The sequence below is a fragment of the Odocoileus virginianus genome, unplaced genomic scaffold (genome assembly GCF_023699985.2).
Source record: "Odocoileus virginianus isolate 20LAN1187 ecotype Illinois unplaced genomic scaffold, Ovbor_1.2 Unplaced_Contig_2, whole genome shotgun sequence".
NCBI lineage: Eukaryota > Metazoa > Chordata > Mammalia > Artiodactyla > Cervidae > Odocoileus > Odocoileus virginianus.
In genome coordinates, this window is record NW_027224319.1 from 3,530,244 (window position 1) to 3,779,408 (window position 249,165).

The window sequence follows — 249,165 nt, forward strand, 5'->3', positions numbered from 1 at the left end:
GGCATAGTTAGGTTTTATGGTATCATAAAGACTTTTGATTTGTTATTGAGCTGGATATACAGAATATTTCAAAGTTGCTATCAAAAAAGAAAAAAATACTAAGCTGAAGTTCTACCTAGTGACATAGGTTTTTCAACATAACTTTCTTCCCTATGCATCAAACTAAGGTAAGAAGAAAACACATGGTTTTTAAAAGATACCAAGCCATTTAAAAAAAGAGTCTGTTTCTGAGTTTAATAGAGCATCCTGGCCCATTGAATAATGAAATAGTTTTTGGAGAGAGAGTGAATTCTGGCCTAGAGAAGTGTGGTGCGTGACTGGAATACTCAGAGGAAGCTCTAAAAGGACCCAGACCCCAAGGCGGCCCGCACAGTGAGGGCCGGGCGAGGAGTGACCAGGCAGGCGGGGCTGCTCAGGATGGGCTTCCTCCCTCGTTAGAGACTGCCCTCTGTGTCGTTTCAGGGGGACGTTATCTTACCCTTTATCATTTGCTCCTTCAGTATTTTAATATAAAACCTACAGGAAAAACAAATTCAAGGCTAGTATTAAAAGCTTGAATAAAAATAACAAACCTTTTCCTCGAATCAGTAAACTCTTCCTGGTGAACAGAATCTTGTGGAAGTGGGAATGATTACTTTCTAAATAATGTGTTAAAAGTAAGTACTTTCCTTCTGAAGCATTAACGCTTTATGAACGTTATTTTTGTTTATCCTTATAGTATATTGTTGCATCATGCAAGTACAGATACGTAATTTCTAATGATTTATCCCAAAACATAAACAAGAAAAAGCAGGCCAACGGAAATGTAATCAAAACCTCTTGAAAATGAAGTTACTATAGATGTACCTAAGTAAATATAATCAAAAGTCGAATCTCAAGTCTAGTAACTGATTCTATGTTGAATAGAGATCTTTTAAAAAGTGTTCTCATTCAACATATAATTTCATAGAATATTCTGTAAACTGAAGTATAAGATTACATTTATTCTGAGTCCAGATACTTTCTTAACTGTAGAAGTACAAGGATGCCTCTGTCTTCTTCATCAGTAACACAGACTTATGATAAGGTATGCTGCAAAAAATGTCTGACTGAAGAGTTAATCAAATCCTCATGTTCACTTTTAACTTTCATTATAATTGGTAAAAATGATGCCTATAATAGATAGCATTCACATTTTCAACAAATTTATATATAATTTTTGATGATCACATAGAGAAAACAATTTAGATTTCATCTTTAAAAATAAGGTTTATTTATAATAAACTATCTTTAATAATTCTATATTTTTATTCTAGGGAATGCACAACTGTAGGCAAAGCTAGCTTTAACATTTATTGAAAAGCTGTACTCTTTATATGAATGCAAAACGGTAAGGCTTTCTTTACTGTAAAGAATTCTCACTGCATCTGAACTAAGAATCTGGGGCACTCGCAGAGAGGAGTTTGGGACGACCAGCCAGGGTCAGTCAGGAGGTTTTCTCTCTTCTCAGTCAGGCAACTGAAATAGGCACTCTAGCTCTAAATATCATAAGCAAAATCTAAATCTCAGGAAAATAAACAGAGGGAATAAAACAAACTGCTTCAAATACATGCCTGAGGTGAGAAAGGGCTTGTACTTTCATACTGTGGCAGCTTCCAGATGAAATCATCAGTTTTTAATCTTCAGGTTCATATCTGGAAAGAGATATATATGTATTTAATTAAGAGCATAATGTCAACTGTTGTAACAAATAAGTTTACCTGAAACACTTCCAGTGACTAAGCCAGTAATGTTGCATCCTTCATCTAAAATCCCCGCTGTGGTACAAGTCAGATTCTTTCAAGGCTTGATGGGGGTGAGTAGGATGATTCCTTCTGCAGCTGGAGAATGGACCAGATAACCACTGATATACCATCAGGCTCAAAGTTTCTACTATATGTGGCATCTACACCCGTGTCAGCTTAGCAGACTGTTATCTAATCGAAGGCCTGATGGACACAAACAGCTGATGTGGCCTTGTGAGTACAAGGTTAACCAACCCCCTTCTCTAAGGAGAACTTTGATCTGGGATTCACTTCTCAGCTCTGGTACCCTGAAAGTCTGATAAAGGTAAAATGTCAGCTGAGTTTCCAGGTAGAACCACTGATGGCAGAAATGACCCTGATTAGAAGACTCCATCTGGACCATAAGAACTGTGGCCAACGATACATCCATGGCAGAAACCAGGGCTTAGGCTTCCCCATGGGCAGTGAGTTCTTGGACACATCCCTGCCGGAGCATCACAGAACTGTACCGGAGACACCGCTCCCACGTGGGGCATGGACCTCTAAGGCACGCTGGCTCTGGCACCCACACGCGGATCTCATTTTGTAGCACCTGAACTGTCATGTGGGGCTTCTCTGGTGACTCAGATGGTGAAGCATCCACCTGCCAACGCAGGAGGTGCAAGAGACTCAGGTTTGATCCCTGGGTTGGGAAGATCCCCTGAAGAAAGAAAGAGCAACCCACTCCAGTGTTCTTGGCTGGAAAATTCCATGGACAGAGGAGCCTGGGAGGCTACAGTCCACAGGGTCACAAAGAGTCAGACACAACTGAGCAATTAAACAACAAAAGTGTCACGCGGGAGCACAGTGTGAGCAGACCCTGGGCTGCAGCAGGGACACCGCGGAGCAGAAACGCCTGGCGCGGCACCGTGCACTTGCTGAGGGGTCTGTCCAACATCCTGCCGAGAGAACCCCCTAACCCTGACCCTAACCCTGACCAAAAGCAGCCCAGTGTGGCCCTGAGTGCTGAACCTGAGAGGAAACCCCAGGGGGAGTGACGAGTGGGGCCTGGCCAGAGCCCCTCTGTCTTCCCCAAACACAGGCTGCCAGACTGAGTGACAAGGCACGTCCCCACTGGCCTGACCTCTCCGGACACGAGATTAGACTTAATGAAGCACAGATATCAACCCAGCAGGGGGACAACCCAAGGGGGGGGTCAGCACAGCTTACTTCGCCAGTCTTTTCCTCAGGTCTTTGATTTGGTCATTCTTCTTGGTAAGAATCTCCTTCATGTTTCGATAAGCTGCTGTTTGTTGGAATTTCTTCTCTAATTCCTACAAAGGGAAAAATTTCAGTCCGTTAACAAGAAATATTTAGGAAAGAAAGAACACATCTGATGAAAATATACATTTTTGCCCTCATTTACTAATACTCTGCTTATTTTATTTTCTAATTTATTTCTAATGTATTTGTATAAAATTAAGACTATTCAAACTTTAAAAATACATTCTTTCAAGTGAGAAGCCAATAAAATGGTAACATTTCCCAAGTATAATATTAACAAATAACTCAATATACTATGCCCCAGATGTGGGAAATCTATTTGAAACAGTAAATTGATTTTCAGATAAAACAGACAAGCTCTTCTTTCTAAATCCCAAAGTAGTGCCAGTATTTTAAGAAGAGGATTTTAACTTTAATTACAGTTTGGCTTGTACATTCTTAAGAGTCTAATCCCTAACATGAAAAGAATAGTTCTCTGCATACTGCTTGTAAATTAAGAAACAAGGACAGACCCCTTCAGAAAAACACCACCCACTCCTCTGCCAGACTATAAACGGCATGATCAGGAAAAGCAACATGGGGGTGCAGGGTGGTGGGTGTAGGCATACAACAGCAAGGAGTACAGGCTTTTTACTACTACAGATATTCAAGTGTCAAAGTACCATCTTTTTACCAAAAGTGGTAAATCTTCTAGAACACAAAGTGCCTAGTATCTTGAGAAAAAATAAAGTGAATCTGCAGCTGTTCACATTTCCCTTAGTTACACTGCACTCATCACTTAACGGGATGTGGACAGACAAATCTGACCTTTTCAGCCATGCTCAGCTGCTCCTGCACCCTGAGTAGGTCATGCTTGGCCGTCGCTAGATTCTCCTCCAGGGATTTCTGGTTTTCTGTCTGGTCATTAAGTGTCTTCTGAAACTCACTCTTTAAAGCAGCAACTGTGTTTCCCAAGTCACTCAAGTCTTGGGCGTTTATAAAATCCTATGAAAAATACGCACATCCACATAATTTCAGGCTGACATCCTAAACAGTAACAGCTTTAGATCCAACACCTCATCGATGGAAAGAGAGGAGGCCGTGTGTTGCAGGCACACGCCAGCCTCCCTCGCCGCTGCAGTCCTGAGGGTCACTCGGTACCCAGTGCATGGTGTCCTGCACACATACACAGTCACTCAGAGGTCACTGATTTCCAAGTATGTCAAATACGATTTATGAGCTGTTGGGATTCCAAAAGAAGAACAAGAGACGTGAGATCCTAAATTGGACAAGGTTGTGTTTCCCACAGTTGGGGTGGCAAGCAGGTTTCATTACTGAAAAGTCAAGGTAAAAGACATCCTGGTGAGGGGCTTCCCTGCTGGCTCAGTGGTTGAGAATCCGCCTGCTGATGCAAGAGACAGAGCTTTGGTCCATGACCTAGAAGATCCCACACGCAGCCGAGCAACGAAGTCCGTACACCACAATTCTAGAGCCCAGGAGCTGCAACTACTGAGCCCACATGCCCTAGAGCCCATGCTCCACAACAAGAGAAGCCACTGCAATGAGAAGCCCAAGCACCACAAACAAGAGAAGCTCTGACTCGCCGCAATTAGAGAAAAGCCCGCGCCTCAGTGAAGACAAAGCAGTCAAAAAAATCCTGGTGAAGAATTTAAATGATACAGACGGAAACATAATAAAATTAATACAATTTATATAAAAATGTAATAGACATGTTTCACAGTATTATGAGAGCCTAATTAATGCTTATTGAGTACATGGCTTGCTACATTTATAAGACTAAGGTTTTTATCTTAATTTGATATAAACATATTCGTACACTTTGTCTGTGTAATATAAGCAGCTGGATCTTCTACTTAGATCATGTTTTTTACCAGATACAGTTTTTTATGTAAAGAAGAGCAATATTAATAAGACAGGAAAATGGTCTACAATTGCTAACTATAAAGATGAAGCACTACTATCAACAGAAGAAAAATTCCTTATTTTTGAAACCTGGTCTTGAAAAAGATTTTATTTCCCTGTATCTCTGTATGCATTTTCCTTTTGCCAAATCTTAAAAAAAGTAAAATTGGAGCAAAGTCTTCAATGGCTTGTAAAACAAATTTATCATCCAAAAATGCAACTGTTTTACTTTTGAGAAATTACACAACTGTTCCAGAGTATTCAGCTGTTTTATAAATTTATGGTCCTTGGTATATAATGATTGAAAATCAAATATATTTCCTTTCATTTTAGCCATGTAAGAAGTGTCCTTTTATTTTAATAAAGTATCTACAGATGAAATAATGTAATGTCTGAAATCTGTCTCAAAAAACCATGGGGGGAAAAAAAAAAAAACCATGGGGGAGAAGAGAAGAAAGTGGAGGTTAACATGAAACAGGCTGGCCATGCCTTGGTGACTGAGTGGTAAAGCTGAGTGATGAGTACCTGGGTTACATTACACTAGTCTCTCTATTCTTACACGTTTGACATTCTCCACAGAAAAAGGGCAACCAATGTCTAATGAAGCAAGTTTGGGGATTGTTTAGTAGACATTTACAATGGCACTAAACCCACGTCAGTGTTGCAATGAAGATTCAGTCAAACAGCCCTGCTGACGGGGTCCTACTACAGCATCTCATCTCGATGCAAAGGCCACACAAGGCAGAATGGTGCCCACAATGACTTCCAGGGTGGAGCTGGGCTCGGTCACTCCACTCAGACAAACCTGGAGAACTTTAACACTGAATTTCACTATTTTACACAAGCCCTGCTAGATACAGATGGATCTGAAGATGCATAACTAATAAATTCATTTTATCATACTCCTGAAGGGAAATTTAAGTAAAAATAAGTTCTGTATAATAAAACCCAAATTCAAATCCCTGGTGGTGCAGTGGTAAAGAACCCGTCTGTCAATGCAGGAGACCCGGGGTTCGATCCCTGGATCGGGAAGATCCCCTGGAGGAGGAAATGGCAACCCACTCCAGTATTCTTGCCTGGAAAATCCCATGGACAGAGGAGCCTTGGTGGTGGGCCACAGTCCATGGGCTTGCTGAGCCTCGGACAGGACTTAGCAACTAAACCACAATAACAAATCCAATTAACTAAGACTCTTCCATTCTTCTCTCTTTCCCATTGGAATTGCAATGGGAAACTGAAAGGGAAAAGAACTTAAAAAAAAAAATTAAGCAAATCTTAGATGCCCATGGGCTCTGGGACACGTGAAGCATGTGAGCCATGGATGTGCCCCCACTGCCCTCAGCAGGTGCTCACGTGGCCTTTCCTGGACAAGTCTGTCTCGATGCAGGACAACAGTGGTGGCCTCCGCCTCAGGGAGTGGCCGGTGGTGGGGCATAATAGTAACTAAGACCTCATGTAAGTTTATAACTTGATTCTAGCTGGAAAATGTGAGAAAGCTGAGACTGATTTCACCTTCTGATTCCCCTGCTCAAGCTGTAAATCCTGCAGTGCTCTTTCCAGCTTTGACTTCTCATCCAACGCATTTGTTGCCTAAAACCAAGAGTAAACAGGAAACATTCAATATTTAGTCTGTAAGTAATGCTTTCAATACTTTTGTTTTAAGTATTTCTCAGTTACCTGTGATTCAATGGTCTTCAGTCTTGACTTCAATCTCTCATTCTCTTCTTGAAGTCTTACAATTTCCTTTGTGAGTAAATTCAAGTTTTACTATGTTAGCCAGAGTACTTTTCATCCTTGAAATTACTTGTTTCACTCATACTTTTAATTTTTAAATTACACAGAAACTCCAGAGTCTGCATGCCCTGGCTACTGGTAATATCCCAGTTTCACCCAGCCCACCAGCCTCAACATCTATGAGTCATCTCTGGCTCTAAGACTTCTAGTTCCTTCCTTCACAGTCTCTCAGACTTTTTTCAGCCCTCTATTCTCAGCCTTTTCCCAAAGTCCCCTCCTCTGCCATCTCTCACCTAGCTGATCCTGAAACTCTTGGTCTGTTCTTGGCCTACACAGCATGGCACTTGCCACTTATCCTCAAAACACAATCACCACCAATCCATACCCTGTGTCCAGCCCCGAAACGGTGTCTATGAGTGGAGGCCCGAGGCCCTCGCTTGTTAGCAGCCCCACTACGAGCGTCACCTGTCTGTGCAGTCTCATCATGCCCTAGCACACATCGCTGCCCAGCAGAGAGTCTGCACTCTGCTCCAAGGCATGCCAGCCTCCACTCTGCCTCAGACTGCTGCCCACTCTGTCCCCTCCTGGCCCTTCTCTCCTGACAATTCACTGTGTCTTCGCCTTCCAGCCCAGCCTGGGCACCACCGTACCCAAGAGCCAGTCCTCTGCCACTCTCATCTACATGGCACTGTGTCTTCTCTGCCGCCCTGTGGCACAGGGGTTAGCAGTCTCCTTCTCCATTTCTAGAATGTTAGTTACCCCTTCCCAATGAGACCAGAAGGTCTTGAGGGCAAAAGGCCAGGTATTACTTTTCTTTGTATGTAACAACATCTAGCATAATGTTGAAAACACAAGAGTCATGAAAAATAGCTGTATATTGCTAATTATTTTCTATAAACCTCTTACTAAGTACCATTAAGGACAACTACTTTTGACAGACTAATTACCCTCAGTGGACAGAAGCCGGACCTTCCACCCCAGTCTCCACCTAGAGCTGTGCAGGCAGCCAGCATACATCCTTAGAGTTCCCATTTCTCAAAGTGATGGCAACATTACCTTGTTCAGGAGTTCTGCTGCTCCACCTTCATGAAGTGGAGCAAGTTTTGGCTTCATGCTGTCTATGATGGACTGAAATGAAACAAAAAAACCAAACTGAAATCACCACCAAATAAAGTACCTGTAATCACAGAACCTTTGCACTTTCTAGGTGGAAGACACTGTGCAAACCTATCAATGGGATGTCAGCCAGACATTCATTGGTTTGCTTCTCTACTACGGACCAGTGCTTAGGACAGAGCCTGGCCCACAGCGCCCAACCAAAGTTAGACAAAAATGAAACCCATCCTCCTTGTGTCTTAAACAAACAAAACAAACTGGCAGAAGAGAAAGGTGGGAAGGACCGTAGTCAAAGCCAGAGCAGATAAAGATCCTAGTACCTGGGGACTGAGGTTTTATACTGTGGGAGCTGGAAGCTATATTTCTGCACGAACTCCCCAAAATTGCAATGATGATGAGGATTTAGGTAAACTACACTGCTGATGAGCAACTTGACGCAGCTTGATACATACATTCTACAATACGTATTAAAGCAAAAGAATTCATGCCCTCTGAGCCAGAAATTTCTTAGCTAGAGCTAAGTTCCCAAGGAACAATGAGAAAACTGTTTTGTATGTGTATGTTCATGGATTCATCTCGGTGGTGTTTTACTACGCAACGCCAGAGTATTCGTGGTGCATGCACACAATGGAAGATAAGAAGACTGCAGATAATAAGACTGATTCAAGAGAGAAGCTGCAGATAAGAAGACTGAAGAAAGAGAGAAGCAGGTCATGACGAATACTGTCGTCTCGGTCACACAGCTAGGGAGTGACAGCGCCCGGATGCCTGAGTGAAGGGCTTGCACAACTGGGAGGCAGGGGGACTGAAGGGGCATTGTGAGTATGTGCATGCATGTGTGTGAGACAGCAGACAAAACAAGTTCTTCATAGTAACTTCCAAAGCTTTTCTTTTGCCTAAAAATCCACAAGGCAACTTCTGAATTCTGGTCTTGAGCTGAATGCTTTTCCTTCAGAGTTCTCACTTCAACCTCTGAATGTTCTAAGCAATTTGAGGATGTTAAACAGTGGCTATTAAGATATGGACCAAAAATTACCTTTTTATTTGAAGATGTAAATTCCGCTTTTTCAAATTCTGCAACTTGCTCTAATAATTCTCTTGAAGATAAAAGAAAATATGAAAAAATAATTGTTTAGAATAGATCTGTACCATACACACAAGACAAATAAAAACATTGGTACCAACCTATTACATGCCAGAGACAACAGAGCAAGATGAACAAAACCTCGTCACGTCAAAAATGGTATAGTTACCAAAGGCAGACGAATGAAGTTCCATGCACTAAAATCTGAATTCCCATAGCACCTATTATTTTTTACTTACTGAGTGTACAATATAATTGCCATAAATAAACTACAATGTTAGTATAACATGTCTGAAGTTTGCAGTCAACATTGTACTTTTGAAGTGCTAAAGGGAAATTGAAGAAAGTAGGGAAAACCACTAGACCATTCAGGTATGACCTAAATCAAATCTCTTATGATTATACAGTAGAAGTGAGAAATAGATTTAAGGGACTAGATCTGATAGAGTGCCTGATGAACTATGGACAGAGGTTCATGACACTGTACAGGAGACAGGGATCAAGACCATCCCCAAGAAAAAGAAATGCAAAAAAGCAAAATGGCTGTCTGAGGAGGCCTTACAAATAGCTGTGAAAAGAAGAGAAGCGAAAAGCAAAGGAGAAAAGGAAAGATATACCCATTTGAATACAGAGTTCCAAAGAATAGCAAGGAGAGATAAGAAAGCCTTCCTCAGTGGATCAGTGCAAAGAAAAGAGGAAAACAATAGAATGGGAAAGACTAGAGATCTCTTCAAGAAAATTAGAGCTACCAAGGGAACATTTCATGCAAAGATGGGCTCAATAAAGGACAGAAATGGTAGGGATCTAACAAAAGCAGAAGATATTAAGAAGAGGTGGCAAGAATACACAGAAGAACCATACAAAAAAGATCTTCATGACCCAGATAATCACAATGGTGTGATCACTCACCTAGAGCCAGACATCCTGGAATGTGAAGTCAAGTGGGCCTTAGGAAGCATCACTATGAACAAAGCTAGTGGAGGTGATGGAATTCCAGCTGAGCTATTTCAAATCCTAAAAGATGATGCTGTGAAAGTGCTGCACTCAATATGCCAGCAAATTTGGAAAACTCAGCAGTGGCCACAGGACTGGAGATCAGTTTTCATTTCAATCCCAAAGAAAGGCAATGCCAAAGAATGCTCAAACTACCACACAATTGCACTCATCTCACACGCTAGTAAAGTAATGCTTAAAATTCTCCAAGCCAGGCTTCAGCAATACATGAACTGTGAACTTCCAGATGTTCAAGCTGGATTTAGAAAAGGCAGAGGAACCAGAGATCAAATTGCCAACATCCGTTGGATCATCAAAAAAGCAAGAGAGTTCCAGAAAAACATCTATTTCTGCTTCATTGACTATGCCAAAGCCTTTGACTGTGTGGATCACAACAAACTATGGGAAATTCTGAAAGAGATGGGAATACCAGACCACCTGACCTGCCTCTTGAGAAATCTGTATGCAGGTCAGGAAGCAACAGTTAGAACTGGACATGGAACAACAGACTGGTTCAAAATTGGGAAAGGAGTACACATCAAGGCTGTATATTGTCACCCTGCTTATTTAACTTAAATGCAGAGTACATCATGAGAAATGCCAGGCTGGATGAAGCACAAGCTGGAATCAAGACTGCCAGGAGAAATATCAATAACCTCAGATATGCAGATGACACCACCCTTATGGCAGAAAGTGAAGAAGAACTAAAGAACCTCTTGATGAAAATGAAAGAGGAGAGTGAAAAAGCTGGCTTAAAATTCAACATTCAAAAAACGAAGATCATGGCATCTGGTCCCATCACTTCATGGCAAACAGATGGGGAAACAGCAGAAACAGTGGCTGACTTCATTTCTGGGCTCCAAAATCACTGCAGATGGTGACTGCAGCCATGAAATTAAAAGACGCTTGCTCCTTGGAAGAAAAGTTATGACTAACCTAGACAGCATATTAAAAAGCAGAGACATTACTTTGCCAACAAAGGTCCATCTAGTCAAAGCTATGGTTTTTCCAGTAGTCATGTATGGATGTGAGAGTTGGACTATAAAGAAAGCTGAGCGCCAAAGAACTGATGCTTTTGAACTGTGGTATTGGAGAAGACTCCTTTGGCCTGCAAGGAGATCCAACCAGGCCATCCTAAAGGAGATCAGTCCCTGATGTTCATTGGAAAGACTGATGCTGAAGCTGAAACTCTCTAATACTTTGGCCACCTGATGCGAAGAGCTGACTCATTTGAAAAGACCCTGATGCTGGGAAAGATTGAAGGCAGAAGGAGAAGGGGACAACAGAGGATGAGATGGTTGGATGGCATCACTGACTCAATGGACATGAGTTTGAGCAGACTCCGGGAGTTGGTGATGGAGGCCTGGTGTGCCGTGGTCCACAGGGTTGCAAAGAGTCGTACATGACTGAGCGACTGAACTGAACTCAAAGGGAAACTGCTCTAATATAATATACATTGTTATCTGGTAGAGGTTCAAGGAACACTGGTTTTAATAGAATAGCCTGGGAAAAATGGAATTAACTCACATCTACTGAGTATGGTAAATTCTCAAAGAAGACAGATGGTTTCCACCTGAACATTTCCTCTTATTTGCAAAAGTATGTGGATGCTGACTATACAAAAGCTTTTATAGTGCATGGTGGTAACTACTGTTTTAAGCTTCTTAATAGGTCAATTTCTCAAAGTTTTGTCATCGATTACCTACTGACAGTTGGTGAAGCTAGATGGTTTCCTCCCCTACCTGAGGCCACAGCTAGTGACGCTCAGCACAGACCGTGAGCCGAGCTGCATCTGTGCTTAGCAAACAGCCGCCGGGCTCATGTCAGCCTTTCCAGATGCCTGGCATGATTTTTCGCAGAGTATCAATTTCACTGATTTTACCTATTTTTAAAATATAAGGGAGCTTTTTGATGTTGTTCAGATTACAAAACTTTCCAAGAAAACTTTCCCTATTTTAAACATTGGTATATAATTTTAATGCAATTATTTTAGAAGTAAACTTCCCATACTACTAAGTGTGATTGGATGCTAGTTGAATTAATTTTTCAAATCTGTTTCATAACCTCTACTTCTTAGTTGACCTCTCTCTAAAAACTTACTACAATACTGATCAGGCTAACCAAAGCTACTAAGAGGAATAATTACTAATCACCTTCAGAGCAATCTCATAGACCTCAGAGGCCTTCACCACGCCTAGAACAGTGGAAGCAGGGCGCTCTGAGGAGGACTCTGAGGGGCACCTAGGAGATGACTCACTAACTGGGTGCTTTGCTGTCATCCTACCCAAATCTTCTCACACACTACGCTCAAGAAAAACAACAGCAGAGACAGTCACGAGCTTTCAAGTTCATGCTTGGGCCTCTATGGTCACAACTGTGGAAAAAGATATTACTACCTGTTTTCAAGTTCAGAGATATCTGTCTGCAGCTTGAGGTACCACTTCTCGGCCTGTGAGAAAAGCTGCCGCAGAAGCAGCACATTGGTGTAGGCCGTGTTGATGAGCTCAGACTCCACTTCGCTGTGGACCACAGACTGCAACCCATTCAGCACCTCAGAGACTTCATCAACGGTGAAGGTCTCCTCCACAAGCCTGAAAAACAACCACGGTCCAAAACCTCTGCGTAAACAACAAAAACCATTTACAATGAAAAACAAAACTAAGAAGCCCCCAACGTGTGTGTCATCGAAGGGGTGAAAAGGTTACAGTGAAAGTCTCTCTGGGAACTAGCTTCTTTATTTGTAAAACAGTTTGAAAATAGTTTAGATTTAATTAGTTTTTGATGTCTGGTTAAATGATTAAACTGTGGCTCGCTCTTCAAATGTGCACATCCTTTCATACAAGTTATATGCTCAGAAACAAGTCCCAAACTATCTAATTCTTCTTTAGCTTTTCAGTGAAAATTAGCTTTATCACATTTAATTATTTCATAAGTCACCTAAGAGGTGTAATTCCTCCCTTTCTTTATATTAGTTGTCTAGCATTTCAAAGACCTTATAAGCTATTCACAAGTTAGTAAATGCCTATAAGAAAATTAGTGATAATTATGTATTGCTTTTCTTAGCATCTTGAGACCTGAAAGAAAAAAAAACTCTGAACTTAATTAAAGCTCCATAAAAATGAACATCATTAAAAGTATTAAAACCCCACTCTTTCACAGAGAATGTTTGGGTTGGAAGGGAACCCCAGAGGCATTTGCTTCAATCCTGTCACTTCGCAGATGGAACACAGGCTCAGGAGGTGGAGGTGATGTGCCCAGTGTCCCACTGGGGTGTGACTCAACCCCACAGTCACTTCCAGTAATCTCGGAAACATGCCCAACAACTGAACCCTTGAGAAAGCATCCATGCAGGCCTCCTACTGTCAGTGACAGGCTTCCAGTAACAGTCCTCCCCACTCCCTACCTCCATCCCCAAGGTCCTTTATTCTCAGACACTCAGTGGGTGAAGAGCTACAGCCCTGATGCTGGTCATCCTCTCCCTTACTCCGAAAGGAATAAGGACACGTTGTGTCCGCAAGGACACAATGCAGGGAGCCACACCAAACTTCTCTCACAGTTATACTCAAGTTAATATTATTTGATCTACCAGGCTTTAATGTTTTGTTTACCAAACAGAATTTAACAACTCTTAAGAACCCAGAAGTTTAAGTCCCTATTAAAAAAATCAACAATCTTCCTGTATTCTTTAATAGAACAAACTAAATCTGTTTAAAAAATATTTTTTGTGTTTTTTTTTTTTTGAGCAATCCAAGGAATTTAACCACTCTTAAAAACCCAGAAGTTATTTCAGATTCAAGTCCCTATTAAATATATTAACAATCTTTCTATATTCTTTAATAGACCAAACTAAATCTGCTTAAAAATATGTTGTTTTTTGAGCAACCCAAGTTCATTACTACAAACAGCAATTAAGGTACTCCAAACTCCAATGTGTAAAGTAAATAATTGAGTACCTTCTTTGGCTATCTCACATTCTCACCAATCAGACTGCTGCTTTTATCTGCTGTGAATCAGGAAGTCAGATTATCAGACTAGATTAATAAATTGAATAGATAAGTCTACAGCTGATGGTCTCTGCTACTGAGTGACATTAGTTCACCACAGTTGCAGGTCACTTGGAGACCTTTTTTATTTATATCCTCACATTCAGGTGTGCCAAAATCTGACCCCCAAGCACCCTGAGGTCTCTTTATTATTCAGTCATTTTGGCTGCTTCCCATTATCCTCTATCACTACATTTTCTATGGATTTTTATTATCTCCCATTACTGGTCCAACCAAACAAATTATCACCTCTCGCGACAAGTCAGCTAACAATTTTGGTACTAGTTAGCAAGCTTTTCATGGTTTCCTGCTGTTTTCTCCTCTTCTATTTCAATATAAAACTGTATAGGTGTTTTCTTGCTAAGTGCCATGTCTTATGGCTCTACTCTTTTAATTCATAATTCAAGTAATTAAAGTTCTGGAATCTCTACTACAGCAAGCCAATTATTAACCCAGCAGCACTTAACAATTTCCTGACTGCCCTTCTGAAACTCTGCAATCCCTTAACTATCCTACGTGCATGTTTAGTATCAGATTGCCCCCACCACAATCTGATTTCTTCCATTTCACACATCTGTTTACGTGCAGCTGCTCGCAATGGATAACTGATCGTTTCTGAGCAGTGGTCTGTACGGCGTCTGCTACAGCTGCCCCACTGGCCACAGAAAGGATGACTGTCACTTCCCACTGGGTCTCCTCAGCATTCTCTGATACCTGCTCTCCTTGAGGTCCTGGAAGCAGGAATCCACAGTTTTGAGTCTCAAGCCTCTTTTTGAGCGAGCAAAACGCATATAATTAATAACTTCATTTTGATGGTGCTCATTTAGACCCAACTCTGCCTGAAAGAGAGAAGTAATTTATTAGTCTTGAAAATATAATAAGGGAACCAGCAATGAAAACGTACAGGCTCTTCTGTGGTGGAGACTGCTAAATGTCTACTAAATGCTGCTCTTTCCATCTTTCCAGACGCATGGCTGCTGTTTAGTCGTTAAGTCATGTCCAACTCTTCTGTGACCGCTGGACTGTAGCCCACCAGGCTCCTCTGTCCATGGCATTTCCCGGGCAAGGACACTGGAGTGGGTCACCATTTCCTTCTCAGGGGATCTTCCCGGCCCAGGGATCGAACCCACATCTCCTGCACTGGCTGCCCAACTAGAAAACACTCTCCAGCACTCTTGAAGTCAGGCGTGATCACGTGACTACTTCTCAGCAACAGATGTGAACAGAGGAATGAAAGCTATTTCTAAAGCCTCGGCCTTAAGACACGGGGCACAAGTCTGCCACAATTTCTCTGAAACCTGGAGGTGAGACTCTGCTGAACCATGCAGACAGTATGCTGGCCTCAGGGCCGGGGGAGCAAGATGAAAGGGAACTGTACCCCGAATAACTTCATGGAGCAGCACAGACCCACATACCTGAGATGAGCAATGAGAAGGCTGTTAAGTGTGAGAGAGATAAACTTCTGTATTCTTTAAGGCACATTTTATAAAAAAAAAAAAAAAAACTCTATTAGAGCAACTTAACCTTATTCCATCTCACACAGTCTTAAAAAATATATTTGGTTTTGAAGCAGCCATCAATTGCTCTTGATTTTCAACCAGATAAGAGCTTGACAACTATAAGCTAGAGATTGATGAAGTTCTTTTTCATGTTATAGCTACACTGAAAATTACAGAAGGAAATTATAAAATTGAACATCTAATGCAGGGGACTAAATAAGTTAGAATTATCTTTCAGAATAATTTGATGTGTCACAGCCTTCTTATGGGAGACAAAGGTATATTTTGCAGTCCTCTTTTCCAGACTTATCTCCTTTCTCAGCACACAGGGCTGCCTCCAACATTATGGAGGACACCAGAAGGTCACTGGGCGTGACCTCCTTCACTGTCTAAGCCCCTCACCGTGGCTTTGTTGCAGCTACATACATCGTCACCTGTAGATGTAGAACATAAGACTACAAGGGCCATGACCTTGTCCCTCTGGTTCCCTGAGTAGCCCCAGGACTCCTCATAGTGCCTGGCACACAGTGGGCATGTGGCTGACAAATGAACTGAAAGAGTTCCTTCTTGTGAAGGTCACTCATGGCTTTAATCTGTTCGCTTTCAAACTCCTGGGGGACTTCAACCAATCACTTCTCCTCTCAACACTGCAGAGGTTTCTTCTTCCCTTCAGACCATAGAGAAGGCTGCACACAAACCTCATTCGTGTGAAACCAGAACAAAACCATAGGTCCCCTCCAGCTACCACTGCATTTCTCTAGCTCTCTTCTGCTCTTGTACCTCCACACTCTACATGCGGCTCCAACCGCCTTTGCAAAGCTCCCCAGCAACTTAATAACAAGTCCAACTACTGTGGCTGATGCTTCGCTGTCTGCTGACCTGCTCGGTTCTCTGCCTGCTAACCCCAGCTTCCCTTCTTGATCTCTGGTAGCCTTCTCCTCTTGAGCTTGCCTCTTAGGCAGCGGCACCTCCCAGGACGCTGCCCTTAGACCCTTACTCTTGTCACTCTGTATCCTCTTGGGATGACACCATCTCTTTCAAGTGTTACCTACAAGCATCTCTCAAGCATCACAGGCTGGCCTACAAACCAGTACCCCACTCACATGAACGGCTCCATCAAGTCTCTTTCTCCCCCGTTATGTTTAACACCCCTGTTAAAGCTCAGTAAGCTAAGAATTACCCAAGACACCATGACGCTCCCCAATGGCTACCTAGCTGAGCGCCTTCACCTTCACTTTTCACTCCCATGCACTGGAGAAGGAACGGCAACCCACGCCAGTGCTCTTGCCTGGAGAACCCCCGGGACGGAGGAGCCTGGCGGGCTACGCCTATGGGGCCGCACAGAGTCGGACACAAGTGACACGACGCAACAGCAGCAGCAGACTGCTTCAAAACAACCAGGTGAGGGATTTTGCCAATGTAAGCCAATACATCTGCGGTATGTACTTACATTTCCTGACTCTACCTTATTTGATTAAACTGGTAATTAACTTTTTGCCTTAGGGATAGACAATGTAAACAGAAATAAGGAAGAAGTTTCTTAAGTTTTAGTTTACATGGATTGTTAGCCAACTCCTCGAACTATTTCAAATGTCAATGTCAAATTTCTAATTTCTAATGTTAAACATTAGAAACAGTAACGATGACAACATCTAAAAGTCATTCAGAAGTTACAAAGTGCCAGGCATGATCTCATTTAGTCCTCAATACAACCCTATGAAAAAGTAAATATAAACCTACTTTACAGATAGAAAACAGGTACAAAGAAAATTTTTTTTTTTATGCTATTGAATTGGCAAGTGGGAGAGCAGAGACTTGAACCAGGAAATCTAACTCTGAAGTCTACACTGCTTTTCAAATCCTTTTTGGAAAAATGGCAGAATTTAAGTAAATAAAGAACACAGATATGTTACAGTTGCAAGTCAACCTGAGTTGTGACTCACAAGAAGACACATCTCCACCAAGCATTTGAAATAAACCTCAATACCTACATTAGAAACGATGTTATCTCTATACTCAGAGAAGTGTCAGCAAGAATATCCTACAATTGAAAATCTCAAAACGATGCCACAACTTGCTAAAAAAAAAAAAATCTCATAAGAGTTTCAATTATTTTTGCTTACAGTTAAAAAAATTAAATTAAAAATTAAATCTATACTCATAAGCTCTCCACTCCCCAAACCCTTTCTCTAACCCCATTTCCCAAGATTCTACTGTTAAGAACACTCCTATTCAGTCAAATTAGTCTGCTTACCAGCCTTGAACATCCTATACTTTCACTCTCATTACCCCAGTCCTTGACTAAAAGCACCTCTGCATTCCTATTCAAGAAGCTGAATCTGACCCAGGGTGTGCTGGTGAATGCTTAACGGGCATTGGTGAGGGTGCGGGTATGAAACCGATTTGCAGCCCTTGCAGACTTCCAGTGTAAAAACTCCCAGCATGGCTGGTTTCAAGCTACCAACATGTTACTGCACTGCAGAGGTGAGAAGAAATGCTCTCAGAAGTATACGCATGCTCCAGAAAACCACCAAATTCCTACCCATCCTTCAAGAGCAAACCTTTTTTACCTACTCTGTGAAGCCTCCCAACATGCCCTCATTAACTCTAGTTATGCCTTCCTCCAAAAATTAGCACATAAGTGGATGAGATGGTTGGATAGCATCAACGACTCAACCAACATGAATTTGAGCAAACTCCGGGAGATAATAAAGGACGGGTGTGCTGTAGTCCATGGGGTTGAAAAGTCAGACATGACCTAGAGACTGAACAAAAATTATTAGCTGTCTTTTTTTTCCTTAGGTGTTGCTCTTTCAAGTAGACTGTAAGCTCATGACAGCATGAATCATTCCTCATACCATATAGTTTCCTCATATAGTGCCTTGTGCAGAGTAAGTGCCCAATGCGTATCTATTCTCTTCTGTCAAGTTAAGACTGTCCCCAGACCAAGAAGAAAAAAGTACTGAAACTGAGAATGAAACTTAGAACAAAAGACAGAAAAGTTCGTCTAAAATGGATGGGAGTGAAGAAAGGGAGCGGAAATAAGCAGCTGATTTCAGTAACAGAAATAGCATTAGCCTGGGAAATGGAATGACAGCAGATAAGAATGCGAACAGATGTCAATTTTCTTGTGACATCACCACCATTTTTTCAATTTTTTCATATTTTATGGAAACCAACAGAATGTGTGGGACAGGCTCCAAGAATGGTAGGAGACTGTTTCGTTCACTGTTGTACCCTCAGCTGCAAGAGTGCTTGGTATACCCCGTGGGCTAAAGAGGAATTCTGACTGCTGAAGTATTTCAGTAGCCTATTTCGGGGGTGCCCCCAACTCTGGATTCATCTTTTTTTCCCTCAACACTTCAGTACTGTGTCTTGTTCTAAGGACCGCTGCTGTTTAAGCCGGCATTCTATATCAGCTGGAATGACAAACGGGATTATTTTCTAGCATCCAGGAAAAACATGCCTTCTTTTGAACAGACAAAACACAAGGACTGTCACTCAAGTTTTCTCAGGTATAAAATGGGGCCTGGGGATTCTCGCATCACTCTCACGTAAGAAAGTTATATTCAATCACGTTCTTCCTCCTTGACTCGTTAACACAATTAATGCTGCCAAAGGGAGTGTGTGTGTGGGGGGGGGTGGTGGTGGTGGAATGTGTGTGAGTGTGTGCTCGCGCGCGTATAAACTTGGGAGTTTTTGGAATGGAACGAGAAACCCGCTTTGCGCCTTCTGCTGGCAGACGATTCCCTCCAGCTCTCTTCGCCAGCCACCTGAGGTGTGACTTGGCCACGGAGGAGCGCGGCTGCTAGAAGAGGGCTCCACCAAGGATTATCCCGGTAGGGCTTCGGCCAATGTTAACAGCCTCTCGCACCCGGCGCGGCGTCCTCTCCTCAGAGGCCCAGGGCCGGACTAAGTTCCGCCGCAGGCCACGCCATCACTCCAACGCCGCGGCTCCGCGGCTCTCCTTGGTGCGCGGTGGCGCCGACAGGCCGGCTACTCACCATTGAGGCGGGGGGCAGTCAGCGGTCTGGAAAAGCGGGAGAGGCCAAGCTCAGCCTCACGAGGCCCGGGGTCGCAGAGAAACACTAGACCGCGCCAGACGCGGAGCCAGGGCGGGTTGTTTAGGAGCGTTGCTAACGGGAACAGACGCACGTGACTAGGGAGTTACACACTTTGATTGGTCCTCAAGATCACGCGACAGGAAGTGCCTCGTGACCGGCCAACCGCCGAATGCGCATTTGCTCCTAGGCGCGGGAAGGCGGGACTTCCCGCGCCACGCCGACTTCTGGAGCTGCCGCCGTTGCCAACGGCAACAGGAAAGGCGCGGCTGCCTGGCACCCAATCATAACCAAGAGCCGCGGGGCATCCTAGCCAGCCTTGCTTCTCGGTCCTTGCCCAGCACTTCCTGTGGCCTGGCGGCCCCGACGAATGGCCGTTCTCTCGACTGCTGACTCCTGACCTTCCAACGGTCTCGTGGGGCGTCCCAGACTTAATCCTCTCCTCTCCCAGATTTCTTACTTGGCTGAAATAGGCTACCAGCACCAGAGCTGCCATATTCCTGGACAGGAGCTTTGAACAACCCGCTCCCCACTGCTATTTTTTCTTCTTATATTCTTGGTAAAAAAAAAAAAAATCTCTAATATAGCGCTTTTCCCCTTAAAAAACAAACAAACAACAGCAACAAAACCGCAAACGGAAACTGGTGAAAGAGCAGTGCATTTCAAACTGTTATGGCTAGACTCATCAGGGGACGTGTTGTACAAATGCTTCACTGGCCTCACCTCCAGAAATCCTGAATCACGAAGTCAACCTTGGGTCTTTGGAATCTACAATTTTTACAGACCTCCAGAGCTGACTGTGGACCACTCTTTAAGAAGCACTGTCTGAGGGACCTCCCTGGTGGTCCAGTGGCTGGGACTCTGGACTCCCAATCAGGGGACATAGGTTCAATCCCTGGTCAGGGAATTAAGATCCCACATGCTGCATGGTGTGGCCAAGAAGACAAAAAAGAACCACTGTTCTAGAAGTGGCAGAGGTCTAGAAAGAGATGGATTATGTCAGTGGGGTGGAGGGAGTGTTGGGCTTGGTGGGGAAAGCCAATGACTGGGCCTAGGCCATTCAGGGGGCATTGCACAGGCTCAGAAGGCAGAAACACAAGCAGATACAATCACTGAGGAGGCAGCCTGTAAACTAGAAAGTGAGCTCCACATGATAGACACTGAAATGAGAAGGAGCACAGAACCAGAAGCCTTCTGAGAACCTGAGTCACTCAAAGCTGGGGGAGGATGTTTCCCATCATCCCTATTTCAGGAACAGACAAACTAGTGTAGATAATGCTTTGGGGGCTTAGGTTGATTTTGGCTACTACACAGTGCAACTTAATATGGGTCACAGTTGAAAAAAAAAATCACAATTGGAACCTAAAAATCTAGACAGGATTTTAGAGAGCTGGTTGCACCTGGTTCATTTATGGATGGAGAGATGGAGAGCCAAGGTCACATGTCCAAGGCTTCAGAGGACTAGGTGGGGGCATCTGAAGCCTGAGTCAGTGATGAAACTAATACAAATATGTTTCTAAAGAGCAAAACAAGAAAGCAGGTGTGAACTATTCTGGTATGGCGCATATTCAATCATATTCTGGTTTCAAGAATTTCATTTTTCTTTTCATTTACACCATATTTGTTTTATTTACTGTAATTTGTGTACAGAGCTTAGTAATTTTCCCAAGAAAGCTCAATACTTTTTTAACTTGACACTTTAACTGCCAGAATAAAGTAGTAGCAGATAAATTCTGTAGAATAAAGCTTACTTACAAATGGATGATGTCTTTAGAAAAAGAGGTGGAGCAATGAAAACGTTTAGTAGTTAAGTGGTCAATACAGTAAAATGGAAGTAATTTAAATGGATAATTTTAAATTGAGACAAAGTAGGAGCTAGAAGAATACAATACTTTCAGATGAGGAAAGATAGCTCAGAAAAGTAAAGTGTCTTGTCCAGGAATAAGAGCAGCAGAACCAGGTCTGGAATTCAAATCTCTTGACTTCTTGGCAAGGGTTTCCTGACCATTTAGTTCCACCCAAACACAGGTGACAGAGCTTTTTCTTCCAAATTTATCCCCACCCCTCTGTACATAAGGCCCTCACCCTCTGTGTAGGGGATCTTGAGTGTCCCATGACTGCTGAAAAGCAGGGGGGTGAAGGGGAAGTTCTTCTGTTTGGATGGGGGCATGGTTAGGAGTCCTTTGCTTGGATGATCCAGGAATGATATGCAGGCAGTTGCCCATGGAAGGATCTCAGTCCGCAGGGTCAAGAGGTTGCTCTGTGTGTCACTGGAGCACTGCTGGGCATGCAAGGATGGCCTGGGGCCACTGGCTTGGCTCAGCTGACTTGACTGGCCTCCCAGTAGTATCTGGGCAGAACCTCTGTCTCCCTGCAGGATCTGAAGGCAGGCTCTCATCCCAAGCCTCCCCACCCCCCCCCCTGCATGATGACTCCCTCTAAGATCACTTAAAGTTCTGCTTTGCTATGCCATTCCTTACATTTCTGTTCAATGAGTGTTTGTCAAATTTGATAAGAGTTGCCATTATTTAGTGCCTACACTAGGCTAGACATATTCCATTTCCATAATTAATCCTCAAAATCTTTAGTTTTTTTTTCTTACTGTAATAGGTACTCACTGAATTCACATAGAAAGAAGGTCACTTTACTAGATGCTGTGGATAAAGAAGGAATTTCATAAACACTTTTAAGAAATTTAAGTAAACAGTTGTTCACCAGTTTGCATTTCTAAGGAAACTTAAGTGTATTTTCCTGCTAGCAAATTCCCATGCTTACTGAGTGCTATTAATGCAGGAGAGTCCAAGCAGTGGGTGGATAATGCAAATATTTCATTGGCAAATACATCTGGGGCTTGGTGGTTTTTTAAGTTGTTTTGCAAATCTGCATCAGCTAGTGATTTTAACTTAAAATTCTACTTTAATCTAAAATCTTCTGTACCAAAGATTTTAACAATATCACTGTTAGCCCATCTATCCAGCTGACCTGAGTGTTATTACATAAGTTGTCTAAATAGTCAGCAAATACGAACATGTATTTTGGTCTTAAAGTGATGAATCTGGCTCATGAAAAGGCTGAACCCGTGCTGCTTACTAGCTTGTGTTGATTACCAGAGCAAATAATTCGAGCTGTGAAGGAAAAGAGCTCCACCCTACTTTAGCTGAGTTTCTCAGCCTCCTTCTATTTTTTTTTAATCACTGTGACAATTTAAAAAACTGTGTTTGTGTGTGTGCACACATGAGTGTCACTCTGGAAGGATGGGATGGGAGGCATACAACCAAGGCTATTATATACCTTTTAGCAGCATGCATGCTCGGTCACTCAATCATGTCCCACTCTGCAACCCCATGGACTACAAGCCACCAGGCTCTTCTGCCCATGGAATTTTCCAGGCAAGAATACTGGAGCGGGTTGCCATTTCCTCCTCCATGGGATCTTCCCAACCCAGGGATCGAACCGCATCTCTTGCATCTCCTACATTGGCAGACAGATTCTTTCTCACTGAGTCATCTGGGAAGTCCACCTTTTAGCAGAGCTCAATGTAAATAAAGATCAACTCTTGTCTTTTTAGATTGTTACAAAATGAGACGTTTATGAGTTTACAAATGACTAGTCTTAACACCAGGCCACCAATTTGGGGGTGTTGACAACCTAGACTAGGCAAAAGGAGGAACGGGAAGGTGACAGATTTGCTTGGTCTTGACATAGTGACTCCTTCGGCCACTATTTACAGTGCCCCCTTGTGTGCCAGGTTCTATGGCCAAGATAGAATCTCAGGGAAGAAGTGGAGGATTCAGGACGCCCGAGAGTCCCCTACTCTATAAATCTTTGGGTAGGGTTGAGGGACTAAGGTGACGCTCTACTTAAAAGAGAAAGTAATAAAATCATTTAAAAATATGAATCTTGAAGATTGTATGGGAAAGGAACGTTTGACAAAACACTGAACTTCTCCTGTAGTAGGCAGGAAATGGTAGGGGAGAATCATTTCAGGGGAAGGGATTATCTTGAAGGAGGAGTATGGCTTTGTCCATGTGATACTACCAGGGTCCTCTGTGACTCCCCCCACCCTATCCAATGACAACCGAGAAAGTAGTCAAGACGTGAGAAGGGAGGAATGCAGGATTCAAAGAGTCTTTACGGGAACTATGGCATTTGATTGGGTTTCCCTGGTGGCTCAGTGGTGAAGAATCTGCCTGCCAATGCAGGAGATATGGGTTCCATCCCTGGGTTGGAAAGATCCCCTGGAGAAGGAGATGGCAACCTACTCCAGTATTCTTGCCTGTCCATGGAGTCGCAAAAGAGTCAGACATGTCTTAACTACTAACAACGGTAACTAATGGGCATGAGGCTATTTTCAGTTCTATTTGCTCATTCAGTCAATTGGTTTCAAAATGCTCCAGGTGACCACAGAGTATTAGAGGGTGCTGACAAGTTAGATTTGTGAAATAAATATCATACGTTTTAAAGGAGGTCAGGCAAGGAAGTGGTTCACCATAAAATACTACAACTCCCTTTAAGACTGTGTGGATGATGGTAATGTCTTAGCCCAAATGATAGATTAGTGTCACTGATCTCAATCTCCAAAATTAAAACAACCCAAAGGAAAAAAACACCAAAAACATCAAAAACTGAAGACTACCTAACAAATGTTAGGAATTGGTTAGGAATGCCTCTTTGTGAAGTACAAGAATAATTTACATATGGTGTGGTGGTGGTTAGTCACTAAGTCCAACTCTTGTGAGCCCCGCAGACTGTAACGCGCTAGGCTCCTCTGTCCATGGGATTTCCCAGGTAAGAATACTGCAGTGGGTTGCTATTTCCTTCTCTGGGTGGATATTCGCGACCCACGGATTGAACCCTGGTCTCCTTCACTGCAGGCAGATTCTTTACCCACTGAGTCAATACGATCATATGCACCAAACCTCATTCCACAGCCTCATGCACATGTCTGCATCTGACTCAGACCCACAAACTCAATCCCTGTATTCAGCAGTTGTTTGTGGAAAACCTGATGTACAACAGACACTCTGGGGAAGGGAACAATAAGCAAGATGGGATTTGTCCCTTTCAAACAGGGCCTTGTGATCAAGTCAAGGGAAGACACAAGCTTGCAAAGCAATCTCAGAGCAGGCAATATGGGGAATGGGAGTTCAGAGAAGAGAAAGTCAACCCTCTTGAAGGTAAAAAGTTCAGGAGAGTCTTTCAGGAGGCAGAAGAATTCCAGCTGGTCTTTAAAAGGTGTGTGTAAGAGTTGTGGGTGAGCATGATGATTGAGGGAGAGAAGATTGGCCTGAGCAAGGAACCAGAATTTTCATCAGGTGAGGCAGTAAAACTGTCCAGAGATGCACTTGTCAATTTGTTATTTCAAGAGTCAAACTGCAAAAAGAGATACACAATGTACACAATGATGGAGTAGCTATTCTATTGTCTTATTCAGGAATGTGGGCCTTCCTAGATCTATGATCTTCACTACATGTTTACCTGGACTAATGTCAATGGAAATATGTTCACCAACTGGATTCCATCTTAGACAATGGAAAACTTAGATTTGCTCAGGAAGTTCTGCTCACAAAGATAGGGCTCTGAAGCCCCTTTGCAAAGTCTGAATCGCCTAGTGCAGCTGTGTTCATGGATGGAAGTTTTCTCAATGGGACGGGTGTCATTCTTGGTTGGTTTATACTTGTCTGTCTTTCTCACTGCTATATTTCAAGCTCCTTGAAGGATGGAATCTTTATTACATGATCAACCTGAATTGCCCCCTCCCCCTGCCCCCAGCAAGGTCTGGGCTATAATACCTCTGAGCAATGCTTGAAGAACTGAATTGAAATTAAACAGGAACATCTCAACAAACATTTGTGAGTTCCTGCTGGGTTCCAGATACTGTTTGTGTTGGGGGGTAGAGAGGGGTTGCTCTAGGCAAACCTTCTGAACATGCATCATATATTATCAAACGTCCAGCTATCCCTATTTCCTGTGTTAAATGTTATTTTGAGTTTGGTTTATATAACTTTCATAATTATGAGTCTTCGAGAACAAATTATTTAGTTCTTGTGATTTAACCCTTATGTTTTTATATAACTTCAAATTGAATTCTAGCTGATCAGTTGACTTAATGATGCATTTTGAAGATATCTCATGAAACTATTACTAATTTAGGTATGTGGTTTTCTTTTCACTGTCATGGACTCACATTATTTTATTATGTGTGCATGCATGCCAAGTCACTTCAGTCATGTCTGACTCTTTGTGACATCATGGACTGTAGCCCACCAGGCTCTTCTGTCCATGGATTCTCCAGGCAAGAATACCACGGGGAGTGGGGTGCCAAGCTCTCCTCCAGGGGATCTTCCCCACCCAGGGACTGAACCTGAGTCTCTTATGTCTGCTGCATTGGTAGGTGGGAAATCCTTATTTTATTATATATTTTATCATATATCATACTCTATGTTATATATTTAATATATTCTATAATATCCATAGTATTTTATTTCACATATTTAATAGGGCTTGGGCCCTATGCCTTAAATGTCTGTTGGATGTTGGGAGAGCAAAGAGGATTGAAACCCCTGCTCTCTAGGCTCCTAACTGTGTAGTAAAAGAGCTAGGCCCATTAAAAGGTCATGTTCACATAACTGGTCACTTTCTAGGAAACTAGATAAGGGGCACTTAGTTCAATCTAGGACTTCAAGGAAACCACTGAGAAGATCCCTGAACTGACTCTTGAGGGACTGGCAAGAGTGAGCCTGGGAAAGCAAGGCAGAGAGGGTAGAGGAAGCACAACAAACCTCCAACAGTCCAGTGTGTGAATTCCTAACAAAGCGTAAATAATATGTTAGCATCTAGTGTAGGAGTTACTCTTGCCCAAAATGTCATTGCTTTGCTAAAAGTATTGGTGAATAAGTCATGACTAGAAAAACTAACTTCACAAGGAAAAAAATAACCCAACACTCTAAAAACCAAAGGGATATAAAGATAAGTTATAGCTCTTTATCTGTTACTGTTTACAAGGGAGCAAAGGGTGACTTCTGGGGTACTAGTGCTATGGTACTATTCTGTTCCATGATCTGTGTACAAGTTATGTATTTTTAGTTTGTGAAAAATAATGAGTTATATTCTTATATGTATAACTTCAATCAAGTCTTTGAAAATTTAAATGCCTATACAAATTTGTATGTATTTGTGTATAACTATTTCAGTAAAGAATCCACCTGCCAATGCAGGAAACACAAGAGACATGGGTTCGATCCCTGGGTCGGGAAGATCCCCTGGAGAAGGAATGGCAACCCACTCCAGTGTTCTTGCCTGGAGAATCCCATGGACAGAGGAGCCTGGCGGGCTACAGTCCATGGGGTGGCAAAGAGTCACGAGAGTCAGACATGACTGAGCAACTAACACTTTCACTTCAACTAAAAGGGTTTCTAAAATGCAAAAAAAGAAAAAAGGTAATGTACCTGATTTACTGCTACAATAGGTATCCCATCTGGTGTTACCCTAAGGGGAGGATGTCTGTCCAGGACTGAAGTGTCTTTATCTGCCTGCACTCAGTCAGCCTGCAAACCCTCCCCAGCACCAGCAGGTACAGTGGAGGAGAAATGTGGTTGGGACTTTATAGAAACATCCCTGAACAAACCTGTGGAGGGTCCAACAAACTCCAAACGTCTAACACTCACAGAACTGAAACTTTCAGTGAACATAAGCAAAGATCTGTGGTCCCTAATTGTTCTTATCTGGTCTTACTGAAAAATAGCGAGACCTGAATATAAGTCAGAAGACAACTTAGACATCAATAGCCGCATGTATAGGACAGAAAAAGTTTTGCATTATAAGAGATTTAGCATGAATCTATATATCTGATATTGTGTGATAGAAACCATTAAAACCACAGAGTTAGTTTCTTCCCTAGGATCTCTGCTTGTATCCACAGAGAAGGTTCTGTGTGTTGAGAGATTGTCCATAGGCCCCATGTATTTTTCAGTTAGAATTTACAATAGTGTGAAGATCTACTTCTTTAAAGTAGGTATGTATTTTAAAACCCTCTATGATGTGAGTCATTAGAGCTGTCAAAATTTTTTGCACAATGAACTGTGTTTCAGTAACAAATGCTTCATGTTTAAAATGTGATATTTAGTTGAATCCTCAAAGCAGTCCCAGAAGATAAATACTTCCTTCTCCCCACAACTGTGTCCCTCGACACACAGACCTTTGGAGGGACTACTAGGGACTACTTCCTTCAGCCACTTATTGACCCTTCCCTCAGTCATCTCTCGTCTCCAGTCACCCGCTGCTGCCTGTCTTCGTCAGTCATCTTCCACCAATCTGCAGATCCCGCGTGCTCTCAAGCACACCCGAGGATGACCTGGCTGGTGCCCCTACATCCTGGCTCTGCCTGAGCCCGAAGCTGCTTCACTGCCATGCTGACAGCTCAGAAGCGACCCTCTCTGATCATCACCAGCTCTGGACAGTGAAAGTGTTAGTCACGCCCAACCCTTTGCGACCCCATGGACTGTAGCCTGCCAGACTCCTCAGTCCATGGAATTTTCCAGGCAAGAATACTGGCGTGGGTAGTCATTCCCTTCTCCGGGGGATCTCTCCAAGCTCGAGCCCGGGTCTCCCGAAAAGCAGGCAGATTCTTTGCCGTTTGAGCCACCAGAGGAGCCCCAGCTATCTGAGTTGCTCCAATTCCCGCACTTGCCTTAGACCTTAACTCTGGGCTGCCTCTGACCTAACTGTGACCTTGTGAGCCTTCTAGGTCCTTTTGGTCTAGCATCTCTCCTCCTTGACTCACTTCTTCAGGTCATCACTCCACCAGGAGAAGTTTCTATTTCCTACCAGTTGACTCAGTTACACCACCAGCTTGATCAGCCTTTAATCCTTCCAGCCATCTATTTGTTGTTGTTGCTCTTGTTCCAAAACCAGAGAATTCACATAACTAACTCTATTTACTTCATAAAAAACTTTTAAACTATTTTTTTTCAATTTCTTCTGGCCTTTACAGCTGCTGAGATATTCTGGCTCAGCTTCTCTTCCACGTGACTCAAGTGGCTGTCCCCTAAAGTTTCCTAGTCCTCGAGCATCATTCCCCTCCCTTCTCTTCACCCCTCACAGATGATCCCTTTCAGCTTTTCTAGAAGGGTAAGCTCCCAGGAAGTTCCTGAATTCATGCTCCCATTGTCTTCATCAGTAAGTGAGGAAATATTAAAGATTACCCACATTTGGTATTGCCTAGGGTATAAGGAAATGACATGCTTTAAAACTTTGGCTGGAGGATAAAGAATGGAGGAGGTCTTCTCTCTTTTTTTGAGGACAAACTGGAAATTAGTATCAAAACTGAGAATGCACACACCCTTTGACCCAGTGATTTGTCTTCACTTCTAAGAATTTATTTAAGAAAAAAACAAGAGGGTGAAGAAGTACGTATGGAGATGTTTACTGTGGCTTTGATGTGGTAGAAACCCTGAGACTGTTTAAATGTTCCTCTTTTGGGGGGATGACTAAATGAACTGTGCTGCAATAAAGTGGAGTCTTCTGCAGCTGTCAAAGTGCCCAGGAAGAATCCACGGGCACTGACATGGAAAGAGAGTCATAATATAGAATAAAGTGACAAGATCAAGTTGCAGAATCGCAGTCATTGAAAGATTCCACTTAGTTACTTATAAATGCAGTTATAAATACAGACATAGTCAGAAAGGTGATGCACCAAACTCCTTATACTCAAATCCAGGTCAGGGTAATAGCATGGGGATAGGTGTGCGCCGTGGTTGATCCCTACACTATACATTGTATGTCTGTAATTTTAATTTCATTATTAACTCTTTATTCACTGGGGGATTTTTGAAACTAACGTCTGTGGCCAACGACTTGCTCTGTAAGTGAATATTGAAACACTCCAGTCAATAAGGTCCAGCATGTGTTAATATGTCTCTGGCCAATTATGTGTTAAGTGGGCATTACTTTTATAATTTAGCGATATAAAGAGAAAATAAGATAAAAGCCAATACAAAAGCAGCCTTGTTACATTTGTCAGTGTTTTATGTGCCCACCACAATCAAGGCACCCTCCTTCTAAAGGTCAAGCCTCAAGTCTGCTCTCTGTAAACAAGAAACGAGGCAGAAATATCAGTAGACCTGTATGGAGACCACCCAAAGGTGGTCACTCCAAACACTAGGCCAACATTTAGATATTTTCACTTTGGTTGCAGCCCGTTGCTGTTAGCTTTCTTCCTCTTTTTTTCTTTTGTTCTTTCTCCAGATGGCTGAGCAGATATTTTATAACAAAATTAAACAGGAAACCAGCATATGTCTTTGGACACAGAGATGCACTATACAGGAACAGTAAAAGCATTAGGTTCATTTTACTTACTGCATTACATGTAACACCTTTTATGGCAAAGGTGCATATCCATGTTGATGTGACTTACACAAAAATGATCAGTGATTATCAATCATGGTTTATTATTGCCACCCTTTTTTTTCCAGAAAGAGAGGGCAAAGTCATTAAATGCAAAGTATCTCAGGGGCTACATAATCTAAGTTCTTACCTCACCTTCTAGAACACCCACATAACTTCTTTCCCTACTGATTCTCAGGAGAAACTCTTGTCTAAGGCTAAGTATGACCCAGATCTCATGGTCCCATCCACCTCCTCCTACCTCTGCTGGGTCAAGTCCTTTAATATTATCCCTTAATAAATAAATAAATAAATAGATAGATAGATAGATAGATAGATAAATATATTCCCTGGTGGCCCAGACAGTAAAGAATCTGCCTGCAATAGCACAACACCTAGGTTTGATCCCTGGGTCAGGCAGACCCCTTGGAGAAGGGAATGGCTACCCACTCCAGTATTCTGGCCTGGAGAATCCCATGGACAGAGGAGCCGGGAGGGCTACAGTTCATGGAGTCGCAAAGAGTCAGACAGGACTGAGTAACTAATACTTTCACTTTCATATATATACATATATAAATGCTTAGCTCCTATATCTTCATTCCCTTTCTCTCTGTTTGATTCTCCCTTGGGTTAAAATTATGCATGTCTCCTCCAGATTAAAAAATGAAACAAAACAATAACAAATATTAACCCTAGACCAACCCTTCCCTTGTCTAAACTTCCCCTATCGTCGGCTGCCCTAACTTTTTCCTTCTCTTTGTTGCCAACCTCTTTGAGGAGAGTGCTCCCTGATACTGCTCACGTGTCACAGCTCAGTCACCCCCACAGTCTGGCTTTGCTCTCCTTCCCCTATTGGAACAGGCCTCTCAAAAGCCATCAGATGACCTCCTATTTGCCAAACCTCATACCTGTGAGTCAGCTTGGCAGCATTTCCCAGTGCGGACCACTTCCTTCTGTATACTCTCCTTGGCTTCTGCTGCTCCTCTCTCTCCTTCCTGTTCTTCGTGCTCTCCACGGTTGACTCCCCATCTGCTCCCCTCTGAAAAGTGCTGTCCGTGGGGGTCTCTCCTCAGCTGCTTTGTCTTCACACTGTACCTTCCTCGTCTGTGTAATTTCACTTATTCCTACGGTTTCATCTCTCACGTAGGAGGATGACCATCAAACCTGCACCTTTAAGCCATGCTTCTCACCTGCATACCTGACTTATATTTCCAGAAGCTTACAATTAACATTTCTAGGTTTTTCCAAGTGCCCCCAAAGCTGTGTAAATTCAACACATCTAAAGAGAACTGATAATCCACCAATCTGTCTTAGTCCTGTTCCATCACCAGTGAGATGATTCAGAATCCTCCATGAGTTCTCCATTCTCTCCTCCTGCATATCCTGAGACTACATCTCCTGAAATAACTTGCAAAATCACTGACCCTCTCGTTCATTCTAACAGCTACTCCCCTAGTCCTATTCCTCTGACCTCGAATAATACCAAAAAACAATGTCAACAAAACCAGACCATAATTCTAATCTGTCTAAAGTATGTACTAATTTACAGAGCTCTTATCTACTGGCATTTAGACCAGCCTCATAGAAAAGTTGTGGAAGGTGGGTGGGTGGGGTACAGATCCTTCCCAATGAAATGGAGTTCAAAATAAAAATTTAATTGTGACTTGGAAAATCAAAGTGGTGATTCTCACACATCTAGTTTTAGTTTTCAGTTCTGATGTGGAAAAAATAGCTTTGTGAGTCTTAGTTTTGGGGCGAATCGGTTAATCATGATAATTTTATCAAAGATGTACCAGTTTGAATACTGGCTAAGTTTACACTTTTCTTGTGAAATGGATTAAATGAACAGCCATCATTTTTTTGTTTTATAAAAAAGCCTTTCCAGGTATTTCACACTTTTACACACTCAATTTTCAGGGAAAAAAAAATATTGGCTAATACATCTATTTCCAGGAATAGTGAATAAGTATGTAAACAGTAGGTTAAAAATAAATGCTTCCATACATGGCTCTTCTAACAACTGTCAGGGTGTGCCATCAAGAAAAAAACACCAATGTTTCACGAAAGAATCATTTCATGTTTCTCTTCTTTACTCTGAAATATTCTTGACAGGCTTGTAAGTACTTTAGCCAAAATATGAATCAGCCCTTCAACATCACCTCTGAGGTCAAGGGAAGATTTGGGAAACTATAGGGTACAATACTGCTGAGGTGTAAACACAGTCAGAGAAGCGTTCAAAGTGACAGGTAAACTAAATGTACTTACTTATATTTTTACCTAGAGTTTTGGAGATAATCTGTTACTATACCTAATACCTTTAAAAAAAAATCCTTTGTTAAAGTTAAAATCAGATGGCATATTTTATAACTTGTATTTATATGCTATATATAGTATAAAAACAAAAAAGCAACCTCAATGTAAAAAAAATAGAAATTTTGAGAGAATGAGAAGCTGCAGACATGACTGCTTTGAAAATACCTTATTTAGATCTAAAGGAAAAGGATAGTCAGTTCTGTTAAACATGGACTCATATTTTATCTCGCCAAAAAGCTGAGTCTGTGTTTACTAAAAGAGCAAAGAGTTTTCTGGTAACGTCATTATTAAAAAAAAAAAAAACAATTCTAAAAGCTGTCATTTTGAAGCTCAAGGTTGAAAATATTTGCTATGGGATGTTTACAGTAGCAATCAGTAATTTGTTCATTTACAGTTACAAATCATGGGTTTCAGAGAAGGCTGATTTACTTTACCAACCTGTTCCCACTAGCTGGGAGCTCACAGGCCTCCAGGAAGCTCTCTGAGAAATGACAGCTGGAGGCATTGCTCCTTAAACAAGTTATTTTACAGGTAAAAAGTATGGCTCTAGCAGTTGGACTTAGAAGCAAAATGCAGGATCTTGCTTCTCTGGAAAGCACAAGTTGATAATACAAGATGTGGGGCAGAAATGGAAACTAATCTCTTTCTGTATTGAAAAAAATTGCTTTGCAGAGGTAATTTTTAATCTTATAATTAACCTAGAAATCTGGTCTCACTTTTCTAATCCATTCACACCTATCAGAAAAATGTCTGACCCGCTCCAGGCCTCTAATTTATGCTGGAATTTTCATCTTTAATTAGCAAGAAATACCAGTGCTGTCTAGTTCTCATTTTCAAATGGTGAAAAGTAGTAGGTGAATGAATGTGGATCTTTCACAGGGGGGCTTCCCTGATAGCTCAGCTGGTAAAGAATCTGCCTGCAATGCAGGAGACCCTGGTTCGATTCCTGGGTTGGGAAGATCCCCTGGAGAAGGGAAAGGCTACCCACTCCAGTATTCTGGCCTGGAGAATTCCATGGACTGTATAGTCCATGGGGTCACAAAGAGTCGGACATGACTGAGCGACTCACTTTCACTTTCAATCACAGGATAAGGCTCTGGTAGCCTCTAAGCATCACAGGATGATGAACAGCCACTGTTATTTTTGAGGGAGAAAGTGAAGATTTCATATATATTTTAAAAATTTGCAGCTGCAAGTAATAACTGATTCAAGAAATGATGCCAAGAGAGTGAGAGTATGTCCATGAGTGTACAGTATATGGTGTATGTGTATGTGTGTGTGCTAAGTTGCTTTAGCTGTGCTCGACTCTCTGCTCCCCTCTGGACTGTAGCCCACCGGGCTCCTCTGTCCATGGGATTCTCTAGGCAAGAATATTGGAGTGGGTTGCCATGCCCTCCTCCAGGGGATCTTCCCGATCCAGGGATCAAATCTGTGTCTCCTGTGTCTCCTGCATTGACAAGTGGATTCTTTACCACTAGCACCACCGGGAAGTCCAGTATGTGTATATATATGTGCATATATCTCTGTGGTATATGGATGTGTGTGCATATATGTATATGGGTGCCTATGTGTCTGTATGTATATGCATGAATGTATAGGTATATGTGTGTGTGTGTGCAGGAAAAGAAATGAACAGGAAAGGACTTTGAGGTCCTAAAATAATTCTGATGGTGGATTAGCATTTATCAGGAGCTGATCTTAATAAATGTTTTTGTAGGTGATAAAAATAATAGCATCAACCAACAAAAACTATAATTTTTCTTGTAACAGAATTCTGGAGTTCTCATTGGCAGGTAAAGATTTTCCTTCCTGGAAGCCAGTCTTTTATTATTTTAGATTTTGTCAAAATACTTAGGCCAGGTGCCTATGTCTTCAGTAAAAGGCACTATGTGACTTTCAGAGCAGGCATAACACAAGGATAATCTGGAAAATGGATGATAAAGGCCTGAAAGAGCTCCAGGGGAGCTTTATAGTGTAGAAAAGGTTGGTTCTCATCTGGTCTCATCAACACTGGCATAATAAGGAAATTAAGCTCAAGGGGTATAATAAAGATGGAATAGTTGAGTGACATTCCTGCCCACCTTAATTTTAAAAATCACTCTTTTTCTGCTACTAGGAGAGATTTTCAGTTCAAGCCTCTGAACTGACACCTGGTCCATTGCCAACATTTCCTGCTTAACTCTCATCTGGGCATATTTCTTTTGGGTCTTCTACTTGGGATTGTTTTAAGAGAGACGGAAAAAAAAAAAAAGTAACTCTATTTAACACAAGGTCCAAGTACACTGGCCTTATAAGAAGGAGTTTAATTAGGCCAGAGAGATAGGCATCATTTCTGGGAAACCAGAGCAGGCCAGGGAATAGCAGTTATCCCAAACCTGCTTAATCTCAGGACAGATACCCTTTGTGGGTAGTAGAGTTATTATGAAAGAATGCCTTCAGAGATCAAAACTTTAGAGGGCAAAAGTTCAAGGGAGGATTTATTTTTACTGTTAAAAGGGAAGATGGATTATGAGTAAAATCAAGAACACTGATTAAAATGTCAAAAGCTCAGAAAGCCCAGAAGTGCTGTTTGGTTTGCGGACTATTTGTTTTTTCCTGAGCCAGACGCTTGCTGAATACATCTGTCTTATTCCTAAAAGGTTTTTTTAACTGGCTGCTGTCTCACATAAAACCATTTACCCCAGCTAGTACATTTGTGAGTGTGTGGGGAGGTGGGGATGGGACAAGCTTTAGCGAAGAAAGTCCTATGGGTAAGGTGACCCTGCCTATGAGTGAACTGTATTTGCAAAAGTGTGTGTGTGTGTATGTGTGTGTGTGTGTGTTGTCATGCCTGATTATTTGCAGATACAAGAAGCAAAATCACAGGTCAGACCTCATGAGAACATACTGGTGTTCCATCACAAGCTAAAGTGCACAGGTGATTTGAGGTCCATCAGTTTCTTATGCTTCACCAATTACATCTCTCAGGGCAACTAACTGCAAGAACTTATTCACCCTTTACCTAAAAAAAGCAATTTATTTTTAGAAACTGAAAGCTGTGAGGGACATGCATATGGTTTACTACAACCTGTCTTGGGGACAACCGAGATCCACAACAGCCCCAGGGCCTGCCTGAGACAGAAGGCGCTGTCACAGCATTTCCTTCCCCACCTGGTGGTCGTTGCCACTGTCACTGTTCTTTATCCTGAGAAAATAAAATTTACATATGGCCAGCAATGAACTTTTGGTTATCAAGTTCATTTATTTGTTCATCAAATGATAGTGAAACGGTTTATATGACAGGCACCATCTTAGGCTCTGGGGTCCCACTGATGAAGAAAACAGACAGTCTCTACTCTCATGAGGTAAAGTGAGTCGTCTTGTTCAGTCGCTAAGTCATGTCTGACTCTTTGCGACCCCATGGATGACAGTGCCTCGGCCTTCTCTAGCCTTCATTATCTCCTGGGAATTTGCTCAAACTCATACCCATTGCATAGATGATGCTATCCAACCATTTCATCCTCTGTTGCCCCCTTCAAAGTGAGCCTTACAGCTGTAAAATGTGGCTCAAAAATTTTGTTCCTTCAAATACAGATGGCCAATAGGCACATGAAAAGATGCTCAACATTGCTAATTATTAGAGAAATGCAAATCAAAACTACAATGAGGTACCACCTCACACCAGTCAGAATGGCCATCATTAAAAAGTCTACAAACAGCAAATTCTAGAGAGGGTGTGCAGAAAAGGGAACCCTTCTACACTACTGAAAGAAATGGAAGATGGTGTAGTCACTGTGCAAAACAGTAAAAGAGTCCTCAGAAAACTAAAAATAGAATTACCATATAATCCAGCAATCTCAGTCTTGGGCATACACCCAGACAAAACTTATAATTCAAAAAGACACATGCAGCCCTAGGTTCACAGCAGCACCGTTCACAATAGACAAGACATGGAAACAACGTAAATGTCCACTGACACATGAATAAAGATGTGGTAATATATACCACACCTTCTTGTATGTATATAGGGCGGCTCAGTGGTGAAGAATCTGCCTGCAATGCAGGAGCTGTGGCAGGAGCCACGGGTTCGATTCCTGGGTTGAGAAGATCCCTTAGAGATAGAAATGCCAACCCATTCAGCATTCTTGCCTGGGAAATCCCATGGACAGAGGAGCCTGTAGAGTTCATGGGGTCACGGAAGGGTTGGACACGACTTAGCAACTATACAACAACAAGTGTATATATATATATATATATATATATATATATATATAAAACAGAATACTACTCAGCCATACAAAAGAACAAAATCATGCCATTTGCAGCAACATGGATACAACTGGAGATTATCATGCTGTGTGAGTTAAGTCAGAAAGAGAAAGACAAATTCCATATTATATTACTTATACATGGAATCTAAAATATGACACAGATGAACTTTATTATGAAACAGAAACAGAATCACAGACACTGAAAACAGATGGTGGTTGCCAAAGTGGGGGTTGGAGGAGGAACGGAGTGGGAGGCTGGAGTTAGCAGATGTAAGCTTTTATATATAGAATGGATAAACAACAAGGTCCTACTGTACAGCACAGAGAACTGTATTTAATATCCTATGATAAACCATAATGGAAAAGAATATTTTAAAAAGAATATATATATGTATATATACAGACACATATAACTGAATTACTTTGATGTACAATAGGAATTAACACAACACTGCAAATCAATTATACTTCAATTAACAAAATTTATTAAAAACAATATAAACATTTGTTCTTCCTTTGAAGAAACCTGCAGATTAATGGCAGCCTCTGCATTTCTTCTCTGCAGCCTCTGCCAAGAGCGCACATAACAGGGACAAGTACCAGCGGGGAGCAGGGATGCCCTGGCTTCTCCCCAGTTGCATCGGCTCCGCAGGGAGAAGACCAGGAGCGAGACAGGCCAAAGTCAATCAAGAACATCCTGCAGGACCGTGGAGGTCACTGAGGGCAGGGAACTCTGCACACACCTGCCTCAACAGCCACTTTAACGATAACAACATGAGCCTCCTCCTTGCTGCTTCTGCAAACTAAGGTGGGGAAACCATGCCTTTCTGAGGGTTGGACTCCGATCTTGTTGCTATATGCTGTTACATGAGGAAAAAAGAGAGCCTAGGTCAGGCCCTCAGCTGCATGTGAGAAAAATCTTAAAAACTTTGTGTCTTGGGAGCCTCTTGAAGTGGAGGCCAGTCAACTAGATCCTGACCTTGGATACAAGTTTATCTATGCTTCCTCCGTAACAATACACACCTAACTCACTGACAATCTGTGAATGGGACCGTCCATCAGGTGCACATCTGGAATTCTCCCACATCTTGAAGATGAGGAGCGAACACCAATGTGAATAATAATGATAACAATAATTAATTAAATTGCCTTCATCCTTCTCTTAGAGAGTAGCACTTCCTCTTTCCAGAATGTGTGAAGGTTATACTTGGAACCACTCTTGTTTTGAAACTTTATTTTAAATTACACTCAGTTTTGGCTCATTGGTTTCTGATGAGAATATTATTATCATGGGAGCCAAAAATAATTCAGTAAAAACACACCCACTGAATATATTAAAAGTCATGAGTCCATAATGATACTTTAAAAAGAGAAAATCAGAAGAAACTCATTTGAGGCAGTTAGTTCACAACCTCTTATTTGGAAACTATGTAATTAAGGGGAAAATACCTTTAATCCCTTTCCAGTAGAAACTATGTTGCAGGGTAACCAAATAGTGGCAGTTGATGAGATAAAGCTCTATTTCACAGAAGAATGCTAGTTGAGTGCAGAAGGATGAGAGGCTTAGACAATCATAATCTCCCAACTTCTTACGGGAAGGCAGGTCCAAGTGAGGACTACCCACTTGTGTTGAAGACACTAGGGGAACATCAGATGGGGCCTGGGAGAGTCGTATGGAACCAAAGTCAAACCGCAACAATATGGTGCTGGTCGTCAGGAGAAATACCTAACTGTACAACAGACGATCAGACTGCCATCACCCTAAACTAAGAATTGATTTTAGCCTCAGAAATGGTGGAGCAACCAGATATTACGTGTTTCCTGGTGTCATGCATTCTGAATCACAGCATCACCTGGGATGCAGTCTAGCCAAAGATATTTACCTGGGGTCTAGTCATCCTGTACGTGTTAACTTCCTGGAAATGAAGGGGAAAGAAGAGCCAGCTAAATGACTCATGGAGGTGCAAGGAACCTCTACAGACCCAGTGGTTGCAGTAAAAAGATTCAGGGAAGAAAGAGACTAAAGAAAGTAGAGGCTGGATTAATAGATACCAAGGGTACATGATAACCAGGTATAATGTATGTTCTGAAATTTGTTTTTGGTTTGGACAAATAAGCTATAAAGGATATCTGGGAGAACATTTGTGGAATTTGAATTTATACGGCTATTAAATAATATTAAAGAAAAAATAATGTTAATGATTATTAATTTTTGGTGTGATCATATTATTTCTGGTTACATAGGAAAGTGTTCTTAGAAATGCATTTTGAGGTGATTTGAGGGTAATGTGGGCTTCCCAGGTGGTTCAGTTGGTAAAGAATCCATTTACAATGCAGGAGACATGGGTTTGATCCTGGGTCCAAAAGAGCCCCTGGCAAGCCAGGGGCTGGCTACCCACTTCAGTATTCTTGCCCCATGGACAGAGGAGCCTGGCGGGCTATAGTCCATGGGGTCCCAAGAGTCAGACACGACTTAGTGACTAACCACCACCACAGGGGGCAATGCCATGATGTCTCTAGCTTATTCTTTGAAGATGACGTACGGTGGAACGCCATGTGTGAAACAGACTATGACATGCAGGTCCCTGCCGAAGAGCTGCACACAGATACTTAGACCTTCGACCCACCACACTTATCACAGACTAGCAAGTAATGTGTAATGAGAAGCTGCTATCCAATAATGAGTAAAGATTTTGTACATTTTCTAAACACTGAAGTCTTTAAGATGAGCAAAGTTAAAAAAGAGTAGCATAAAACATTTAAGGATAATGAGGAAAGCATTATCATCAGATGAGTTAAAAAAAATTCAAGACTTGATAGCTAACAGTATAGCTACCAGAACCTAATTTCCAAGAATCACGATGAGTGTTTTCATAACTTTTCTTCACTTAGTGGTACTTAAAATCTTCATCTCTTAGCAAAAATCAATCAATCACAAGGGAATGGTTAGAAAATTATGGAATAGCCATATCTGAAATATTGTGACATTACCAACAGTTGGATTTAACTTCTGAATTGATATTTGATAACATGAAAACATGTTTATGATATAAATTTAAGTGCAGGGTATATAACTATATTATAAGATAGTCCTAAGTTTATGTATGTATAAGTGACTCAGCCTCCAGATAATTGTTGAGAGAGGTATAAAGAGGAACCATTTAATGTATTCCCAGCAACACTGGACTGTTAAAATAATAAAAAAACTATACACTCGGAGAAGGCTGTGTTCTGCCTTTTTGTCAAGTTCATCAGGCATAGATTACATTATTGTCTGTTTTAAACCAGAGAGTAAATTCTCTCACCACATTGGGCAGGTGTGGTAAATGTTCTCACATGATAAAAAAGAAACTCCTAATTTTACTCATCTCCAAAGCTGAAAGTTGAAGAGTTGAAGCCCTTTTGCCCTTCTCAGAATGACTAAATGTATGTGCACCTCCTCACTGACAAAGCCTCCCCCGGCTGGGGACCAGAAAAGGCAATCCTGCTCTGACAGACACGAGATATGCATACACATAACACGGGCGCAGAGCTGTTTAAATCTGTGGCATCCAGTAAATGTCCACAGAATATCCTCTCACTCTCCAGAAGGGCGGCCAAGCCTATGGTGCTACCAGGAGACCAGGATTGACTGCAAGAAACTCAATCCTTCTCCAGCGGCGGCCCTTTCTCAGTGTGAGAAGAAAAAGAAACTTCACATTCATTTATAGTTTCCAAGAGGCCTGCCTCTTTCACGCGACAGGTAAATAAATTCTCACTGCATTAAAAACCTCTTTCCTGCCGTGATGCTTACAGTATGATGCTCGGTGACCATTCAAAAGACTGACGTAGAGCCACAGGCACCCAACAAGGGAGGTCTCCAGGCTTCACTGTGCAGGAAAGACGCTAGAGCCAGGGCAGCAGGACCAGAGAATCCACTCACACACATCTGCACATAAAAATACATGTGCGCACACACATGCCCGCCCAAGCAGAAAGTAAAGGCTTGGGATGAACACGCACCAAGCTCTTAACGACAAGTATATATGAGAAGCTAGGAAAGGAATGGAATGAAAGGGAAATTTAACTTTTCTCACTCTAGATATTTCTGACTTTTCTGAATCGTCCCTTTAAAGCAGCCGATAGTCACTTATTTCTCAAGTAATGTTTAAAAAGAAAGCAAGATGGCCTCATATGCTCCTAGTAGAAATGTAAAAGTGGTACAGTTCACTTGAAACAATCTGGCAGTTCCTCAAAAGTTAAAGAGTTACTGTGTGACCCAGCCATTCCACTCAGAGCTGTTTACACAAGAACAAACGAAATATCTACAGGCATAAAGACATGAATGTTTATGGAAGCGTTACCTGTAAAAATGAGTGGAAGCAACCGGAATGCCCACTAACCAGTGACTGGAGGACAGACTGCACTGTGGCCAGATAACTGAATACTGCTCAATGGTGCTAGACAACTACTGACATGCACAACAGCTTGGATGGATCTCAGAACGACAATGAAGCCAGGCCAAAATAGAATGTGTGCTATATACTTCAGTTTATGTAAGATTCTAGAAATTGAAACCAAACAACGAGGGACGGCAGCTTGGTGCTGGAACGGGGAGGGATGAGTGGTCAGGGTCACAAAGGGCACAGGGGAATTTTGGGGATGAGGGACAGCTCATCACCTTCATGTGGAAACAGGCTCAATGATGCACACTACATCAAAATTTATCCACTTTTATGCTTTAAATATGAGCTTCCCAGGTGGCTCCATGGTAAAGAATTTGCCTACCAAGAGAGGAAATGTGGGTTTGATCCCTGAGTTGGGAAGATCCCTGGAGAAGGAAATGGCAACCCACCCCAGTATTCTTGCCTGGAAAACCCTATGGACAAAGGAACCTTCCGAGCTATAGTTATGGGGTCACAAAGAGTCAGACCAGGCTGAGCATGCAGGCATGCTTTAAATAGGTTCAACTTACTGTGGCCAATTATATATCTTGATGAATCTGCTTTTTTAAAAAAGCAATACATGTTTAATACAGAAAATCTGGCAATTACATAAGAATTAAAGACAAAATTACAAGCACTACTACTTAGTACTTCTTTAGAAAACTCATCTCTGCCAAAGATAAAGGCTGGTCCCAGTGGAATGGATCCCAAGTTCTGGCCCTGACAGCTCTGGTCATCAGCAAGATTCAGAGGAGCAATTTTCTTTTTGAGTGGATTTTCCCTAGCTTTCCGCTGAATTTCAGGGCTAAGTGAAATTTGGTTGAAACCACTAGCTTCGTAGAGTTCTGGTAACAAACCATAAATCATTCTGGGCTCCTTGAGAAGCTCTGCAAACCTTAGACAACCAGATGGCTCTCAACAGAGCTGTCTGAACAGTTTTGGAGTGGATTTTTAGCCAAGTGCTGGTTCCAGATTCTCAGCGTTTAGCAGAAATGTTTAGCGAGTTAAACACACACACATAGGCACACAATAAACACACACACACACAGCCTTTGTTCATTTTGATTACAAAGAGAAGTGTGTGCTTCTGTTCAGTAGCTCAGTCGCGTCCAGCTCTTTGCCACCTCATGGACTGCAGCCGCCAGGCTCCTTTGTCCATGGGATTCTCCAGGAAAGAACACTGGAGTGGGCTCCATTTCTTCCTCCAGGGGATCTTCCCGACCCAGGGACCAAATCCACATCTCTTGAGTCTCTTGCATTGGCAGGTGGGGGTTTTTGTTGTTGTGGTTTGTTTGTTTTTTTTACCACTAGTACTACCTGGGAAGCTCACAAAGAGAAGATGAATATGCAACTACATTCACTCAGAATATCTGCAAATGTATCTTTCCTTACATAATATCGTCCCATTTTACAGCTAAGGAAACTGAGATTGACTGACTGGTTCAACCCTCATGCAGTGAAATCCAGAGTAAGTATATAATTTATATAATATAAAGTACAATAACAGCCAAAAATTTCCCCTCACACCACAATTTATGAGGTTCTCTAGGTACGTTTTGTCTCCGGGCCCTGACAAGCCTCTGCTGTTCAGGTGACTGCCATGAGGCAGGGCTTCTCTCCACATCTCCCAGGCCTGGAAAGAAGACTGTCCTCTGAGGGCATGCTACTCAAAGTGCAGTCGTGGCCCAGCAGAGGGGCGTGACCTGCAGGCTCCCAGGCTCCAGGCAGCCCTGCCAACTCAGAGCCTGCATTTGAACAAGGTCCCCAGGTGACTGGTAGGCACATTCAAGTCTGAAACGCCCTCTCATCAAGTCAGCCGTCAATGACAATGAGCAGAGTTACTGGGAAGACAGTGTACATGCAAGTACATTTTGTGTGATACCGATTGAAGAGCTGAAGAAAGCACATGTGCACTGTAATGGGCTGGTCTGGCAGGGAGGGACAGAGAAACGAGCATCGTGGAGGCCCACTGACAGACGATGCCAGTGTAGCTCAGGGGTGGAGGGTTGTGGCTAAAGGCCAGAGGCAAGGCCAGGCCTGCTGAGCCAGGGACACGTGAGGCGTCCAGATCTGCAGACACTGCACGTCGATCATGGGAGACCGTTGGGTTACTGGGATAGGCAGGCTGTGATCCCTTTTTATTGTCAGCCTTCATGAAGACCTTCCTTGAAGACAGGGCGAAGAAGATGTCATGTCTGCCAGGTATCAACATAAAGCTCCTTTTCGTTTACAAGTCACACCTGCCTATTCTTTTATGTTTCCCAGAGAACACGGTCAATGTCTCTGATGGAGGAAGTGGTTGGATGCCACCTTGTGCCCACAAGTTCTATCTGCCCCTGTCGGGGATGGCACACAGGCATGCCAAGGAGCCAACCTCCTCTCACCTGTAATTCTTAACGAAATTCAGTCAATTCTGAGTCTACAATAGTTCATACCACAGATGAGCCCCTCCTCAGTGGGAGGTGGCCAGAAGCAGTGTGAATAACATCTGGAGGAGGCCTGGTGGGAAATGAAGATCCCAGGTAAGCTTTGATTCTGGAGCCCTAAAATGTCCATCTCATTGGAATAAAGAGGAATTCATGTATGTCTCATCCAGAAAGATGAGGTCACCCCTACCGTCTGGAAGAATCCAAGATGACATTTACATCATCTTCTAACCTCTGCTCTAAAAGCATTTCCTACAGGTTTACAATTTGGCTTTTCCTTTGGGTTGACCCATGGACGGAGGGAGTGGTTATGCCAACAAAAAGCAGATGAATCCCAGGGATGTTTGGTTTTATATTTTCTTCCATGTCTTTCCATTCTACAATGCTGCCTCGATCAATGGGGTACAGATTAGAGGATTGTAATGAAGAGACTCCTGAGATGAATTCTCCCAGACTGGCAGCCTTCTAGGCTCTCACCATCTCCCCAGGGCCCACTCTCAAGCTCAGGCTGGTGGGAGGGACAGGGCAGCATGTTACAAGGATGCTCATGAGGCCACATGGGGAGCCGTGTGGTTTGGGGTCAGGAAACCAGGTGCCTGACTGTCAGGCTACGCCCACAGACCCAGGCACCACCACCAAGTCAGGTGTCTCTTGGTTTTGGCAGCTCTGAAATTATGAGTTGACAATCAGATGGCACGGAAGCCTGGAAACAAAGTTATCAGTTAATCAGAAAGGCCTGCTTGGATGTGGTTTAGATATCCTGAAAGTTAGCACAATGTGGCATTGGGTGGAAATTGCTATGCCCAGGATGAGTGATGGGGGGTGTGTGTGTGTGTGTGTGTCTATGTGTGTGTGTGTTTGTTTATGTGTGTGGTTGTGGTTGAAGACAGAGAATCTGGCTTTGTTTTTAACTCTCAGGTGAACGAGAGATTCTGACAAATGGAATGACTTTAGAATAACTTTCTAAAGAGAAATAATTGCATGTATACAAAGGCTACTTAACATTTAAGACAAAGGGCAAGTTTTTTTTTTAATGCTACTCGATATAAACCCTTGTTAGAATCCTAAAATGTTTAATGTTAATTATGCAATTTACTCCTGAACGCTCTCACTGTAAAATATTCAGTGATTGCAGACACAGCTAAATTCCTCCTTAACCACTTCGTACCAATGCCAACTTCTTCCCAGAGGCAAGCAGTGTGGTGGCCATCTGGGTATAAATCTTTCCAAGGTCTTTTCTCTACAGTTATAAACATGAGCACATCCCCAGAAACACAGCCAATGTCATTCTGATGTTCTGTTTTGTTTCTATTAGAAATACCATTGTATTGAACACATTATCTACAATTTGCTTTGTTCATTCAGAAACATTGTGGAGACATTTCCCTGTTAGTACTTATCGACCCATCTCCTTTCTAACCAACGCATAGTATTCAGCAGAATGCATATGCCATTCTTTATGTAACCTTGTATCTTTATGTAATCTTTATATAATCCTTCCTCAGTGATCAATGCAAAGAAATAGAGGAAAACAATAGAATGGGAAAGACTAGAGATCTCTTCAAGAAAATTAGAGATACCAAGGGAACATTTCATGCAGAGATGGGCACAATAAAGGACAGAAATGGTATGGACCTAACAGAAGCAGAAGATATTAAGAAGAGGTGGCAAGAATACACAGAAGAACTATACAAAAAAGATCTTAATGACCCAGATAACCACAATGGTGTGATCACTCACCTAGAGTCAGACATCCTGGAATGCGAAGTCAAGTGGGCCTTAGGAAGCATCACTATGAACAAAGCTAGTGGAGGTGATGGAATTCCAGTTGAGCTATTTCAAATCCTAAAAGATGACACTGTGAAAGTGCTGCACTCAATATGCCAGCAAATTTGGAAAATTCAGCAGTGGCCACAGGACTGGAAAAGGTCAGTTTTCATTCCAATTCCAAAAAAAAACAATGCCAAAGAATGCTCAAACTACCGCACAATTGCACTCATCTCACATGCTAGCAAAGTAATGCTCAAAATCCTCCAAGACAGGCTTCAACAGTATGTGAACTGAGAACTTCCAGATGTTCAAGCTGGATTTAGGAAAGGCAGAAGAACCAGAGATCAAATTGCTAACATCCATTGGATCATCAAAAAAGCAACAGACTTCCAGAAAAACATCTATTTCTGCTTTATTGACTTTATGCCAAAGCCTTTGATTGTGTGGATCACAACAAACTGTGGAAAATTCTTAAAGAGATGGGAATACCAGACTGCTTTACCTGCCTCCTGAGAAATCTGTATGCAGGTCAAGAAGCAACAGTTAGAACTGGACATGGAACAACGGACTGGTTCCAAATTGGGAAAGGAGTATGTCAAGGCTGTATATTGTCACCCTGCTTATTTAACATATATGCAGAGTACATCATGTGAAATGCCGGGCTGGATGAAACACAAGCTTGAATCACTGTCAGGAGAAATATCAGTAACCTCAGATATGCAGATGACACCACCCTTATGGCAGAAAGTGAAGAGGAACTAAAGAACCTCTTGATGAAAGTGAAAGAGGAGAGTGAAAAAGCTGGCTTAAAACTCAACATTCAGAAAACTAAGATCATGGCATCCGGTCCATCACTTCATGGCAAACAGATGGGGAAACAATGGAAACAGTGACAGACTTTATTTTCTTGGGCTCCAAAATCACTGCAGGTGGTGACTGCAGCCATGAAATTAAAAGACACTTGCTCCTTGGAAGAAAAGCTATGACCAACCCAGACAGCATATTAAAAAGCAGAGACACTACTTTGCTGACAAAGTCCATCTAGTCAAAGCTATGGTTTTTCCAGTAGTTATGTATGGATGTGAGAGTTGGACCACAAAGAAAGCTGAGCACCGAAGAATTGATGCTTTTGAACTGTGGTGTTGGAGAAGACTCTTGAGAGTCCCTTGGACTGCAAGGAGATCCAACCAGTCCATCCTAAAGGAGATCAGTCCTGAATATTCATTGGAGGGACTGATACTGAAGCTGAAGCTACAATACTTTGGTCACCTGATGCAAAGAACTGACTCATTGGAAAAGACCCTGATGCTTGGAAAGACTGAAGGCAGGAGGAGAAGGGGACAACAGAGGATGAGATGGTTGGATGGCATCACTGACTCAATGAACATGAAGTTTGAGCAAGCTCTGGGAATTGTGATGGACAGGGAAGCCTGACGTGCTGCAGTCCATGGGGTTGCAAAGAGTTGGACACAACTGAGCAACTGAACTGAACGGATGTAATCTTGTTTTGTTGATGGGAATGTGAGTGGTCTTCCATTTTCACCAACACAAGTACCTTTGCTGCAATACCTCCTTGAGAGCATTCGTGGAGAGTCTCTGAAGGAACTACTGCAACTTTTATACATGAGCAGATCCTGCCACCATCCCCTCCCGGCATGGCTGAACCAACTCACACACTCTCAGGAGTGTGAGGCTATCTAGTTCCCCACCCCAATGCTCACTACTAAACTCATACAGATTTGCCTATCTGAAGGCTGAAAATGTTGTTCTTTAACTTGCAGGCCCTGATGACCATTTAGGGCATCTTGTCAGGTGTTTGTCTTCCCTCATCTTGGAGCCACCTCTTCATAATTTTGCACATTTTAAATTCTGGGTTGTCTTTTTCTTTTGAGTTTGTAGGAGCAGAACGCCTTTTCAAAGAGAAACTGCAAAAGCAAGTAGCAAAAGACAGTTTGCTTGACTGCAAAAAGCTATAAATGTATCTACTGGCGGAGAAATGGAGGGAAAAAAAAGCCTGTGGTGTGTGCGTGCGTGCATGGTTTTTTTTCCATAGCGTGACTTTAACACCCACACATGTTTAGTAAACGGAGTGAAGCCCCCAAAGATTGCAACGGCAAAGATGAAAGACAGAAAAGCGAGGCAGATCTGCCAGACGCTTAATAATAAGAAGGACAATTCCAGTCAACGGCTGTGGGTTGGCTTTCGCAGGCTGGCTTTCGCAGGCTGCAGGGGCTTGGTCTGCGGCCCCAGGACCAACTCTTTCCTGCAGGAATCTTTCCTATGGTAGGAGCTGGGGATCTGGGCTCCTGCTCATCCGTTGCCCACCTAAGGAAGTGACATCAGTCTGTGGCCCCTGTCTGGGGTTATCTGAGGGGCTCATCGACGCTGCTAGTGACAGAGGCAGAGGAGCAACCAGGTGGTAGGAAGGGGTTGGCAGACCCAGGCTCACCGACTTGCTCTCAACCGCAGGGAAGCTTATCTCCACAGGGCATCTTCCTGGGTGAAAGCTGAAGCTGGGGGCTTGAGAGAACGGGCACTTGTGGCGCACAGAGGGGCTGAGGAGGAAGGGGGTGGGGGACCCAGCCTCTCTGCGGCTGGTTCTGCTGTGTCTGTGGATGAAGTCATGGATAAACCCCCATGGTTTACCCACAAGGATAAACCCCAAAGATGGGGCGTGGTGTGGGCCGAAGAGCTGGGTCTGTGTGACGTCATCCCTCGAGCCCTCTGTTGTCAAATCTTGTTTAAAAAGATTGGAGAGGAAAGGCTCCGGCCATCTTTATTTCGGAAGACAGGCCTGGAGTAGGCTGTGCTTCCAGCCTTTGTGAACATGGCTAATGAGTCAAGGCTGTCACTGAGGAGGTTTGAATTGCTATCTTTTTACAGAGTCTTGCTTATAGTAATTCTAAAGCTCCTGCAGCAGATATTTTACCAAGTCCCCCTAACTCTGGAATACTTTCCCAAACCCACTCACTTTACTCTGTCTCCAAATTCAAACAGAAACAAACCCTTCCTGCCTCTGGGCATTCTTGAAGTCATTCATACCTCCTAATATCATGCCTTCTCTCCCACAATCTCCTCCCCTCAGGCTTCCATGTAACTTCCTGGAGGACTGTCCATCACTTAATGTTCAAAGGGTAACAGGACCTTCTGAAGACAGGTAGCTTCTCTGCCCCCATTGGCAGAAGTGCCTGTCTCCATTTCCCTTTATCTCCCTTATTCCTCCATTGCATGAATGCAGACATACACATACACACACATACACATGTATTTAGCTCATGACATTTTCTTATTCTGCCTTAGATTATTTGTAATTTGCTTTATCTTATGCTGCAGACAGTTGATGTCATCCATTCATGGATTCTACGAGTATCTACAAGGACTCACCACATGCCAGAGATTTCTCTACCCTTCTTTCTTAGTATTCTGTCCTGTCTTCATTTCCCATTCATATTCCTTCTGCTTCCTCCTTGACCTTACATCCTTATTTTCAGGGACATTTTTCTCTAAGGAACCAAAACTACCTCATGAAAATATCAGCCACTGAAAACCCCTCAGGCTTTCTGCAGCCCTTTGTCGGGGGAGGGAGGGGAAGGGACGAGCAGTCTGATGCTATGTTTAAGCTATGCTGCTCTCCCGTGTCTGCTGGTAGGTCCTTTATTTACTATGTGTCTATCTAACAGGTCTGTGTGCAGGACACGGACATCTTGCTTTGGGGACTGTATATTTTATAACTGCATCTTAGCGGAAGCCCCTTGCCCTCTCATGGAATGGCTCTTCCTTTCCATACGTCAGCATACATGTCACCTCCTCAGAGAAGCCTTCCCGGTTTCCTCATCGGAAGTAGCCCCATCTTCTCCCTTTTCACCACCCAGCCACCCTCTATGACAATCACCTTGTGTGGGAGATGAATGTCATCGATGTCATTAATGGTCTCCCTCCTTCCATATCCTTTGAGATGGAGTCTGCAGCTGTCCCCACCAAGAGGTAGAGTCTGTCTGCACCCCCCGGCCACCCCCTGAATCTAGGCTGACCGGATGCCTTGCTTGAACTAACAGAACGTGACAGAAGTGATGGTGTGTTAGCTCTGCGCGCAGATCCCCAGAGGCCTTGTGTCCTTCTGCTCCCAAATGCTCCCTCTCGCCTTCCCTCCCTCCTGCTCTTCTTCCCTCCTTCCCTCGCTCTCTCTCAGAACCTAACCATCAGCGTGTGCACAAACCCAGGTGACTCAGGTGGAGGATGGGACACCTGAGTTCATCCTAGCCAGCCAGCCCCTCATCAACCTGTTAGCTGACCACAGACACATGAGTAGACCCAGCTCAAGTTTTCTGAGGTTTCCTGGGATGAGAAGAACTGGCCGTCAGAGCCCAGCTTACACTGCAACTTACAGAATCACGAGTTAAGTAACAATCGTCGCTTTAAGCCACTAAATTATGCAGCGGTTCCTCACGCAGCAATAGCTAACTGACACATCTTCCTTATTTCCTTTAGAGCCCTTCTTGGGAAACTTGGTTAGCTCCTCAAAGACTCAGCTTCCTTATATTTAAAAAGGACATCACACTTTATCTTGTAGCCTTCTATGGGATTTAGATAAGATGATGTTGTAAAGCTCTTGGCACAACTCGGGGCTCAGGACATTTATTTATTTCCTTTTTCTCTGGAGAAGAGTGGAGAGTCTCAGTCAAGAGAATGTCAGAGCCATTCTCCCCTGAGAAAGCCCTCAGAGGCCTTGGAACCATTAAGAAGAAATGTTATTAGGAAGGGGACCCAGGGTGAGATAGCGAAGCAAGCCCGTTAAGTGGGTTGAATTTGGTCAGTAAGTCCTGCATTGTCATTTAACAGATTTCTCTGCAGTGTTTAGAAGAGAAATTGTTTATCACAAGAAGAGCCAGTGTTTTTGGTTTGGTGCCTCCCAAATGCCAAGCTCTCAGATAGCAACATTGATAGCAACTTTACAGAATAGATACCAACATCCTGTCTTACAAAAGAGTTAACTGAGGCTTTGAGACAAAGGCCACCCTGTAAATAAATATAGAACTGGACAGACCTCAGACATGGCTGTGACGTCAAGTACCTTCACTAGAAAGCACTGCTCGCTGAGCACGTGCTAAGTGCTAGACCCCTCTCGGCTCCTATTTTATACTAGCTCTTTTTTATCCTCACAGCAGCTGGGGGGCCATGGTGGGGTACTGTCACCACATTTCAGAAAGAAGGGAAGTCTCTTGCCCCAGGTCACATAGGCATGGCGGTCATCCCAACCTTGTTCTAGTGGGAGACAACTTTCACCCTCTTCCATGACCATTCCCAGGGATGGAGGAAGGTCAAGATATTAAGTCAACAGTAAGTTAAAACAAAAAGAGAAGTGAGCTGAATCTTTGAGGCCAACAGAAAGGAAGGGCAGCTCATCACAGAGCAACCCGCAGGACTGCAGAGTGGAAGGGGGCTTATCTCCAGTCTCTTGGCAGAGCCCCCTGCATGCAGGACGGTGGGAGTCCAGAGAGCAGATGTCTCCCTCTGGAGTCATCTTGAATGTGGGGGGAAAGGCCTCATCAAACAAGTGTGAGGGGAAGGAATGGGGGTGCCAGGTCCCACAGCCTAGGTACTGAATAACAGTTTCCAAGTTGAAAAGATTGCAAGCAGGTCTTTCCCGCAGATGCCTCAGAACCTTGGATGTGCTGTTTGCCTGTTTTGCAAATTTGCTTTGTGCTAAATACTCACTCACACCTCTAGGCCACAAGACTCAAGTTTGGGAAAGCTGCTACACATTGTTTTGGGGACATATTTTTTCAAATGTGGCTGATGTTGAAAAGCAGGTTGTTACTTCTCGGAAGGAAACCTGTGACCAATCTGAAGCCTGGGATGGGGTCTTAATTCATGTTTCTCTCCGTCCAGCAGGTAGATACTCGGTGTCTGTGTGGTCGGCATGTGAGAGACTCTACAGAGAAAGCACCAGACTGGAGGCCTCAGGCCAACAGCCCCCCACGGAGAAGTGCTTCTCTGGGCCTCCATGATAGAGAGTCGAGCTTTGATGCGGTTGCTCTGATGTGGCCATTTTGAAACTGGGGACATTTTGACACAGCTATTTTAAAGCTGTGGAAAATTTCTGACTTTTAAAAAACACCAGCTTCAAGCTTCTGAAAAAATTAGCAAGTATCAACGCAGTGTGGGCTCAGGGACACAGTGAGGATCAACATCACAGAGAAAACTGACAGGAGGATGAGGCTGGGGAAGAGGGATCTATTTTTTATTTACATTTCTTACAGGAAAAGAGTTGAAAGTTTAATGGACTGATTTTTCAGTGTCACAAAAAGCCTCCAAGTTAAAAAAGCCTTTAGAGTAATCAAGATAATGTAGAATTGGTTAAAGAAGAGACAAACAGATCAATGGGACAGAAAGGAGAGCTCAGAAAAAAGACCCCCATAAATACCGTCAACTGGTCTTGGACAAAGGAGCAAAGGAAACACAATGGAAAATGACAGAGATAGTCTTTTCAACAAATGGTGCAGGAACAACAGGACGTAAATGTGCCAAAAATGAATCCAGACACAGGCTTTACACCCTTCACAAAATTCAACTCAAAATGGATCTTTGATCTAAATGTAAAACACAAAACTCCCAGGAGACAACACTAGAAAGCCTAGATGACCTTGGGCAGATGACTTTTTAGATATAACACCAAAGGGGCAAGCCATGAAAGAAAGAACTGAAAAGCTAGACTTCACTAAAAACTGCTCTGCAAAAGAAAATGTCAAGAGACTGAGAAGACAAGTCATAGACTGGGAGAATGCATTTGCAGAAGACATACTTGGTCAACGACTGTTATCCAAAATATACAAAGCACGCTTAAAACTCACCAATGAAAAACAACCTGATTTTTAAAAAATGGGCCAAAGGCCTTAACAGACACCTCACCAAAAAGATACAAAGATGGCAAACAATCACATGAAAAGATATGAACAATCTTATGAAAAGCTCTTTATCGTATGTCATCAAGGAAACGCAAATTTAAATAAACAGTAAGATATGACCATAGAGCTATGCTGCTGCTGCTAAGTTGCTTCAGTCGTGTCTGACTCTGTACAACCCCATAGACGGCAGCCCACCAGGCTCCTCTGTCCCTGGGATTCTCCAGGCAAGAACCCTGGAGTGGGTTGCCATTTCCTTCTCCAATGCATCAAAGTGAAGACTGAAAGTGAAGTCGCTCAGTCGTGTCCAACTCTTTGCAACACCATGGACTGTAGCCTACCAGGCTCCTCCGTCCATGGGATTCTTCAGGCAAGAGTATTGGAGTGGGGTGCCACTGCCTTCTCCACCATAGAGCTATGCGAATGGCCAAAATCTTTAAATGCTGGCAAGGATGTGAAGCTTTAGAAATTCTTATCCACTACTGGTAGGAATGCAAAACGTACAGACACCTTGGAAGGTTCCTACCAGACCACACATAGTCTTACCATACGATCCAGTAACCGAACTCCGTGGTATTTACCCAAAAGAGCTCAAAATTTGTGTCTACACAAAAACCTCACATGAATGCTTATAATTGCCAAAACCTGAAAGCAACCAAGGGGGTCTTTAGTAGGTGAATGACAAGGAATATTGCAAGAAAGAAGTTGTCAAGTCATGAAAAGACATGGAGGAACTTAGATGAATATTACAAAATGAAAGAAGCCAATCTAAAAAGGCTATATGCTGGATGAGTCCAACCATACGACATTCTGGAAAGGCAAAACTATGGAGACAATAAAGAGATCACTAGCTGCCAGAGGTTAGAGGGGAGAGAAAGATGAATAGGTGGAGCAGAGAGGATTTTTAAGGCAGAGAAACTATTCTGAATGACTCTATAATGGTGGACACACGTCACTATACATCTGTCAAAACCCAGGGAATGCCCAACACCACGAGTGACCCTTCATGGACTTTGGGTGATGATGATGCATTGACGTAGATTCATCGGTTGTTATAAACACACCAGTGTGGGGCAGGATATGGGTGGGGAAGCAACAAGGGGATGTGTGGGAACTCGGTGTACCTTCTGTTCAACTTTGCTGTGAACCGACAACTGCAAAGTATGTCTGCTTGTCCTTTATAAAGCTTGTCAGCAATCTTGCTGCGTAGCTGTCCTCATCACTGCAAAGGTTCCCTGACAGCAGCATGGTGCCCCCCCTCACTCTGGGCTATTGGGCCCTAAGTGCCCAGAAGCCTCCCTGGAGGCAGAAGTGGATGGAGGGACAGAGCCAGGCAGTGCTGAGGGTTCTGCAGCCGGCGGTGGCCCAGCCAAGGGGAGGTAGACTCAGTGAGCTGGTCCATCCAGCAGGAGTTCACGCCGAGCGAGCCTGCAAAGAAACCACGAGGCTCTGCTGGTTTTTCCCTGAAGTTTCCCACACAGCAGTGATCTCTTAGGAATGCCTACACAGACCCCTTCAGTGGCCTCCACCACAGTGGGCATCAGGTCAACACCACGGACCTGGGCCTCAGGTGCCCACCCCACCAGGCGCCTCCCATTTCCCCAGCTGCCTCACCCCTCTCTGTCCCCGAGAATGTTCTTCTCTTCCTTGGACATGCCCAGCTCTTCCTACTTCCTGTTCCCTGGGCTGGGAATGGTTACCCCAATCTTCGGCTTGTGGGAATTTATAACCCAGGTCCTAAATGCCACCTCTTGAGTAAGCCCCTCCTAACCACCAGGTGTGAGATGCCCCCTCGGTCACTCCACTGTCTCTCTGCTTTAATTTTCTGCCATTTAACTTGGTATTTTTGGTCTTGTGTACTGCCCTATCCCTAGCTTTTAGATCAGCGCTGGCACAGAGCAGGAACTTGGCAAACAGATGTTGAATGAAGGACTCAAATGAGACCTTCCAGTGAGAAAAGGCACGTCAGAGCAGAAGGACTGATGTTTTATCATAAACAGACAGTGTGAATAATGTAACAAATCCTGCAACTGGTCTCATGATTCACACGCTGCGAGCATAAAACCTCAGAAGGTGTGCATGACGTTTATTTTCCCTTATAAGTTGCGCATATTTTCTGCAAGAACCTGGCAGCCACGCAATGAACTCTTGACCTCCTCCAGGTTTCAGAGACCTTCATTTCAATACCTTAACCATATCACACCAATGCTAAATGTACCACCGCCTTATAAAACCAACACCATTCCTCATATCTCATTTTTATTACGGGCACCCAAGTCTTCCCAGAGCCTCTGAATGATTTTGCTCCCCCATTCTGCAACCTCCCACCACTGCCAATTCCCATGGGTCACCCAGCATGTCTCTCTCATCCCTTTCATTCCAACTGCTGGGCACGGTGTGGACCACTCTTTCCCCCACCCTCTGCCTCTGACAATCATCTCTTGGGTCACTTCCCAACCTTCAGTGGCTATTCATGAGAACTGATATTAGCAAGAATGGCTACTTCTTTCCTCCTTCCTCTCCTTTCATGGTTTTAAGTGCTAACCACAAAACACAAAGAATTTAAAGAATCTAACACAACACTGGAAAGCAACTATACTCCAAAAAAAGTTAAAAAAAAAAAAAAAAAGAAAAATCTGTAGTTATCCTGGAAAGTCTGCACTGACTTTAAGCCTCCTTAGGAGGGAGGAGCCCTTCTTCAAGCCCCTCTGTCCTCGGGAAGTGTCCCCCGCCATGAACTGTGGAGTCAGCCATCCTAAGTCTCGTCCTATGACACAGATATCAGCTGCTGAAATGGGGGTCAGTCTAGACCTACACTGTGCACCATGGTGGCCACTGGCTGTGTGTAATCCTGCTCTTCTTCCGGAATCTTTGATACATATTAGGAAAGACATTCCAAACGCACAGTGGGGTCTTTGGAAGAGGACAATGATAGATTTCCACTCTTCCTTGATTTAGCTGTTATCCTCCCTTGGGAAGTTCAGAGCGTCTTGAAGGGGTTCTCTAAATTCAAGCCAATTGCAATTAAATAAAATTTAGAGAAATAAATTTCTGAGTCACACTAAGCACAGCTCGCGTGCTCACTGCTCCTCGTGGTGGCAGCTGGGCCATGAACAGGGCAGACAGAGGCTGTCGTTCCCACCACCCCGTAGAAAGCGCCAACGCGTGGCCCCGCTCTAGACCCCCGGCACTTGGATGAGGCTTGTTTTTCATTAATGTAGCCAAGAGATGATTAATAGACTCTTAGAACATGCTGCTGAATTGCAGCTATGCCAAGACCTCGTGGTCCTGTGCTCACAGAGTTAGTGGGGGAAGAAAATCCTTATGAACTTTACTCCTTGGAAGTTTATCCCTGAACTCTTTGTACCCACACTAGTCAGACCCTCACCACCAAATGATTGCCAACACCTTCAAGACACTTTGGACTTCCCAAGGGATGATAAGGCCTGAATCAAGGAGGAGTGGAAATCTAGCACTGCCTTCTTCCAAAGACCCCAGTGTGCTTCTGGAAGATGACTTTCCTAATACATAACAAAGATTCAGGAAGAAGAGCAAGATTACAAACCTAGCCTTAGATTTGGAGACCTTGGGAAGCAGAGGACTGAAGCAAAACTCATTTATTCTCTGCCAGAGACTGTGCTAGACACTCGGAATGTGGGGATAAACAAGAGGGAATCCAGACGTGGCTCTCCCACTGGCCCCTGTGACGAAGTCACCTTGGGCCTTTCCTCTGAGGTAGACCTGAGACACTGTGGGCCACAGATTTCATTTCACAATTAGGCCCTCACTGACCTTCAACTCCAGGTGCAGTCCCAAGCCCCGGGACAGAGGGCCTGCACCCACCCCCTTCCCTCTAGAACTCATCTAGGTGAGAACGCAGAGAGAAAAATCCTGTTGCAAAAGGGAGCCGGCAACGGCCCATGATCACCCAGCTCCGAATTTTACCTGCAGAGAGAGAGAAACACAGCAAAGAAAACAAAAGAATGGGGAGTCCCCTCTGAGGAATGAAACCAAACTGAGTGACAGCAAAAGGAATCCCACTTGTCCCAGGCTTACTGGAGATACCAGAAGTTCTCCCTACTGCCCCCTCGCATCTTCCTGCCTCCCTGGCCTCATCATCCCAGCCTCCTCTGCAACCCAGGGAAAACCTGGGAATTCCAAAGTGGCTCACCTAGAACTTCTGGACCGACTTCCAGAACACGTGGACCGCGGGGGCGGGGGTGGGGCCGGGGCCACACAGAAGAGAGAATTCTTCCAACAGCAGCACACTGACCCCGTCTCTTCTTCCCTGACCACCGCCCCCAATGCCCCTCTTCCCACCAGACTCACCAGCTACGTGGTGGGCAAGCAGCCCGAGTCAAGAGGAGGTAGAAAGCACAGCCCTCTTCCTTGCCCAGGGCGTTTGCCCTTGTAGTGCACGGCTCAGCCTCCTGGAAGCTTTCCCAGGTCCCAAGCAAACAAGCGAGAGCAACATCACCGCTCCCTCTGCCAAGACTCCCAGAAATCAGGTGGGGGGCCCCTTCCTTCTCTGTCATCATTTGCCAACTCCAAGGGAGAAGTGAAAGGCCATGGTGTTCAGCCGATTCTCAGTCAGGCCCCGTTTTAGACACAATGCTCAATGAATGTGGACGAGGTTAGGGAATTCACAGCTCCCTCAAGGCTGCTGAATCAGCCACTGCTTTCATTCTTACTGCTCACTGCGCTGTACGTTTCATATGGGCTACTTGTTGGCCTTCCCATTTAGATAATAAACCCAGCTGCATCTTCTGCATGGCTTTGCTCTGTAGGAACTGATAGTGGCTGTGATGAATGGGTCCTGTGCCTGGAAGAACACTGCGAAGGCCACAGGATGATATATAATACACTGAATAGGTGAACTCAGTCTCACTGCAGTGAGACTTTCTCCCCAGAACAAATCTGAAAAAAAAAAAAAAAAAGAGTCTTTGCCATAATGACAAAAGAATTAACTGGAGTCTTTTCTCTGTTCTGGACATCAGAGGCTGTTGACTGCAGCTTCTCTTTCACAATTATTCCCCAAATGCCCCACAAATATCAGGCATGGTGCCTGACCCTTGGACCCAGAGAGGTGCAACTGTGTCGCGTTCGAAGGCCCCACCGTAGCTGCTGCGGCCGGTGAAGACTTGCACGTGTGACTTCATTAAAAATATAACATATTTGTTTAGGCATTTTTCAAAATGTCACCTGAACACCCATGATCAGTAAGATGAAATGCATCACTGATGTTGACATATCTCATGGATAGTGGTCACATCAGACCACTATCCACCAGAATAAAATCTTACTGTGTTTGACCTCAGTTTTAAGGGGTTCCTGGCTCTCCAACACTCCCTGCATTCCCAGATGCCTGTGTCTCATACATGACCTTCGAAGGTGGCATTGCCATCTGATGGAACTTTCAGAGATGATGGGCCTGCTCCTCACCTGTGCCGTCTACCACGGTAGCCACGGCCACACACGGCTGTCAAGCACCTGAATTGTGGCTACTTGACTCAGGAACTAGTCACATTGTAATTAATTTGAATTTAAACAGGCAGATGTGACTCTTAGCTGTGGCACCATAGGAGCCATGGTATTAGCACAGCTGTATGGGTTTAGGTATTTCTAAGGTCTAATGGGTCACACCGCGATGCTCAGGGCAGGGGGCAGGGGTGATAACCACCCCTCACAGGCCTGTCCAGACAGTGAGACCTTAGAAAGGTATACTTGGGCCAGCCTGCTCCCGATGGGACTCTCCACCTCCCCATTCCCTGAAAGGAGCCATGCTGTCTAGGAAAAGAAAGGGCTGTCAGACAACCAGCTTGTCTGAGCATCTGCAGAGAAGACGGTTTTCCCTTAGCCCAGCACTCTTGGCTTTTCAGTTCTGGTTGCACATCACCAACTCTGCTGATTGCTGGAAGCTGCAGCTGGTGACTGCCCTCTCCCCACCCTCCTGGCCACCCCACCAGTGACAACTCAGGCAGGGGTGGCCTGGCTTCCTCTCTGGTGTTTACTACGGGGAGCAGCCTGCTCAGAGCTCACAGAAGGCTTGCCCCTCGTCCCAGGCAGAGAGCAAGCCAGGCCCTTCCCCAGAGCCAGCAAGGCTGCCTCCTCCAGGAGCCTCGCTCGCTGCCCTCCCCCGTATCACCTTCCTCCTCCTCCCCACCCAGGGGCGCTGGGTCCTCAGTCGTGTGCTGCAACGATAGCTTCTAAAACACACTCGTTTGCTCAGTGGCCGTGAGCACTTGGCCAGAAGCTGCCAAGGAGGCGGAGGTGAATCAGGTGGGTGCCTTGCCCAGGCTTCCAGGGTGAGTAATAAGACTGCCTCCCACCCACACGTGTGAGGCTCGGGTTCAAGACAGTCTGTTCAGTGATCTGTTCCTTGAAGGAGGGAGAAGCAAGAGTGGGGGACGTGTGACAAGAAGGTAGACCGGGGCTGGGAGAGTGAAGCCCCGATGAGGTCCCTGGGTCTGAGGGGCTGTCCCAGGTAAATTGTGTTTTTGGCAGCATTCTCTGTAGCGGCGAAAAACTGGAAACAAGTGAACTCTGCACCAAGAGGTGACTGCTTAAATGAATCATATAGAATCCAGAGAGTGGAACACTTGGCAGCCACTCAATCTGGTGACATAACCTCACACTGAACTGGCATTAAAAGTGGTCCGTGAGAGACGGTTAACTAGACAGCGAGACAGAAAACGCTTTGGGTAGTCTGATTTCCTTTCCTTTACGGGTTATGTGTGTATTGTACGTATGTGGGATTGTGTTAGAATGTCTAAAAGACAGCATCTCAGAAGGTTAACACTGACCATCCTAGGAAAGGGGTGTTTGGGGGAGATTTTATTTTCTTCATTATACATGTTTGCTTTGGGGGATTATTTTTTCTTCACTGTGAATATAGTCCTCTACAATCAGATAAAAGTAAAGCTGCTCTATTTTAAGTGACTCCTCACTGATCACTGCTTTGCCCTGTCAACATACTCGTCCTCATCAGCTCCTAGCTGGCTGTGGCTCCCTGGACCCTCTGTGGGCGGCCAGCTGCTGGGTGCGGGCGGGGATGCCGGGCAGCCACCAGTGGGCGAGGCCTGCTCCTCCCTCCCCTCACCCAACAAACCCAAGTTCACCTGCCATTTCAGCATCTGGCGCCTGACAGCCTATCTTTCGGAGTACCTGTCCATCTGCTCTGAGGCCCCCTCGCATGCCCCTCTCTCACAGCCCCCGAGCCCGGCGCAGTGCCTGCCCCGCGAGGGGCGCGAACCTCACCCAGGCGGGGGCAGCAGACAGGCTGAGGGACAGCTGAGTCCCTGCTGTCATGCAACGTGAAAAAGCTGAGCTTCCAAACAAAAACAAAAAGCAAGAGGTGATTCAACTTCCATGTGGCAAGTTGGACAAAGATCAAAGTCAGGACCTGCTTTCCTGACTCACTTTAGTATCGGTATCCAGTTTACTGGGGCTACTATGAGTAACTCTTTGTGGATTCTCACGCTGGTTACCTTGAAGGACAGCAGAGAATAGAAAAATGATAGATATTAGTGGATTCCAGGCTAACCTCTCTAATAGGCACTTTCCACTCTTAGAGACGAGCAGCTCCCTCCTTCTCGGGACCCTGCACATACTTGCTGCTTTCTGGCACTCATACCTTTGTGGACATCTTCTACGTTTCCCCTGACCTGGAGTCACGTTTTCTCCCTTCACTGAATGCCCTCATGCTCTTCAGCCTACATGTGTGCATGCTAAGTTGCTTCTGTCGTGTCTGACTCTTTGCAACCCCATGGACTGCAGCCCACCAGGTTCCTCTGTCCACAGAATTCTCCAGGCAAGAATACTGGAGAGGGTTGCCATGCCCTTCTCCAGGGGATCTTCCCGACCCAGGGATCGAACCCAGTTCTCTGTGTCTTCTGCATTGGCAGGTGGGTTCTTTACCACTAGCACCACTTGGGAAGCCCTCTTCAGCCTACAAGAGCTAGAAAAATTGTTGCCTTCTCAATGAAGCCCTCCTGGATTTTCCCCAGTGCTGGGGACTCGGCTTCCTTCTCCCAATTCCAAAATCATCTCATAGCATTTCCCATTATTGGTATTTGCTGCCATGACGTATCCACTGTACTTGAATGTGAGCTTCTTGAAGACATGGATCATGTCTTGCACAGTATTTAAGCCAAGAAAGTCCAGGCGCATTGTGTAAATGAGCTGTGGGGTGAAGACTGCTTCCCCATCATTGCAGAGTTCTCTGCATCCCGCTAAGAGCCTTAACACATAGCACTGCACCCGGCCCTGGAAACAAGCCTTCAGAGTAGGCTGGGCGATCACGTCCATTTTACAGACAAGGAAACTGAGGCTGGGGGAGGGCAGGTCGCTCCATGCTAAGGTCCCAAGGCAGCAAAGGATGGGCCAGGGAGCAGATGGGGGCCGGCGTGCACCCCCACCTCACTCCACCGGAGACTCCACGCAAGCAGGCTTTGTACACGGACGGGGTGGCTCCCGCACCCCAGCGAGGCCTCATGGAGCGGCGGGGCCCGGGGGGACCTGGGGTGGCACCGAGCCCAGCCCTTGTGTTCCCCCAAAAGACGGTTGCGAGGTCCCTTGCTTCCAGTGTGTTTTGTCACTTGTGGGTTTTCCCCTTCTCTTTTTCTCTCCTTCTCAGGGGTCAGAAGAAAATGAAAGCAAGTTCTGACACTTCTGCAGTTTGTGGAATAATACAGATGAAAACTGTGTGACAAAGGGCAGGAGGAACAGATGGAAAGGCTCGAGCTGGGGTCTTTAGGTGGTGGGTCTAGGGAGGAGTATTTTTCATTTTCATTTTCACCCTTGGGCTCTCTCCAAATCTTCTATGAGCCCAAAGCACCTTTATAACAGAAGGAAGATAAACCTTTACAGAGAGCCAGTGTAGGATTCCAAAGTTGCCAATAGTAGCCACAGTGAATTTACTTGCTAAATTTATTCTTCCAGGGCTAAGTTCCTCCTATGGACAACTTTTGCAAACAGGCGTACAGGACGCAGAGCACTGGGGCTTTTTTTCTTTTTTTAAGCTGACAAGTTATTTTTATGACAGCCCTTAAAATAAAATGTTGTATACAAAGTAGAATATGTAAATAGGTTACAAAACCTAAAGGAAAAAAATGAAAGTCTCACTTTCCACTGGTCATCCTTGTTTAATCTCCTTCCAGAAAACACTTCAGTACTGACAGCCATCAAGTGTGTAACCTTTTATATATTTTTTTAAAAGATCAGGCATCATAATCTTCTACGTTTTCCATGTGTATACCTAAAAATCTTGGTGACCTCCTTGTATCAGTGTGAGGTCTAATTTATTCTATTTATTGGCTACATGCAGTTTATTGAATGAGTGTATCAGAATATTACCTACTGCTGGACACATATGTTGCTTTTAGTGTTTTTGATTCTGGGGGGCGGGGGGCAGGGAAGCAACATACAGGATCCTTTGTGTTAGTTGCTCAGTCATGTCTGACTCTGTGCGACCCCATGGACTTGTAGCCCACCAGACTCCTCTGTCCATGGGATTCTCCAGGCAAGGATACTGGAGTGGGTAGCCATTCCCTTCTCCAGGGGATCTTCCTGACGCAGAAATGGAACCCGGGTCTCCTGCCTTGCAGGTAAACTCCTTACCACCAGGGCCACCAGGGAAGCCTGTCCATCCACCCTTCTGTCTGTCCGCGGGAGTCCGTGCTGGGAGGGCGTGTTCCCAGCAGACGAACAGCTGAGTCAGAGCTGATGTGCTCTGTGCGTTTTGACAGACAGGGTTTAATCCTCCGAAAAAGTCACACAAATGTACACTCCCCACTGCTGTGTGGAGGCCCTGCCCTCAAACTCTCACCAGCTTCATTACCATCAATCCTTATTTTCAACCTATAACTAGCTATAACCAAATCCATTCTTTCCTCTTCGTGTGGCCTCCTCCCTTGGGAATTTGTTTTCTCAGATATTATCTGGTTAATATTTAGTCTTTTTATACAAGTTAAAAGGAGGAGACATGGGATCACAAAGAGTCTGGGGCTACATAGATACTAGAAATATATGAAGTGTTTTCTAACAAATGTCTTAGAAACTAGCTCCCTATTCCCCAGGATGTATTAAAATTAAATTAGATGAGTTGAGATTGTTCCATCTTAACTAGGCAACTTTTTACAAAGATTTGTTTCAGAGCATAAGAGAAAAAAATCATAAAGTCAATGGGGCAATATGTAATTTGAGGGGAGATCCTTTGAAACTAAGTAAATTTCTTATCAAATGTTCACCTGCTAATTTCATCATCCATTGGTGATTTTCTAATTACAGTAATCCTCTGTACTTATTAGTTGGCACCATAAGGAGAGCTTAGTTTTCTCATTTATTTCTCTTAATATGGATCCACGGATCCTTATTTAATTGAATGTGCTATAATGACTGCCATAATTATTTAATTTAATGCTCAAATTGCCTCAGATTTGGCTAGTGGAACCCTATCAAGTTGGTGCCTCTGTCCTTTGACGAGTCCTCAATGCCTTTAAGCACTTGCTTTCTGGGTTAGAATCAGTCCCGAGTTCATCTTCCAGTTTCCCTGCCCTAACTCCGGAATCAGGCATTTCTCCATGGGGTCTTGGTTCCTTGTTAGGAAGAAAGGTATTTAGAAATGAAGAGCTGGGCACCAGATGGTCATTATACTGTGTGTCCTTGCTTTTAGGTCGTCTCAGCAGACAGTCAGGAAATATGCTAAAATACGTAACACATGTGGCGCAGTGGGTAAAGAATCCGCCTGCAATGCAGGAGATGCAGGAGACGTGGGTTCGATCCCTGGGTCAGGAAGATCCCCTGAAGGAGGAGGAAATGGCAACCCACTCTAGTATCCATTCTTGCCTGGAGAATCCCATAGACAGAGGAGTTTGGTGGGCTACAGTCCATGGGGTCGCAAAAAAGAGTCGGCCATGACTGAAGTGACTGAACAAAACACATCCACACAAACTTCTCTGTATCTATCAATCGATTGACTGATCTATCAAACATCATCTGCTTAATCTCTTCTAACCCTAAAAGCCATGAGTTCATACTGAGCCCTCAATTCCCACCGAACAGCCCAAGGCACTTCAAGGCACTGTGGAGGAGCTACTGCAGGAAGGCTGCAAGGAGGAAGTCCTGGGTGTCTTTCCCCCACCTGCTAACGGCCTGATATGACTCTGAAGAGGGACAGAAACGAGGAAGCTTTCATCAGATCTTGCTGTTTTTCTTCTTTACTTTAACCACTTTACTGAGATCAGTACCAGCACTGCAAATGTCTGAAGTACAGAATCCAAGTTCTGACATACGTGCACCCCCATGAGCACCACACTATCCTTTCAGTGAACACACCGCTCACCCCAGGGGCTTCTTGGCCTGCTCTTGTCCCTTCCTGTCCTCTTGCCCTGCCCTTCTCTCTCTCTCCAGGAAATCACTGGTCTGCTTTCTGTCACTATTGATTAGTTCCCATTCCTTAGAACTGTATGTAAGTGGAATCACACAGTATGCACTTTTTCTGGGTTATTTTGAAATTTATCCAAATTGCTGTATCAGCAGCTGTTCCAAATTCACTGCATGGATATTCCACGGCGACTTATTTACTCTACTTGGAGGACAGTTGAGCTGTTTCAAGTTGTTGGCTATTACAAACAAAGCTGCCATGAACATTCATATAGTAGTCTTTGTATGGATATAAGCCTGCATTTTTCTTAGGCAGATACCACATGATGTGTGTTTAATGGGTTTCCATAGTGGCTATCCCACCTAGGATGTTTATTTTTTTTAATTGGAATAGAGTTGCTTTACGGTGTTTGTTCCTGCCGTACAGCAAGTGAACCAGTTAATACATACATACCCACCCTTCTTCAGGCTGCCTTTAGGTCACCGAAAGAGCATGGAGGAGAGTCCCCTGCGCCGTGGAGTAGTGCTCACGAGTCCTTGTCTATTTTATACATAGCCGTGTATATACGTCTATCTCAATCCCCCATTCGCATGCTGAGTTTTTAAAACGACTACACTCTCACAAAAGCAGGGAGTCATGAGGCTGTGTTATGAAAACAAGAATAAAAAAAGCCCAAGAGGTTACAGTGGGATGTATGAGGGAGAAATTTCCTTCCAGAAGCCTGGGGTGTGGGCTGAACATGTTTCTCGGAAACACACTCACTGAAGGTGTATAAGAAGAAATGCCTCACTCGGGCACAGACCCCTTCCTTGAAAGGAACCGAGCTGTTGTTTTTTTGGCCACAGAGGGGTGGGTCTTGCAGAGATTCAAAACACAAGAAAACAAGAGCGGAGATTTAGCTCAGTTAGTTTGGAGGCCCTCTGCATGAGACAACTATGTTTTCTTCGGTAAAGAAATGTAGGACTTCCTTTTCCTGCTGAAGTCAAGGTACAGAGCAAACAGGCCCTGACTTTGTAAGCCTAGCATGCAGGGAGGTGCTGGGGTGCTGGGCCCTTCCTGGCGAGGGACTCTGATGTGGCAGAGGCCACCTCGCTCTGGGGTCCTTGCCACCTGCTTACCGAGAGGCCCCTCTGCAGTCAGCTGGAGCAGTCTTTTAAGTCTGCTGTCCTGCCGTCTTCAGGGGACACTTGGTGGATAAAATTGGAGTAGGGGCACCTGATAGAGAAGCTGAGTTATGAGAAAAAGGGTTAAGGTAAAAAGGACATGCTGGGAAGATGTCAAAACTCTCAAGTGCTCTTAAAGGAGAGGTTTCTTTCAACTCTACGTTAACAACCTAGATGACTGTGAAATCTAGACTAGATTTGAAATCTATTTAACTCACCATCAGTATAACATGGATTCTAACTCTAGCTTGGCATTTTTTTGTTGTTGTTGTTTGTGAAAACAAACAAATTTAATGCTTTATTTCCATCTCTCGGTGCTTGCTACTGTTCGGTCAAAAGCCAGTCCTCGTTCTGATTTTCGCCCTCTCTTTCTAGAAGCAAGTCTGGACCTGAGCCATCATGGTCCCCACAGAAGCCACAGTGAGTATGGCCACACCCTTGGGCTCCTTGAAATGCACTGCATTTGGGGGCCTCTTCTCGGGGAGTGGGAAGGGCTCCATTGTGGGGGGAAGGAGTGCTCTGTGGTTTCCCAGGACAAGAGTTCTGCTGAGCGGTGCTCCAGACAGGTGGTCTGTGCCCATCACGGAGGGCTCGGCAGACACGAAGCTCTGGAAGAGCTCTGGGGTCCGTGTGTGGGGGCCGGGGGCAGGGGAGAAGGCTGTTTCAGGTTTTACTCATAGGTGAGGGTTTTATGATCTTTACAATGTGCTTAGTCCCATGTGTCTGTTCTGAAACTCAGACAAAAGAGGGCAAAGGAGAATTCATTTGCTTTTAAAAGACCCATGGTGGGCATGTCAGTCGTGTTTCTTAGCAAACATTATATAGTCTTTACAAAAAAGCAAATAATGATGTATTTTTCTCTGAAAGAGGCTAACAGAAATGAGTACAGCTATTATCCAGAGAATCATTCATGTTTTTATAGCCAAATATAATTAATTATAGAATCAAATAAAATTCCTATGCTTTACTTATATAAAATTCTCACAAAAATATCTAAGGATTTTAATTTTGCTTTCTCAAAGGGAGAATCTGGGTTTTACACGTAGGTATTGAAGTCAAACATTCTTAGTGGAGTTGACAATTGTCCTTCATAGGTAGGTTCCCCCCCACCTATGGAGAGTAGTGGTTGCCACCACTAATGTCAAGTTAGTTATTTATCATATGCTGATGATATTTAGTATTGCATATGTGATCATGTTTCCCATAACAACAATAACAATAACAAAAAGACAATTATTTTGGACCTGCTGAAGTAACAAGGTGCATGTTAAGTCACTTCGGTTGTGCTAGACTCTTTGCAACCCTATGGACTGCAGCCTGCCAGGCTCCTCTGTCCATGGGATTCTCCAGGCTAGGGCCTGGGGTTGCCATGCCCTCGTTTAGGTGATCTTCCTGACCCAGGGATCGAACCTAAGTCTCTTATGTCTCCTGCACTGGCAGGCAGGTTCTTTACTAGAGCCACCTGGAAAGCCGAAGTAACAAAATAAGTATTTTTCTGACCAAAATTAGAACCGCAGTTTCTCCTGAGACAGAATCTGCTCTTTATCCCTGATGCTGGAAACAGGGCTGATAACGTCAGTCATTCGGTTTTATCATTTGGGATCTTGGAAAAAACATCCGAAATTTGCAAGGCAGCCCCAGAAAGGAAGAAAAGGCACTCAGATAATGACCTTTTGTGGTCAAGAGGTGTCCGGCGCCCCCTACACGGGGACAAGACGGGACCTCTGTGGCTACGACCTTGGTCAACAGCCATGACTTTCCTGGGGCCACTCTTTGGGGACCGGCCATGTGCCAGTCACCAGCCCGGGCGCCATGTTCCTTCGATCTCACAGTAAAGGCGGAGCCAAGCTAGCAGATGAGGAAACTGGAGCTGGGAGAAGGGACAGAGGGTTCAAGGTCAAATGGCTCAAAGGAAGAGGAGTGCTGGGGGGCGGTCTTGGTCCCGGCTTCCCTGGGTTCCTCCCTGAAGGCAAGTGTCCACATGGCTCACTGGCTGAAAGTCTCCCCTCCTCGGAGGCGGGGACTTGCCCACTCCCACCAGTCCGAGTCTCCCTCCCTGCCTGTCTCCCGCCTCTTCCCTCCCGGGCCCGTCTCCTCTCTCCAGCTGCGCGTCCTGGTGTAAGGAGCAGGGAAGGATACGGCCTTGGCCCTCCACAGTGGGCTTTCCAGAGGGGCCTGGAGCTGGGGGAGGGTATCCAGAGGGTATCCAGGAGGGAGGCCTCGGAAAGCCGAGGGAACATGGAGTCCAGGGGCGGCAGAGTCTTCAGTGCCTAGGCCGCAGCTTCTGGGCCAAGGGCTCCCAGGGGGAGGAAGACACACCTGCTCGGGCTCAGGAGCCGGGGCCTGTGGGTGGAGAGCCTGGCAGTGGCACTGGCAGGCAGTGCCTGCCCCTTATCTGCTGTGCACTGAGGTTTGCCCCCAGCAAGAGGCAGTTCCCGGCTGCCCTGGGCAGAGGAAGCCACAGGGCATCCTCTGGTGCCCACAGTCTTTCCGGGATGGGCGGGGGGAGGATGCAGGTGGGGGATCTGACAGCCACTCAGCTCAGGTGCTTGGACCCAGACGCTGAGGCTCAGGCTTGGGGTGGGCACTGTGAGCTATGGTTTTTCCGGCAGTCACGTACAGATATGAGCGTTGGACCATAAAGAGGGTTGAGCAACAAAGAACTGATGCTTTCGAATTGTGGCGTTGGAGAAGACTCTCGAGAGAGAGTCCCTTGGACAGCAAGGAGATCAAACTAGTCAATCCTAAAGGAAATCAACCCTGAATATTCACTGGAAGGACTGAAGCTGAAGCTCCAATACTTTGGCCACCTGATGCAAAGAGTCAACTCATTGGAAAAGACTCTGATGCTGGGAAAGATTGAGGGCAGGAGGAGAAGAGGGCGGCAGAGGATGAGATGGTTGGATGGCATCACCAACTCAATGGACATGAGTTTGAGAAAACTCCAGGAGACAGTGAAGGACAGCGGAGCCTGGGAAAAGGCAGACATGAATTAGTGACTGAACAACAACAACAAATAAAAAACGGCAAATAACAGTGACAACATCAGGAGAGCAAGGTGCCAGGCCTGGAGGGACTACAAGTGCCCCAGCTTGGGGCTGAGGGGCAGGGGGCTGGCTCTGGCCTTGACTGTCCCCCAGGGGGTGAGGGTTTGGGTCAGAACCATCTGTTCCTTGGGTCTGTCTTCTCCTCTATAGTGAAAGTCACTCAGTCCTGTCCAACTCTTTGCAACCCCATGGACTATATAGTCCATGGAATTCTCCAGGCAAAAATACTGGAGTGGGTAGCCTTTCCCTTCTCCAGGGGATCTTCCCAACCCAGGTATTGAACCCAGGTCTCCCGCATTGCAGGTGGATTCTTTACCAGTTGAACCACAAGGGAAGCCCAAGAATACTGGAGTGGGTAGCCTATCCTTCTCCAGCGGATCTTCCCCATCCCAGGAATCAAACTGGGGTCTCCTGCATTGCAGGCAGATTCTTTACCAACTGAGCTATCAAGGAAGCCCTCCTCTGTAAGATGGTCTCTAACATCTGAAAATCATTCTAAAACCTGTTGAGTCTCTAAAAGCTCCATCCGGGGCAGAAACCAAAGCCTATGTGAGCAGAAGGCGGTGAGTTCCCACGCTGCTGAGTTCCAGGCCAGTCCCTGGGCATGCTGTGAGACAGTCTCTTGTTCACTTAGATCTATGACTATAAGGCACTTCTCTTCTTGATCAAAATTCTAAAAATTATCTGAATGATATAACTACTCCAATTAAGCAGCCCCCTGGAAATAACAGAGCCATCCCACGATGCTGCCCTGTCTAGGGCACATCTGTGGTGTGGAGTTCAGGGCCCCACATGCAGGCAGACCACCCTCCCCCCCCATTTCATGACAGGCGAGTCAAGGACCTTTCTCATGGTTTGCTCCACTTCTTGTTCACTGACAAGAACACTGTCCTTTGGAAGTGGTTTCCTTGTCTGGCATGTAGTCTGTGCTGAGTAAATACTTGCTGAATGAGTGAACAAATCACATTATTTATCGCCAACGAACAAGAAATAAAGAGCTGCTTCTCAAGCTTAAGGTGAGCATGCTGACCTCTTAGTCGGCCAAGGAATAAGATGGCGGGATCTTCACACAAACACCATCCATCGTGGCCAGGTCTGGGCCCACCCACCCCCAGGGATTGCTGCTCCTCAGAGTGGGAGAAGGTTCTAGATCTGGCTCAGACCACTGCTCATGGTGGACCACAGGCTGTGAGCAGTGGTCCAGCTGGTGAAGATGTCATGTTTTTAAAAGGGTCTAAGAGCAACACAGTTTGCTAAGAAATGTTTCAAGGGAAACCTTGAGAAAGAGAACTTCTAGACGTTCCAGTAAGAAGAGAATGTGGAAGAGAATGGTCAGCCCCATCAGAGAGAGACTGGGCCCTTGCCAGCAGCAATGATAGCCTGTTTTACTCTGGCCCCATGGTCCCTCTCATGTTCCAAAACAGGCATGAGGCAGTTACGGAGTGCACACAACAGAAGAGAAAGGATATACATTCAAATAGGGTCAGAGCAAATTGACAGAACAGCGAGAAAAGAGGAAGAGTCAGAACTTGGGTTTTCAGCCTGAAACTGACCTGTCCAATGCGGTAGCCACAAGTCACGTAGGGCCTGTAAGCACTTGAAGTGCGGTCACTCCGACTAAGATGTCCCCTGATTGTAAGATGCACTTAGTCCAAAAATAGTCTATGCAACAAAAGGATGTGAAATAGCTTGGTAACTTTTACACGGCTTGAAAGAAAGAAAGTGAAAGTGAAGTCGCTCAGTTGTGTCCGACTCTTTGCAACCCCATGGACTGTAGCCTACCAGGTTCCTCCATCCATGGGATTTTCCAGGCAAGAATACTGGAGTGGGTTGCCATTTCCTCCTCCAGGAGATCTTCCTGACCCAGGGATTGAACCCCAGTCTCCTGCACTGAAGATAGACACTTTACCATCTGAGCCACCAGGGAAGTCATTGCTTACATAATGAAATAATATTTTAGACATGCTAGGTTTCAATAAAACACATTATTAAGGTGAGACCCACCTATTTCTTTTGACTTCACTTGGCTACTAGAAAATGCAAAATTAAGGAGTTGCCTTATATTCCTATTAGGCAGCACTGGTCAAAGGGTTTTACTTGGTTACTATACTTGGGCTACCAGTTTGACTGAGCTTCCCAATTACAAAGGGAATCCTCATCAGTCACAAAACTCATATGGTTCATGAGTTAAAAAAAACTCTCACTTGTCCTTCAGGAAATATGAAAGCCTCGCTTCACATCTCTTTCATAGGTAAGTGCCAAATGCACACCTGAGCTAGGTCTTGAGTGGACACAGCTGGACCTTAAGGCCCTGGAGGCGGGGCGCCCAGCGAGCTCCTCAGAAGCCTCCTGGACACCGTCCCCGGGATAAACAGCGCAGCCTGTGGGAACTCACTCCACCCAGTGCTCAGGCCAGGGGCTCCAGGGCGTGCTCAGATCCTTACAGTGCTCTCTCTAGGTCTCATCCTGGCCCAGACCCTGAGAACAGCCTTTGTGGGTGGCTTCTCCAGCAAGAGCAGTGTCTCCAGGCCCAGAGAGCAGAGAGGACCGAAGAAATGGCTTGGCCACCTCAGAATTCCTCCTGGTGGCCAGCTGCCCCTCATCTGGAAGAGGGGCCCACCCCTACCTGGAAGGTCCAGGGTTAAATACATGTATATCCTGTACTCCACACCAGGTCTGGCATGCACTCGGGGCTCTGACAGCAGGGAAGCAAATAAGCTGGTAAATAACTGACATTTATATTTGCTGGGAGATTTTCAGAGGATCCTGTGCCTGAGATCCAAAGGGTGTTTACCCACCACTCAGGTAGGACTACAAGTCTTGACACAGGTGGACAGGTGTGTCCAGGCTTCCCCTAGCCTAGGACATGAACTTGTCCTCTGTCTGTCATTGTCATAAATATGGCCAGCACTCTGATCATCCGATGATACAGGCTGGCCTTGTGGTCTTGACAAAATTCATTCAATTCCAGGTTTTTGTGTGTGAATTCAATCACTCTGAAAATATGCCTGGAGAGTCCTTAGCTGTATCAAAGGATGTGTGTGTGTGCATGCGTGCTTGTGTGCACATTGTGAGGGTGTGGGCACAGGTGTCTGAATGTGTGCATGCATGTGCGGGGGTGTGGACATGTGAATATGTATGTGTATTCGTGTAGGCACGCTTGTGTGCACGTGTCCGTAAATGTGAGGGCTTCTGAGGGCTGGCTTCATGGGTGTGTCGCACAAGGCCTCATGCTTAGAAGTGTTACTTGCTTGATTTAAGGCTCTGCTGTCTTGAAATTCCTAACAAATTCTGAATAAGAGACTCTGAAATCACATAGCCAATGCTGGTTTCTACGTATGTGCATGTATGTGAGGGTGTATACATAAGCGTGTGTGCTCATGTGTGTGCACATGTGTAAGTGGGTGCATGTGTGACTGTTGCTGCTCAACAGAGGATCCATAGCTTCCAGAGGACTCGGGAATCTGGACCCAGAGAAGTGTGAAAGCCTCTGAGGACCTTTTAGGGAGCGCAGAGTAGACAGGAGAAGGAACAGTCAGACTCGTCCACTGAGTTGGCTAAGTTCGCCCACCAGTGGCCCTGAGACCCTCTCTCCATCCCGATGGAGCACCTGTCATGTGGCCTGTGACTGTTCTTTTACTTGCATGTCTGTTCCCAGAGGAGGAAAGTTCCACGAGAGTGGGAACCACACCTGACTCTTCAGCATCTGCTTAATAAACATTTGTTGAATAAATAAATCATTTACAATCTAAGCAGATGCTCTCAGAATTCCTACTTCCCACACACACATTTCTTCTGCCTTCTCACAGCCTTTTGGGGTTGGAAGGTCCAGGGGCTCCATGCCTTTGCGATCAGACAGGACCTCCAAAAGCCAGCCCTTGACCGGGGTCGCCTTGTGTCTCCTTGCAGAGCCTAATCCCTAACCTGTCAGATGACTACGCCTACGATGGCACGCCGCTCATGGAGTATGACGGCAACTTCACCGACTACTTCTGTGAGAAAAGCCACGTCAGGCAGTTTGCGGGCCACTTCCTCCCACCCCTGTACTGGCTCGTGTTCATCGTGGGGGCCGTGGGCAACAGCCTCGTCATCCTGGTCTACTGGTACTGCACGAGAGTGAAGACCATGACCGACATGTTCCTGCTCAACTTGGCCATCGCTGACCTTCTCTTTCTCGCCACCCTGCCCTTCTGGGCCATTGCCGCCGCTGACCAGTGGAAATTCCAGACCTTCATGTGCAAGGTGGTCAACAGCATGTACAAGATGAACTTCTACAGCTGCGTGCTGCTCATCATGTGCATCAGCGTGGACAGGTACATCGCCATCGCGCAGGCCATGAGAGCGCAGATGTGGAGGCGGAAGAGGCTCCTCTACAGCAAGCTGGTCTGCTTCACCGTCTGGGTGATGGCGGCTGCGCTCTGCCTCCCGGAACTCCTGTACAGCCAAGTCAAGGAGGAGCATGGACTTGCCATCTGCACCATGGTCTACTCCAGCGACAAGAGTGCCAAGCTCAAGTCGGCCGTCTTGACCCTGAAGGTCATCCTGGGCTTCTTCCTCCCCTTCGTGGTCATGGCTTGCTGCTACACCCTCATCATCCACACCCTGATCCAGGCCAAGAAGTCTTCCAAGCACAAGGCCCTGAAGGTGACCATCACTGTGCTCACCGTCTTCGTCCTGTCCCAGTTCCCCCACAACTGTGTTCTGCTGGTGCAGACCATCGATGCCTACGCCATGTTCATCTCCAGCTGCGCCCTCTCCATCAAAATTGACATCTGCTTCCAGGTCACTCAGACCGTGGCCTTTTTCCACAGTTGCCTGAACCCTGTTCTCTATGTTTTTGTGGGCGAGAGGTTCCGCCGGGATCTTGTGAAGACCCTGAAGAACCTGGGCTGCATCAGCCAGGCCCAGTGGGTTTCATTCGCGAGGAGAGAGGGAAGCCTGAAGCTGTCATCTATGCTGCTTGAGACAACCTCGGGGGCTCTCTCCTTCTGAGGCGGCTTCTCTGAGGTGAGCAGCCCTTTTGGAAGTGTTAAGAACTTCAGACACAGCTTCCCCTACTGATAGGCCAGAGAGAAAGTGGAGAAGGAGAAGGAATGAGAAAAGGGAGGTAGAAAACTCAGAAAGGGATGAATTTGAATAGCATTATTACTTTTAGTCAGGATTTGCCAAGTTGGACTCTTTAAAACTGACTGGCCATCCCAGGAGACTGCTGACTGGCTCCTGGCTGCAAAGCCTGTGGTTTTCAGAGGAGGATTCATGAACGACAGACACCACAGGCCCCCGTGGCTTTGCCACTTGCCTGAGCATTAATGCAGCTGTGCCCTGGAGGAGGCGTTTGATTTCTCAGAGCAATGGGAATTGCTGTGGCTTCAGTTCTGACGCAATCTCTTCCAAAAGAAGACACAGAAGCATCGGCCATTGCCACAGTCCACGAATACACAAGGCTTTATGAAAGCTTCTGTCTTTGGAGAATTTCTACTCTGGTTTTGGAGGCTGATACCCATGGCAGGTGTTGCTCTAGAATCCTTCCAAACAATCTCAGATCTAATTCCCTTCTGCTCTCCTTGATCTGCTCTGGGCCAGTTGGGTCCTTGTTCCTGTTCTGAAACTATCTGCAGCACTGGTCATTCAGCCTCTGGGCAACTGACCATACCAGCATGTCACCTGAACTCTGCTGGCTTCCAACCCACGTCTGCTGGTGGCTGTGATTCCTCACCTGGCTGCCACGCTGATCTGGGCAGGATTCAGCTTGTCCCCTGGTGCCATGGAAGTGGTCTTCACAAGCCGTGCAGGGAGAGTAAGAACCTGGGTTGGTGGGGACCTGGCTCCATTAGGGCTCACTCTGTTGAGTGGCTGGTGTGATGGTCTATTCTATCTGCTCCCTATACAACGGACTGGCCCTATTTGCCCTCTTGTTTCTGAGGCCACTGGAAGGATATCTGCCTCCATGCTTCTCTTTTTCATATTGTATAATGCTAACTTTTTTTTTTTAAAGCTTTCACCTTAATGATTAGCCTGAAAAAAAAATGTAATTTATCTTTGTGTCTCTTTACTATTTGGCAAATTTATCACATTAAAAATTTTCAGTCATTAGAAAAGTGCTTTTTAAATGACTGTTTACAAATATCCATTACTTTCCACCTTTTTTTACCCTGTCTCTATATTTTAAATGTGTATAGAGATCAAACAGCCATATTAGAGTATGAAGAATAAGAGACTTGGATAAGGAAATAACACTTCAAAAATACCATAAAACCATTTTGTTGAACAATTTATAGTTTCTTCTCTGGGCAAACTTATCTTCCAAGTTTCTCCAGGTGAGTCCATTGGCATTCCCAAAGAGGACGATTAGAGCAGGACCATGAACCGTCCCGGCTTTGCCACTTGCTTCAGAGAAGGAATCTCGTTTTCCCAGCGGGCTGTGAACTGCTGTGGTTTTGGTTCCAAGGCTATCCCTTCCAAAGGGGACGTCGAAGCACTGGACTCTGTAACAGCGTCCTTTCCCCGCCCACGTCTAAACTACACATCAGTGAGGAATGAAGTGAGCAGAAAGGGGACAGCAACAAGGAGAGCAAGAGACAGTACAAAGGCCTTGCCAACCCACCCCGGGTGTGGGCAGTTGGTGGCAAACAAGCAGTGGCCTGGGACCAGCAGGTCAGTGTGGGTCCCAGCACAGTAAGAACCACCTACAGTCAAGGAGACGATGGCCATCCCAAGGCAGTCTACGGACAGAGCTGTCCATGTGGCCACCTTTTCCAGAAGAAGACTCATATCCTTTGAATAAGCAACAGGAATGGGCCAAACCTAAATAACCCTGTGCAGTTCTGTGGAAGAACTTGACTGGCATTCATCCCATGCCCTTTTGATACTGCAGTTCTGGTACTATATGTCCACTGGAGCTGAGGGTGGGGGTAGGGATGGAAGCAGGGAGGAGTGACCCATGACTGTGCTTGTTCAATCTCCTCCAGCCTAGAGTCACTTATGGGACACCATGATGGAGATTAAGTTCAGAGGCAGTCTGAACTGAACTACATGTTAGTTTTGCCAACAAAGGTCCATACAGTCAAAGTTATGGTTTTTCCAGTAGTCACATATGGATGTGAGAGTTGGACCATAAAGAAGGCTGAGCACTGAAGAATTGATGCTTTCAAATTATGGTGCTGGAGAAGACTCTTGAGAGTCCCTTGGACTGCAAGGAGATCAAACCAGTCAATCCTAAAGGAAATCAACCCTGAATATTCATTGGAAGGACTGATGCTAAAGCTCCAATACTTTGGCCACCTGATGCAAAGAGCCAACTCACTGGAAAAGACCCTGATGCTGGGAAAGATTGAGGGCAGGAGGAGAAGGGGGCGACAGAGGATGAGATGGTTGGATGGCATCACCGACTCAATGGACATGAGTTTGAGCAAACTCCAGGAGACAGTGAAGGACAGGGAAGCCTGGCATGCTGCAGTCCATGGGATCACAAAAAGTCAGACATGGCTGAGCGACTGAACAACAACAGAGGTAGATAAGGCTTTGACCAATGTACATTGAGAAAAAAATGTCATGGACTCTACTGTTCCCCCCTCTGGTTTTTAGGAAAGGAGATAAATGCCATAAGAACCGCCACCCCTGCACTGAGCATGATGACCACACTTAGCTCCAAGGGCTCCTTTAGCACCCGACTGACTGTCCCAGTTCTGCCACAGCTTCGAAGTAGGGTTAAAGATGCACTGCAGCTGTATCACATTTTAAAGATTTTAAGTATCCTTTGTTGGTAAGTTAGTTTTTATGCATAAATAGGACTATTTTACAGTCAAATTAAACTAGGTCTTAGAAGTAGGTATATCCTAAGATAAAAACATTGGAAGAATCAGCAAGGGTACACCCACTAGGACACCCATTCAACATTTCTAGAAAATATGTCTGTGAGTACTTTTCTGAAATAATGATAAAAGAGGATTATAATATAATTACATTTTAGAGGAACTCTATAGATCAGAAAAATCAGGAAACTGAATGAAATATATCAAGAAAGATACTGCTTTACCAATTAAAAAATGTTTATGACTAATCTCAAGTCAACATATCACAATGTGTACATTCAAAGGGGAATGTTGTTTTGGTGTAAGATGTGAGATACGGATGTGAGAGTTGGACTATAAATAAAGCTAAGCACAGAAGAATTGATGCTTTTGAACTGTGGTGTTGGAAAAGACACTTGAGAGTCCCTTGGACTGCAAGGAGATCCAACCAGTCCATCCTAGAGGAAATCAGTCCTAAATATTCATTGGAAGGACTGATGCTAAAGCTCCAATACAGTCTGTCTCAAAGTGAGGTCTGGTCAAGGGGTGCTAAATGACAAAAGGGAGATTATCATGGCTTCCAGTATCTGCACCTCACACATTTTAGACGCTCCAAAGAAATCTCTCTATTCATTTGACAAATAGTTACTGATTGTTTACTAAGAGTGATTAATAGATAGCATGGTTTTAGAATTATCACAACCAAGACGTGGTGGTTCTGCAACAGTTTCCTTGGCCCGACTCCATATGGCCCTCCTGTTCCAAGTGTGGTCTGAGCCCAGCAACCTCCTGGGACAGGGACTGTCTCTCTAATCAATTCTGTATTACTGTTACAGACAGCCCACACAGCTAATGTCCCTTTCAATGTCTGTATTATAAAAACCTACAAAAGACAAGCAAAGGTTTCTCTCCAACATGTGATTCTTTGTGAGTTCCCCTCCACTCTTGACATATTTGGGCTTCCCAGGTGGCGCAAGTGGTAGAGAACCTGCCTGCCAATGCAGAAGATGTAAGATACATGGGTTCAATCCCCAGGTCGGGAAGATCCCCTGGAAGAGGGTGTGGCAACCCACTCCAGTATTCTTGCCTGGAGAATCCCATGGATGAGGAGCCTGGTGGGCTACAGTCCATAGGGTCACAGAGAGTTGGACACGGCTGAAGTGACTCAGCATGCACACAGCCTCATGCTGGGCTGGCAAGATTTCTCTGCCCAATCCTATTTCCTCCTACTTCCCTTCACAGCTGGCAATCCCGAATAGACATTTGCCCCCAAGATTCCATGTCAGCATCTGCTTCTAGAGAAGTCAGCTTGCAACAAGCTTTACCTCAGGGGCTGGCAATAGCAAAAACACATTTGAGACCTGTTGGGCAAACAGCACAGGGTACCCAGAGCTACAGAGTGTTCTGTGAGCATCCATCACAGAACCATCTCAGGAGGCTGGGAGCAGAGGCCTGCCTGGTCTTAATTCAACCATCAGCAGACCACTGTACACACCAACAGCCTGCCAGGCCCCGTGGGTACCAGACAGACATGGGCTCTCCTCTTCCGGCTGTCATCTCCTGCTTGCTTGCTTTGCGCCAGGTAGATAATACTGTATGTAATTCAACCATTTTACAGACGAAGGGGCTGAGCGCTTCTGAGATCAGGAACCCACCCAGCATTGCACTGTAGCAACTGACGAGGCCAGGACACGACCCCGGGCGTGTCTGGCACTCAAGCCTTGGCTTCTGCCCACCAGGCTGTCCCACCCTGCGTGCGTGACACGGTCAGACAAACCAGCCACTGCTTCGAAGGCTTGACCAACAATGTGCTGAGTACCAGGCTGAGTACCAGGGGCTGCAAAGACGCATGGGCATAGACTGGGCTGGCACTGCTTTAGATACCACTGTGCACAAACTCTCAACAATGACATGTGACAGCTGAGGCCCTGCTGAGCCCTCTGCCAAAACTGGGCCACGGGATGAGAGCATCATTCTCACAGCCTCGAGAAGGTTCCCCTCTTCTCCCTCTCACAGGCTCTCCCCAAACATGTGCAGTTGTGGAGCCTCAGATTCTTCGTGCGGGAGCCACAGATTCCACTGCAGGTCTGAGGATGTGCAGATCCAACGACTCCACACCCAAAACCTGGCCAGAATTCTGGACACCCACCTGTCCTCCTCACCCCGCGCTGTCCCCGCTGGTCTTCCTAGCTTCTTTCTCACAAACAGTCCATCTGCCTGCTGGACGCCACCTCAAAGTGCGTCAATACCACAGGGAACAGAAGAAGCATCGTGTCAAGCCCTACTCAAACTCCTGACCCATAAAATCATGAGATACAATAAAATGGTTATTATTGTTTTCAACCACTGAGTTTTGGGGGCAATTTGTTACATAGCAGTTGATAAGCAGAATACCAAGGAGCCAACAATTTTACCATTAGTCTTTCAAAGCCAACGCAATGACGTGAGCAACCTAGGTTGAACCCCCAGGACTTCATGGCTCAGACGCGGCGTTACAGAAGAGGCTGGACGAGGTGTCAAGACAGTTCACCCCGCAATCCCCTAGGTGACTCTGGCTGGATCTCTCCCAGCCACATGCTTCCTCCGCCACCTCCTTAGGCCTCTGCTTAAACACCACCTTCTCCTCCAGGCCATCCCGGCCCATCCACAGTCCCCTTCCCTGCTCTGCTCTTCTCAGCGCTTGGCAGCACCTGACGCTTAAAAAGTATAAACCCGGGCAGGGACTATTCTTCTTTTCTCATCACTGTTATTTCCCAAGTGTCTACGGCAGAACTCACACATGACAGACACTCAATAAATGTATGTTAAGTGAATCAATGGCCCCTCCAATTTCAAATATTTGGTTCTGGGAAGTGCACTTATTGTTGTGAAATCCTGTTATCTTGGGAAAATATAGCAATTGATTAAGATATTTTACCAGTCTCATTGAAGAAAAACTTATGGAGCATTTTCTATGTGTCAGGCACTGGGCTCAGGTGATGCTAAGGAAAAGCAGACAAAGGCCCAGTGCCCACAAAGCTCACAGTTCACAGATGACAGATGCCAATTGGACCGTCATGAAGAGAGGGTTTCGAGATGCTAGTGAGTGTGTTACAAGAGGTTCTGACCTACTGTGGGGATGAGAGGCAGGGAAGGTTTCCCCGAGGAAGCGGCATTAAGCTGAGAGCTGAAGGATGAGCAGGAATGAGCTACAGGAGGAAGGAAAGGGAGGGTGCACTGGGAGGAGGGGGTAACATGTGCAAAGGCCCTGCGGTGCCCATGCCTGTGCGACACTGCCAGGCTAAGTGCCCCTGCCTCTGAGTTAGTCCAGGTTATCATCACTCATGCTCTTTTCGTTTTAAAATCTTTAAATATGAAAAAAAAAAAAAAAAACACACACACATAGGGCTTCCCTGGTGGCTCAGCGGTAAAGAACCCTCCTGCCAATGCAGGGTACATGGATTCAATCCCTGATCCCAGAAGATCCCACATGCCTTGGAGCAACTAAGCCTGTGCACCACAACTACTAAGGCTGTGGTCTAAGGGCCTGGGAGCAGCAACAACTGAGCCCACGAGCCCTAGAGCCTGTGCCTACAAAGGAGGCCACCGCAGTGAGAAGCCCATGCACTGCAACTAGAGTAGCCCACGCACCAACAAAGACTCAGCACAGTCAAAAAATAAATAAAATTAAATAAAAAAACACTTACATAAACATGGCGAGAACAGTATAACTAACCTCCTCATACCCATCACTCAGTTCCAAGTGATCAACACTCCCTGCATTCTTTTCCTGCCCACAACACCCACATTCTTCTCTTCTTTCCCTTTCTCTTCACTCTTTGCTTCATTTGCCTCCCTTCCTTCATTTGCTCCTCCCTTCCCCTCTTTCTTCCTTCACTCTTACCTTTCTCCGTTAGCTCCTCCCTTTGCTACAGTATTTTAAAGCAAATCTAAGACATCATATACTTCCTCTCAAAAATCAAAAATCATGCTCTTAGGGCTTCCCTGGTGGTCTAGTGGTTACGAATCCACCTGGCAACGCAGGGACATGGGTTCCATCCCTGATCTGGGAAGATCCCACGTGCTATGGGGCGAGAAAGCCTGGCTGCTGCAGCTACTGAAGCCTCAGTGCCTACAGCCCATGCTCCACAACTAGAGAAAGCCTGCATGCAGCAACAAAGATCCAGCACAGCCAAAAATAAATAAAAATAATAATAAAATCATGCTCTTACCTTTACAAACCTTCAGATTTAAATGAGTGCATGAATACTTGATGGAAACTTCCTGTTTGGCTGGGCCACCTCTCACCAAAGGGATCAAAGGATAAGTATAAAGCTAGTTGGGAATGAATGAGCAGACGCTAATAGGGCTCACACTGTGGTTGACACGTTCTCAGTGGGACTAACAATCTAGGGAACTCAGAATATTCTGGCAAGGCTAACAAAGGCAGAGTGAGCCCCAGCACTTTCCCTTGTTCAACTTTTGGAATCCAGAAAGCCTGTAAGAGGCAGAAGAGATCTGATCCACTGAGACAGTGTGGGACCATGAGCTGTAATTCTCAGTACATAACTGATAAACCTCTTGTATGGAAGATGATATATAGTAAGGGTTTACAGGTCAAGGGCTGCCACAGCATAGCCTGGTTTATGGAAGGTTATTTTTTGAATAATTGGAGAATCTATTTTCCAGTGAAATGAGAATGGTTTGGAGAAAACTACTCCCACAGCCATCTCAGTCTTGTAGTAACATGTTCTCCAAATGGTTCAAACTTACCAGCTTCCCTGGGTCTTTGGTTTCCTCATCTGTAAGAGGTGGCTGACTTATGGCAAGAGCCTATTAAATTATTCATGCTGCTATTAATTATATGTTATAAATAATAAACCAGTGCTGCAATGAGCTGATCTTTCTCTTCTTTTCCATGAAGACCTGCCAGAACCCAAAGGTCCTTAACCTTTTTTTCCCTTATGTACCCCTTTGACAATCTAACAAAGCAGTCTCAGAACGTTTTAAAATGAATAAAATATATATGATTACAAGGGAAACCAATTACACTGAAGCATAATTCTCTATTAAAATAAATTTGTGAAGTAGTAATATACATCTCTTCATGAACATGGTTAAAAAAATCTACAGCAGGTCTAACAACAACCTTCACTTCATAGTACAGATGAGCATAAATGATATTGAAAGGGTCTGCAACAACTTTCAAGTAACAAGAAATATCTGTCACTTCCACCAGTGGCAGAGTCACGGGTCTTGCTAATGCATACTCATGTGGCATGTAGTCTATATTCATAATTGAAGAAGATCCAAATTTTAGCTAGATAGTAAAGGAAAGTGGTCATTTTCCCAAGTTCACAGACCTTCTGAATTCTGTGTATGGACCAGTTTAGGAATCCCTATTTAACCCAGACCCTTTGATACCAAACTCATATTTCTTCCTCTAAATCTTAAATTGTGGACACGTACAGAATTACTTCAGGTTTGGGGAAGGGAATGTTTTTCCATTTACAAATGACCGGTTGGGTAACATGTCCCTTGAATAAAAACATAAAGCCATAAAAAAACTATGGTTGTGAAAAGGTTTTACCTGTAGGATAGTTTCACACCAGGTGGTTCATTTGGAAATATCTTCCTCTCTAAGAATGACATTTCCATCACTGCATCCCAGTGCTTGGACCAATGAGCTGAGGGAGAGGTCCTGGCTCCAAGATTTGAGGGTCACTGGCAAAGTTGAATTAGGAGACAGATCCATTAGCTGATTTCACCTCTTTCCTCAAGTTCTAACCAAAGTGGTGACAGAGCGGTGATCATCAAGGACTTTCTGGAGTGATCCATGGATCACCTCCACCAATATCATCATCTGGCAGACTTGTGAATGAACTGGACCCAATGAACCAGAGTTGATATGCAGCGTGCCCATGACTCTGTATTTTAACGTGCCACCAGGTAACCCAAAGAAGAGGACTTTCTTCTAAGAAACTCTCTGCTACTTGCTTTGTATTTACTGACAATAAATGATCAGCTTGACTCTGGAGCAAAATTGAGCCCTCGGTGAGTCTTGGGCTTTTCCTGATAATACCTGAACCCTTGATAACCAAGGAGCCCGTGCACCTGATCTGGGCCTAATGGGTCCCTGTCCCTCTTCCACAGGTTCATCTTGGGGGCATGAATGTGTGGTCCTTCTGAGAACACCCAACAGGTCTGTGGGGTCCCTCGCTGGTGCAGAAGGGCTGTCTTTACAAAGACCTCTGGTTTCACACATAGCCCCTGTCTGTCGTGCAAAGGCCACTTGAGGGCTGATGCTGCGGCCACTCTGTGAAAGCACGTGGGGCCTTGAAGTCAGCCTCAGAGTCAGAGGAACAAACTGGATTCCTTTCTCCAGGCCTGCAGTCGCTGCCTTCGTTGTCTGTTCAGTAAACCTGCCATTCCCCCACCTCTCCTTTCCTCCCATGAGAAAGCCTAACCTGCTCGCCTGGCCTGCGGTGTGGCCCTGGCAAAGGCCCTTCCTGCGGCTGACCCTCCTTTCTCACCCCTCCTTTGCTCTGCTATGCTTTGGGCCTCCCCCACCCCCACCCCCCCAACCCACTCTCCTTTCTCATGCCAAGGAGAAGACGGTGCCTGCCCCACTGACCTGGCAGACGGCTGGGGGACCTCCCAGAAAAGCTGTCCTTCTCTCCTTATGGCTCAGTGGGAGGTCTCCCCGAAATCGCCTTTCCCTTGAGCATCCTGCCGCAGCCACAGGCGCTCTGGAAATGAGGCCTTCCCTGGGGAAGGACACTCACGCACCTCGGATTTGGAGAGGCCTGGCTCCCTCTGCTCATTATGGAGCTAAGACAACTCATTCCAGGCTTCAGATGGGGCTGCCAAATGTGCGATAACCTCAGCACGAACCTGCCAGAAGGAGTGAGGAAACCACACCAGCCTCCAGCCTCCCCCACGAGCTCGAGGGATGGGGGAGGGACGAGGGGACACACATCAAAGACCAGAGATTGGTGATTATACTTCGGCTCGGCTTTACAATCTTTCTTCAGAAACCAGCGGGTGTGGGAAAAGTAAAAGGCTGACCTTTCTTTCAACCCTAACCCACTTTGAGCGGCTTTCATAATAGCTCTGCTCTCCCCTGGGTTTTGATGGCTTCAGCTTTAACCGCTCTCTCAATAAAAGTCCGTTTTCTCATTTCAGGCGACAGGTTTCACCATCTATTTGCTTTGCAGATGTGTGTGGGCGGCGGGCTCCACTCGCCAGATTTTTCCCACGCATCTTCAAACCGAGAGGAGCTGACCCTGGCTGAAGTGTCCTTCTGAGTCACCGGGGGAATCGCTACATCCTCCGGGCGGAAGAGGCACCGCGGGCAGTGGCACGCGTCTACGGACACCGAGAGGGGCCAGAATTCCCGGAATCGCGTGGGGGCTTGGAAAACCAGGAGCGGAGGTTTGGTTTGCTCACCTGGGGGTGGCTCAGCAGGTGGGGAGAGGTGCACCAGGATTGTGGCGCGGAGGCCCTGGATCCCAGCCCAGATAAAGCAGCCTCTATCTGTGGGTCCCAGTCCGTTCTCCTAGGCTCAGTCCACGTGGCCTCTCTGCAGGGCCCTTCCTATGAACACAGAATTCCTTCTGCTGTGCTGTTTCAGGCACTTGGATAGAGCACTCTTCCATTACTGGACAGGAGAGGCTTGAGGGCACAGGAGGTTACAGGTGTCCAATCCAGTAACCAGCTCACCTCCATCCTCCCCAAATCGCCCCTGGGGGCTTGACCTTTGTCCTTCTCCACCATGGGAGTTTTGGGAGTTGGCCAAGTTGGCCAGTGGGATTGTTGATGGCCTAGGGCTGACCATGGTGCCCAGGATCCTCGCTGATTCAGAGGCTGGTGAGCATCATGCTCTGTGCTCGATGCTGCGGGGTGAGGCAGAGGAGGGAGATGAGGATGAAAGAAACAGGGTCCTGGACCTGCCCGGAACAATACACTTACAGAAAGTGTAATCTCTTCCTGAGTAACTGATGAAAGAAGAGGCCACAGGAGAATCCAAGGCAGGGGGAAGGCTGGAAGAAGGGAACTGGAGGGAAGGAGGGCTGCGAAGACCCTGTGGGGCGCAGGGCGCCCCAGAGGTGAGTGTGGATGGACTGCCTGGCCCAAGCTCAGTCCGCCCAGGGGAGGAGTGACTGGGACACGGCCCTCGGGGCCCATGTCCAGGGTCTTCGCTGCCCCTCTCTGCTGCCTCCTCTAGCAGTTCTGCCTAGATTTGGATTCAGCTTGGCTAACCATGGTTTTAGGCCACCTGTGACCTCCTCCCCGACTCCATCATTCTGGTAAATCAGGCTGCTCTTCGTGGACCAGGGGAGGGCTGGGGAGTTTCGCTGAACGCAGAAGCTCTTCTGGCAGAGGGCAGTGGGTTGGTGCACTGCATTGGCTGAGGCAGGTCTGAACTCGGACCTCAGCGCAGACTGTGGGTCCAGATACCAGGCCAATTTGGCAACCTCTTAGAACAGCTTTTTTTTTTTTTTTCCCCTTTTGAAAAGTCACAGGACTTGACACGGCCCAATAGCTTTGTCCCAACTCTGCTGTGTGCAACTGCATCTCTCACCTTATGTCTCAGTGGAATGAAAGGTGACACCACTCTCAATGTCAAAGTGTTTATTTAAATCCTGAGATTAAAAATAAGACATTGCCAAATGGTGCAGCAGATGCTATACGGACTGTTTTGGGATACAAAAGTTCCTCACCCTCACTGGGCAGGTGGAGAGTTGGCATTTGATGTGTTTCTGGTAATTCTTTGGCAGATAAAAAAAGAGATGGGTTCCCAGACCCACTACCCCATAAGGCCTCGAGCACTGAGGATTGGTCAATTAAAGTGCAATTCCGATTTGAAAGCCACCCAACTGAGGCTTCGCTGTTGCTCTGCAGCTATGGGGGAACAGGAGCATCTCTGGACAGCCCTTGTCCTCAGGGTCTGAGGAAGCCTTTTTATCAGAAATGACTCCCCAAATTTAAAGATGTACTGTGTTATTTTGAAAAAGTGCTTAAGAGAGGAAAGGCATTATTAACTGCCTTTGTTTCCTTGGAAGCACCACAAAAGAGAAAAATTCACCCAGGGTTCCACTGAAAAGAACCTGTTGGGTAAGTGTTTTGTAAACGTAGATGGCTGATTCCATATTCTCTGTGCCGGGTGACCCTTGGTTCTGAGCATTGCAGGGGGTGGCTCTGCTCTCATTCTCAACACCTCTGAGCTGAGGTTGGGATTCTCCAAGGTGGAGTCACCAAGGTGGGCTTCTAAAACTGAAACTCCTATAAAAGCATATGGTGGACAGATAACCAGAATGATAAAACACAGACTCTGAGATTTCATCCCCAAATGGGGATTTCTTTTCAGATGAGTCTGGAATGGCTTCACCACTGAAGGTGAGTGACAACTGAAAATAATTCAAAAAAACCCATCTCCTTTATCTCCGAATTATCTAGTGTGGCTTGCGTTCGTACTTTTCAGACCCTATGTAGTGTTTCAGTTCCAGCTTTCTGCTTGAGAATTTCCTTGCCTGCTCTTGGTCCAGCGGATATGGAGTAGGTGGGCTCCAGCCAGAAGTGCCCTGCAGGGGCTATGCTTTCTCCCAAACACGCTTGCTGGCGGTGGAGGAGGGTGCCTGACAGAGGCCATGTTCCCGGGCGAGGGTGATCAGTGGCTTCCAAGGCAGTGGTGAGCAAGGCGGCTGGTACTAATCAGCACTAAACAGCAACAGTTCTTCAGAGAGTTCAGCTAGACCCCAAAGAGGCTGCTGGGGGATTTTTCTTTTTTTTTTTAAGATAGTGATCTGGGATCCCAAGAATGTTTCCTACTTGTTGACTTTTAGTGTTAATTCAGTCTACTGGCTGGGGCCACCACTTTCAATAGCTGTTTTTCATTATCGTTTGCATTAAAAAGAATACCTCAACCCCCAAACTTCAGTAAAGTTGGGAACTTGTTTAAAATAAGAAAGCAGTTTATATAAGCCATACTTAAACATGCCAAGATGTCCTCTAGCTGCACAGCAAACCCGAGCTCCCACAGCAAAGTAACGAAGAACAAGAGTCCATTCAGCACAAAAAAATAAACACGCTGCAGAGGCAGGGTGGGGCTGCGGTGGGCAGGCGAAGGCCTCTGTGCACCACTGCCATCACCGTCTGCAGCGCTGGCACAAGGGCCCACGAGCTCCTGCAGCAGTGGCTCTGGGCTGGCTTCACAAGAGCCACAGGTTTTTTTTAAGCTGCAGTTGGTCCCCTGCTGGGTCGAGTGACAGAGGTTCAGAACAAGCCTCAGATGGAATGTCTCAGGCCTTCCGCAGGAAACACATCAGCTACTCGAGAAATGCTGATTCGGGCTGCAGGTGACGGTGGTAACATGAGCAGAGGGCCGTTGGCTTGGCCACGTCTCCAGGGTATCCTGGGAAAGCTAAGCACTCAAACCGAGATTCCAGATGCTTCGGGGTCTTTTGTTTCTCTCAAGTGGTGATCCAGCTACATCTGATTATCCTTTTTAAGGGGGAGATGGGTTTAAAGGCAGGGCAATTCACTTTCAAGCAGTGTGGCACCCTGTAAGGACAAGCACGCGTCTAGGAAGTCTCTGGGGGCCTGGCTATTTCTGTTTTGGTGCTAGGCACCGTCAAGACCTTGCTCAATGAGATGCTAGAGACTCCTGGCTTTCTGCCATAGGTACTGCTCCCAGGAAAGAGCACGAGAGGGCCAGTTCTTTTCTGGAAGGTTCTGTTCACCATGTCTCAAGCCCCACTTAAAGTGCCTGGAAGTGCCTATGTCTCCTGTTTAAATGGAAGTTCTGAGTCTACTGCCAAAGTCATTTCCTCCTACCTCTGCTGGTGCCTGGGGGGTATGGGGTCTGAACTGAACTTGGCCAAGGATTCTTGACCCATTTGTCAGTTCTCAAAACCAGTCAGACCAGGCTCGTGAATGACGAGATGAAGCTTCGACGTGGTGTGACTCGGCTTAGTCACCGGGCTAGCTGAAGGGCTGGCGGGGTACTCAGACCTGCAGTCGCCTTGCCGGGTACGCTCTCCCCTGACCACAGCTAAGGTGGGCTGCTTGGTCAGATCTCTGCTCACTGCGGAAGGACCTGGGTCCTGACTGCCCTGTCGACAGGGCACAGAGAGGCCGTCAAAGGTGAGCTCTCTGTGGTGATAGAAAAGGGCCACAGAGAACAGGAAGATTATCTGCTTCTTGTCCCAGAAAAGGACAAGAGGATTCATTTGCTCCCAGGTGTCAGGTGCAGGCTGAGCAGCAGGAAGTGGGCAAAAGGGGTGTGGGGAATCTAGGCAGGTGGGGAGGAGGGACTGAGAGGTGAGCAAAGAGCCGATTCATGAATTATGCCCGTTTGCACTTGAGTTAGCAAAGACTTCTCTTAAGAAGCCCCCGATTTTTAAAAGTGGTTCCTACCCTGTATATGATCACTAGTAAACGTATCTGCAGAAGCTCTTGTTAATATAAACAAAGACAGGCTGAGGAGTGGGCCCTCAGCCCACTGATGACAGGCTGATGCGTCCAGCCTTTTGGTCATGGCATGGACGTTACCCAGCACCTGGGCTCTGGCCATCTGGACGTAGATTGCACTGCAGGCCCTCAGTAGGTGGGTTCTGTTTTCCTGGATTAGCTTCACTTCTGATTCTTAGGGTGGTATTTTGAGCTGCTGAGAGGCCCAGCTGAGTGGAGGGCTTTGCCCCGGGACAGACTTGCCCAGACAGAAGGGCCAGGAGAAAAGTGCAGCTGGCAGCCCCTCCGAGCAGCCCCGCACTCCCCGGGCAGGAGGGGACAGGATCAGGGCGGAGGCAGCTCGAGGGGATCTCAGGCGGGCCCCTAGGCACCCCGGCGTCCTTTCCCGGGGAGGGCTCGAGGACCCCACAGGGTCTGACCAGGCATTCCAGCTCACGGTCACCCGTGATGCCTGGCTGGGCACAGGGGGGCTGTGTCTCTCCACGGGCGGAAGTCGGGACCCCTCTGTCCTAGGAAACTCTTCACAGGAGGCCTGGAGCCAACTGCGCCCCCTGGAGAGGCCAGTGGTGTCCTGAGTGTTTAAACCTCTGGCATAGTGTCCTTCCGGGTGTGAGGACAATGTAAAGCGGCACGTGAGCCCCTCGAGCCACGGGGCTAAGAGCGGCGTGCACAGGGCCGGGTGCCCGGCGCTCGGAGCAGCGCGGCTCTGAGCAGCAGCCAAGGGCCTGTCTCCTAAAGTTGCATGGTGGAGACTGATAGCTTTAGAGCAGCTATTTTTTGTTTTCTGGGTTTTTTAGGTGCTTTACGTGACAAGTGAGGAGGAGTAGTGTTTCCTGTGGGTAATGTGAAACTGGTAAAATCCAGGTACTTGAGGTTACGGGAAATCACTTCCATCGTAGATCACAGGCCGGTCAACAGTTAAGTGATAAAAGACTTTCTTGGAGACGAATCTGAGGAGATGAATGGGAAAGGAGGGGTTATTCTGAGGGCTGAAGCCTGAGGGGTGGCAGCTGCAGTGACCTGGCTGGGGTGGGTGCTGGCTGACATGGGAAGCCTTGGTGCAAAGACCTCTGCTTTGAGCCTGGAGTCCCTCACAGACTGCGTGGACTCTGCCGGGCCACCTCACCCCCATTTCCTGTCTGTCTAGCAGAGACATCTTCCTGCAAAGTGTCAGGATCTTAGGACACCTTCGTGGACTATCCTGGGGCTTGGGTGCAGAAATGCCCGTTCAGTCCCATGCTGTGAAGCACCCCTCCTTGTCCTGCTGCTCTGAAGGGGCCCTGGGGTGGGGGGTGTCTCAGGGGTCTCGGTGGTCTGGGCGGCCCTGGGGAAGTGGGTGGAGCAGGCGTGGAGGGCACACACACAGCGGAGGCGAGCCTGGATCTCATCCTGACTGGACATCTAGATCTCTTCCGCTGTCGTGCTTTGAAAACCTTGACCAGGCCCTGAGATGACATCAGTGGCGAGGGTGTGTCTGCAGTGTGTCTCAGCACCGCAGCCGCTCCTAATGCCAACTGCAAAGCTGCTCTGGGGCTGCCTCTGCCCTCAGCATGCTGCTCCCAGCCTCTCCGTCAACCTGCGGTGGGGCTCAGGAGGTAGTAAAAATTCTGTCTGCCACCGCAGAGGAAACCGGGGTTCCACTAAAACCCAGAGGGGCGAGTAGACCCTGTGCCAGGCTGGCCTCCACCCCGTCTCCTACCTGCTGCCCTGAGGGGCTAAGGCCCACACCTGGTCTGACCAGCTTTCTGAACATGCAGAGCCCATGCCAAGAATCCTGCTAACACAGGGTGTGTTCATGTTCCTGGGGGTGGGTGGGGGAAGGGCGGGGAAGGGGAAAGGTGGGAAGCCCATTCTTCCAAGCTCTCCCTTGGTGGATGCCCATGGCCACATGCCCTGGGAGTTCAAGGCCCTGAGGTGGTGAGAGGGTGGCACTCCAGCGTCTCACCTACTTAATAGCTAATAAGTTACTGCGCTAAAAGCCCAGCAGGCTGGCAAGGGCGCCCATGGGGACGGGTGCAGCCGCTAGCTCAGGGCCCCGCTCAGAGGGATGTGGCTGGATGCTGATCAGACAGGTCTTATGAATGAAGTGAGCCCTTACGAAGGGCTTACGCTGAGGCCAGAAGCCAGAAGCGGGACAGGTGCCCAGCAGCCTTCACCGTGCCAGTCGCACATCTCCATGAAGTAGGACCCTGGCTCGAGGCAGACGCTCAACCAACGCTGGTCTGCTGTCCTACTTCCTTTCTCGGCCGCCCCGCCAGCCTCATCTCCCTACACCCCCACCCTCCCGACCCCTCAACCCTGCACTCGCTCCTGGACCTGCACTTGGAGCTCTGAAGTCGTGCTGGAGCTCTGAAGTCGTGCTCCCTGAGATGGCACCTGCTGCTCCACTCCCCGGACAAGGGGGCCCAGGGGCCTCGCCTCACAGCTCCAGTCCTGATTAGCTCTGGGCCTTCACTTCTTCACCTCTGTCCCACCCACCCATCCACCCAATCCTTCCACTGTATTTTCGGAACTCTTCTCTGGCCTGGGCGGTGGGCATCGGGACGGCAGAAGCAGAAGAGCATCCCGGGCAGGAGCCTAGAGCCTGGAGCCAGGCCACCTGGGTTCCAACCCAGCCCCACCACCAGCTGTGTGATCGGGAGTGCCCCTCGTCCAGGCCCTCAGCCCCTCAGCAGTAACACGAGGAGAAAGACCCCATGGCACAGGGCTGCTGCGGGGCTGAGCGGAGGGCGGAGAACACGCTTGACCTGTGGTGAGACTGTGTAAGGACTGGGCTGTGTGTTACACGCTCTCTAATGGACACTGGAACACCAGCGTATAGGTCGAAAATTAATGAACCACTGATAATCGGGGACTGATGATTAAACAACTGCTTTTAAACATCCACCTCTGTCCTCGAGGCGGGGTGCGGGGTGGGTTCATCCAGACGCTGACCGAGGCGGTGGCCTACCTGGAAAAGGTGTTGTCGAAGATGAGCAGGTAGATGCCTGGTGTGCGGACTTTGAGCTGGCCCTGGATGTTCTCCTTGTGGGAATTGCAGCGGGTGGTGGGAATGAGCACCTGGGAGGAGAAGCAGATGGGAAAGTGTCACAGAAGTGGAGAGGGTACCACAGAGCCTCTGCGCAGACTCTATTTGGGGGAAGGAAACTGAGGCCTAGAGAGGCTGAATGCCTCGTGTGAGGTCACAGCTGAGCCTTATCAGCCCCCAATTTCGGGGGGTGTCCTTCCACATGCCCTGGGTTTGTCAATAACTTACAATGGGGGGGCGCTATAGACATGAGTTTCACCCAGAATCATGAATAGGTCAGCATCCTAAAAGAATGGTCCCCCCCGCCTCCTGACCATGGCCAGTGCCGGAACGCTCTACTGTCCAGAGAAGCAGCTTCTTCCTGCTTCGGGAAGCAGAGGCTACTCCAGGGGAAACACTGCCTGGTCCGTTCCCATCGGTGCGAGTGCTGCTGCACTGGGGGCTGTCAGAGGACGGGCCACGCCCTCCATCCACGTCTCCTGGGCACTCTGTGAAGCTTCCGGGTCTACTTTCCTCCAGGCTGACCACCCAAGGTTCCACCCATGGCTTCTCACTTGGCCCCAGTCAGTCCGTATGTCCCAGAGCCCTTTCATCTTTCCAGGTCTCCAGCTTCCTATCTCCTCTGAGAATGAGAAACGAATCCCAGGAGACATTTATTTTCTGAGGACATTGTTCTCTGGGCCTCGATGTCAGAGGCCAAGTCTGAGCAAATGGTGTGAGCTGGCCAGGGCTGGGGCTGGGGTCCTGGGATGGCCAACCTCTTCCCCATGGGCAGAGTCTTCAACCTGCTGGCCAGGTAAGATACTTTAAAGCTAAAGATAAAAGATGAAGTAACACAAAGTCAGCCAAAATTAAAAACATTTTTGGGAGGGCTTCCCTGCTGGTCCAGTGGTTAAGTATCCATCTGCCAACACAGGGGGACATGGGTTTGTTCCCTGGTCTGGGAAGATCCCACATGCTGAGGGCAACTAGGCCCTCAAGCCATAACTACTGAGCCCATGGGCTGCAACTACTGAAGCCTGCACGCCTACAGCCCATGCTCCCCAGCAAGAGAAGCCACTGCATTGACAAGCCTGCACACAATGACGAGGAGCCCTCACTCACTGCAACTAGAGAAAGCCTTCTACATGTAAATATTTTCAACCTGTATAAAATGACTGAATCCAAAACAGTTACAAAGATGTGATTACTTTTGCACCTCAAAGTTGAACATAACTGCCTATTTCTGGAAATGCTACATGGTGGTCACAAAGTTCCCAAAGTGGAGTAAGTTCCCACAAAAGGTTCTGCCCTTAAGGATTTTGTGGTTTTGTGATGACAGATAAGAAAACATTCAGTTATGTTGGGTAAGACTGTCACAATAGGTGTACTGGGGAGGGGTGCCAATTCCAGCCTCTGTGTGGGTGGGAGGCGAGGCAGAATCAGGGAAGACTTCCTGGAAGAGGCAACGCTGAGCTAGGACAATTTAGTTAGCACAGTCCAAGGGGCCTCAAAGAGTCAGACACGACTGAGCACACACACTTCTAACTTATTTGTGTCTTTACATTTAAATTTTATTTCTTATAGGCATGATGGGGTTGGGACTTGCTTTTATCCAACTTGACAATTCCTGCCTTTCAGTTGGGATGTTTACCCAACCTACATTTATGTGATTGTCAATAAGGTTAGGTTTGAGTCTCTCATCTTACTGTTTTTCACTTGTTCCATCTGCTGATTGTTCTCTTTTCCCCTCAAAGCAGTAAGCTAGGGCAATTTCAGGGCTCAACTTATTCTATCAAAGATCACTGTCCATCATCGCCTGCTGTACAGTGACTTGAAAACTGTTGCTTCTCATATTTTGTCTGTTTTGGTTATTTCTTGAGAGGGTAAATCTTAGCCATTCTCCCGTGCATCTGAATATGTTGTCCAACCTGCCTGGTGCAGCCAGTGAATAAAAATAAGTAAGTAAGAGACTCAGGTTGGATCCCAGGGTCAGGAAAACATCCTGGAGAAGGGAATAGCAACCCATTCTAGTATTCTTGCCAGGGGAATACCATGGACAGAGGAGCCTAGTAGGCTAGAGTCCTTGCGAGTCTCAAAGAGTCATATATGACTGAGCAACTAAGTTAAAAGTAAACGAATGTAAAAAGATATACTATGCTGCTGCTGCTTAGTCACTTCAGATGTGTCCAACTCTGCACAACCCTCTGAACTACAACCTGCCAGGCTCCTCTGTCCATGGGATTCTCTAGGCAAGAGTACTAGAGTGGGTTGCCATGCCCTTCTTCAGGGGATCTTCCTGTCCCAGGGATCGAACCCGGGTCTCCTGTACTGCAGACGAATTCTCTACCACTGAGCCACCAGGGAAGCCCCATACCATGCTAACACTGGTCAAAAGAAGCTATATTAGTATCAAAGTAGATTTCATATCAAAGAATATGGCCAGGGATAGTATCATAAATGATAAAGACAGCAATTCATCAAGGGGATATAACGATCCTAAGCACTATCTATTAACTTGAGGTAACTGGCATTTATAGGACACTCCACCCAACGATAGCAGAACACACATTCTTTTCCAGTATCAGTTTAGTTCAGTCATTCAGTTGTGTCCGGCTCTTTGTGACCCCATGGACTGCAGCACGCCAGGCTTCCCTGTCCATCACCAACTCCCAGAGCTTGCTCAAACTCATGTCCATCGAGTTGGTGATGCCATCCAATCATCTCATCCTCTGTCGTCCCCTTCTCCTCCCGCCTTCAATCTTTCCCAGCATCAGGGTCTTTTCCAATGAGTCAGTTCTTCGCATTGGGTGGCCGAAGTACTGGAGCTTCAGCTTCAGCATCAGTCCTTCCAATGAATTTTCAGCACTGATTTATTTTAGGATTCACTGTTTTGATCTTTTTGCTTATCCAAGGGACTCTCAAGAGTTTTCTCCAACACCACAGTTCAAAAGCATGAATTCTCGGCACTCAGCTTTCTCTAAGGTCCAACTCTAATATCCATACATGATTACTGGAAAAACCATAGCTTTGACTAGACAGACCTTTGTTGGTAAAGTAGTGTCTCTGCTTTTTAATATGCTGTCTAGATTTGTCATAGTTTTTCTTCCAAGGAGCAAGCATCTTTTAATTTCATGGCTGCAGTCACTGTCCACAGTGATTTTGGAGTCCAAGAAAATTAAGTCTGTCACTATACCAAGTGAACATTTCATGCAAAGATGGGCATAATAAAGGACAGAAATGGTATGGACCTAAGTAGAAGATATTAAGAAGAGGTGGCAAGAATATACAGAAAAACTATACAAAAAAGATCTTCACAACCCAGATAACCATGATGGTGTAATCACTCACCTAGAGCCAGACATCCTGGAGTGTGAAGTCAAGTGGGCCTTAGGAAGCATCACTACAAACAAAGCTAGTGGAGGTGATGGAATTCCAGTTGAGCTATTTCAAATCCTAAAAGATGATGCTGTGAAAGTGCTGCACTCAATATGCCAGCAAATTTGGAAAACTCAGCAGTGGTCACAGGACTGGAAAAGGTCAGTTTTCATTCCAATCCCAAAGAAAGGCAATGCCAAAGAATGTTCAAACTACTGCACAATTGCACTCATCTCACACACTAGCAAAGTAATGCTCAAAATTCTCCAAGTGAGGCTTCAACAGTATGTGAACTGAGAACTTCCAGATGTTCAAGCTGGATTTAGAAAAGGCAGAGGAACCAGAGATCAAATTGCCAACATCCACTGGATCACTGAAAAAGCAAGAGACTTCCAGAAAAACATCTACTTCTGCTTTATTGACTAACCAAAGCCTTTGACTGCATGAATCACAACCTGTGATTCCCAGTTTTCACTCTCTTCAAGAGATGGGAATACCAGACCACCTTACCTGCCTCCTGAGAAATCTGTATGCAGGTCAATAAGCAACAGTTAGAACCAAACATGGAAGAGCACACTGATTCCAAACTGGGAAAAAAGTACGTCAAGGCTGTATATTGTCACCCTGCTTATTTAACTTATATGCAGAGTACATCATGCAAAATGCTGGGCTGGATGAAGCACAAGCTGGAATCAAGATTGCTGGGAGAAATATCAATAACCTCAGATATGCAGATGACACCACCCTAATGGCAGAAACGTGTGAAGAGGAACTAAAGAACCTCTTGATGAAAGTGAAAGAGGAGAGTGAAAAAGCTGGCTTAAAACTCAACATTAAAAAACTAAGATCATGGCATCTGTTCACTTTACGGCAAGTGGATGGGGAAACAATGGAAACAGTGACAGACTTTTTCAGTATACTTGGAATAATCGCTAGGTGGGCCACATTCTAGGCTATTAAAAATTACATTTAAAAGGATTCAAACTATAAAAAGTGTGTTTTCTGGCAAAGGGGTTAAGTTAGAAAAAAAGTGCAGTTGTCTAGAAAATCCCCAAATATCTGAAACTAAATAACACATGAGTCAGAGAAAACTCAAAAGGGAGACCCCAAAGGCCTGGGAGAGAGAGAGCACACAGCAGGCTCCTGCCACCACGGGACACCGGCTCTGACTGCAGACCGGTGGTGGTGAGGCAGCAGGATGGGCCAAGACAAGCCGGGAGGGGCTGCGATGTGTGAGGACCGCCTGCGTGTGGGCTCTGCGGCAGCTCCTCTACCATGTACAACATGCCATCTTATCAAGCTCCATTAATGGTTTATCATATTCCAGTTCTACAGGGAACTGAGAATCCTGGGAGGCTGAGTGGTTGGGTCTGTTCCTGTGATCCCTAACCTAAAAGTTCTGAGCCCGGCCTGAGATATTTCAGCAAGCACGTGTAGGAGGAAGTGCCGGGGAGCAAGGCTTACACGGGGACGCCTGTGCGCCCCACACACCAACCTTCCCACACACTACTGTGATTACAAAGCAAAAGCCAAGAGCTTGTCGAAGTAGGATCTTCTGAAGAAGAGAGGTAAGATAATACTCTTTATTTCTTTAAAATAGTCTATAGACATTTTGTTCATTCCAGCTGCTGTTTCTTCCACCATGGTAAAAATCTGTAAGATTTTCTTGCTATTACTTTAAATCAATCAACCAAACCATCTAGGGGAGATTAACAAAGGCTCTGGTGTCAAACTGTGGAAAATCCTTTAAGAGATGGGAATACCAGACCTTACCTGCCTCCTGAGAAACCTGTATGCAGGTCAAGAAGCAACAGAACTGGACATGGAACAACAGACTAGTTCCAAATTGGGAAAGGAGTACATCAAGGCTGTATACTGTCACCCTGCTTATTTAACTTATATGCAGAGTGTATCATGTGAAATTCTGGGTTGGCTAAAGCACAAGCTGGAATCAAGATTGCTGGGAAAAATATCAGGAACCTCAGATATGCAGATGATACCACCCTTATGGCAGAAAGCAAAGAGGAACTAAAGAGCCTCTTGATGAAAGTGAAAGAGAAGAGTGAAAAAGCTGGCTTAAAACTCAATATTCAAAAAACTAAGATCATGGCATCTGGTCCCATCACTTCATGGCAAATAGATGGGGAAACAATGGAAACAGTGAGAGACTTTACTTTCTTGGGCTCCAAAATCACTGCGGGTGGTGACTGCAGTCATGAAATTAAAAGACTCTTGCTCCTTGGAAGAAAAGCTATGACAAACCCTAGACAGTGTATTAAAAAGCAGAAACAAACAAACAAAAAGTAATAAAATAAAAAACACAAAAAGCAGAGACATCACTTTTCCGATAAAGGTCCGTATAGTCAAAGCTATGATTTTTTCAGTAGTCACGTATGGATATACGAGTTGGAACGTAAGGAAGGCTGAGTGCCAAAATATTGATGCTTTTGAACCGAGTCTTCTGACTCTTGAGAGTCCCTTGGACAACAAGGATCTCAAACCAGTCAATCCTAAAGGAAATCAACCCTGAATATTCATTGGAAGGACTGATGCTGAAGCTGAAGCTCCAATACTTTGGCCACCTGATGTGAAGAGCCGACTCACTGGAAAAGACCCTGATGCTGGGAAAGACTGAGGGCAGGAGGAGAAGGGGCAACAGAGGATGAGATGGTTGGATGGTATCACTGACTCAATGGACATGAGTTTGAGCAAGCTCTGGGAGACAGTGAAGAACAATGGCTGTAGTCCATGGGGTTGCAAAGAGTCAGACATGACTGAGCAACTGAACAACAATTGGTGTCAAAGCCCATACAGCAGAGGTGACAGGAGATGACTGGGGTCCCGTGTAAACCTGAGCAAGACAGGTCTCTGCCGTGTGAGCTCTGTGCTTGGACAGCTGTGACCTGATCTATACTGCATGTCTGCAAAACAGTCCAGTTGGTTTTACTGCTCTCTCGCGAGACTCCAGTGGCCTGGGGCCCTAGTACAGAGCCATGATTCTATGCTAAACGGAAAAAGCCAGTCACAAAAGGCCACGTAATGCATGATTCCATTCACATGAAATGTCTGGAACAGGAAATCTAAGGACAGAAGGTAGGTTGGTGGTTGCTGGGAGGAGGTTGGGAAGTGACTGCGAATGGATACAGGGTTTCTTTTTGCTTTATGCAGTGATGAAAATGATCTAAAATTAGACAGTGGTGATGGTTATGCAATTCTTTGAATAATACTAAGATAACTGAATTGCTAAGATAACTAATACTAAGATAACTGAGCATTTTAAATGGGTGAATTACGTGGTATGTAAATTATATCTCTTCAAAGCTATTTAAAAATAAAAAGTCAAGCTCCCTGTCCCGGCTCCTCCCCTGACTCTCAACAGCCCCAGGCAGGCCTCTGGCTTCTTTGGGCAAAAAGAGAGGCAGGGCCCGGATCTTGGATCCCAGGCTTCAGGCCAGTGGCCTGCATACCTGTGGCCTCAGGTCTGTGATTTACTGCTTCTTTCGTCAAGAGCTTCCCAAATTTCTCACCTCAGTGTCGAGGCCGGCCTTGATGGAGGAGGACCCTCTGGAGAGAGGGTGGTCCCGGGTGGGGCGTATCTGATGTGCCTTAGAGATGGGACTGGCCTGCCACGCTGTTCCCTGGCCTAGACGCTTCTCCTGTAACCCGTGCCCCCTCCCACCCCCTCCCTATAGCTTCTCTTGGTTTGGCCCAGGAGTCTCCTGCTTTGATCACTGCCCCCCAGGCTGGGTTAGACGCCCTTCTTACTGCTCCCCCAGCCCCCGCCCGGTGCCACCCCATCATGACAGCCACCACCTGGAGTCGCAGTTGTTTCTTTAATAGGGCCTCTCTCTGACGACACTCAGCTCCTCAAGGGCAGATCCCAGCATGGCCCTTCTCTCCTGATCCTCAGCGGGCCTTACAGAGCCCGCCTTACCACACAAGTTCAGTGAATGGTTGTGAACTGAGTGCAAGGACCCAGCCCAGTTCCCGATGTCTGAGCCTCCGTCACCATGAAACCTAAGTGTTGCGAGGCGCACTATGTCTTCTTGTTCCCATAAGGTCCAGGCTGGCCAGGGCATCACCCGGGGCGTCTACATGCTAAATGCTAAACAAGTGAGTCTGGACACAGATTCTCCAGGCTGATGTCTGTCCGGGACCTCAGGCAGATGTAACAGCACCCCCACAGCGGGCTGGGAATGGCAGAGGAGCCGTGTGAGCACCCGCTCACTCACCGTGAGCTTCTTCTGCCCCCTGGCGACCACTGTGGGAAAGACAATGGCTGCCATAACCTCCAGGCAACAAGGGAGCCAGAGATGAGGATCCTGACTGAGCTCCTGAATCCTGGGAGGAACCAGCCAGGTCTTCCAGGGCCATGAGGATTAGCCAGGTAGTGACTGAGCAAGGAGACAGGTGTGGACACAGGATGTGTCCCCTCCCTCTCTCACCATGGACACCCACCTGTGTCTAATCTGGGCAGACACAGGGCTTCAGCGCTCAGCCGGCCTTGGGAACATGAGGTGAACAGTGAGGGTGCTGGAGTGAGTTCTGGGCAGTGCAGCTGTCTGTTCGTGCAGAGCTGATAAACCCACTGCTTAAGCTGCTCAACCAACTGCCCAGGCAGGCTGCTCTGGCATGGCTGAGCCTGTAACCGCTCTCCAACCACAGGCCCAGGACCTCCCAGGTGGATGTCCAGAATTGCTCAGGAAGGAGGGGCTCCCTACACGTGTGGCGAGGTCATGAGCCACTGAAAGGAAAAGAGGGGCAGGGCAGTTTTTAAATAAGAATGAGCATGAAACTTTGATTAAGAAGGCCAACTCAGGGGGCCAGATTTCAATTTTAGGCATGAATCTGAAGAGGAGAAACATGACAAAGAATCTGTAATCAGCAGGTATCACAAGGACAGGGACGGCAGGAGAGCAAACCCAGAGGGACAGACGTCCCTCACAGGGATGCTGGAGCCGGAGTGGTGATCTGTGTGCCCAGCGCACCCGAGCCTGGCCCTCCTGGGGCTCTGGGCCCTCCCCAGACTGCGACTTGAGCCCCTTAGGACACCCCGAGGACCACAGGCATGAGGGACTAGTGGATATCATCACAGACACTTCACAGAAGGCTTCTTTCACACCACTTCAAATTGCTCCTCTCCAGCTTCACTCTTAGAAAATGGAGACTTTGTATTAAAAGCCTGGGATGCACCGTGAGCTGCAATCCAGCCTGTGTGCCTGTCCTCATCATACCTTCCACTCACAGTGATTCCTATGGAACTCGAACTTCCGTCACCACTCGCACCCTGCCTGCAGAGACTCAGGCAAGGAATTCAGACCCTGTTCCCCTCCCCCCCAACCCCCCACCCCATCAGCTTTCCGGCCCACAAGGAACCAGCCCCCACAGAGGCCTATTTGCTGTCCTGGGCTCTGCACTTATCCCATCCTTTCTCCTCTGACTTCTTACCCTTGATCGAGACCAGTGACTCTCAACCCTGGCGCCCACTGGGATCGCCCAGGGATGCCTGGGTTCTCCTTAGTGATTTTGATTTTGGGGTCTGGGTTATGGACTCAGAAGTGCGTTTAAAAATGTTTCCCAGGTGTTTCTAATGTGCAATCAAAACTGAGGATGACCGTCCCAGCCAGTCAACGTCACATGCTTAGGATTTCTCAGGAGTTTATGAACTGGTGTCTGCTACTGAGGTTCCCAACCCAACCACCCAACTGACACAAAGGCTGTGAGTCTCCTTCGACCAATCTGAAGTGAGATGCTGAACGCCCTAAGCTCAAAACTGGAAGCAGAGATCTTGGTCACCACCTCCCGTGATGACTCACTCTTGCTCTCCACGACTCTGTTAAAATACGATCCTTAACCTGAGTCACACATCTGTATTCCTTTCAGTTTCACCTACCGACCTATCCGAGAGTCCTGTCTGAAGCTGACCCAGGAATGGCCTTCAGACGTCAGGAGACAGCTCTCGGGCCCTTCCGTCCCCACTGGACAAGCCCAGCTGCGTCGCCTGCTCTGCCTGACGCAGGCCGGTGGGCTTTTCCACCCCGGTTTCCCTCTGTGTCTTTCTCAGAACAGTCCAGGGAAGGGCTGTCCAGGCATCCTGCTGGCAGGGAGCCAGCCTCACCTTACACTGATCCAGCGGTGTGTCCTCGGCCTCCTGGAAGACCACGCTGAAGGAGATACTCTTGGGGTCGGAGGAGAAGACCCAGCTGATGGTGAGGCCTGCCTCAGCCACGGTGATGGGGATGAGGCTGTAGGTACTGGACCTCACGAACAGCTCCCTGCTGCCCTCCCCGAAGTTGGCAATCTCTTCCACCGTGAGGGGTAATTTTATCCTGAAACACGAATGCAGAGAGGGGCTTAAACACAGCAGGGAAAGCGCTTGAGTCCACTGGCCAGGTTGCCTGTAACTCAGAGGTGACTGGAGACAGCTAGAGGCTGCTGAAGGTTGGCCAAGCCTTTGGTCACCATGGCTGACATGCTCAATCGTGGGAGAAACCCTGATGTGCAGCCCACGCCATCAGCTGTTTCCTGAGCCCTTACTATTAACAGATGCCTGGCACAGCTCGAGGCACTGGGGCACAGGAGTGAAAAATACAGACGACACTCCTTGTCTTCAAGGAGCTGGTGTGGTCCCTGCGAGCTGGCAGGAACTGAGAGACGCCTGGGCCGCTCTGAGCCCCTCGAGGGCAGGAAGTGTGTGCCGAGGCCTGTTTCCACAGCTCTCCTGAGGCTGCCCTCCGCCCAGAGGTCCACTCTCTCTCTCTCCTTCCAGTTCTTCGCTCTCCCGCTTTTACCCGCTTGGTACCCGCAGAATGCACACCATCACCTGAAACTTCCTGCCCTGTCGGTGATCTCTCTTTTCAGCAGAAATCCAGGACCTGCCTCAAGATTTCAAGGGGGCACCCTGACGTGCATTTCTTAAATGCAAATGCCCTAGACTTGCTAATGCAGGGTAGGATGAGGGCCCTGGGGAGAGAGGCTTCTGGGGGCCATGTCCCTATTCTCCTCCTCATTAGCTGGATTAATAGCCAGTTCCAAAAGCTTAAAGGTTTGGGGACAGTGAGTTCCTCGGTGGGACAGAGGGTGTGGTGCTGGTTCAGGTCACAGGTCTCAGCCTCACGTCAGCCTCAGGCTGCAGCCAGGGACGACCACGCCTGCCCCTGGCTCTTGTGAGGGTTATGTCAGAGGATAAACCTGCCTAAAAGGGCAAAGTCTCCCTCATTAAGGGCCGCATTCCCTGTGGCTCTGCAAATCCAGAGGCAGCAGGTGAGTCAAGGCCACGAAGGTGGGGCCTCCAGAGAGGAGCTGCAGGTCAGGAGTGTGTGGTCCTCCTCTCTTCTCCTCTCCTCAACCGTGAAAGGGCCGACTCTGCTTGCCAGCTTTGGGTTTGTTCTCATCTACACACGAGGAAGCTAAGATTCAAAAAGACACAGAAAGACTCTACCTAGGTCCACACAGGTCTGAGCCAAAGCCACTGCCTTTCCACTATACCAACCTGCCTTTTGTGAAGAAAAATACTACTGCCCCTTTAACACAGGGGTGGAAACCCAAATTCAGGGAGGGTAGGTTACTTGCCTAAGACTGCACAGGGGTGCAAGCGGTGGTGCTAAAGGTTCCAAAGGTGTAAAGGTGGCTGGGAATGCTTTGTAGATGAGAAGACTAACCGATGATTAAAAATCCAGAATACTCTAAAGAACAGCTCTGATACAGCTTGTTCACTCATGAAAAATTTTATTCCATGGACCATTTTTCCATGTGTTAAATTAGCTTTATGGCTAGTTATAGTAAAAAATGGAAAATTCTGAAAGAGATGGGAATACCAGACCACCTGACCTGCCTCTTAAGAAATCTGTATACAGGTCAGGAAGCAAGTTAGAACTGGACATGGAAAAACAGACTGGTTCCAAACAGGGAAAGGAGTATGTCAAGGCTGTATATTGTCACCCTGCTTATCTAACTTCTATACAGAGTACATCATGAGAAACACTAGGCTGAATGAAGCACAAACTGGAATCAAGACTGCCGGGAGAAATATCAATAACCTCAGATATGCAGATGACAACACCTTATGGCAGAAAGTGAAGAAGAACTAAAGAGCCTCTTGATGAAAGTGAAAGAGGAGAGTGAAAAAGTTGGCTTAAAGCTCACCATTCACAAGACTAAGATCATGGCATCCGGTCCCATCACTTCATGGCAAATAGATCGGGAAACAGTAGAAACAGTGACAGACTTTATTTTTTGGGGGCTCCAAAATCATTGCAGATGGTGACTGCAGCCATGAAGTTAAAAGATGCTTATTCCTTGGAAGAAAAGTTATGACCACCCTAGAGAGCATATAAAAAGCAGAGACATTACTTTGCCAACAAAGGTCCATCTGGTCAAGGCTATGGTTTTTCCAGTGGTCATGTATGGATGTGAGAGTTGGACTATAAAGAAGGCTGAGTGCCAAAGAATTGATGCTTTTGAACTATGGTGTTGGAGAAGACTCTTGAGAGTCCCTTGGACTGCAAGGAGATCCAACCAGTCCATCCTAAAGGAGATCAGTCCTGAATATTCATTGGAAGGACTGATGCTGAAGCTGAAACTCCAATACTTTGGCCACCTGATACAAAGAGTCGACTCACTGGAAAAGACCCTGATGCTGGGAAAGATTGAGGGCAGGAGGAGAAGGGGACGACAGAGGATGAGATGGTTGGATGGCATCACCGACTCAGTGGACATGAGTTTGAATAAACTCTAGGAGTTGGTGATGGACAGGGAGGCCTGGCGTGCTGCAGTCCAAGGGGTCGCAAAGAGTCAGACACGACTGAGCGACTGAACTGAACTGATAGGAAAAAAAAAAAAGGTCTTGTCCAATATTAACAATTTTCAAGAATCTGAGAATAGGCAGAGGGGCCTGTTGTGGAAAAGCGGTCTCATGACCTGGAGATCTTGCTGCCTCACTCACTCTAACAGGAGGCCCCACGATGCTGGGCCATTCCATCACTTTACATCCCAGAAGTCTGCCCCTTGCACCCAGTGACTGGATAGTGCCCTTAATCTTTTCTCACTTCCGAGATCTCACCTGCTCAGTGAGAGGACAATACTCAGTCTCACCAAGGGAGATGCTAATGAGAAGATAGCAAGGGTTTGCCATCTCTGCTCAAATATAATCTTAAAAAAGTCTGTTGTCTACAGCACTCACAAACGTAAATTCTACTGGTCTCCCTACTTCTGTCCCTGCAGAGTCATTCTTCACATGGCAACCAGAGTGACCCTGTTTCTAATGTAAGTTAGGTTAAGTCATGCTTCTAACCCAAATCTAATTTAAAGCTCTTATCTCCCTCAGATTAAAAGTCCTTCCAATGGCCCAGAAGGCCTGGTGTGAAGTGGGCCCTGTCTCCTCTTTCATGCAGTCTCTCTCCCACTTTCTGCTCCAGTCACACTGGCCCTTCCTGGATTCCTTGAATATACACCAGTCACCATCCTGCCCCAGCGCAAGCACTGTTCCCTCTGCCTGAATGCTGTTCCCTCACATATCTGCATGGCAAGTTCTTCAAGTCTTACCTTCTTAGTGTTTTCTGTTTAAAACTGAGGGGTCCTTTTTTCTTCCCCAGTAAGCACCACCTTGTAACACACACAGGGCACAGAAGTGTGGAAGGAATGAATATGAGAGGACAGGGAAGCCTTCTAGGGTGATGGGACCGTTCTCTATCTTTACTCTGGTCACATGGGGGGGCAATCATTTTTCTTTTCTGGATCAAGCTTTCCTCTTTGGCAGAATGGGGAGTAGAACTGGTTGGGCACAGTGGCCTGAGATTGTATAAGTCACTGGCCAAGCAGGATGTGGGGGCCGCCAGATAATCAGTGATTACACCGTATTATTTGTCTAAATCTAAGCAGTGTACTCTATAAATGGGAAATCTTACTATATATAAATCTTACCAAAAAAAAAAAGGAAGAAGAAGAAAGGAAAAAAGAAAAAGTAGCGCACACTTTGAAAGTCACTATGGGTGCCCAGTCCGAGCACAGGGGTGTTTTCCAGGGGGGCCGTGGAAAGGCCAGCTCCTCTGGCGTTCCTCCTCTCCTCCCCAAATGTGACCTCCCCACCCCGCCACCCCAGCAAGGCCAGCTAGGGCCCACGACTTACATCAGTTCCCCCGACTTCAGCAAGCAGATTTCGGAATCCTGCCCCACGGGCATGTCTTCAGCATCCTCAGGGGTGAGCGAGTTGGATGTGATGTCCCTGAAATGTCACAAACACAGCCAGCTAGCTGTCAGCGCACAGGCCCGCAGTCTTGCTGGAGTCCAGCAGCCATCCCCAGAACACACGGGGAGCCCTTCCAATCACGGACGCAGGGACAGAGCCCGCAGGCCCTGTGTCTGGGGAGCCATGGGGGCCAGGCTAGGGCGGGCAGGACGGCGAGATGTGGGGGGACAACAGGGCCGCAGTGACCTGCCCGGCACAAATGGGCTGCCCTCCTCTCCCACGCCAGCAGAGTTACAGCCGTGGGGCGAGTGTCCAGCACCACGGATGCCAACTTCACAGCGCCAGTCCCTGACTCGACGAGCCTGCTCTGGCCCTTCCCTGAGGAACAAGGGCAAGGTGAAGGGGCGGGAAGTGGCACGGGCTGAGAGGGAGGTGGTGGGGGCCCCCTCGAACAAGGAGGGCAGACCCACGCCACGTCCAGAGAACCAGCTGCTGGAGCTGCCTGGCAGGAAAGAGGTACTGTGGTTCCCAAAGTGTGCTCTGTGGAACACCAGTGTCTGGGGAGGGGAACCCCGTACTCTTTCTCCGAAACTCACGGCATTCTCACATGGTCAAGGCTCTGAGATGTCCTGCAGTAAAGGCAGCTCCTAAATTTTAAATCTAGTGTTCCCAGTATGTTTTTAAACCTTACTGAGTTGCCGCTCCTTGGCACATACTATTAAGATGCCAGTGGCCACAGGTCACTGACGGGGACACGGAGGCCTCACTGGCTCTCACGCAGCTCTGGGGGTGGGAATGTCCATGCAACACGCAGTGCACTGCAGTGACCACGACACACCGGGAGTTTGGGGGGGTGCCCGGTGCCTCCCCCAGGGGCTGTGGCACACGCGGCAGCTGCCGCCCGCTCCCAGCGCCCATGCTCCTGCACCGCAGACTCACCCCACCCCGGTCACAGCCCCATCACGCTGGGCCTTGCCCATTTGCAGGGTCTCGCCTCCCCCTGGCCCACCAGATCTTGCAAACAGGGGCTGCGGCAGGACTGTCCCTGCCCCAAAGGACAGGCCATGGCCGTCTGCAGGAATCAAAGCATGTCCATGATACTAGCTAAGAAATATACATGGGGGAGTGAATCCTTAGTGTGGAGATCCAGGATGAGAGGGCAGAGGGAATGCTGACGAAGTCAAGAGAAGAATCAGGGACAGATCCCGAAGGAGGAAGACTCCGAGTCGCTCAGGGGTGGCGGGCGCTGGGTTAGCAGAGCCACACCTGAGGACAACTCGCAGCCCCTTCACCTTGAACGGGTTTCTCTCACACACAAAGCAGACTGCAGCCTGCCAACTTACAGCCTCTCTCTCTGGAGGACAGCCGGCACAAGAGGGGCCTCTGTCCTCTCAGGAAACCTCTGCGCATGAGACCTGGTTCCTTCAGACAGCTGGACGTCACACCTGCTCCCCACGAGGCTGGGCCGCTGCTCGCCCCACCGTACGGCCCCACTCCCCTCCCCGTCCTGTCTACTGCTGGGGGCCGAGGCCACTGACTGCCACAAGCTGCCCAGGGCCCTGCGGTGAGGGTGCAGGTGGCGGCTGGCATGCAGGGGGCCTCCAGGGCTCCCGACATAATCAGACACGCAGTAGGGCCCAGGTGTCCTGCCAGGGATGTCTGTGCAGTCTCCATCAGCACACGAGAGGTGGGAGAGCCTGTCCGCAGACACCCTGCCCTCGGGTCTGAGCGCCCTGAGGTCTGAGCAGTGGGTGCCCTCTGGCTGGAGCTTGGTGTGGATCCTGAGGGAGTATGGCTTGTGTGTGTGTGACAGAGGGGAGCGGGGGCACGCAGGTGGAAGGGGTGGGCATCTCTCCAAGGTGGTTCCAGTCTTGGCTTGATGACCAACTCGGACTCTGGGTGAGCCCCTTCCTTCTCCAAGTTCTCCTCTCTAAGAGGGAGGAAATGGAACCAGCTGGACTCCAGTTCTGCTGGCTTAGAAAGGCTGTAAGTTTCAAAGGACTTGGAAAAGGCATTCCACTGGCCGGAAGGATCCGGGCTTGCTCTGGCAGGCACTATTTCCAGGGAAGGTGCAACAAGAACATGTTCTGAAGTATCTGCTGCCAACAAGGGCAAGCCTGTCACTCATTTTTCTCCTTGGCCCAGCCCGCCTCTGACCTCCTCCCTGTCCAACACCTCCTTCAACCGCTGGCTTCCAGATTCCCACACTGCCATCACAGAATGTTTGTGCGAGAAGCAGCTCAAAGAATCATCCAGTCCAACCTCCACTTAATAGCTGGGGAAGCAGAGGGGCAGGGGAGAGGAGTCTGGAGTCCCAGGGCCAGTCAGCTTGTCTCGTTTCATTTGCCCTCAACCTTGTCCAAAGTGCAAGTACCATAAATGAGAAAGATAAATAACATATGTCAAACAAATGCTGAAAACTGTGGTTTGTTCTCTCAGTTTTCCTGCATTAAAAATAAGAGACATCAGGGGACTTCCCCGAGTGGCTAAAACTTTACCTTCCGATGCAGGAGGCATGGGTTCAATCCCTAATTGGGGAACTAAGATCCCACATGCCATGTGATAATGGTGCTAGAAAAAATCTGAATACCTCTATGCAAAAGGGCAGTGATAACAACTGATCATACTTTGCACCAGATACGAGAGATTAATTCAGAAGTGGATCATAGACCTAAAAGTAAAAGCAAAAAAAGAATTTTTAAAAAAGAAAAAGAAAAGCCAAACAATTAAAAAAATTAACAATAAGTGAATAAATAAAAGATGCCGGGACTTCGTTGGTGGTCCAGTGGTAGCGACTGTCTGCTCCCACTGTAGGAGGCACAGGTTCAATCCCTGGTTGGGGAACTAAGATCCCACAAGTCGTGGGGTGCGATAAAAAAAAAAAGTCCTAATCTATTATTTCTTCTCCTCCTCTATCTCCTCACCTCTCTGACCATCATGACACAGACAACCTGATTACCTGCAAGTATTACCAGAGTAGGTCCCACGACCCTTGCCAGTCCTGGCTGAGGCCCCGTGTCGGCGATCTCTGTGACGGGGGGGTGGGGTGGTGCGGGAGGCGGCAGTGTGCATGGGTGGGTGAAGCAGTCTCAAAAGCGATGATTAGGGACACAGACTTTCCTTTCAATAACTTCAAACTGTGGGTTACAACCCAATCAGTGAATTGTGAATCAGCTGAGTAAGTTATGATGCATATTAAAAATAAAATAGAAAATGTCAACACATTTTTGCATCATGGTAACGGAGAAGGCAATGGCACCCCACTCCAGTACTCTTGCCTGGAAAATCCTGTGGACGGGAGGAGCCTAGTAGGCTACAGTCCATGCGGTCGTGAAGAGTCGGACATGACTGAGCGCCTTCACTTTCACTTTTCACTTTCATGCATTGGAGAAGGAAATGGCAACCTACTCCAGTGTTCTTGCCTGGAGAATCCCGGAGACGGGGGAGCCTGGTGGGCTGCCGTCTACCGGGGTCGCTCAGAGTCAGACACGACTGAAGCGACTTAGCAGCAGTAGCAGCATGTGGTAAGGATAAGCATTGTTTTTAAGAGGCTCTTGTTTGACTTTATGTCTACACACAAATACACCTGGGTAGTCACGTAAATTTCTGCAGCAGAAAATGTTCAAGCAACTCTGCTGGAAGATGTTAAGGGATTTTGAAGTTTGAGGACAGGGAACAAATGCAAGGCCACTAGGGGGCACCCTCACTCCTTTTGTAGACACTGAGATGTTTCAGAAAAGCTCACTGTCCACAAGTGACCTTCCTCCTCCCCTTGCTCTGGCCGTGGGAGCCGACTGCTAGCTACGGTGGCCTCTTGTGGGTGATGACACATCACCCTGTCCTGTCCATCCGAGCTTCCGTCCCTGAGCCTGTGGTCAGTCAAGTGGAACCTGTACCGAGGCGCCGTGTATCTGTTGCCCTGCCCTCTTGGCGGTGGTCATCTTGGCCGCCCCTGCCACATTCGACCTGGGCACCTGCCTTGCATACAGCCAACGTGGTTTTCTGTCCCTAATGTCCTCAAGGACACGAGCAAGGTCTGCTCCACTTCAGAAGCAAGCAAGAATGAACTGGAGACCACAGGCAAGGACGCCGAGGAAGTCCCCAGCAAGGTGGTCCAGGGTTCAGGCCTGCCTGGACGAGGGGTCACAGTGGGGCGCTCTCCAGCTTAGTATCTGCAGCTGGGACCTACGGTATTTTCCTGTCACAAATCAAAACGCCTCTGCCACTTACTTGCTTTTTTAACTTCAATCCTGCCAACTGCCCGGGGAGCAGACTCCTGGCCGCTCAGGTTGTCTGAGGAAGGCATGGAGCCTAGACAGCTTCCTGGCCTGCGTGTCCTGCTGACAGCCTTCCTCAGAGGGCCCCACCCACCCCTCCGCCAGGCCAGGCCAGCAGTTAGGAGTGCTGCTCTGCCTGTTACACGGGGCCTCCTGTGGACTGGAGAGGTCTCTGCTTTACAACTGCTCTGCCCACTACAGTACAGTACCATTGGACTCATGTGGCCACTTAAATTGAAGTTCATCAGAATTAAAACAAAACTCAAAGCTTGGCTCCATGGTTGTGGTGGCCACATTCCAAGTGCCTGATACCTACACTTGCGCGCCGGACACATGGATTCAGGGCACACCCATCATTCCTGAAGGCTCTGCTGAACAGCTTGGGTCTGGAAGGACAGGCTACGCCACAGGGTGGGCCACATTCACTGTGGGGCTCGGGCGCATTTTACTTGACTATTAAATTCTTACTAGTTTTTCTTTTGGTTTTGGCTTTCTTTTTGCTACAAAACCAAGTGAAGAAGGGCGCTTCTGGTTTTGATGTCCGGTTACTTGTTAACTATGGGCTGACCAACACGCAGACCCACATCCCTGTCCTCACAACTGATCCGCTGCCTGCTGCCCTTTAGTTAGGCTGCTTTTCTGAGTGTCTTTCCACTCATCTTCCACAGCCCCCACCACCTACCACCGCCTGGCAGGTACTCCTCTCCCAGCAGCCACTGCCCCAGCCCTGGTCCCAGAGCTGCCGCCGGAACCAGGGCTCTGGCTCCAGAATGTCAGGCATTCAGAAAAAGGGAATGGGTTGAGTCTGACCCCAAGAGAAACTGGGGGGGGGGGGGGGGGGCGGGCACAGCTGCCACGCCCCTTTTATTCTTCCCCGATTCTGTTCAGGAACTGTTTGCATGTTCTGGGGAAAACCCAAGACATATGATTGGGTACTTGCTGTCAAGAAGCTCAGTTTTGTTTCAAAGAAAAGCAACTGATACTCCAAATTGGAAGACAACAGAAATAAAATTCTGGCCCTCAAACTGGGAGGGGCTCTAATTTAGTTGTGAGTTTTCCACTGGAGAACTTTCCACTGGAGAATGCTTATGACAAGTACAGCCACGCTCCCTCTGAGATACATATCCTCCTCCCTGTCAAGCACATACGCGGTCACGGAGGGCACCGGGCTGTTTTTCTGCAGGGAGGACATGCTGAGGGGGACAAGCATACCCAAGTCAGCGTGTTTGACAAGGTTCAGGCCCTTCTGTCATCACCCTGTGAACTGGGCCTAAGGGACACTGCTGGCTTGTCGCTGGGAAGAGCCCATCTCTCAAAGCTCAAAGACTCCAAAATGTGAGGCTGGCTCCCTGTGAAGGGATGTCTTGTTGAGAGAGACGGGCACTTCAGGATTTGGTTCAGCCTGTTCACTGGTGATCCTAGCCATGAGAAGCAGGGCAGTGAGCACCACCTGAGTGGGATGGGTTTAGGAGGCAGGGCTGCATCAGGCCCTCTGGCAGACCCATCACTAGAAGCCATCTGGCCCACTGGCCTGGCGATGATAGACACCTGGGCTTGCATCCTGGAAGTGGCAGTTGTTGGCTGTGAGTCCGCGAGGGTTGTTCTCTGGCTCTGGTCCTCTGTGTTCCCATCTATAAAATGGGATAATACCTACTGGCAGGGTTGCTATGGGGATCAGGGCTGTCATGTATATTGGAGGTGCACACACACACACAGAACCCAGGCCATAGCATCAACTTTGCATCGGTCCAGACCCAAACTGCTCCAAAGGAACGTATGACTAGTGAATGATATAATTTTAGGGTATACATGCCTCCACCTTCAGTGGACTACCAGTGCCAGACCTGCGCATGGCTCCCCTTCCGCTTACAAATGAAAACCCTCTCAGATCCTGGTCAAAGGGTAAGATGCCCGCCAGGATGCGGGTGTTGCACAGCATTGGAACTACTGCTTCATCTCTTTGACTCCCAAATGATACGGGTGCAGGCTGGGTCATGTGGATTCTGACCTGCAAGACGGGGGAGGGCTGGGTCTCCTATCATCACCAACTGAGGACTCTTCACAATTACTCAACGGAAACCCGGACCACATCAGAAACAAAGACAGACCTTGCTGCTGTGAGCAAACTTGTCTGATTAACAAACTGAAAGAGCAGCTCTACTGGTGAGTCATTTATATTTTTCTTTATACTTAAAAGAGGGGCTACCCCCACATTTTGGGGGGATTCTCAGCATCCTGCCTGCAGCGTGGTACAGTATCAAGTGCCCAGGTTTGGCTTGAGCTCTTGGCTCAAACTTCAGCTCAGCCACTTGTTGCCAGAGGGCTAGCGCAGGCTAGCTACCCGTGTTTGTTCACTGACTCATCTTTTTCCCTTTTTTTTTGTTTCTTTCCCATTTTATAGGACCGTTGTTATCTTAGCTTATGGTTTACTTTCTTTTATCCACGTACATCAATACACAACTGTAACAGCTTTTGCAAATACAGAAAATTTTAAAGGAGGAGGGGAAATAAGTCACTACTAATTCTACTAGTCAGGGGTGAACTGCTGATAAAATGTAATTTTTGTACGTTTTAAAAAAAATTTTTGCCAAAACCATAGAGCTTATCATAGGTTCTTAAACAAGATCCACAGAATATGGAACCGAGGGATTTAGAGTTCATGAATCCCCGCAACTGCAGGCATGTATGTGTATCATCACTGAGAGAAACGATGTGTAGCTTTTACGAGATTCTCAAAGGGGTTTCTGATCAAAGAAGGTTGAGATCATGATCAATTCCACATTTACTCTGTCATCTATTCATTGTAATAGTGACAGCCAATAGTATTTTGTATGTCTACTTTGTGCTTACATTGTCTTGAGCAACTGAAATGTATTTGGGGGGGGCAGGAATTGGGAGACTGGGATTACATATACACACTACTATATAGCTTGCATAGCACAGGGAACTCTACTCAATACCCTGTAATGGCCTACATGGGAAAAGAATCTAAGAAAAAAGAGTGGACATATGCGTATGTGTAACTGACACACTTCTGTATGGCTAAAACCAACACGGCACAGTAAATCAACTATGCTCCAATAAAAGAAACTTTAATGCACTGCATTTTCCAAAGTCAAGACTGCTTCCTAAATGTTTCAGTCATATTCTATCTCATGCCTAAATTATATTTTGCTTATTCATTATAAAATATTTACTATTTCCAAAGTTGGATATATTATTATTTTTTAAATTTTCACAAATCAACCTAGGACTTTGGTTAGAGAAAATAAAGAAATGAGTGCTTTTAACATTTCTAGAAGGGAAAGTAATTTTTAATAATCTATCTGCACACAACCATGCAGTCCCAATGTGTTAAATGCTGTTTAAGTTTACCAACTGTTACAAATGGATTTGCATGGGTCCTCTGAGGACTGCAATGCCAGTGTAACCTACTTTTAAAAGGGAAGAGTAAGTCAAGCAATAATGGGGAGGTAACATTACTTTCAACATCACGTTCTAAACGATAAATATGCTTTTGCCCTATGTGCTGAAGCAGCAACACATACACAGCATCGTTGGACCCACTTAACTTAGCGGCCCAGAGCCGGTGGGGCAGATGCCTGCGGGCTGACCTTTCCCTCTTAGAGTGCCAACAGTAGGGACTTCTCACTGAGCAGTCTTGGCCCAAAGGCAAGGTCCTTTCTTGGAGCAAGAGGGTGCTTTGACCCCACGAACAACCAAGGTGTACTAGGGTGGCCATCCCTTCTAGTCAGGACCCAGCATGGGGAAAAGTCAAGTCTCTGAGGATACCAGAAAGGAGAAACCATCTCTCTTATACCCTCTTGTCTGGCCGGTTGATGTTCTGCCTTTGCTGGACAAAGGCCTGTTCTTAAACCTCTCCTTGAGGCGCCAGTGGATTGCGGCACCAGTCACTGCAGAGCCCCTGCGTGCTGAGAGTCTGCGGGTCACTGACCCGGCCCCCAGGGCACTGACCCGGCCCCCCAAGGCTGATGCTGCCACAGCTGCCCCTGCTCCCACACCAGACGACGTCACCCTTGCGGCTGGTCCGCGGTCCCCAGCAGGGTCACAGGGGGTGATAATCTTGAAGGGCTAGGACCCCTAGGCAAGAAAGACAGCTATCTGGTCTCTGCTATAAGCAGCCCCACTGCAGGGCTGGCCACCGGCCCCGTTTGTGGCTGCACATTCCCCTGACGTCCCATTTCCATCAGCTCTTCTGTTTGTTAAAGGAGACCCCTCAGCCCTACACTGTTGGTTGTAAAAGCTAGAGCAATGTTCCCTTCTCATGTAATCTACCCTGTAAGAGATTCCTAAAGATCAAAGAGGCCCTGAGGGTGGAACGTCATACACAGACAAGGAAGGGGAAGGCTGGGGTTGGGCATGAGAACCGCCAAGTTCCCTGGGCAGGAAGCCACTCAGCCAAAGCACTGGGCAGGCTGGGCTCTTCCCCGACAGGCAGGATGAACAGGCCACCTGGGGAAGAAAGGACCAAACTCCTCTTGGTTTCCAGGCCCATCAAGGTGAACCCCTTATTGCCATAGCTTTCACAATTCCAGGTCCAGGGGTCAACCTCACAAAATATGGGGCACAGGCTGGGTGGGCACCTGCTGTGAGGCCCGGGCAGATGAAGACAGCTTCCCCATCGAAGACCAGCACAGTCCTTCCGAAAGGACAGGGTCCCCATTTCACCATGTGATGACCTCTGCTTCCAAGGCCATTCAGCACAGGATTTTCTGGAATGTGGGTGGGGTCCTAAGAACTTTACCGCAAGTTAAGGGTCCCGGGCTGAGCAGTTTCCTCTCAGAACAGGCTGTCCCCAGTGTCCTGTGCTGTTACCCAGCAGAACAGTGGGAGCACTTAGAAACTGACTATTCGCCCCCTACACGTGGGCAACAGGGCAATGGGAAGACAGGAGGGGGCTTCCTAGGAGGCACTAGTGGTAAAGAGCCCGTCTGCCAATGTAGGAGACTTAAGAGACGCGGGTTCAATTCCCAGGTGGGGAAGTTACCCTGGAGAAGGAAATGGCAACCCACTCTAGTATTCTTGCCTAGAGAATCCCATGGACAGAGAAGCCTGGTGGGCTATGGTCCATGGGGTCGCAAAGAGTCGGAAATGACTGAAGTGACTTAGCATGCATACACGCACATTTGCCCCCCGAATGTGGGCAATGGGGCAGTGGGAAGACAGGAGGAGTCACCCTCAACCCAAACGCATGTAATTCCTGTGGTCTGACTCCCAGGGGTCCAGCAGAACAGACGACATGGCTGAGTACGACTACAAAGACTTCGGGTTCTTCAACAGTTCCGATGACAGCAACCAGGGGAACCAAGACTTCCTGCGGTTCAGCAAGTTCTTCCTGCCGTGCGTGTACGTGGTGGTGTTCATCTGCGGCCTGGTGGGGAACTCCCTGGTGCTGGTCATCTATGTCTTCTACCAGAAGCTGAAGAGCCCGACGGATGTGTTCCTGATGAACCTGCCCCTGGCTGACCTGGTGTTCGTCTGCACTCTGCCCTTCTGGGCCTACGCAGGCACCCATGAGTGGGTCTTTGGCAATATCATGTGCAAAGTCCTGCTGGGTATCTACACGCTGAACTTCTACACATCCATGCTCATCCTCACCTGCATCACCGTGGACCGCTTCATCGCTGTGGTGCGGGCCGCCAAGGCCTACACCCAGCGGGCCAAGCGCATGGCCTGGGGTAAGGCCATCTGCTTGTCCATCTGGGTGGTTTCCCTGCTGGTTTCCTTGCCGCAGATCATCTACGGCAATGTCCTTTATCATGACAAGCCCATCTGCAGTTATCAGGAGGAGATTTCCACCATGGTGCTGGCCATCCAGATGACCCTGGGGTTCTTCCTGCCACTGCTTGCCATGATTGTTTGCTATTCGGTCATCATCAAGACCCTGCTTCAGGCTCGAGGCTTCCGGAAGCACAAGTCTCTGAAGATCATCTTCCTGGTGGTGGTGGTGTTCCTGCTGACCCAGATGCCCTTCAACCTCGTGAAGCTCATCCGTAGCACGAGCTGGGAGTACGACACCATGACCAGCTTCCACTATGCCATCACAGTGACAGAGGCAATTGCCTACCTGCGTGCCTGCCTGAATCCTGTGCTCTATGCCTTTGTTGGCCTCAAGTTTCGGAAGAATTTCCGGAAGCTTGTGAAAGACGTAGGCTGCCTCCCTTACCTGCGTGTCTCTGGCCAACACACGTGTTCAGAGGACACTTCCAGGAGTGCGTCGGCCTCTCACAATGTGGAGGCCACCAGCATGTTCCAGCTGTAGGGCTCGAGGAGGCTCCCGAACGTCACGGGGGCACGGCTGTGTCTTCCGGATGAGGCAGGCTTTGTGTACTGCACGTGCGTTCTCATGGAGAGGTTACCCAACGCCGCAGCTGGGGCGGGCTGCTGCTTCTTAGGCATGAACAGATCTGCTTTTTCACAGCCCAGCCTAAGCTCAAGGGGGAGTCTGAAAGCTGAGGGCTTTCCTTCCTCCACCCCAACAATACTGATCCCAGGAAATCACATGTGATTCTCAAGACCCCAGGTTCTCCTTCACTGGGAATGGGACGGGGACAAAGAGCAGAAGAGGGGGACATGGCCAACAAAGGTCTTGAAGGCAGGTAAGAGTCTGGGTTTCCAAGTTCCAAAAACTTTTCTGATGGCTGGTAAGCAGGGAACATTAGAGCAGTCATGAAAACCGGTGCTGAGCTTGGTGTCTTAGACCTTCCTCACCAGGTGCCCGACAGAAATGAGCTCAGGTTCTGTCACACCTTCGGGGTTTTGTTTTTATAGAGATAGTTGGTTAATCCTGCTATCTTTGCTTAATATGGAAGGACTAGCACCGGGAAACATGAATGGGCCAAAGCAAAGGAGGGTCGGCTGAAGATTCCAGTGGGCCACAGAAGTCTAGAAAAATATGCAAAGCTGGTGAAGAGTGTCAGGAGTCTAAGCAGCACTTCTGAAATGGATCCTCAGTGGGTTTGCTCTTAAAATCTGAATTACTCAATGCCTCACATACAAATCATGTATAAATGTATATGTTTTATACACACATGCATATCAAATAGCATATGATTTTCATGACTGAGAAATAAAACTCTTAAAACGTCTCCAAACTACTTTTACCCTCAGGCACATTCTATCTTAATGCGATATTCCTGAATAAAACAAAAGTGATCACTTGTGGGCTCAGAGCACAGGAAATAAGTTTACCACTGTCAACTTTGAAGGCAGTGCTCTATCGATACACCAGTGGTAACAAACCAGCTTCTTCACTGTGGCTTCTAATCTCCTCCCCAGAACAAGAGGAGCATTTCTTACCTCTGAAATGTGGTCAGGGGATGAAACAGAGTTTTAAATGTCAGTCACTTGTTTGTGCATGTTTATTAGACCCCAGTACCTGCTCAACAGGCTTGAAGTGGCCTTTTTGACTCACATGTTGCAAAACCACTCACTGAAAAGTGGAGAATACTTTGACGACAGCTAGAGAGAGACTTGGGGAGGGGGTCAGAACAGGCTGAACAGTGAGGTTTTGAGGCTTGGGCAGACCTGGGTCACGGGCTGGTAAGACCAGCTGCGTGAGGCTCTGTCACTTCAGTGGTGTCCAACTCCTTGCAACCCCATGGACCATAGCCTGCCAGGCTCCTCTGTCCATGGGAATTTCCCACAAGAATACTAGAGGGGGGTTACCATGCCTTCCTCCGGGAGATCTTCCTGACCCAGGGATCGAACCTGTGTCTCCTGCATTGACAGGTGGATTCAATTTCTTACCACTGAGCCACCGGGTTAAGACCAGTTGGTAATGTCTTAGCCACTTCCGCTTTGGTGCAGCGTGTACCGTAACAGTACCGCCTCTTAGGCCGGGCATGCAGAGGGCTGGAGAGGATGCCCACCAAACACTTAGCACTCTTTGCATTTGTGGGAGGAAGGGCCCCCCAAATGGTGAGGCGTGGGAGGATTGGCTTCATGCCTTCCAGAGGTGCAGGGCATGGCCCAGCTGTGAAAAGGCTGGGCTTGCAGGGCCTATAGGGCCCTGTTTCATAAATATGCTAAACACACCCCTGGGGAGAGCAGCTTTACAGAGAGAGCAGGAGAGCAGAGAGCTCTGCTCAGGACACAGAGACCATCTAGTGCTCCGTAAACACCAAAATCTGACCTTTTCACTGTGACAAGGCTGACCTTTAACCTGTTTATGTTGGCTTCAGAGAGGTGGGGGTTGGTCACCCTCCTCTGTGCGGTCACCTTAATGTTGAGCACTTATGCTAGAGAGGCCACAAGCCCCTGGCCTCCCCAATAATGCCCCAGAACAAGAGGCAGAGCCCCTAACTGGGAAGGAATGGGTGAGGTGTGTGGCCCAGTTTAGGGCCTCTGACCCCACAGAGGAAGGCAGTGTGGTGTGAGGGGAAAGCCAGGGCTCTGGGGTGACTCAGATCCTGCTTTGAGGAGAGCTTCATGTCTGTGTTCTGTGCACCCCAGGACAAGGCAGGCGACCCCCCCCCCACCCCCACCCAAGCCTGTTTCACCACCCATACACTCTCCGTCCAGGAGCGCTGGGAGGTGGTAACCACGCGCTCTGAGCCATGCTGGGGGCGGCTGCTGGGACCACTGGGTCCTCCCCTCCTGGGTGCCTGGCTGAGTCAAACGAGAACAGTCCCCTCAGGCCACGCGCCACCACAGGCCTGTTATGTGCCCTCTGTCCAGGCTCCCCGCAAAAAGGTTCTGCACTGGCCCTTCCACAGCTGAGGAACACCTGTCTGCCTGTCCTGAGGTCTTTCCCCCTTCTCTGCCTCCCCAGGCACTGGCTGGGCCCACACTCCGGCCTTACCTGCTGCCCTTGGGAGCAGAGATCATTTCCCCAGCCCCCTCCTGGGCGCACACCACTCCGGGCAGCAGACACTGCAGGCAGCAGGCCCTGGCACAGCCCACACCGCTTCCTGAGGGTTTGCACTCTGCACGTCACTTGTCCACAGGATAGCCCTGTGGAGCCCAGCTCCCTGTCTCAGAGCCGCCCTTCCCCTCCCTGTAGCGTGCGCCTCTCCTCACAGCCACTGCTTGACCTAAGGGGCCTGGGGTGCAACTGGCGGGAGGAGGCCAGGTGGGCTGCGGCTGCCGGAAGAGCCCAGCCGGCCCCAAGTGAGGCCTCAGGGTCTCCCCCTCCACTGAGCTCCCTGCACTTGCAGCCGGGGGCAGGACGGGGTCGCACCATCTGAGACGCAGAAAACACAGGCTGACCCTGATTCCAGGGGCTGCTTGGAGCCAGAAGCCCGGGGTTCTCAGTGAGCATCCTGCAATGAGGAAAGGGTGCTGTGGGAGGGAAGAAACAGAAGCTGCCTGTCCTGGAGGGGCAGAGGCAGAGCAGAGGGCACCGGCCCAGGAGCAGAGGGGGCGCTGGCCCTCCTTGTCCTCTTGGGGCAGCACCCCTTCCACACAACCACCCCTTCGTGGCCCACAGGACCCAATGCCCTTTGTTAGGAGGTCTGGCACTACCGTGTTTTCCAGATGAGGAAACAAGTTCAGAGAGATCACAAAGCCCATTCAGCAGAGCTGGGGCTAAAACTCTGGTGAAAAGCCTCTTTTTCTTCCTTCAAATGTTGGCTAAGATGGACCAGGGAACCTGACAACTCTGTACTCATCTGAAGGCGGAGATGCTAGGTTAACCCAAGTGCAGCAAGGCTTTCTGGATAAGGTCAGTTTTCATTCCAATCCCAAAGAAGGGCAATGCCAAAGAATGTTCAAACTACCACACAATTGCGCTCATTTCACATGCTAGCAAGGTAATGCTCAAAATCCTTCAAGCTGAAGACTTCAACAGTATGTGAACCGAGAACTTCCAGATGTACAAGCTAGATTTAGAAAAGGCAGAGGAACCAGAGATTAAATTGCCAACATCTGCTGGATCATCAAAAAAGCAAGAGAGTTCCAGAAAAACATCTACTTCTGCTTCATTGACTACGCTAAAGCCTTTGATTCTCTGGATCAAAACAAATGGTGGAAAATTCTTAAAGAGATGAGAATACTACTTGCCTCCTGAGAAAACGATACGGAGATCAAGAAGCAAAAGTTAGAACCAGACATGGAAAACTGACTGGTTCAAACTGGGAAAGAGTACATCAAGGCTGTATGTTGTCACCTTGCTTATTTAACTTCTATGCAAAGTACATCATGTGAAATGCTGGGCTGGATGAAGCACAAGCTTGAATCAAGATTGCCAGAAGAAATATCAATAACCTCAGATATGCAGATGACACCACCCTAATGGCAAAAAAGTGAAGAGGAACTAAAGAGCTTCTTGATAAAAGTGGAAAGAGAAGAGTGAAAAAGCTGGCTTAAAACTCAACATTCAAAAAACAAAGATCATGGCATCCAGTCCCATCACTTCCTGGCAAATAGATGGAGAAAAAATGGAAACAGTGACAGACTTTATTTTTTGAGGCTCCAAAATCACTGCAGATGGTGACTGCAGCCATGAAATTAAAAGATGCTTGCTCCTTGGAAGAAAAGCTATGACAAACCTAGATAGTGTATTAAAAAGCAGAGACATTACTTTGCCAACAAAGTCCATATAATCAAAGCTATGGTTTTTCTGGTAGTCATGTACAGATGTGAAAGTTGGACCATAAAGAAGGCAGAGAACCGAAGATTGATGCTTTTGAATTGTGGTGCTGGAGTAGACTCTTAAGAGCTCCCTGGACAGCAAGGAGATCAAACCAGTCAATCCTAAACGAAACCAACCCTGAATATTTACTGGAAGGACTGATGCTCCAATACTTTGGCCCTCTGATGTGAAGAGACCCTGATTCTGGGTAAGACTGAGGGCAGGAGGAGAAGTGGGCAGCAGAGGATGAGATGGTAGGATAGCATCACACACTCAGTGGATATGAGTCTGAGCAAATTCCGGGAGAGAGGGAAGGACAGGGAAGCTTGGTGTGCTGTAGTCCCTGAGGTCAGACATGACCGAGCGAATGAATGAACAACCACAAAAGGCGGCTTTCTAACCTTGACCATGTTCACCATGTTCTGTTCTCGTTTTGTCTGAAATACCAGGCACTGGATCTCCCGGCTGGTGATAAACCCACAACAGTTCCCCGAAGCACTGACCACAGAGCACCCGTTCTAAAGTAGGTGCTGGCTAAGATAACTCTGTGGGTTGGCGCAGTCTCTAGAGTTTGAGCTCAGTAATCCCGGGCAACAGGCAGGATGCTCTTTGGTGAAGACACCTGAGCTACATGGGGCAGTGAACCAGGGCCCATGCAGTAGACACCACAGCGTGACCCTTGACCTCACAGCTCAGGGAAGACATCGCAAAAACAGGGCTCCTTATGGAAGGCTTCCCACACGATACACATCTGACCGTCTTAACACTGTGGAAGTGGGTGCTGGCCGCATCTTGTATGTTCCAGGGAGGAAGCTGAGTTCAGGGGGCTGCAGTAAACCTCGAGGCACCAACCCAGGACCTGACCAGGAGGGTCTGACTCTGCAGCTCAAGCTCTTCACTGACATGCTCCGCTCAAGAAGGGGTGGTAGGCCTGGGGGAGGCCGAGGACTCGAGGCCAGCCCTGCTGTGGGCAAAAGGAGCTTTCTTTCCTTCTCAGCCTGCTTCAGGCCTGAGAACAGCTGGGCCTCTGTCAGCGAGATGGCTGAAGGTGGGCCTGGATGACTGTGGGGAGGGGTGTGCATGTCCGTGGGGTCTGGAGAAGGTCACCTTCCCACCTGGTGAGGCCTGTGCCCCGGGGCCACGTGCCGGGGCCACTGGGACGCTGCTGAGGGATCAGTGGCGTCCTGCCAGCTCTTCCTGAGCGCCTGGGTTCTGGGACCTCTTCCTTTCCTGTCACAGCCAGGCGGCCAGGGCAGACAACTGTGTTCATCCTGAGGACATGTGTGTGGAGGGGGGAGTGGATGAAGGGTAAGGAAGGAGCGCAGCTTTTTGATGGGAAGATAGGGTAACAGGGCCAGAAGGTGGCAGCACGCTGCAAAATGCATCTCGTGCCTGTGACGAGAGGGAGGGGTTCTGGGTACAAAGCTTAGTTCTGACACTTGCAACCCCCTGACCTGGAGTGAGCTACGTGGCCTCCTGAACTTCAGTGCCTTGATGTGTGAAGCTGGGACCATGACCCCTACTCTGTGGAGGGCTGGACGGGGATTAAGTGAGGGCAGATGCAGCTCCCGAGGGGAAAAGCTCCAACAAGGGGCTTTCAGCAACACGATCTCCAGGCGGCCTCCATTCTCCAGATTAGAGTTTTTGCAGCGTTAACCCCTCCTGGGAACCACTTCTTACTTTGGACTTGCTGATTTCTTTCTCTAAATCTTTTGGCAGGGATGTGTACACAAACCCAGGCTCTGTACCACCACTCTCCCCACCGCCACTTTCCCAGACTCCTGGTGACTTTAAACCTAAGAAAAAGTCGCAGGAGACATGGGTGTCTGTCTCTGGTTAATGTGCAAGCAAGGTGTGAGATGGGGCAGGCCCTGAACTGACTTGGAGGGCTTACCCTTTGCCCAAACAGACTCGGCATGGGACTGCAGATTCATCCACTAGCCCCGGATCTGCCTTGGAGGCTGAGGCCAGCATGCTGGCAGTTTCCTTTCCCTGGAACACTTCCTGATTTCCCACGACCAAAACACACACATTTGTCAGTGGTCAGAAGACCTTCTGCTTTTGTTCCTACTAGGAAAGGGGAAGGTGAGGGGTGAAGCGACAGGGGAGCTAAGGAGGTACTTTCTCACACACCTGAGAGCCTGAAGCCATCTCCAAGGCCCTGAGGTTCTGGTCTGGCTCACCTGACCCCTGACCCACCTGGCCAGGAGTCAAGGCACAGTCAGCAAAGAGTTGCCAAGTGACAACGGAAAAGGGTGGCTTAGTGCAAATCCAACAGAACATGCCCTAGGGGTCATACCCGTCCCCATGGGGGTCAGGGGGAACACTGCAGGCTCGCGCAGTCAGGCAAGGCTTCAAGGTGGGGCTTTCAAAAGGAAAACCAAAGGCCCATGGTCACAGTGAGCACCTTAGGTGGGTGATGGGGTTGGCTATATCCTTGACATGAGTTCAGTCACCCTCTAGTATGAGAATAACCGAGTATGGGGACACACGCTGGAGCCTAAAATCTCCTGAGCTGAGAGCCTCCCAAGATTAAGTGCATCTCCTCCCATGCAGCAGAAATCCCAGACGATAAATCCGACAGATTGGTGCCAGCCTTCCTCTGAATTCTGGGCATGAAGAGAGGAATAGAGATCTCAACATGAGTGGGCAAAACCATCACAAAGCTCCCCACCTGGATGGAAAGTGGGTCAAGGAATGTCTGGACACAGGAACCCTGTCAATTCTCCCTCGAGCTTCTGAGCAGGCAGTGCTTTGCAGAAGAAACTGCATTTTAGCCGAACCCCCGGGGCTGAGAAATACCAAGTGAGGCTGCCAGGGAGGGGAACTTGACCTTTGCCGTGGGTCCCCTGACTTAAACTCTTGACACTTTAATACAGTGGCACTTGATGCAGTTTATTTCATTTATTTAGAAACTAGCCCTTGCACAACTCTCCTTGCAAGCTTTGTTGGAAAACAGCTGGCCCAGAAAAACTGGGGAGGCCAGTGGAGAGCTGGAGCTGAAGGATGGATGGCCCTGTGCTGGATGCTGTCCATCTATAGCAGTGGGAAGGTTTGGAGGGTCTGGGTCATGGTGATGGCACAGGGCCCAGGCTGGTTGCGGGAAAGTCCCTCAGTTCCACGGAGTGCTGGGTAACAGGCTTGTCTATATTTTTTATTGCTTTTAAACTTTGGGGCTCGAAGAGACCTTAGCTGAAGCCAGAGGAACTTCTGAGAGAAACCGCTTGAGAGAACTGAAATTAATCTGAGCTTCCTTTCTTGTGGCACCATTACCAGGCCCTGAGGAGTGGTTCTGTGACGTGGTTTTTAAAGAGCAGTGTGTTGCTCTGAGCACAGCTGTGGCAGCCCAGGAAGGGCTGCTCTTCTGAATCATCTAGCAGAAGTCATTCTGGATCTCTGATGCACGCGAGCACGTGCACTTCACTCCCCATGTTGACGTCCTATCCCCCAGAGCCTCAGAACATGGCTGCTTTTGGAGATAAGGCCATTAAAAGTGAAAAGTAGCTCAGTCGTGTCCCACTCTGCAACCCCACGGGATTCTCCAGGCAAGAATACTGGAGTGGGTTGCCATTTCCTCCTCCAGGGGATCTTCCCAACCCAGGGGTCAAACCCAGGTCTCCCACATTGCAGGCGGATTCTTTACCATCTGAGCCACCAGGGAAGCCCAAGACCATTAAAGAAGTTAGTTAAAATGACACCAATAAGCTGGGCCCTAATCTAATCTGACTGGTGTCCTTATAAGAAGAGAAGATTAGGACGCAGAGAGACTAGGGTGCACACACCCGTGGTTGGGGCCGACCACATGAAGAGACAGGAAGAGACAGCCGTCTGCAAGCCAAGGGGAGGCCTCAGGAAAAGTAAACCTGCCAGCGCCTTGGCCTTGGACTTCCAGAACTTGACAAATGAGATTTCTGTTGTTGAAGTCAGCTGGTGTATAGAATTCTGTCATGGCGGCCTAAGTGGATTAATACAGTTGCCCAAGACAAGAAAGGCTTCAAGGAGTTGCTGAAATCAGGAGGACTGCTGACAGAAATGCCCAGAAACTCCCTGAAAAGGCTCAATGCTGACCACTCCCCAAGTCCTGGTGCTGTTCAAGGACCACCTGTCCTGAGCACTGTTCACAGGCACCTTCCCTTAATGAAAGACAGGCAGTCCTGCTTCTGAGCTTTCCTAATCCTCTGATGAGAAAGCACAAGGCCAGGGACTCCCCTGGTGGTCCAGTGGCTAAGACTCAAGCTCCATTACAGGGGCCTGGCTTCAATCCCTGGTCAGGGAACTAGATCCCACATGCCGCAACTAAGAGTTCACATGCCACAACTAAAGATCCTGCATGCTGCAACTAAGACCCAGTACAGCCAAATAAATATTTTTTAAAAAAGAAAGAAGGCACAATACCAGGTACTTAATGAGAACTCAGGAAATGGAGGTGATGTCTACTCACTGTTCGGCCACATTCGGGTCAAGAGAATCAGTCTCAGTAGGTGTTTCAGGCAAGGAGGAGCCAGACTCCTGTATCTGGCACAACTCCTCATCTGTGATGATGTCAAACACAGCGTCATCCGGCGGCCGGCAGTCTGTGTTTGCACCTGGGGCACAGATGCAAGTAGGGAGAGAAGAGAAACGCATGGTCATGTACAGGACGGGGAGGGAGTGCAGCTACATGGGAAGAACCACTTCAGGTCCACCATGAAGTGCTCACTCAACTGACAGCTACTCTGTCTGGATGGAAACAAATGGCTGTTGGGATGTTTCAGAAAAGCAGATGAGGGGACTACAGATGAAAACGCACAAAGTATTTTCTCTGAAGTCCCTTAGGCAGGGGCGTGGAAGGGTTTTAAGCTCTAACCTGTTCTCTGAGCCCCCTTACTTAGAACCAAAAAATTTATCAAAACCTTATCAGGAAAGAACCTAACAAAAAGATAAACATACTTCCCTGCTGCTGAAATCCTTGCTCTAGCAGACACATGCCTCATACATGCCTCTTTGAGAGCAGGATTCTGTGTGACCTGCATTTCCGTCTCAGTCCACTAGGGGGTGGAAAAGAACCGCCTCCCCACCCCATCCCACCAACTCCTGCAGCTTGAGGGACTCGGGCCCAACTCTGCTGAGCACCAGATAGGAAGGACGCAGTGCGGATGCTGTTGCTCTAGTCACCCCCCATCCCACCAACGAGCACTCTCCTGCATGTGATGGAAGCTGTGACGGCAGGCCTGAGGTGAAAGAAGAAAAGGTAAGTAAGGCAGAAAAACAGGTAGGGGAGGAGGCAGGGAATATTAGAAAGCAAAACAAGCAACCTTAGCACGCTGGCACCATGCCACCCTGTGTTGTCACTGAAACACCCAGAATGACCCAGGCATGGGAAAGAGTCCTGGGCTGGTCAGCGAGAAGAAGAGTTCACGTGGGCTGCAAGTTCCCAGTGGGCCCTGCCTCACGGCTCCTGGATGGGCCAGGCTTTAGGAGGGACGTTCTTCCTCTGGTCTGTAAGTCTGCATGATGGAGGGCGGCTTGAGGCACAGGCTGAAAAGGGGGACCAGGGACTGGCTTTTTTCCATAGGCCCAGCCACATTCCTGAACCTGCCTTTTTAGGCTGGCAGGGGGAAGGGGGAAGGAAGATGAGGGAAGGGAAAATGAGCAGCAGGGACCTAAAATGATGCCTGTCGAGAGAAACCAAAGGAGCCCTAAACAGAGTGCTCTGCCACGTGTAGACTGGAAGACTCAACTCTTTCCTTTGGCAATTTTCCCCAGACTGCTGTAGAGACTCAATGCAATCCCAACCAAAATGTCACCAGGATGTTTTTGTAGAAATTGACTAGTTAATTCTAAAATTTATATGGAAAAGCATAGGACCTAGAATAGCCAAGCTTTAATAAAGAAGGAAATTGGAGGACTCACTCTGCCTGATTTTAAGACTTATTACAAAATTATGGCAATCATAACAGTGTGGTATTGGTGAAAGAAAAGGCACGTTGGTAAATGGAGTGGAACAGAAAGTCCAGATACCAAATCATACATAAAGGCAACTGACTTTTGAGAAAAGGCAATTCTATGGGAACAGACCTTTCAACCAATGGTGTTGGAATAACTGGACAACCATATACAAAAAATGAATCTTTGGGCAAAGCTTGCATCATATAAAAAAACTAACTCAAAATGAACGATAGACCTAAACATGAATCTAAAACTATAAAACTTTTAGGAGAAAACAAAAGAAGACCTTTGAGTTCTTGAGTTAAACAAAGAGAGATATGATATTAAAAGAACAGGAAAAAATTGATCCATAAGGGAAAAAAACCTGATAGACTGGACTTTATCCAAATTATGCTCATCAAAAGAAAATTTAAAAAGACAGGATATATGTTGGGAGAAAACATTTGTAAAACACATATATGATAAATAAATCATACTTAGGATATATAAAGGGCTTTCGACATTCAGTAACTTTTATATAACACACTAATGCTGTGCAAAGTACACTTCCCCATCCCCGAGCAGCTGTTTGTATCCAGTATAAATAATGGAGCCGGCCAACCTCCTTGATGATCCATTTAAACAAAAGAAGAGCTAACAGTGTCTCTGAAGGCTGGGTGGCCTGGATCCAGACTGAGGCCAAGGAGGGGTGCAGGGGTCTGGCTGCAGGAGGCAGTGATGTCTGAGCACAGATGACGCTCACTGCCGCCCGAGTCACTGCAGCTCTGCCCGCCTCGTGCTCCACACCACAGTCCAGTCCTGAGAGGGCGGCCTGGGCTGGGGTCTGCGAGGCTGTGCTTGGAGCAGAAGCAGCAGGGACCAAATGCCACGTTCTTTTACTGAGCTGAGTGAGAGGAGGTGAAGGACAATGTGTCCTTCTCCGTCACTGCGTGAGAACACCAGCTTCTGGGAAGACAGGGAAGGATGCGCTCATTTCCAGATTCAACGCCTGGCTTTCGGTTACCCTGGGACAGAAGTTTGGGGCTGGGGCCCGGGAGACAGCATTTTCTAAACTGTGGGGTGGTGTTCCACTGGTGGTACATGAGTTAAGAGGCAAACAGACCTCATGTTAAATAATAATGCTGAATCATATCTGGAGAAAGTTATTCCCTTTTCAATTCACTTTCCATCCTAATTACATCAAAAAGAAAGTCTCAGACTGGTGGTACTACCTTTTCAGTGCCTCATTTTGGAAGCACTGAACTAGGTGTGGCCCAGCTAAGCAGCCACAGTGGGGAGCTGGGGAGGGTGGCTCCAGGAGAACGGGGGCAGTGGGGGAGCTGACCTTGGCCTCCGGTGACCTGGAGTGCGGCCTGGGCAGGCGATCGCGCGGGGCTGGGCTCCCCCTGGCTGGTGCCCGAGCTGCTGCTGTCAGGGGACCCGGGGCTCTCATTCAGCTTCCGGAAGCAGGCCCGGCAGCAGCGCTCCTTCTTGCCACTGTGCTTACTCACGGCGTAGTTGTTGCAGCAGTAGTAACAGAAGATGCGGCCGCATATCCTGGGGACGACACGGGCATGGGCTGTAAGGACGCCACACAGGGGTCGCGAGTGCCCTGCTCGGCACCGGACTGGGCTCTGGGCTGGGCTCTGGGCGCCACATGGCTCATCACATCCAGCTCTGCCCCCAACTCTGGACCATGGCCTCAAGGCCCATCTCCTAAGACTCCAAGAAAGTCGCCTGGGTGACACCTGATGGGAGGAAGTTTTACTTCCTAGGGTCCTAGCAGGCAGGCCGAGCCCCCTTCCCTGACACTATGATGCAGGTGGGCATCCCACACCTGGGGGCTGTGCTCTAAAACCAAAGATGATTCTCCATGCCCCTGTCCCAACTAGAAATTCATTCCTGCCTGCCCGTCTTCGGGTCCTGGGGGCAGGGAGGTCTTGGCTCTATTTTCCTCTGGTGAAGCCTCAGCCCCTGCTCTCTCCGTGGTCCGTTTCTCCTCTGATCCCCACAGGCCAAGCGAGCGCCGAGATTTGGGTCCCTGGGTGCCCCGCATCCCTGGGGGTCCCCTCACTTCTGCCACATGCCCTGTATTCAACTCTCTTCCCTTTCGGGGATCCTTGAGTGTCCTGCTGGGACCCTGCCTAACACCCACTCCTCAACTGGTTCCCTCAAAACTAAAAGACAACATGCTCTTCCTAGACAAGTGGCCGCCATGCCAACGTCTGCCCTAACTCCCCGTTTGAAGCCCCATGCTCTGGCTCTGCGTCCTGCCCACGAGCCGCTCACTGACCTGCAGTGGTGCCTCCGCACCATCCAGCTGAACTCCCGCTTGCAGTCGAGGCAGTGGTTCGCCTCCGTGTCCCCGGGCCACCTCTCCTCAGCACTGAGCTTCTGCTGGAATTCCAGGGCATCTGACTTCTGCCAGAGAGCATCCTTGTCCCTGGGACAGAGCCACATTAGAAAAACAGAAGAAAGCGTCCATGAAAATGACAGAACTACCTCTGGATTCACTTCAAAAGACTTCTTCTGAATTTTGCAGGACAGGAGGGGAATTAACTTTTATTGATACTGAGGTCACCTGTCACCCCACAGCAGATCCAGACTCAGCAGGAGTCCCCCAGTGTGTGGGTCCTGATCTGACACCACACATGTGAAGGTTTGGGGGCCTGCGGGGTCCATAAAAGGCTCTGGCAACTGCAAAGGCCTGCCAGCACTAACAAGGGTCACCAGCTGCCCGGGGTCTAAATGACAGTGTACAATGCCATGTGCTGCCGCGATTACATGACAGCCAGTGTGCTGTGAGACAAACAGGAATGTACCGCCCACCCAAATCTTAAATGTGTTTGGGATCCTTCTTGTTTTTATGGTCTAAGTAACAATTAATGGCCCTGGCAACATGTGAGACACTGATGGCTGAGAGCCACACCAGAGCCACCCAGGCCCTGAGAGAAGCTGGCACTCTCACCAGTCAGGGACCCGAAGTCAACCAAAGACCGTTCCCCTAAACATAAACCAGAACACAGACTTCGGGAATGCCTGACATTGTCAGGAAGCAGGAAGACTCATTCTTGGGACTAGCGTCATTCTCCCAACTGGGCCACAGCTTGTTCTGTCCGGCCCCGGGAGGCCAGGTGCCCAGACCCTGGGAACGCAGTGGCAACTGGGCTGGGACCTGGGCTTTTCCAACACAAGCCTCTGGAAGGCGTGTGAACGCAGAGGTCACAAATGCCGAATCCCTAGTCTGCAAACTGATGGCACGTGGGCAGAGTTTTCAAGCTTCCAAACTAGTCAAAATTTATTACTGCCAATGTGCAACCCCAAATGAATTAGAACATTTAGGCGCCGCTTATGTGTGGCTGCTGATGGTGTAAAGAAAGGGCTAACCAGATCTTATGTGGTTCTTGAAACAAAGACCCAAAACCATACACCAATTTTATGGAGTTTTCCGGACGAGACTTTCAGAGTCTGAGCCAGTGTCTAGTATAGCAGTGGTTTCAACTCTCTCTCACTGATGCCTGGACCCCACTCCCAGGAATTCCAATCTGGTTGGTCTGGGTGGGGTCCAGACCTGAGTGTTACTTTAGTTAGCTCCCCGAGTGACTCCAATTTGCATCAGGGTTGAGAACTACTGCTCTAGTTATAACTATAGATTCACAGGCTACATAGAAGACGGAAGAACATGTTAGATGACACCATAGAGATGTAATCAGCAAAGCCCAGGCTACAGGAAACTCTACCAGATAAATGGCCTGCTTTCTTTAAAAGTAAACTGCAAAGGAAAAGAGGAGGGATGATGGGGAAACCATGCCTAAGTAAGAGAGATCTAAGAAACGTATCACCATGCAACATACAGATCTAATTTAGATTCTGACTAGAAAAAATTATAAAGCAATTGGAAAAATTTCAAAATGACTAGACACTTGATGACATTGGGAATTAGTAACTTTTTAAGCATAGTAATGATACTGTGGTTGTTTAAAATAAAGAGTCCCAGTGTTAGGAAGGCATGTACCAAAATACTTGTGGATGAAATGACAGGAAGTTTGGGATTTGCTTCAAAACAGTCTGAGGAGGTGGGAGAAGTGGGTAGGACTCCAGGAAACACAAGACTTGGTCATGAGTATAATGTTGAGGCTGGGTACAGGTACAGAGGGGTGCATTGTGCTATCTACTTTTGTATTTTTGAAAAGTTCTGAGACTTCCCTGGAGGTCTAGCGGTTAAGACTCTGGGTTTCCACTGCAGGGGCCACAGGTTCGATCCCTGGTCAGAGAATTAAGATCCCACAAGCCACAGGGCACAGCCAAAATAGAAGACTCCCACACAAAAAGCTTTACTAATTTTTTGGAATGACTTGCCAACATTTAAAACTCAGGCCGATTTCACATAAAAATCCAGATTTCGATCTTCTCTGAAGAAGTAAGGCGACCTGGCAGTAGCAGCACAGCCATGTCCTCCGACTTCTCAGAGCCCCTCCAGCCCGGGTCACACATTCACATCACTGTCTGCCACCTGACTAAGCATAACTGCTACCTGAGGCCCTGGGGTGTGGGGCCCCAGGTGCTGTGCAGAGTCGGATGGAGGAGGAGGAGAAAAGGACTCATGAGAGATGGGCAAGGGAATGGAGAAGTCCCTTAAGATACTAAACATCTTTGACTGTCACTCTGTGGCTGAGTACACGGAGACTTTGAAAACAATCAACACAGCAACACGAAAGCACAAACCAGATGCACACTAGTGGGGACAGTGAAGTTCTGTCTTTTAAGGCTGCCAAGGGCCTGAGGAGACCCTGTTCACGTGTGTGTGCCTTTACAACAGAACACAAGCAGACAGGGGCCCACTGCCCTGCAAGAGTCCCTTCGAGAAGAGCCACACTTCTTTAAAGAAAAGCCAGGCTCTGGGGAAGCCCCAGGCCCCTGGTCTGTCCCGACACTCACCTGAGCAGCTCTATCAGCCGCTCCTCCAGGTACTTCTTGGTTCTGTTCAGGTCATCCAGGTCAGCGAGCATCTTCTGGTCATTCTTCTCCTTGTCTGCCGCCTCCTGGCAGAGTCTGTTGTAATATTCCTGGGCCTTTGTGGTGGCTCTTTCGAGTTCCTTCTGGGTCCTGGTGGAAGAGTGCTAAGTTGTCCCGATCACCATTTCCAGCTTCTCCCTCCCCCCGGGCTAACCCCAGCCTCTCCTAAGCAGTCCCGCTGCCCTACCTGCCTTTGTCTTCCCTGGGGAAGCCCCTCGGCACTGTTCCGTCCACAGGGTGTATATTCTCTTAAGCCTTCAACCCTCCTCTCACATACTCAAACTCTTCACACATCGCTACTCCCCACAACAAATACAAGGGGCGTGCAGGAGAGGAGGTTGGCCTCAGGTCACTAGGAGCACCCCAGGTGGGTCAAACTCCGCACCACTTTTCTTGGGAGAAAACTGAGGTTGTGAGAGGAGCCCGATGGGTGAGGTGCATGGGTCAGTGATGGCGGGCGGATACGCAGAGGAAAAAGGAGTCAGAACAGGAAGAACTGAGGCGCAGCTTCCTGGAGGTGACCAGGCAGAGGAGCATCTGTCCCCCACGTTTCTCTGGGGCTCTACACATGGGGTGTGGCACTGGGCACAGAGCAGGCACCAACTCTGCATGGCCAGGAGTTCAACCTGAGACCTTGAGGCCTATGGAATCCTTCTCTGGGTACTGCAGAGTCTCAGGCTATGAGAGGGGCTGGCTGAACCACAGTCTGCCCATTCTTGCCCACTTCTCATTCGGCTTATCAGTCCCCTAAGGCAGTGGTTTTCCAAGGATGGTTTATGAACCAAGGCATTCATAAACTCTCCATAAAACTAGAGGGCTATGCCTGACTAATCAATCTGTATCTATTCCAGCCTTGCCATGTCCAGTAAAAAATTGTCAGCAGGCTATTTATGAGACACTGTCCACCAAAGTGATCTTGGGGACACACAGACATACATACAGTTATAGCATTAAAAAAAATACCACCAGCTTAAGAGGTTCTATTTAAGTTGTCACATGAACACGACCTGGCTCAGGGCTGCCAGAGTCCTACAGGAATTGAACTCCGAAAGGAGAGACAGATGAGAGGAAATACACATCCAGGCTACTAAGCATCCAACGTGGTCTGAATATCCCACTGAGCCTGGGTCAGGCCTAGAAGCAGGTGGCAGGAGATGGGTGGGAAAGCTAAAGCCTCGGGGAAGTTTGGTGTGTCTGCTTCTGCTGGGAGCACACATGCAATCCGGCACCAGGATCCCCTGCAGGATGAGCCTGGCCCCATCGCTGGATGGCGAGCTGATGATGCACACAGCTCCAGGGGGCTGCCAGGTCTGAAGATGTGGCAGCCTTGGGGCTGGACACAGGGAGGGCCATATTTTAAGGTTAAAAGAAATGATGAAAGGGTGATGGCAAGACGTGCTCTCCACAGACACAGCACAAGAGAGTCTGCAGGAAGACAAGCCTATCCTGCTCCCTGGCTCGATTACTCACTCCTGAATGAGCTGGGACAACTTCACACTTAACCCCGCAGCCTGTCATGTCACTGATGAAGAATTCATGTCAAAACTCATATTGGGGAAAACATGCACACACATAACTCACATATCAGTTCCCTAAAACAAAATAAAATACAATAAAACACAAAACTATCTGTATATATATATTTTTAGGGTAGTTGTTCAGAAAAAGACTCTGGAGCCAAATGTTCTAAGTTCTAGTCCTGCCATCACCACTTACACACTGTGTGACCCTGGGAAAGTGACTTCACTCTTCTGAGCTGCAATTTTCTCTTCTATAAAATGGGATTAAGTAATAATACCACCCTCACAGGACCGTTGGGAGGATTAAATAGGCAAGTAAATATCAAATATTTAAAATGGTACCTGCCACATTTTAGGCTTAAATGTTTGCTGTTGTTAGTATCATGACACTTGCCCAATTTTTATTTCATTTTATTTTTACCAAAGCATGAAGTTCCTGAACTGAAATATGCCTCCCAGAGATGACAATGGATTAAGAGAAATGTTCCCTGCAGCTTCTACAGGCTTATGACAGGCAGATTGCCAAGGATCTCTGTGGCACACTTCTGACATAAGCACTTCCTGGGTCTACAGCTTTTCTTGTAAAAGGACTTTTTAAAGCTAAATGAGTGGCTGACTTTCTAAATGACTGGACCAAACCCGCCCCTTCTGTGAGGACTCTGCCCTTGGCCCCGTGGGCAGACTGTGTAACTGACCTGTCCAAGTCTTGGCGCAGGGCGGCCCCCTCCTCGTCCTTCCTCAGCACGGCGGCCTGGCACTCGGCAAGGTGCTTGCTGGTGCAGCTCAGCTTCTCCTGCATGTCCGCCTGGGTGGCCTGGCACAGGACAGCAGGGAGAAGATGCCTGGCTGCAGAAGCCGTGCAGGGTGCCACCCGGGGACTGGCTCGCTCCACCCCATCTGGCTGGCGCACTTCCAACGGGAGGGGCTTTCATTTAAGTGTAAGAGGCCAAGAACGAGTATGTGTGTGGAGTAGGACAGATTCCCGTTTGTAAGTATGTCCCCTGAGCATCAACTAGGGCCATTTGTGGTGGGTGTAGGGGCTCCAGGGTGGTTGCAGGGTGCGGGGGTTTCTGAAAAACATCACAGCCCTGAAGACAGGTTTCAGCGCCACCCCTGCTCCAGCTCAGGTCAGAATCACTGACTTGGAGAATATGTGCAGATGTGTGTGTATGTTAGTCACTCAGTCGTGTCTGACTCTTTGCGACCCCATGGACTGTAGCCCGCCAGGCTCCTCTGTCTATGGGATTTCCCAGGCGAGAATACTGGAGTGGGTTGCCATTTTCTTCTACAAAGACACGGCAGGGGGTGGTGTGAAAAAACACACTTGGCAGGACCAGCCAGGTGCCCAGAGAATGGCAGGGCCATTACACAGGGCACCTACAAAGGTGAGCTGACAGCAGCTCCAGGGAGGCCACTGGATCTCCCGCAGGCAGGCCTCCTGACGGTCCGGTGAGAGACGAGCGAGATTCCCTCCCCAACAGGCCCACAGCCCGGGAGCAGAATGACCAGGTGGATGATGGGCGGCCCCTGCTCAGGCATGCAGGAGTACCTCCCCTGGGCCCCAGGACTCGGGCCTACCTTCAGCTTCCCTTCGGCCTCCTTGGCGGCCTGCAGCTGCCGACCCTGCTCCTCCAGCTGGCCCCTGAGGTTCCTGCATTCTTCACTGGAGGTCTGAGAGCATGGGAAAGGGATCAGAAAAGTGGGGTCCTTGTTCTGAGGCTCCTTTGGCCCCATTCATCCAAGTGGGTAAAAACAAGCCACTTCTCCTTCTCCCACTCAATAAGCTTTGGGCTTCACTGGTAATACAATCCTGTCAAGCTAAGAGATTTAGCTTGGCCTCTGAGCTTAGAATTTCATTTCTACGAGGGAAGGGTGGAGCATGGGCCACATGGAGCGGCACAGGATACAGTGACACAGGGTGGGAGGTACATCTGTGCAAAGGCAGCAGCTGCCTGAGCGAGAGGAGTGGTCTCAGAGCGCACAGACCCAGAAGCACACAGACACGCGACGAGCAGCAGAGGCCAAAGCCCCGTGTCTGTTTGCCTGTGTCGTCACTCTTAACCCTCTCCCTTGTGCAGTCTAGGGCACGCATAAGCTCGTCTATCCCAAGGGTCTTGTGAAAATGAATTGAGTTGGTTTATTACAACTGCACTGTTACCAGAAGGCAGCTGAAGGGACAGAGAATTCAGGGACAGGATTTGAGACAGTCAGGAACTCACAAGCCCAAAGGGCTTGGACAAGCAAGTACATAAATGAGGGTAAGGAAAATACCGGAGGCCTCATGTTTCCTTAAAGCAGGCAGTCCCCACCCTGCTCCTGCTGACTGCTGCCATGTAGGAATGGGGGCACAGGTTTACAGGCCTCTTAAGATTTCAAAAGAAGCCCCTGAACTAAATCTACAAACAATTTGCTCTTAAAACGTTGGCTGCTAATTACAAAAGAAAATTTTGTGTGGGCCAAACTTGTCTGCAGTGGCATCAGATGTCTGAGGGAAGGCATCCCTCCCTCAGGTGGGTCCCTGACAGGTTCTTGCAGGACAAGGACGCTGTGAGCTCTGACAATAGGACATTCTCGGGCCATCACGGACCACATGGCCCAAGGTGCCTCCCACTCACTCAGGGACCCACCAGGTCCTGCTGCAGGAGGTGGGTGCAGCTCAGGCAGCTAAGGGGAGGGATACCTTCAGTCTTCTCTGGTAGTCCATGATTTCAGTGCTCAGCTGGAACTTGAGGGTGTCGAGCTCCTGGCGTGAGGTCTCCTGGAGGCTCTGGCCGTGCTGCTCAGCCTGGGCCAGCTGGGCTTGCAGGCCAGGCAGCGCGCCGGCTGTCTCCTCGGCCGCCTTCAGCTGCTCCTGCAGGCTCTCCTTCTCTCGCCGCAGCCCTGCCACTTCGTGCTCCAGGCCCTCCCGCTCCCTGGAGGCTGCCTCTTTGGCCTCTCGGAGCTCCTGAATGGTGTGGGCCAGCGCCCGCTCCACCTGCTCTTTCTCCGCGGTCAGCGCACAGACCTGGATGCCGAGCTCGGCTGTGTCCGTGTTGGCGCGGTGCAACTGCTCCTGCAGCTCGGCATGCTCCAGACGGGCCTGCTCGGAGCTGCACCTGGCCCGGGACAGCTGCTCCCGCAGGATCCGGAGTTCCTCTTCCCTCTGCTGTGCCTCTCCGGCCCTCTCCTCCCTCAGCGCCCCTTCGCGCTCCGAGCACTGCAGCAGCTCCTGGACGTGGGCCCTGTTGAGAGCCTCGTTCTGCTCCTTCAGTTGCTGCACAAGGGCCTTGTGCTCTGCCAGAGCAGCCTCAGCCATGCTCAGCTGGCTCTTCACCTTCTCCTGGTCCCCTAGGGTGGCCTGCAGCTTGGCCTGGAGCTCCACCACCGTGGCCTGCAGTCGCTGGGCCTCCCCCTGATGGATCTCCAGCTGCGCCTGAGACAGGGCCAGTTGGGTGGCCAGCTCCTGTGGCGCATGGTCTTCAGGTGGGCTGAGACCCTGTTGGCCTCTGTCTGCCCTGAGGGTCTCAATCAGCTGGGTCTGCTGCCGGCACTGGCCCTCAAGAGCTCGGAGCTCCCCGTCTCGGGCCTCGGCGAGCTGCCGGCCCTGCTCCACCTGCTCCTGCAGTCGCCGGCACTCAGCCTCCTTGCTCTGCAGGGCAGCCTCCTTCTCTGCCACGTGGGCCCGCAGGCTTGCCTCCATCTGCTCTGACTCCAGAGAGACCTGGGAGCCCTGGATGGCCGCCTCCCGCTGCTGCAGTGCTTGGTAATCAGCCTGCAGGGCCTGAAGTTTCTCCTCCAGAATGTGGTTGCGCTCAGCCACATTCTGCAGCTCCTTCTCCAGCTCCCTGTGGGCCTGCTGGAGCTGGTCCTCCGGGCCAGCTGCATGCAGCCTGGGATTGTCTGTCTGTCCCTCCTGCAGGCCCCGCTGTTCCTCCTCCAGCGTCTCGCAGGCCTGCTGTGGGGCAGAGTTCGGAGCCTCACGCGTCTCAGCTGTGCCGGGCAGACCTGGGCCTGGCTGCACAGCAAGTCGCTCCAGCATCCCCACCTTCTGGCTGAGGTGGTCCCTGTCCTGGATGAGCTGCTTCTTCTGCTCCTCCAGGTTGCTCACACGCTGGCTCACCTGGGCCAGCTGGGTCTCCAGGAGCTGCAGCTGCCGTGTCAGAGAGCGGGCCTCCAGTTCCAGCAGCTCCTTCTCCTCCTGCCGCCGCCGCGTCTCACGCCTCGCCTCCGCGAGCTCCTCCTCCAGGGAGCCCAAGTGGCCCAGCGACTCCTGCAGCCGGCGCCGGAGCTGGGCTGCCTCCTGCCCCTGGCGGGATAGCTCTTCCCGCAGCAGGGCTGTCTCCTCCACCAGGCGCTCCAGGCAGGCCCGGGCCTCCTCCTTCAGCTGCAGTTCCCCGGCCAGCTGCTCCAGCTGCGCTGCCTGCTGCCTGCTGAGCTCCTGGACGCGGGTGTTCTCACCTTCCAGGGCTTCAAGCCTCACTGCCAGCTCCTGGGTCTCCAGGGCCGAGTCACTGGCGATGCGCTCTTCCCGCTCCTTTGCATCCAGAGCCGTAGCGGCAGTCTGCTCCAGGACATCGGCCGTGGGCTGGTCCCTCCTGCCTGGGGAGTCACGGGGGGCCTTGAGCTCCCGAGCCAGGGGCTTCAGCAGGGACTCCAGCCGCCTCAGGGCAGAGCGGTAATCCTCCTCCTTCTCCGAAGCCCCCAGCTCCAGGGCCTGCAGGCACGTGTGCAGCTCCACCGCGGTGTTCTGCGTGGCCTGGGTGACTTCCCACTGCTTCTGAAGCGCAGCCACCATGTCCGCGAGGCGGCTGTTGTCCTCAGCGGTGGCGCGGCCCCTCTCCCTCTCCACCTGCAGTTGCTCTCCCTGCAGGCTGATGGCCGCCTTCAGCTCCTGGTTCTCTCTGTCCAGCTGCTGCATCCGCTCCTGCAGCTGCTTTTCCCGCACCTCCAGCTGGTCCAGCTCCAGCCGCATCTCGTCGAAGCCCTCCAGGGACTCGCTGTTTAAGGGGTTGCTCAGGTCCAGGCTGGAGGCCATCTCCTGAGTCTGGGCGGAAACACGGAAAATAAGTGGCTTGGGGCTGAAGCTACACAGCTGTTTGGTCAAGCTTTAGAATTTAATGAGACCAGAAGGAAAAATACAGCAATTAGGTGACCTAAAGTCTATGGAGCTATTCGAAGGACTGGAACCCCTTCGCTCAAAGCAGTTGCCAGAGAAGGTCAGCAGCACATCCTAAAACCATGATGCAATGCCACATTGATGCAATGCCACATGCGTGAGTTCCCCTGAGACCCAGAATCTACGTTTCCCATCCCACCTCCGCTAGCGCTGGTGGATGGTCACTCTCAGAGAAATGAACTTATATGGAAATTACTGCTCACCCACTGTACTGTACCCACAATTCCTACTGCGATTATATCACAAAATGGGGTAAAAATGCTACTCTGAATGCTTTTTATATTGATTACTCTTTATTTTGCTTTGCTGAATAATTTCAGCGTTCTTTCCCATTAAACTATATGACACATTCCATTCACATAGATAACAAAATTAACCAAACTGACCTTACCTACTAGCATTCACTGAGCACTAGGCACGCGCCAAGGCCTCAAGCACAGTATGTGCGTACCCTCGTCTATTCCCTACAACCATCTTAAGGGCTGGGATAATTGTTACGATCCCATTTTACAGATGAGAGAGCTCAAGGTTCGAGAAGGTAAGTCACCTTCCCAGGGTCACACAGGTGGCGAGTGACAGTCAGGATATGATCTTGCCACTTTTAGCCACGGTGCTAAATCACTTCTTCTAAAACACTTCAAAAAGTTTTAAAAAATAACTTACTTTTTAAAAGGCCTAAATTCCTTTTGGTTGTAAAAACCTGGACTCTAGGAAACAACAGGTAGGACTGAGGGGTTATGTGGGTTGGGGCTGGAACACCAGATGTCTGAAAACGTCCCGAGTTAGGCGGGGCAAGGACATGACAGGCAGGAAGCCTCCAGCCTTTCTGGCATTACCTGCAGGTAGCTGCTCACCAAACTGCTCATGCTCGAGCTTCGGCTGGGTGGTCTCCACAGGTAAGCAGAAGAGCTGGTGGCCAGGGTCCTCCTGTGGGGCCGCAGAACAGACATGCCTGCATCAGAGCAGGAAACACACACACATACTCGGGGAGGCCTTGGTTGTCAATTGGCAACCGGGTGGTGGCAGGGGTGATGCCCACCCAGGTACAGTGAGGAGGCAAAGTCCAACAATTTCCACCAAAGCACACGTTCAGCTGGACTTCAGTGCTGAAGTCTAAGCATGGTGGCTTCGCTCCCACTGTCAAAAAGGAACGATATGCTATTTTCCCAGTTTGGGGTTCAAGGTCTCATAGAAACTTTGGTGCCAGCCATTACTTGTCTGCCAGTGAGGAACCAGCCACAGTCAGTCTGGTAAATAGATGTCCCGCTGTGCTTTGGGCCTTGAGGTCACTGCTTTATAGTACGATACACAGGTGATGTGGCGGAAAGACCTCTTCTGGGTCATGTGACTGCACCAGACACTTTTCTCGCTGCAGAAAGTTCTATTTGATGGCACTAGTCACTGCAAACGAAATGCACTTTCACTTAACCAGAATCTGTCCCTTAATGTACAATTACTGCATTTTGCACCTTGTTAGTCTCCACAGCCCAGCGACCGCACTTCTCAGCATCTACCCGGAAGACAGTCACATACGTGTGCATACATGTGTGAGGTGGCATGGGGGTGCTCTTGGCAGTGTATCACAGTGGAGAAAGCAGAACCAGTCTGACTTTGTATCACTGGAGAGACACAGACCTCTTTACTCACACAAAGGAACACTACGCCACACGCTGGTCATCTTTTTTGTAAAGTGCCAGACAGTGAATATTTTTGGTTTGTAAGCCTTATGGGCTCTGTCACAACAGCTCAACTCTGCCACCGTAGCCAGAGAGCAGACCCACAGACAGCGGGCCAACAAAGGCGCCGCGCCGCCCTCCGGGCCGCGGCCGGCCAGCACAGGCGCCGCGCCGCCCTCCGGGCCGCGGCCGGCCAGTCCCACCCCATAGCTGTGGGGCTCCCTGTGCCTCAAAACCAAAGTGGGATGAAAAAGACGCGTTGCAAAAGAATAGCTACTTCATGATTCAATGTAGGCAAATGTAAAAAAATACATATATTAAAAAAAACTATTTATATTTATGAGGACACACAGTAAAACACAAAAATATCTGGGAATGACATTCATCAACTACAGGGTTGTAATTACTTCTAGAAAGGGAGAAATCAGAAAGGATGGCCATGGGGTGGGGCTTTATTTGAATCTATATTTTATTCCTTAAAAAAAAGGTATCGGAACCAGCTTGAAGGGGCTTTGACTGGCCAAATATAAGATAACTTGAGCTTTAAAATTATTATAGTGATGAATATAACCTACTGAATAAAAGAAGAATCCACATACTGCTATAAATAAGCAAATGAATAAACAGATGAAGAAGAAAGAAAAGATCTTCCCTACAAACAGAATGCCAACCACTAATGCAGAAGGAAAAATGGACTCAGAAAATCACTCTGATAACCATGACAGTAATTGATTCAGGAAAGATTTACCAATGGATGCTAACAGGGGAGAGATTTAAAAGAAATAGGATAAAAGAAAAAAAAACAAAACCTAGTCTCAAAATGTCTTCCAATAAGATACAACAAAGAGAGAAACAAAACTTCAGGAGAAACGTGGCTAACATCAGCATAACCAAATGATGACGGTTAACCTCACTAGTAATGAAACGAGTCAACATCCTGTGCCTCTGGATATAATGCACCGAGGGGGGCACGCCTGGGCTCTTCCTCCCCAAACGCTTACCCTGAGTACAGTCATAGGAAAATACGACAGACAAACTCAAATCAAGGAACAATTTACAAAACAACTGGCCTCTACTTCTCAGAAACGCCTGTGCTATAAACAACAAAGAGGAGAGACTATTCCAAATGAACAAGGACTAGAGACCCCTGACAATTCACTGACGTGATCCTAGAATGTCGATTCCCCGATTTTAACTATTGTACTGAGGTTGTATGAGAGGATGTCCCTGATTTAAGGAAATACACAATGAAATACTTAGGAGTAAAGGGCAATCAGGGCTGTGACACATTCTCAAATGAGAATGGAAACAAACCACGTTTACATAAGGAGAAAAAGTGATATGGAATTCCCTGACAGTCTAGTGGTTAAGACTCCATGCTTCTGCTGCAAAGGTACAGGTTCAATCCTTGCTTGGGGAACTAAGAATCCCCAAGCCATGAGGTGCAGCCAAAAAATTACAAAAGAAAAGAGAATGATAAAAACAGTTGTAGTAAAACACTGATAGCTAGGGAATTGAGGTGAAGGACAGATGAGCACTGTGTACTGTTTTTACAACTTTTCTGCAATTCTGAAATGATTTTAAAACTGAACCATTCTAAAAAGGACATGTGAAGTAAATATGGCAAAAATGTTGGCTCTTAAGTCCCAATAGTTGGCACATGGGTTCCATTACAGTCAGTACTTTTTCCTCCACAGAAAGAAGTCCCTAATAAGAAATACAAAGAATTGGAATTAAAAACAAAGCACACCTTTTTTACAGAAAGTGAAAAAAAAAAAACGCAGAGTGCTGGGCGTGAGCTGAACTTGTGTCTGGTGCCCTGGCCCTGCTCCTGCTGGCTGTGTGGCGCTGGGCAAGCCCCTCCACTCTCTGTGCCTGTTTCCGCAGCACCTCACTCCTGAGACGGGCGCTGTGCTGGTGCAGGAAAAGAACACACAGCAAAGCAAACTCCCAACAGCCCTTACGCGATGCGCTTTCTATCCCTCTCACTGGCGTCTATGGTGATAACTGTAGCTACCGGAACACAACTGGGAAAAGCCCGCTTGCTTCCACTTCGCTCCCACACTGAGTTCCTTAACACATCTGAAAACCCTGGGTTTTGCATATGCATCTCCACTGACTCACACCACCTAACCAACTAGGTTAGTTGAAGGCTGGAACCTTCAGATGTTATCGCTAGTCATGATGCAACCACGTCTGTAAAATTAGCAAGCATAAGGTAATTTACTACATTAGCAAAAGTGCTTTGAGCAGACTGACGGCAAGCTTCAAAACCTCAAACACCTCTTTCCCCTCTTTTCAACCAAGCAGTCAATTCTTCAAAGTACCTGGCAAACGTTGGCCAGGCAGCATCCAGGTCATAGCCCCTCGATGCCAGGTCAAACTGGACGTCAGTCAGCTCGTAGAGTTGGCCCACGATGTCAGAGCTCAGCTTTGGCTTCAGAAAGGGGCTCCTTGCATAGTACCAGTCACTGCAGAAAAACATGAAAAGGGGTCAAGTACAGGAATAATAAAGATAATGGAAGAGTGCATTTAGTCAGTCCTCCTAGCACGGCTTTGCCTCATCAAATTGCAACTCAGAGTACTAAGTTAATTAAATTCAGACAGAAATATGCACATCCCAATGTGATTTTCACCACTGAAGTATATAACTCTTAAACTCACTCTTCTTCAAGGAAATTACTGAAATGAACTAGATGGTTATTTGTTTATTATTTATATCCTATCTATTCCCCCAAAGAATGCGAGAAACCTTAAATTTGAATTACCGTCCAGGAAAGGGTAGTTGTAAGGGAAAGAACACTTTCTTTTCAAAAGAAAATCTTGTCTTCTATCCCTCTTGGAGAATGCAATATAGGACACTGAACTCACTGCTAACTTCTGTCCAGACACGAATTAAAAAGTCAAAGAACAAAATACCTCCACTTTGAGGTGGTGGTTGTTTTACTTCATGTGAAACAGTAAGAATTAAAGAGACAACACTGATGAGTTTAATGAACTACTTGGCTGATGTCTGGGAACTGGGAGACACTGTAAGTCAGTTTATGACAGCTGTCACCAAACAACACAACAAAACAAACTTCAAATCAAATGTGCAAAGGTTCTCAACTCACATTAATTCACAAAGCTTAGCATATACGAGAAATATGCATTTACACAAATCTTAAAGGTGACACAAAATGAAACAAAATATCTGCCCCCCCCCACCAAGAGTTTTTCTTTAATTCAGAAGTATCTCTTTGATTAACTGGAAGAAGCCCCAGAGGTAGACAGGTGGCAGAGGTGGAAAGGGGAGCTGGGCCAGCCACAGAGGTTCAGCTAACAGGCTCCTAATTGGATATCCTCTCCTGGCTTCACGCGCTCAGTCCTGCTCTCCGTCCTGCCCTCCTCCCCCTGCTCAGGGGGTGGGAGGGGCATGAGGGGCCCAAAGGCTCCCCATCTGGTCGCTGCCACAAGCTGCAGGGAGCCCAGAGCAACGTGGCCGGCACTGACTCAGCGTCTCTGGTGAGCCCCAGGCTCGCTGGTGTTAAAGATTCCACAGGTGGTTCTGCGGAGAGGCACGTCTGCCAGCACCAAGGACATGCCATCCACCAGGGGAAACCACCTGGCATCAGGAGTTTTGAGACCTGAACCCCAGTTTCTGCTTCCCACCTGAGCATCAGTGGGGCCCAGAGAGAGGCGTCTGACCTCCCTAGGCCTCCTCACCTGTGACAGCTCAGGGCTACCTGCTCCGTGTGCGCCAAGGACTGTGGTCAGGAAGGGGAGGAGATGACAGGTGAAGGCCTCTGCTTGTGCCAGGATGTGACACAGACAGGCACTGCCACTGTGCCTGACATTATTATAATATTATAATCTTTTAGCTTATCTTACTTCTTTGAGGGCTCCTGAACTTGTTTCAGAGGCCTCATACACTTTAATGCCTGGTGCAAAGTGTTGGAAAAAATCGTTCACTGCAAAAACAATAATTTAAAAAGAAAAAAACTACATATTCCTACCTTTCATTTATCACATCATGTTCTCATATACTTTCTAATCATTTTATATGTTTTTGTGCAATTTCGTCATTGTTGTCATTAGGACAGATAAGATTTGCATTCTTTTTCCTTGATCATTATATTGTTATTTTCACTGTTGCTATATAGACTTCGTTATTACAATTTTAAATGATGTCGTGCTATGTCATTTAAGTTAATTTGCTGTAATTTTACAGCCCTCCATCATTGGATATTGATGGCTTTCACTCTGTGTATTATATAGCCTCACAATTTTTTTGATAGCTGATTTATAGTACTGTGTTAGTTTCACAAGTACAGTAAAGTGATCTGGTTACACACTATATGTACATGAAATTAAAAGACGTTTGCTCCTTGGAAGAAAAGCTATGACAAACCTAGACAGCATATTAAAAAGCAAAGACATCACTTTGCCGACAAAGGTCTGTCTAGTCAAAGCTATGGTTTTTCCAGTAGTCATGTATGGGTGTGAGAACTGGACCATAAGGAAGGCTGAGCACTGAAGAACAGATGCGTCTGAACTGTGGTGTTAGAGAAGACTCCTGAGGGTCCCTTGGACAGGAAGGAAATCAAACCAGTCAATCCTAAAGGAAATCAACCCTGAATATTCTTTGGAAGGACTGATGCTGGAGCTGAAACTCCAATACATTGGCTACCTGATACAAAGAGCTGACCTACTGGAAAAGACCATGATGCTGGGAAAGACTGAAGGCCAAAGGAGAAGGGGACAACAGAAGATGAGATGGTTGGATGGCATCACCGACTCAATGGACATGAGTTTGAGCAAGCTCCAGGAGACAGTAAAGGACAGGGAAGCCTGGTGTGCTTTAGTCCACGGGGTTGCAAAGAGTTGGACATAACTTAGCGACTGAACAGCAACAATGTATGTACACGTCTATATTTTAAAAATTCTTTTCCATTATAGGTTATTATAAGATACTGAATATAGTTCCCTGTACTATATAGTAAATCTTTGTTGTTTACTTTATATATAGTACTGTGTATCTGTTAATCCCATATTCTCAATTTACCTCTCCCCAAGAAGTTTGTTTTCTATGTCTGTGAGTCTGTTTCAACAGTTTCATAAATAAGTTCACTCATACTGCTTTTAGATTCCACATGAGAGATCCATTTGTCTTTCTCTGCCCAGTGTCAGCAGTATCATTACCATTCACGAGGGGCCTTCAGGTCATTTCTGAATCACATGGGGTAGAGCCCAGAACTGTCATGTATTTACCTGGTCACTTTGGTGTTCATGAAGCACTGCTGTAAGGTGTCAGCTAACCGCTGGTGCACCAAGGAGTAGCGAATAAATGCTCTTCCTTTTCCAAGAGATGTTCGGAGCTGGAAAAAGTAGATAAAATAGAAACGAAGAGCTGTTAGCCCAATTCCAAACACAGGCCTCCAAGGCTAGCTGGCAAAAACAGAAATAGGGCGGAAAATGCCACCCAGCTCTCCCCTACACACAAGCTTCACTCAAGTCCCTCAAAGAACACAAAACATTTGACAACGTCACCTCAGAGAAAAAGGCCTAAAATGTGTAGACGTCTTGCAGGCTTCCATCTGAGAATAATCTGTGGGCTCTAGCAAACGTGCCATGGAAGGCACAGTCATGAGAGGCTCAAACATCTACTGTGGATTCTACTGGAAGGTCATTCTTTCTCCTCTGCTCCCTCAGAATCCCTGGGTTTAGAGTCAGAGATGAAATGGTCTGGTTTAACTTGGAATCTTTAAAAAGCAAGCCGGAGATAAATGGAGGGCTCCTCATAGCAGCAGTACCCTTGAGGAACGATGGTCTCCGTTGAGCAAATGTCTGGGCTGGGTTTGTGAGGTTCTGGGAGAAGACAGGCAGCAGAAGAGGCCCAGGCGGCACGGCTGGAGGCTGTGTGGGGGGGACAGAGAGGAGGGCAAAAGGCAGAGGGGTGTCGGGGACCTGGGACGGGCGTAACTGCTCCTCTGTGTCCTCATGGAGCCGTCAGTAAATCCATACATCTGCCAGTGCTTTCCTGGTGGGATCTCTTTTCAGCTATGCCAACTCACTGGGTTTAGTCAGAAGGTATGCAGGGGGTGAGGGCAGGGATGTTTCTAGGCAGCCCAGTCACAATGAGGTAATGAAAAATGGGTGCAGTTCTGTTTCAATAACCTTGAGGTGGATAGAAGGTCCGGGTGCAAGCCTGTATTCACCTCTCCCCACAGTGACAAAAAACAGCTTCTAAAGAGGTTTCTGGCAGGTTGTTTTGATAGAGGTAGAGTAAGCTGGTCAGAGAGCCTGGCCCTAGCAAGACACTTGAGATCAGTATGCAAATCAGGGTTCATGCTCCTGATGTTCCAGCCCCAGAAGCTCAGGATAAATAGGCAGGAGCCCAAAACCTGCCAACTTACCACATGCACCTGTTCTGTCAGGCACTGGCTCTGACCGGGGTAAGCCAAGACTTACTCCCTTCTCATCTCTTCAAAGGTCAGAAGTGTTTACCGTGGTGGTTGGGGGAAGGGTAGCAGTGGTCTGACCAAAAGATGGTCCTAACACTTCACTCTTAAGAGTTCCGTGGAGAGTAAGGAGGTCAAACCAGTCAATCCTAAAGGAAACCAACCCTGACTATTCATTGGAAAGACTGATGCTGAAGCTGAAACTCCAATATTTTAGCCACCTGATATGAAGAGCCAACTCATTGGGAAAGACCCTGATGCTGGGAAAGATTGAGGGCAGGAGGAGAAGGGGGTGACAGAGATGAGATGGTTGGATGGCATCACTGACTCAATGGACATGAGTTTGAGCAAGCTCCAGGAAATGGTAAAGGACAGGGAAGCCTGGTGTGCTGCAGTCCATGAGGTTGCAAAGAGTAGGACACGACTTAGTGATTGAACAATGACAACAACCCTCCATCCTATTAAGAAGCTAACCATGGAGCTGGACTGAGACAGGAAACACGAGGTATGATCTCCAGCACCAGCATGTTCACGATGCTGTAAACATCCCGGTTCCCAGCACCGTTTAGCTCAGGGCTCTGTGCCTTCTCATTGCTGACGTGAGGAAATGATACCACAATATGAGGTAGTTTTAAAAAATGAGGTGTGAAACCTCATAAGACATTTCTGTCAGAGCCTGTAAGACATTTCTCTGTGTGAGTTTTGTGGATCTGAGGTACAGCCAGGAGGTTTGGAAATGAAGGTGGGTGGCAGCCTGACCCACCGGCTTTATAAAATCCATCATGGCATGTCCGCAGGGAGTGGATCCCGACAGATGCTCGGGGAGAATGACACCCCCACGTCCAAATTCTTTTCCACTTATGAGTGAGGTGAGAACAAAGTGCCCAGCGGTGACAACCAGGAAACCAGGCACCTGAAAACAGCTGAGCAAGGCATCGTGAAGTGAAGTGTATAGGTCACACACACACATCCACACCCAGGCCCTGCTCAATCTAAAAAAAACCCCACATAACAGCTCAAGTCTATAAGCTCCCAAGGGAGGGGCCTGTCCTTATTAATAAAATGGCCATAGTAACAGCACTTAGAACATTTAATTTTTTAAAGGCAAACATTTGAGGCTACATTTTAAGTCAGGCCTATTAACTGAATCTATTATATGTGTGAAAGGAGTTATGTTAAAAGGTCTTTTTAAACATCCTTTAGGGAAGGGAACAACAATAATTTCCTTTGTATAACAAATGAAGATACTGCGTAGCCTTTTTTAAGACTTTTTGAGATCATGGGTCCACTTTCATCATTCAGTTCCTTAAGTTTTGTTAGCATCTAATCAAAACTCACTGCACTACACAGAGAAGCAATACAACACTTAATCATGTACCTGAGTGTCCCACCAGGCATGAGCTCATAAGACCTGTCTGTGCATCTGGACATTAAGCCAATTCCCCTGAGCCAGGATCTTCCCTCACTTTCTCAGCTGTCAGAAGGTACAGCTGGTGGAGAATGCCCAGCCCTCAGTGTCCGCATGTCTAACGCTGTCATTCTCTATAAGAAGAAATCTACCCGGCTCCAGGTGGCACAGCTGGGGAGTTCTTCCCAGAGCACACGACCCTGTGGCCTTTGTGGGAGGCCAGCCAAGGAACATGTGCTCTGATTTTAAAGGGACCTTAGACTTACTGATGAGATACTGAAAAGAAAGATGAAATGTATAAACTTCCTGTCTCAAATCTAGGTGGATTCCCTAATGTGCAAAGTTATTCACTACCAGAAGGACTAGACTGATGAGACAGAGAATGTGTGTTGCTGTTCATCCGGAGTTTTGTAAAACAGCAAAGCAATGGCTTTCTGCTCTTGCGGGGCTTAGAACTTAATGTGGGAAGTTGCTTACTGCTGGCATTTTAAGAAGTGTCTCTCAAGATCCCACTTCACTCTTTTCATCTGAAATCCAAGTTTTCTGGGTATAGGGAAAGTAGCCTAGCAAACTGTATGGATTTTATTTAAGAAACCAATTCTTTGAAAAAAAGGTGAAGGTGTCCTGTGCTGTCCATCTCTTTGGGGGTACCATGTGCAGACTGCAATGTGAACAGCCCACCCTGTGAGGTGATGTGTGGGCCGAGGTCTCACACACAGTCTGGACTCGGCCACTCTTCGGCGTGGTAAACGCTCACCTAACAGGCGTCCCTGAGCTTTCAGCAGGCACTGCACACAGCTGGACTGGGCTTCCTCACTTCCTTACTACTGGTAAGCCCTCCTTCCCTCACTTGGCTGTCTGCAGCAGAGGTCTCTGTGAGAGAGGCTTAAGCTGGAGAGGAGAAGATGTGAGATCACTGGTTGTTTCGCTCACCTCCGAGATGGACTTGACGAATCGGATCCCATCGTTTGCACCCTTCACCTTGGCCAGACAGGCACAGAAGTAATCCCAGTAGTCCTTCTTGTTGCCCAGCAGGGTGGCCTTCTCTTTCTGATCGAACTGGGCAGAGAAAGGAGAGAGAGGACGTTCAAACACACTGCTGTTTATCCCACCATTTAAATGATGGGTAATAACAACAGCTTCTTAGTTGCCTGGCACTGAGTGAGGCTCTTTATTGGCATTATTTTTACTTACTGAAGACTGAGGGTGTTTTAGTCCCCAGTTTAAAGGTGAGGAAACAGGCTAGGAGAGGTTAAGCAACTAGCTCAAGGTCATACAACTAGTGAGATTCAGGAATAACAGGCCCTCAAAGTGACCTCTGTGCATAGAGTTGGGCGGAAGACACCAAAGGAGCTATTAACACACAGAAAAGAAATGCAAGAGAAAAATTCTAGGGCAACATGAAGAGTTATTAACAATGTCTTGATATAGGGAAATGTGTTAGTAACATCTTACCCCAGTTACACAACTCAAGTTTCAGTACTGTTTTAATATACATAGAATAAATCCAAATAAATGTCAGCCATGAGTCATTTCAAAACCCAAACCAAAATGGGTGAATTCAGGGAAGAAGGGAAAAAAAAGCCCATTAATACTTTCACAGTGTAAAACAAGAGAACCAGTCAAAAAGGCATGTGAAAGGAGAGACTTCAACACACTGCGGCACCTCCTCCAGTGGGCTCTCACGCCACATGCTCTGGTTGGAGGTGACACTGCAAACTTACAGTGTTCAAATGATAGAGGGTATCTTCCTATAACCTGATGTTCTATGGCATTTTTTCTGATTATAAAACATGTGTATACATTGTTACGAGGTCTGGATAAAACAAACTAAAATAGAAGAGAAAAAATTATAATGCCTAACACCATCACCCTGAGATAAGTTTTATTATTGTATTGGTCCATTTCCTTTCTGCCTATTGTAGTTGCCTATATTTTTCCACATCTGTGGTTCTCTAGATCTGTGCTTCTTGAACCAAGCAGATGTAAGTTTGGTTATATAGTGGATGTGTTAAAATAAAGCTTCCTGGGCTGACCTCAGAGACCATGATTCAGCAGGTCAAGGTGGGAACCAAGAAGGTACTTCTACATTGCTCCCAGGTGACGCAGATGCTTCTGGTCTATGACCACACTTTGAGGAGCAAGGCTCTAAAATGGGGACTTCTGGATAGTCTTCAGAGGGCCCAGAGCCTCCTGGAAAATGTGTGACCAGGTATGTATGACTATGTTTGGGGAGAGATTCCATAGTTTTCCCTGATACCAAAGGGGTATGGGATTGCTCCAAAGTGAAGATCCCTGCTATACAGAGACCTTGTGACCTGCATTAAGAGGACATAAATCTCTGAAGTGAAGCAACAGGTGCTCAGTCGTGTCTGACTCTTTACGACCCCATGGACTGTAGCCTGTCAGGCTCCTCTGTCCATGGAATTCTCCAGGCCAGAATACTGGAGTGGGCAGCCATTCCCTTCTCCAGGGGATCTTCCTGACCCAGGAATCGAACCAGTGTTTCCTGCATTGCAGGTGGATTCTTCACCAGCTGAGCTACCAGAGAAGCCAAAATCTCAGAAGAATGCTCTCTATTCCCAACACCATCCCGAGGGGCAACAATCTGGTTCCCCAGAGGATCACACTTGGAGGCTGGGGACAGCTCTGACCTGCAGTCTAACCAGGAGGGCTCAACAGCTCCACTGAGCCTTCGGAGCTGCATCCTGTGTTTTGATGAGGCAGCTGAGAGAGAGACAAGAGACAACAGAGCAGGAAGCAACACACGACAGGAGTCACTTACCTGGAGGAGGTACTCGAGTTTATAAGAAAACTTATGCAAGTTGGTGCTGTCATCTGTGATGGGTTCCCCTGCTTCCTTAGATTCTCTGCTTAGTTCTGTCACAGCATCTTTAAGACAACAAGCAGGAACATGTAACCAGATGGAGTTGGCCTCAGAGAGAGCAGCTGGGTGACCCAGGGAAGCAGGAGGAGTAAGTGGTCCACGATGGCAAAGCACTGCGCACACACGGGGTGCTGCCTAAACATCCGTGGGCTGGAACACTCCAAGTTAGAAGGCACGAGGCTGTCCCGAGAGCCAACAGGTACTTTACAGCAGCTCGCTGACTCGGCACCTTTCTCGGTCAGCCCTGTAAGCCCACCAAGAAGGCCTCATGATTTGCAAGCAGTATTTGGACAAAAACATCCGCTGCATGGACGAATCCTACAGCAGTCCCTAATACAGACTTCCTGAGGGCTTTATCCTCTACCCTGCCGTGTTTCTTGTTCCTCACTATAACCCCACTACTCAGTACAGGTAAATCCAGACTTCCTGAGGACCCAGAAGGTGCAAACAGTAGTCATGACGACAATGGCAAGAGCGACACCACCATCTGCTTCTGCCAACTGAGTGCCGCTTAGACGCCAGACCTCTGTGTGTCTGTCTTCCTTATTCAACAGAGTGTTGTGAGGCAGGAATTGTTTTATTTCAACAAATCTTAAGATGCAACTGATTTTAAGATGAGCCCAATTTCATAGCTGTTAAAATGTGAAAAAAAAAATGGTACAAGGTAGAATTGACAGAGGTGGACATTTTCATCCCCACTTTACAGACAAGGAGCTCACCAAGAGTTCAGGGCACTTGGCCAAAGATTAAGGGTGGCAAACGGCAGAGCTGGAATAAGAACCCTGGTTCTCTCAGGAGAACCCTGGTTCTGATCCCAGAGTCCCTCTCATAACTTCTAAGACAATTTACCTCCCAATGCAGAAAAAGAGGAAAAACCCCTCTGACTCTCACTCACAGCCTTTCTGTGGGACAGAGGGACTGTCAGAAGGTGGGTCTGCTTTAGACCCTGAGAAAAACATCCCGAGCTGAGATGCTTTGGGATACGCAGGACAAAACTGCCTTCACTGACAATTCTTGAAAGAAAAGGAGCCCTGGGACCAAATGGCATGCTTAGAAAGCAGATGTGCCCAGGACTGAAGCTGGGCCTCAGCTGTTAAAAGTTAACCAACTCTGACCCCTCAGGCAAAGCGAGCCACCAGCAAAGACAGGTTCTGTGGGACTGAGTCTCCCAACAAGTGACCAATGTCCGGTGTGCCCGATGAGAAGCGTCTGCCGTGGGGGCTCCGAGGGCCCGGGCCAGGGACCGGGAAGGACACATAGCCTTCCTCCTCCGCCCTCAGGAAGGGGCAAAGCTCACAACCTGCTGTGGGAACTTCTGAAAGGTAGAAAGAAGGAGCCTTAGATATGGAATATGAAATTTCCTGCTTTAAACTCTGACTGTTACCAACAGATGAAAGGAAAGGCTCTTGAGAAAGTGTGATGCCTTTTGAAACTTCCAACTGAGGTGCTCTGAGCACTGCGTACTGGACACTGAGATGGCCTGGGACGGGGGGGATGACAGACAAGGACAGCTTGCAGGGTAGAAAAGGGCAACTGAACAAAAGCAGATGCCTATCCTCCTCCCTGGATCACGAGCTCTGCCACGGGCTCCTCCCTTCCTCTCTCTTCCCTCCACTGAGGACCCGCAGGTCCCAGAGTCCTCCTTGAGAACCAGAGACTGAAACACAGAGAAGATGGTCTATTTTGTGGAGAAGGCTCTGAAGACCAGGGCAAATTCAGATTTGCAGCGACTGTCACTTTACTTTCTGTGTGTGTGTGCGCATGTGTGTGTGCATGTGTGTGTAGATTTAAAAAGACAAGAGGCATTTCACATTGTAGCTGGACGCAGACTGGTGTGGTTAAGAGCACAGACTGTGGCACCAGCTGTGTGTACAAACCTAGGCTCCATCTGACGGAATGTGTGACCTGAGGCAAGTCACTTCACCTCTGTGTCTGTTTCTACATCTGCAAGATGGGAATGAAATGATTCCTGCCTCACAAGACCAAATGTGAGGGCTCAATGAGTTATTGTCTATGAGACTCATGCCTGGCACAGTGAAATGCCATGCAATCATCAGCTAGTAGAGGCCCAAAGTACTACATAAATAGGAGATAAGCCTGAGTTTTGACCCTCTCATCCAGTTTTGACCCTCACAAGGAACACTCTTGTGGCCTCCACTAGCCTGGAGCGACTGCAGTTGGTTTATCATCGGTCTGAGCAGTTAGGAACCTGGGCCTTGAGTTTATCAGGAGAGTGTCACCAGGGTCCCCGTGACATGGAAGAAGGGGGCACAGAACATGTGCCAATGCTCTAGAGAGGCTCACGAGACCTGCCCTGGAGATCCACGGGGGATGGAAAACTTGCTAAAGTTCTGAGCCTTGGGACGGCACCTCCAAGGGTGGACTTGGGCCCTGGACTCCACGGTCAGTAGAGAACACAGCCCGTTCCTCCAGGCCTGCCCTCCTCACACGCACCCCCGCCCGCTCTCCCTCTGTCCAGCCGAGGCCCACGAGCCGGTCTCTCTCACTGAGCTCAGAGAGTCTGGGAGGCAGCAGGCCCAACTGCAGGGAGTGCAGCTGGGGCCAGGCGGGAGCGCGAAACCAGAAAGGCAGGCATGTCGTCTTCCTACTCAGAGGGCGGGCGCATACTCCTTCACAGAGGAGCCAACCCCAGCACTGCCCAGCGGTGTGTGTACACACACACACTATAATCAGACAAAAAGGGGTATCTGATCTTGTCTACACACTGCCTCTACAGTGTCTGAGAGGAGAGCCAGGCAAGTTCTTCCAGCCTTACACGGGGTGGACATCTGAGCCCCAAATATTTCAGTGATGTGTGCCGAGGGCTCCGATCACCATCGGTGTAAACACGGATCACAGGGCTGAAACTCAGCCGGCCCTGGCAAAGCACAGCTCCCTCAGCGCCAAGCTCGGGGTGCCCTGCGGCCGGGCCGTACCTTGTAAATCACGGATGATTCTCTGCAGCTGGCTCTCTGCGCTGGTGGACGCCATGGTGACCGTGACCGTCTGGGGCCACCTTTCCTGGCTGCGCGCTTCCTGCCTGGGGTCGCTCAGCAGTGGTCAGACTCCATGGTGGCACCTGCATGGGGAGGAGGCCGTGGAGGAAGGGGTCACAGACATGACTTAAGGTCAGCAGGAGAGGGACGCCGCTCTGGGAGCACAGTCACCCCGTCTGGGCGTCTCCTCTGAACGGGAAGGGCTAGACCCTTCTGCGTGAGCCTTGCTCTGATACACTTACATTCTCTGATACACTTATATTCAGACACAATGACCTGGTTTGGGGCTTCAGAAGAAATGAGATCTACTAAATAGCACCACCTATTCTTTCTGAGCTCCCCTCCCAGGCTGCCCTCTTAGGCAGGCCTGCCTCACTTACCACCTTTAAAAACCTCCCAGGGGCTCCCCTCACCCCACTACACCGAGGCCAGAACCAGTCCAGCCCCCCACTCACTGCAGCCAGGCCTAAGGCGCGGCCATACCAGCTCCGTCCCCTCCATGCCCAGCCCCACGCCCTCCCAGGCTGCTTTCTGAGGAATGGTCGGTAACCTCTGGCCAGCAGCAGCCGTGGAAGGAGGACACATACCCTCAGGGCTTCTGGATCAAGGAGAGCCTGGCCTGCCTCTCGGGGAGGTCTGTGGCCTCCAGCTGCCCAGTGTCCGGCTCAGCCGGGGAGGGGAGACACCAGGGGCTACCGGGGGCCTGCACAGCCAAGGGACGTGTCTATTTTAAGCATGCCTACAGTGCTCTCACGGCTGGTGAGTCCCGAGTCACCAGTGCTACTTGGGCAGCTGCTGAAGTGATGTAAGGACACAGTGGTGGCAGGAGGCCAAAAAAGAGGAGATCCGAGCAGCATCGGAAGGAGGTGTGGACATGCACGTGGACACCAACGTATCCTCCTTTCAGAACCTCTAAGCCTTGCCTTAGATGGCTGATGCAAAGGCGTAATGTCTGCTGGCAAGATCGGCTGGTAAGACGAGAGGTGGCCAGAGCAGCCACCTGTGCACTGGGCCGGCGAGGGGCTTTACACACTCAGCCATTCTAATCCTCAGCAGTACCCTGGGGCCGGGGGAGGGGCAGACAATGCACCAGGGAGACCTGGGGCACAGAGAAGCTGCGCAGCTCGTCTAGGCCCAGGCCAGCAGGGAGGGGAGCCCTGGCCAGGCTGAACTCAACCCCTTTAGCTCTACACCGGAGCCGCTGTCACTACAGCAAGCGTCACCCACTCCACTGGCTTCCGGGGTCTGCTCTGACTCCATGCCTCTCAACTGTGCCGCCAGCCTGAGCGTTTCAAACACAAGCTGGCCCATACGCGCCCTCCACCCTTACTACTCCAGGAGACAAGGAAGGAGGAAAAATGGTTGCGAACTTCAAGTTCCCAAATATTTACAAAAGCATTCCAGGTCAGCCTGGGGCCCAGGGAGGGGCCGTCATGGCGCAGATATCCCTAGACCTATTTTTAGCTCACAAGCCGACAAGGCTGTGACTCAGGGAAAACAAGGCCCAAAGCGGGCTCCTCCTGCCTAAGAGGAACTAGACAGGCACACAGCAGCACCACACCCCCAGGAATTTCAGACACAGAGACCCAGAGGGTCAGGGGATCCACGGAGACTCTGCCAAAGTCCCCAGTAAAAGTGCTGGCACCCCACCATCACAGACATCAAAGTGAGGGTAGGCTGATTTACCGGAAGCCAGCCTGCCCATCCCTGGGCGGCTCTCTGGGTCCCTGCTGAACACAAAGCCCGAGAAGGGACCAGCCAGGACCCTAGAGAGCAGCAGCCCAGGATGGGTCAGACTTGTGCAGCGGCTCTGCTGCCTGGGAGACACTTGGCTCCTCCTAGCAAGGAGGAGATGGTCAAGGACCACCACTGTCAACGCACAGCTGCCCAGCACCGCCCTGTCAAGTTCAGTCTGGGCTTCAGGGCACACAGGCACGGTCCAGCCCTAGAGGAGCTCAGCTCTGTGCCCACAAGACAGACAGGAAGTGTTTAGATATGCAGATAAGGCAGAAGAGGTCCACGCAGAGATACAAATAAGAAGTTATGAATACTCAGTAAGGGGAGGGAATGAACCAGGGATACACACAACACATGATGTTTTTCAAGTGAAAGAAGCCAGACTGAAAAGCCATCTACTTTACAATTCCATCTGCGTGCTATTCTTACAAAGGGGAAACACTGGGGAGAAATCAGATCTATGGCTGCCAAGGACTGACGGGAAAGGGAGGGTCTGACTACAAGAGAACATGCAGAAATCTGGGGAGCAATTCTGTTCTGTCTTGACTATGGTGGTGGCTACATGACTGCATACATTTGACAAACGTAGGTGTCAAACCTCACTTACTGTGCATTTTATCTCAACAAAAGAAACAGCAGCACTGGGATGAATTTAACGAGATGCAAGACTTGAGGAAGGGAACGTTCATTCCACTTGGGGAAGGGAGAGTGTGGTGGACAGTCTGTGATGGTGACTGGGTTGGGCAAGGCCTGAAAAATGAACAGGAGGTCATCAAAGAGATCCGAGGAGGAAAGGGCGGGACAGGTGTCAAGGCTACATCTGTACCTTCACGCCTCTTATTTGATTATGGTCAACAGAGAGCCTTGTAGCTTCGGGGGGAAATAATCTTGAAAGAAGATGACCTGGAGAGTCCACTGGGTCTGTGTGCATACTGAGAGCTGCGGGAGAGCCGAACATGAGGGGGAGGTCGGAGCCTGGAATGGAAGTCCTGACAACCACACACTCTGAGTCACCTTGTCCAGGCTCTGGCTGGGATATCACACGAACCATACAACCAACCTCGATTTCCTAGAAACCAGTCCTCTTTGGAGCCTGGCACGAGGGCAACGTGTCCCTAAACCAAACTGGCATCTTGGCAGGATGAGCCTGAGCAGACAGAAACATGCTCCTTCTGGACCTCCTGGTGCTTTGGTGAAGTGGCAGGTGTCAGCCCGAGCCCAGGAGGCCTTTTCTGCTGAACCCTGGCGTGCCCCCCTCTACCAACGCCAAGCTCCCAGGTCATGAGGTGAGCTGTGCCCAAGCACGGATTACACAAGCTGGTTTTCCCAAGAGCCTGCATCACCACCAAGGTAAAAGCCCTGAGAACCTGTTGCTCGGTCTGTGGGTCACAGCAGGTTTCCCTACAGGGCTGTGGGTCATCACCTCCCAGGGCTTCAGGAAGCAAATGGTCACCATAAGAATGCTAGTTTCATGGATTTGAAAGAATGACTCTCAGCATTCTGGCCTCCCTTTTCCTGATCCTGAAGTTATTATTAAACTTCAAAAGACAGAATGGGGGCAGTCTCCTTCCACTTTATTTCCTCGTGTCTCTAGATGAGCTTGCCCTTTGGCTTAGGGATGAGCTATTTTTACACATAACACTTCTGACACCAAATATGTGGCCTTTTCCCCATACCAGTATCCAGTTGTCACCACTGGGTGTCCTGCAGTTCAGTTAAACTGGTTTTCTTTTTGTCTAAGCCACATGGTTATGGGATCTTAGTTCCCCGACCAGGGATCAAACCCACGCCCTCAGCAGTGAAAGCTCGGCGTCCTAATCACTGGACCACCAGAGAAGTGCCTCAGTTCAATCCTAACTCTGCTGCTGCTGCTAAGTCGCTTCAGTCGTGTCCAACTCTGCGACCCCATAGACGGCAGCCCACCAGGCTCTGCCATCCCTGGGGTTCTCCAGGCAAGAATACTGGAGTGGGTTGCCATTTCCTTCTCCAATTCTAACGCTAACTCTAATTCTAACTCTGGAGTCAATGCAGACCCCACAGGTTAAGGGTTCAGTCCACAAGACTGCCTGGGCTTCAGACACCAATCACAAGTCCCAGTACCTGTCACTACCTGTACTTCAGACCAACCAGTTATTAACCAGGGCTCCCACAATCCCCCTCTCAGGTTTAACAATTTGCTAGAACAACTTACAAAACTTGGGGAAGCATTTTACTATTACCAGTTTATTTTAAAGGACACAATCCAGCAACAGCCAAACGGAAGAGAAGCATAGGTAAGTCGGGGGTGGGGTGGGGTGGAGTTTCCATGACGTCAGGGCTCCACACACTCCAGCACTTCAATGTGTTCCTCAGCACAGAATTTCTCAGAATCCTGTCATTTCTAGGCTTTTCAGTTCAGTTGCTCAATCGTGTCCCACTCTTTGTGACCCCATGGACTGCGGCACACCAGGCCTCCCTGTCCATCGCCAACTCCTGGAGCTGCTCAAACTCATGTCCACTGAGTCGGTGATGCCATCTTCTGTTGTCCCCTTCTCCTCCCACCTTTAATCTTCCCCAGCATCAAGGTCTTTTCCAGTGAGTCAGTTCTTCAAATCAGGTGGCCAAAGTATTGAAGCTTCAGCTTCAGCATCAGTCCTTCCAGTGAATATTCAGGACTGATTTCCTTTAGGATTGACTGGTTTGATCTCCTTGCAGTCCAAGGGACTCTCAGGAGTCTTCTCCAACACCACAGTTCAAAAGCATCAATTCTTCAGTGCTCAGCTTTCTTTATGGTCCAACTCTCACATCCATACATGACTACTGAAAAAACCATAGCTTTGACTAGATGGACCTTTGTCAGCAAAGTAATGTCTCTGCTTTTTAATATGCTGTCTAGGTTGGTCATAACTTTTCTTCCAAGGAGCAAGCATCTTTTAATTTCATGGCTGCAGTCACATCTGCAGTGATCTTGGAGCCCAGAAAATAAAGTCTCTCACTGTTTCCCCATCTATTTGCCATGAACTGCTGGGACCAGATGCTGTGATCTTTGTTTTTTAAATGTTGAGTTTTAAGCCAGCTTTTTCACTTTCCTCTTTCACTTTTATCAAGAGGCTCTTCAGTTCCTCTTTGCTTTCTGCCATAAGGGTGGTGTCATCTGCATATCTGAGGTTATTGGTATTTCTCCCGGCAATCTTGATTCCAGCTTGTGCTTCATTCAGCCTGGCATTTCACATGATGTACTCTGCATATAAGTTAAATAAGCAGGGTGACAATATACAGCCTTGATGTACTCCTTTCCCTATTTGGAACCAGTCTGTTGTTCCATGTCCAGTTCTAACTGTTGCTTCCTGACCTGCATACAGATTTCTCAGGAGGCAGGTCAGGTGGTCTGGTATTCTCATCTCTTGAAGAATTTTCCACAGTTTGTTGTGATCCACACAGTCAAAGGCTTTGGCGTAGTCAATGAAGCAGAAGTAGAACTCTCTTGTTTTTATTATGATCCAACGGATGTTGGCAATTTGATCTCTGGTTCCTCTGCCTTTTTTAAATCCAGTTTGAACATCTGGAAGTTCTTGGTTCACATACTGTTGAAGCCTCACTTGGAAAATTTTGAGCATTTCATTACATAATGTACGGCTGATGAAATCACAGGCTACTGGTGATTAACTCCACCTTCAGCCCTTCTGAAGGCAGGTCTAAGGATGGGGCTGAAAGTCCTCTAGCAACCAGCCCTTACCAAGACACCACCTATCCAGGGGCCCAGGAAGAGTCAACCTTACTAGCACAAACTGCCTGTGTGGTTGAAAGGGTTTTATTTTGAATAACAAAGGATACTCCTATTACTCAGGAAATTCCAATAGTATTAGAAGTTCTGTGCCAGGAACCAGGGACAGAGACCAAATATGTACTTCTTATTATATCACGGGGATCCCAGACTTCTGGCATGAACCAGCATGATCCTGACCTTTACAACCCACTGCAAACTGCTCTCCTAACTCGGGGGACACTCAGAAACTGCTCTGTCCACACGCCATGGGCTCCAAGCCTCCAGCACCTTGCAAGGCCCCCACAGTCCAAATCACCCCCAGGAACCTAGGATCCTTGTTGATGACTTTGTAAACACCTCCTTCACTTGTCTCTGGCAAGCTCTTTCAAAAACCAGAGAAATTTATTTTATAAAATTTGAGGGAACAGCGGAGTCTCTTGCCAACAACACAAAATTATGTTTAAGCTTATCCAGAATGTCTGAAAGCATCCAATTTTCTGATAAAGACAAAAAGAGACTAAACACATTTTAAAAAATTCTTATTTATTACCTGGGACTACTGCATGGCTTCCAAGTCACAACCGAGGTATTATTTTAGAGGTGAAGGACCTTCCTTGACTTCCAAATTCCTCCCACACCTGCCCAGTTGCCCTAAATGCCTTAAACAACGGAGACAGCAGTTCAACTTCAAATTAAGATACAAACAAAAGCTGACTCATAAACGTCTTCACACTATGGTACAAATGACTAATACTCCTAATGTTGCCCAGAAGCTGGCTCCGGCAGGAACAACACCGTGCCAACTGGGAATGGGCACTTGCCAGCTGCCTCTCCAAGGATTAAGGCACTCGAGCCACTGCAGTCACTGACCTTCAACACATTCTGACTGGAGTTCAGGGCGGAGATCAGGAACGAGGCACTCTGTCATCTGGGAAACTAGCAGGACAGGCCTTCAGATAGGTATCAATAGATACTTTCAGGAGAAGCTTTTATGTGCCCAAATCCTTACATCTTCTCATATCTAGAAAAGCACGAGGTCATTCACAGTGACATCTGCTGCTCACAACTAGCAGCAAGCCTTTGCCGAAATGTGTGCTTGACTGCATGTACCCCCTTTCATTAAAATCATATATAGTACTGACCTTAGCCACTACCTCTGTGGAGCAGTTCCTCAGAGCTACCTGATATGCCTGAGAAGCTGTTTCCCAGGCTAAACTTCTTATTTTGCCCCAGATAAAACTTAACTCGTAACTCTCACATTGTGTATATTTTTTTTTTTTTAGTCGACAACAGCATCTGAGTAGCCATGCTGGAAAAGACGGATGAGAAAGGGAGGAGGAGGTGTGGGCACAGAAGACAACCTTGCCCAACCTGCCAGATTTGTTGTACTTACTCCCAACACAACAGCTAAGACGTGACCCAGAGAGGGCACCATACAGCAGGCTCCTCCCAGACTCCTGGACAAGGTGGAGCATACCAGTTGTCAATTCCACCCTGACCAGGAAAGAATGTTAACAAGGACAGTTCGGACCAGTCAAAAGCAGAAAACTTTTCTGAAGAATTCATTGACTTGACTGGGTTCAGTACACCCAACAGCGTCTATCCAGTTACCACCCATGGGAAGGGGGGCACTTGGCAGGTACCTGCGACTGTGAAGGCCTGGAGGTCTTGGGGTCAGTCAGCGCTGAAACAGTCAGTGGGCAGGCAAGTTGTCCTCCCCAGGGCTTCAAGACAGTGCCTAGGAGAGTGCTGGAGAGTCTGTCAGAGGCCAGCTCAGAGGCTGATGCTTCAACACACGTGAACAAAGTCTCATTAGGTGACCCAATTATATCTGAAGACCTACAGTTAAAGCATGACTAACTGCGGGCCTGGGTCATCTAGCCCAAACACTCATTCCTCATAGTTATCTCTTCTCTCTTAAAGGAAATGAAGACTTGAGCCTTGGCCATCACTTCTTGCACCATTTCTTGGCCCCCTCCCTCCCACCAACAATTCCAGATTTCTCGGTCACTCCCCATGAAACAAAACGGGCCCCAATTCCAGTTGGCTGACCCAGGAGAACAGGGTCAAGAGGGGCTTGAGGGTGTGAGTTGCTGCTTCTGGGCTTGGAGAAAGCAGTCTTTTTTAGGAAGGTGGGCAGTTGCTCAGGAAGGAGCCATACATCCATATTTTGGGGGTGCAGGGCCAATGTCTTGCCACTGGAAATCCCAGAGGAAACATCCAGAACCCTATTAGGAAGGTAGAATCAGGTTCACCTTGTGAAATGTACTTTCCCTATCGTGTACCAAATCATGCAGTAAAGATCATGCCATGACTGTGGGAAACCCATAGTACATTTGGTTCAAACTATTTTGAGGCAATTTTAGCCTGTCTTCGGGAAGTTTTCTGACCTCTTCCTACGTGTGTGTGTGTTTTCATGGGCAGTGTAGAGAGGTGTTACCCTTTACCTTCCTCCACAGAGAAGATGGGCAAGGAGAAGAACATTCATTCTCAGTGGCTACCTTTGGTTGAGGCTTCTAAGCCCTGCTCTTGACCCAGGCTGCAGATGCCCTGGAAAAAGCATGTGGGGCTACAGTTCCTTCCAGCTCCACATGAAGCCACCGCCTCTGATTCAGCTTCCAGCCCACCCTGGACCTCTCACAGGGATTCTCCTCTTGGCCTAACCCTCTGCAGACCAATGTCTTGCTTGGAATGCTTTTTCCCTTCAGTTTTTCCTTTGGATTCCAAGGGTTCCCTAACCTGGTTTTCTGCCCCAGGCCAAGGCTGCAGTACTCCAGGACCTGCCCTTGGGCCCTGAAACCAGCCACATGGCCACAGATTCTGCTAAAGTCTGTCCTCGGAAACACACTGACACACACATCCCCATCCCTGCAGAGGATCTGGCCCAACCATAAACAGGCTCCTGGGTTCTTTCAAATGCCACAGAGACAGGCATGAACAGGAAGGACCGCTGGAGCCACCAAAACCAACAGGAGAACTGGCTCCAAAGTGAGGAAGCGGGGCAAACCACCTTCTACCTAACGCAGCATAGCTCTGTCATACTGATCTTCTGAAAGTCAGGGGACCCCTGTGCTCTGAGGCTGCAGCTCTTAAGGCGAGAGTATAGTGACACCTCTAAAAACAGCAGGATAAACACAGAACCATGGAAACAGTTCAAAACTCACCCTACTGATTTATTTAGTTATTCAAACAGATGCTATTAAACCGAGAGCTTTAAAAACAAATACAGAAACCTGGCACTGAGATCACAAATGGGAAATACTGTTTATCTTTTGAGCAACACAGTAACATTCAGCAGATGAGCAGGATCAGTAGGTGAGCAGATGCTGACAAGGCTAAACTCCATCTGTGCTCACAGGAGGCTTCTGGTTAATGAATCCTACCTGCTCTGCTGCCTGGGCCTGCTCTAGCGAGTGGCTCCAGCCTATGAGTTCCATCGGTGATTTTCACCACGGCACTGCAGCTAGACAATATGCTGCCTCTGCCTCAGGATTAAAGACACTCTGGTTTTGAGTCACCAAAGTTGTCCTTGGAATCACCAGAAAACACAGGTTACTCATTATCCAAGCCTCTCCCCTAAAGGGAACGGGGGGCCTGCCATTTCTTGAGTGCCTACTGCATGTTCTAGTGGTAGCAGTCCACAGCCTCAGTGATCAACATGAGACAAAGTCACCAGTTGCTCTGATCTTGTGCTGTTTTGGGTGGTTCCTCTCATAACACACATCAGTGGGGTCCATCTCATCCCCAAAGGACCAGGTTAGAAGTGTGGCTCCTGAACCCATCTGGTATCCCCAAACCAGCCAGCAAAGGGGCAGAGCCCATCCGAAGAGCAACTAGAGGACTGACTCTAAAGCAATGCAACAATGATCAGAGTAAAATATTAATTGCAGACTCTAACAGGTGAGTGTACATTCACTGCAAATTTTCTCAATGATTCTGTATGTTTATTTTCCTAACAGAGTGACTGAAAAGAAAATAAAAACTAAATGAAGCACTACACAAAGAACACTTTTAACAGAAGAAGAAAATATTTGTCCTAAAGCCTTTTCAGATTCTTTTAGTCAAAGAAGACCACGTCCCATCACTGAGACAATTACCTCTGATTTCCAGGGTAACAACAGTGGAGGTTCATAACTGGTATAGGACATTCAACAATTTGTGAACATAATTCTCATCGGAGGGAGGGTCAAGTGGAACTTACTCAGTATGGGCCCACTTCAGAGGATAGGAGTCACTGAAAGCAGAAAACCTTAGCGTGACAGCTCTTCCCTCAACCCTCCTACAATACCCAGCAGGCCGCATTAGGCAGATGGCAGAGTTAAGCCTGTACAGAGGCGACCATAAGGCTGGAAGTGGCAGGAGAGCAGCGAGCAGATTAAGGCCTGATCCTCTGCCCTCAAAGAGCCCCTGACCCATTTCTGTTTGGAAAGGAAACTGCTGTGGTAAGACCAGTACAGGAGCAGAGAGGCTGTGGCCAACGCAGGTAGTGCTCAATTTTTTTGCGAACGGGACAGCGGATGGAACTGAGAAGAGTGAAAAAGAGCATCAGATGATACAAATGCACTGAGAGTCACGTGGTTAAAGGGTCAACCACACACGCCTTTATCACAAAAATAAAACCCAGCCTTACATGGACTCTAGCCTGATTCCGGCGCAGCCATCCCACTACTCATAAATCCACAAGTGTTTCAGGAACAATCACCTAGGGGCTACCTTGAAACCTGCACCAGAACACAAGCCGCTGCAGGTCAACAGACTAGGCCGTGGCCTGGGATGGGCCGGGATAAAGAAACTGTCCGCTGACAGAGGGGAGGAGGCGAGAGACCCGGGCAAAAGTTAAGTTTCGGAGTCTTGCAAAGTTAAGGGGTGGGCTGTCCCGGCCCAGCTAAGGCAGGAAGTACGCTTCTTAAGGTCAGCGGCCTCTTCGAAGAGGCAAGCAGAAACTCGGGGCCTGTCCGCCTGTGCTTACAGACTCCAAGACTCGTTTTGAGACCACACATGGTGGGCTCCTTGGCGACCCCATGGCCCTGAGGAGTCTTGGAACTGGTGTTCGGAGAGGGCGGAGGGTGTCTCTCTTTCTAACTGATGACCAGAGGAGGCCTGGGTTCTACCGTCAGATCCATCAGTCCGAGGTGCTTCCTAAGCCCTCTGGGCAAGGGGTCGGGGCTCCGACGGGGTCTGTGGAAGAGTCGGGATAGGAGGGGACGTTAAGGGCAACAGGTGACAAGTCGCGCCCGAAGGGAAGGTCTCCGCTCCGGAGACGACAGGAGCTAGAGGTGCCCCCTGAGTCTGGCCGGCCCTCCGCAGCACTTACTCTCTCGTGGGTCCAAGGCGTAACAGAACCGAAACTTTCTGCGGCCAAGCGGAAGAGTACCAGAGCTCAGCGTAGGCGGCCATGATACGCAAACCCCTCCGCAGACAGGCGCGGACTACAACTCCCGGCATGCTCCACAGGGCCGCTGTCTACAACGCCCATTGGACTTCATGGGCAGACGAGCGCGAACTACAACTCCCAGCATGCCCCGCAGAGTTGCTGTTTACTACTTACACGGGTCCCACCCGGGCAGGGGGCCTTAAATTAACTCTTGCAATCTCTGGGGTCATGCAGGTCTTTAAACATATCCCTGGGATCCTGTAGGCAGTGATGTCCGTATGTGGCTTTTAAGAGCTTGAATTGTGACTAGAGCTGAACTGTACATGTGCTGTAAGTACAAAATACACCTGAGTTCCAAAAAAGTGTAAAATGGCTCACATTTTTATATTGATTCCATGTTGAAATGATTATTTTTTAAAAATGTATTGGGCTAAATAAAAAGCATTATATACTGCTTGGCCTAATGGTATATCTTTTCATCCCCTTTGGTACTTAACACAGGGACCTACTTAAAAGCAGTGCTCAAAAACTGTTAATGAATGAACTACCTCCCCCAACTTCTCCATGCTCTCCACCCAATTTCTATTCATGAGTTATATTTTCTATTGGTAAGTTGTGAAGCACTCTGAGTCTACACTCAATAGAAGAAAATGCATTCCTTAGTAATGACTGGGCACAAGAGAGGAGAGCAACAGTATGTGGAGTACTTCAGCCTGTACTGTCCTCCATTCCTTGGCCCTGGCAGCACCATCCCTTTTTCTTGGCCCGTTCTCACCATTTCCTCTGGAAACAATTTTCTACACCATAGGATTTAGCCACCCTCTTCTCTAATCACTGCAACTGTCCAGTTCCACCTGCCCATCTGTTGCCCATGTGTTCTCTCTGATGCTCAAGGCCAATTTTCTGAAAATGATACAGTCAAGGAGCCAGGCCACCTTTGTCATCCTTTGGTCCTTCCAGCCACACTTTTCTGTAGAGGGGGTGGCACGGGGGGCTGTTTGCAACAACCCCACACCTAAGATCAGGGATGACCCCAAGGTGAAGAGGGGACTGTGCTCAGAATGACTTGGTGAGGATTTAGGAAAACTTTCTTCCCCTTACCAAACATCCCTTCAAATCTGCCAAATATATCCTACCAAGTTTTCAGGATGCCTGAAATTCCCAGCATTCCTTCTGATTGGAGGTTTGACCTCTGGCAGGTCCTTGTTCAGGCACAGCGGGTGCTGAGACACACCGGAGATGGAAAGCTCAAGTGCGAGGCCAGGGGAGGGATAGGGAGGGACAGAAAACTGAGGCTAGGAGCATTCAAAACAAATTTGGCCTCCTGGGCAATGTCACCTAAGGCCTGAGTGGAGCCAATTTCCTACCATCCTGACCCATACAGAGCTTGTTCCACACTTTATCTATAGTCCTCCTTCTGTATCACTCCGTTCACCCAAGAACCTCACCCAGATTCCTCATAAACAGAGAACTTTAAAAAATCTTAAATAATGGTATTTCCCTGGTGATCAGTGACTATAAATCCATGCTCCTAATTCAGGGGGCCCAGGTTCGATCTATGGCCAGGGAACTAGATCCCACATGCCACAACTAAGAGTTTGTGTGCTGCAACTAAAGATTCTGATTGCTGCAATGAAGATCGAAGACCCTGAGTACCACAACTAAGATCCAGCACAGCCAAGTAAATAAATAATAAAAGAATCTTAAATAATGATCTTGGGTAGGAATGAGGGGAACACAAACAGCCCAAGGTAAGTCAGTACATGCTAATCTTTTATTTGCATATATGATATAGTGATGGTTTCTATATTTTATGAGATGATTTTTAAGATTAATTCATATTTGTCCTGTCACAGGCAAGTTTCACAAATGAAAGCCATGCATTCAACAAACCAGGGACTGTCTGGGCTGGTGAGCCCAAGAGAAGAGTTCATGGGAAGCCCATTGGGTGGTGCCTGTTGTTGAGTGGAAGATGTAATGTAAGCAAGTGCAAGAAGAAGAAACAAATGTGGAAAAAAGCTAAAAAGATGATCTCCTATCCACTTAACCAACCACAAACACTGCCGGGCACTGAGGGAGGTTCTAGACATGCACAATGGGGTCCATGCCCTCAAGGAACCTCCACTCTGGCTGGGGTCACCTGGGGTCATCTGAGGTCTGGGGCTGCACTGGGCTTGGAGGCATGTTCCTATTTAGAGATCAGCACAGTTTCTCTCTTGCTGATTTTGTCCGAGAGAGGGAGGAGGTGGAAATGCTGTGAGGAGTTTCTTCCCTTGGAGCTGTTGTGGGTTTTTAATGCTCCAGGAATGGCAGGAGGTCTGCAGCCCTGTGTCCAGGGCATCTTTTATTTGACTGGATAAGAAGGGACAGGCCCACATTGACCCAGCTGAGATTCAATTGTGGTTTCAGTGGTAGAGGGAGGGGAAAAGAGGAGGTTGTCATCCATGAAGAGTGTGGTCAATGAATGTGGAGTGTGGTCACTGGGTTGCAGCTTGCGAGATGCTTCAGCAGTCCAACCCAGATTCCCTTTCTGATAGGATGGATGCCCCTCCGTCTTCCCATTCATTTCTCTCTCTCTCTCTCTCTCTCTCTCTGTGCCTCTTCCCTTGGATTCTCTAGGAGCTAGATTAGGAGGAGACTCTGGATTAAAGATTACCCTAGTCTACTGGAGGGTCCAAAACATCACTAGAAATGCAAAGAGACAAACATGATTGTACTGATGAAGTGCTCCCAGGGATATGGCTGTATGTGTTGAAAGGAATACTTAGAGGAGTATCTTGGGATATGAAGGAATGGGATGGGCTGAGGAGACCATGGAGTGAGGTTCTCAAAGGCTGTGCTCAGCAGTGACACAAGATCCCCAAACCTGCCTTCTAAGAAGAGTGGGCTCAAAACTAGCTCTGGTTTGGCGAAGTAGGTGGGTGATGGAGGCCTCCGCCCTTCTGCTCCCTGGGCTCAGTCGCCCTCGGAACAGAATTTGAATACAGTTTTAATAACATCAGCTTGAAGGAGTGCGGGATGATGGGCCTGACCAGAAGCTCATAGGCTTAGCTCTGCCCCCATAGCTATCTGTCTCCTTCCTTCTGCTCTTCCTTTCCTCCATGGTGAGTGGTGGCCCCGCCAGTTGATTAGCAAGTCCACAGGGGTTTTATCCCTTTACAACTGCACCAGCCAGCCCTCCCCAACAGATGCTACAGGCCTAATTCTAAAAACTAGACCCTCACTATTCCATAGTCAGGTCAAACTCCTTCAAGACTGGCTGCCCAGAGGCAAAGAGATCACTGAAACTGCAGCAGGAACTTCAGGGGAAAATGCTGTATAAACTTTCTAAGCTCTAGATGAGGGCTATACTGTTGTTTAGTTGCTAAGTCATGTTTGACTCTTTGCGACCCCGTGGACTGTAGCCCGCCAGGCTCCTCTGTCCATGGGATTTCCCAGGCAAGAATACTGGAGTGGGTTGCCATTTCCTTCTCCAGGAGATCTTCCTGACCCAGGGATCAAACCCGTGTCTCCTGCATTGGCAGGCAGATTCAACAAGCATGTGTTGAATGCCTGCTAAGTGCAAAGTCTTGCTCAGGGGACTGTGGAAGTCTCTGGAATTCCCATTTTCAAGGGGTTGGAGCCAAATGTTCTTAACTGGGGTGCATGTCAGAATCACCTAGGGAGCTTTTCCAAACACCCTACTCCAGAGTGAGTCAGGCTCACAGGTTGGGATCAGGTCTGTGGGGTAGGGGAAGCTCAGAGGGTGGTCTTCCTCTACGTCCTTTGATGTGAAGCTCTGGGTTATTGTAAGAAATGGGCAGTGTACCACTAAATAAAAAGGATGGGCAAGGCAAGCCACTGCCACAGAGAGAGAGAAGCAGTGTGCTCTCAGAGTGGAGACTAGCAAAGAAAAGTTAGTACTGATAAAGAGGCAGGCTGGGGCAAACAAGGTGGAACGTGTCACAGGGTCCTGGCAGCCCCAAAGCACATCAGAAGATGGGCGGCAGCTGTCACTGTTTTCCCACACGCAGTACAGTGACAGGACACCAGGGCCCTGCTTGGCCAGGTCCCTGCCATCTGGGAGTTTGCAGTGTGATGGGACAGGGAGATCAGACATCCACGGGTGCAACTACAAGACACTGGAAGATGACAAATGCTATTTCAGAGGGGACAAGCAGAGTGCCTGCGCACCAAAGAGACTGTTCTCCTAATGTACAGGTTGTGGGTGCCTTCCTGAAGGTGCTGGTGCTTCAGCTAGGGGCTGAAGGTTAAGGAGTGGAAGGCCCAGCATGACAAAGGACCAGAGGAGACTGGGAGAAGGGTGTCTGGAAAAGGACCAGTGTGGTCTTTTGTGGTTGGGTTCTAGGCTGCTTGGGGGTGAAGATTTATGTTGGATCAAAATCAGATGTGAGAGTTGGACCATAAAGAAGACTGAATGCCGAAGAATTGATGCTTTTGAACTGTGGTGCTGGAGAAGACTCTTGAGAGTCCCTTGGACTGCAAGGAAATCAAACCAGTCAATCCTAAAAGAAATCAACCCTGAATATTCACTGGAAGGACTGATGCTGAAGCTGAAGCTCTGATACTTTGGCCACCTGATGCAAAGAGCTGACTCATTGGAAAAGACCCTGATGCCAGGAAAGATTGAGGGCAGAAAGAGAAAGGGGTGACAGAGGATGAGATGGTTGGATGGCATCACTGACTCAATGAACCTGAGTCTGAAAAAATTCCAAGAGGTAGTGAAGCAGGGGGAAGCCTGGCGTGCTGTAGTCCATGGGGTCGCAAAGAGTCGGACACAACTTAGCAACTGAACAACAACAAAAATTAGAAAGAATGGAAAAGTTAGTTGACACCAGATTGAAGGGGCCTTTATTTATATACAGATAAAGCCTATGGTATTTGGGCTTTATTTGAACATAATGTGAGGGTTTTGAAGTGCCGTGATATCAATGCAGAGGACACTGGAGGGGAAAGAAATGAGTAGCAGGAAGATGCTGAGGATATAAGGCTGTTTGGGGAGGAAGCAACAGGCATGTGAGAGATACTGGGAAGGTAACATCAACAGGACTTGGCCGTGGGCGTAGAGGAAAGGAAACGCGGGGCTCCAAGATAACCCAGCTCGTGGGGAAAGCTGGCAGCATCAATCAGGAGCAGGAGAACACTTTAGGTGGAACGTGATGAATCAGAAACGTCAGCTCAATATCCACTTGGAGAGGAGGAGGTGTTGGAGGAATCTTCACCCTGGATGCCTTCAGCAAGGTGGGCGTTTAGTCATCTGGGCCCTCAGAGCTCAACTGTTGGCACCTGGAGGTTAGCATCTGCATCGCATTCATTTTTACAGCTTCCACGTAAATGCCTGCAGAAGGCGGTACTTACTGCATTCATTCTTTCAATAAAAGATTTACAGACTAAATATTCAACCACTTCATGTGCTAGAAACTGGAGCTATGGTACAGAGCACATCTCCGGTCCAGCTGTGGGAATTCAGAGTCCAGATCTCACTCTGACTGTGCTTGTTTGCGGGTGTGATCACTTCTACAGACAGTCCCATCCGGAGCCACCACCTCCAACACTGGGGGACAGTCCTACAGTCAGGGAGGGAACACCGTCTCGCCAGCAGCCTAGAGCTGCACAACTGAATTCCAGACCCTCGCAAGTCCTGAAGGATGCTCCTTTCCCGGAAGCCTTTCATATTTGAGAGTCTCCTGACCTGAGCAAAGATGAGAAATCCGTGTCTGAATGAAGGAATAAAGGAGAAAAGAGTTCCTCAGAATCTAAGAAGCATTTTTCTGGATGGCAATGTAAGATTTCCAGGTGGGGAACTTCTCCGCAGAAGAGGGGGCCCATAGGACCCCCTGGTGTAACATACCGCTGTCATCCCCCAGCCTCAGCTCTAGCGTTTCCCAGCCGCGTGCCCTCTCCCTCCTTCCTGCCCCACCAAACTCCCCTTCAATAGAAGGAGATGCCCTCGTAGGTGAAGGCACCTGGGGGGTGAGGTGACGGAGGAAGGCTGGGCGCCTGCTGCCGGCAGAGCCAGAAGCGCCGGAGCAGACTTTTGAGGTGCCTGCGGAACTTGACCCCGACGAAGACGTAGAGCACCGGGTTGAAGCAGCAGTGGGAGAAGGCAATGTTGCGGCAGATGAGCAGGGCATAATCCAGCTGCTGGCTGACCTCGCAGCTCTGAATGACCCCCAGTTTCAACAGTGTCTGCAGGAAGAGGATCAGGTTGTAGGGAGCCCAGCTGAGGAAGTATGCCGCCACGATGGTGAAGATGAGCCTCACGGTCCGGTGGCGCCGTTTGGACCGCGAGCGGAACAGGGTCCTGAGGATCTCCACGTAGCAGAATAGGATGACCCCCACAGACAGCAGGAAGATGATGTTGTGCTGGTAGACAGAGGCGAGGAACCACTCGAGTTCTGCATAGTCACAGCCCGAAGGGAACACCTTGTGGGAGATGGCATCGGGGATGGAGGACAGGATGCTGGCCGCCCACACGGCGGCGGTCACCAGCACACGGCGCTGGAGGGTGTGGACGCGCAGGGATGAGATGGGACTCACCACCGACAGGTAGCGATGGATGGTCATGATGGTCAGGAAGGAGATGCTGCTGTAGAGGCTGATGGAGAAGACCATGTTGAGGAGCTTGCACAGAGCATCTCCCAGCACCCAGCCCCAGTGGTACCCCGAGATCCACACGGGCAGCAAGCAGGAGAACACCAGGTCTGAGAGGCACAGGTTAAGGATGAAGACGTTGGTGAGGGACTCCAGGCTCTCATACTTCACCAAGACCCACAACACCAGGCTGTTGCCCACCATGCTGAGAAAGAACACCAGGCAGTAGAGGATGGTGGTGCTGATGGTGGCGAAGACGAAGGTCCTCTTCTCACACAGAAAGCTCTGAGGATCATACTCATAAGAGGTGGTGGACTCTGGGATGTCTGAGGGCTCCATCTAGACGCTGAGAGCATCTGAAGTGATAGAGACATGGAGTTCAAAGCCATGTGGTTAGGTACAAAAAGATGTGATCCATGGTCCAGCTACTGGTTGGTGAACTTTATAATGAAATTAGAAACTTGTGAGTAGCACTAAGGTAGACCAGTGTCCCAGGAGGTGTAACAGAAAGACAGTGGAACTGGATATCAAAATTCAGTTCAGTTCAGTCGCTCAGTCGTGTCCGACTCTTTGCGACCCCATGAACCGCAGCACGCCAGGCCTCCCTGTCCATCACCAGCTCCTGGAGTCCACCCAAACTCATGTCCATTGAGTTGGTGATGCCATCTAACCATCTCATCCTCTGTCATCCCCTTCTCCTCCTGCCTTCAATCTTTCCCAACATCAGGGTCTTTTCAAATGAGTCAGCTCTTCACATCAGGTGGCCAAAATATTGGAGAAACACTTGAGATCAAATGTAGGGCCCAATATTGTGTTCTTGGACAAGCTTTTTAACCTTTCTGAACCTTAGGTCCTTATCTACAAAGCAGGGCTAATGGTCCCAGAGTCATTCCTTCATTTATTCAACAAATACCTAGTGAGCATTTACCAATCCTACTTGCCTTCCTGTCTCCTCTCCCTCTGTCCCTCCCTTCCTTTCTTCCTCTGCTCCTTCCTTTCCTTCCTCACTCCCAGAAAGCATAGAAATCCTGACAACAGGATTATTTCAGGACACTTGCGGTCTCCTGGAACCAGTCAAAAAAGAGAAGACACAAACGAAACAAACATCTGTTTCATGCAAATCTAATTATGAAAACTAAGATCATGGCATCTGGTCCCATCACTACATGGGAAATAGATGGGGAAACAGTGGAAACAGTGTCAGACTTCATTTTTTGGGGCTCCAAAACTCACTGCAGATGGTGATTGCAGCCATGAAATTAAAAGACGCTTACTCCTTGGAAGGAAAGTTATGACCAACCTGGATAGCATAGTAAAAAGCAGAGACATTACTTTGTCAACAAAGGTCCGTCTGGTCAAGGTTATGGTTTTTCCAGTGGTCATGTATGGATGTGAGAGTTGGACTGTGAAGAAAGCTGAGTGCCGAAAAATTGATGCTTTTGAACTGTGATATTGGAGAAGACCCTTGAGAGTCCCTTGGGCTGCAAGGAAATCCAACCAGTCCATCCTAAAGGAGATCAGTCCTGGGTGTTCATTGGAAGGACTGACACTGAAGCTGAAACTCCAATACTTTGGCCACCTCATGCAAAGAGTTGACTCACTGGAAAAGACCCTGATGCTGGGAGGGACTGGGGGCAGGAGGAGAAGGGGACGACAGAAGATGAGATGGTTGGATGGCATCACTGACTCGATGGACATGAGTTTGAGTAAACTCTGGGAGTTGGTGATGGACAGGGAGGCCTGGCGTGCTGCAATTCATGGGGCTGCAAAGAGTCGGACACGACTGAGTGACTGAACTGAACTGAATTATGAAATAATCTCAAGACTTCAATGAATATTGAGAATCTGGGAGATCAGATCCCCACTAACACAGGATTAACTCCCAAAGCAGAACACTTCCTCGTCCAGGAGTTTGGTTTATAGAATATCTTATGAGCAAGTGGAAATAACCTGTGTCCAATAGAAGGTGAGTGGCTAGGAAAACATACAGGCAAGTTGACTCAGTCCTCTGTGTTAGTGAGATTTTAGAAACAGTGAGACTAGAAAGCCAAGGAGACAGAAGAAAGCGGTTGAGGAGCTGGAAATTTCTCTGAGAGAGGCAGCGGAGGCGGCAGGGCCTCAGAGAGGGCTGGGGGACTTGGATGAAGTGGCTGCCCGGAACAGTATACTGTAAGAGCTCTCAGCACCCGCTCCGTGCCAGGCACTGTGCTGACTCGCAGCACTCATCTGCTCCCTCCATCCTGCAGCGCTCTCTCACAAGATGGGACCATTTCCACTTTACAGAAGAGGAAATCAGCTCAGACTGGTAAAACAACCATCTCAATGTCACAAAGCCAGGAAACAGCAAGGAAGGCCAACACTAGAACCCAGAGTCTATGTCCTTGTATTTTGAGGAGAAGAGCTGGAGGAATAGTTTCCCATTTTCCAGTTTGGGATAAGAGGACTAATAAGGAAGGGAGGGAGTCTCAAAATTTATCCTATTTTAGGTAGGTAAGTCAATTTGCCTCTTGAAACACCAAAGTGAAGATAACTGAAATTATTAAGATGGTTGTTTTGTTTTATATTCTTTTAATATATAGCGGGGATACATATAGTTTTGCATGTTTACTGTCCACTTTTGGTTCTTATTTTTAAAGTACTTATGGATTTTATTTATTTTTCTACTTGAGATAATATTGTTTTCCTTCTGGATTTTAAGAGCCCTTTACTTAAACTGGTCAACCCGTTCTGCTTTTAATCATGTCTCATGGTCTTATTTTTTTGACATTTAGAAATTGAGTGCTTACATTTTAAAGAAGAGTTTATCTGACTCAATACAACAGCCCATAATGATCAGTGACAGACACCAGGCACTATGATAGATGTTGGATTTTAGGGTGTGAACATAACAGTTTCTATCTATAAGAAGTTTACAGTTTCCTGACAAGTTGAAGTGGAATTATTTTGGGATGGGAGTTTGTTAGGCACACTTCCTGTCATACAAAGCCCAAGCTGGTAATTTGGAAAAAGTTTTAAAAGAGGTACTAAAACATAGAAAAAGCAAGAGAATTCCAGAAAAACATCTACTTCTGCTTTATTGACTATGCCAAAGCCTTTGACTGTGTGGATCACAACAAACTGTGGAAAATTCTTAAAGAGATGGGAATATCAGACCACCTTACCTACCTCCTGAGAAATCTGTATGCAGGTCAAGAAGCAACAGTTAGAACTGGACATGGAACAATGGACTGGGTTCCAAATTGGGAAAGGAGTACGTCAAGGCTGTATATTGTTACCCTGCTTATTTAACTTATATGCAGGGCATATGATGTGAAATGACTGACTGGATGAAGTTCAAGCTGGAATCAAGATTGCCAGGAGAAATATAACCTCAGATATGCAGATGACACCACTCTAATGGCAGAAAGTGACGAGGAACTTAAGAGTCTCTTGATGATGGTCAAAGAGGAGAGGGAAAAAGCTGGTTTAAAATTCCACATTCAATAAACTAAGATCATGGCACCTGGACCCATCACTTCATGGCAAGTAGAAGGGGGAACAATGAAAAGTGACATTTTATTTTCTTGGCTTCAGAATCACTGCAGATGGTGACTATAGCCATGAAATTAAAAGATGCTTACCCCTTGGAAGGAAAGTTGACCTAGACAACATATTAAGACAAACCTAGACAGCATATTAAAAAGCAGAGACATTCACTTTGTCAACAAAGGTCCATATAGTCAAAGCTATGGTTTTTCCAGTAGTCATGTACAGATGTGAGAGTTGTACCATAAAGAAAGCTGAGCACTGAAGAATTGATGTTTTTGAACTGTGGTGTTGGAGAAGACTCTTGAGAGTTTCCTTGGACTGCAAGGAGATCCAACCAGTCAACCCTAAAGGAAATCAGTCCTGAATATTCATTGGAAGGACTGATGCTGAAGCTGAAACTCCAATATTTTGGTCACCTGATGCAAAAAGTTGACTCATTGGAAAAGACCCTGATGCTGGGAAAGACTGGAGGAGAAGGGGACGACAGAAGATGAGATGGTTGGATGGCATCACCAACTTGATGGACAGGAGTCTGAGCAAGTTCTGAGAACTGGTGGTAGACAGGGAAGCCCGCAGTACAGCAATCCATGGGGTCGCAAAGAGTCGGACATTACTGAGCAAATGAACTGAACTGAGCTGAAAACTCTAGCCAGACTGAGAACAAAAAGAGACAACACAGATTGTCAATAGCAGGTATGAAAGAGTGGTTATTGCTACGGGTCTTACAAACTTTCAAAGAACAACAAAGAAATATGATCAATTTTAACCAATTCAACACATAATATGAAATAGAAAGACTTCTTTAAAAATTCAACCTACTAGAACTGACATGAAATGATATGACATAATCCTTCCTTTATTCCAGAAACTTTTGTCAATTCTAAAAAAACTAAGAAACTATTCTACAAAGAAAACTTCAGAACTAGATTTTTCTAGTGCATTCTGTCAAACATAGAAGGAAGAAATAACACTGATCTTATACAAACTATCTGAAATACAGGATGGAATAGTTCTCAAATTGTTTTATGAGACCAACATAACCTTGATACCAAAACCCGACAAAAATTACAGTAAAAGAAAACTATAGACCAATAGACCAATATTTCTCATGAAAACAGACATAAAAAGCCTTAACCAAATATTAGCAAATCAAATCCATCAATATATTTTAAAAGGTTAATACATCATGACCTAGTGTTTATCCCAAAAGTATGAAGTTGGTTTAAAATTTAAAACTCAATTTAAGTGACCACAGTAAGATGAAATTATATGATCCTTTTTGACAAATACAGAAAAGCATCTGACAAAACTCAACAACAATTCATGATATAAACTCAGCAAACTAGAAATAAAAGGGATATCAGGCACCTACAAAAAAAATCATTCCATGTTTTGTCGGTTATTAATACATTTACTCAAGTTTTCAGAGGTGCTCCTGGTCTGGGCCTACTGGGCCTTGGGCACAGAAAGGAGAATGGTGCCAAACCCCAAGCTTCTCAGAGTTGCATTCTAGGGGTTCCCCACTTCAATTCTAACAGAGCAACTTTAGCTTTCTGGTCCACAGTACAATTTGGATTGAGAAATACAGCTCTAAATTATTCAAACACTAATAATATGTAATGCCTTACATAAAGATTTATAAACAAACACCTCCCCTTTCTTTAGCACAAGGAAAAGTAAATGATTATTTATGACAGTCCTACTCAAAGCATGGTCTACTGACATGCTTTGTAGCATTGCAGATTTTTGGGAAAACCCAGATTCAGGGAATCAGAGCCACTGGATGGAGGGCTCAGGAATCTGCATTATTTACCTGGTCTCCAGGTGCTTCTGATACCTACCCAGCATTGGAGAATTCCAGATATCGGCTATTAAAAGTAGAGGAAAACATACGTTTGAAATGGTTGTAAAGGAACTCACCTATATCTGCACCTCTGTACACGCGTGTTAAGGCAGAAATGGTGCTTCTCTGTTCCTTATTTTGCGCAAAGAAACTGAGACACCTCAGTAGGCTAGAGGAAGGTGGTGGTGGCATTCAATTGCTAAGTCACGTCCAACTCTTTGTGACCCCATAGATTGCAGCACACCAGTCTTCCCTGTCCTTCACTATCTCTTGGAGTTTGCTCAAACTCATGTCCATTTGAAAGGGTGATGCTATTCAACCATCTCAGCATTAGGCTCTTTCCCAGAATCAGAATCTTTTCCAATGAGTTTTTTCCTAAGTTGTTGACTTAGGGGTCATCTGAGCCCCTCAGTTCCACCAAGGACAGATACAAATAATTTTGGAGTTAGGGATCTTAAAAGATAATGTGTTTTTTAAAGTGGTATTTTAAATTTTATCAAAAATTATATTTGGGACTTCCCTAGTGGTCCAGTGGTTAAGAATCCACCCGCCAATGCAGGGGACACAGGTTCAATCCCTGGTCCAAGAAGAAATTCCACTTGCCACAGAGCCACTAAGCCCATGTACCACAATTACTGAGCCCGAATCCCGCAACTAATGAGCCCAAGGCACCACAACAACCGAAGCCGTCGCGTCCTAGAGCCTGTGCTCTGCAACGAGAAGCCACTGCAATGAGGCCTGTGTACTGCAACGAACAGTGCCCGCTTGCCACAACTACGGAAAGCCCGCACTCAGCAACAATGATTCACTGCAGCCAAAAATGAATAAAAATAGCTAGATGTTTAAAATTAATGTATAAATATCAGTAACGCATGATTATTATTATTTTAGATTGAAATAATTCATGTAACATAAAATTTACCATTTTAAACTGTAGAGTTCAGTGGGTTTTGGCATATTCAGTGTTGTACACCACCGTTATTATCCAATTCAGAACATTTCCATCACCCCCAAAAGAAATTCATGCTTGTTTGCCAGCAGTCAATCTTACTCCCTAGTTCCTTCCATCTCTTGGCAAACACTGGTCTACTTTCTGTCTCTATGGTTTGCCTATTCTAGAAATTTCATGTGAGTTGAGTCATATAATATGTGATTCTTTTTGTGTCTGGATACTTTCATTCAGCACACTATTTGCAGAGTTCATCCATGTTGCAGCATGTGTCAGTACTTCATGCCTCCTTATGGATGAATACTATTCCACTGTATGGATAAACCACATTTCAACCAGTTGTCAATTGAATGACATTTGGATTTTTCCACTCTTTGGATGTGATGAAAAAGGCTGCTCTGAACATTCATTTGTAAGTTTCTGTATGCATATAATTTTTTTCAGTTCTCTTGGGTATTTACCTAGGAGCAGGATTGTTTGGTGAACAACTGTTTGAGGAACTGATAAATTGTCTTCCACAGAGCTGCTTCAATTTTTTTTTTTTCCCAACAGTAACGTATGAAGGCTCCAATTTTGCAGTCTTTCTCTGCAAAAACATGTTCCTATCATGTGCACTGATTTATCCTTTTTCCATTTAACACAACAGCATGAAAGTCTTTCTAAGCCTATCTTATTCTTTCCCATGGCTAGAAAGTGTTCCACTGCATTACTGTGTTAGGCTTTGCTTCTTTTCCTTTCAATGAACATCCACTTTGCATTCAATTTTTAAAATTATCAGAATGCTGCAAGGATTATAATACATATACTTTTAATGTACTGGTATTCAACTTCTGTAGGATGGATTACTAGGAGTGATGCATTTCTGGATCATAGAGAATGTGCGTTTTACATTTTGCTAAGTATTGTTAAAGTGCTGCACTCAATATGCCAGCATATTTGGAAAACTCAGCAGTGAACACAGGACTGGAAAGGTCAGTTTTCCTTCTAACCCCAAAGAAAGGCAATGCCAAAGAATGTTCAAACTACCGTGCACACATCTCACACACTAGCAAAGTAATGCTCAAAATTCTCCAAGCCAGGCTTCAACAATACGTGAACCATGAATTTTCAGACGCTCCAGTTGGATTTAGAAAAGGCAGAGGAACCAGAGGCCAATTTGCCAACATCCACTGGATCATTGAAAGAGCAGGAGAGTTCCAGAAAAACATCCACTTCTGCTTTATTGACTACGCCAAATCCTATGTGGATCACAACAAACTGTGGAAAATCCTTATAAGAGATGGGAATACCAGACCACCTTACTTGCCTCCTGAGAAATCTGTATGCAGGTCAGGAAGCAACAGTTAGAACCGGACATGGAACAACAGATTGGTTCCAAATTGGGAAAGGAGTACTTCAAGGCTATATATTGTCACCCTGCCTATGCAGAGTACATCATGTGAAATGCCGGGCTGGATGAAGTTTAAGCTGGAATCAAGATTGCCAGGAGAAATAGCAATAATCTCAGATATACAGATGACACTATATTTATGGCAGAAAGCAAAGAACTAAAGAGCCTCTTCATGAAAGTGAAAGAGGAAGTGTGAAAAAGTTGGCTTAAAGTTCAACATGCAGAAAACTAAGATCATGGCATCTGGTCCCATCATTTCATAGCAAATAGATGGGGAAAAAGTGGAAACAGTGACAGATTTTATTTTCTTGGGCTCCAAAATCACTGCAGATGTGACTGCAGCCATAAAATTAAAAGATGCTTGCTCCTTGGAAGAAAAGTTATGACCAACCTGGACAGCATATTAAAAAGCAGAGACATTACTTTGCCAACAAAGGTCCATCTAGTCAAAGCTATGGTTTTTCCAGTAGTCATGTATGGATGTGAGAGTTGGACTATAAAGAAAGCTGAGCACTGAAGAATTGATGCTTTTGAACTGTGGTGTTGGAGAAGACTCTTGAGAGTCCCTTGGACTGAAAGGAGATCAAACCAGTCCATCCTAAAGGAAATCAGCCCTGAATATTCATTGGAAGGATTGATGCTGAAGCTGAAACTCCAATACTTTGGTCACCTGATGCAAAGAACTGACTTATTTGAAAAGACCCTGATGCTGGGAAAGATTGAAGGCCCGAGGAGAAGGGGACGACAGAACATGAGATGGTTGGGTGGCATCACTGACTCGATGGACATGAGTTTGAGTAAGCTCTGGGAGTTGGTGATGGCCAGGGAAGCCTGGCATGCTGCAGTCCATGGAGTTGCAAAGAGTCGGACACAACTGAGTGACTGAAGTGAACTGAAGTATTGCCAAAATACCATTTATGACCTCTAAAATGGTTGTATTTATTTACATTTCCACAATAGTGTACACCTAGTCAAAATCAGGTGTTACTAACTTTAAAAAGTTTGGTCAGTCTGAAAGGATACTTGTAATGTTACTAATTTTAAAAAATTTGTCAGTCTGAAAGGATACTTATAATATTATGTTGTTTTGATTCAAATTTTGTTGTTTTGAGTTAGGAATTTTCTCTGCAAATTTACTCTCCCAGTTGTGTGTCTGTGTGTGTGTGTGTATGTGTATGCATGTCTGTATTAATAACTGCTCTTTGCCAAGGCAGGTAATTATTGAAAGAACTCATACGGCAAGTGTTTAACAAATGTCTGTTCCCTAAATATAAAGACACAATTTGAAAGTATCATTTCACATTTCCTCACCTTTGCTTTCATTATGAAAGAATTTCATGCTCTAGCCTTAAACAGAAAGTTCTAAAACACTGGTTGGGCTGGACACAGATGTAATTGAGTTTCGGCCTCATACAGACTCAACATACAGAAGGGGAAGTTCAGTTCTGGGTGAAGCACAAAGTAGATAGAGGTCTGGTTATCACAGTTAAGGTCTGGATCCCTCTGTGGGGAAGTGGGATTCAGGGCAGAGATCAGCATCAGAGGTCTCTGGCATCAGCATCAGAGTGCAGCTCTTCGTGGGAGTGAACTGCTCTTAATAAGAGAACTGCTGACTCTAGATCCCCAGGGTCTCATGACCTAATTGGACCAAATCCAGGGAGAGGGATAGTTGTTTTGGTCTCAACCCCATGCACATGAGAACAGGCAGAGGCACATGAAAGGTCTTGCAGTTTTAGGAGCCCTTAGAGAGAGCATCCTGGCTTCACTGGGGTTCATAGGGCTCAGGAAGGAGGAGGTCAACAGCACCCAGAAACCCCCCACCTCTCTGCTGGAACAGCTGGCCTCTGGCTGAGGTGGTCCCAATAAGGACACTGGCGCTAGCATTTGATCTGGGCCGTGGAATGATGGAGCTAGCTCACCACCCTGCCTTTTATTTTTAGGAATTTTGTGAACTGGCTGCTGTCACGTTGGTGGCTTGAAATCAACCATGGTGGAAATATTGACACCTTGGAATCTCGTCAGTCAGAGAGTTCAGTCACTCAGTCATGTCTGACTCTTTGCGGCCCCATGGACTGCAGCACGCCAGGCCTCCTGTCTATCACCAACTCCTGGAGTTCACCCAAACTCATGTCCATCGAGTCGGTGATGCCATCCAACCATCTCATGTTCTGTCGTCCCCTTCTCCTCCTGCCTTCAATCTTTCCCAGCATCAGGGTCTTTTCAAATGAGTCAGTTCTTTGCATCAGGTGGCCAAAGTATTAGAGTTTCAGCTTCAGCATCAGTCCTTCCAATGAATATTCAGGACTGATTTCCTTTAGGATGGACTGGTTTGATCTCCTTGCAGTCCAAGGGACTCTCAAGAGTCTTCTCCAGCACCACAGTTCAAAAGCATCAATTCTTCAGCACTCAGCTTTCTTTATAGTCCAACTCTCACATCCATACATGACTACTGGAAAAACCATAGCTTTGACTAGATGGACCTTTGTTGGCAAAGTAATGTCTCTGCTTTTTAATATGCTGTCTAGGTTTCTTTCCAAGGAGTAAGTGTCTTTTAATTTCATGGCTGCAGTCACCATCTGCAGTGATTTTGGAGCCCCCCAAAATAAAGTCTCTCACTGTTTCCATTGTTTCCCCATCTATTTGCCATGAAGTGATGGGACCAGATGCCATGATCTTAGTTTTCTGAATGTTGAACTTTAAGCCAACTTTTTCACTCTCCTCTTTCACTTTCATCAAGAGGCTCTTTAGTTCTTCTTCACTTTCTGCCATAAGGGTGGTGTCATCTGCATATCTGAGGTTATTGATATTTCTCCAGCAATCTTGATTCCAGCTTGTGCTTCATCCAGCCTGGCATTTCACATGATGTACTCTGCATGTAAGTTAAATAAGCAGGGTGACAATATACAGCCTTGACGTACTCCTTTCCCAATTTGGAACCAGTCTGTTCCATGTCCAGTTCTAACTTGCTTCCTGACCTGCATACAGATTTCTCAAGAGGCAGGTCAGGTGGCCCAGTATTCCCATCTCTTATAAGGATTTTCCACAGTTTGTTGTGATCCACACAGTCAAAGGATTTGGAGCGGTCAATAAAGCAGAAATAGATGTTTTTCTGGAACTCTCTTGCTTTTTCGATGATCCAACAGATGTTGGCAATTTGATCTCTGGTTCCTCTGCCTTTTCTAAATCCAGCTTGAACATTTGGAAGTTCACAGTTCACGTACTGTTGAAGCCTGGCTTGGAGAATTTTGAGCATTACTTTACTAGCGTGTGAGATGAGTGCAATTGTGCAGTAGTCTGAGCATTCTTTGACATTGCCTTTCTTTGGGACTGGAATGAAAACTGACCTTTTCCAGTCCTGTGGCCACTGCTGAGTTTTCTGAATTTTCTGGCATATTATGTGCAGCACTTTCACAGCATCATCTTTTAGGATTTGAAATAGCTCAACTGGAATTCCATCACTTCCATTAGCTTTGTTCATAGTGATGCTTCCTAAGGCCCACTTGATTTCACATTCCAGGATATCTGGCTCTAGGTGAGTGATCACACCATCATGATTATCTGGGTCATTAAGATCTTTTTCATATAGTTCTTCTGTGTATTCTTGCCTCTTCTTAATATCTTCTGCTTCTGTTGGGTCCATACCATTTTTGTCCTTTATTGTGCCCATCTTTCTTGCATGAAATGTTCCCTTGGTATCTCTAATTTTCTTGAAGAGATCTCTAGTCTTTCCCATTCTATTGTTTCCCTCTATTTCTTTGCATTGATCACTGAGGAAGGCTTTCTTATCTCTCCTTGCTGTTCTTTGGAACTCTGCATTCAAATGAGTATATCTTTCCTTTTCCCCTTTGCCTTTTGCTTCTTTTCTTTTCACAACTATTTGTAAGGCCTCCTCAGACAACCATTTTGCCTTTTTGCATTTCTTTTTCTTGGGGATGGTCTTGATCCCTGCCTCCTGTACAATGTCATGAACCTCCATCCATAGTTCTTCAGGCACTCTATCAGATCTAATCCCTTGAATCTATTTGTCACTTACCACTGTATAATCATAAGGGATTTGATTTAAGTCATACCTGAATGGTCTAGTGGTTTTCCCCACTTTCTTCAATGTAAGTCTGAATTTGGCAATAAGGAGTTCATGATTTGAGCCACAGTCAGCTCCCAGTCTTGCTTTGCTCACTGTAGAGAGTTTCTCAATCTTCGGCTGCAAAGAGTATAATCAATCTGATTTCGGTATTGATCATCTGGTGATGTCCATATGTAGAGTCTTCTCTTGTGTTGTTGGAAGAGGGTGTTTGCTATGACCAGTGCATTCTCTTGGCAAAACTCTATTAGCCTTTGCCCTGCTTCATTCTGTACTCCAAGGCCAAATTTGCCTGTTACTCCAGGTATTTCTTGACTTCCTACTTTTGCATTCCAGTCCCCTATAATGAAAAGGACATCTTTTTTGGGTGTTAGTTCTAGAAGGTCTTGTAGGTCTTCATAGAACCATTCAACTTCAGCTTCTTCAGCATTACTGGTCGGGGCATAGACTTGGATTACTGTGATACTGAATGGTTTGCCTTGGAAATGAACAGAGATCATTCTGTCGTTTTTGAGACTGCATTCAAGTACTGCATTTCAGACTCTTTTGTTGACTATGATGGCTACTCCATTTCTTCTAAGGGATTCTTGCCCACAGTAGTAGGTATAATGGCCTCCTGAGTTAAATTCACCCGTTCCAGTCCATTTTAGTTCGCTGATTCCTAGAATGTCGACATTCACTCTTGCCATCTCCTGTTTGACCACTTCCAATTTGCCTTGATTCATGGACCTAACATTCCAGGTTCCTATGCAATATTGCTCTTTACAGCATCGGACCTTGCTTCCATCACCAGTCACATCCACAACTGGGTGTTGTTTTTGCTTTGGCTCCATCTCTTCATTCTTTCTGGAGTTATTTCTCCACTGATCTCCAGTAGCATATTGGGCACCTACCAACCTGGGGAGTTCATCTTTCAGTGTCATATCTTTTTGCCTTTTCATACTGTTCATGGGGTTCTCAAGGCAAGAATACTGAAGTGGTTTGCCATTCCCTTCTCCAGTGGACCATGTTTTGTCAGAACTCTCCACCGTGACCTGTCTGTCTTGGGAGGCACTACATGGCATGAGTTAGACAAGTTCATTTAGTTCACTGAGTTAGACAAGGCTGTGGTCCATGTGATCAGATTGGTTAGTTTTCTGTGATTGTGGTTTTCAGTCTATCTGCCCTTTGATGGAAAAGGATAAGAGGCCTACGAAAGCTTCCTGAGGGGAGAGACTGACTGAGGGGGAACTGGAAAATGGAATCTGGAAGTCAATGCAAATCAGGGCTTTACCTTCTGGAGAGCTGGCTATTATAATTTACCAGCCCACCACTGGACAGAAGGTTATCATTTTCCTAGAATTGCTCCTGAGATAATGTGCCAAGTTCCTAGTCTTGCTGGTGTAGTGGTATCATTCAGGATTCCAGGAAGGGACAGATGGTCCTTTCAAGAGGGTGACTGAGAATAATGCAAGGAACGGACTTTCACAAAGGCATGGACAGGGTGTGGGATGCAGGCAGAGATGGGGAGGTGTCCCTGGACCAGTGAGGGCAGGTAGTGGCTACTGAGCCCAGGCCTGGGGAAGAAAAAGCCAGTGGAGGACCTGGTGAGATGGGCTCTTGGAGAAGGTTGCTCCAAGATGGGCTCTTGGAGAAGGGCGTGGCCGGGAAGGACGGATGTAAGGAACTCAGTTAAGAGTCTTAGGTGGCCTGACCCTGGCCAGCTCGTGGGATGCATGCTTCCCTTGTCCACTGTACTTGGTGGCCACACGTTATGTCCTCTCCCCTCCCCCCAGTTCATTCCTCCTCCTCCTTGGCTTAGATTTCACCCTCCTGAACAGGTCAGACTCTCTTGACTGTGTTCTTTTGCACCTTGTCATTCTTCGCAGCAGTTCTCTGCTTATGCTCACTGTGCTTATTAGTTTTAATCCAATAATGATTCATCTAACAATTAAAATACCAGCAGCACACATTTACTGGCACTTCCCACATGCCAGGCACTGGGTTATGGCTGTATTTGAGAGGGCAGGCTCCAGGTCTCTGTTTTGTTCACTGCTCTGTCTCTCCGGCACTCAGAACACAGCCTGGAACACAGTACGAGCTAGACAAACATGTGGAGTAAACATCCCCTCAGTAAGCGTAGCAAGTGTTTCCTAGCTCTTCTGTAGTAGGGAGATTAAACATGGCTGCAAATGTTTTTCCATTCTTTCCACTGAGAGGCAGAGTCTGACTCCATTCTTCTTGAACGTGGGCTGGTCTTGGTGACTTGCTTGATGGATAGAATTTGGAGGACGTGAGATTCTGGGACTTCTAGGTCATAAGAAGCCGAGCAGCCTTCAGCCGGGTCCCTAACGTTCTCACTGATAGCCCCGAACCACCATTTATGAAGTCCAGCTCCGTGAGGCCACCATACCGGTGAGGCTGCGTGTGGGGCGGCTGATCTTTCCCAGTCCAGCTCTCTAGCCTCCTCTACTGGGGCCAGGCCTGGCAGGGAAGCTTGGAGCCATCCATCTGCCAGCTCAGTGGCATTAAGGGACCCCCACTGATGCCACCTGAAAAAGAATTACCCAGCTAAGTGCTGCTCAAGCTTCTGAGTCACAATTTATGAGACACAATAAAATGGCTCTTACTTTAGACCTCTGTGTTGGAGGGTGCCTCATTACAGAGCAAGAGTCAGAACTTGTAATACTGGTTTCGGGGAAGTCCCTACATCGATTTTCCATTCCACCTTCGCCCATCCCACGCTCTGTGTGCCCCCTGACGACTATCACCATCCGGAGTCTCACTAACTCCCCAGCACCCAACCTTTGATGTGGCTTTAACAGAGGTGCCTACTTGATTGAGCTTCCATTTGAACATGGCTGGGAAATCCCCTGAGAGCAAGTCTGGCTGTTTAGTAGGTAGTGAAGAGAGCTGAGTTGTTCTGGGTCAAGGGCCAAATTTTCCCGCTGACCCCTTCGACCTTTGTGATGGTGAAATCACCAACTCTGGGGAAGAGGCCCTTTCCTTAGAGGTCTGCTCTGCTCACCCACAGGCCTGGTTGGACGGTTTTCACATTGAGAGTTGGGGAAATCAGCCACAGGCTGGGGCTGCCCTGCTTTCACTGAGGACTTGCTCCCTGGCCGGGCCTGTCGCAGGTACAGTGAACTCCGCTGGCATCACCAGGCCTCGTCGTCAAGGAGCTTCTGTGGGCCCCATGGCTGCAGTTAGAGGACTGAACCCGAGGGTGTGCTCAGAGGGTGTGGTTCTGGATGGAGCCGTTTGGACATGTCTGACAGCACCACAGACTCAAGAGACACTTGAGGAGCTGGAGGCCTCTTGACCTTCTCCAGGGCCTCTGGAAGGGGCTGCGTGGGGATGGCCCTGGGGCTCTGCCAGCCCACCCTGAGCCGCAAGGGCTCCCTCTTCTCACTTGCTTCACTGCTCCTCAAGCACATGGGTGGGTGGGTGAGGTGGGGACCCTTCTCCTGGCAGAAGCAGCCAGGGTCTGGACAAGGCTGAGGACAGGAGGCGTCTGTGATGCAGTGAGACAGGCACATCAGGGCTAGACCTCACGGAGCCTCAGACCCTCTGTGTTGCTCTGGGCCACTGTCATTTTTGCACCATGTGGGGTTCATGAGGACAGGGGATCCCCAGGTCCTGCCTACTGACCTACAGAAACAAGGACTTCGGGTGAGGCCTGGCTCTCTACATTCGTGACAAGTCTGGGTGTTCATAAGGAAGCCAGGCAGTGTAGAGATTAACACCACAGACTCTAGAGTTAGGCTGCAGGGGTTCAAACGTGGACTCCAGGATTCAGTGCCCATTTAATAATTCTGGCGCCTCAGTTTCCAACATGAATTGCAGATAATTACAACCTCAGTGGCTTGTTAAGAGAATCAAACACAGCAGATGAGTTAGGTATGAGGGCAAGCCCCAGTGAGTGTGCTCTAACTGTGAGCTCCAGCTCCCCAGAGAGTGGCAAGAGACGAAATGCAGAGAGCTGTACTCAGTACAGGGTCAGAGCTCAATAAATGTTGGCTGAATGGAGGACAAGAGCAGGACACAGCCAGTCACACCACTGGCAAAACCATGCCATGAATATTTATTTTCACAGCAGCCTCTGGCATTGTTCTAGGGGCTGGTGGCTCACAAAGGAATAAATCATTCTCTGCCCTTCAGATGCTCACAGAGGTGGAAACGGGTGGTAGAAAGCAATGTGTTAAGTGCAATATGAGGAAAAGGCTCTGGGCATGCCAGCCTTGGAGAGGTGAGGAAGGTTTCCTAGAGGAGGTGATGTCAAAGGTGGATCTGAAGGATGAGTAGGAGTTATGCAGGGAAAGGCAGCTGAATGCCAGGTGCAATAGGGCACATTCTGAGCCTCCCAATGATTCACACCGAGAGAGATGTGTGGTGGAAGTGATAGACTGCCGGGGGTTGAGGCTGGAAAGATGAGCAGCATCAGAGTCTTGGGTTGACTGGGTGCCCGATGCCTGCAGGTCTGACTAGCTCATCTCACGCACTGAACATCCTTATCATGAAGGTTGCCTTGCGTGTCACCCAATAACACGTCCCTGGATCAGTCAGTTGGCACCCTATTTCAGCGTCCAGAGTGTAAAAAGTCACCGAGGTCGAAACCCCTGCCCAGCCACTTTCAAGTAGACGAGTGTCAAATTTAATAATTTGGAGTCCATGTTTCAAAACCACCACATGGAGATTCGGGGACAAGTTCCTGAAGGAGAGTACATGGGCGAAGTCTTGAAAGGTAGGAGTAGGAGTGAAGAGAGAGAGCAGAGGAGAGGGATGTGCCATTCGGGGACCAGCAAGTGTAAACACAGGGGACAGGAGGCCTCCAGGCTGGGTCAGAGGACTCTACTTAAGGCCCGAGAGGGGACGATATGTGCTGAGAGGGCGGTGGGAGATGAGCAGGAGCCAGAGACCAAGGCCCTCGGGTGCTAAGTTCAGGAGTCTAGAATTCATCCTGAATGGAGAACTAGCAAAGGGTTTTAAGCAGAGGAGTAAGGTGATCAGTGGATTCACTAGGATGGTCTTGGCTGTAAGTGACAAAACACAGGACCAAAGAGGCGTAAGTGGTGGAAGCTGTCAATTTCCCATAGGGAGGAAATGCTAGGGTTGGTGCAGTACTCTGGCAATGTCATCAAAAACCATGGCCCCTTCTACCTCATGTACTAGCCTCAGTGCCTCTGTAATATCATTCCTCATGCCTGCAGGATACCTGCTATGGTATCAAGTATCACAGCTTTGTACTGCACTGAGGGCAGGAAATAAGGAAACATGTCTAAACAAGCAGCTTTTCACTGGGGGCAATTTTGTGACGTCTGGTGGCCATTTTTGCTCATCACAGCTTGGGGAAGCTACTGACATTTAGCAGGTAGAGGCCAGGGATGCTGACAAACAGGACAAACTCCTACAAAAGAAAATTAACAAAATAGCTATTGTGTCGAGGTTGAAAAACCCTGGTCTAAACTGATCGAGTGCCCTTAGTTTATATGGGGCAGTGGATCTGCCTCCCTCACTGGACCTTTGGAACTAACACCCTGCCCAAAGATTCAGTTTCACAGTTTAGCTGCTGAGGGACCTGAGACATATCAGTGTATTATAAAGCTACAACCATATAAATTTTTAGATAGATTGAAATGTAAGAAGTGAAAATTAAACAACCTTCAGGACAGAAATAGTTATCAGATGGGGAATGAACATACTTATATATATATATTACATACAAATATAAATACAATATGCATATAGTTTTCATTACATGTCATTTGAGAAGGGCATTACTATTGCTGAGACATTGAATTGGTTTGCAGGACATAGCTTTCTCTATCCTTAATCTTTAGTTCCTGGAATTTCCATTCCATTGTTGTAGTCAGTGTAATGTCTTCTTTCCTTTCGATTTTCTGAAGCAGAACTTGTTGGACTGGCCTTGTTGTGATGGCGGCAGTGATGGTGGGAAGGGGCGAAGAGACTGACTCAAAAGGCAGGTGCTGCCAACATAGAAGAAGTTCAGCTTGTCTACAGGCAACCCAGAACCTGAAATACCTCTATTTCCGCTAGAGGTTTCTGGTTTGACCTAATTTTTTCAGAGATATGATGCTGATTTGGTGCTTTATTTTTTTCTTCCTAATCAGCTTCCTTTTCCTGTGTTTTTGTTGTTGTTGTTGTTGTTTTATCGTGGTCCCTGCCATTAGCTTTGTTTTTTGAAAATGAGAATTTGAGCTCCACTGATTAGATGTGGGTATAAGTATGCCATGGGGATGTGTGTGTGCTTGCATATGTGTGGTTGTGTGCCCCTGTGTGTGTATGGTGGGGTGGTTCATATAGATTTCCATATCAACACAACTTAGCTGACAAAGTTCTGGGCTCCCTCAATGATAAAGATGGGTCTCCTTTCAACACACCCTCACTATGTAATCAACAGTTGAAGATAATATAATTAAAAATAGTAAACCCACATACTGTGCCTAGAAATCTTCAACAAGTGAATTACCAGAAAATAAAGAGCACCCTTTTCAATAATCCAAGGATCAAAGAGGACTCAAGAAGAATTAAAAAAAAAAAAAGATGAATGGGATAAAAATGAAAACACAACATCAAATTTTGTGGGACACAGCTAAAAGCAGCACCGAGAGGGAAATTTTTAGCACTAAATGTTTACATTAGGAAAGAGAAAATATCTCACATAAATAATCTAAGCATTTATCTTAAGAACCTAGAGAAAGAGACGCAAAATAAACTCAAGTAGAAGGACGGAAAAAATGAAGAGAACTGATAAAATGGCAAACATACAACCAACAGTGAAACGAAACAAAAAAGTATGTTCTTTGAAAAGATCAATAAAAGGGATATGCCTCGAGAAAGACTAAAAAAAAGGGACGGGCCGAGGCAGTGGACGGCCGGAAGCGGACTGGCGGCGCTCCCCGGCGGGGCCGCGGAGAGCCGAGGGTTCAAGATGGCGGGCGCCGAAGGCGGCCCCGGGGCACGGTGAGCTGTGCGTACCTGGCTGCCCAGCCACGCCGTGTTCTCGCGGCTCCGAGAGGGACGGAAAAATCAGAGCTCTGCTGAAACTGAGAAGCCGGCTTCATCACTGCCTTGGTCGCCGCCGCTGCCTCTCTGTTGTTGACGAGAAACCTGGGCTTGGGCCTCGCGGAGAGCTCTTTCTGTGGGACGCAGAAGACAGCTCCTTCTTAGTCCTGCGCCTTCGGGGCCCCAGTGGCGCCAGTGAGAAGCCCTCCCTCTCCCAGTACCAGAGACGGCTTTGCATAAATCCACCCCTGTTTGAAATCTATCAAGCCTTGTTAAGCCTAGCGCAACATCATGTAGCACTTACGGGAATAAAAGGTCTCATGATATTAGGATTACCTAAAAGATGGGGAAAGAATTCTGAATTTGAAGGTGGAAAATCAGCAGTGAATTGTAGCACGACTTCCGTTGCTGAGAGATTTCTCGCCAGTTCAGCCTCTCCGACTCTGAAGCATGCTGCCTGGTACCCGAGAGAGTTGCTGGATCCCCACATGGTGCCGTTAACGTCAGACAACGTCAAAAGAATTTACCCTTTGCGTGACCCCCGTCATCCAACTTTCAGAAGCAGAAGGGGAAAGTCTCATACTCAACAAAGGAAGGGCCTACATCGCATCTCTGGGAGAGACAGCAGTTGCATTTGACTTTGGGCCATTGTCAGCAGCCCGAAGCACATATTTGGCTAAAAAGGCAAAGCAGAAGTAGTGGCTTACTCCCTGTACATCTTATATGAGAATGAGACTTTCCTTACACATGTTAGTCTGTTGCACAGCCTGGGGCTGTGGGGAAGCTATTGGGCCCGTTGCCCATGCATCCTGCTGCTGAAGAGAACTATGGCTACGATGCTTGTGCTGGGCTCTGCTTACCATGTGTCGCCAACATCTTGGTGATTACTACTGCGTCAGGAATGCTTCATCACTGCGTTGTGCTGGAGGGGTAAGAAGAAGATGACCAAACATCAGAAGAGTCCTGGGATTCCAGGGCTGACCTCATTCCATCACTGTATGTGTTTGAGTGTGTTGAGTTGGAGTTTGCTCTGAAACTGGCATCAGCAGAGGATGAGCCCTTTGGTTCTGACTTTTCTTGTCCAATCAAACTTCACAGAGATCCCAAGTGTCCCTCAAGATACCACTATACTCATGAAGCTGGTGTACATAGTGTTGGGCTACCGTGGATTCATAAACTTCACAAGTTTCTTGGATCAGATGAAGAAGATAAGGACAGTTTACAGGAACTGGCTACAGAACAGAAATGCTTTGTAGAACACATTCTTTGTAGGAAGCCACTGCCATGCAGTCAGCCAGCTCCTTTTCGAGGATTCTGGATTGTCCCTGACATCCTGGGGCCAACAATGATCTGCATCACCAGTACCTATGAATACCTCGTCAGGCCTTTACTAAGCACAGTCCTTCCAGCGTCTCCTCCCCGGCTTTGTACCCGAGAGAATGTTGAAGTGGCAGAGTCTCCCCTCCTTATTCTGGTTGAAACCTGGGATTCCTTTGAAAAGCATATTAGAAGCATTTTGCAACGTAGTGTTGCAAATCCAGCATTTTTGAAATCATCTGAAAAAGATACAGCTCCTCCTCCCAAAGAATGTCTTTAGCTCATCAGCAGAGCCACTCAGGTGTTCAGAGAATACTACATTCTTTTTTTTTTTTTTTTCCTAAGTAAAGATTTATTTATTTATTTATTTATTTAGTTTTTTTTTTCTATTGCTTTTTTTCCATTTATTTTTATCAGTTGGAGGCTAATTACTTTACAACATTGCAGTGGTTTTTGTCATACATTGAAATGAATTAGCCATGGATTTACATGTATTCCCCATCCCGATCCCCCCTCCCACCTCCCTCTCCACCCCATCCCTCTGGGTCTTCCCAGTGCACCAGGCCCAAGCACTTGTCTCATGCACCCAACCTGGGCTGGTGATCTGTTTCACCCTAGATATACATGTTTCGATGCTGTTCTCTTGAAACATCCCACCCTCGCCTTCTCCCACAGAGTCCACAAGTCTGTTCTATACATCTGAGTCTCTTTTTCTTTTTTTGCATATAGGGTTATCATTACCATCTTTCTAAATTCCATATATATGTGTTAGTATACTGTAATGGTCTTTATCTTTCTGGCTTACTTCGCTCTGTATAATGGGCTCCAGTTTCATCCATCTCATTAGAACTGATTCAAATGAATTCTTTTTAATGGCTGAGTAATGTGTATATGTATCATAGCTTCCTCATCCATTTGTCTGCTGATGGGCATCTAGGTTGCTTCCATGTCCTGGCTATTATAAACAGTGCTGTGATGAACATTGGGGTGCATGTGTCTCTTTCAGATCTGGTTTCCTCAGTGTGTATGCCTAGAAGTGGTATTGCTGGGTCATATGGCAGTTCTGTTTCCAGCTTTTTAAGGAATCTCCACATTGTTTTCCATAGTGGCTGTACTAATTTGCATTCCCACCAACAGTGTAAGAGGAGAATACTACATTCTTAAACAGGACCTGGCAAAGGAGGAGATTCAGCGGAGGGTCAAATTGTTATGTGACCAAAAAAGAAACAATTAAAAGATCTCAGTTATTGTCGAGAGGAGAGGAAAAGTCTACGGGAATTGGATGAGCACTTAGCTGACAAATATGAGGAAGCCAAGGAAAAACAAGAAGACATCAGGAACAGGATGAAAAAAGTACTTCACAGTTTTCACTCTCAGCTCCCAGTTCTCTCTGACAGTGAGAGAGACATGAAGAAAGAATTATAGCTGATACCTGATCAACTTCGACATTTGGGCAATGCCATCAAATGGGTTACTATGAAAAAAGACTATCAACCACGAAAGATGGAAAAGGTACTGAGTCCTCAAAAGCCCACCATTACTCTCAGAGCCTACCAGCGAAAATGCATTCAGTCCATCCTGAAGGAGAAGGGTGAGCACATAAGAGAAATGGTGAAGCAAATTAATGACATCCGAAATTATGTAAACTTCTGAACCACCAAGAACAGACTCACATCTGAGTTAACACACATGAAGGCTTAATCTCACTGTAAAATGAACAAGTAGTACTAATTTATAAAGAGGCAGGTGCCTTGTTAGCACAGTAGGTAGCGCGTCAGTCTCAATTTTTAAATGAGGCATTCTGGATGAACTTTGGTGTGATTGTACATCACTTTTTATACTGTTTTATAATTAAATAAATGCTTGTATTAAAAAAAAAGAGGAAGACATTATTGAACACTAATAACAGGAAGGAAACTGGGTATCACTACAGATTCTGCAGACATCAAAGAAAATAATCAAATCATATGAACATCTATAACTTAGATGAAGTACATGAATTCCTCAAAAAACAGATTATCACAACACACTCAATATAAAATAAATAACTTGAATAGCCCTTCAAGGAAATTGAAGTCACAATTTAAAAACTTTCGAGAAAGAAATTTCCAAATAATTTGACTGGAGGATTCTTTCGAATGTTTAAAGAAGAATTATCACCCATTCTACATAATCTTTTATTTACAGAAAATAAAAGAAGAGAGAACACTTCACACCTCACTTTGTGAGACCAGTATTACCCTGCTACCAAAACTGGATAAAGATGGTACCAAAAAGTACATAGTATAACCGTGGATCAATATCCTTCACAAATGCAAATAAAAAAACCTTTAATATTAGCAAATAGAATACAGGGTTTATTCCAGAGATGCAAGGCTAGTTTGACACTTAAAGTCAATCAATGAAATTCACTGTATTAAAAGGCTGAAGAAAAACCACATAATCATATCAATCAATACAGAAAAATCATTTGACAAAATTCAACAACTATTTATGATAAAACTCAGAAAAAATAAGGGATGCGGGGAACTTCCTCAATTTGATAAAAACGTGCCTATTAAAAAGCCAACAGCTAATAAAATACTAACGTTGAAAGACAATGTTTTTCCCTAAGATTGGGAGCAAGGCAAGGGTGTCTGTGTTAACTACTTGTGTTCAATACAGTACTGGAAGCCTTGGGCAGCACAAAAAGGCAAGAGGAAATAAAAGACATACAGGATGAAAAGGAATAAATGAATTTGTCTCTGTTTGCAGCTGACATAATGGTCTAATAACATCCAAAAACAAAACAAAACTGAAGCAATTTCTAGGATAGTAAATGAGCTTAGCAAAGCTGCAAGATATAAGATCAACATATAAAAATCAATGGCATTTCTATATACTAGCTAGAAACACATGGAAAGCAAAATTAAAGTACAATATTATATTTACAACCTCTCTTTCAAAAAAGGAATACCTGTGCATAAATCACCAAAATGTACAAACTATGTATACTAAAAATTGCAAAATATTGATGAAATAAAATTTTTAATAAGCTATATAAATGAAGAGACACTCATTGGTTGGAAGATTCATCATGGTAAAATTGTCAAATCTCCCTCAAATGATATATGATTATAATGAAATTTCTAGCAAAATCCTCCAGGATTTTTTGCAGGCAGAGTCAGACTTATTCTAAAATTTATGTAATAAGCAAAGGAACTAAAATAACTGAAACATTTTGTAAAAAGGAAAGAAATGGGAGTAATCACCCTACTCTATTTCAGGACTCATTATGCAGCTATCATAATTTAGACTGTAGTACTGGCAGAGGGGTGGACATGAAGATTAATGGAAGAGAATGGGAAGCCCAGAAATAGCCCCACACCAGTGAGGCCATCTGATTTTTGACACAAGTGCAAAAATAATTCACTGGAGGAAGGACAGGCTTTTCAATAAATGGTGCTGGAGCAACTGAATATTTATTAAAAAAAAAAAAGAAAAGAACCTTAATTTAAATTTTGAATTAGTGATCAATGCAAAGAAATAGAGGGAAAAAAACAGAATGGAAAAAAGCAGAGATCACTTCAAGAAAATTAGAGTTACCAAGGGAACATTTCATGCAGAGATGGGCACAATAAGGGACGGAAACGGTATGGACCTAATAGAAGAAGAAGGTATTAAGAAGAGGTGGCAAGAATACACAGAAGAACTGTACAAAAAAGATCTTCATGACCCAGATAACCACAATGGTGTGATCACTCACCTAGAGCCAGACATCCTGGAGTGCAAAGTCAAGTGGGCCTTAGGAAGCATCACTACGAACAAAGCTAGTGGAGGTGATGGAATTCCAGTTGAGCTATTTCAAATCCTAAAAGATGATGCTGTGAAAGTGCTGCACTCAATATGCCAGCAAATTTGGAAAACTCAGCAGTGGCCACAGGACTGGAAAAAGTCAGTTTTCATTCCAGTCCCAAAGAAAGGCAATGCCAAAGAATGCTCAAACTACCGCACAATTGCACTCATCTCACACACTAGTAAAGTAATGCTCAAAATTCTCCAAGCCAGGCTTCAACAGTATGTGAACTGTGAACTTCCAGATGTTCAAGCTGGATTTAGAAAAGGCAGAGGAACAAGAGATCAAACTGCCAACTTCCACTGGATCATTGAAAAAGCAAGAGCATTCCAGAAAAACATCTGCTTTATTGACTACGCCAAAGCCTTTGACTATGTGGATCACAACAAACTGTGGAAAATTCTTAAAGAGATGGGAATACCAGACCACCTGACCTGCCTCTTGAGAAATCTGTATGCAGGTCAGGAAGCAACAGTTAGAACCGGACATGGAACAACAGACTGGTTCCAAACAGGGAAAGGAGTACGTCAAGGCTGTATATTGTCACCTTGCTTATTTAACTTCTATGCAGAATACATCATGTGAAATGCTGGGCTGGATGAAGCACAAGCTGGAATCAAGATTGCCGGGAGAAATATCAATAACCTCAGATATGCAGATGACACCACCCTTATGGCAGAAAGCAAAGAACTAAAGAGCCTCTTGATGAAAGTAAAAGAGGAGAGTGAAAAAGCTGGCTTAAAACTCAACATTCAAAAAACTAAGATCATGGCATCTGGTCCCATCACTTCATGGCAAATAGATGGGGAAACAATGGAAACAGTGAGAGACTTTATTTTTGGGGGCTCCAAAATCACTGCAGATGGTGACTGCAGCCATGAAATTAAAAGACGCTTGCTCCTTGGAAGAAAAGTTATGACCAACCTAGACAGCATATTAAAAAGCAGAGATATTACTTTGCCAACAAAGGTCTGTCTAGTCAAATCTTTAGTTTTTCCAGTAGTATGTGTGGATGTGAGAGTTGGACTATAAAGAAAGCTGAGCATGAAAGAAGTGATACTTTTGAAGTGTGGTGTTGGAGAAGACTCTTGAAGAGTCCCTTGGACTGCAGGGAGATCCAACCAGTCCATCCTAAAGGAAATCAGTCCTGAACATTCACTGGAAGGACTGATGCTGAAGCTGAAACTCCAATACTTTGGCCACGTGATGCGAAGAACTGACTCACTGGCAAAGACCCTGTTGCTGGGAAAGATCGAAGGCAGGAGCAGAAGGAGACAATAGAGGACAAGATGGTTGGATGGCACCACCAATTCGATGGATATGAGTCTGAGCAAGCTCTGGGAGTTGGTGATGGACAGGGAAGCCTGGCGTGCTGCAGTCCATAGGGTCGCAAAGAGTCAGACATGACTGAGTGACTGAACTGAAAGCTTGTTGACAAATTCTTAGAACACCGAAAGCATACATAATACTTAATGCATAATGAAGTAGACTTCATGAAAATGAAAAACCTCTGGTTGCAAATGCCACTGGTAAGACGCGTTACAGACAGAGAAAGCATTTGCAAACCACATATATGGCAAGCACATTGCTTGCCAATGCAGGAGATTCAGGTTCGATCCCTGGGTCAGAAAGATTCCCTAGAGAAGGAAATGGCAATCCACTCCAGTATTCTTGCCTGGAAAATTCCATGGACTGAGGAGCCTGGTGGGCTACAGTTCATGGGATCGCAGAGTCGGACATGACTGAGCAACTAAACAACAATTTTTTGCTGTAGGAAATGGGAATTGGCATAGCCATTCTGGAAAAGGGTGTGACAGTTTGTTAAAAAATCAAACATATACCAGGGAAGCCTGGCATGCTGCAGTCCATGGTGTCACACAAGAGTCGGACAGGACTGAGCAACTTAACAACAAAAACAAATTGTTAACAGCCCCAAACAGGAAACAATCAAAATGTTCCATAATGAGCGAATGGCTAAATTCCATACCATGGGATACTACTCAGTAAGAAAAAGGAGCAAGCTATGCATAGACTTCAGGGGGTTTATGATTTGTTTAAAAAAAAAAAAAGCAATGGTCACATACTGAGCAAGTCTATCTACATGACATTCCTGAAGTGATAAAATCACAGAGATGGAAAGCAGCTCAATAGATGCCAGGGTTAGGAAGGTTGAGGGCAGTTGTTACTAGAAAGGGTAAGGGGGAGCATCTTTATGATGATAGAATTGTTCTGTATCTTGATGAAGGTGGTGATTAGAGGAATCCACATATGTGATAAAATGGAACTGTACACACACATATTGCACTTCCTAAACCTGAAAGTGAATGTCTCCTTAAGTTTTTCATCTTAGGTTCCTCTACCTGGTCCTAACCCTGTTCTCTACATAAAGACTTGGATTTAAAGTCTTAGCAACAGCTTTATTCATTATACCCCCAAGCTGGTGAAGGGACCAGCTTCTCATCAACTAGTGAAGGGACCAATAAATTGTGGTACAGACATACAGTTAAATGCTAGTCAGCAATAAAAAGGAACAAACTACTAGTTCTTCCAACAAAATTGTTGAACCTCACAAACATTATGCTGAATGACAGAAAAGAGTACACATTCTGAACAAAACTTTGGAAAATCTGGGTAAGAACAAATTTGATTTACAACCAAAAGCAAATAAGTAGGTGCCAGCGTGGGTCATTATCTGGGAAGGTTCTGGGAGTGTCAGGAATGTCTCATATCTTGGTTGGTGGTGGTTGTGTACTGGTGTGTATTGTGGAGACACCCACTTTATACCCATTTAGCATTTTACTGCATGTAAAATGAAGCTGATTTAAGAAACAAAAGAAAAACAAAACCCCCAGCTCTCTCACAAACATATGAACCATGTGCTTTGGGGAATAGGCCATCTCTTATTGATGGGCTCCGGGTATAACATAGTCGAGTCGGAAGAGCCTTGGTGAGGACTCAGGACACCTTGATTCTCATCCCACTTCTAGTAATAACTGTCTGGACAATCCAAGGGTCAGTCAGTAAGCTCTCTGAGTCTCATGTGCTGTGAGTACTTCCCAGGGCTGTTGGGAGCAGTAGCTACACCAAAATACACCAGGTCACCAGGGGAAGAGCCGCATGTCTATCAGAAAACGTTACCTGTTCCTGGACAGAAGCTGCCCTTTGAATCTAAGTTTGGAATGGCTCAAGGAATATAAGGAGGCTTCAGGAGCAATCAGGCATACGTAAACTAAAGCTGCCAGACATCATTTTTTGCCCATGTATTTGGCCAAAATTAGAAAGTCATAATATCGAGGACTAATGAGAAAGAGGAAAGTTAGAACCCAGGAGGCAAAGCTGGTGAGAGAGTAAACTGGTATAGCATTTGGAGGGACAACCTGGGAGACGGTAAGGCGGCAAATACCCTCTGTTCTAGCTGTTCCACTCTTGGGTTCCTCACCCAGAGAAACTGCACAGGCCTAAGGAGATAGGTGAGAAGATGCTCACTGCAACATTGTTTGTGATGGCAAAGACCGGGGTCAACATAGGTGTCTGTCACTGGGAAATAGGATACATAAAATGTTGGTACATGCACACACAGTAAGACAAAGCAGCAATCAGAAATAGTAATAATATTAATTATTATTACAGCTCCACAGTTGTAGCTCAAAAACACTGTGTTGAAAAAAAAAGTATTCTGAGTGATGTTTATGGCATATCGTGATTTTTGTAAATTAACCTCACCTTGCAGACCTGAAAGGATTAGTGGTGGTCATCGATTGCCACTTAGTGGCTCAACAGATGTAACCATTATTTGGGGGGAAAATAAAAAAAAAGGAGATCATTGAATTCATCAGCATCAAAGTTAAAAAATAGAATTGTGACTTCTGATAAGTTCCATATTTCCCTGGGAAGGATGTATAACAAGAGGCAGGCCCTCCTTGGTTCAAAATGCCCCTGCTAGGTCAGGAAGCTGGTCTTGGTAGTTTCAGTTTCAAGAAGCAAGAGAAATACGTTGTTGGCTACTGCCGCCTGTTGAAATGATACTGTCACTTCTGAGTAGAGAATACTCAGACTTGCCATCTAACAGCATTTGGACTTGAACTCACTGAGGAAAAGGTAGACTGGTGTATGAGCACTCACAGAAAATGCTGCCCCTCCGAAGGAATCCCTCTAATCACTATAGCTACTTTCTTATGTCTACTATTAGCATCCGAATATGTTATTTTAGGGAAAAAAAAAGAATCAATCCTCATAGCAAACACCACTCACCATGCTGCAAACACAAGAGACAGGTACCATTGTACTGATGTGAGAACAGAGACACAGAAGGTCAGTAATCAGACTGAAGTCATGGGCAGCAGCCAGTGAAGCGGGCCCCAAGGTCTGCTAACCAGCTCTGCAGGTCTGCCTCTTGAATGCCTCGGGTTCCTTTGCTCCGATCATGACAATTGTTCTTCGGCCTGCGCTGCTGTCCGAATGCCCTTTCCCCACTTAAAACGCCCTCCTGTTCTGTGCCCCATCCCTTGCGTGTGCCTCCCCTTCAGAGTAACAGTCCTTGAAAGAACAGCCCACACTCAATTCTCTTCCCAGAAGCAAGGGAGTCTGCCATCAGCTCTCACTCGCAGTGTCCTCAGGAGCCTGGCCCTAACCTGCTTCTCTGATTTGTATGTGCTCCCTCCAGATGCCCTCACTATACAGTTACTGCTTGACACTACACGTGACTACCGAATCAAGAAAATGGATGTGATGGTTCACAGTCCAAACTCACTGCTGGTTCTAATACCTCAGTCTCTCATGTACTTTCCTGTTTTGTCCACCAGGGGGAGGTCTCTGCCCTCCTCACGGGTCAGGGATACAACTCAGGCTACTGAGCAGGGGGCATGCGGCTGGTCCCTACGGAGATGTGCTGAAGTACAAGTTACAAGCCAGATATTGAAGGTATAGTACAAAAAAAGAGAATGGAAAATATTTTATTAATAAATGTAATAAATAGACTACATGTTGAAATGGCCACATTCTAGAGAGATTAAATAAAAGTACTCAAAATTAATTCTACCTATTCTTAGAATTTTAAAAATATGTGTACTAGAAAATTTTAAATTGCATGTGTGGCTTACTTACTATTTCTGTGAGACAATACAGGTTGAGAGGCTCCCTCCCAATGGCAAACTCTAAGGGAGGTCTGCAGAATTCTTGGGCTCCAAGGAACTCAGAAAATCATTCACTTGACTCTGCTCACGAAGAAACTGAGGCCCAAATGGGCCAACAACTTTAGCAAGGTGATCCAGGTGATGCGATCCTGGGTTTAGATTAGAATGCATATTTTTTTTTCCATTTATTTTTATTAGTTGGAGGCTAATTACTTTACAATATTGTAGTGGTTTTTGTCATACATTGACATGAATCAGCCATGGATTTACATGTATTCCCCATCCCGATCCCCCCTCCCACCTCCCTCTCCACCCGATTCCTCTGGGTCTTCCCAGTGCACCAGGCCCAAGCACTTGTCTCATGCATACAGCCTGGGCTGGTGATCTGTTTCACCCTAGATAATATACATGTTTCGATGCTGTTCTCTCAAAACATCCCACCCTCGCCTTCTCCCACAGAGTCCAAAATTCTGTTCTGTACATCTGTGTCTCTTTTTCTGTGTTGCATATAGGGTTATCATTACCATCTTTCTAAATTCCATATATATGTGTTAGTATACTGTAATGGTCTTTATCTTTCTGGCTTACTTCACTCTGTATAATGGGCTCCAGTTTCATCCATCTCATTAGAACTGATTCAAATTAATTCTTTTTAATGGCTGAGTAATATTCCATGGTGTATATGTACCACAGCTTCCTTATCCATTCGTCTGCTGATAGGCATCTAGGTTGCTTCCATGTCCTGGCTATTATAAACAGTGCTGCGATGAACATTGGGGTACACGTGTCTTTCAGATCTGGTTTCCTCAGTGTGTATGCCCAGGAGTGGGATTGCTGGGTCATATGGCAGTTCTATTTCCAGCTTTTTAAGAAATCTCCACACTGTTCTCCATAGCGGCTGTACTAGTTTGCATTCCCACCAACAGTGTAAGAGGGTTCCCTTTTCTCCACACCCTCTCCAGCATTTATTGCTTGTAGACTTTTGGATAGCAGCCATCCTGGCTGGCATGTAATGGTACCTCATTGTGGTTTTGATTTGCATTTCTTTGATAATAAGTGATGTTGAGCATCTTTTCATGTGTTTGTTAGCCATCTGTATGTCTTCTTTGGAGAAAAGTCTGTTTAGTTCTTTGGCCCATTTTTTGATTGGGTCATTTATTTTTCTGGAATTGAGCTGCAGGAGTTGATTGTATATTTTTGAGATTAATCCTTTGTCTGTTGCTTTGTTTGCTATTATTTTCTCCCAATCTGAGGGCTGTCTTTTCACCTTGCTTATAGTTTCCTTTGTTGTGCAAAAGCTTTTAAGTTTAATTAGGTCCCATTTGTTTATTTTTGCTTTTATTTCCAATATTCTGGGAGGTGGGTCATAAAGGATCCTGCTGTGATTTATGTCGGAGAGTGTTTTGCCTATGTTCTCCTCTAGGAGTTTTATAGTTTCTGGTCTTACATTTAGATCTTTAATCCATTTTGAGTTTATTTTTGTGTATGGTGTTAGAAAGTGTTCTAGTTTCATTCTTTTACAAGTGCTTGACCAGTTTTCCCAGCACCACTTGTTAAAGGGGTTGTCTTTTATCCATTATATATTCTTGCCTCCTTTTTCGAAGATAAGGTGTCCATCGGTTCGTGGATTTATCTCTGGGCTTTCTATTCTGTTCCATTGATCTATATTTCTGTCTTTGTGCCAGTACCATACTATCTTGATGACTGTGGCCTTGTAGTATAGCCTGAAGTCAGACAGGTTGATTCCTCCAGTTCCATTCTTCTTTCTCAAGATTACTTTGGCTATTTGAGGTTATTTGTATTTCCATACAAATTGTGAAATTATTTGTTCTAGATCTGTGAAAAATACCGTTGGTAGCTTGATAGGGATTGCATTGACTCTATAGATTGTTATACCCTATTTTTAAAAAATCCTCTCCTATTGTGGAGGTCTTGAAGGCCACAGGAGGACATAGGCACAAGACCCTCTGCTGGACCTTTAAGGCCCCTTGTCAAGAAACTTCACCACCTCAGGTCTCCCTGCGTTTGCACAGGCCTCCTGCACAGCCAGGGGATATTCTGTTGCATCCTTGGCCCACCATGAGCACGTCTCTGCTGGGAAGCCCAGCCCTGCCTGAGGGCTCTATCTCGTTGCTTCCTGGCTGACAGCCTCGCTAGAGACCCTGGAGACTAGCAGGGATACATAACCCTTCTTGCCCTGTTGTCTTCAACTACCCTCCAGACTTGCCCACTTGCAGGCCCGCCTGCCTCCCAGGGGACCATCATAGCTCTTGCTGGAATAAGTCCAACCCAGCTGGAAGGATGAGAAAACAGAACCAGCTAGACTTGTCACTTGCTGACCCCGTGTCCACCACACGGGCCCTGCTTGCAGAGGGGGGACTGGTGGTCACATGGCTGGTGAGTCACACGGGAACTGAAAGTACCCCTCAGTGGGGTGACTTCTCTGAAGTGGACGCATGAATCAGCGGGAACGAAGCTGGGGGCAAGGCCAGATCCTGTGTCGCAGGCAGGATCTTAAGCGCAAGCCCTGACCACAGATCCTTCCACCGCAGCCCCGCAGGACCGGCAGCATTGTGGGTCAGCTGTGGTCTGTGGTAGGGGTTGAGGCCAGAACACGTGTGTGAGCCTGCACAGGTATGGGTCTGCCCTGGTGGGAAGAAGTCCCTGTTTCTGGTGCCTCCTGCTCAGGAGGGCTGCACATGACTGGGAGCAGAGGGTCTCGGCCCCGCTCCCTCCCTGGGTGTGGCCGCAGTTGCCTGGGGAGTCGCTGCACTGAGCCCACAGCCTCCTGCCTCTTCTGAGCGCAGATTGGAGAAATGCTGAATCATGGGGCTGTAAGAGAACCCGTGTGCTGTGGATCAGCAGTCACAAGATGAGGGCCCTCCTCCCTGTCCTCCCGTAGCTCGAGCTGTGCAATTGTGGGCAAGTTACTCTGTGGGTCTGAGGCTCAGTTTCTCACTTGTGTGATGGGTGTATTAATTATCTGTCACTCTTAAAAATTCCTTCAGAACCTAGTGGGTTACACAGTAAGTATTATATCATGCAGTGTCTGTGGTTCGAATATCTGTGAGCGACTTACCTACTCACTGAGGTGGTTTTGGCTTATAGTGTTTCATGGAATGAGGTCAAGATGTCCTTTGGGGCTGTGGTCATCTGAAGGCTTGACTGGGGCTGGAGGATCTGCTTTCTAAGACAGCTTTGCTCACATGGCTGCTGGCCGGAGGCCCTGGTTCCTGGACACATGAGTCTTCCGTGGAGATGCTTGAGTATCCTCCTGGCATGGTAGCTGGCTTCCCCACAGTGAGCAATCTAAGAGAGCAAGACAGAAGCCACAGTATCTTTATGACCAAGCCTCTGAAGTCAAGCACTGTCATTTCTGTACTATCTCATCTGTTACCCAAGTCAACCCAACTCAGGGATGTGAACACCCGGAGGTACCAACCACTGGGGGCCACTGTGAAGGCTGGCCACCACCTTAGCAGTAATTAGTAGTATCAGCCTTGCCCATCTCACAGAGCCATCACACGGTTTTGTTTGCATATCCACTGCAAGAAAAACCATTAACCAGAGGATGCATCTGGTAAGAGTTGAGACAGCAGCAGCTAGAAACAGCTGTAAAAAGGGTTGCTGGGGACTGGACTCGGAGGCCATCACAGGAAACTCTATGAAAGTACAGGAGTGCCAACGTAGGAATGTGGTAGCTCCAAGACCTCTCGGCCTCTTCGCTGTCCCCATATGAAGGCACAATGCAAAAACTATTAGGAAAGTGCCTGGCAGTGTGCCTATCACATATGGTGCTCACAAAAGAGAGGTTTTGCTCAACCTTCAGTGTTCTTTCTGAGAAAATCAGGTGGGTCATAGTCTCAGGACTTGCAGGAGGGGTGTTGGGCCAAAACGGAGGTTGAGTTGTGCCCTACCTCTTAGTCCTGACACTCAAATGAGTTGGTTTGCTTTTTACAAACTCCAAAGGGCTGCATTAAGGTGAAAGTTCATTGCTATTATCTCCTGGTAAGATACCCACAAGTCATGTCTCCAAAGAATCTCTCCATTGCTTCCTTAAATAGCCAAAAAAAAAAAAAAAAAAAGAACTGAGATATGTTCAGTGTCTTGAAACTATCAGAAACAATCTCTTACAGCTGACTCTAAATCTTTCCTTGTTCCTTTATGCTCACTCTTTTAAAAGGTTACTCTGATCATCTCTGCTGCCTGACAAATCTCTCTGAAACATAGGGGTGCAGAACAGCCACACTTGTTTGTATTTTGCTCTTGATTTTCTGGGTGAGGAATTCTAGAAAGGCAGCTGGGCCCTCTACTTGTATTATTTCTCATGGGGTTGCAGTATGATGTTAGCTGAGGCTTTAATAATTTAAAGGTCAGCCGAGGATGGATGCCCAAGATGGCGCACACTCATGGCTGGCAGCCAATGGTGGCTGTGGACTGGAGGCTCAGCTGGGTTGTTGACATGAGCACCTATTTTTGGCCTCGTTAGCATGGCATTTTCAGAAGAGTTGAATTTCCTATATGGTGCTGGATTCCCCTGCAACTAGTGTTCAGAGAGAACCAAGTGGAATCTGCGTGGCCTTTTGGGAAGTCTCTCAGCGTTACTTCTCCCATAGTTTATTAGTTATGAGCTACAATGGATACAATCAAGCATCAGGCTGGTACAGATTCAAGGGAATGATAATTAGACTCAATATCCTGATGATGGAGTGGCAAGTTCCCAAGTTGCGGGGCATGTGGGGTGGGAGGAATTGCTCTGGCCATCTCTAGAAAATGGAATCTTCTACAAAGGACCAGAATCATGTCCCATACCTGAAGGGTTATGTACTGAGTGAGCCATGAGCATCCCATCTCACAGAGTCAGAGATTATTTAGAGCTGGATAGAATCCTACACATTCTCTTGTTTAATCACTTTAACATAAGATGAAAAAAAAATGGAGCCCTCAAGAGCCAAGGTGGCTTGGCCCAGATCATGCAGCTGATTAGAGATGCCACAGCATGGATAATCTGGTCTGCTGCTCACCTGTGCTACCTCCTGCTCTTGGTGGATTCTGGGATGTGCTGTTGGCATTGTTCTCCCTTCCTTTTTTCTAACAGGATGATTTTGTTCAGGTACCCACCCTGCCTGCATGGCTTATACGCCCTGTGTTTGCTCTGCCCACACCCAAAGCCAGCATGACAGGGGCCATTTTTCTGCCCGCAGCCTGAGCGAGGCAGAGTCAAGAAGGTCACCGGCAAAGGGACTCTGAGCCACGGCCTTGTGCTGCTGAACTTCCCATGAGTCAACAGCCTCCTTACTGTTTCACTACTTTCAGTTCAGCTTCCGCTTACTTCTAGCTGAATGCATCCTATTTAAAATATTCTTTCTGTTTCTGAGACTAATTCTAACATTAGGAAGTGGCATTTAAGGAGAGTTTGCTGACCACTCCAGGCCTCATCTTCAGGTCTGACCAGGGTGCCCCTCACCTGTGCCTGCCTTCAGTAACTGGGATTTTCCTCTCACTCTCTGCATGCAGTTCCTACCTCACAGTGGCTCAGTCCCTCCGAAACCTCTTACTACTCCTGTCTTTCTCAGTTTCTGCTCAGGGCTCTTTCAAAATTTCCCTCCGGTGACCACAGCCTCATAAGCTACTGTTGTCCCAGGTGCCCTCCTACCTGCTGCCCATCCTCCTGGATTTGGGAAGACCACTGCTCTCGGGGTTCTCATCGTTGTTTTCTGAGTTCTACCCATCTCGGCGCCTGGCTGGCTGGCCCCCCGTGTCAGACTCTCTCTTGGTTTAGGTCTGCGTTTTGTACCAGATTCCAGACACCTGGTCCCACCTGCTGGACTGGACTTCCTCCCTGCACCTGCACTGGACAGGTGAAACCGACTCCTCCCATAATTCCCTTTGTGTCTTCCTGGGGGAATCTCCGTATAGACCCTCCTTGGCGGTGGGCGGAGATGCTTGGTTTGAGAGCTTCAGCATCCTAGATGTTCATCTACAATGCTGACACCTCTGCAGAACAAAAATTGTTCTTGCTTTTCAGTGCACAAGGCACATTTGTACGCCATTCATGTTTGATCGGATTTCTTCCCTGCTGGTCAGAGAATAAGGTCACACAGGGATTTTTAAAAGCCAAACAAGTCGTCACTGCCTCTAGTGAGTTTTTGAATGAAGTAACAGGTGTATAAATAAACAGACAGAAAATCCATTTATAGTAGTTCCCCATAGAATTTGTTCATCTTTGCCTGAGGTCTTCATTTTCATCCTCACCACCTCTTTGTGGTCCCAAGTGATTGCACTTGAAAGTACTACCTCCTTGCTCACAAATGTCTGTCTTCAGGGCCTAATTCATTCTGAAACTTGCTCTTACGGTAACCTTATGGAGTGAGGTTACAGGGAGTAGGTGATTTTCAACTTCCTTAACTCTTGGTGGCTGCTGTTATTAACCAAAAGGACCTGTACGATTATACATGAGGAAATTGGTTTTGGTCAGTTCTGACCCCAGGGGTAGGAGCTGCATTAATGAGCAGTGGAGAACTGACGGAAGATTTCAGCCGAGAGACTTCCGTGGTGGTCCAGTGGTTGAGACTCTATATGTTCACTGCGGCGGTGCAGGTTTGATCCCTGGGTCAGGGAACTAGGATTCTGCATGCTGCACAGCGTGGCCCAAAAAAAAAAAAAAAAGATTTCAGCTGGGAAGAACTTAACTTCTTAACTTTGCACTAGACAAAGTTAATCTCACATATATGTACCCAACAAGCCCCTCGAACTTCCTCTGGGCTGTGGTAGCATCTCTCTTCTCCCCGGGTTTCCTGCCTCACCACCCAGTCCCACTTCTCCTTCCTCTTTTATGCTCTGGAAGAATCTCCTTCCTTCTGCAGAAAACTGGATAGTAGCTCCAAGGCCAGGCTGGAAGGTCCCTTTCTACCCTTGAAAAGTGGACTTTTCAAAGGCCTTTCTCGTTCAAGAAGTTTTCATGCCAGCAGTTACAAAGATGAAAGGTTTTCTCCAGAGTCGTTGCAATTACCTTGAAAGTGCTGATCAGTGAAACGAAGGGGTGATAATTCAAAGTTGCTGATGGAGAGAGAGGCACCACAAGTTCTAATCTTGTTGCATTTCCTTGCAGTGGTTCTGGGGGTGTTGCTGGGATGGATGGACAGCTCTGAGGCTTGGCCAAGTTCTCCGCCTCTGCAGCCTCCTTCTTTCAACAGCCAACATCACCTTCAGCTCCCTTCTAGCACATCTCTAAGGAGGCTAGAGCCTAGATCCCGGGGCTCACAGCCATGGAGGCCCCTTGTGTCCTCTGGCTCCGGGCCTACTCCAGTTCTGGGACCGGATCTTTGCCTCATTTCTGGGGTCTCGCTTCCTCATGGAAGCCTGCTCACTCTCCATTCTCACTGTGAATGAGTCCCCCATAATTATGGCCCCACCATAACGGGATTATTGCGCTTTGCACAAGAGGAAGGGACACCACAGTTCATGCTCTTTCTCCCCACAAAAGAGATCGTGTGAGGACACAGTGAGATGGTGGCTGTCTGCTAGCCACGAAGTGGGAACTAAACATGCCAGTGCTCTGGTCTTGGACTTACCAACCTCCAGAGCTACAAGAAATAGATGCCTGCTCTTTAAACCACCCAGTATATGGTGTTTTGTTACAGAAGCCAGGGCCAACCAAGATGTAAGTGGAGAGAGAAGACGTCCTGACAATAGTTGACTCTCTAAATCCAGTTGTACTGGGTCCAGCTCTACCCAAATGTACACTCTGTATAGTTTGCTTGCACAGCCCACAGTGACCTTTTTTTGGCTCAAGCAGGTCTGAGTTAGGTTTCTGATTAACTTATGCATCAGTGGTCAGTACTTGCTATACAGGACCACTTTTACCTCTGGCGCTTGCCGCTAAGGACCACAGTTGCCCACTCTGTCCTCCTGATGCTGCCCGACCCTAACTTGAGAACCATCCAGGCCAGAATGGAGACCTTCATCATTGCAGCACAGTTGGCTTATGGCCAGTGTGTCTGGCAGATGCCCATTCTTGGGGTTAGCAGGATTTCTGAATCTCTGAGCTTGCTCTTTTCATACTGTTCATGGGGTTCTCTTGGAAGAAAAGCTATGACCAAACTATACAGCACGTTAAAAAGCAGAGACATTACTTTACTGACAAAAGTCCATCATAGTCAAAGCTATGGTTTTTCCAGTAGTCATGTATGGATGTGAGAGTTGGACTATAAAGAAAGCTGAGCACCAAAGAACTGACGCTTTTGAACTGTGGTGTTGGAGAAGACTCTTGAGAGTCCCTTGGACTGCAAGGAGATCCAACCAGTCCATCCTAAAGGAACTCAGTCCGGGATATTCATTGGAAGGACTGACGCTGAAACTTCAATACTTTGGCTACCTGATGTGAAGAACTGACTCATTGGAAAAGACCCTGATGCTGGGAAAGACTGAAGGCAGGAGGAGAAGGGGACAACAGAGGATGAGATGGTTGGATGGCATCACCGACTCGATGGACATGAGTTTGAGCAAGCTCTGGGAGTTGGTGATGGACAGGGAAGCCTGGCGTGCTGCAGTCCATGGGGTCGCAAAGAGTTGGACACGACTGAGTGACTGAACTGGATTGAGCTTGCCCACAAATGGCTCATGCATATTATACATCATTAAGGCCTGTTAAGTGATTTCAGATGCTAATTTTCAAAAGTTAATATCCCCAGGCAAGTTATCGCCCTGGCCATCCCCTTTGAGAACCACTTCCGTCCTCTGGGAAGGACTTCCTCCCCCGAGACCAAAGGCTAACCCTTCCTTTCCATGCTGGTTATGTCCCGGCCCCACTCTCCTCTCCTAGATGTCCCAGCCCCACTGTGCACTGTGGTTAACTGACCGTGATCTTCAAGGGAGGCTTCATACCCGTGGGACCTCAGCAAGGGCCTGCATGTCCGGTGCCATTTAAACGCGTCAGTCTCCCATCTCTGCTATTGTTATATTATATAGCTGACTCACACTGAGCTTGTGATCTCAGCAAACAAGACCCTCAAGATCTCTATCTATCTTTCCACACAAAGGAAGCCAGATAGCATCGTGCACCAGTGATCTGTTTCTGTCTCACTGATCAAGAGGCTGAGATCAACAGATTCTGATGCCTCTTTTCTTCTTTGATTGACTAGGGCTGGGGGACCTGAGGACAGACGATGAAGCACTTAAGGTTTAGTTTTCTCATCTGGAGAATGGAACCACGATTAAAATATTGCTCAGACCTCATCGACGAGAGGACTGGATATCCTGGACATGAAGCAGAGACTTCTGAGTACCTCAGGCCCTTTAAAGGAAGGAAATGTCCTGGGAGGACACCACCTGTAAGGGCAGGGCTGGGAGCGGTGTTTCGGGTCACAGGGAGCGTGGGGCCTGCCCACGCCCTGAGCCTCTCTGCTGGGCCTCACGGCTGTGGTTCCTTCTGAGTGCCACCCTCCACCTCCTCCGACTCTCAGGAAGACGGTCGTCTCTCTTTCTCCATCTGACCAGTAGAGAATGGAGATGTCCTGTACTATTCATTCTCTCTCAAAAGCACACATCCCTGGATTTTTAGCTCAGCGTGGCTGCCTAGAATAGGGCTAACATCTCCCAGCTTTCCTTACATCTGAGTCTTCTGTTGGCCAATGTGATGCAAGTGAAAGTGATCTGCGTGAATTCCAGGTTGTGTTTTAAAGGGACGGGGGCTTGTCCTCTGGGGTTCCTACTCCTCCCCCACTAGTTGGGAGGCAGACATGCTATGAGCCTTCTCAGGCAGCGCCGACAAGGACAACGCCTCAGTGCACAGAGCCACAAGACGGAAAGAGCCTGGGCCCCTGACACCTTTACAGAATAGAGCTTCCACATGACCTTAGGCGCCTGCACGAGAGAAAAAGGAAACATGTATTTGTTTTAGACATGTTAGTGGGTTTTTCTCATGGCAGCTGAGATATTGTGACATTTAGGAAATTGCTGTTGCCTTCAAGCTGGCCACCGTAACCAGAAAGCCTATAGCTGGGCTCTCTTGAGTCAATGCCCACCCTTCACCCTTCACACACAGAATAGTTTAGTACTGCTTCCCCAGGAGCTCTGGGAAGGGATATACAACATGGCAGGGCAGACATCAAAGTAAGGACGTTGCATGGCATTAGTCAAATGTCACAAGGTGTCAATGGATGAACAGAAAGAGATGTCAACTGCACTTGCCAAAAAGTCTGAGGGGCTTCCTAGATAGCGAGCAGGATGGAAAACCATCAGGGTGCATAACCAGAGATGCAGGCCCAATGGTACAAGGAGCCGGAGACGTCAGAAACAGGGCCCTTAGTCTGATCCCACAGCGGCCACAGGTCTGCCTTTTTCTGTGCTGCAATCTCACATCAAATTCTGTAGTAAGGGATTCTGAATGGCTTAGTTAACGCTATTGCCTTGGTTTGTCAGTTCCCTCTGCATCAGGCCATGTCATAACCCACCAGGAGGGCATGGGAGGGTATCCACTCCTGGGTCCCGAGGTGGTCACCCCTGCCCAAGGTCTCCCCAGAACTGCTTTCCCTAAGTGTGCATGTAGGAGGTGTGTACTGCAGGCCAGGCAGTTTCAGCTGAAGGGGACACTGATCACAGGCAAAAAACCTAAAGGCTCAAGGAATTGGCAGCAACTTCTTCTGGTGATTTTGGTAGATTATAGGATTGAGGAAGATCTATTCAAAGCAAGAGAAGAGACCCAGGATTGGGTGAGACCAGCTCCCAAAGGCATGAGCCAAAAGTGAGGCCCCAGGCTTCAGCTGGAGTGGGCACAGGCAGTGGCCCATCTCTGAGTAGGGAGCAAGGATGGGGAGAGTCTAACTAGAACATTGCAGAGAGGACTTTTGTTTTAGGGGGATGAAAAGAGGCTGGCAGGCCCAGGGAAGAGCCCACCCCTTCAGGTACAAGAGAGACCTTAAATCTCAGAAGCAAGACCAAAGCCAGTTTTCAAAAGCGGGACATGAGATCTGTCCAAGGTCTTTCCACTTTTCTGTCAAATTCTAGTAGAAGATTTCACCCCACTCTGCTCAATTCATCCTCCCTCCTGCCCTGCTGCCAGCATTTTTTCATTTGTTCCTACTCTGGCCTCTAACCATGGCTCACTGACTGCCTAGACAAGGCACGGTGGAGTCTGGCTTTTTCCTCCTTGGGGAAACTGCTGGCAAAGAGGGGCCCCCGAGGCTGTGCTCCTCCTTACGGTTTCAAAACAACAAGCAAGCTGGAGAGATGAGACCGACATCCAACTGCCTATCAGCCACCCAGTCTCTTCTCTTTTTTTAAGGAAAAGAAATCCAAGTGTCAGCTTCTTTCAGCATGGGTGTGGTCAAGGGACCAAATAGAAGGTAACAGACTGCAAGGAAATTTTTCAGAGGAACTGGTTTGGCTGGTAGGAACATTATTTTTCCCCCCTCCCTCTTGCTGCTGGCTCAGAGCACAGATGGGCTGATTCTCTAGGATCCATCTTAGATTGTAAAGTGATCTTCAGGGTGGAGGCCACTTGCTGAATTGGAGCAGCAGAGACGTCAGAGTTGGATCTGCGGTGGATTCCAAAGAGCCTGGAGGGTCAGCCTCAAGGTTTTTTGAGCTAAGTGAGGAATAAACTTCCATCTGATTGAAGACTTCACCACTCAGTGTGTGTCATGGACCAGAAATGTGACTCCCCCAGGAGCTGGTTAGAAATGCTGAACCTTCTAAATTCAGATTCATGTGCACATCATGGTCTGAGAAACACTAATTTAAGCCATTATTATTATTTCTCTTCACTTGCTGTTGGCAGCTGAATCTAATTCTTGCACAGAGAGAAGATGATTCCTGTGTGGGGTCATCTAGAAAGTGGGGCTAAGAACGGGCTGTGAGAAGCTCACCACTTTCTCCCTCTTCCAGAAAAAGCACTCATGGCTCTCCAGCAAACCCTCATCTCCCCAAGCCATACCATGAGGGGCTTGGGAAGCCTACACCATGTTGTTCTGAGCCCAGGTTCTTGAAAAGCAAGGTTTCTGTCAGCTGCAACTGTCTCCAGAACCGAGTGGCAGAGGGTGGAGCTTGAGAGGAAGAAGGTGAGGGGGGCCCACAGTCATTTTGAAACCTTAAGGCATCATAAAATAGATCATCCTTCCAGGAAGCCTTGACCTTCCGCTTTTAAACAGAGGTGTTTCTAGACTTTGTTTCTGGGGCTGACTGTCACACTCAGCCCATGGTGACTCAGATTCCATGCCTAGGAGGGTCACACCCTCCGGTACAAAACTCCAGGAAGCGTGCCTCCCAGCCTATCTATCAGGTGAGGGCTGGGAAAAGGGATGTCTTCTAAGGATGACATTCTGGAAAATGGTTCTCCAGATGCTACCAACTGGATGCCATTGTTCAAGTGAATCGCTTGAAAACATTCAACCCTAGGGAGGCAACTGAAAGTGATGGTGAGATTCAAGGAGATATTGTTTTAAGCCCCAGTTTTGCAGTAAAGAATCTGCCTTCAATGTGGGAGACCTGGGTTCAATCCCAGGACTGGGAAGATGCCCTGGAGGAGGGCATGGCAACCCACGCTAGTGTTCTTGCCTGGAGAATCCCGTGGACAGAGGAGGGGTCCAGCAGGCTGCAGTCCATGGGGTCACAGAGTCGGACACGACTGAGTGAGTAACACTTTTTTCACTTTTCTGCCCTTTGCTACCTTTTGAGGTAGAACAAGTTTCTCTTAATAACCTCTCTAAGCCTTCTCTCCAAGCTTCTGGTAGCCTTTTAATAAACTTCAGTTCTGCGGAAGTCAGTCTGGGTTTCCTCATCTGCATGCAGGAGAAATAATAATAACAGCAAGCGCAACCTCTTCTTTGAAGGGTTATTGTGGGCTCTGGTTCTAGACCTCGTGCACAGTGAAATCCTCAGTTTTTGATGTGGGGAGGTGTCTGGACTTCACAGGTCTTACACCCCTGGGACTCTGAAACGTTAATGTCCAAATATGTCACCTGGAGATTTTGGTAAAAGGCCATTTCTGATTCTGCAGGTCTGGCCTGGGATCTACGATATTGTGCAAATCTAAAATCTCCCTGGGGACGCTGCTGCTCTTCTGGAGGCCACATGTCCCACAGTGAGATTGCAGACTCTCAACTACAGTGAGGTACATCTCACACCAGTCAGAATGGTCATCATTAAAAAGTCTACAAATAACAAATGCTGGCGAGAGTGTGAGAAAAGGAAACTCTCCTACGGTGCTGGTGGCAATATAAATTGGTACAGCCACTATGGAAAACAGCATGGAGGTTCCTCAGAAAGCTAAAAATAGAATTACCATATGAGCTAGCATCACTTCAGTTCAGTTCAGTTGCTCAGTTGTGTCTGACTCTTTGCAACCCCATGGACTGCATACATCCTGACAAAACTATAATTCAGAAGGATACATGCACCCCTATGTTCATAGCAGCACCGTTCACAATAGCCAGGACATGGAAACAATGTAAATGTCCGTCGACAGATAAATGAATAAAGAAGATGTGCTACAGTGGAATACTACCTAGTCATAGGGAAGAATGAAATAATGACATTTGCAGCAACATGCACGGACCTTGAGATTATCACACTAAGTGAAGTAAATCAGAAAAAGACAAATACCATATGATATCACTTATACGTGGAATCTAAAATACGGCACAAATGAACCTATCTACAGAACACAGACTTGCACACACAGAGGTCAGACTGGAGGGTGCCAAGGGAAAGGTGGCTAGGGGAGGGATGGGCTGGGACTTTGGGACTGGAAGATGTACGCTGTTATATATAGGATGGATAAACAACAAGGTCCTATGTATAGCACAGGGAACTATATTCAATGTCCTGTGATAAACCATAATGGAAAAGAATATTAAAAAAAAAGAAAGTCTCCATGTGTATAACTGAATCACTTTGCTCTGCAGCAGAGGTTGGCACAACATTGTAAGCTACACCTCCATAAAAAAAAGACTGTAGACTCTTTATTAATGACTTACGGATATCCCTCAGTTACTGTCCCTCAACTGCTCCAAACCTGACTCCACAATTTCAGACGCTATAACCGCAAAAACCGCATGAATTGCCATTTGTTACATGATCTCACCACAAGGTTTTTACTTCTGCTTCTCTTGTTAATCACCTACTACCGGGAGAACTTCCTTTTGGATAAAATGCCCACATCCTGGCCATGGCACAGACAGATGATGTTTAACCCAGCAGGTAACAGGATGTAGTTCCATCTGGTTCCTGGTGGCGTGTGATTTGCCCATGTGTAGAGGACACCTTTCAGTTTGATGGGGCAATTTTTACTGTGGCTATGTCTTTCAACACACTTCCTTCTTCTCTTGCAAAACAAAGGATGACTTAGCCCTCTCTTGCAGATGACAGCCTAAATGATTATAGGTTTCTCTGAGGCTTGAGCAGGGCCTGGGTCACATCCTTGGTCCTCAGTGTGTGAGGCCTTTGGGTTTTATCTGTGTGAAGTGCAGGATGTAGTCTACGGGGACTTGACTTTCTGTTGGAATGAACAACTGCAAACCTGTTAGAGAAACATGACGTTTGCAACACCTCAGAGCTTCAGATGTCAAGTGGAAGTCTCCTTCAGCCCCTCAACCAGGATGGAGAATAGAACCCAGCCGTCTTCATAGTCAAGAATGCCTGGGTCACATGGTCTCAGTGGCAATGCTCAGAGCTGCTAGATACTAAGAGGCTCAAAAGCTTTGGGAGCTGAACAGAGTCTGAGAACTCCTGAAGCTATCTCCTCTATGATTCAGATGTAGAAACCAAAGTCCAGAGAGGATACGTGACTTGCCCACAGGCAGAGGGCTAGTCTGGCCTTCATGGTTATTATAGGATCATCCCACAAATATTCCAGATTAACTGCCTTGCTTAAATACTTAACACTTACATTACCTACAACTTACAGCCATCATGTGATAAAAATAACATATTATTAACCATTTCTCTCTTTCCTTTAGAAATTTTTCCATTATGGAAGCAATAAAAACCAGTATAATTAGAAAATATAGCAGTATAATTGGAAAATTGAGGAAGAAAAATCATCCACACAATCTCATTTTGACCCCAGATTCCTAACCAGTACTATAAAATATTTTGGCATTTAAAAAATGTTGATTTTTGATTATTAAAATATAGGTATCTAGAAATAAAAATTCAAACAGTACAGAAAGCCATAAAAAGTAAGTCTTCTTAATACATATCAGTATGACTAATAGGCACATGAAAAGATGCTCAACATCACTAATTATTACAGAAATGAAAATCAAAACTACAATGAAGTACCACCTCACACTGGTCAGAATGGCCATCATTAAAAAGTCTACAAATAACAAATGCTGGAGAGGGTGTGGAGAAAAGGAAACCCTCCTACACTGTTGGTGGGAATGTAAATTGGTGCAGCCACTATGGAAAACAGTATGGAGTTTCCTCAGAAAACTAAAACTAGAGTAGCCATATGATTCTGCAATCCCACTTCTGGGATATACCTGGACAAAACTATAATTCAGAAAGATACATGCACCCCAATGTTCATAGCAGCACTACTTACAATAGCCAAGACATGGAAACAAGATAGACGGATGGATAAAGAAGATGTGGTCCATACACACAATGGGATACTACTCAGCCATTTATTCAAAAGAATGAAATAATGCCCTTTGCAGCAACTTGGATGAACCTAGAGATTATCACACTAAGAGAACTAAGTCAGAATGAGAAAGACAAATACCTTATGATATCCCTTATACGTGGAATCTAAAATACGATACATATGAACTTAACTACAAAACCAAATGTTTTCTGTTTGAGCTTCCCAGGTAGCTCAAACAGTAAAGAATCTGCTTGCAATGCAGGAGACCTGGGTTTGATCCCTGGGTTGGGAAGATCCCCTGGAGAAGGGCATGGCAACCCACTCCATGTGCAAGGAGAATTCCCCCTCCGTCCTCCTCTGGCAGGCCACCATCCATGGAGTTGCAAAGAGTCGGACAGGACTGAGTGACTAACGCTTTCACACTGTGGTGAAATAGAAACAGACTTGCAGACAGAGAACAGACTTGTGGTCGCCGAGAGGCAGAGGGATGGGGGAGAACTGAATTGGGAGTTTGGGATTCGCAGGTGCAAACTGTTATGTACAGAATGGATAAGCATCAAGGTCCTATTTTATAGCACAGGAAACTCTACTCAGTATCTTACGTGTGTGTCAGTCGCTCAGTTGTGTCTGACTCTCTGTGACCCCATGGGCTACAGTCTGCCAGACTCCTCTCTCTGTGGGATTTCCCAGGAAAGAAAACATAATGGAAAAGAGTGAAAAAAAAAAAAAAAAAGACAAAAAGTCTTTTTCCTCACTCCTTTCCTAGCTTTTCTTCTAGCACGTATCTTCTTTTGATTCTTTCTATTTCTTCTGGTATTTGCCTTGATTGCTATTTTAAAATAACCTATTACACCTTATGTCTTCATGTATCAGCTTGAGGCACTATTTATAGACTTTGTTTTGACTTGTGAGTAACTTATTCACTTACCCACCACCTTTCTTCCGCCTCCAAATCACTGACTGTTGTGTATTTTTACTGCTTCTGATGGTTAACCTTATGATTTTACATCATGCTCAATTTCTATTTATTGACCCATTAATTTTAGCTAGTGATTCTACATTCTCCACTACGCAAGACTGGAAGGGCTTCCCTGGTGGCTCAGCTGGTAAAGAATCCGCCTGCAATGTGGGAGACCTGGGTTTGATCCCTGGGTTGGGAAGATCTCCTGGAGAAGGGAACGGCTACCCACTCCAGTATTCTGGCCCTAGAGAATTCCATGGACTGTATAGTCCATGGGATCGCAAAGAGTTGGACATGACTGAGCGAGTTTCACATTCATGCTTTTCATGTAAGATAGGAAAGTAATACTCCCTTACTTCCCTCTTTTCTTGCTTCAACTCCCATACCCTCTTTCATCCATATCATTTCTTTAACACTGTCAAGGTTTATAGTACATGTATTCTGTTTAGTAAAGTTGTCCTCCATGTTTTATCAGTAAGTTCTGATAATTGAAAGCCAATGAACCAACAGTATTTAAAGTACAAAAATGATGTAAATATTATTCCAACAGAAGCAGCTATTATGTTGAGTTCTGCAGAGGGGAATGTTCCAAGATCAAGGAAAAGTGGGGTTTCTTTTCTTGAACTTCACCAACTACATACACAAAAACATGATACTTCTTGGTGAGTTTTATATTTGGGTCATGAAATTCTCTATCAACTACCTCTCTCTATATTTCTCTATATATATTTTTACAACTTACTGTTTCTGAAATCTTTAGTTGATTGACAATAAAAGCATATGCCTCCTTTGTAATACAGCTAGTTTTAATTATATTGTTTATTAAATGCTCCAAACTGTACTGACTTTTGACTTGGCCAACTGCACATTTGGGGTGGAGTTTCTTTTAATCACATTTCTAGTCTGGTTTTATGGGTTTTAGTTTTCATATCTTTCTCTTTCTTGGGCAGTACATCATCAAAGAATTTTCTTTTCAGAAGGTGTCTGGGAGTCTGAGTTCCTGCATGCTTTTCTCCTCCACACTGGATCAATAATTTGATAATGCATCAAATTCTAGGTACAAATGATTTCTTTGATCTTTGAAGGTAACTGCTCCATCTTCAAGCACTGGTATTGCAGATGAGAAGAATGATGTTAATCATCTTACACTTTTGTTGGTTATGTGTCTCTGTCTGAGTGCATTTAGCATTTCTTCTTATACACAGTACTCTGAAATTACATGAGATTATTTCTATGGATTATTCTTTATTTATTATGCTTGGTACTTGGGATCTTTCAAACCAAAACCTCTGTCTTTCTCCCATGCTGGGAGATTTTCTTCAATTATTTATTTCCTCCTCTCCATTTTCACTCTTCCCCTTTCTTTCCTGAAACTCTTGTTACATAAACATTGCCCATCTGAATTGACCTTTTGTGTATTTTTTCAAGTTATCCACTTGTCAATTTACTCTCTATTCTGCAAGATCCTCTAAACTTTATAGTGTAGTCTATTGTTTGAATTTTGTGTTTATTCCATGCATTATAATTATTAAAAAATAAATATAGTTCACAAGTGATTTAAAACAAACTCTTTCCTAGTTTCCAACTGCTCCTTTTTAGAAGACTGTTGTTTTATGGATGTACACTCTTGATTTCTCACGAGGATAAGTCCAGCTTAGGGTTTTCATTTAGTTCTCATTCCTCAGGCCCTCCTCCTCCAGGCTCATTTGTTTTAATTACCTGTCTCAGTCCTACTGTTCTGTGTGAATAGGATCCATCCCTATTTACTTGCACCAGGCTGGGTGTTCCTTGAGGTAACCGCAGAGCATTTCCTCTTCTCTAAACAAGAAGGCTGATGGTGAGCATTCTGGGTATGGAGGGGGGACTGGGGGGCTTCATGTTCAGCTGGGAGAGTGGGGACAAGGCAAGCGGGCTCCACCCATCCCCACCCTACTGTAAGCCCGAGCTGCTCCCTGCCAGCTTTCATTTATTTAGAAAAATGATTTATCCAGCTTCGCCTTTGTGGTACAAACTACCACTTCTAGTCCACAGCGCTGGTGCTCAGCGGGGTGGGGAGGGCAGTTCCCAAAACATTTTAGGTGCTTTCCATCAGTCACCTCCTTTTACACACACTCTGGTCTGGTGTGTACTTGTCAACTCTGGGGGACTGATGAGAAAGCCCCACGCTACCCTGGTTACTAACGTTCACTTTGACAGCTACTCCCGAAGAGCTATAAGCACTGGCCCCCAAAATTCAGATTTTACAGATGGTATTCCATCCACTTGCCATCTTTACAAATTCATCATCATTTGGTCTGCTGCCCTCTTCTCTATACACAGTGTTGTGATTTTATCCAACCCTGTAACTCTTAATCTTATTTCCACAAGTTTTCAAAAGACAGGGGTGATAAATGTGGTTGGTTGTCATCTTGAATTTTAAAAAGTCAACTATTACTTAAAATAAAATTATTTTTCTTTTAAATGAAGCTTTATTTCTTGGTTATAAAGTGATATATATTCATGGTAGATAACTTGGTAAATAATTAAATAATCCAAATATCCACAAGTGTCCTAAGCTTTGGAGTAAATTATATTCTAATGACATGATATGGTATAATATTGCATTTTACCAGCTCATTAACCTCCACTTTTGTAACAACACAAATTTTCTCTTTATCATATTCTGTTCCAGTTATTTCTGGGTGTTTACAAGGGAAGGCTAAAAGAGAAGCATATCTCTGGAAAACACAGATAGAACACAATGTGGTTTAAAAGTGTATTATTTATAATATTGAAAATTTGGGAAAATATCCAGCAATAAGAAAATAAATAAATTATGGTTGAGTCAACAAATACTTCCCAAACAAATGGGGGCTTCCCTGGTGGCTCAGTGGTAAAGAATCTGCCTGCTGGTGCAGGAGATGAGAGTTCGATCCCTGGGTTGGGAAGATCCCCTGGAGAAGGAAATGGCAACCCACCTCAGTATCTTTGCCTGGGAAATCCCATGGACAGAGAAGCCTGGTGGGCTATAATCCATGGGGTCGCCAAAGAGCCAGACACAACTGATCGACTAAAACCAACCAACAACAACAAATACTATACAGTTCTCAAAAGTGATATACATGGGCCATTTTTAATGATGTGGGGTAATTTTTAAGGTGAAATACTCAATTGTTTATATCACATGATTTTGATGATGTAAAACATAACTATTCATATTAATTAGTGTTATCAGTGAGAGAAGACATTATCAGCAATGCTGTTTTCTTCTTTATACCTGTGATGAGTTTGTTTTCAATCTTTGGTATGTTGGTAGAAAGGGTTTCTACTCTGGCAACTGTCCTTCCCCATCTACTTCTTTAAAATTGGGGATTTAAGTCATACTTTTCAGAATCTGTCCACTCAGCTTCCAGTCCACATCCTCCTGCTCCCCACCCGTTTCCTATTCACACTGTTTCGGGGGGAAGGGACTCTCTGGTGTCAAGAATTTTCTAGTTCTGCTTTTGACAGCACTTCGCAAAGTATTACATCTTGTGACATTTGCTCCTTTATTGATTTGATATCTGCCGGTGTACTTCTGTTTTGTCTTTAAAAGAAAACAAAAACAAAAACACAAACACAAAACTTGGGTGGTTACTACGTTTGTGGGGGAGGGAGAATTTCAGGTCTGTTTCTACTTCCACATCTTCCCTGGCCTCCTCATATAATTAATTCCCAGGCAAGCCACAGCAACTCTTAATGATTTCACCCTTTCAGTGAAAAGAGATCCCTGTTTTTTTTCAGCTTTATGTTGCTTGGTTCTGTCTGTTTTTAATAGCTATTTACACAAATGTATTGGCTTGAATGGGGTCCTGATTTGACCTACAGTCAAATACTACTTAAAGTTACTAGAAGGTCAATGAGGAGGATATTAATTAGTTTTCTCTCTACTCTGATATGACCTGTTGGATTGGCCTACAGTATTCCTCTGTCTCAGGCTTACTCTTGCTTTGGGTCCAAAAGATGTGCACAGTCTATTTCCAGTTCTGGGCAGGAAGTGATGAAATGGAAAAATGAGGACATCCATCTGGTTGCCTGGAGACCTGGGTTCCCATCTCCCCTATTGACAATTGTGCAACCTGAGGTAAGTGAAATCCTCAGTTTCCTCATCTGGGGCAGGAGAGGGAGGGAGGGGAGGAATTTGAAAGCCTTAGTTTGTTCAGTATGGTTTCATTAATAATGGAAATAGCAAATAACATTCATGAGAACCATTTATGTTTCTGAGCCAGAAATAATTTCTAATCTTGGGGTCACTGCCACCAAAGGAATAGTTTTGCCTGGAGTATGGATAGGGAGCTCAAATCAGAAGCATGGAAGAAGTAGTCCCAGATTACAGGAAACGATACGATTTTTCTATAAATATGCACTGCTGTTAAGCAAATCAATAGGACTTGTTCTGATTAGCTATAGCTGTGTACAAACCACCCCCAACAGTGGCTTAAAGCAAAACCAGTCTGCAGGTGATGGGGCTCCTCAGCAAGGCAGTTTTTGTTCTGTCAGGGGGGCTGGAGAAAGACAGTGGTTGGGGCCACGGTTATTGTGAAGGGTTCTTCACTCTGGGCTGAGAAGACGTGAACAGATGGAGCTCAATCTATTCATGTATCCATGTATAGATCTACTCATCTCTGCAGGCTCCCTAAGAGGGCTCCCCAAATGGGCTTCAGAGTAGCCAGACTCCTGACAGCTGGAAGCCTGGAGTGAGTGTCTTAAAGAGACACTGGCAGAAGCTGCACCATCTTTTCTAATCTGACTTTAGAAGTCACACAGCATCACTCCTCCCGTGTTCTATTCGTCAAGGCAGCCACAGGGCCTGTCCAAGTTCAAGAGGACACAGACTCTACCCCTTAATGTGAGGGGTGTCAAAGAATTCACAAGCATGTTTCAAAACCATCACAAGATGCAAGGAAGAATTAATATCAATATTACATATTTACAAAATGAAACCAAACTCTGATAGTCACATGACTGCCTATCTCACAAAGTGGGCAGAGGTGTCCTGACCGGAGTCCCCTGGCCTAGGCAGAAACCTCACATCTATATTGGAGCGGCAACCAGGAGCCAGAAGACTGGTTCAGGTTCCAGCTCCGTTCTGTTGAGCAGTACAACCCCTGGACATATCCCTTTAGCTTACTGGCCTTGTTTCCCCTGCACAATGGCGACACTGGCCCTGCCATACCTATGTTGAAGAGTTGTGTTGAGGCTCTAACAAGAATATGCTTTGTAACAGCAAAGTGTTCCACAGAGTCAGAGGTAAACTCCCCACTCCTGTTTCTTGGCTCTTGTGAACAGTGATGAAGCCACAGGCCTTGAGAAGCCCCAGTCACATCAAAGTCTAGACCTCTGGGAATTTTCTGTCTGCTCTGTGTGAGAATTGCTGTTTCTTGTCCATAGCCCCAATTCTACTTGTATCGACAAAAGTGTTCTGTTTACTGGGTTCTTCTTGGTGGGATGGGGAATGTGGCATTCATGCCACACACTTGACCAAAGGTAGATGTGACTGATTGTAATCACCTCCGTACAATCTTTATGTGATCATTTCTCCAGTGCAGAGGGAAGATCTTCCCTGGATTCAAGGGGTGAAGTGGACAGTGCTTTGGGATCCATTGAATTTGTGCTGGGCTTAAGGTCTAGTGGCAGAAAGGCTAATGTGAAATGGACAGAGGAGAAATTTTTCACTAACTCTTTACATTTAGACTTCCAACAAAGACTTGCTATTATTTTAAGGGGCCGAGTTTGCTTCTTCTAAAAACATTAAAAATAGTCAATTCAATTCCCTCCTCATTTACTGACTATCTACTCTGGACAGAATAGCTGCAAAATGGCAAATAGTTCAGTCTCTCAGTGCTCCCTCTTTAGTAGAGAGGATATAGAAAGCTGGTTGCATGCACGACCTGTGATTTAACAAGGGAAGAATAATATATGACTGACTTATTAAACTGTCTGAAAGTGGAGGGGCATGGTTATACAAGTTTTAATTTTAATCTGATCTTCGTCATCCATTGTCCTGTGTTAACATGCACTGTCACACATACATACACTGGTGAATTTTAAATTGGTTCCATATTGATGGAAAGTCATTTGGCATAATATGAAAACTCTAAAATGTGTAAATATTATAACCCAGAAATTCCAGTTATCCTAAGGAAAAATCATGGGTGGTCATTGCAGTGATACTCAGAAGAGAAACTCTGCCTCTTAAACACTCGGGTCTACATGACTTTGAATAAAGCAAGAACAGTTAACGTCTGTATAGTGTTTATATGATCCAGACACTGTTTTAAGTACTATACATATTTTCACTATTCATGGAACCCAGTGAGGATTAACCCCATTTTATAGATAAGGAAACTGAGGCTCAGAGAAGTTGATTTTCTTAAGGTTACCAAGTGAGGATTTCAACACAGTGGTCCAACTGCACAGCCTACAGTTTTAATCATTTTTCTCTACTGCCTCAAAAAAACCACAGTCTATAAGCATCAAAATGATATTCTACACACCTCACACCATACACAAAAATAAACTCCAAATGGCTTAAAGACAAATGCAAGACAGGACACCATAAAAGTCTTAGATGAGAACACAGGCAAAACATTCCCTGACATAAATTGTACCACTCTTTTCTCAGGTTGGTCCCCTAAGGCAATAGAAATAAAAGAAAAATAAATTGAACCTAGTCAAACTTAATACAGCAAAAAAAACCATAAAAAAATGAAAAGACAACTTATGGAATGGGAGCAAATATTTGCAATTGATGTGACTGACAAAGTCTTAATTTCCAAAATATATAGTTAGCTCATACAACTCAATAACACAGAACCAAACAACCCAGTCAAAAAATAGGCAGAAGTCCATGAAAATTCTTATAATAAAGATGATCTCATGACATGAAAAAAAAAATTAGGCAGAAGACCTACGTAGGCATTTCTCCAAGAAGACACACAGATGGCCGGTAAGCACATGAAAAGATGCTCAGCATCACCAATTGTTAGAGAAATGCAAATCACCTCAAGCTGGTTAGAATGGCCATCATCAAAAAGTCTACAGGGACTTCCCTGGTGGTCCAATAGTTAAGACTGTGTTCCCAATGCAGGTGACAAGGGTTTGATCACTGGGCAGTGAGCTAGATCCCACATGCTACAACTAATAGTTCGCATGCCACAACTAAAGAACCCACAAGTCACAGTAAAGATTGAAGATCTTCCACAACTATGACCCAGTACAATCAAATAAATAAACAAATATTAAAAAATAGTCTGCCAATAACAAATGCTGAAGAGGGTGTGCAGAAAAGGAATCCTTCTACACTGCTGGTGGGAGTGCAGCCACTCTGGAAAACAGTGTAGAAGTTCCTCAAAAAACTAAAACTAAGAGTTGCCATCTGATCCTACAATCCTACTTGTGAACATACAGGCAGACAAAACTATAACTCGAAAAGATGCATGCACCCCTGTGTGCCCTGCAGCACTATTTACAATAGCCAAGACATGGAGACAACCCAGACAGACATTGACAGGCCAGTGGATAAAGAAGATGTGACATGTATGTATCATGGAATACTATGCAGCCATGAAAAATGAAACAATGCCATGTGCAGCAACATGGATGAGCCTAGAGATTATCACACTAAGTCAAATAAGTCAGGAAGAGAAAGAAAAGTACCATATGATATCAGTTATACGTGGAATCTAAAACATGATACAAATGAACACAAATATGAAACAGACTCAGAGCTATAGAGAACAGACCTGTGGTGACTAAAGAGGGGACAGACTGGGAGTTCAGGATTAGCAGATGCAAACTATTACATGCAGGGTAAATAAACAACAAGGTCCTATTGTACCACACAGGGAACTATATTCGATATACTGTGATAAACCATAATGGGGAAGAATATGAGAAAGAGGGTATACATATATATACAACTGTATTATTTTGCTATACAGTAGAAATTAAAGCATTATAATATAATCAACTGGCAACCCACTCCAGTATTCTTGCCTGGAAAATCCCACGGACTGAGGCTACAGTCCATGGGGTCGCAGAGAGTCGGACACGACTGAGCAACTTCACTTCACTTCATACCTCAATAAAATAAAATTTAAAAAAATAATGCTCTAGAAGAACACAGGAAAATGTAGATAAGATCAAAATGAAAAAGTGGCTTACAAAGCAATACAGTCAGTCTGGTTCTCACTTTTTTTTTTTTAGGTATATACAAAACAGACAAGAAAAAGCATAGAAAAATGTCCATCAAGATGGAGGGATTGTGTTTTAATTTTCTTCTTTCATAGATGTTCTATAATGACTATTTCTTGCTTTTGAAGCAAAAAAAAAAAAATGTGAAGGATCACAGTCATTTAGTTATTCATTTGAAACGGTAGGAGGCGGGGAAGAGCATAGGCATTTGGGGATTGGGGAGAGCAGGAAATCTTCATGACAGAGGGGGTGTCTGGCCCTTGGAATGGCCCAAAATTCACTAGGAAAACCACCGAGGACATGATGCTGGTTCTCTGCTGCTCTGCACATACTCTTTGGCCTAGAGTCATGGAGTCACAGCCTCCTCTTGGAATCTTTCTTGGAGTCTCTGTGCTGCCATGCCTGCATCCTTTCTCTTGGGGAGGGGTCTGGAATGCAGCAGTGGTTTCCATGGTGCTGTTGCAGAGAGAATGAGTCCTTCTGCTCAGGCCACACTGCCTCTGTGACACCCCTGAATTGAGGCGAGGGATGGGGTGCTGTGGGCAATGCCTGTGGTTTGCAGAAGCAACTCTGGAAACATCTGCAATCTTCCATTGCTAGAAATGACTGTGCTTCACGCAGAGGTGTGATGCCTTAGGTGTCAAAAGCAGCCCCGCCAAGAGTACTCTGAGACCACAGAAAGAGATCCCCCAAGGGCACACGGAGTGGCCCTTTCAGGGCTGGCCCTGTGATGAGAGTCGGTTGCACACTTCCCCCATGTGCTGAGTCCCTACAATGCATTTCAGGGCCTCTGGACCCCATAGAGAACTTCAGACATCATTCACAGAGATGAGAACAGGCTGTATCTGGCAGGTTCACTGAAAAAACATCGCCTCTAACTGAAAGACATCCAATCACTCCAGCAGGAAAGCAATCTCCGGATCTGGAAAAAATTCCCTTTGTGTCATCCGTTGGTCACCACCAGCTCCCTAATCGTTTCCTTTTGGAAACTGACTGTGGAATCTCCCGCAGAATTTAGGGAAGGAGACCCAAGCCTCGCCTAGTTCTTAGTGCCTTGCCACCACCTATGTAAGGGAAAATTTTAAAACTCAGCTTTCCTGGTGGCCAAAAAAGCAAAGAAACTTCCCCTCTAGCTTTGATACATGAGAAGAAACCTAATGTTTGTGAATCCTTCCTCTGTAACTTTGTTACAAAGAACTTAAGTATTTGTAAGAGCTAAGTAAAGCCTTTTGCAGCTTTAAGACCCAGGAACGTTTTTTAAGCGCTCAGTGTTTCTGAGATCTCTTTGAAAGATAAACACCAAGGAGAACAGTGCCCTACCTCCTGGTCACCACAGACTTCAGTCTGGGGGCCTGCTTTAAGCTGTACCTGTCAGCTCGTCACAGTGAAGTGAAAGTCACTCAGTCATGTCCGACTCTTTGCGACCCCATGGACTTTACAGTCCATGGAATTCTCCAGGCCAGAATACTGGAGTGAGTAGCCTTTCCCTTCTCCAGGGGATTTTCCCAACCCAGGGATCGAACCCAGGTCTCCTGCAATTACGGGCAGATTCTTTACCAGCTGAGCCACAAGCAAAGCCCAAGAATACTGGAGTGGGTAGCCTATCCTTTCTCCAGCAGATCTTCCCTGACCCAGGAATCAAACCAGGGTCTCCTGCATTGCAGGCAGATTCTTTACCAACTGAGCTATTAGGGAATCCTGCTTCTCACAGAGAAGAAGGCAATTCAGATAGAGGCAATCAGCTAGCACAGCTGCCCCTGCCTCCCAGTTAGCAGGTGAGCTTGGGTGAAATACGAAAGAATGCATGGCAAATGGTGCTGCCAGGTCCTCCTATTGTAAGACAACTACCATCAGTCTTAGGCACAATTCATGATGGGTTGTAATCACTAGGTAGTACAAGAACGGGAAGCTTTCCTTCTGCCTTTGTAATCTCATCAGTGGGTGTCCATTACTAAGTGTCATGGACACTTAATAACAAGCCTATTTTCTTTCCTTTCCACATATGTAGAGAGGATTCTCTGGGTCGGCAGGATGTCTAGTTTTCCCCAGTATCTGTGAGCACCAGGTTTGCAGCTGGTCCCAAGGCTGTCCATGACCTGCTACTAGTTATCCTGGCTTGTGGGCAACCCTCCAGTGCCCTGTTTCATGCTTCAGGACACCTTCACCGAGGGATGAACAGTTTCCTTTCTCTGTTGGCTGTACCTTCGGGCAGCCCTAAGTCCCACCTTCCTGGTGCCTCAGGAATAGGACGGTGGCCCTTGCCCCAGCGGCCCCTCCCCCAAAGGGGCAGCAGCTCTGGGTTGAGTTTAGTAACCGAGCTCTTCTCCCGTTTTACAGGCCTGCCACTCAGTGCTTGCAGGCCTTTCTGGCCAGGGCTGTCCAAGGCCGAGATGCTGCCAGATTTATCACCAGTGCCAGGGCATCTGTGCCAACGGGGCCCTGACATACATCAGTGAGGCACCAGCCTGCCCACCCACTTGGAGAGCTGGGCCAGCGGGTGGCAAGGAGGTGTGCTTTGCGTTACACTCCACTTTGGCAGGAAGATCCTGTGCCTGGCTGGGTAAGGAGACCACACCAGCACTCAGCTGTCGACCTTGCTGGCCCTTCAAAGGCAGACGTTCTTTACGTAAAGATCTCTGACGTAAAGATCCAGATGTTCTTTACGTAAAGATCTCTGAGCCCAAACCTGGCTCTTTCCAGGATGTTGGCTGGTGCGGAAAGTAAACGAGAATGGAGGGCAGGTGACACAGAGGCATCTGGAAGATTCTGGGCCCCTCTTCTTCTCTCGCTGTTGTTCTTTCTCTGTTTTCCTCTGTGGGCATAATCCAGAGAAAAACCACAGCTGCTTGGTTTTCCTTCGAAACATTTTGACACAGCTTCTTGCTGCCCATAGCAGTGCACTTGTGTTAACATTCTTAAGAAATCCTAGCCCCCTCTTTTCACCCTGTTCAGGGCCATAAGCCACTAGGATAACTCATTACATGGTCTGACTCCAAATCATTCATATGTGGCCTTGAAGGGGGCCATGGGGAGAGGTCTGTGTTTTTGGTCACATGCCAAGTCACACACAAGGATGAGGATGCATTCCTGAGGACAGATTCAGAAAAAAAAAAAAAAAGAATTGTACCCCCCAGTCTGTTCTTTACCTCAACTCCTTCTCACTTGCTCATGAAGACAGAACGTACCAATTTCTTCAACTTTTTTGCTTCTCTGAAAAAAGAAAACGGACTTCCTCTCAATATTCTGGTGATTGGTTTGAGGATCCTCTTGGAGTGAGAAGAATTAAGGTGAATAAACACAATTTCAAAGGGCACACCTTACTATATACGATATGTCCGGAATAATTTCTGTGGGGTCAATTCCTTTTCAAACGCAGGAGGTGGGCTTTACTATTAAGTCTTGTAATATGCCTGTTTGAGAAGAAAGCATCCAAGGATAATGGAATTACTGATTCAATAACTTTCCCATTTTGAAAGCTGAGCTGTTTATATATTAGGTGCTCTTCCTCAGCGCTTTAAAAAAAAATGTGTTCTGCTGCAGCATCCTGAGCTATCTGTCTTTATTCTGAGATAATAAAAGTAATACATGCTCAAAGTATCATTTTTTACACAGAAGATTTTTGCTTGAGTGTATTCCAATGTCTCAGCCTTTTCCTTTCTGATTTGCATTTCCTTTATGCATTTTCTTTCCAGTGGCAGCCTGCATAAATGGCCGCACTACTTTTGATCCAATTACTCTTCCTCCGTGTGGTGTGTCTCTGCAGCCCCTCCTCTTAGGAGGTGCATGCTATCTCCATCCTTCGTCAGTCTCACTGCCTGCTCCGGCCAAGGGAATGCAGTGGAAGTGATGCTGAGGGCTGCTCTCTCTCGCAATTCTGCCAGCTGCCATGGAAATGAACCCCAGCTGGCCTCCTGGATGATGAGATCATATGGCCCCGACACCCGATGGCCCCAGCCAATTGCCAGTTTCCACTTAACCTGGCAGCTGGCCATAGTTCATGAATGAGCCCAGCAAAGACCATAAGCACTGTCCAGATAAAGCCGGCCTAAATGGCCAACCAACAGAATCATCAACAACAAAAGATGGGTGTTTCAAGCCATTAAGTCTGGGACTGGTTGGTTAGGCAGAAATATTTAAGTAAAACATGTCTTGCTGAAGAGAGTCTTTTCTGTCTTGAGATCCTGAAGGGAATTCTACATTATTTTCTCAAAGTTTCTCCAATTTGCTTTTCATACTAACGTACCATAATCAATCTGGAATTATTTTTCTGTATGAGGTAAAGACCTAATGTATATCTGCTCATTGCTTCCTATATTTTTGAATGCTTGAAATATTTCATAATAAATATTAAAGTCATTTAAAAACACATAGTGACTATTGAAAATTTAGAGGAATACAACAAAAATAAACTCAAAACTTCACCAATAGTAACACAACTTAGCAATAACCATTTATAATGTTGTGAGGTATTTTCTTCAGCTCTTTTTTCAGAGGGATAGGTGAAATAGATATCAAACTGTTAACCATTCTTTTTTCACTTTGCACTGCATCACATTTCTCTACGTCATTTCAGTGCTCCAAAAGAATTTTTAAGATCACATACAGTTCGTCCTATGGGTATACCATAATTTATTAACCAGGAACTTACTGTTAGGCACTTAGGCTGTCTCCCACTTTTCAGTATTAATGTTAGCAGCAGCATGAATGTTAGTACAGTGCTGAATATTCCTGTACAAATATCTCTGATTAGTTCTTTAGGATCATATTTAAAAATGATGTTCCTGGGTGAAAAGGTAAGAACCATTTTGAGAGCTAATGTACAGTTAGTGAAAGATACTCTCCAGAGAGGCTATGTCAGTTTCCACCCACCTCCACCACCTGTCAGTGAGCAGGTCCATCCAACCACATGCTCCATCCTCATGCTTTTGCTAAGATGAATAATCCAACCTCAGCTGACTCATTAGTCAGAACAAGATCACACTCTGATGAGAACACAAAACATGGAAGAAGTACATAGCAAGAAGGAAGTCTGTGATAATGAGAATGTATAGCTTCAGCTCCTCCTCTTAAATTTATTTGACAAAAATACTGTTCCAGTTCACTGTCACCATCCCTGCCGTACCACACACAGCGTGAACCAAGAGTCAGAAACAGATGTTTGGGACCCAGGAAGGATTCCAACTGAGCTGACACTCAGAGCGAAAGAGCACACTAGGGCATCAACCTCTCCGCTCAGGAGGGTGCACCGGAGGGTGCAGACGATTGATTCTATCCGTGTCTGTTATTAGCCAGAGGCTGGGAACCCCAAAGTGACCAGCCTACAGAGAGAATTCCTCATCATGAAGGTAAGAGTTCTTTTGGGACTCAGCTGCAGGGCGCCATCAAAGCCCAGGGACGTGCACTCCATGTAGCTTGGGGTGTCAGGGACAGCCTCTCAGAAGAACGGGTGTCCAGGGTGGTCCGTGAGGAGTGAGCAGGGCTTAGCCAGGCAAAGAGAGGAGCAGCTCTAGGTTCTAGGCAATTACAGGATATCCAGAGTGCAGGGCAAAAGGTGGAGAGCTGGTGGAATGGAGATGGGGAGGAGAAAGGTGCCTGGTCATGGAAAGCTTCCCATAACTCGCCATGAAGTCACATTCTTTACAAGACCCTTTTTGATCTGGTCTCACCACGGTTCTGACCCCATCTCCAACCCCTCCCCCACCCCCAACAATCAGCTTCAGTCACAAGAGTCCCTCTGCTGCTCTTCAACCACACCTCCACTCGACCTTTGCCCCTACTCCCCTATCTGCCTGGAATGTTCTCCCCCCACATCTGCATATGGCTTCTAGTAACAGAAAGTCTGAACAGACCTATAACTAGAAAGGAGATTTAGTCAATAATGAAAATATTCTTGAAAAGAAGAGCCCTAGATCAGATGACTTAACTAGTGAGTTCTACCAAACATTTTAAAGGAGAATTAATACCAACCCTCCTTAAACTCTTATATCTATGAGGCCAGCATTATCCCATTTTACCAAAGCCAGACAAAGAAATAAGAAAACTGCAGACTGATATCCCTTATGAATACTGATGCAAAAGCCCTCAACAAAATACTAGTAAACCAAATTAGCAGCATGTTAAAAGGATTGGAAGTCATGTATGGATGTGAGAGTTGGACTATAAAGAAAGCTGAGCGCCAAAGAATTGATGCTTTTGAACTGTGGTGTTGGAGAAGACTCTTGAGAGTCCCTTGGACTGCAAGGAGATCCAACCAGTCCATCCTAAAGGAAATCAGTCCTGAATATTCATTGGAAGGACTGATGTTGAAGCTGAAACTCCAATATTTTGGCCACCTGATGCGAAGAGCTGACTCATTTGAAAAGACCCTGATGTTGGGAAAGATTGAAGGCGAGAGGAGGAGAAGGGGATGACAGAGGATGAGATGGTTAGATGGCATCACTGACTCAATGGACATGAGTTTGGGTAAACTCCAGGAGTTGGTGATGGACAGGGAGGCCTGGCATGCTGCGGTTCATGGAACCGCAAAGAGTCAGACATGACTGAGTGACTGAATTGAACTGGAAAGGATTATACACCACGACCAAGTGAGATTTATTCCCGGAATGCAATTACGGTTCAACATATGAAGCTGAATCACTATAATATGCCACATTAATAGAATGATAGAAAAAAACCCACATGATCATCTCAATTAATGGAGAAAAAGCTTTTGACAAAATTCAACACTCTTTAAACATCTTTTCATGATAAAAACACTTGACAAACTAGGAATAGAAGGCATGTGTCTCAACAAAATAAAGGCCACATATGAAAAACCCACAGCTACCATCATACTCATTGGTGAAAAAAATTATGCTTTTCCTCTAAGATTAGAAATAAGAAAAAGATGTCCACTTCTGCCATTTCTACTTAACATTAGAATTAGCAGTTTTAGACAGCTAAGAAAAAAGAAGTGCATCCAAATTGGAAAGTAAGAAATAAAATTATCTCTGTTCACAGATGACATTAAAAATTTTTTTTTTACTTCTTACTTTCCAATTTGGATGCCCCCCCCTTTTTTAATTGGAAAGTAAGAAGTAAAATTATCTCTGTTTCCAGATGACATTAAAATTTTTTTTTTACTTCTTACTTTCCAATTTGGATGCACTTTTTTTTTTAATTGGAAAGTAAGAAGTAAAATTATCTCTGTTCACAGATAACATGGGCTGTTCCCTGGTGGCTCAGCTGGTAAAGAATCCGCCTGCAATGCAGGAGACCCCAGTTTGATTCCTGGGTCGAGAAGATCCGCTGGAGAAGGGATAGGCTACCCACTCCAGTATTCTTGGGCTTCCCTTGTGGCTCAGCTGGTAAAGAATCCACCTGCAATACCAGAGACCTGGGTTCAATCCCTGGGTTTGATCCCTGGGTTGGGAAGATGATCTGGAGAAGGGAACGGCTACCCACTCGAGTATTCTGGCCTGAAGAATTCCATGGATGTATAGTCCATGGGGTTGCAAAAAGCTGGACATGACTGAGTGATTTTCACTTGAACAGATGACATGATCTCATATATAGAAAATTCTCTCTCTCACACACACGCATAAGCTGTTAGAACTAGTAAATGAATTTAGCAGAGTTGCAGAATATAAAATCAACACCCCAAAATTAGTTGCACATCTATACATTAACAACTGAACAACCTGAAAAGGAAATTAAGAACACAGCTACATGTATGATAGCATTAAAAAGAGTAAAACACTTCCATGGAGATGAAAGGCTTGTGAACTGAAGACTACTGTTACTAAAAGAAATTAAAGAAGACACCAATAAGTGGAAGAATATCCTGTGTTCATGTATTGAAAGTTAATATTGTTAAGATGTCAATACTACCCAAAGTGACCTATAAATTAAAAATCCCAATGACATTTTTTTTTTCAGAAATAGAAAAATCCACAATAAAATATATGTGGAATTTCAAGGAAACTTGAATAACTAAAATAATTTTGCAGAAGAATTAAGAAGTCTCACACTTCCTGATTTTGTAACTTACTACATACAAAGCTACAATAATCAAAACATTATGGTAATAGAATAAAGACAAACAGATATATCAACTGAATAGAACAGAGAACCTAGAATTAAACTCTCACAAATGATTTTTAACAAGAGAGCCAGGACCCTTTGTTATGGATTGAATTGTGTCCTAACAAATGCATGTCTTGAAGTTCCAACCCTAGCTGGAACCCCAGTACCTCATAAGGTAACCATATTTAGAGAGAAGGTCTTTAAAGAGGCGATTAAGTTAAAACGAGGCCTTTAGAGTGGAACCTTACTTCAATATGATTGATGCTTATATATGGAGGAAGATATTTGGTGGGGGCAGGGGCAGGGGAAGGGGGCGCAGAAGAATGATCTTGAAGAGATAGTAGGAGGGCAGCCATCTGCAAGCCGAGAAGAGAGACTTCAGAGGAGACTGAGGTTCTTGGACGTCCAGCCTCAAGAACTGTGAGGAAATAAATTTCTGTTGCTTACGTCACCCATTCTGTGGTGTTTTGTTATGACAGCCTAGAAAATTAAAACAACATTCAGTGGAGGGTAGGACAGTCTTCTCAGTAAATTGTGTTTGGAAAATTAGATATCCACCTGCAGAAGAATGAAATTGGACCTTTACTTTTTACATTACATTTAAAAAATTAACTCAAAATGGATCATGGACTCTTAGAGGAAACATGGGGAAATCTTCATAAGAATGGATTTGGCAACAATTTCCTAAATATGACAAACTGCCTTTCACCAGAATTTAAAACTTTTGTTCATCAAAGGATATTATCAACAAAATAAAAAAGCAACCCACAGGATGGGAGAAAATATTTGCAAATCACATATCTGATAAGGGATTAATATCCACAATATACAGGGAATTTGTAAAATTTAATGATGACAACAACCCAATCATGATTTTAAAGGGGACAAAGGATCTGAACAGACATTTCTGCGAAGAAGATATACAAATGGCCAATAAGCACATGAAAAGATGCTCACTGTCATTAATCATTAGGGAATTACAAATCAAACTTACATTGAGACGCCACCTCGCACCCATTAGTACAGATATTATCAAAATACCAGAAACGAAAACGTGTTTTAGAGGATATGAAGAGACTGGGACCCTTGTGCACTGCTGGTAGGAATGTAATTGGTGCAGCTGCTGTGGAAAAAGTCAGGCAGTTGCTCAGAAAAATTAAGAATAGAATTTCCAAATGACCGAACAATTCTACTTCTGGGTATATATTCAAAAGAAATGAAAGCAAGGACTCAGATATTTGAACACCGATGTTCATAGCAGCATTATTCACAATAAAAGGCAGAAACAACCTAAGTGTCTATCAACAGATGGATGGATAAACAAAATGTGGTATATACACACAATGGGATAGCTTTAAAAAGGAACAGAATTCTGACACATGTTACAACAAGGATGAATCCTGAAGACACTATGCTAAGTTTAAAAAGACAGAGAGAAAAGGACAAATACTGTATGATTCTACTTATAAAAGGTACCTAGAATACATAGGCAACTTCAAAGACAGAAAGTTAAAAGTAGTGGTCATCAGCGACTGATAATGGGGACTTTGGGGTTTATTGGTTTTTGGCTGCATGGCTTGTGGGATCTTAGTTTCCCCTTCCAGAGGAACTAAAATCCCTGGGCCCCCTGCAGTGGAAGTGTAGAGTCCTAACCATTAGACCACCAGGTAAGCCCTGGTAATGGAGACATTTGAATGTTTTCTGTCTAATTGGTTTGGTGTTTCAGTTGGGGAAGATGAAAAAGTTCTGGAGATGGATGGTGATGATGGTAGCCCAAAAATGTGATTGTACTTCATGTCACTGAACTGCACACTTAAAATGGTTAAATGCTAAGTTTTATCACCATTTTAAAAACCTGGAAGTTTGGGGCAATATGTTACAAAACTTTGGAACCTCTTTAAACTTTCTGTTTGAACTGGCTCCAGCAGCGGGGGGAGGATGCCACCTGGTTCCGGTCAGGCTACTGCAGAAGTGAGGCCTCTGTTGACACGCAGGGTGGGCAGACTCCTTATTACTGTCTGCAGAGGTGGGGGTCCCAGCTGCCTCCAGGACTTCCATTGGTACCCCCCGGCCAAGAAAGGGGTAGCAGTGCCTCATTATTGCCTCCGCGTGGCTTCTACTGACAAGGTGGATGGGGTGATGGCCTCTATACTCCTTACAATGGTGAAAACTGTGACTCCTCAAGAAGCCTCCTTTGTCAGGATGGGTGAGGGCAGCTGGTTCCTGGCAGAAGGGGTGGAGGTAAAGACTCCCCACATGGTCTCCTCTGACTTCTAAGGAAGGGGGGATCTCATTACAGCCCAGTGGAGATGAAAGCCCCTCTCCCTCCTGGGCATCTGCTGATACCACCCCAGCAGGAAAGCTGAGGAGCACAGGGTTTGGTGGGAGCTTTTTTCCTCCTTGCCTGTTGGTGTTTCCTGTTTGCTGGCTTCCTCAGCTCCTATTTTGGCATATGTGAGAATAAAAGAAAACCCAGGGAGCTCACCGCCATGTTGTTTCTTGAGTCCTGGGGTATCTGGTCAGTCTGCTGCCTTCTCTCTGAGACAGGAGGGAAGGAGGCAGCACATGGCCTTCAAAGAATGACACAATTCGGGAGGAAAGTTGGAGACAACAAAAACTGGTTTGAACTGACTAGGTCCAAGATGGTGGAGGATTCAACTTCTAGCAGACCCCGAGCCTCATTATGTGCTCATTGTCATATGTTACCTTAAGCTCAAAGACACAACAACAGGCACCATGGCAGTTCCAAGGCCAACCAGGAAAGGTCAAAAAGTGGGCCAATTCCTGGAAAACCCCCACCTTTCCCCTGAAATAGATGGAATAATCCTTTCACTCGTTAACCTATGAAATTACTGAGTCCATAAACACCAACCACCTCATATTTTAGGGCCACTCTCTCCTTGTGAGACAAACTGCATTCTACCTATGGAAGACATACCTCAATAAATCTACCTCTTACTTAGCACTTGGTCTCTCACGAATTCCTTCTGTGCTGAGACAGAAAGAGCCTGAGTTTCTTTAAGTCCTGAGACAAGCTGTGCAGTTTTGAAGGTTGGGAGGATTAGCCTCGGGCAAGGGAAGTGTAGATCCTGAAAATGGAGGTAAGAATGGGTCAAAGGTACAGGTAAATGCTAATGAGGCAAAATGACTGTTTCAGTGGTTTCTGTCTCCTTCAGGAAGGAAAGGCTGGGTAGTAAGTGATGATGGAAGTGTAGGGTGATGGGCTGGTGAATGAAGGCTTGGAATAGCCATGGGGAACTCTGGAAGAGTCTCCTCATGTTCATGTGTAAACACCAGCCATCAACAGCAACAGCAATTTGTTACGCTAACAATTACTGAGGGTATGCTATTTGCCAAGCTCTGACCCTTTCAAAACTTTATGACAGGCACACACTTTTGGGATTCCCAATTACTGATGAGGAAGCCAAGCCTTACGGAGATGAAGAGACAAACATTCCTGGGCCTGAAATAGTACAGCTAGGATTAGTCCACATAGTGTCTAATTATTGAGACAGCTCTCTCGGGTGCTGAGGGTCTGGCTGAAATTACTGCCCATGAACTTGTGAGGTCCTCACATGTGGGTGAATTTCTCTAGGCAGTTGGGCATAAAAACAGAGGTAGAACGGCTAAATAGTAGCAGGGCTGGGGCCTTCCAGGCTGAGGTGGCAGAGGACAGTGTGGAGAACGCATTGGCAAGAGATGGACAGAGGCAGTAACAATGCACTCTGATTGGATCAAGAATTAAGTCAAGACAGCAAGGGAAATGGCAGGTCCAAGGTGTCAGAGGTCTTGGTAGGGTTGAAGGGAGGTGGAAGTGATGGTAACCAGGGCATGAAGAGTAGGAAATGAAGGAAGCTGTGGTTAGCGAGGGAGAGGTTAAAGATTTCCTGGAAGGGCAGAGCCTGGAGGTGACAAGGTTAAGAGTGTGGGTGGCTGAGGGGTGGGGAGGGCAAGGGATTTCAGGTCAAGAAACTCAAGGGTGGAGAAGTTCACTTACCCAAGACTACACAGCTAGCCACTAGGAGAGATGAGGTTTGTTTAAAAAAAAAATTCAAGGATACTTGTTAAAGCACAGTAGGCACGCTTTATTTAAGAGGAGGCTTCACAAACCAGTGTAGGGCCTACTGGAATGAAATTCTGCAGTGGGTCAGGGATTGGGGGCTCAACTCCAAACAGCAGGGTGAGCAAATGGGAAGGTATAGCCAAGGAACAGAGAGTGAGGGGGCGGTGGATGAAGATTACTAAGCAGGAATGTCAGAGGTAAACAGGTAAACTCTGTAGGCAGACCAGGGTGATCAGACAATACCTGGGGCTGGTGGAGGATGAGGAATCCAATCAGGTATGGAGGATGGAGGTTCTTACTAAACCCACTTAGCAAGGTTCTAGCTAAAACTGGATTTTACAAGGAAGTGCAGAGATAGGCCTAGGAGAAGATTCAGCAGGCTGACTATAAAGTTTGGTCAAGCAAAGAATCTTGGTCAGATTTAAAGCAGACTCAGAACCCAGAGAGGAGGAGCTGACAAGCAAGGGGGTGAGGAACATGGGAACCATGAAGGAGGGCGGGCCCAGGCAGATGCCATTAGTCTCCAAAGTCAGGGGTCTTTACCAGGGTGGATGAAAATGTACCCATTGCATTAGGAAACAAAGGATGCTGCTGCTGCTGCCACTGCAGCCACCCCAGCTCTGCACCTGGAGGGCATTCAGGACGGAGAAAAGCCAGACACTCGCCCTAAATGGCTAAGGCGCATAGCAAAGGAATGATTTCAGTGAGCCTAGACTCTTGCATCTTCCCATACACAGAAAAGTGCTAAATTCATTAACTTGAGATGTCCTGTTTTTCTTTAATTGACAGCAATCTTTTGATGTTCTGACTACCTGGTTTTTGTTGCAAAACTCCTATATATCCTGTCCCCTCTCCCCCTTACTTCTTTGGAGCTGTCCCTCAGAGCTATCTGTCTTCCAGGCTCAAGTCCACAGAAATTCCCTGAATAAAACAGAATTCTCAAATTTTAGGTTTTGCCTTTCTTTTCAGTGGACACAAGTGTGGGTTAGAGTGAAATCAGAGTGGAAGAAGGATACCGCTCCTGAAGCTCACATCCGCAGGGTTCGCTCCCAGCCTCTGTGCTGGGGACCAGTAGAGGGAAGTGGAAGAAATAGAGGGAGCAGGTGCTGCTCAGAGGAAACTCACAGACCACATGTACAAAACAGAGCGATAACCGCTAACTGCTGCCTGGAACCAGCAGGGAGTGACTGTCTTGGACTGCAGGGAGGGCTGGGGTGGCAAGATCAGGGTCAGGAGCACCTGCAACAAGGAAGTGATGCTCAGGCTGCCTCCGGGTGAGGCACGAGACAGACCAGCCCCAGGCTCAGCAGCTGGAGCTTGTCCCCTGTGGACAGATCCTCCAAAATACAGGAACCAGACAGAAGCTGAGATTTGCCCAAGTAAGAGATAAAGAGACCATGTATTCCACATTCTCGAAGTCAAGATCTTACCATCTACAGATGTGCAGAAATGCTGCTTGAAGGTCAAAAGGGAGGGGCATCACCCCATAGGCTTCTTTGGTAGAATCCATCTTGGCTAAGGGGTATGTATGTGCGCCCACATGGAAGGAACCTGAGATAAACCAAATATGGACTCAAAGCCAGGCAGAGAAAGATGCCTGGCCAAATGAAACCTAGAAGAAATGCCACATGTAAGTGGTTCACCCTACCACGAGGGTGTGGCTCCCTCTCTGAGCCCACTGGTGTGTCTATCCACACGGACTCCTTTTCCTCTTAATAAACGTTTCACTTGCTCTACTACTTTCCATCTCTAAGTGGAAATTCATTCCTACACAGCTGATGGGCCAGGGCGCTGTCAGTGGCTGCCGTCCGCGGTGGTTCAGTGGCTAGGGTTTAGTACTCTCGCTTCTGTGGCCTGACTTCAATCTCTGGCCAGGGAGTCGCAACCCTGCTTCAAGCCCCTGTGGGCTGAGGCCACCCAGGATTACAGGGACCTTTACCTGGTGGGAACTATGGGTCAGCAACAATGGGAGTGAGGGACAGTGCAGAGAAGGAGCCTGGGGGGTTCAGAGGCCTCCAAGGGCCCAGCCTGGGGAGCAGACGAAGGATGAGGCCAGGCAGGGGCCTCACAAACTGTCTTAGATCCTGTCTGAACCCTGGCCTGAATTTCCTAGGTGGAGGAGAGTGGTCGAGAACAATTCACATTTTTTTTTAAATGTGAAAAGGCAGGTGACAAAAAAAAAAAAAAAAGTCCAATGACTTCAACTATATGAAAAAACAGTAGTAGATTGGCACATGTAAATATAAACAGGTTCTTAGAGCAGGATTATGTTCTCTTTCCGTTTCAGTAAGTTTCCTTTGTTATGGTAACCACACGTGGTTAAAACAAAAAGGGAACAAGCGAGGAGTTAGCAGAATCACTTTTTCTGACTGGGGAGGTCACAAGAGACAATAGAGATGCTTACCCCACCGTTCTCTGTTTCTTTTCTCTGCCCCGCGGAGAGGCTTCCTAATTAACAGAAGAAATGCATGTTCCAGGAAGGATTAGGGGGCAAGAAGGGCAAGCGGCAGGCCTGACTATGAAGAGGTGAAGTGTTCCACACTCCTAATTCTTGCACAGAAATGCACCTGCCTGAAGGGGAGACACGGGCTAAGAAAGGCTGAGGGCTCTCCCAGACGAAGGGCAGCTGGGGAGACTTGGCAACTTGACACAAAGCAAGAACCCAGCCTGGATCTGAATTACAGGGAGACATAGCTCACCGGGCAGCTGGCGACACTTGAATATGGGCTATGGACTGGAAAACAGCACTGGATGAATGTTACGTTTCCTGACTTTGATCACTGATCCGTGGCTACATAAGAGAATGTCCCTGTTCCTAGGAAATACACACTGGAGTACTTAGGAGGTCTTCAGGGACGTTGTGGCTGCAACTTGCTCTCAACTAACCCGGAAAAACAACATAGGTGTTAAATACAGAGGAAGCGGGGAACAGTAAGACAAAAGGTGGCGAATACTAACAACCGGGGAATATGGATAAAATGTTCTCTGAACTTGGGTCCTTTGATCCATTTTTGAAACGTCTGTGTGTAAATCTGAAATTATATCAACTTTAAAACTTACAAGGAAGCAAAGGCAGAGGTCAGGGTTGGATTCTGCTTAGGGCTGGAATCTAAACTCAGGGTGAGAATAAACTCAACTTTGTGAGGGGAGCAACTGAACCAAAGTTGGGTTTTTTGCCTTCTTTAGAATCATTCTTTGCAAAAGACTGACTTAAATGTGTTCTGCAAATATTAATAACAATAATTATCAACTACTGAGCTTCCCTTGTGGCCCAGTTGGTAAAGAATCTGCCTGCAATGCAGGAGACCCAGGTTTGATTCCTGGGTTGGGAAGATCCCCTGGAGAAGGAAATGGCAACCCACTCTGGTACTCTTACTTGGAGAATCCCATGGACAGAGGAGCCCGGCAGGCTACATTCTATGGGGTCATGAGTCAGACACGACTGAGTGACTGAACCACCACCACTGACCACCAGTTTTGTTTGGGCTGTCATTTAAAAAACCGAAGTATAGTTGACATACAATATCACGTTAGTTTTAAGTGTACACCATGGTGACTTCACATCTAAATATATGACATGACTTCCCTGGTGGTCCAGTGGTGAAGAATCCGCCTGCCAATGCAAGGGACCTGGGTTCCATGTGGTCTGGGAAGACGCCACATGCCGTCAGGCAATGAAGCCTGTGCACCACAACTGCTGAGCCTGTGGGCCTGGAGCCCGTGCTCCACAACACAAGAAGCCAGCAACTGGGGAGTAGCTCCTGCTCATTGCAACTAGAGAAAGCCCATGAGCAGCAATGAAGACCCAGTGCAGGCAAAAAGTAAATAAACAAATAAATACATTACACAATGATCACCACTGTTCAGTCTAGTAACCATATGTTACCTAAGTTATCACAGTACTATTGACTATATTCCCGACCCTGTACATTATTTCACGTGACTCACTTGTTTTGTAACTGGAACTCTGCACCTCTTAATCCCTTCCACCTATTTTGCCCAAGCCCTCACTCCCTCCCCTCTGGCAATGACCGGCTTCTGCTAAGATTCTCAGAGTTTACAGAGTAAACTCTATATATTATTAATTTCTGACCAGAGGCTTCTGGACTGAAGGTCAGCTGGGAGCAATTTTTCCTGAATGTCCCATTTAGTTGATCAAACTTAATGGCAACAAGGAGAACTGAATTGCTTTTTGAAGAGGGTGCAACATCCACGGGTTTTGTGCAGTGTGATGAAAGCTGCCCCTCCTGGGTCTCCTTGCGACCTGGAGCTTTAGGGAGGGAAAAAGCATTTCACATGAGGAGCCAAAAGCCTTGGGAGGGAAAAGACTGCACACGTTAAAAGTTGAGAAAACCTGGCTGAGGGGTCCAGGGTGACTGGAAAGGACGAGGGCTCTATGGGCAAAGGTAAACTCGCTGGGGAGAAAGGGGTCTGAGCTTGATTCCAGGGTCCAAGGCTTTGAGGTATGTGTGTCTGTGTGTGTGCATGTGTGCACGCGTGCGTAGTAGTGATTCTGGAATAGCTGGCAGCTTAGACCAGCAGCCCTGGACCGGCATGGTGCCACACCCTTTGAAAGATGGCTGAGCACGTGTGAGCTGAAGGAGCAACAGCGTTGGGGGGGCAGGATGTGACGCCTGTCAGGGGTCTGGATGGAGCCAGAGCAGCGAGGACATCACCCTCTGAACAGGCAAGTGTCCTTGAGGCTGAGCCCGTTCAGGCTTCGACCGCGACAGGTGTACCACAGTTCACAGCACAGCCCCTTCGAGTTCTCTCCCAGCCTGCGTTTGGAAGCACTAAGCCTTTCTAAGCCCCCAGGGTTCTTACACAATTTGAGAAGGGTGGGGCCTCAGAGAGGAAAGCTGTATCTTCCTGAACTATTAACTGGTGAAGAAAAGTGTTTCTACCTGGGTGGGGTGTAATCTCCAAAGAGGTCACGTCAGTTCTGTCCTTGGAACTGGGTGGGTGGGTGGACTGCGTTTCCTTCCCCTCACACTGAGGCTGGCCTGTGACTGCTTTGACCTAATGTGCTGGAACTCTCCTGGCTCAGGTCTTCAGGCCTGGCCGCTCCTGCTTTCTTTCTCTTGAGCTTTCAGTCTCGGTTGCTGCTTGCTGCCTCTGGAAATCCAGTGTCCTGCAGCAAGACGCCCGGTGCAGCCGCACAGAGACGCCGCGTGGAAAACTGAACTCTGATAAACGGCCAGCACCAAGTGGCCCGCTTGGTGATGGAGAGACCAATTTGGAACTTCTAGCCATCCCAGCACCCCGGTCAACATCACACGAAGCAGGAGCCCTTTGGTCACCCACAGAATCCTAACAGAGAGTGAACAGTTTCGTTATTGTTAAGCCATGACATTTTAGGTGTTGCTTTTAATGCAGCAAATGACAGCACATAATGTAAGCTGCTCAGGTGAATGAGACAGGAAATATACAGAAGCCTAATTGATGAGGTCATGTCCCCAGGAAGGAAAGTGACCTGCTCAGGTCACAAAGCTGGCAGTTTAAACAAGACCGAGGGCCAGATCTTCTAAAATCTTCTACTTCCTGTGCAGGAAGACACATTACTGTGACAATTAGAAACCTGAGCCCTACTGACAGCTTCCCCTGTGCTTGCTCCATGGGGCTGTCTCTCTGAAACCCCACTGAGGCTCTGCACCCCCTGTTGTCAAGACTGGTCAATACCCGCCCTCCCCAGGAGGAAACGACACTGAGGAGGTGAAGCATTGCCCAAGGTCACAAGGCTAAGAAAACTGGAGCTGGAATTTGAACTCGAGCTCAACTAAATGGGCCCCAGTGTTAACTGCACCTCCCAGTGCCTTCCCCTTCGTCACAGGATGAGTTCAGAATTCTGGCTGTAGTTGTACCTTTGGATAAGTGAGGCTTATCCAAAGTCTAACATTCCTGGATGTGGCATTTACAAATTATGTGAACTTCGCTCCTTTCACTTGTGAAAATGAAGCATGCCTCCCTCGGCCCCTTCCCTGATCAGCACGCTGTCACCGCTGCATAGTTCCCGTGAGCGGAATTCAATGTGACTGCTCATTAAAACGATGAGATTCTCTGCAGATGCTAAATCATAATTCATGTTGAACTGTATTGGTTTTAAAGCAAAGTTTTATGAAACGGCTCCTTCTGCTTTTCTTTCCTCCTGTTTTTTAGATTATAAATAGAACTCATCCTGTGCCACTAGAAGTCCAGGCTGGAGTATGAGGGCTGATGTGCTTGCATCTGCCCAGTCCTCTGACTTGGGGCCACCAGTTGACACCTACAGGGTCCCTGAGAGGAGGGAGGGGAAGATGGTCACACCTTTGTGACTCACAGGCTCCTGAGCTACCCAGCAACCCTGTCAAGTTTCCCTATCCTGTGCCATGTGTAGCTCAGACGCTCTCACTCTAGAATTCTGTTACTGTCCCCCAACCCCCACTATCAGCAGGTGACCCACCACTTTTTTAGCAAGAAAACAGAAGCCAATAGGACAAAGCACTAACTTCCTGCTAGAAAACCTCCCTCTGCACCTGCACTTTCACGTCCCCAGGCCCTCCCAAGGGATGCTTGGCCAAGGCAAATCCTGACTCCCTCCGTTGACATGACTCCATCAGCTTTGCCCCCATCGTCCATCTCTCCCTCTCTGTAGCTCAAGCCTTTCCCATTTGATCAAGTCTTGATCAAGTCCCTCCAGTGGCTGCCCAGTCTCCCCCTCCCTCCACAGGTAACCTGGAAGCCAGCTGCTCCGCAACTACTCAAACCTGGCATCTGCACCCCCCACTCCACTAAAGCTCATCACCTTGCTGTCACCTGTAAACCTACTGGGGGTTCTAAAGGCTTCCCCCCACCAGGCTGCTCAGCTGCACCAGAGAACCTGACCACCACACAGTTCTTGAAAAGCTCTATTTTCTGAGCTGGAAAACATCCCTATCTTAGCTTCCCTCTTACCCCTCTGTTCCTTTCAGTCTTTTCTTTGCTTGTTTCTTAAAGGTTGTCCTTACCTTGGTTTCTTGCCCTTTTCTTCTGTCACACGTTTTGAGGACCCCAAGACCTGGCGGGGAGCAAGGAGAGACTGTACACCAGTGAGTTGGGCTGGGCAGGAGCAGAGCCTAGGGGTGAAGCAACCAGGGGCAATGCACCCCTGGAAAGGTGGCAGCATCAACTCAGTTCCAGCAGATACCTGCCAGGAGCAAGGTCGGCAAAAAACATTTTTTTTTTAAAGGGCCAGAGAGCAAATGCTGTAGACTTTGTGGGCCATGATCTCTGTCATATATTTTTCAGTCCTGAATATTCATTGGAAGGACTGATGCTGAAGCTGAAACTCCAATACTTTGGCCACCTGATGCAAAGAACTGACTCATTGGAAAAGACCCTGATGCTGGGAAAGATTGAAGGCAGGAGGAGAAGGGGACGACAGAGGATGAGATGGTTGGATGGCATCACTGACTCGATGGACATGAGTTTGAGCAAGCTCCAGGAACTGGTGATAGCCAGGGAAGCCTGGCGTGCTGCAGTCCGTGGGGTCGCAAAGAGTCGGACACGACTGAGCACCTGAACTGACCAACTTCTAAAAATGTAAAACAAAACAAAGAAACCTTATGTCTAGGGTCACACAAACAGGCCCAGGGCTGGATGTGGTGCCAGTTCGGACGTAGTTTGCTGATCTGTGCACAAGAGTGAATACAAACCCAGAGTGGCCAGATTTCCCAGTGTCAGGCTTCCCAGAGAAGCCAGAAAGCTGGATTTTTGTTTGAAATGTTTTAGTTATTAAACACCTGCATCTAGACTATCTCTGGCAGCACCGCCTCCAGGTACCCACCGAGTGTCCTGTAGCCACACGCGGTAACCCCAGAACTCAATTCATGAGCAGGCTCCCTGCCCAGCTTGGGCTCACAATCTCAGCAAGTGGCAAGGCCCTTGACTAACACCTGGGGGGCCTGCCCTCACACACTGTCCACTTGGCTCTGTCCTCAGTGCCACTCCCCGCTGCTCGGTCCCCACCATTTCATCCCTTGAGGACAACTTCCTTCTGATAAGACAGTCCCCGTCTTATCCTTTTTCCATACTTTCTGCAGCCAGGATGATCTTTCTAAGATGCAAACCTGGGCACGTCACTCTCAGTTTTAACACTCATTCGCTAAGCTTTGGTTGACTTACTAGGCTTCTGGGGGTCTGGCCCCTCCTCGCTCACCCCGCTCCATCGTGCGCCTGTTTCTGTGGGCTACTCTCAGTTCCTGAATCGAGGAAAGCCCCCTCTCACTTCCAAGTCTTGCATCAGCTACCGTGGCACAGCCTTTCACGGCACCCCACACACAAGCTGACAAATTCTTCTTTGTACCTCATTTTAGAGTTACAAAGCCTTCCCAGATGTCCCCATCTCCTGCCAGCTGGCGTTCTACCTTTCTTTCACGTAACAGCTGTAGTGATATATAATTCACATGCTGCATAATTCCCCATATAAAAAAAAGGCAGATGCCTGGGGGGTAGACGTGGGCAAGGGAGTGGAAGACCTTCCACTGGGAGGTGGGGAGAAAACGAAACTGCTCTTTATATTTATTTTTATATCATACTTTGGTCTTCTTTTGTTGTTCTTCTATACTTAATATACCAGCATAGTAGAACACATACATGACAACGAATAAAGACTCGCATGTTGGAGGTACCTGCTCGGCACTGTGACTGTCAGCGGCCTGCAATCAGAAGTGCAGAGACCCCTGCTTCCTGTTCCATCCGGCTGCCTCCCCTTTGGAGGAGAAAACGCCCCACTTGTGTGCGACAAGGATGGCTCTGCCAAAGGGTCTGAGCTTGTCTGCAAGCCGTCCGCCCTTCCTCCCTCCGCTGCTTTGGGTTTGGCCTGTATCACCTGTTTCCCCTTCTCCTTGAGCTGATCTGTCTGCAAAGGGCCTTGGAGCTGCCGAGGCTCCCCTACCCTCTCACTGCACAGGAACTGAAAAAGTGCAGCTGCATTTCCAAGTAACATCACATATTGAAACAGAGAAACCGAGCAGACAGCAAAACCAACACTGGAAATCTTGACGAGACACCTCCCAGAATCTCGGCGTTTGCAGCTCCTTGTCTTCATCCAAACAAGCCAGTGCCGCCCTCCTAGGTCTTCCTTTCGTCTTTCTCACCGAGTCTCACAGAAGCCTCTGCTTTTTGCCCTTTGCACACCCACTTACACACATGCGAGCACATGCCAGGATTCACGTCTCCCTCTGCCCTGTACCCACCATTCCTATGCCACGGTGCCCAGTGAGCTGATTCTGTGCTACTTCCATCTCTACAGCATTGATCTTTGGCTTCCTCAAGGGAGAGGAAGTGAATACAGCTCAACAATGCCCGTCAAATTTTTAGTTCTCTTATAGTGATTATTTTATAATAGTTTACAGACTCATGTTCCATTTAGCATTTCCTGTTTGCCAATTTTGAGGGTGAGAATACAAATTAGGAAATCAATGTAAAGATAAAGAGTAAAATGGATCTTGACACATTGGGTCACTGAACTCGAACCAACAAGATGAGATTTAAGAGGAAAGAAAGTAAATTCATGCTCTGATACTTAAAACACTTGTCAGGCACAAGAACCAGGTGGTAAAATCAGAGATAAATGGCACTTCAAGGAAAACAGATATCTTGTGATCAGGCCATGAGTGACAAGGTCTTACCTTACAACTAGGTTAATAAGAAGCAACTGGATGACCTTTGCTAGAAAACTCACCGCAAAGACCTGATCATTTCTGGGCTTAGGTAACAAATGGATTCTGCTCCTCGTCTCCCACCCCCGTCAACACCTGGGGGAAAACAAAGGGCTACTCTGGATAAATCACCTCTGGGTTAAATTAAGAACCGGCGTGGGAAAGCATCTAACGACTAACAGGACAATCCAGCAGCCGCTTCACACTAGGTAGCTCCTCTAGATGTGAGTGATCAGAGATAAGGCCTCAGTGTTGATCCTGGTCTTTTTCCAGATGCTCTTCGGTTCTCAACATCTGTTGTCCAGCTCTAGGCCTCAGGCTGGTCAAATACTGGCTGACTCTGACCAAGGGCACCCTCTCTTCATGAATGCATGGAAGAAAACTAGTTCTCAGTCAGTGGAAAAACGCGAAAGGCGTGGATGACCTTCTGCTGGCTTACTGCAGAGCATATTCCCACATTGGAAATGACCTTCCAAGGAATCTTTTAACCTCCAAAAGGGTCAAACATGGAACTGAAAGTCATGAGTGTGAATTCTCACCCTAGTTTTGAAACATCTATCTCAATAGTTGTCAATAAATTTTTAAATGTTGAAAAAATAATATATGCCATGAGGACATCTAGGGATCAAGTGTCTGGGTGGGAAAAGAAGAGTACAGGATCAACTCCTAATTGACTGTATGACCAGTTCTAAGAAGGATGGGAGCTGTGACCTTGGTTGGGTATGGGTGTGAAATGGTATCTCATTGTGGTTTTAATTTGCAATATGCATTTACTTAATGGCTAAACATGTTGAGCATCTTTTCATACTTTATTAGCCATTCATAAATATTCTTGGTGGAATATCTGTTCACATCTTTTGCCTATTGTTTGCTTGGGTCCATTGTTTTCTTACTATTGAGTTGTATGAGTTCTTTGTAAATTCTGGATACACGTTGTATCAGATATGTGTTTTGCAAATATTTCCTTCCAGTCTATCAGTCTATTTCCTGTCTTACAGGTTTTTTGTTTTTTTTTTCCTTTTGGCTGTGCCATGCAGTACACAGAATCCTGGTTCTCAACAAGGGATCAAATCCAAGCTTCCCGCAATGGAAGCTTGGAGCCCCAACCACTGGACTGCAAGGGAAATCTGTCTTTACATGTTGTTAATGCTGTCTTTTGAAGTGCAAAAGTTCTGAATTTTAAAGAGGTCCATTTTATCCATTTTTTTTTTCCATTTATGAACTATGCTTCTGGTATTGTATGTAGGAAATCTTTTGCCTAGCTCGAAGTCTAAAGATTTTTTGTGTTTTCTTCTAAAAGTTTACTTGTTTTCTCTCTTACATTTGAGCGTATGACAGTTTCTGCGTACAGTGTGAGGTGAGGATCTAAATTCACTTTTTTTGCTAACACAACTGTCTTATTATGAAATAGTTTTCTATAACATTAATGTTGACAGAAACTTATTCCATTTCATGAACATATTTTAAATAGCAAGATCCTGATAAATGCTTAACAACTGTCTCTCAAAAGAAACAAAAACAAACAAACAAAAAAACCCTACAGCCCTAATAAGTAGCATTTACGAATTCCCCTGGTGTATATAATCCAAACATTTCCAATTTCAGGTTATCAATGTTACATAATATCATGGAGCTGGGAGGAGATCTCACAACTGGCTCTTATGAATTGCGACAAGTTGGCTGCAGCACATTACTGAATCTATTTAATCAATACCAGGGCCACTGGGGGAGTTTTGTTTGCTTCCTGTTTTTTTCAATATATAAAGGTGTCCCACAGGAAGAAGCAGTCTATTTTATTCCCTGCTATAAACGAATGCTGGCCCTCCAGGGAGTTTTACTTCTCTCTCATAATGAGCACAACTATGGGCAACAGCCTTCCTGTGGTCATATTTAATAATGCCCATCATATTTACCTTCATGACAACTCCCCACCTTGCTTCCTGAGAAAGGTAAAAAAACTCAGTTTTGACCAAACAGAAGTACAAAACTGCTTGAACTTCTGCAATTTTGCAAAGACACACATTCAACATTTAAATTATGGGGTTGACTTCTCTTTTTCTCCCTCTTAGGAACCAAGTATCCAATTAAGCAAACACAGTAGAGTCAAATATTGGTCTTCACAGGCACTGAGGTGATGTCAATTGTGAATGGCCACAATGTGTCAACTTCCTGAAGGCATCTGGGCTTCTGAGTAATGTGAAGAAATTACTGGGGTGTGACACTATTTCAAAGAAAATGCACTCAACCTTCCTTTTGAGGAAAACCTTGTAAGAAGTGAAAATAAAAGGAGGGGGCACTCTGGGGTAGATGCTCTTCATATAGTAGTTATTAAATCCCTGTTTGGAGCTCTGTGCAATTATGCAGCTCCACGCACATTGTTACAAGGCAGGAAGGGGCAGAGACCTGGGAGGCTGGGGAGGGTGAGAGATGAGAGGGACAGGGGGCACTGGGCACCGAATGGTGTGCTACCAAGAAGGTTCTGAGCAATTACCACGACCCCACAAAGCTTCATCCCAAGTCTTTATAACGACCACTACTACAAGCTACTCTTTTTGGTTAATATGAAAAGCAAGGCTCAGGGAGATGGTAAACTACTTACCTGGCATCCTCTGGTATTTAGATACCTGTGTTTTAAAACTGTGCTCACTGTGTGCAAGGGGCCCCCTCCTGAATAGGAAACTCAAACTCAGTATTCTCTCATGGCTCCTGCTCCTCCCTCCATCCCCAGCCCAGCACTACCTTCTGCCTCAGGAATGCTGATGCTGGATGTTCTTGGAAGAAGCATCACTCCTTTTCTCTGTCTCTTTCCCTACTCTTCTCTCTTCTCTTCCCTCTCTCTTTTCCTTCATCAATTCTTTTCACAAAGAATAGTTATTCTTATGATGTGCTCATGAAATACTGGAGAGTGCTGAAAGAAGGTACAGAAGGAAATAAACCACCAAGGTGGTGCTTTGTATGGCAGCTGTAGAGTCACGCTTAAAGGACATTTCCCAGAATCCCCTGCAGGGTCCAGGTGAGCGCCTGCAGAAGATGACAACCGTGTGATCTTTGAGAGTGAAGCAACAGGTACAATGCTGTGCTCTGAAGGTGACAGCAGTGGTCAGTGTGCTGGCTTACAGGCTGCCCTGATGTGTGTAGGGGGTGTCTGCACCCAGAGCCCTCTCTCCTGCATCCTGGGGTACCTGGGCATCACCAGGCTGAGAGTGCAGGTTGCCCTGCAGGTGAGTGTGTCCTCATGGGGTCGAGTGGTGCTGCAGTTATCCACAGGCTGCCCTACGGAGCCCTCCTATGCAGTGATGACTCAACATTGGGTGCGGAGGCAGCAGCCTGCACAGACTCACCTACTAGCTACAGTGCTATACTCTCCAATTCCCAAACAAACCCCTACCCCCAAAGGTTCCCAAGCTTTCTCAGTTCACAGTGCCCTTATTATCCTCATACTTTTTGTTCTCAGTGCCCTGGGCCAAAATACCCAACAATTCCACTTCTTATGTGGTTAGATCCAAACAACTGAAGTATGCTTGAAAAGACAATCCATATAAATTGAAAAAAATAATATTTGATTTTTTTGGGGGGGCCACCCTGCACAGCTTGTAGGATCTTAGTTCCCTGACGGGGATTTGAACCTAGGCCCTCAGCAGTGATAGCACAAAGTTCTAACCACTGGACCACCAGGGATTTGCTGATTTTATTTTTAAATAGTCAGTACCAGTGGGATATGTACAGCTGCTGAGCATGGCCCCACTTCTCAAACCTTGGAATCCCACTGGGCACTGCCATCCTCATTTCCTGTTGGTCACTGCTTATCTCAAACCACTAGAAACCCAGCTCTGCAAAAGACACGACAGCCCTCAAAGGCACAGATTACAATCTCATATTGAAATTATCAGCTACCTCAAACTAGTAGTTCCTGTGGTATCCAAAAAATGTCAGGTATCAATTTACAGCCCGTGAAAACTGAAATAGCTCCATAACACTCTCGTGAGTGCGCTGAGACCCCTGGGGGCGGGGGAGGGGTAGCAAAAAGACAGAAGATCCAACTTAAAGGGAATCTCACTAGATAGATCCGGGACAATCTGTGCATCAAAATAAACACAGTATTAGATGGTATTCCACTGGATAAAAAAGGGAATCCAGGAGGTTGCAGTAATGTAAATAAATACACACTTAAGTGGGATAGAAAAGATTTACTTTATAGTAGAATGTCAGCTAATAATAGTCACTTATGAATTAACATGTACAAAATACAGTGGGGAAATCTGGTAAACACCTTATAAAACAACTGATGAAGTTTAACATCTTTAGTCATGAAGTGAGTTGGCACCAGGTGCCTTTTGATACTGAGAACACAGCATCACTGCTGTGAGTTTCCTGATTTTTTGAATAATGTGAATCTAATCATCAGGAAACCATCAGTAAATTCCAAACAAGGAACCACCTGTCAGATTAAAAAAAATGTGAAAGTGTAGTCTTTTGTGTTACAAAGTGATGAAGTCACAAAAGGCCCATATTCTTGAATGAAGGAAACTAGAAAGACAAAGAACAAGTGGTTCCAGATCCTGGGACACTAAAGGACATTGCTTGCAAAGTGGACAAAATCAGAAACAGGCCTGTGAATTACATGGTGATACTGCACCTATGTTAGTTTCTAGATTTTACTGTGCGGGAGTGCATCCTTGTCTAAATAAAATCATCTCGAAGTATTATACTAACAGGTGATGAGGATCCTACTTGCAACTTGCATTCAAAGAGTTCTGGAGAAAAAACAGTATCTGTGTCTAGGATGAAATGGAGAAAACAGTTAACAACAATATAATGAGGCAGTGCTCTGATCACACAGGAGTGGGGAAGGGAGGGAAT

The 249,165-nt window shown here is 46.6% G+C and overlaps 5 protein-coding genes and 1 pseudogene across 21 annotated transcripts; 3 read left to right on the top strand and 3 right to left on the bottom strand.

The window, feature by feature from the left end:
• Window positions 1-207: 207 nt before the first annotated feature.
• LZTFL1 (leucine zipper transcription factor like 1) lies at window positions 208-81,171 on the bottom strand. Of its 7 annotated transcripts, none has more exons than XR_011486253.1 (11): window positions 19,402-19,493; window positions 14,613-14,737; window positions 12,252-12,446; window positions 8,815-8,875; window positions 7,719-7,790; window positions 6,606-6,671; window positions 6,441-6,518; window positions 3,834-4,010; window positions 2,973-3,076; window positions 1,593-1,673; window positions 208-516 (listed from the first exon to the last, which is right to left on the bottom strand). XR_011486253.1 is itself a non-coding variant. In XM_070463396.1 (11 exons), the coding sequence occupies exons 2-10, from the start codon at window positions 14,687-14,689 to the stop codon at window positions 1,781-1,783; spliced, it is 909 nt and encodes a 302-aa protein (XP_070319497.1). In that variant the 5' UTR covers window positions 14,690-14,737; window positions 80,879-81,171; the 3' UTR covers window positions 1,320-1,673; window positions 1,740-1,780. The 7 variants fall into 7 exon arrangements, 6 of the variants coding, with proteins under 6 accessions (XP_070319497.1, XP_070319499.1, XP_070319500.1 ...); XM_070463396.1 differs by lacking the exons at window positions 208-516; window positions 19,402-19,493 and adding exons at window positions 1,740-1,859; window positions 80,879-81,171 and having other exon boundaries at window positions 1,320-1,673; XM_070463398.1 differs by lacking the exons at window positions 208-516; window positions 19,402-19,493 and adding exons at window positions 1,740-1,859; window positions 56,256-56,338 and having other exon boundaries at window positions 1,320-1,673.
• On the top strand, window positions 57,955-75,690 carry CCR9 (C-C motif chemokine receptor 9). Of its 3 annotated transcripts, none has more exons than XM_020916134.2 (3): window positions 57,955-58,205; window positions 64,848-64,892; window positions 71,429-75,690. In XM_020916134.2, the coding sequence occupies exons 2-3, from the start codon at window positions 64,872-64,874 to the stop codon at window positions 72,509-72,511; spliced, it is 1,104 nt and encodes a 367-aa protein (XP_020771793.1). In that variant the 5' UTR covers window positions 57,955-58,205; window positions 64,848-64,871; the 3' UTR covers window positions 72,512-75,690. The 3 variants fall into 3 exon arrangements, with proteins under 3 accessions (XP_020771793.1, XP_070319395.1, XP_070319394.1); XM_070463294.1 differs by lacking the exon at window positions 57,955-58,205 and adding an exon at window positions 64,154-64,296; XM_070463293.1 differs by lacking the exon at window positions 57,955-58,205 and adding an exon at window positions 64,350-64,561.
• Window positions 81,172-83,907: 2,736 nt separating the features above from the next.
• Window positions 83,908-187,515, bottom strand: FYCO1 (FYVE and coiled-coil domain autophagy adaptor 1). Of its 6 annotated transcripts, none has more exons than XM_020916126.2 (18): window positions 187,427-187,515; window positions 151,148-151,290; window positions 148,110-148,216; window positions 146,258-146,383; window positions 142,727-142,833; window positions 139,804-139,947; window positions 136,637-136,727; window positions 133,326-135,668; window positions 132,224-132,316; window positions 131,341-131,459; window positions 129,048-129,215; window positions 126,403-126,552; window positions 125,455-125,666; window positions 122,644-122,788; window positions 103,272-103,367; window positions 99,264-99,474; window positions 89,711-89,820; window positions 83,908-87,710 (listed from the first exon to the last, which is right to left on the bottom strand). In XM_020916126.2, exons 2-18 carry the CDS (start codon window positions 151,200-151,202, stop codon window positions 87,635-87,637), a joined length of 4,353 nt encoding a protein of 1,450 aa, XP_020771785.2. In that variant the 5' UTR covers window positions 151,203-151,290; window positions 187,427-187,515; the 3' UTR covers window positions 83,908-87,634. The 6 variants fall into 6 exon arrangements, with proteins under 6 accessions (XP_020771785.2, XP_020771786.2, XP_020771787.2 ...); XM_020916127.2 differs by lacking the exon at window positions 187,427-187,515 and adding an exon at window positions 162,004-162,118; XM_020916128.2 differs by lacking the exon at window positions 187,427-187,515 and adding an exon at window positions 151,795-151,871.
• On the top strand, window positions 109,578-114,717 carry CXCR6 (C-X-C motif chemokine receptor 6). The gene is made up of 2 exons (XM_020916130.2): window positions 109,578-109,771; window positions 112,848-114,717. Exon 2 carries the CDS (start codon window positions 112,869-112,871, stop codon window positions 113,889-113,891), a length of 1,023 nt encoding a protein of 340 aa, XP_020771789.2. The 5' UTR covers window positions 109,578-109,771; window positions 112,848-112,868; the 3' UTR covers window positions 113,892-114,717.
• XCR1 (X-C motif chemokine receptor 1) lies at window positions 166,892-187,504 on the bottom strand. Of its 4 annotated transcripts, none has more exons than XM_020916151.2 (2): window positions 187,427-187,504; window positions 166,892-169,013 (listed from the first exon to the last, which is right to left on the bottom strand). In XM_020916151.2, the coding sequence occupies exon 2, from the start codon at window positions 168,994-168,996 to the stop codon at window positions 167,995-167,997; it is 1,002 nt and encodes a 333-aa protein (XP_020771810.1). In that variant the 5' UTR covers window positions 168,997-169,013; window positions 187,427-187,504; the 3' UTR covers window positions 166,892-167,994. The 4 variants fall into 4 exon arrangements, with proteins under 4 accessions (XP_020771810.1, XP_020771812.1, XP_020771813.1 ...); XM_020916153.2 differs by lacking the exon at window positions 187,427-187,504 and adding an exon at window positions 174,106-174,247; XM_020916154.2 differs by lacking the exon at window positions 187,427-187,504 and adding an exon at window positions 174,027-174,105.
• Window positions 183,785-191,473, top strand: LOC110152425 (nuclear pore complex protein Nup88 pseudogene; annotated as a pseudogene).
• Window positions 191,474-249,165: the final 57,692 nt, after the last annotated feature.

What these genes read in the sequence shown, in the direction of transcription:
- CCR9 (XM_020916134.2), top strand. Translation starts at nt 64,872, where the DNA reads ATGGTCCCCACAGAAGCCACA. An exon ending in TGGTCCCCACAGAAGCCACA is followed by an intron (nt 64,893 to 71,428) that starts GTGAGTATGGCC and finishes GTCTCCTTGCAG; the next exon opens with AGCCTAATCCCTAACCTGTC.
- XCR1 (XM_020916151.2), bottom strand. Translation starts at nt 168,996, where the DNA reads ATGGAGCCCTCAGACATCCCAGAGTCCACCACCTCTTATGAGTATGAT.
- CXCR6 (XM_020916130.2), top strand. Translation starts at nt 112,869, where the DNA reads ATGGCTGAGTACGACTACAAAGACTTCGGGTTCTTCAACAGTTCCGAT.
- FYCO1 (XM_020916126.2), bottom strand. Translation starts at nt 151,202, where the DNA reads ATGGCGTCCACCAGCGCAGAGAGCCAGCTGCAGAGAATCATCCGTGAT. An exon ending in AACTCGAGTACCTCCTCCAG is followed by an intron (nt 146,384 to 148,109) that starts GTAAGTGACTCC and finishes TTCTCTGCCCAG; the next exon opens with TTCGATCAGAAAGAGAAGGC. An exon ending in TTCGACAACACCTTTTCCAG is followed by an intron (nt 87,711 to 89,710) that starts GTAGGCCACCGC and finishes TCATCTCCTCAG; the next exon opens with ATTCGTCTCCAAGAAAGTCT.
- LZTFL1 (XM_070463395.1), bottom strand. An exon ending in TTACATCTTCAAATAAAAAG is followed by an intron (nt 7,791 to 8,814) that starts GTAATTTTTGGT and finishes GTTTCATTTCAG; the next exon opens with TCCATCATAGACAGCATGAA. An exon ending in TTGAGCAGGGGAATCAGAAG is followed by an intron (nt 4,011 to 6,440) that starts GTGAAATCAGTC and finishes TATTTTTCATAG; the next exon opens with GATTTTATAAACGCCCAAGA.